Here is a 288358-nt window from a genome sequence, read left to right on the forward strand (position 1 = left end):
AGATTTTCGTGCGTATCAGTCAGACTTACCTCCGGTACTCCAGACAAATCGCCAGAAGAACAGGCACTCTGGATAAATTTGTGTTGGAAGGAAAACAAGAGATCGCAAGGCAGATGGGTGGACCAGCTCCAGCCCCTGGTGGGGAAATCTTTCCACGAGGCAACCCTTATACCGACAGACTTGGGGAAACAGGACAATCGCCGCCGTGCCTTGTGGAGGGTAGAGGATTGAGGAGGAGATTACATGCGATCTAAAGTATTCACGTAAGATGTTAATATGTGAAAGGAAACTCTTGCGTACACGTTCCTCTGCAATTTATTTTACGGATTCTCAAGAATCTCTACACTTTGATCCAATGACGGTTCTTTAGTATGATGTACTTACAACATTTGTGACAACAGAAAATGGAAAGTCTTGTGAGAATGGGCGCACGATCTGCACTCAGTTATAACTATATTCTCTAGACCAATTGTTCAAATTAGTGACGATCGTATATTTGATATACTGATATAAGATAATATGTTTTGTTTATCCTGGCAAAGTTAGGGATGTACTCCCTTTCTTACACATAACCTGATAATATAATAATAACTATTACCTTTAACTGATGCAAGAAAATTATGACAATAAAATGAAAAAAATATTAACAATAATAACAGAAATACTACTAATAAAATAATCAAACCTATAACTATATACAGTATATATACCAAAATATCATATCATATACAAAACCTAATTGTTCGTGCATAAAAACATATGAGCATTAAGTACAATATATAGCAATTAAAAGAACGTTTCAAATATATATACAGGGCGAGTTGGCCGTGTGGTTAGAGGCCCGCAGCTGTGAGCTTGCATCCGGCAGATAGTGGGTTCGAATCCCACTGTCGGCAGCCCTGAAGATGGCTTCCCGTGGTTTCCCATTTTCACACCAGGCAAATTGATAACGCTTCCTTCCCACTCGTAGCCCTCCTATCCCATCGTCGCTATAGAACTTATCTGTGTCGGTGCGACGTAAGACCACTAGCAAAAATATGTACATTTCAGGAAGATTCCGAAAAATCTCCTTCAGTTGAGAAGTAATAATAATTTTGTTTGCTTTACGACCCACTAACTACTTTAACGGTTTTCGAAGACGCCGAATTGCCGGAATTTAGTCCCGCAGGAGTTCTTCACGTGCCAGTAAATCTACTGACACTAGACTGATGCATCTGAGCACCTTCAAATACCACTGGGCTGAGCCAAGATCGAACCTTCCAAGTTGAGTCAGAAGGACAGGACCTCAACCGTCTGAGCCACTCAGCTCAGCGGTGAAGAGAAGGAATAGTAAGAAAGAAGAACATGATCTGTAAAACGAAGAGGGAAATAATGATAAAGAGGAAGTAGGAAGATGTGTTTTGAGGTCACAGATAGATTATTCATTCGTTTTCACTTAAATACATGCATGTTTAAAAACTGAGCTGCTGGACATGCTTCTGACGTTCACTAGTAGGAGGTTTCATTGTCGGGCTGCGGTAACGGTGAATGATTTCGCGTACGTACATACATAAATAATTCATTTTCATTATAAATGGTGAGTCTCTTCTCTGCTGCAAAATGCAGGGTGGACAAAGTTAAGATGTATAATCTAACATTGCATCGTTTTTGTTCTACAGATCTGAATGAGTCCGCAGTAGCCTAACGCTCATAACTATACCTTGTATTGGTTAGAATGCAAACTAATTTGTTTGTAGGAACTTTCATCTTGCCCGCTCCTCCGTAATGTAGCGAAAGTAACATAAATTCCAGCGGTTCTTACGGTCCATACCCCTAATGTTTATGCAAAGCTCATAGCACTCTCGTTGTGCAGGCTAACATGTACTCGCTTCAGTAAGTTCTCGTTCTAACCTAAACGTTACGGGCTCTACACGTAAGTGTTTAGATCCATAGCTAAATGGGTAGCGTGCTGGCCTTTGGTTCTCAGGGGCCCCGAGTTCGATTCCCGACCGGGTCACGGATTTTTAACATTAATTGGTTAATTCCACTAGTTCGGGGACTGGGTGTGTGTGTTGTCCTTCGATTGAAAATAAAAGGAAAACTAGGAAAGAATCAGAAAAATAAGAAAAGTCTAGAAAAATTAAAAAATGACATATGCAGTGTCAGCCTAAATGCGAAAAGTGGTCGTGTGCTACACATCTTCATACTAATGTACAGTACTATCTGCAGCAGACTGTGGGTCCGAACTGGGTTGGGCGAGAAACAACTGGTGGTAGCCTCCGCAGTAGTCATCGTTGAGTACACCCCGCTGCGTTGTACCCTAGAGGAGATACTCACCCTACAGACGGCTATGCCTTACAGCGTTCAGTCTGCAAGCCTCTGTCTATTAACTAAGTGCCCCTACAATTTGCAACTAGCCTTATGGCCTCGTTCGATTTCGCTCCTCTTATCACTATATTGAGTTTTACCGCCGTCTCCTATACTATTCATAACTCCCATGATTGAGTCTATCAATATCCTAGGTAACTTATCCTTCTCCATTCGCCTGACGTGATTACAACAATGAAGCTGCTTTATGCATATAACCTAATACATCGAGTACATTCGTAACTTAACACCTGTCTTATCGCTCCCAGTACCTTCTTGCCATTGTTCCCACCAATATGCACCAGCAATCACTCTCGCTACATTCATCTTCATTATTTTCCAATTATGAATAAGATATCCGGAGTCAACTCAGCTTTTACTCCCGTATAGAAAGGACGGTCTAAACGCGTATCGATGTGAAGATACTTTCGTCCGAGAGCTGACTTCCTTCTTACAGAATACCGCTGATCACAACTGGGACCTCACCGCATTAGCTTTGCTTCACCTTGATTCAGTTTCACTTATTATACAACAGTCATGGGAGAATATATACACTGAATACTACCTGTTCCAGCTTTCCCATACTCAACCCTGTTAGGTGCCTTCCCTAATGACATCACTTTGGTGTTAGAAATGCTAATTATCTAATCATACTCACTACTCCATTCTTCCAGCTCCTAGATATTAAATTAAAGGCTTTCATCACAGTCTTCCATTAGGATCAGGTCGTCGGCAAACTGCTTTCTACGTTTCCACCTAAGTGAATCCCTCCCTGGTAATTTATACCTTCCCATAAGTGATCTATGTAAACCAAGAACAACAAAGGTGAAAGGTTAGAGCCTTGTGGAACCCCCTGCAACTACACTGAAGAGCAACTGAATTAGAGATAGCTGTAGTTTTGGTAAAATTGTGCTGTGGTCTACGTGATGAATGTACTAGTAGGGCGTGGCACATGACCTGCCACTGACGGTGTGAGTAACAGTTGGGCGTAAGATGGGTAAAACACGAGATCTCTGCTCCTTCGATCGTGGCCAGATTGAGATTACTACTTCGGCCTCATTGAAAATGAAAATCCACATCCTGTTTCCAGTTTCAACCGGGTGAAGAATGGAATGAATGAAGACCCCATCTAGCGGTGAGTATAGGAATTATACCGGTTGTCGAAGACTGTCGTATTCCTCTGGGGCAATGATTAATGACTGACAGATGAAATTAAGTGATGCTGGTTACTTTTTTGCTGGAATGACACATGACATGAAACGCGGAGTACCCTCAGAAAACCTGTCGTTCCTCCGCTTTGTCCAGCACAAATCTCACATGGAATGACCGGGGTTTGATCAACGGAAACAACCGGTGAGAGGCCAGCGCGCTGCCACCTGAAGCACGGAGGCTATTTTAACATGTTTAGTATTTTGTTCATTCTTTAGTTACAGTTTAGCTACAAAGCATATTTTATAAGTAAGTGCCGTTTCTAAATATGGTCGCTGCAGCGCTTCAGTCGCCGGTTAGAGCATGCGCGCTCAATACGTACATGTGTAGGTAGCCACAAACGCCATTACGGAAGCATCCGCCCATATTTATGTGTGTTTGTGGGTATTGAAAATGCATCTGACAATGAACGGTCCCGCCGAGTGCGAAGTAAGTACTGTGATTCGTTTTCTAAATGCGAAAAGCGTGAAAGCTGTTGAAATTCACTGGCCGATTAGTGAGGTGAATGGAGAACACGGTAAGAAAGCGGGTTAGAGCATTTAAAGAAGGCCGTTCTAATGTCCATGACGAAAAGCGTAGTGGGCAATCGTCTGTCGTTACTGAAGACTTGTGATGCAAAGGTTCGAGAAAAGAGATGCTTTACGATTTTTCATCATTAAGTTATGAGTTGCCTGAAATTCCAAGGAGTGTTCTTTATGAAATTGTGTCAAGACGCTGCTTACTGAGGATGCTGACAGAGGTGCATAAAACCAAGTGGATATTCAGGGATTTGACTTTCCTTGAGGGGTACAGTAATGAAGGTGATGCGTTCGTAAGCCGAATTGTCACCGGCTGATGTTACGCCAGAATCAAAACAGGAATCTGTGGAACGAAGACACTCAACATCACCCATGAATGTGTAGTATGTTCATTGAAAATGAAAGTAAAAATTTAGTCAAAATTTTGTTGAATTAAATTTGTACGATGATGGGAAGACATTTTGGATAGAGACTTCCAACGTAGTGATACCGGATGATTGCGCTGTTGTATAATTCTTGTATTATATTGCCTTAAAAGTGCTTTCTCTCCTTCAGTCTTCTTCCTGCTAGTTATTTTTGTCTTTCTCACACTGAACAGTTAACCTTAAATATGTGAAAACGAGAAGAGTGACTCGTTGAATTTGTAATTAATGAACTCACAGTTGTTTCGGGTGCGCACAGTGCTTCCACTTGTCTTGTGTCTACAGCGGTATTTTATTTTTGTTTCATGAAATACATATAACCTAAATGAAAAAATCTCAATAGATTAGCTAAGGCACAAAAATTAACATGGGATATCTAAAAAAAGAAATGTTTATCGACAGATGGAAAAATAAAACACTACAACACAGTTATAAAACCGGAAGCTACATATGCAGCAGAAACACTTGATCACCTGAATAAACAATCAAAGACTGGCAGACTTCAGAAAATTGAAAGGAAGATTGGAAGAACCTGCATCAACAAAAAATACCAAGAAGATGGACAGTGGCGGATAATACCTAACAAAGTCGTGTACCAAGAGCTAGAACCCATTACAGATAGTATGCGTAAGAGGAGACTGGGATTCCTTGGACATATCATGAGGATTCAGGATTCGAGACTTCTGAAACAATTAGTCCAACACAATCTCGTATCAAAAAATACCACAACAGGATGTAAATGGATCAGAGAAGTAAGAGAATACAAACCTTCGCTTTACCTTTACACAAAACAAACCAACAACACGCATCTTTTCAACCGAGGAAAGGGCATGATGTTCGAAGCGTCTGAAGAAGTACTAGGAGGACCGCAAAGCCCGAACAATCCCTTCAAAGAGACCTGAACGATGGACTGACTAAAGTGATCCAATCCGGTCATAAAAGAATAAGAAGAACAAGGAGGAGAAGAAATACTTCCTCTTATGCAGAGGCTGCCTTGCGACAAACTATACTTTTACATTTATTTTTAGAAGAGAAATAGATATACTTGAGAAATGTTGAAAGTAACTTAATTGTAACAATGATTTCTTAGAATTATCTGTGAACCCGTTAAGGCTATGATGGCAATCTCTCGTAACGCTGTAACTGGCAGAGACATCTGTTTCCAGAAATTGGCTGAAAAAACGGGCATTGTTCCCCTAGCTGCAGTCATCAGACTCACTATGTCGATTTCCTGTAGCTGGTATTTCTCCCTGTAGAAAGGAATTGTTGGTAAGAAAATATTCCTGTTGGGGCTGAATTAAGATAATCTTAATTCCCAACCGAATTTGTACCCAGCCTACAGGAGATCTACATCTTCAAGGCAAACAAATCACACTTTAGTTGTTTTCCAGCTAATCAGTGCAATTGTTTATTTCTAAACCTAGTGGAAACCGTTTATAGCGACATCGCTTTTAACGACGTACTGGATATAACGTCGAAATATAACGGTACCGTCTAAATCCTATATCTGTCTGAGTCATCAGTCCATAGACTGGTTTGATGAAGCTTTGCATTACACCCTATCCTGTGCTAATCTTTTCATTTCTACACAACTACTGCAACCTACATCTGCTTGTCATATTCATATCATGGTTTACCCCTACCGTTCTTACCAACTATACTTCTCTCAAAAACCAACTGAACAAGTGTCCTAACATATGGTCCTATCATTCTATCACTTGTTCTATTCAGATATAGCCAAATCAATCTCCTCTCACCAATTCGATCCATCCACCCCACCTTCATCGTTCATCTGTAACATCACATTTCAAAAGCTTCTATCCTCCTTCTTTTTGAGCTAGTTATCGCCCATGTTGCACTCCCATATATTGCCACGCTAAGTCCTATATAAACACTGTATTCAAACAATCGCTTATTACGACATATCGTAAAAAACGGTGTATTTTTATCACATTTTTGGAGAAATTTATCGACTATAACGTCCAATTGTTATTGTTGTTTGTTACGCTTTTGGGGATTGCTGACAACAATGTAAAGCTTATTTCAAAACTCCTGTTTTCAGTAGATTACAAATCAGTCTATCTGCTAAATAGACATTGCAAACATCGCTGTGAGGATGTCACAAAAGGAAAGGAAAGTGTTTAAGTAACATGGCGATTATAAACTGGGGAAACAAACATCAGCGTCGACAAGGAATTGTGTGTATCACACTCAACGATTTCTACAATTTGGAGAGAACATATTATTTAACTGTGTGTTACATTGTTGGTCAATTTACATTGTTGCTACTGTTGATGCCACAAAAACGCATACACGAAATGCTATCAATTGTGTACACTAGTTAATTTGCAAGTTATATACACATATTCTACACACACGCACCAGTGAACTGCCATCTTGAACACTTGACTACAATGCTCTTGAACAAAACACTGTCACGAAGAATAAGAAGAAGACTGCTACAATAGCATGTCAACATACTACCAATCACAACATGAATTCACATACTCGATTAACGACTTGCACTCACAACTCTCACTAAAACAACTACACTCAACCCTCAGGACTGCCTGTTTATATACACTGCCTGGCCAGGCTTCTAGAAGAATATGACACAACGTGCTTTCTCGTAATTTCGAGAGTCTCCAATAGCCTATTTACAATGAATGGATTTTTCTATAACTCTAATGCCCAAGACACGTTATTTTTGGATTATTACCGTGTGTTTCAAAACGTTGCATTGGATTTATACATCTTTTATACAGGTAATAATAGATTATATAGTATGAATTATGTATTATTCCATTAAATAAACTCATATTAATATACATGCAGCAAATGTTTCATGACATAACCTCACAAATAACACACAAGTAATAAGACCACGATGTATACCAAATAAAGTCCGGACATAAGTAAATAAATAATAATCATACTAATACCAATATATGTTAACTACTTCATAGCCACACCTCACAAGTTATAATAATAATAATAATAATAATAATAATAATGATTATTATTATTATTACCGAGGTCGATATTTCAGTTATATACCCATGCGTTAGAAAATAGTTTGCAAGTTATGCTAGTCCATTACACTTGCATCACTACTTCATTCCTCATTTATAATTTCATATTACTTACTTATTCCATGGCTCTACGGTCCTTGAAGGACCTTGGCCTATAATTTTATATTTTCCTGGCATATTTTTGCTGTTCGTACTGTGTAAACATTAGAAGAAAAATTCTCCTCAGTCCCATCCCACAAATACAGTGGTTATCTCACATATTATTTTTGAAGTTTTAACTTAATTCTGTTAATTAATTGTGTAAGTATGCAGTGTAAACCTTACGGACATGACATTTTTAGCAACAAATAAACCTGTTTGTTCCACTGTCGCCTATAAGGACTGTTTTACAAGTTGCTTCACGTCGCACCTACACAGATAGGTTTTATGGCGACTATAGGATAGGAAAGGACTAGCAGCGGGAAGGGAGCGGCCTCAATTAAAGGTACAGCCTCAGCATTTGCTTGGTGTGAAAGTGGTAAACCGTGGAAAACCATCTTCAGGGCAGCCGACTGTGGGGTTCGAACCCTGCCTCCCGAATACTGGATACCGGCCGCACTTAAGAAGCGACTGCAGCTATTGAGCTCGGTATAACAAGTGTTAATTGTCAGAGCCTTCGGAGTCAGTATAACAGGGTTCAACTGTAATTGGTGCTAGATATATGTATTTTCACGAGAGTTTAATCCTGATGTAAACAAATAGGCGGGGCACGTTGCCTATGCACGTGGATATAGACGTAGTTGATTGGGGAAGCAACCGTCGCAGTCACTCGACTGTACGAGAGCTCGAAGAAAAGCACTACGTGGCATTAATTTTATTTTATTTAAGTTTATTACATTTCGAGAGTTTGGAAGAGTACGTATTCATATTAAAATATGGTTGTCATATATACCGATATATATAGTTTAATATAAAATAATAGTGATTAAATAACGAAAAATGAAGGCACAAGGCGTGGTGTAATACAGGAAGTCTTCTCGTAGTGAGGGAAAGTCCCAAGCTGTACAGCGTGGAGATAAGGTGTTGCATCCTGCAACAGAGTCAGTGTCAGTATGCATAGTGAGAGGAATGGAGCAAGAGGTAGGACCATCGCGTGTAGTGAAGCACAAAAGAGGAAACCCGCTCAGAAGTGACCATAGGCAGTGCATCGTGAATGTGTGCAATAAACAAAGTGAACAGAATCCAGGTTTAGTCGTTTATTCAGAAGTTCAGATATTCGCACTATTGTCGTATGCGATGTGCAGCCCTCTACGTCCGCACACGAGACGTTGACGGGGGTGGAGGTAGGTACTACACGTTCTGCGAATCACAACTCTTTCTTTGGCGGAGGCGTGGACAAACCATATTTACATCAGGATTAAACTCTCGTGAAAATACATATAGTTATATTTATGTTTCGTAGATGTAGAGAAGGCTTATGCCAGACTGGGAAAGTGTTGACAACTCATGACGGAATGAGTTCAAGGTACACTGATGAGCAGCTGTACACTGGGGCCAAATTAGATATAATTATCAAGGGGTTAAACTCCGGCCCGGTAAGGCCAGTGACCATCGTGTAACCAGAACACGTTCGTAAGACATGTTGCTGCTACAAGCACAGTGTATTTATTGCTGCTCGGAGCAAACCCTTGTTGCGGTCTGTGCGGCTGGGCTCCATTACCGGTTAGCATACATCTTCCTTGTCCTTGATCTACGCTACATCCTCCCTAGTCTCTCTGTCCAACACTCATGAGCTACAGTCGAATTTGTGGCCTACGCCGTGTATTAACCCTTTGGCACTCAGCCTATATACAGAAGTTTGCTCGAAGACACTCAGACTAATTTCTGTCATTTTCCAAACCGACTTACAAAAAATCAACACGTACAGAGTTTAACACACATTAAAATAAAATAAATCACACTAATACAGGAAACTATGAGCATTTCAGAAATGAACATACCTAAAACGTATTGTTATTGGTAAAGACAGAAAAAATTATTAAATTTTGAAAATAAATTTAAAAAAATAATTTTTGATTTTCAATGGCTGAAAAATCAGACATTATTGCGTATTCCTTCTTTATTCTTAGACGTGAAAGAAAGAACATTTATTTCTGATTAATTTGATATCAATACGATGTGTGTGTTGCAATTCAGTCATGAAGCATGGCACATAGTTATTCACTGTACATGTAACGGTCATCGACGTCAGGGCCTCGCGGTCCGATGCACGGTGAGCAGCTGTGACTGTGTCATTTCCCACATAATGCGAATCACTTTCGGCAAAAGAATGTCATTATTACTGTCTAAATCATCTGAAAATTCAAGGATATCGGCCTCATTCGGCCTTGAATATGGCCTAGCCATTACGATAAAAAGATGAGACAAGCACGTGCAACAACGGAGTTATGAAATGGAGTAAAATTATAGTTTGCGAAGTACAGCGAACACACGATATGCCAAAGAAACGAAATATACTCTTAACTAAACTCATATCAAGATCAAATTGTTGTATTCATAAGCCAACCAAAACAGATCCACGCAATTAACAACTTCAAATAACCACAACATAAACATTCACGGTCAACAGATTTCATTTGGCGAAAATAAAAATATTTTGTGGGGCAGGTGGATATATCTGTAGAGTAAAACGCAAATTCAACGTTTTAAGGTACCGTCACGGTCAACTGTTACGATTTAACAGCCACGGAAATGACGAAAATGCCTAAATAGGACAGAGCCGATATATCGGCGCCGTGAGTGTTTTCGCCATAACCTCTCGCGCCGATAGATCGGCGCGCTGAGTGCGAAAGGGTTAATAATGTGTATATATAGCCACTCATGGTACTGTGCTACTTTTGTGTCGTAATTCGTGACGACTTTCAGAAAGAGGGTGGCCAGAATGCATCTGGGAGGCTCCGATTATTATAGCTCGGACCCGTGGTATTTGAAAGTGCTCAAATACGTCAGACTCGTGTTGGTAGATTTACCGGCAAGTGAAAGAACTCCTGAGGGATTAAACTGTTTTCAAGGCCGTACCCGTTAGGGGGGTTTATACCTCCTCCAAAATAAAAGTGAACTTGAAGAATTTAAACATCCTGCAATAAATTAGAAATATTATAAAAACAAGCATTTGCAAAATAAACAAGTGAATTTAACCTATAAGATCTGTGCCATCTTAAAATGTTTCTCTGTGAATGTACTTAAAAAATTTACTGAAAACATAAATACCGGGCGAGTTGGCCGTGCGGTTAGGGGCGCGCAGATGTGAGCTCGCATTCGGGAGATAGTGGGTTCGAACCCCACTGTCGTCAGTCCTGAAAATGGTTTTCCGTGGTTTTCCATTTTCACACCAGGCAAATGCTGGAGATTTACCTTAAATAAGGCCACGGCCGCTTCTTTCCCATTCCTAGGCCTTTCCTGTCCCGTCGTCGCCATAAAACCTATCTGTATCGGTGCGACGTTAAGCAACATTAAACAAAATGTTTGTGTCGCACTGCACGAACGTGTTAAAGCGTGTATTAGCTACCAGACCACTATGAATTTACCTTTCTACCTCATGCGGTGAATTGTAAAAGGTACTGTTCTAACAGTCGAACTTTTCTTACTGCAAAATCTATTTGAAAGTAAAAAATATTTGTTAGTATAATTTTTGTTTTCGGAAGCCCACACCCCCAGATTCTAACACCCTCCGAAAAATATTCCTGGGTGCGGCCTTCATTATTATGATCTGATTATTACAGAGGTGAAGATGATCCAATACGGTCTTCGAAAAAAAAAACCAGCCAAAACAATTCTTTAATTTTGTTTACAATTTTTATTTACGTCGTATCGACACAGATAGGTCTTATAGCGACGATGGGAAAGGAAAGGCCTGGGAGTGGGCCGAGGCCTTAATTAAGGTACAGCCTTGTGTGAAAATGGGAAACAACGGAAAACCATCATCATGGCTCCCGACAGGGTGTTTCGATCCCACTATCTCCCGGATGCAAGCTGACGTAAGATGTGTAGGCACAGCCAAGCCCACAAATATTGGCTACCGCAGAAGATGGCTAAAATGGAATATTTTCTCCACAAAAACGCCGTCACTCTTAGTATTGCCTCAAAATTAGTTCAAGACACAGGCGAGGTTGGGAAAAAACTCAGCCTAGAATTACCACAACTGGAGTACACCCTACTTAGTATTCCTTACTGCATAGACGTAGGAAAACTCAGGCAGGTTGCTCATAGTTTTACCAAAAACCCTAAAAACCACGGCACTTAACGCCCTTGAAAGGGCCCTGGCCTGCCCAGCGACCTCTGCTCAGCCCAAAGGCCTGCAGATTACGAGGGGTCGTGAGGTCAGCACGACGCATCCTCTCGGCCGTTATTCTGGGCTTTGGAGACCGGAGCCGCCATCTCATCGTCAGATAGCTCCTCATTTATAATCACGTAGGCTGAGTGGACCTCGAACCAGCCCTCAGGTCGAGAGAAAAATCCCTGACCTGGCCGGGAATTGAACCCGGGGCTTCCGGGCGAGAGGCAGGCACGCTACCCCTACACCACGGGGCCGGCTTTCATAGTTTTACAGTGATTGCAAACAAGACAAATTTTGCTGTGATCATAAGTGGGACACGACCAATTGAACCACCAACTTTTACCTCCCCTGTTGTTGAGACTGGCTGAAGGAAATACCCAGCATGTTAAAAGACCAGTGAGTGTCACTGCTGCAAAATTTGCTGTTTCATTGTTTCTTAGTTACGATCCGCTTTGTCCACAATACCAAGTGAATCTTTCTCCATGGAATTCTTACAAGAATCTCGTGATCTTAATACGTAGGACAATGTACCAGCGCGGTGTATTGATCGAGTGGCTGGTTGTCGTGACGTCCCGGTTAAAACGACTTGAGAAAAACTTTGAAGAGGTTAAGGAAACACTCGAAAGTACAGTGTGTTTATCAAGCACTTAATCGGTCGTGTTCGGAGAACGAGTCACTGCACGCTTTTTTTCTGTTGTTGAGAAGTGCACGAACATAAATTATATTGAGAAGCTCCATTCCATCCTTGAAATGTCTAGCTCGATCACTGTAAGCCTAACACCGCCACAATCCTCTATTTGTAACTAGCACTGTGACCTCTTATCTTTAAATCATTAGATACTGAGCTTAGCCATCGTCGTCAGGCAAACTTTGCTGCACGGGAGTGAAGGCTGGGTGGACTCAGGATATCTTATCCATATGTTAGAAGTAACAGACATGAGAGTAGCGAGAATGATTTGCGGTACCAACAGGCGGGAACAATCGCACTCAGATGAGGAGATAGAGGCTAAGTTAGGAATTAACTCCATGGATGAAGCTGTACGCATGTGGGGTCATGTGAGGCGAATAGAGCAGGATATGTTTCCTACGAGTATAATGGACTCGGTCATGGAGGTTAAAAGAAGTAGAGAGACACTATTTTTTAGAATTTGCTTTACGTCGCACCAACACAGATAGGTCTTATGGCGACAATGGGATAGGAAAGGGCTAGGAGTGGGAAGGAAGTAGCCGTGGCCTTAATTAAGTTACAGCCCCAGCAAGTGCCTGATGTGAAAATGGGGAACCACGGGAAAACAACTTCAGGGCTGCCGACAGTGGGGTTCGAACCCACTCTCTCCGGGATGCAAGCTCACAGCTGCGCCACCCTAACCGTACGGCTACTTGCACCGTCAACATACTGCCTTTTGGTTGGAGGGGGCCTGGATTCAATTCCTGGACGGATCGAAGATTTTAACCATGTCTGGTTAATTCCTCTTGCTCGGCGACAGGGTATTTGTTTTGTTCATTAATTCACTTCTCTTAATCTGCTCACAACGTACCACGATACAGAGCAACACATAAACATGCAATAGTAAATGCACCCCTGCATATAGGGTTGCAGCTACGAGTAGCATATGGGGATGGAACTTGTCCTAGTCCGGACAAGTGCAGACCAAAAATCACTCTAACTGGGAAACTCACACGAGGAAGGAGAAGCAGAAGAAGGCATTTAAAGCTAAGAGTGACGTGAAGCCCTGGGGCGACTGTCTACTGGTTAAAATGTAACAAGTTTTAGCATAATGCTGCAAGGGCGAGTAATGGCACGCAAGTCCTGCGGTACCGCTGTTTGTAGGAGTAAGATAATGGCCACCAGTGGAATGTGCACGTGTCCCCCTCGTAGGAATGTCAGCTTCTGCCATGTCACTTGGTCCTTAAAGCACGTCGTGTCCAGTACTCGCTCCGTGCGGCTCAGCTCAAGATACCACAGGTAAGACTCACTTCTAAACCGAGCACAAATCATTTTCAAAATTATCTGCTTACTTCGTAATATTTCCGCCTACAAAAGGAGTACCATTCATCAGCTCATCCCAGTTAGAGCTGTGGTCGCTGGATCCCCAACCCTCGTTTTGATTTTGGCCAGGATTCTTGACACTAAGTAATTTTTGAGATGAAAATCTCAACACAGGATAGCCCGGGATTCGAACCTCAGCCTTCTGGGTGGGAAAGCAGTAGCTTACCCACATAGATCATCGCGACCATCACAGAAATTAACAGTTATTGTATGTTGAGAATTTGATAAGAATCAGCGAAAATTGAAGAGTGTTGACATGAACACGTATTATGGCTGGGGGTTATCCGAAAATTTGTGTAACGTAACACGACGAAATGTGCGACGGAAGTGACGTCACATTAGTCGTTACTGTAGGCCTTGATCAACAAAGATGCTGCGGCTGTAACATGAGTTTCATTTATTGAAAGACATATTCATGATCATTAGCCTTCTGCAAAGGGAAACGTTTCGTTTTTCTTTGCTCTTGCTTGTTGACTTTTTCTCTTCTTCACTAGCTAGTAAGAGGGACAGGCTACGTGTTAATTCATTGCGATCAACTGCACAAGTAAAATCTAATTTAAGGTATATCGCATGAAACAAATTTTACTCATATTTCCAGGAAAATAAATACAATTTTGAAAGATGCCAGATCATTTGAAAAATATGCATGACATACAAAATTTTAAATGTAGTTGAGATGTATAATTGTAATTTTAATTTTGTCCCCGAAGTATTTAATCTTTAATTTATATTATGTTTTCACGTAACACATTTTCAGCATAATTCGTGTAAAATAACGTACAGTTACTTGCGATTACTTACTAAATACTTAAGTAATTAATTATATACGTTGGGCACTGATGATGTATGTTCATTGTCGAGAGAAGCGTCCTTATTTCTGCATTTCAAAGTATGACAACCCTGTACATTCTCCTTAAGTCAAAAAATGTACAGATAATGTGCACGACTCTCAGATTTGAAGCTCCCGTGGTCTGCTAAGTTACTATGACGTTATTTTGTTCGTATTCCACGTGCCGTATGTACAATACAGGTTGCTGACGTTGGCCTATCTGTTGTTGAAATGAAAGAAACATGGTACTCTTTTCCTGGTGCTTGGCTTCAGACACCACTTTCTAAAATGCTGTCTCAAAATTTCTACGTCTACATTTGCAGTATGCACTGTGACATTTGCGCAGGAGTGAACGTCGTTTCCTTCCCTTGATACAGTGCGTTACTCTAGTCATACACAGTGCTGCAGCTCTCGTACCATTATGTCAGTTAAACTCGTACTGCACTCCCTGTGTGCTCACGGCATGTTTCCGATTTTGCAAATAAGCGAATCACTGTAGGTGCCACACCGTACATTTTATTGTGGATTGACCGGTTAGTGTTTCAACACGGGGAATAAAGTACATCATCATCATCATCTTCTTCTTCTTCTTCTTCTTCTTCTTCACCATCATGTAACCTTTCCACGTTGCCAGGTAAAATGGTGCTGAACGAGCTCTCACCAGCGTTGTCTGTAGTCCCCTTCTCTACTATCGAGTACCCCCTGTGGGTGGCGACAGTACCCCCTGCCTGTCGTAAAAGGCCCCAGGGGCTCTTAACTTGTGAATGTGAATTGGCGACCACGGGGCCTTTAGCTGGGTGCTATCATTGCTTCCACTTACTTGGCCGGGCACCTCACTTTCATATATTCTATCCGACCTCCCGTAGTCAACTCTTGTTCTGTTCCGACCCCGAAGGTATTACGTTTGCGAGGCCTAGCAAATCTTTCATTTTCATGCCTTTCTTTGTCCGATGCCTTAATGTTTCGATGTGTCAGTCGCCTTTACATTTTCCCCTATGATTAGTGTTAATAGACGATGTTGTACTTCCTGTTAAAATAGCTCGATAGCTGCTGTGATCAGTATCCAGAATTCGAGAGATAGTTGGTTCGAACCCCACTGTCAGCAGCCCTGAAGGTGGTTTTCCGTGGTTTCCCATTTTCATACCAGGCATAATCTGGGGATGTACCTTAATTAAGGCCAAGGACGCTCCCTCTCCATTCCTAGCCCATCGTCGCCATAAGACCTATCTGTGTCAGTGCGACATGAAACAAGTTGTAAAAAAACAATAACTACCACCTCTACTCTCGACGTCTGTCATCTTCAGTTGGTCCAGCCATCGTTTCTGTGGTCGTCAAACAGGTTTCCTTATGCTGACTGTCTGTCCCATGCACGCACGTGGTGTTCGAGTGTCTGGTATTCTCTTTCATGTCCAAACCATTAAGTCTTGCAGACCTTAGTCTTTTCTCCAGAGGATGCTCCACTACCAAAGGTCATCTGACATCCTCATTTCTCACGTGATCTTGCTGTGTTTTCTGCATGACATTCGTAAGAAATTTCACTTCTAGTCCGCAACGTGCAGGTTTCTAGGTCATATATTAGAGTGGGAATAAGATACGATTTATACAAATACGTCTTGGTTTGTAGGTGTACCTTCTTGTCCCAGAGCAGGAGACGAATGTGATTATAGAATTTAGACCCATTGCCACTCAGTTAAGTACAGTACTTCTTGCGTCGGGACGGTTGGGGCTCTCGCATTCGGAGCCTCAACTTGGCAGGTTTGATCATGGCTCAGATCGGTGGTATTTGAATGTGCTCAAATACGTTATCCTCATGTCGTTAGATTTACTGGCACGTAAAAGAACTCCTGCGGGACAAAATTCTGGAACCTCGGCGTCTCTGAAAACTGTTAACAGTACTTAGTGGGACATAAAAAAAACATTAGAAGTACTTCTTGCCCTGATCCACACTTGAGTCCACAGTTAAAAAAAGTGAAATAATTGTTATAACATCCACCGCCATGGCGCTACAGTCTTGACGGGTCTTGGCCTACCAAGTGACCTTTACCCCGTCCAAAGGCCTGCAGATTACGAGGTGATAAGTGGTTAGCGCTACAAATACCCTCGGCCGTCTAGATCGTCAGGTAGCTCGTTAGATCTTCTCGCATAACCTGGGTGGACGTCGAACCAGGTAAAAAATCTCTGACCTGGCAGGTAAAATTGAGCCTAGGGTCTCCCGACATTTATAATTCACCTAGCCTAATTATAAAGGTTTCAAACAGCTAAAAAGTAAGTTAAGTTGTTAATAAAGATGAAAGGAGCCCTATAATTTTTTGCCGGCACACTAATCGCATTCTTTCATTTATGCTAGTACGTCATACCGGTCCAACTACAGTTCTGGTCACACGTTAGCTGTCCCTATGATGGGGCTACTGTCATAACTGCTCAAAGAATTACACACTCTAGAACTTAACTTCATTACATTTTTAAGTCGTTGCCTCTGTAACGACTTAATTATCCATAATCTCGAGCTGTGATTTAATGTAATTTTGTGGAATTCTTCATTAACTTGCTAATTTCACTCACGCAGTCGGAATCTTCTAGTGAATAGTGAACTTGAACAAGGCGAACATCATCTGATAAGGTTGTTGAAATGAAATTATCTACTTGGCAACAGCTTTAAATTTCAACACGGAATGTGATGAATTTTGTATCGTTTGTTGTTGCTGTATCGGGCTGCACTGAGAATATTGATGGTAGAATGAGCTCTTGGTTCCGAGCAGTTGTCTGTCGGTTAGGTAATCAGTTCAAAGGCTGGTTGTATCCTCAAACAGCAACGCCAAAAACTTATGCTGTTACAGGGAAATGTGGAAATCCGGTGGTGACGCCACGATGAGGAGTGAGATACAAGGGCGCAACTAATGCGATAGGGGCCTGGCTGTCAAAATAAAAATTCGGGCCCCCTCATAAAATGTAAAAACCTATGAATCTAAATTTAATTAAAGCAGGTAAAAGTAATGCAATATATTGTCAAGTTATATGACCAACGATATAATTCGTTATCTTAAAAATAATGTTTAATAGGTTTTATTTGACTGCTTCGGTGGTGTAACGGCTAAGCTGGTAAAATGCCAAATATGAACCACTTAGATGTTTGTACTTAACTTTAAATGGTCTAAATGTTCAATAACTACAGAACTACACTCTGTAACCGATATCGAAGTCTCGGTTATGATAATTTATTCGATTACGAAAACAAAATTAAATCAAAAACTGTTCAGATAAAGGTTGAAAGCCACAAGTGATTAGCCTAATTTATAAGTAACTTCGTTCGAAACTGTAGTTGACTGATTGCTATTACATCAACTTCTTTTTGTCCTTATATATTGTTGTGACAGGTGGGCTGAGTGGCTCAGTCCGGTGGTATTGGAAGATGTTCAAATACGCCAGCCTCGCGTCGGTAGATTTACTGGCACGTAAAAGAACTCCTGTCGGACAAACTTCCACCATCTCGGCGTCTCCTAAAACCTTCAGAAGTAGTTAGTCGGACGTAGAAACAATAACATTGCCATATTATTTATTATCTTTTCCAACCCCGAAGTTACTCGGTTGCGAGGGCTAGGAAGCCCTTCGTGGCCTTTGTCTTTCTCTGGCGGAAGTGTCAGAAACCTTCCATCTTTTCTCTCTGATTAGTTTATTTTATTTTACAATTTGCTTTACCGAGACAGACAGGTGTTATGGCGACGATAGGATAGGAAAGGGCTAGGAGGGGGAAGGAAGAGCCGTAGTTGTAATTAAAGTACAGCTCCAGCATTTACCTGGTGATAAAAAGAGAAACCACGGAAACCCATCTTTAGGGCTCCCGACAGTAAGTTTCGAACCCACTATCTGCCGAATACTGGATACTGGCCACACTTAAGCGACTGCAGATTTGTGTTTTGTAGAGGATGGTTGTCTGGCTGTAGTTTCTCTTAAAACAATAATCACCACCACCTCAAATAGAGCAACGCCAAAAGATTATGCTGTTTTAGGGAAATCGGAAAATCCGTTGGTGACGCCAAAAAGAAGCGTATTATCGTATTGCCATTGCTTTTCTCACTGAGCTAGAATGTACTATTGCAGCACGGCAAGGTCTATGAGTCGTGCTCCGAGTGTCATTGCTAGATCTCGGATTTCTAGGCAGTAATAGGCTAGGGTGCCCACAAACTCTCGTTACCCCTATGTAAACTGTAGTAAAGGTCAAAGACTGTTGAAGATGTGCGCACGCAGTTTCAACGGGATCTTCATTCAAAATGAACACTTTTGGGATGGAAATATAAACTCTTCTCCACATGTGATGTAAAGTATAAGAAAAGAAGTGCAAGACCCTCTATCAAAGGAGAAACATGCAGGTTCGTCGAGGAGTCCGTGGAGAGATGGCTGAAAAAGTAGACGCATAAACGATATGCGCAGTAGAATGCTGAAACAAGACTCACATATCGGCGTACCCTTGTTCAAGAATGATCGAATTCCGACATGGACCAGAGGAATGCGCGGCACTGCTTGATGTGTTCAACAAAATGGCAAAGCGGGGCAAAGCGATTTTTTTCCTATGAGGCGTGCCATATACCGGAGTTCTCGATCACGGGATGTGGCTGTGGCCTTTGAGTCCAAGGTAAATCCATTCGCGTATGAAGGGTTGGAAAATAACCTCCACATGTGATGATATATGCGCCGTTTCTTTTTGACTCTGCGTGGAACTAGTTTGTTTTCATCTTGTATGCGCAGAGAGATGTTGGTTTCAGCAGGATGGGAAACCTGCCCACTACGCCATCACTGTACGAGAATTTCTTTTTTCTTTTTGCTAGTGGCTTTACGTCGCACCGACACAGATAGGTTTTATGGCGACAATGGGATAGGAAAGGGCTAGGAGTTTCAAGGAAGCGGCCGTAGCCTTAATTAGGGTACAGCCCGAGCATTTGCCTGGTGTGTAAATAGGAAACCACGGATCTTCAGGGCTGCCGACAGTGTGATTCGAACCCACTATCTCCCGGATGCAAGCTCACAGGTGCGCACCCCTAACCGCACGACCAACTTTCTTGGGCGCTGGACTGTCTGCGGGTCACCTGTGCCACTTAACTGGCCACACCCTCCCCACATGTGATAATTCGCTATATGGATCTCAGAGGATTTTCACATATTTTTTGTAAGTTCTCATTAAAATCTACTCTAAAAACTGTCGTTCATTTTGTGTGTATGATAGGGGTAACGAAACTTTGTGGCCACCCTGTAATTTGGTCATTAGGAAATATCGTCCAGCCCCCTCTACCACGATGTTTCGAGAGAAACATAAATTCTAGGGATTTTGATAGGACGTACCCCAAGTGTTCATGCAAAGCGTTTGGCATAACCGTTGTGCATACTCCATACTGTCGCAGACCGAGACATGAGTGGAATTTCAGTTAATGAAGTCTTGCTGCGAGCTAATGCAAGGTGTAACATTTTACGAACAATGAAATGACGGGAGAATATCATATATTTTGTGAATTACTGAGAGGGAGAAGATATAAATGACTGCAAATCATACCTCATGTTCAACTCGGAACGAGGACAATATCGTAAACAGATGTCAACTTGACAAATTATTAGCCAGCATGAGGGAGACCGAACGGAGAAGAGGAATCCAAATAGGATTGGGATCCACTCGGCCTTAAAACATTGCTGTCATCTCCAGATTACTGGAAATAATGCCAAGAAGAACAAGAAGTTTCACTGCTCAGCTGACATCACAGTAACACAGACAAAGGTCTTCATATTATCTATATATCACCGAGCGATTTTGCTTCGCGGATTGAGTCACGTAGCATTCGGGAGATACTGTGTTCGAATCCGACTGCCGGCAACCATGAAGGTGGTTTTTCGTGGTTTCCCATGTTCACACCAAGCAATACCGTAATAAAGGCCACAATGGCGTCCTTCCTACTTGTTCTCTGCCGATTGCAGTGCATGAGACCCACTCTAGAATTACTTGATTCGAAAACTAGAAAATATACAAAGGAAAGCAACACGAATTGTGGTGGTGGTGGTAATGATTATTGTTTTAAGAGGACGTACAACTGTGGAACCAAAACCAAACCAAACCCCATGGCGCAAGAGCCTTGGCCTACCAAGCGACTGCTGCTCAGCCCGAAGGCCTGCAGATTATGAAGTGTCGTGTGGTCAGCATGACGAATCCTCTTGGCCATCATTCTTGGCTTTCTAGACCGGGGCCGCTAGATAGGCGTCAGATATCTTCTCAATTCTAATCACGTAGGAGGAGTGGAAGAACTGGGGTACCATCCTCTATTAATACTAATCGGAGCTAAAAACTGCAACGGGTCCAACACTTCGAAAAACATAAGTATCTCCCAAAGAAAGACAAGGGCCACGAAGGGCGTGAAAAGGAAAGACTCCTTAGGCCTTGAGAACCTAATACCGTCGGGGCTGGAAAAGAACAAGAGTTGAACAAGCCAGTTCAGACAGGACAAACGAAAGTAAGGAGCCTGGACCAAGTAGGTGGAAGCAGTGCCAGAACTCAGCTAAGTGCCTCGTGGTCACCTACCCACGCTCCTTTTAGTCGCCTCTTTTTTTTTTTTTTGCTAGTTGCTTTACGTCGCACCGACACAGATAGGTCTTATGGCGACGATGGGATAGGAAAGGCCTAGGAGCTGGAAGGAAGTGGCCGTGGCCTTAATATTAGCCGCCTCTTACAACAGGCAGGGGATATCGTGGGTGTTAATCTACCGCCCCCAGGGGGATTTGTGATTTCCGAGTAGTATTAAGCAAATGGTCGAAACTTTGCGCGCAAGGAGACGGACTGATCGACTAAACGGTATGTTCCGAGCTGGAGTGACGAAGTGGAATGACATTAGTAGACGAAGATGAAGATACATTTGGATTTCAATTAGGGCAAATATTAGCTTATAAGAAGAAGAGTTAGAGATTGGAATCGGCCTAATTTACCGGGTGTGAAAATTTTCCAAGTTACATGATATCAAGTGCTATTCAGGCCGTAAATATAAGGTCATATTTTTAAAATGTTTGCAGTAATCTACTAAGGGTAGTGCTCTCTATCCTTTGACACTAACAAGATAAGTCATTTTTTCATAACGTTGAAGACATAGCTGAATTTTTACTTCCATATTGTTCAACAATACAAAACAGCCCCCAGTAAGAGCCAGATAAACTGAGTTATGCTGTTAACATTCTGAATGTGTTGTTTGAGTCATCCGTCCATAGACTAGTTTGATGCAGCCGTCCATGCCACCCTATCGTGTGCTAACCTTTCCATTTCTACGTAACTATTGCATCCTACATCTTCTCTAATCTGGTTGTCATATTCATACCTTGGTCTACCCCTACCGTTCTTACCAACTACACTTCCTTCAAAAACCAACTGAACAAGTCCTGGGTGTCTTAAGATGTGTCCTATCATTCTATCTCTGCTTCTCGTCAAATTAAGCCAAATCGATCTCCTCTCACCAATTCGATTCAGTATCTCTTCATTCGTGATTCGATCTATCCATCTCAACTTCAGTATTCTTCTATAACACCACATTTTAAAAGATTCTACTTTCTGAGCTAGTTATCGACCATGTTTCACTTCCATACAATGCCACGCTCCGCACGAAAGTCTTCAAAAACATCTTTCTAATTCCGATATCAATGTTTGAAGTGAGCAAATTTCTTTTCTTAAGAAAGCTCTTCCTTGCTTGTGCTAGTCCGCATTTTATGTCCTCCTTACTTCTGCCATCGTTAGTTATTTTACTACCCAAGTAACAATATTCATCTACTTCCTTTAAGACTTCGTTTCCTAATCTAATATTTCCTACATAACCTGCCTTCGTTCGACTGCACTCCATTACTTTTGTTTTGGACTTATTTATTTTCATCTTGTACTCCTTACCCAAGACTTCATCCATACCATTCAGCAACTTCTCGAGATCTTCTGCAGTCTCAGATGAAATAACAATATCATCGGCAAATCTCAAGGTTTTGATTTCCTCTCCTTGGACTGTGATTCCCTTTCCAAATTTCTCTTTGATTTCCTTAACTGCTTGTTCTATGTAAACGTTGAAAAGGAGAGGGGACAAACTGCAGCCTTGCCTCACGCCTTTCTGGATTGCTGCTTCTTTTTCAAAGCCCTCGATTCTTATCACTGCAGACTGATTTTTATACAGATTGTAGAAAATTCTTCGTTCTCGGTATCTGATCCCTATGATCTTCAGAATCATAAATAGCTTGGTCCAATCAACATTATCGAATGCCTTTTCTAGATCTACGAATGCCATGTAGGTGGGCTTGTCCTTCTTGATTCGATCCTCTAAGATTAGACGTAAAGTCAGGATTGCTTCACGTGTTCCTACATTTCTTCTGAAGCCAAACTGATCTTCTCCCAACTCAGCTTCAACTTGTTTTTCCATTCTTCTGTAAATAATACATGTTAAAATTTTGCAGGCATGAGATACTAAACTAACGGTGCGGTAGTTTTCACACCTGTCAGCACCGGCTTTCTTGGAAATAGGTATAACAACATTCTGCCGAAAATCGGATGGGACTTCTCCTGTCTCATACATCTTACACACTAAATGAAATAACCTTGCCATGCTGGTTTCTCCTAAGGCAGTCAGTAATTCAGAGGGAATATCATCAATTCCAGGTGCCTGTTCCTATTTAGGTCACTCACAGCTCTGTGAAACTCTGACCTCAAAATTGGGTCTCCCATTTCATCAGCATCAACAGCCTCTTCATGTTTCAGATCCAAATTATCTACATCTTTACCTTGATACAACTGTTGGATATGCTCCTGCCATCTTTCTGCTTTGTCTTCTTTCCCTAGAAGTTGCTTTCCATCTGAGCTCTTAATATTCATGCACCTAGATTTCCTTTCTCGAAAGGTTTCCTTGATTTTCCTACATGCAGCATCTACCTTTCCCAGGACCATACAGCCTTCGACATCCTTGCACTTCTTCTTCAGCCACTTTTCCTTAGCTACCTTGCACTTTCTATCCACTTCATTCTTTAATCGCCTGTATTCTTTTCTGCCCTCTTCATTTCTAGCATTCTTGTATTTTCGTCGTTCATCAGTCAGGTCTAGTATCTCCTGAGTTATCCACTGATTCTTAGTTGATCTTTTCTTCCTTCCTAACATTTCTTCAGCAGCCCTACTGACTTCATTTTTTATGACTCTCCACTCTTCCTCTATAGTGTTTCCTTCAGCCTTTTCATTTAGTCCTTGTGCAACATGTTCCTTGAAACAATCCCTCACACTCTTTTCTTTCAACTTGTCTAGATCCCATCTTTTTTCATTCTTTCCTTTCTTCAATTTCTTCAACTTCAGATGGCATTTCATGACCAACAAGTTGTGGTCAGAGTCCACGTCTGCTCCTGGGAAAGTTTTTAATCCAACACCTGGTTTCTGAATCTCTGCCTAATCATAATGAAGTCTATTTGATACCTTCCAGTGTCTCCAGGTCTCCTCCACGTATACAGCCGGCGTTTGTAGTGTTTGAACCAAGTATTGGCAAGGGCTAAATTATGATCAGTGCAGAATTCAACCAGCCGACTTCCTCTTTCGTTCCTTTGTCGCAATCCAAATTCTCCTACTGTACTACCTTCTCTTCCTTGGCCTACCACTGCATTCCAGTCTCCCATCACAATTAGATTCTCGTCACCTTTTACATATTGTATTAAATCTTCTATCTCCTCATATATTCTTTCAATTTCATCATCCGCTGAACTACTAGACCTGCACTATTGTGGTGGGCATTGGTTTGGTGTCTATCTTGACGACAATAATTCTTTCACTACGCTGGTCGTAGTAGCTTACTCGCTGCCCTGTTTTCTTATTCATTATTAAACCAACTCCTGCATTTCCCCTCTTTGATTTCGTGTTGATAATTCAGTAGTCGCCTGACCAAAAATCCTGTTCTTCCTGCTAACGTACTTCACTTATACCAACTACATCTAACTTTAGCCTATCCATCTCCCATTTCAGATTCTCTAACCTACCACAACGATTCAAACTTCTAACATTCCACGCTCCGACTCGCAGAATGTCGGTATCTATCTTCCTGATGATCGCCCCCTCACGTGTAGTCCCCACCCGGAGATCCGAATGGGGGACTAGTTTACCTCCGGAATATTTTACCCGGGAGGAAGCCATCATCAGTACATCTTTCATACAGAGAGAGCTGCATGTCCTCGGGAGTTAGTTACGGCTGTAGTTTCCCGTTGCTTTCAGCCGTGTAGCAGTATCAACACAGCTAAGCCATGTTGAGTATTATTACAAGGCCGTATCAGTCAATCACCTAGACTGCCGCCCTTGCAACTACCGAAAGGGTGCTACCCCCCTTTCGATGAACCATTCGTTAATCTGGTCTCTCAACAGGTACCCATCCGATATGGTTGCACCTGCGGCTCGGCTATCTGCATCAGTGGGACACGCAAGCCTCCCCACCGCGGCAAGGTCACGTGGTTAGTATTGTTAGTAAAAGTGGCTTCAACCAGATAAGTCAGTTTGTGTAGTATATTTCCTGTTTGTATGGAGGACGTGGACGATATTGGCACTGAATTTACACTGCTGCTTCTGTTAAAGAGAACTGTTAAATCTTACTGCTAACAATACATAAATGTCACTCACACGCTTTGGTTTTAAATGGTCCACATAAGAAAATACTGCCCGGTCAATGTAGGACAGGTCACTGTACGATCCAAATCAGACACTTCATTCATTTTTGAATTAAACCAAATCCAACCAAAACCATTGCATAAAATGTTTTATAAACGCCGAATGGTTTGATATGATTTCGCATTGATTGAAAAAATGCTTCCTCTGAATTTTTTTGTTCTTATCTTGCTATTCCCTAGGATGATGACATGCCCTTGTCAAGAGAACAAGGTGAAATCGTTTACGTTTCGCAGAGAACAGCGCTCCTCGTCTTCTTCTGAAGAAGAAACAAAGAATTTCACCTCTTTTATATAATTTAAGAAAATGCCCCACGTGTGCCACAGCTGGGTTTTTTTTCTAGTAATTTTACGTCACACTGACACAGATAGGTGTTATGGGGACGATGGGATAGGAAAGGGTTAGGAGTTGGAAAGAAGCGGCCGTGGCCTTAATTAAGGTACTGCCCCAGCATTTGCCTGGTGTGAAAATTTGTAACTGCAGAAAACCATCTTCAGGGCTGCCGACAGTGGGATTCGAACCTACTATCTCCCGGATGCAAGCTCACAGCAGCGCGCTCCTAACCGCACGGCCAACTCGCCCGGTGCCGCAGCTGTAAATGCATATCAGTGGTGATTGATTGATTGATTGATTGATTGATTGATTGATTGATTGATTGATTGATTGATTGATTGATTGATTGATTGATTGATTGATTGCCTTCAGCGACGATATTGGATCTGCCGGTGTTGGTGTGACGTAAACATAGCCTATAGCAAAAACGGAAGAAGAAACACCACTTCGTTGGATGTCACGGTAGAGTAACTACACTCCGGCAACCTTGAGCATCTACTTGATCAGTCTACTCCCACTCGTTAAACGAACCATGTCCAGTGATCACAGGATATCTCTCTAACATAGCTCCACCGTCAGTGAGACGAGAATTCTTTTGTTGCTGCATTGTCACAGATAGGCCTTATGGTGACGAAGGGATTGGAAAAGGCTAGGAGTAGGAACGAATCAATCTTTCTTCCTTTTTTCCTTTCTTAATCCGTTTACCCTCCAGGGTTGGTTTTTCCCTCGGACTCAGCGAAGGATCCTACCTCTACCGCCCCAAGGGTAGTGTCCTGGAGCGTGAGACTTTGAGTTAGGGGTACAACTGGGGAGGAGGACCACCACCTAGCCGAGGCGATATGGTACATTGAGCTGTGAATTTGGAGCGGTTTTCTGTCCTCGACAGTGGTTTCTTCCAAGTGATCTGGCAGTAAGGTTGTATTGAACGAGGTACGAGCACAATTCTTAACGTTATTGGTGTAATGTAATGTAACGAGGTAATCGCTTTTGCTAGATGCTTTACGTCGCACCGACACAGATAGGTCTTATGGCGACGATGGGACAGGGAAGGGCTAGGAGTGGGAAGGAAGCGGCCGTGGCCTTACTTAAGGTACAGCCCCAGCATTTGCCTGGAGTGAAAATGGGAAACCACGGAAAACCATCTTCAGGGCTGCCGACAGTGGGGTTCGAACCTACTATCTCCCGAATACTGGATACTGGCCGCACTTAAGCGACTGCAGCTATCGAGCTCGGTAACGAGTGAATCAAATCACTGTAATCTCTCTTACGTATACTCTCACCGACGGGATAAATTGAGTTTAGCAGAGTGTGCATTGAGAGATGTTTCTCTTGGTTATGACATTTACCAAGCAGGTAACGAGCTCACCGCATGGGACATCTCAGTGCGGAGACCATGGTCTCTTCGACCGATCGTGGAGAGTAATTGGTTAAGTGCCCGTCTTCTACGTTCACATATATAATTCGCTAGTAGGAGCAGTGATAGAATAAATGCGTTTACAGTCTGGAAATCGTCATTTAATAAATATAATAAAATAAATTATAACGTTCAAGCTGTATGTGTCTCAAAATACCAGTGCAAATTATTTGGCTTATGAAGACCAAACACAAAATCTATATATGCCTATATAAAATAACATGTCTTGACTGACTGACTGACTGACTGAACGACCGACCGACTGACTGAAACTACTAAACATGAAGGAATGGCATTTTGGGGTCACATGTATATTACGGTATAGGGACTCATCATTAAGGGATGATTTTTTGGTATAACGCCGCTAAGTAGGTGAAAAGAGGGTGAAATTTAAAAGGAAAATATGTCTATCTCACAAACTGAACAGTTTACAGAAGTGAAAATTGGTATTTGGAATCTTCTTTAAAATTAAAGAAAGGCATACTTTTTGTTTTCGGAAAATCCACTTAAGTGATGAAAATAACTAAAAAAGGAGCTTCATACTTTTTAGGAGGATACATATATCTCATAAATTGAAGATGTTACAGACGTAAAAATTGGTACATGGAATCTCCTGTAAAAATAAAAAACTCGTATTTTTTCGGAAAATCCACGTAAGAGTACGGAGGGAGGGGGGTGAAGAAAGAAATTGGGGTCAATTTTTAAAATGAGTATATCAGAAAACCGTAAATATATTATGAACGCAAACATTGATATTTTGAATCTCTCTTCAAAATAAAGGAACATGTAATTTTTGTTTTCGGAAAATCCTTTTAGATGGGGGGATGACTGGAAAGGTGGTTGAAATCTTTTTAGGAAGATATATTTCAGAAAATGAAGATGTTCCAGACATGAAAATTGGTATTCGGAATCTCCTTTAAAAATAAACACGCATTTCTTTTGTTTTCGGAAAATCCAAAAGTAGTGAAAATAAGGTAAATTTTAAAATGAGTATACCTCCAAAACTTAACATGTTACAGACGTAAAAACTGGTGTTTGGAATCTTTCTAAAAGTAAATAAACCCGTAGTTTTTGTTTTCGGGGAGACGGGGTGAAAAGGACCGAAAAAGAGTTTGACTTCTTTTTATGCGTGTACTTATATCTCAAAAACTGAAGATGTTACAGACGTGAAAATATGTAGGCCATTTTGGAATGTCTTTTAGAAATAAAGAAAGACGTATTCTTGCGTTTTCGACTGGAGAGAGGACTGTTTCTCACATGTACGGTTTATCGGGATTTTTAGATAATGTCTTAGTGCACAACTGAGGAATGATTGATTACTTTTAACAAATTACGAAATCAACGTGAGCGAAGCCGCAGGCAACAGGTGGTGTTCATATATGGATGAAGTTCATATTAGTAGCTCACAATTCATTCCATTATCCCTTTAACTTTTGCTTATTGCCCGGACTCATGACAGAGCCTGGAATCGAACTCGGGCCTTCGAGAGTGATAGCTAATCCCACTAAATTAAGGTTATATTTGGTGTGAAAATGGGCTGTACCATGCGACCTGAAGCCTGTGTGTTGCCGCCGAGAGAAGGAATGCAATGAACTCTCGAGAGCGGCTCAACTGAGCCAGTCTTTGTTCTCCTATGTGGGAACTTTCTCTCTCTGAGAATGTCCGGCAGATGTTGACTCACGGGTCTGCCTCAGGCAAGGTCGCCCCGTGTCCTCTACACTGAGCGTAGTGTACGAGGCAAGCTTGGCAATATCGCGTATGGATGCAGAATGAGAACAGGTCCAGGTAGGGTTATCAGGCCCTCGCCGCCACATTCCATCCCTGACCCGGTCACTGACTGGAAAGCAGGTTGTAGGTTTCCATTTTCAACTACATTCGGTGTGAACATTTTTCAAAAAATTAAAAAATTTCTCAAAGTATTGAACCAAGGACCACATTATGTAAATAAGTTTATTTGGCGAGGATTTGAATCAGAAAGGAAACGAGTTATGGAACAAGCGATTTTAGGCTGTTTCTTCCGGAACTGCACTTAGGCCGGAAGTGATTTTCGAATTATTTTTTAGTTTGTAGAACTATCCAAGACTCACAATCTGAAACCTTTGCGGGGCCTTTAGCCCTTTAACTTTCGGCACATTTAAGGAAATGGGCATAATTTTACGTTTTTCATAGTATGAACATCCCTACCTTGTGTGCTAAGAAGTGTTTTCAACATTAATTAACGCCCGGAGACACTCAGAAGATGTAATCGAATGGATGAAGGTTGGGAGTAGTGCGACTTGACAACATTTGCAAAAGTAGAGCTCGGGCAGACAATGACCCGTAATTCTGCTCATTCGTTTGAACCCACGCGACGTATTCTGCGGCCTTGGATCGAACACAGACTCCTGTAACGTGGCCGTTCTGAAGCTAGTATTTGTTTTACGATCCGAGCGTGTTAAAGTCACACATAGCCCGCGGTCTGTGTAAACTGCAAATACACTCATTAGGTCTGTTTAACTTCCACTGTGTGTTCAAGTAATATGTTTGTGAACATCGAAGCTTTCCTCAGGTAATGGATCGTGCGGTAAGTGTCCGGCTGACCGTGCATGAATACTAATCTATAGAACCCTTCTACATCTTCGTTCTCAAATGGCCTACTTATTATTATTATTATTATTATTATTATTATTATTATTATTATTATTTATTTCATTTATTAAATTCATTTACCCTGCAGGGTTGATTTTCTCCGGGACTCAGCTAGGGATCGCACCTCTGTCGCTTCAAGGGCAGTGTCCTGGAACGTGAGTCTTTGGGTCAGTACCTCGTTCACGCGGCCTCACCTGCTATGCTGAACAGGCGCCTTGTGGGGGATGGGAAGATGGGAAGGGATAGGGAAGGAAGTAGCCGTCACTTTAAGTTAGATATCGTACCGGCATTAGTAGGAAACCACGGAAAACCACTTCGAGGATGCCTAACGTGGAAATCAAACCCTTTCTACTCATTTGACCTCGCGAGGCTGAGTGGACCCCTTTCCGACCCTCGTACCACTTTTCAAATGTCGTGGCAGAGCCGGGAATCGAACCCGGACCCCCGGGGGTGGCAGCTAATCACAGTAACCACTACACCACAGAGGCGGACTTAATTATTTTAGTATTTTATTGTAAATTGTAATAAAAATATGGTTATATGGAAGAAAGCGCCCCTGGCCCTAACTTCGCCACTGAACAAAGCACTAATAAATTAATTAATTAATTAATTAAATATAATTGTTCAACACCTACTTTGTAAGTGACGTTTTTATTACATTAATAATAACGAGCCTGACTCTGTGCTGTAGTGGTTAGTGTTATTAGCTGCCACTCCCCGAGGCCCGGGTTCGATTCACGGCTCTGCCTCGAAATTTGAAAAGTGGTACGAGGGTCGGAAAGGGGTCCAGTCAGCCTCGTGAGGTCAACTGAGTAGAGGAGGGTTCGATTCCCACCTCAGCCATCCTCGAAGTGGTTTCCCACAAAAGGGTTCGTGCTTCTAGGTGCAGTCATTCAGAAGATATTAATTATTGACTGTTGCTATTAAGAACTCTGTGTTTTGAGAAAAACCGCAATTACAGCTTTCACTGATTTTGATACCGATATTGTTCTAAGTTTTCATGATATTCAATGGCGAAGACTCGAACCCCTGCATAATTTAGTTTGTTTAGTTTCAAATATTTGGGCCTAACATTGGAGACAACAGCGCACTCGTTCAGGATTCACATGGCACAAAGAGCAGCAGCAGCAGCTACTCAAGCTATATATGATATCAGAATGATCACAAGAATTCTCTGAAATTCGCCATGGCCCTTTTTCGAAATGAAAATAATCCCTGTCCTTACTTACGGGATACAGTCAACCTGGGAGAGTGTAAGCACTAGGGACCTCATCTGCCTGGTAAACGTCAAAGCCCGCTTCCTGAAGGCTGCCCTCGGGGTATCTAAATATATAAAGTCCAGACTAGCTCGCGGGAGAAACGTTTTTAATGGAAGACCTGCGAATGAAGTTCGACCTGCCCTCTACACATGGATTGGGGACGTTGATGGAAGACAAGGAGAATAAAAGAAAGGAAATCTGAGTCGAATTCTATACAACTGAGGCAATGCTGTACAGATCATGAACAGGTACAAATCAAGATCTCCGCCACTTCGTGAACTCTATGGCGATACACGGCTACCGTCATAAACTATGCAAATCGAATTTTTTTTTACGACCCAGGACAAGATTGTGTATGTGATTTATATGATAAATACTGTGGCCGATATCATGTAGTGATATGTGAAAAACATTTGAAATCAATCATAGACTACTGCACAAAAACCATAGTCAAATGACTGACTTTTGCATAATCTGTGCGCAGTTCTACTTTATTATTAACTGAGTTTGTTAAGGAGACCCATAGGTAGCGTTAGAAGTCAAAACATAGAAATGCAAGTTTTACACCCCAGACACTTTTGCTCAGCTCTTGCCGACTTTGGGTATCGGGACACATTTTGAATTTTCCGTCCCTGATCGGTTACAGAGGTGCTCGCCCAGCGGGCACACAGCACTGTAAGCGGGTGATAATAATTTCGTGTGGCTTGTGCCCTTGTAAGGCAGACCCTCCGATGAGGGTGGGCGGCATCTGCCATTTGTAGCCAACTGCGTGTTATTGTATTAGAGGATAGTGTTATGCGTGGTGTGTGAGTTGCAGAGATGTTGGGGACAGCCCAAACATCCAGCCCCCGGGCCATTTGAATTAACCAATTCATATTAAAATTCCCGACCCGGCCGGGAATCGAACCCGGGACCCTCTGAACCGAAGGGCAGTGCGCTGACCATTCAGCCAACGAGTCGGACAAGCGGGCGATGAGCGTGTGGTGTTCAGGCACAGTGACGTTGTGCTCCCAGTCACTTCAGCGATATCCCAGTTTGAAATTGAGGCACAAAATTATGAAAGAAAAAGGGCAGAAATCCTCGGTCATTTTCAAGTTACGTTGTAAAAAAGTAAGTTATTTATGTTCATTGCAGTTTTTATATCTCGACTGGATCCAATAATATTTTCCTACTCCAGACGTCATCACGTAGTTGCTCTGGGGAGCTCCGCGTGGCACGGGTGTTTGTCACGTGACAAGAGAGCACCAGTCAGGCGGGTTGCATACCGTGGCCGTACTGTACTTGCGCCACTGGCCTTCAGTACATACTACGTCATGAACTTCCCCTACTTGCTCGCTAAGCTGCTCTCGTTCCTCGAGAGCGGGGAGCAAACTGGCTCCCAAGGCATTTCGCTCTCGATTGACGATGGCTGTCCTACTCCACGTAATGAATTAAAATTTTTAGAAGGCTTTGTAATATAATACGGAGTTACGGTGGATAGGCTAAGCTGTGCCTTGGGGTTACTTGGGTTTAAATTATCTGATAAACTCACCAAGAAACCAATCGTGCTTACCGGGAACAACATCAGTTATTTATTTATTTATTTATTTATTTATTTATTTATTTATTTATTTATTTATTTATTTATTTATTTATTTATTTATTTATTTATTTATTTATTTATTTATTTTTGCTAGCGGCTTTACGTCGCACCGACACAGGCAGGTCTTATGGCGACGATGGGATAGTAAAGGCCTAGGAGTTAGAAGGAAGCGGCCGTGGCCTTAATTAAGGTACAGCCCCAGCATTTGCCTGGTGTAAAAATGGGAAACCACGGAAATCCCATCCTCGGGGCAGCTGACAGTGGGATTCGAACCCACTATCTCCTGGATGCAAGCTCACAGCGGCGCGCCTCTAACCGCACGGCCAACTCGTCCGGTGTTATTTATTATAACGCATACTGTATATAAGTTTGATAGATACGTTTCCATTGTCCTTGTACTTAAATTTTGGATAGTAAATATCCCTATCCTCACTCGCGATGAAACCTCCTAGCCATTTAGAGGCTAGCTATTATCATTGGACGCCTGATAAGTTTAAAATAGGCCTACTATTTTCAGTTATTCGGTGAACAGGGAAAGTCACACAGCAGTACAACACTGTGCAAAATCAAACAGTAAAGTTGTTGAATTATGTATATATATTACTTTTACGTCTACAACATTCGGAGAAGAAGCTATAGAAGAACGAAGAGTGCAAGGTTACGCTTTCACCAAGAAGGAACCTAAACCTTCCCTGGGAAAAAAGTGTACACGTGTCAATAATGTAACAGTGCGTTTTCGCGAATTGTTGATCTCGAAGAACACAATTACATACACTCGGGGGTGAGACTACACATATGTACAATATGCAGTAACTCGTTTTCTTGAAACAAACTAGAGATTAACCAATATAATAATGCTCTTCTGCACGTGCTCACCTGATGAGTTAAACAGAGCACTGTCCCCGCATTCCAGGAGGCCATAGCCCTTAGGGGATGCACACGGCTAATTAATTAATTAATTTATTTATTTATTTATTTATTTATTTATATTTTATTTATTACCTTTTTAATGAATAACAGGAATTTTATTTTTTAATGAACATACTGTCATTCCCATCCAACGATCTGAAAATCGTGGCTCACACCCTTGAATCCTGTATCTTTGTAATTGCAACACAAAAACGTGTCAGTTCTTTTTGAATGTAGTCTATCAATGTAAGAAAATAAAACTGACTGTTTATATCGAGTGCAGTACAAATCAAACCGGATTATAGCGTCTTTAAAAAAAATACTCTACTCTACTCAGTATTTCGCTGAGTAGTGGAAGAGAGATTCGTAGTCACAATCGAACGTTACTGCCCCTTTCCCTGCTAACTGTGTTGGCTCTCTCTCTCTTCATTGTGACGTATGCTTGCTATGTAAGCTGCCTGAATTTACGTCAGACCAGCCCGACCACACTCGGCTACCCTCAACGGGCACCCAGCTGAGCACTTCTGATCAAGAACATTAATATTGTACTGACATTTAAGCACAATCTCTGTACAGTGTATTTTGCCTTGTTATGTCTTGTTATAGTTGTTTTGTTGTCCATTTCGGACCAGGTTCTAACAAATAACTGCCGCATTGTTGATGCGTTGTGACGTTCTGTTGCAGGAAGCAGCGCCCGGTAACGCTGCAGCCAGTCCATGCTCTCCGCCAGCCTCGTAGTGGAGGGACATAGTCATGGCCTCGGTCCGGGACATCACCCCGGCGTTTTCGGCGAGCAGTTTCTGCTGCCGGGCCCTAAGACGTCGTCGGGCCCGCAGGAGTTCGCTCGCCCCCTGCCCAAGCCCGCGCCCATCGTCCCGCGCTACAACGGTTCTACACTGAACGGCTGCCGCGTCGTGCCGTCCTCACGCGTCTCCGCAGGCGCCGTCAACCTGGTCCAGCACAAGGAGGAGAATGGGGATGAGTCGCCGTCCACTTTTCCCGCCCCCACTGCGTATACCGCACGTCCCTATCCGCTGCCATATCCGTCCTTCTACCCCGGGATGCAGGGCCCGTACGGCAGTCTACATCCTGGCCACTACACCCCGCTCCTATCGCGCGCGAGCTACGTACCTCCGCTCGATACGTACCGCCACAGTCCCCCGCAGCCTGTGCCCTTCTCCTCCGCTTACAGCCCGCCCACGTCCTCCACAGGGCTCGTCAAGCCGGGACAGTCCCTGCTCATCCGAGAGCGGCGCCCGTTCAAAGTGCCGTCCGGCAAAGAGGGTTCCTTGAAGCACCGCATCCTGACGCGGCCGCCCGTGTCTGCGGCGCAGGCTGCGCAAGTGGCGGCTCAAGTCGCGGCAGCGAATGACGCAGCGACTGCGGCCGCGAGCAGCAAGCGACGGGTGACTGCGGGAACAACGCATCCGGCTCTGCCCCCGAACTTCACCAAGGGTTCGCTCATCCAACTGGCCTCGGGGGAACTTCGCAGAGTAGAGGACATGCGCACTGAGGACTTCGTGTCGTCCGCAGAGAAGAGTCCCGCACTACGTCTAGACCCCAGCACCGTGGTGCGGATCGAGCAGGATGAGACGCGGGGCACCGCAACGCTCACGCTCAGCTACGGCGAGACCCGCACGCAGGTGAGTCACAATCACTCTTATTTTAACATTGATGCTTTCACGGCCCGTTCTTGCAGACATGCCGTGTCAAGAAAACAAGGTGAAACATTTTGCGTTTCGCAGACAACTTTGCTCCGTGTCTTCAGAAGAAAATCTCGACTTCACGAGGAAGACCTCTATAATAATGAGGGTTTTCATTTAAGAATGCTAACCGTTGGTCGCTGTAAGTGGTACGCTCATTCGTCACCAGATGGCTCGCCGTATGCTGGAACAGCGCTCCACGCGCGAGCTGACGACACCATTAAGCTCCAATTATGATGTTCCTATCACATCGTGTGCGTGAGAAGTAACAGATAGGTCATCAGACGAATCAGGGACGAATGTGGTGGAAGAAATAAATATGAAATAAAATAAAATACAACGAAAGACATCCAGGATAGAATAGAACAGAGCCGAAAAATAGTAAGAAAGTGTGAGGAGAAAACCAAAACCAAATCAAACCCCATGGCCTACCAAGCGACCGCTGCTCACCCCTAAGGCCTGCAGATTACGAGGTGTCGTTTGGTCAGCACGACGAATCCTCTCGGCCATTATTCTTGGCTTCCTAGACTGAGACACTTTCTCACCGTCAGATAGCTCCCCAATTGTAATTACGTAGGCTGAGTAGATCTCGAACCAGTCCTCAGATTCAGGGTGAATATCGCTGACCTGGCCAGGAATCGAACCCGGAGCCTCCGGGTAAGAGACAGGCACGCTACCCCTACACCACGGGGCCTGCGAGGAGAAACCCAGAGAGTGACAATATTGTGACGGTGTGACGGAACATCTTAATTGGAGCTTCATGGTGTCCTCAGCTCCTGCTTGGAATGCTAGCGCTGTTCCAGCATACAGCGAGCCATCTGGTGGCGAATGAGCTAACCATATAGCGTCCAACGGTTAGCATTCTTAAATTCAAACCCTCAATTATTGTAGAACTCTTCCTCGTGGAGAGTCGTGATTTTTTTCTGAAGGCGCGGACCAAAGTTCTCTGCGAACGTAAAGAGTTTCACCTTGTTTCCTTGAAACGCATAAGCCTCTATCATGTCTACAATCACTCTTATTTCAGGTTTCCGCGATGTTCAGTTGCATTAGCTGGGATTACTATCCAAATGTAGTGAAATATAATTCGTCTTCTGAATATGTAAATTCACGTATCTTTCCTCCTAACGCTGCAGGGTGCTAAACCCATCACCTTCTGCAGTTCAATGCAGTTACAATGCTCATTGTAATCATTGTAATCTGACGACGGTGTTCAGCGGAGCACAGGGCGGGCTGTAATGATCGTAGAAGTCTGAAATTTCGTAGATACGCTAACTAAGCAGTGCTCTCGTGAACTATCCCACAAAAATTATTAGTTTCAAGTCTTGCCACCAGGCGAAAATATGGCGCTGTTAGCAGTGGTAGGGGGCAGAAAAAGGCAGGAAATATCAAACACAAATGTAACGGTCATTCTGGTTACAAACATTCTTGGATATGGCCTCCCAACTGTGCAACATGCTGCATCCGTAACACGGCATATCGGGTGACGACATGTCGTCGTACGCTTGCCTTTAGATCAGGCAGAGACCTGATAGACACGATCCCTGAAATATCCCCACAACCAGAAGTCTCATGGATTTACTGTATGCCGGGGGATAATGAGGGTCACGCATCTAGAAAATGCCTCGAAACGATCCGGTTTCTCGCAGAAAATCTTTCACCTGGCAACTTACATGTCGTGTTTGCCCATTTTATATGAAAATAATGGTGTGGCAGTTGCGTTCTTGCACAGCTGGAATCACGTGTTGCACAAGGAGGTCTCTATAACTTGCAGATGCCACTGTACACCTAACAGACCCACGAGGGATCATCTTCTCAAAGAAAAACGGTCCGATAATGTAGGAGCTTGTAAAACCAAACCAAACCAGTCACGTAAGCGCAGAGGTTGTTCCTGCAACAACTAAGGAACTGACACAACGCAATTCCACCGGAAGAACATTCTAACGTTGGAGTTACGTTATGACTTCTTGCAGCGCCATATTGTTTCCTGGTGGCAAGACTTGGATCTAATAATGTGAGATCATTGCTTAGTTAGCATATCTACGAAATGTCAGACTCCTACGATCATGCTGTAGTGCTGAACACCGTCAATTTAATTGTGGACACACATGTTCTTGTTAAATTTTAGCTTGTCAAATGGCACTGGTGCTGGTGATTACTATTTTAAGAGGAAGTACAACCAGGCCATAGTTGGGCAAAGAGAGAGACCTTCTCCTTGAGCTGACGGCATGGGCGTGGGAACAGCCGAGAGTAGTTTGTGCTGTAAGAACTGTGGAGTGAAGGCGCAAGCGAAGCCACAACAATGCAAACAGTCGTGCACTTCGTTTGTTGTCAGTTGTTTAAGCTGTACTCCTCAACAAGCGTTTCATGTACCGGTAGGTCTACAGCATTTGTATGAGTATTTACATGTGAAAATAATTTTGTTTCCTACCCATAACCTAATGAAATGAGTATCCTTAAACGTATTCACTTAGCACATGGCGTTTGTGTGACATAAGATATTTTATTTCCTCGCCATAATCTAACGCACCGAATAGATCAAGACATTAGGCACAATAAAACTGTTAAAAATTTAAATAGATACGCGCCTCATCACTCATTGTAACTGAGAGCCGCGCAAGCAGCTGCTAGGCTGTACTCTGTTCCTTTTCCTGTCTGAGCTGGAGCCGAACTGTGGCCACCTTTGGGTTAGGTAATCCTTTATTAAGACTACTCACTGGAAAAAAGGAAAGAGATCCAACCCTTCAAACGGGAAGTTATCGGCAAAAGAAAGACAAGGGCCACGAAGTGTGTGAAATGGAAATACTCTCTAGCCTCCACACGTAATACCGTCGGGGTTAGAAAAGAACAAGAGTTGACTAAGGAAGGTCGGATAGGAAAGATGAAAGTAAGGAGGCTGTCACAAGTAAGTGGGGCAATCCGAAACTCAGCTAAGGGAACCGTGGTCTGCAACCCACACTTCCAAATTGAGAATCCTTAGATGCCTCTTGCGATAGGCAGGGGATATCGACAGAGGCCCTTCACACCGTGTCAGAAATACGTTCCCATCACTTTCAAATTGACTTCATCGAAATGGAGCAGACATTTGGCTCCAACTCAGATAAGTGATGGCGATATAAGAACAAATCTAGAACACGCAAGGAAGCGGCGTGGCTTTAATAAAGGTACAAGCTCAGCATTTGGCTGGTGTGAAAATGGGAAACCATCTTCAAGGCTGTCTACGGTGGAGTTCGAACCCACCATCTTCTCAGTGTAAGCTTAGAGCTGCGCGACCCGTACGATGCAACTGGGAATTAACGTGGTATTCATTTTTGTTTAGGTTGAGTGAACATCAGGATCATGTGTACTTCCGGAAGTTAAAATTTCTTTTCTTAAATATTTTCACTTCCTGACGAGGAATCGAACCCACGTCCACCCGGTTGAACAGAGAACGCCTTCACTACCTCGGGAGGCAAACCCTATTAACATCAGTGATTGTGTCGTTTTTATCTCGCTTCAGCTCAACCTCTGCAGTCACAGCTGTGTTACGAAGCCCTGGTGTGAGTTCTCTCTACGGGCAATGCCGGGTGAGTACAAGAAATATGAAACACTGCCAGACTCAGTTAGGACCCCGTGGTCGCTAACCCACGCTCATGCCTCTTGCGACTCTCTCCCTCATATTTCTCTCGAGATAAGTTCCATATTTTCTATTTCTGAGAGGACGCACTCTCAGCTCTTTCATGGAACCGTTTACTTAATAGAATCGATTTCTTGAACGAGTTAAATTGGCCGCCTTCCCAACTTCACGGCGCAACTCTATGTCGCCCGTTTGTCTGATTTAGAATATTTTAATAGTTCAGTTCAAAAACTTGCTGCAAAGTGTTTAAAACTAAGCCATCCGCCCACAAAGTGATGCGCCTGCGAGGGATTTCCTGCCTCACGCAAGCTTTACGTGAACCATTTTAGAGGAATCTCTTCACTTGTACGGCAGTCGACCACTTAAGATTCCTAATTACGAGTTATTTCCATAACCGCCTTTTTTGCTAGCATATTTGAGTAAAATATGGGTTATTATATAGAATGAAGAGCTGTCCAAAACGCGTGTGAAATTACACTTTGCCTGCACTCCCTCGCAGTGCAGTGCCCTGTCTTGCGGGGAATGTTTGTTAGTTGCAGGTGGATAACGTGCAAGTTTTTGTGTGAAATTTACGAGAAAATTCCAGAAGAACGTGTACTAAGGACCAGTGAGCGTGAGAATATAAATGAACGATTTTTAAATTTAAACGTTACTCCCTATTGCACACCACGTGACACATGCCATGGTGTGATCTGTCCGCAGCCCCTCAAATATTTCAGTGCATTGGTTCGTTCGTTCGTAATCTGTTTACCCTCCAGGGTCAGTTTTTCCCTCGGGCTCAGCGAGGGATCCCACCTCTACCGCCTCAAGGGCAGTGTCCTGGAGATTAAGACTTTGGGTCAGGGATACAACTGGGGAGAATTACCAGTACCTCGCCCAGGCGGCCTCACCTGCTATGCTGAACAGGGACCTTGTGGAGGGATGGAAAGATTGGATGAGACAGGCAAGGTAGAGGGAAGGAAGCGACCGTGGCCTTAAGTTAGGTACCATCCCGGCTTTTGCCTGGAGGAGAAGTGGGAAACCACGGAAAACCACTTCCAGGATGGCTGAGGTGGGAATCGAACCCACCTCTACTCAGTTGACCTCCCGAGGCTGAGTGGACCCCGTTCCAGCCCTCGTACCACTTTTCAAATTTCGTAGCAGAGCCGGGAATCGAACCCGCACCTCCGGGGGTGGCAGCTAATCACGCTAACCACTACACCACAGAGGCGGTCACTCAGTGCATTGGTATTGCTTATTTTTCTAATTTTAAAGGGAGTCATGACTGAAATGTGGAACTTCTGCAATTTACCACTCAACTAAAACAAATTTACACGGCTTGAACTGCGCAGCCAACTCGTCGGTTTTATTATTATTATTATTATTATTATTATTATTATTATTATTATTATTATTATTATTATTATTAATATTTTTTTGCTAGGGGCTTTACGTCGCATTATTATTATTATTATTATTATTATTATTATTATTATTATTATTATTATTATTATTATTATTATTATTATTATCCGCCTCCGTAGCGTAACGGTTAGTGTTACTAGCTGCCGTCCTCGGGGGCCCGGGTTTGATTCCCGGTACTGCCAGAAATTTAAGAATGGCTGGAGGGCTGATATGTGGTTCGAATGGTACACGCAGCTCACCTCCACTTGGGGTGTGCCTAAAAAGAGCTGCACCACCTCGGAATGAGGACACAAGTTTACGTTTATTATTATTAGGCTACTATTATTAATATTCTTATTACCATTATTATTACTTTTGCTTGCGGAGGTGGGTGGTTCACATCGGAAGACGAGTATGAAATCCTTTCTTCAGGAGAAGACTGAAAGTATCTCCCATCAATGTTGCAGCGTCCATTAAAGTTTCACGAACTCTCCTCGAGGATGGGAAATCCTCCTGTGACCTGGGGAATGGATCGCCACGTAAGTGTTGGTGGTACCCTCGGGGCTTGAACCTCTGACCTCGCCCTAGTTCGCTGTTCATTATTTACAACAGCTCAATGAAACATGGAGTGCTGCGTTTCCCTCCTTGTAGTCATCTCTAGTTAAAGTTGAGGTCCCCTTCTGCTTGCAAGGAAATTCCTCCACACGCACCGTATTAACAAATTAAAGAGGGCAGTTCTAATAGTTCACAGGAGAGCGTGATAGCGAAGGTAAAATATATATATACTTGATTTTTATGAAATATAGGATTTTTCCAGTAGGCCTACTACTCTTATGAATTGAAATCCTAGTGTAGTACTGCTTAACCGGTCTAACGCGCTGTGTTACAATAAAATACTCCCTCGTGCTAAGCGAAAACTTCATGTCACAGATTCATAGGCCTAAGCATTCTGTTTCTTATTTAAATGTATGCACGTTCAATAAGCTCTATCTTATTCTAGTCATTGATGAATGAATAGTGTCCTCTACAATGCATAGAAATGCACAGAGATTGGTTTGGTAAAATAATATTTGTTTAATGACAACGATCCGAGAATACTCATGGAATACGGATTATACCTAAACACAAAATTAGCGGTAGACTGTCACTATCGGGTCGGTCGGTGGATGCGGAGTGGGTCTCTGCCCACAAGTGGCCATGGCTGGTGTCGAAGTATTGCTTGCTCCCGGCAACTGGAGTGGTTATGCCCTAACTTCCAGTATGTCAGGTGCGAATGTGGAGTGATTGAGATGTCGTAGTGGCGAATAATTTAAAGTGTGGGTACTTGCATTGGAGGCGCTTGCCATCTGCCTGGCTAGCTTGAGGTCTACAGGAGTTTTGTTAGGCGTGAGATATTGTTGGTTAGGCATACAGTATTTCTTGGTGGGAAATGGTTTTGGGTTGGGGTACTTGGCTTATGTTGTGCTGGTTAAAAAGGAGAGGAGACATTTTAGAAGCTCCATAGTTAGGATAGATTGTGTGTGAGAGGGGGGTTTAGATTTAGGTTTAGTAGTGACGGAAGTTGTTGGTTTGATAGTTGAGGGTGGCGCAAGTGCTTGCTCGCGATTTAGTGAGCTTTTGTTGCTTTTTTTCTTTTTTCAACACAGCGCTATCTTATAACTGAGTATGCGTGTGACGTCACATATTTAGCACAAATTGTGCCTTACTTTCAAACACTACTTCATGAAAAGTGCGTTTCAGATTTTATTATTATTATTAAATTAAATATTATTAAATAAATAATAAGTAATAAATAGTTAAATATTATTAAATATTATTAAATAATAATAAATAATTTATTCAATTAGTTTTCAAGTCCATGTTACATCCAATGATTCTACGCATTTATATACACACTTTTTGCACACCATTTTCGGTACCAGGACCGCCTCCATCTGGTCCATCATTGTTTGTAAGTCCTCCGTCCACAACTCGTTATCCAAGTTGCCTCGTCTCAAGTCGATTAGCACACTCTCACATGTTCTTTTTAGTACGATGGTCTGTAGGTAGGCCTGTAGCTGTTTGCTCACTTCCAATTTGTCCATGTGCTTCTTGAACAAGTTGGTAACTAGCCCGTCCCACGTTATTACCACAGGGACCATCGTCACCTTGGCTCCATTGTACATAAGTGAGAGTTCGTTGGCTAGCATCTCGTACTTCCTTCCTTTAGTGGTTTCAGTCTGTTTTAGGATATTTTTGTTTGTGATTCCAACTTCAATTAACAAGATTTCATTCTTTAAAAGGTCATGTATAATAATACTAATACTAATAATAATAATAATAATAATAATAATAATAATAATAATAATAATAATAATAATAATATCTTGCACCAGGTTGCCTCCTCGTTTTTCTGTCAATTGGAGACATTAATCGTAGTGGTAGGTTACATACTATCAGCGATCTGTGCGTTCTACCCAACACTAAAAGCGTCTTAACATTTGTGTTTCCATGTGCTCGTTGTCGAGGAACGTCTACGTTAAAATAATTCCACTGATTTTTTGAGAAATAAGGGAGTTCCTCCCTTCCCCCTCCCTCCTTTATTAATCACACGATTTAGGAAGTTTAGATATAAACATCATCTCCTAGTTCAGGAGTTTGAGTTGTATCAGTGCTATACCTTAGCGTTTTATATTTAAATAGATGGCTCTGCGAACCATGTGACCTTGCCGCGGTGGGAAGGCTTGCGTGTCCCAATGATGCAGATAGCCGAGCCGCAGGAGCAACCATATCGGATGGGTATCTGTTGAGAGACCAGACTAACGAATGGTTCATCGAAAGGGGGGGGGGGGGTAGCAGCCTTTCGGTAGTTGCAAGGGCGGCAGTCTAGATGATTGACTGATAGGCCTTGTAATAATACTCAACATGGCTTAGCTGTGTTGATACTGCTACACGGCTGAAAGCAACGGGAAACTACAGCCGTAACTACCTCCCGAGGACATGCAGCTCTCTCTGTATGAATGATGTACTGATGATGGCTTCCTCCCGGGTAAAATATTCCGGAGGTAACTAGTCCCCCATTCGGATCTCCGGGTGGGGACTATACGAGAGGGGGCAATCATCAGGAAGATGGATACTGACATTCTGCGAGTCGGAGCGTGAAATGTTAGAAGTTTGAATCGTTGTGGTAGGTTAGAGAATCTGAAAAGGGAGATGGATATACTAAAGCTAGATGTAGTTGGTATAAGTGAAGTACGTTGGCAGGAAGAACAAGATTTTTGGTCAGGCGACTACCGAATTATCAACACAAAATCAAACAGGGGAAATGCAGGAGTTGGTTTAATAATGAATAAGAAAATAGGGCAGCGGGTAAGCTACTACGACCAGCATAGTGAAAGAATTATTGTCGTCAAGATAGACACCAAACCAATGCCCACCACAATAGTGCAGGTCTATATGCCTACTAGTTCAGCGGATGATGAAGAAATCGAAAGAATATATGAGGAGATAGAAGATTTAATACAATATGTAAAAGGTGACGAGAATCTAATTGTGATAGGAGACTGGAATGCAGTGGTAGGCGAAGGAAGAGAAGGTAGTACAGTAGGAGAATTTGGATTGGGACAAAGGAACGAAAGAGGAAGTCGGCTGGTTGAATTCTGCACTGATCATAATTTAGTCCTTGCCAATACTTGGTTCAAACACCACAAACGACGGCTGTATACGTGGACGAGACCTGGAGACACTGGAAGGTATCAAATAGACTTCATTATGATTAGGCAGAGATTCAGAAACCAGATGTTGGATTGCAAAACTTTCCCAGGAACAGACGTGGACTCTGACCACAACTTGTTGGTTATGAAATGCCATCTGAAGTTGAAGAAATTGAAGAAAGGAAAGAATGCGAAAAGGTGGGATCTAGCCAAGTTGAAAGAAAAGAGTGTGAGGGATTGTTTCAAGGAACATGTTGAAAAAGGACTAAATGAAAAGGCTGAAGGAAACACTATAGAGGAAGAGTGGAGAGTCATGAAAAATGAAGTCAGTAGGGCTGCTGAAGAAATGTTAGGAAGGAAGAAAAGATCAACTAAGAATCAGTGGATAACTCAGGAGATACTAGATCTGATTGATGAACGACGAAAATACAAGAATGCTAGAAATGAAGAGGGCAGAAAAGAATACAGGCGATTAAAGAATGAAGTGGATAGAAAGTGCAAGGTAGCTAAGGAAGAATGGCTGAAGGAGAAGTGCAAGGATGTCGAAGGGTGTATGGTCCTGGGGAAGGTAGATCCTGCATACAGGAAAATCAAGGAAACCTTTGGAGAAAAGAAATGTAGGTGTATGAATATTAAGAGCTCAGATGGAAAGCAACTTCTAGGGAAAGAAGACAAAGCAGAAAGATGGCAGGAGCATATCCAACAGTTGTATCAAGGTAAAGATATAGATAATTTGGTTCTGGAACATGAAGAGGCTGTTGATGCTGATGAAATGGGAGACCCAGTTTTGAGGTCAGAGTTTCACAGAGCTGTGAGTGACCTAAATAGGAACAAGGCACCTGGAATTGATGACATTCCCTCTGAATTACTGACTGCCTTAGGAGAAACCAGCATGGCAAGGTTATTTCATTTAGTGTGCAGGATGTATGAGACAGGAGAAGTCCCATTTGATTTTCGGCAGAATGTTGTTATACCTATTTCCAAGAAAGCTGGTGCTGACAGGTGTGAAAACTACCGCACCATTAGTTTAGTATCTCATGCCTGCAAAGTTTTAACACATATTATTTACAGAAGAATGGAAAAATAAGTTGAAGCTGAGTTGGGAGAAGATCAATTTGGCTTCAGAAGAAATGTAGGAACACGTGAAGCAATCCTGACTTTACGTCTAATCTTAGAGGATCGAATCAAGAAGGACAAGCCCACGTACATGGCATTCGTAGATCTAGAAAAGGCATTCGATAATGTTGATTGGACCAGGCTATTTATGATTCTGAAGATGATAGGGATCAGATACCGAGAACGAAGAATTATCTACAACCTGTATAAAAATCAGTCTGCAGTGATAAGAATCGAGGGCTTTGAAAAAGAAGCAGCAATCCAGAAAGGAGTGAGGCAAGGCTGCAGTTTGTCCCCTCTCCTTTTCAGTGTTTACATAGAACAGGCAGTAAAGGAAATCAAAGAGAAATTTGGAAGGGAATCACAGTCCAAGGAGAGGAAATCAAAACCTTGAGATTTGCCGATGATATTGTTATTTTATCTGAGACTGCAGAAGATCTCGAGAAGTTGCTGAATGGTATGGATGAAGTCTTGGGTAAGGAGTACAAGATGAAAATAAATAAGTCCAAAACAAAAGTAATGGAGTGCAGTCGAACGAAGGCAGGTGATGTAGGAAATATTAGATTGGGAAATGAAGTCTTAAAGGAAGTAGATGAATATTGTTACTTGGGTAGTAAAATAACTAACGATGGCAGAAGTAAGGAGGACATAAAATGCAGACTAGCACAAGCCAGGAAGAGCTTTCTTAAGAAAATAAATTTGCTCACTTCAAACATTGATATCGGAATTAGAAAGATGTTTTTGAAGACTTTCGTGTGGAGTGTGGCATTGTATGGAAGTGAAACATGGACGATAACTAGCTCAGAAAGGAAGAGAATGGAAGCTTTTGAAATGTGGTGTTACAGAAGAATGCTGAAGGTGAGATGGATAGATCGATTCACGAATGAAGAGATACTGAATCGAATTGGTGAGAGGAGATCGATTTGACTAAATTTGACGAGAAGAAGAGATAGAATGGTAGGACACATCTTAAGACACCCAAGACTTGTTCAGTTAGTTTTTGAAGGAAGTGTAGGTGGTACGAACGGTAGGGGTAGACCAAGGTATGAATATGACAAGCAGATTAGAGCAGATGTAGGATGCAATAGTTACGTAGAAAGGAAAAGGTTAGCACACGATAGGGTGGCATGGAGAGCTGCAACAAACCAGTCTATGGACTGATGACTCAAACAACAACAGGGTGACAATCGTGAACATTACATGTTAGGAAAATAATATTTTCCTTTACCAGCCGTCGCGTATTCGTGTTTCCTTTGCCTGTTTCTTCGAAGTTGGAGTGCTAGAGCTTTTATTTGAGGTGTTTGTAGCAGATCGGCGAATTGATACAGACTCGTTGGCAATGGAGAGGCTTGTCATATGCTCCTCATCTCTGGGCGCCAGTGTTACGCGCTCTGTCGCCTGGATATCATCTAAGTTCCCACAGTGCAGCATGCCAAGAAACAAATCCTTCTTTATAGAAACTCTTCTTCGAAGACCGAGTACCCGGTCAGTTTAAAGCCACCATGTGCCGGGATCAGTGGCCCCAACTTGTCAGGGTCGATCCTGGCTCAGTCCAAATACGTCAGCCGCGTGTCGGTAGATACTGGCACGTAAATGAACTCCTGCGGGACAAAATTTTGATACGACGGCGTCTCCGAAAACCGTCAAACGTAGTTAGTGGGACGTAAACACAATAAAAATATTATTATTATTATTATTATTATTATTATTATTATTATTATTATTATTATCTTTATTGGCCATATTGGACCACTTGAGTCTTCCATGTACACTTTTTCTTTGAAGATTGTACTGTTTGATCCTTCTTATCTGCCCAGTACTTCTACATCCGTTCTGATCGCAGTGTTCTTAATTCGTCTGAATCTCTAAAGGCCTTCTGTGCATCATTTGAGTTGAAAATTTGTGATTATTAAGAAGGCTGGTAATTTTATTCTTGTTCTCTGCATCTCTGGTTTCGAGTCCAACTGTTTTGAGATCCTCTGAATGTCCTTGATCCAATGCCCCCGTGTCTTCTTTCCCAGATTTCTCATTACTAGCTGTCGTAAAATCCTGCTTTCTGCTAATCGTAAAATGTGAAAGAAATAAGAGATTCTTTTCTTCTTCATCATGCTGGTAAATGGGTCAATCTCTCGATAGACACTTTCATTGGGGAGGATTCTCCAGACTCCTTCAACCTGGTACTTTTTATTTATGCAAGTTCTGATCATTCTTCTTTCAGTTTTGAGGAGCTGATCAGTTCCTCTTTCATTTTTAATTTGGAACAAGGTTTCGCAAGCGTAAGTAGCTTCGAGTAAAGTTATAGTTTTGTAGTGTTGGATCTTAGTGTCTATGGACAAGCATTTTTTGTTATAAGTTGACCAGATTGGAAATTGCGCCTTTTTAAAATTTGTTGTTTCTGTTTATCCATGTTGCTTGCTCGCTTATGTTGTGCATAATGATTTTTCCAAGGCAATAACATTATTATCATAATACTATGATTTTCTTATAACTAAGGCGTACAAATAAATGAGAACATAATCTTCATTATGGACTGCTATGCTTTTGAGCGTTCTTTTCGCAAGTCTTTGTGAATTAGCGAAGTGTCTCCAATTTCTGTACCTACAAGTAGTTCTGTGGCCTCATACCTCTAACCACCGTCACCCTCTGCTTCTCTTATCCTTCATGACCGAGTGCATTGTCCTCCTATAAATCAGTCCACGTTAAGAAGATAGTACTGCTCTTATGGACCTACAAGGAGTGAACACACCCCCCTCTTAGACACTCATAATTCCTCATGGTTAAGTTATATTATAATGTACTATATATTGTATAATGAAAGAAAGAAAATGGATGGGGCATGTTTTTGCCCGTGCGTTATTAAAATAATTACTTAACATTCTCCATTTAATAAATACATTCGCAGGGAGGAAGCACAATTGAGGGAACAGTCATCGCTTTGTTGCCCTTCTTCACGTAATCTGTTACGCTGTGAATCCTGGCAGCTTATTACAGTTTAAGAGAAGTCTTCTCTTCATTTAGTGTGTGCTCTAATATCTTGTACTGTGCAGCAGTTGTTACTGAAGATTTTGATACTGCGGTGTGCAGCGATACATCACGAGACGACTTGTACTGATACAGAAATTCGCTATGATTTTTATCTGTGCTTGGTTTTGTTATTTAGCTATAGTTTCTTAAGAACATGTTACTTTTACCACTTTTTCTTAAGCGGATTTAATTGTTACCATTCTTTTCGTGGGGCGATATGACAGCACAGTCGTACCGGGCGTTGTCGGACCAATTTATTAAATGCAATTAACTGTATTCCCTACCCCGAGCCTATAAAAATTATCTGTAGCCTATTTTCTCCCAATTTGCCTTGAAGTTCAATACTGAAGTTTTCTTGTGTCCAATAGTCTATCCATATTGCTGTAAAAACCAAAATACTCCCTCACCCCTCCCTCCGCCCTTCAACGCCTGTAGCCTAGATTTCAAAAAAAAATTGCAGCTTAGTTTCTTCCTTCTTTTATTTTGAATCAACAATATATATGCCACGGTTTTCCCGTGATGCTGTTGATCAGAGCTGTTCGATATGACAACCCTGTTGCTTTCTTAACCTCTCCTCGTCCATTCGGCTCGCATGTCCCCAACAGCGAAGCCGGCTTACGCGTACAGCTTCATCTATACAGGGTGGTCGGAAACAACGCCAATCGGCTATATGAGCCTAAGAGAATTGATCACACTGATAAGTAATTTGAAAAGAACATCGATATCTCGCGCCGTTGTCTCAGCGGCTCAAGTTAGCCAATGCCAACACCGCCAGGATCGCGCTGCGGTCACACCAGCTGATGCCGGTCTAAGCCACCTGCAAATTTAGCAACACCGCCTAGCAAAGCCAATTTGAATTTGTCCGCGAAGCGATCTCATTGGCTAACTTGAGCAGCTGTTAAAATAACAATGGCGCCAGATGACGACTTATTTCTCTCAAATTATTTATCAGTATGACCAACCCTCTAACCTTCACATACCTGGTTCACGTTGTATAGTAGGCCTATAGTTAGGGACCTGCATATTTTCGCTTTTATGGAAGAAGAATTTCGCGTTATTTTTAATCATGTTATTATAATATTTTGGGATTTTGAAGGTACTGTTTTATGTAAATATATTATTGAAGAACAGTATGTAGTTTTATATAAACACACACACACACACACGTTCATCATTCAATTATGACTGAAGAAGGCATAGTATGAAAGAAAAATACATATTTTTGCTTCTAACTGTCAAAAGAGAACACTGTCCTTTTCCTGTTGTAACGCAAGACGCTCAAAACTCCGAGTAGCAAGAAGAGAAACGTTCAGAGTCAACATTAGCACACTGATTGGAGAGTCCTGCCGCTCAACTCACCATGACTATCATGCAAACTAATCGGAACTTTCACAGTATTTATTTTTCCATCTCGCAGTTTGATTGGTTTGTTCTTGAAGTCTACTGTACCCTTCTGTAATCACTGAATCATTATCATTTTTAAAGAATAGAATAGACTCCACTTTTTCCACTAGTGCTGAATCGACATTTCTGTTAATGATAAATACTGGACTAAACACTTTTGCATGTACAATTTATAAAGTTCCGTTTTATTTTGCGAAATAAATCTGTCCAGTTTTCAATTGTTAACAACGTTATGTATAAGTAACTGTTTCCCCAGCATTGTAGGGAATATTTTTTTTTTAAGTCGGTGTTATCGCAAAAGCGAAAAACACAGGTAGGGACTTATCCTTCATCTCCTCATTCCGAGTACGCTGCTGCAATTGTTCCCACCTACTTGTTCGAGCAATCATTCTCACTACTTTCACGTCTGTTACTTCTAACTTATGAAAAAGATACCCTGAGTCCACCCTGATTTCACTGCCATACAGCAACGTTGCTGTGGAAACAGGCCGGTGTACAGATAGTTTCGTCCGTGACTTCTTTCTTACAGAATTTTTTTAGAATGCTATTTGTTCGAAGCGTCGACCTATAGAGATCTTTTGCCCCTACTTGCACCATATGATATGAACCTGCGTGTAATTGTAATTGCGGAAGTGAAGAGTGTTGAATGTGAGGAAAGGAACGTTAAGGACGGCACAAACACTCAGTGCCCAGGCCAGGGATATTAATCACTTACAATTAAAAACCCCTGACCCGACCGGAAATCGAACCCGGGCCGCCGGATGACAGGCGGATGCGTTCCCCCTACACCGCGGGGTCGGACTTCTTAAAGAATACTGTAGATCGCAATTCCAAGCTTTTCTTCCCTTTGATTCAATTTTACTGCCGTCCTGGGACAGTACACATCCTAATTACTTCAAATGACCCAGCTGTTCCGGCTTCATATTTTCTATCTGACATTCAGTTTGGGTTTCGAAAGCCCACTGTTGACCAGTATTTAACCCGATAGACACAACCAGAACTCTATAATATAACTCTTACGGAGTCTCCGTGGTTCACAGAGGAACAGGAAGCTCCTTGGTTGAATGGCTGGACAAGGGATGACCTACAGCAGCGATTAACATAACAAAATTTGGAAATTTTATTACCTTTCTTAAAATTGAGACATAGAAAATCGAATAGGATAACAGAACAATAGAAAATATTAATAACGTGCTTGTCAGCTCTAACAATATTTTGGACTTAGAAGTCCTGAAATCAGGTACAAGAACTTGAGATAATTACCTAGGCGTTAAATTACATAGAGAAGAGCAGTATTGCTTCTGACAGGTACAATATTTTGAAATAGCAAGATTTGCTCTGAGCAGGTACACTTCACAGGAGTCTGAGCTACAAAATAGAAGAATCTAGCCTCGAAGAGGCAATCAGTTTCTTATGACACACTTAAAATTACACTAGGAAACCCATGGGGTACACCAATTCAAAGTTTTCATAGTTGCCCCATGTTGGGTTTATCATTCTTCAACAATAATATTAGTCACTATTCCCAAAGGGAACTAACATGAAGAAACAGTTACCCTATGGATAATACAGAATACACATGGGCATAATTACCCATACTACACGGCCTTAAGGTTGCACATAACCGGCCATTAACATAAGGCAAGGAGGTGAAACACCAGCATTCCTTATAGACATTTCTGGAAACCTAAGTGGGCTCAAAGACCCAATGACATAGAGGCTAATCCCATACTAAAAAAGGGCGACTAAGGGGGAACCAATCAATCAACCAATCTTTTCTTAAATGATCGCAAAGAAATTGGAAAATTATTGAACATCTCCCTTGGTAAGTTATTCCAATTCCTAACTCCCCCTCCTATAAACGATTATTTGCCCAAATTTGTCCTCTTGAATTTCAACTTTATCGTCATATTGTGATCTTTCCTACTTTTAAAGACACCACTCAAACTTATTCGTTAGCTGATGTCCTCCCACTCCATCTCTACTCTGACAGCTCGGAACATACCACTTAATCGAGTAGTTCGTCTCCTTTCTCTCAAGTCTTCCCAACCCAAACTTTGCAACATTTTTGTAACGCTACTCTTTTGTCGGAAATCACCCAGAACAAATCGAGCTGCTTTTCTTTGGATTTTTTCCAGTTCTTGAATCAAGTAATCCTGGTGAGGGTCCCATACACAGGAACCATACTCTAAACCGAGACAAGTTTTGCCAAATTTAGAGGTTGTAACTTTAGTCACCCAGTTGAAAGGTTGCATGAGATACGGCAGAGTGTCACCACTCGCATTTCCCTTACATTACTTGTTTCCCAACAGGGAATAGAAATAAAGACCTAAGACATCGACTAATATCCTACATTTAAACCATCAAATTACACAATTACATTAAAAGAAAATGGCTGAAACGTTCCCCTCAAACTACCCGCAGGCGCTATCACATGTTTAGGTAAATTCTGTCATTACCTTGTATCGCTGGGTGTTCTTCAAGCAGGCCGCGCCCCTGCCTCCTAGACCTCTATCAAGTCGCACTCCCAAGCACTGGAGCAATTCAGACTAGGCGACCCTAAAGTCCCCTGCTTTTATAGTTCCGTAGGGGAAACTTCCAGATTAAGCTGAACTATACTTTGCTTATAGGCTGAATTCTTCTACACACCCCCGGGTTTGACTGGCTAGAGAACATATGTAAAAACATCTGATAGGTATATTAGAGTAGAGGAGGGACCAGCTAAAGTGTTGACAACTTCAGTACATAACCAACCCCCAAAATAAGAATTTCCTCGTTAATTAGTTTGTTTCTAGTTCCAAGAGTGCACTAACAAATCGATGGTAGAGCCATCTAACCATAGAAGAAGAAAGTCTTTGGGAGTTTAAAAGTTCAAGTCCGTTGGCATGTATGGCCGTAGGGGAGATGCGCAATTTAAATATTCGGAGAAGGTTTACGCCTGGTACAATAACAATAAGGAGTCAATTTAAGTGGCAATGAGAAAATACACACAGCTAACCTTCAATTCTTTATGTAGCCGAAGATATACATACAATCTCCCCTCAGCCTCACTTATCACCAGTAGTTTAGCAGTTTTTATTGCTTCATGGTTAGTAATGGAATCGCTGTACCTAATTTTCCCTCTCACTCTGTCTCGCTTGCACTCCCTACTACGATCGCATCGCCCCGCCGTCTTCCACGTCAGGCGGCCCTGGCTTTAGCTGCTCATTTATTCATATCGATTGACTTCATGGCTGTGATTCTTGTTATGTCAGCTGATTACATACATTATACTGTAAGCTGAGAACTGAAGGTTGAAGCATTGTGGTATTTATTCTGTAAGCTACGTTCTCTTGCAAGCGATAGGCCTATTGCCACCTAAATCGAGCTCTATCCGTGTTGAATTAAGATAATGACGTCGTAATCTAATAGATTTCAGCCCACAGCAGTAGCTCATCGATCACGGTCCATAGAATATGCTGCACAATTCGTAATATTTTGCTATAAGTGTAATATATTTCTAGGGTAGGTTGGTGAAGCTCTGGCTTCGGTAACGATCACATCTGTCTCTCCTGCTTTTTTTTTTCTCACGTCGCACCGATATACATAGGTCTTATGGCAACGATAGGATAGGAAGGGCCTAGGAATGGGAAGGAAACGACTGTGGACTTAATTAAATTACAGACCCTGCATTTGCCTGGTGTGAAAATGTGAAAGCACGGAAAACCATTACGAAAACCGACAATGGGGTTTGAACCCACTATATCCCGAATACAAGGTGATAGCTACTTGTCATTTAGCCAATAGTAAACACACGAAAATGAGTAGGCTGGTCTTCCATACAGAACTGTACAGCCCAGTACGGAAGGCACACAATTTGCCGCAGAACTGGCAGATAGTCTCGAGCGGAGCAGCCACTGTTCTCCTGTTTCGCTCTTTTTCTTTTCTTCGTTACCTCTTATCGTTCGCTATTCACCTGCGGTTTTCTTCACTAGTGAGCCGCGATGAACTAATGATCTCCAGGATGAACGGTTGAGGGCTAAAGTCTTTTTTTTTTATATAATTGGCTTTAATTCGCAACAATACAGATAGGTTTTGGCGACGATGGTACAGGATAGGGGTAGGAGTGGGAAGGAAGCGGCCGTGGCTTTAATTGAGGTACAGTCCCAACATTTGCCTGGTGTGAAAATGGGAAACCACGGAAAACCATCTTCAGGACTGCGACAGAGGGTTCGAACCCACTATTTCCCGAATACTGGACACTGGCCGCAATTAAGCAACTGTAGCTATCGAGCTCGGTGGGCTAAGGTCTCGCAGTTGTTAACATCAGTATGGCACATCTTCATGTTATCCTTAAATTGCTTTCTCTGACGTCCCAAACAACGTTTACCCACTGTCACAAAACACTTCTTATTTATTGTGTTGTTGTTGTTTGCGTCATCGCTCTATAGACTGGTTTGATGCAGCTTCCATGTCACCCTATCCTGTGCTAACGTTTTCATTTCTACGTAACTCCTATATCCTACATCTTCTCAAATCCGCCATATTCATACCTTGGTTTACCCCTACCGTTCTTTCCGCCAACACTTCCCTCAAAAACCAACTGCACAAGTCCTGGGTGTCTTAAGATATCTATCTCTCCTTCCCGTCAAATTTAGACAAATCGATCTTTCATCAATTCGTATTATTAGACCTATTATTTAACCCGTTCACCCTCCAGATTTGGTCCGGACTCAGCGAGGTGCCCTACATCTGCCGCCTCAAGAGCAGTGTCCTGTAGCGTGAGGCATTGAGTCGGGGATACAACCAGTACCTCGCCCAGGCGGTCTCGCCTGCTTGCTGAACAGGGCCTTGTGGGGGATGTGAAGATTAGAAGGGATAGCGAAGGAAGAGGGAAGGAAGCGGCCGTGGCCTTAAGTTAGGTACCATCCCAGCATTTGCCTGGAGAAGTAGTGGGAACCACGGAAAACCACTTCGAAGATGACTGAGGTGAGAATTGAAACCCCTTAGTCAGTTGACGTCCCGAGGCTGAGTGGACTCCGCTCCAGACCTCGTAACACTTTTCAAATTTCGTGGCAGAATCGGGAATTGATCCCGGACCTCAGGGAGTAGCAGCTAATCATACTAACCACTACATAACAGAGGTGGGTCTTGCTTGTTACACGAGGTAAAATTTGTAAGATTTACAATAGTATATTTATTTATTTATTTATTTATTTATTTATTTATTTATTTATTTATTTATTTATTTATTTATTTATTTATTTATTTATTTATTTATTTATTTATTTATTTATTTATTTATTTATTTATTTATTTATTTATTTATTTATTTATTTAATTATTTATTTATTTATTTATTTGGGAAACCAAAACAGCGAGAAGCCGAATTACATAGTTCCGCAATGAAAAACATATTTACAATAGAATAGCTCAAGGCAAACATAAAAAATAAGTGCAAGAACAATGACGAAAAAACATCTAACGATAAAAATAGAGGAAAAAATTAAAAACTAAGAAAATAACTGTAGAGACACAACAAATAACAACAAAACATAAAGGCTAAAGAAACAACGAGAAAAATTGAAGATTGAACGTAAAACGAAGAGAAGAACTTATAGCTAGGCACAGTAAGATAAATACAGATATAACACTTAAGTAACGGTATAGTACAGTAAAAAAATAAATATTATATTATGTACAAAAGAGAGGACAGCAATGAGAAGAGAAAAAAGGAATATGAAGAAAATGAACTAGGTTAAGTTAAGGAGGAATCGATTGTGTACTTTATGCTGAGAGGATAATGTAACCTTAATCTTGTCCGTATTACGTAGGCCTATTACATATCAGTGAGTGTTTATTACAGGTACGTTGTAGTTTATACGATTTGCAATTATGGTTTGCGACAGTCTGAAATGTTTTAAAGCTTTGACCGCCTCGACACTGAAAAATACGCCTTCCTTTTCAACAAATATTAAGCTGTTTAGAATCCAGGACCTACATAAACTGTAATTTGAATTAGCAATGAGGATGTTCCACGCAGTCGTAAGCCGATCATTTCTTATGGGATACATTTCATATGGGAAAAATTATCATTATCTGATCTAAGAATTACTGGGAAAATTAAAGCAAGATATCTGAAGAGGGCATTTTTTTTTACCAATAAATACACAGTCCAGGTTAGTGTATGTACTGGTTACTTCGTCGAATATTTGAAATTTAACTTTTTTTTTTTTTCATCTGCAAGACAAAGTACACAAATGCTTGTAGAAAAGAAGAAGACGCTATGATGGAGAGAAAATGGACGGATCCAAACCAAGAGCTCAACCACAAACATTTTTAAGGACTGTAATTTCTTTCTTTCTTTCTTTCTTTCTTTCTTTCTTTCTTTCTTTCTTTCTTTCTTTCTTTCTTTCGTAATCATTTTACCCTCCAGGGTTGGTTTTTCCCTCGGACTTAGCGAGGGACCCCACCTCTATCGCCTCAAGGGCAGTGTCCTGGAGCGTGAAACTTTGGGTCGGGGGATACAGTTGGGTGGAGGACCAGTACGTCACTTCTTATGATGGAAAGGGGCCTTGTGGGGAATCGGAAGATCGGAAGGGATAGACAAGGAGGAGGGGAGGATGTGGCCGTGGGCTTAAGTTGGGCTTAAGTTGCCTGGAGGAGAAGTGGAACTACGGAAAACCACCTCGAGGATGGCTGAGGAGGGAATCGAAACCCTCTCTATTCAGTTGACCTCCCGAGGGTGAGTGGACCCCGTTCCAGCCCTCCTAACACTTGTAAAATTTCGTGGCAGAGCCGGGAATCGAACCCGAGCCTCCGAGGGCGGCATCTAATCACTCTAACAACTGCACCACAGAGGCGGACGACTATAATATCGTTCGTTCGTTATCTGTTTACCCTCCAGGGTCGGTTTTTTCCTCGGACACAGCGAGAGATCCCACCTCTACCGCCTCAAGGGCAGTGTCCTGGAGATTCAGACTTTGGGTCGGGGATACAACTGGGGAGAATGACCAGTAACTCGCACAGGCAGCCTCACCTGCTATGCTGAACAGGGGCCTAGTGGAGGGATGGGAAGATTGGATGGGACAGGCAAGGAAGAGGGAAAGAAGTGGCCGTCGCTTTAAGTTAGATATCATCCCGGCATTAGTAGGAAACTACGGAAAACCACTTCGAGGATGCCTAACGTGGAAATCGAACCCTTTCTACTCATTTGACCTCCCGAGGCTGAGTGGACCCCGTTCCAGCCCTCGTACCACTTTTCAAATTTCGTGGCAGAGCCGGGAATCGAACACGGACCTCCGGGGGTGGCAGCTAATCACGCTAACCACTACACCACAGAGGCGGACGTCTATAATATCACGATATAATATGAAAGATCCTGAATCCCTTATTTGTGATCTGGTCATGTTTGTGTGTTGTAGCAAGGAAACGTGATAGATCACACTGGCGCGAAAATGTACAATCCTGGGATATATAAATGTGATTAACAAATGTATACTTGTTACCAACCGTAGAAGGATATAATATTCCTAATTATGTCATTAATGAACAAGTACTTCCAATAAATAGTTCGTACTTTTGTTTATTAGTTTTGGTTAGTGATACTTAAATCAAACCGGTGACTGGACGTACCGCGCAGGCCAAGTCCAAAAAATATATATACTAAGAAGAAGAATGTGCAATAAGAATGGCTATACACGGCTACTAGAACTTCGGGTGTGGCCGCGTGATATCAAACAGTGAAAGACGATTGCGTGTGCGGTGAAATATGTGAAAGACATCACATTCAAAGATGAAAAAAAAAAAAAAAAATGGAAAAAAAATCAATATGTTGACTGACCGGGCGAGTTGGCTGTGCTGTTAGGGGCGCGTGGCTTTGAGCTTGCATCTGGGAGATAGTGGGTTCGATTTCCACTGTCGGCAGCTCTGACGATGGTTTTCCTTGGTTTCCCATTTTCACACCGGGCAAATGCCAAGGCTGTACCTTAAATGAGGCCACGGCCGTTTCCTTCCAACTCCTAGGCCTTTCCTATCGCATCGTTGCAATAAAACCTATCTGTGTCGGTGCGACGTAAAGCCACTAGCAAAAAGATATTGACTGAATATACTAAAGAAGGTTAAATGTCGAAAGAACATTAATTAATTTTAGAATAGTGAAACTGAAATCCACGGCTCGTTTCCGGTCATTGACCCGGTCAGAAATGAAGTGAATGAAGCCCCATCTAGCGACAAGGGTAAGCTGCCGAAGCCTGTCGCACGGCTCTGGGGCTATGCTTAATGACTGACAGATGAAATGAAATGATATTGGATAGTGTTGCTGGAATAAAAGATGACAGGAAAAACCGCGATTTGAACCAAGGAACCCAGCGGTGAAAGGTCGGCGTGCTGCCGCCTCAGCGACGAATTTTAGCATAGTAGTCACTGTAAAATTCCAGGTAGAAGTTAACATATTTACGTATTTAATTGGCCATTGGCTGCAATAGACCTTTCAGTGAGACGTATAAAGAACAAGAATTACAACTAACTCAATTTAGGTGACAGTATCGCCTTCAAGAGAATGTAGCTTAGAGAAAAAATACCAGAAATATCAACTCATTCCTCAACGTACGGTATTAAGTATGCAATGAGGTGAAATAACAAGAATTACAGCCATGAACTCATCCGACATTAATAAAGCAAGGAGAATGAACAGCCTGACATAGCTATAGTGTCATGGGAAATGGCGGGGCAGAGATAGACTGAGAGGGAAGTGAGTCACAACGACATATTTTAAAGAATTTCTGTCCAACTTTCGGAAGTATTAAGATGTTTCCATCGCCTGGAAGTTGCAGCTGAACAGTGTAGTGGCGGGGCGGGGCGGGGCTCACGACGTACGCTACGTTACGCTACTCAGGTCGTCGCCCCGCGCTACCTTGCTCCAGTCACGGCCGGTCTCAAGGTCGCTCGTCCCGGAACTGCGGGCTGCCCCAGGCAATGGGCGTGGCGCTGCACACATCATCCGCGCTTACGTGCTGCACATCTCTGTTCTTTACCGTTCACACTGATCTGCTTGTAACACCGCCATAGAAAGGCGAGCCTGAAATATGGCAGAGAAGATCATAAAGGAGTCAATTTCCTTTAATGCTGGAAACAAGTAGGGGTACTACGAAAAACGTAAAATTAAGCGATGTCCTCAATTGTGCGGAAAGTTGAAGTGCCAGGAAAGGTTTCGCATTATGAGTCTTGGATAGCTCTATCAAACTAATGACACAAATTTCGAAAATCATTTCCGGCCTAAGTGCAGTTCAGGAAAAAAGCCTCAAATCGTTAGTTTCTCTACTCGTTTTCTTTTCGATTCAAAACCCTAGTCAGATTTATTTAAATAATTCTTCTTGTAATGTGTTCCTTGGCTCAATACTCTCAGGCGTTTTTTTTATGTCCACACCGACTGTAGTTATAATGGCTTAAGTGAAACTCTGAATTGACTCACATTAGCACTCGTAGTGGTGTTTAAGTGAAACAGTGCATTGACTCACATTAGCGCTCGTAGTGGTGTTTAAGTGAAACAATGCATTGACTCACATTAGCGCTCGTAGTGGTGTTTAAGTGAAACAATGCATTGACTCACATTAGCGCTCGTAGTGGTGTTTAAGTGAAACAGTACATTGACTCACATTAGCGCTCGTAGTGGTGTTTAAGTGAAACAATGCATTGACTCACATTAGCGCTCGTAGTGGTGTTTAAGTGAAACAGTACATTGACTCACATTAGCGCTCGTAGTGGTGTTTAAGTGAAACAATGCATTGACTCACATTAGCGCTCGTAGTGGTGTTTAAGTGAAACAATACATTGACTCACATTAGCGCTAGTATTGATAGAAAAAGGCGAACTGCTAATGTAATCACGGCGATGTAATCGCCCCACCGCCGTCTCAATATCTATATACTGCCTGCTCTGTGCCGCGAAACCTTCGTTTACAGCGACATAGCAGATGGCAACACTTGTCACACCCAAAGCCACTGCCTGCTCGATCTGCATCCGATCTGCAGCCATCGGATGCAGATCGAGCAGGCAGTGCCCAAAGCATATGGGAATTCGTCTGTAACACCAATACAAAATGAAAAATAATATTTAACATGTTGCTAATTGAGAAGATAATACACATAGAGGAACTAACATTTCACATTTGAGATTGGGATACGATATAAAAAAGTAAAATATATATATATAATGTTACCATTTACAGTAGATGTATTAGGATCATCCCACTACTGCATGGTACATACAAATTTCAGAATTTTCTCGACACGAGTAACGAAGCACCTTTACAGTCCTTTTCTCTCTGTTATTAGCAGTGGACGCTCAAAGTTTTCTATCTCTATTTCGCTGATCTTTTGTTCATATGTTCCATAGGATATGTTCTATAGGACATATTGCAGTGCGTGCGCCCGTCATGTCATTACATCCACCACCCAATCTCACTGCACTAAATAGAGCTTCTATTGCGTCTCCAGAAAATCGCCTAGTGAGAGCATAATATAACTCGTTTTGTAACAATTAAGACACACATTCCACTGCAGATTTCACAGTTAGCGAGACAGCATCTGCCGTCTCATTAGTCATGACACTTCAGTTTTGCACGTTTTGATTCCAGCTGAATTATTTTAACGTACCCGATGAAATAATAATTCAACCATTGTAGTATTTTACCTGCTAGTGAATAGAAATGACCACAATCTGGATTGTTTTGCCGAATGTGCTGAGTTCTGCCAATGATGCTGTGGAGTGTGAAAAATTTGTAAACTGATTCCATGAAGCACACCGTCGATTCCTCGCCTGAAAAGTCTAAACTTGGGCATGGTTTTCTTTTATGAAGCGAACAGCAGCAATAACCGCTGGGGAAATATTTATACAGCAGATCATCCATCTTTTCAAAATTCCTCTGTTTGATTTCGTAATTCCGAACAGGCTTGCATGTCAAGTCCCTCTGGAGGCGACAACCTTCTTTCACATATTTGGAGGTGATGACGCCATTGCTGTCATTTCTGTGTCTAGTAACTGTCATCTTACCCCTTTTTTATCAAATGGAAATAATGAAAAGAAGGTTACGACGGGGATCACATGGATTGGTCACCCAGGTTATAACTTTTCCCTCTGTAAAATGTTTAAACATTGGTATACTATTCTCCACGCCACACAGTACCATGTGACTTGTTCTTATCGCACTGTTTTGGTCTTGCGAAAATTATGGATTTGATCTAAAAGATAAACGGCCTTTTGTTCATCATATTTAGCTGCTTCCTTTGCATAATTCAGATGATCAGTTTCTGGGGTTGTCTTCGAATTTCCTCCGTAGTCTTTTAAGTTCATTATGGTTAGTCACCAGCTTTCGTCGCAGTCTCAGAATTCTCATCGGAGCCTCTAATGTATGATTTTCTGATGACTGCTGTCATTCTTACTCGTTGGAATATTGACTTGGATTGACACATCATTGTTCACATGAATTTTGTACTCGCCATCCAATGTATTTGCTGCGGTTGAAGAGCTTGTTTCTTCATAGATTTGTTCCGAGAAAATATCTTGTTGCTGTCTTGTCTTTCGTGGAGGTATTTTTCTAGTTTGAAGGTAAAACATTAAATTAAATGGCGTATGGCTTTTGGTGCCGGGAGTATCGGAGGGCAAGTTCGGCTCGCCAGGTGCACGTCTTTTGACGTGACGCCCGAAGGCGACCTGTGCGTCGTGATGAAGACGACACATACACTCAGCCGGACAGTTTGAAGGTAATGGGATGTTTCGAAAACAGACTAGGCACACTCTGTGACTTCAGTATATTTTTCTTTTAGTTTTATCTCCATCTATAAAATTGAGAATACAAACACGAGAATATTTGGATGGAATCCATTGACTGCCCTTGGTTGATATAGAGTTAAGTCAATTTCCCTTACGTTCTTTATTTGGAGGATTTCATGAAACCTCACCTGAAGAATTTGGATTCCTTGCTATGGTATACAGAGAGGAACACAATAATTCATAATTTTACAACCAGAGACACACACATAAATGCCCTCACGCAACCGCACGAGAACACAACAACGTGGGTCCGAAGCTAAACTGGGTGCGTTAGCTGGCGCCCCTAGCGGAAGCTTATGACACTAAGAGCTCACACTGAGCAGCATGTTAACCGCATAGCATAGAGCAGGCAGTATTATCTGCGCACTTTTTAGCGATAGATTTACACCCTAGTGCTGAATCGGTCGACCTCGGCAATCTTCGATATTCGTACTGGCGACCTTTGAAACACAAACTATGAATCGCTTATGCATCGCTGTGCGACTTCTGGCGTACACTTTACGTACTAGTACTGTTGTTATTTACACAGCAAAGCCAAACTATAGAATTCATTCTAGGAATAAGATTCGCATCGAGAAATGTTATATAATGTTATATAATGTGTGCGTGACGCAGTTGTTGACTTAAGATAACAAAGGTTTAGAAAATTCATATCGATCGATCATATTATCGATTCAATGCAGATTTTATTTCCATTCAGTTGGCAGTACTAACGGAACCGGGAGAGCTCCCTCCTTACTCCTCAAACCCGTACACAAATCTATCGCTAAAAAGTGCGCAGATAATATACAGGATTGAGACGGCGGTGAATCGACCAGATAACGATGATTAAGAAAAGGACTGTAATTTTTAGGAACAAATAAAGAATATATTCTCATATTTTATTATATTTTATTAAGCTAAAATTCGTAGCTTATATTCCTAGGATGTTTTCAACATTGAGTTGCTTTCTTGTAGGGCTAGAAGTGTGGATTTTTTTACTTTATGCCACAACGTTGTCTCACTCTATGGATTAGTGTCGGCATACGGATTCCAAGGTAGCGGGTTCAAACTCGGCAGAGGTAGTCGTACTTTTGAAGAACGGAAAAAGTCCATTCGACACTCTGTGTGGTACAATGTCTGCGTGAATAAGATCTCTGGTGACACACTTGTGTTCACGCGACAGAATTAATTAAAACCCAGTCGTAGACTCCCAAGGGAGATTCGCTTTACTCTGCATCTGTTAGGCCTAGAAGAAAACGGAACGTCGAAATTGACGAGCAAACAACCAGACGACATCAAATAAAAATACTTGCACACGGTAATTGAATCCATACGATTATTATTATTATTATTATTATTATTATTATTATTATTATTATTATTATTATTATTATTATTATTATAACGTTGGCTAAAGCAATCACAATGGAACATTTTGTGGCTGTTACTTATTTGTAACCTGTTATGAGTGGGAGACACCAAAGCATGATGAAGGTAGCGTGTTCGCCAGAGACAAAGAATTCATGCCGTAAGATCGTGTGGCTGCGTAGAGAACAAGAAAGAGGTTTAAAGCTTGCCTTGCTCTTTAATACATCCGATACGCGTTCCTCTTCTTCTCCTAGGTGTCATATTTACCTGTCACTTTCCTGATGGATGGACTGTAGAGATAAAGGAAGTTCTCTTCCCTCTCTTCGTTATCATTCCTAAAGGCGAGGATTCCGATACGATTTAACAAACGATTTCTTGAGCTTAACAGTTGAGACAATCAGTGCCAGGAAGTATAGAGGGGGTAGGCTTCTTGGTACCGGTATACAAAGACTGGCAATAATCACTTACTTGACAATTCCTATCACTCTTGGGTAGAGCGTTGGACACATCCAAGAGCTCTCGATTTGCTGTTACTGTATGTCTGAGGCAACATCACGGGAAAATGGCCGAAGAGGATTCATTGAAGCGCGCTAAGTTTTACTTACTGCCATCGGGTTTGTTACGATTGTTAGTATCGTTATCTTTATCATCTGCTCGTTGGTAGGCGGTGCTCGTAACTTGTGCTACCTTAGTGGCGACAGCAAGCAGTTTTCATGGTCTCAGGGCACACTGGTATCCCCGCGATCTATAACTCCCGTTCATTTGGTACTGATAGATATGCGCTGTGTTTTTATTACTATCGCTTTTGTTGTTATCGTTATAGTGTATGGGAAAATTATGCCTATAACTAGGTGTCTCTAGTAATGTGCTCCTCTAAGAGAGAAACAAGTAATTGCCGCCATTCCGCGTTCAGTATTCGTATTCGTACGATGAGCAGCTAATTTTGTACCCCCATTGAGTTGATACGTTTTGAGTGTTCTGTTTATCGCTCGTACTATCACTGCAATAAATCAGTCAACTCTGATTTGCATTTACGGCTGTCGCCCAGGAGACAGATTCCCTGTCATTTCTTTTTAACTAGTCTTTTCTCAAGTTACTTCAGTTAACTTCGAAATTTATTGAACATTTCAGTTGATAAATTATTCTCTTTCTTTCTTAATCTCTTTACCCTCCAGGGTTGCTTTCTCCCCCGGACTCAGCGAAGGATCCCACCTCTACCACCTCAAGGACAGTCGGTGCCATGGTGCGTGAGACTTGGGGTCTGGAAAGGATGACCAGTACCTCGCCCAGGCGACCGCACCTGCTATGCTGAACAGGGGCCTTTGAGGGGGGTAGACAAGGAAGAGGGAAGGAAGCGGCCGTGGCCTTAAGTTACGTACCATCCCGGCATTTGCCTGGAGGAGTAGTAGGAAACCACGGAAGACCACTTCGAGGATGGCTGAGGTGGGAATCGAACCCCTCCCCCCTCTACTCACCTGACCTCCCGAGGCTGAGTTGACCCCGTTCCAGCCCTCGTACCACTTTTCAAATTTCGTGGTAGAGCCGAAAGTCGAACCCGAGCCTCCGGAGTTGGCAGCTAATTACACTGACCACTACAACACAGAGGCGGACTGATAAATTATTCCAGTACCAAATGCTTATTCCTATAAATGAATATTTGCCTCCCTTGAATTCCAGCTGTACCTTCATATCGTGATGTTTCCTTCCTTTAAAAAAACCACTCAAAGTTATTCGTCTGCTAAAGTAATTCCACACCATCCCTCCTCTGACAGCTCCGAACATACCACTTAGTCGAGCGGCTCGTCTCCTTACTCCCAAGTCTTCCCAGCTCAGTATTTGTAGCATTTTCGTAACGCTACTCTTTTGTCCGAGATCGCCCAGAACAAATCGTGCTGCTTTAATTTGGATCTTTTCTCTCTCTTTTCTGTTCTCGTATCAAGTAATCCTGATGAGGGTCCAATACACTGGAACTATACCCTAATTGGAGTCTTATATACCCTCTTCATAACATCCTTACAACAACCCCCAAATACCCTCATGACCATTATGGAGAGATCTGTACCCTTTATTTGCAACTTCGATAATGTGAATGTTCCGTCTCCAGCCGAGTCCCAAATATGGCAGTTCCTTACCACTAAAGAGTCCGACTCGTTGGCTGAATGGTTAGCGTACTGGCCTTCGGTTCAGAGGGTCTCGGGTTCGATTCCCGGCCGGGTCGGGAATTTTAACCCTCATTGGTTAATTCCGATGGCTCGGGGGCTGGGTGTTTGCGCTGTCCCCAACAACCCTGCAACTCGCACACCACACATAACACCATCCTCCACCACAGCGACACGCAGTTACCTACACATGGCAGATGCCGCCCACCCTCATCGGAGGGTCTGCCTTACAAGGGCTGCACTCGGCTAGAAATAGCCACACAAAATTATTATTACCACTAAAGAGTGGATTTTGCTATGTTTGCATGTTTTCTTTGTTTCAAGATATAATATGCCAATAAAAAGATAAAGGAGGTTCATACCGTTAACTTTTATAGAGCATATAAATAAATATAATACGAGCATGTTCTTGACATACATGCATATTTCCCATTTTCTTGTTATTTTGTATAAAACAACATATATATACTGCATATTAATATTCAAATCGGTACAACAATGAATATTTAAAAATTGCATTCGGCGCCGGAATCCTTTACAGTACATTGTTGTCGACGGTCCACCATATTACCAACATCTTGACAGTGCGTAACTCTTTATTTTTCGGTGGCGTTTGGGTATTCGGTTCATATGCTGGAATCATAGAAAAATGATGTTTCACGATACCTCAAGTACCAGAGGGGAGAGATCCTTCCTCGATACGTGCCAGAATTCAACCCACCCGCTCCAAAATGTGTCCTTACTTATGTAGAAGAAATAAAACCGAGACAGCCTGAAACTAAATAATGCCACCAGTTTCTTTGTTCCTATGGACTTGTCACTAGCCCAACCTAACTAATCCTGACCACTTGTCGTCCAGACCAGTATTTTGTAGCTCTAACCTGTCTAACATCTTTCCTGTTATTCACTATCTTTGGATGATGCCGACTCGTTGGCTGAATGGTCTGCGTACTGGCCTTCGGTTCAGAGGGTCCCGGGTTCGATTCCCGGCAGGGTCGGAAATTTTAACCAGCATTGGTTAATTTCTCTGGCACGGGGGCTGGGTGTATGTGTAGTCTTCATCATCATTTCATCCTCATCACGACGCGCAGGTCGCCTACGGGAGTCAAATCGAAAGACCTGTACCTGGCGAGCCGAACATGTTCTCGGACACTCCCGGCACTAAAAGCCATACGTCATTTCATTTCATTTGGATGATGCGCCGATGTTGACAAGCCTCTTCAATGCATTGCGAGCTCGCCGGAGCATATGTTGAATCTATATCCTATGCTTTCGTCGCTTCGTTTTATGAAGACCAGTAACCATTGGGAGATCATACCTAAAGGTAAATGATCAACAAGTATTTTGCACAGTATGTAATAGTCCATATATGATTGCATATATTCCTGTTTTAGTGCATAGAAACATGCATATTGTGGCGTTTTTAGTGCATATGAATCTGCCCTCTTCTTATCACAAGGATATGAAAAGGAGACTAGACGCGAACAGTGACTCAGTCGTCAGACTGGTGCGACACAAGTGTTGGCTGTCGCCACTGGAGTCTGGACAGGTGGTTGTTATAACGTTGGAGTGTGTGCTGAGTGTTCGACCAGTCAGTGTCTGAGAATCGTCGTGTTGAAGTACGGAGTACTGAGTGTGTACCACCGTGGACTGTAGACTGACTTAGAGCCTGTATGTGGAGCATTTGTTGTGAGTAGAGTTACAGCAGTGTTGATGGTCGTTGTTGATAGGAGTATTGTCTAACCGAGGAATAGTCGTCACATTTGTGGCGGTCAGCAGCACTGTGTTCAAACCACCGCCGTCTCAATCGTATATACTGCCTGCTCTATGCTATGCGGTTAACATGCTTCTCAGCGTGAGCTCTTAATGTCACGAACCTCCGCTAGGGGAGCCAGTTAACGCACCCAACTTATCTCCGTACCCACGTTGTTGTGTTCCAGTGCGTTTGCATCGAGGGTTTATGTGTGTGTCTGTGGTCGTAAAATGATGAACTGTTGTGTTCCTCTCTGTATATCATAGCAAGAAATCCGAATTCTTCAGGTGTGAGGATTCCTGAAATCCCCCAGGTAAAGAACTTTGGGAAATTTGGCTTAACGCTATCAAGGCATGGATTAACCAAGAATAGTCAATGGATTCTATCCGATCATTTTCGTGTTTGTAGCCTGAATTTTAGAGATGGAGATAAAAGATAAAGAAAATATATTACAGCCAAAGAGCGTGCACAGTCGGTCTTCGAATTATCCCCATTACCTTTTAGGCAGAAAAATAGCTCCACGAAAGACCAGACAGCGACAAGATTTTTTTTTTTTTTTTGGAAGAAATCTCTGATGAAACAAGCTATTCAACTGCAGGAAATACATTTGATGACGAGTACGAAATTTTTGTGAACAACGATGTCTCAATGCAAGTCAATATTCCAGCGAGTAAGAATGACAGCAATTATCAGAAAATCAGACATTAGAGGCTCCAACTGAGAATTCTGAGTCTGCGATAACAGCTGATGACTAACCATAATGACGTTAAAAGACTACAGAAGAAATCCCGAGACAACTCAAAAATTGATCGTCTGAATAAAGTAAAGGAAGCAGCAAAATATAATGAACACAAGACCGTTTATCTTTAAAATCAAACCCATAATTTTCGCAAGACAACATTCGCGCGGTCAGAACAAATCGCACGGTACTATGTGGCGTGGGGAATGGTATCCCAAACGGTTACGAATATGGCAGGACTCCTGGTCTAGTGTCAGCTCCGTCACAAAGTACTCTGGACAGGTAGCCTAAATGAAAAATGTTGAGAGTGTTTGTCGGGATTTCCCAGTTACTGAAGAAAAGACTTAGACCTGAATGTAAAACTCTCAGACCAACAGAGAGGAATGTAACAGTGATTGCTGATTAAATGGCTAATTAAATGGCTAGTGGCCAATGTTGAAGGTGTATGCGGCACTGATATTGGAAAATCTCCTCTCTCGTGAATAAACTGCTGTGTTTTGCTGTAAACGGACTTTCAAAGAAGTTCTATATTCCTGCTGCCTACTTGCTGTGTGACTCATCCATGCTATCCAAGTCGTAAACTTCTTTCCAGTTTTCACTGTTACCATTGGACAAATGTGAAGTCCCAGTTCCTAGACAGTGAAATGACAGCAATGGCATCATCGCCCCCAAATATGTGAAAGAATTTTATCGCTTCCAGAGAGACTTGACATCCAAGCCTGTTCGGTACCATGAATAGACAGAGGAATTTGGAAAAGATGACTGTTCTGCTGTACAAATATTTCCCAAGCGGTCCTTGCTTCTATTCGCTTCATGAAAGAAAACCATACCCGTTCATAAACACATGTTTAGACTTTTCATACGCGGAATTGACGGTGCGCTTCATGGAATCAATTTGCAAACTACCTCACTCCTCATTTCCCTAGTACGCCTCTTCAGTGATGCCTAGGCCATATATGACAGCTGTTGGCATAGCTGTGGAGGATCAAACCAGCCTTTGGGCTGAATACCCAACATACAACCCACGGCGTCATTGACAGAACTTAGTACATAGTACGGCAAAACAATCCAGATTGTGTGCATTTCTGTTCACCGGCAGATATAATACTTACAATGGTTGAATGATGAATACAAAGAATACGATAAAATAATTCAGTTCGAATCAAACCGTGGAAAAGTGAAGTGTCTGATTAATGAGACGGCAGATGCTGTTTCGCTAACTGTGAAATCTATAGAGGAATGTGTGTCTTATCTGCTACAAAATCGGTTATTTCATGTTCTCACTAGATGCTTTTCTGGAGACGCAATAGAAGCTCTATTTAGTGCAGTGAGATTGTGTGGTGGATTTAATGACATGACGGACGCACGCACTGCATTATGTGCTATAAAACGTATCCTGAAATCTGGTCTTGAAGAAAGGGTCAGCAAAATAGTGATAGGAAATTTTTGTGTCCACTGCTGGTAAATAAGAGTAAGAAAAGGACTGAAAAGGTGCTCCGTTACTCGTGTCGAGAAAATTCTGAAATATTTATCTGCTATGCAGCAGTGGGATGATCGTAATATATCTGCTGTAACTGTTAAGATTTTATATATTTTACGTTTCTATATCTTAAGCCAAGCTCAACTGTGAAATGTTAGTTTGTGTAGGTTCATTATCTTCTCAATTAGTAATAGGTTAAGGAATATTTTTCATTTTATATTGGTGTTACGGACGAACTCTTATTTAACCAAGTGCTGTGGGTGCGGTAAGTGCTGCCATTTGCAATGTCACTGTAAACGCAATTCTCGCGGCACAGGGCAGGCAGTATAGGCACCGTGCAGATAGATCGAAATGCTACTACCAGCGCTACATAGTGGCCCGTTCTGAAACAGGAGGTGAGGCGCAGTGCGAGAGTCTCAGTACAACGTGTGTAACATTCGAACAAGTTGCGGCTTTAAAGCGATTAAATTCGGGGATCTAAGTGAATCATCATGCAATAAAGGAAGAAACCTTGTTGTCAGTGGCCACGAGAACGGCGATGAAGAGTTAATTTCGTATGGTTTCGGATACATCACAGGAAGAGTCACCCGACAAACGTCTGCCAATTCGCCGCCTTATATCGTGAAACTTGAGGTAGGCAAGGTGTAGTTAGCTAAAAATGTGTATATTTTATTTAGTAAGAATTAACTGATGTATGTTTGCTAAGTTGTACGCATTTTTATTTTGTGTTCAGGTTGACCAGAATCGTAATGTCTCTACCAGCGAATGTTCCTGTCCTGCCGGCGCCAGAAGAACTTGCAAACGCGTAGCTGCGGTAGTGTATTATATAAATAATGAAAGTGTTGTCTCCAAAACAGACTGTCCGCAACAGTGGGGAAAACCGAGCCCGAAAACAATGTCAACAGAAAAATATAGAAAAGGCAAACGCGTAGAAGAACTGTTTGGTAAAAAGACTTTGAGGACATCTCTTCCCCCCCCCCCCCTTCGAATTAACTGAGGATATTTTAAAACACATCCCTTGGAGTCTTCGTACAAAGCATTGAGCAGAAGCAAGTACTGAAATCGAACAATCGTGCAGGGCCGTAGACACCTTATTGATAGACAGGGTAGTGAATGATGTGGAGAGAGAAGAATGTGAGGAAATTGTGACACAGCTAACGACGTGCGCTTCCCAGACAAATTCACCTTTCGCACTGTGAGTGACGAAATGTTTTTTACCAGCAAAGTGCAGGTTGATATAGATCATATAATTAAAATCTCCCTGGACACTCTATCTCAATCAGGAAGCCCTCGATGGTTTCAAGAAAAAAAGATAAGAATATCTGCTAGCACGAAAGCAAATCGCACCAAAACTAAACGACATAACTTTGATACTTTAGCTCTCGCATTTGTAAATGAATCTCCAATTGGGGGAGCTGCTTTGAACATTCTTACGGAAGTGAAATGGAAAGTGAAGCAATAGAATGCTATGCAAGTTCATTTGTTGTTCGTGTTATTCGATGAGGTTGCAAATTCTTTAACACGCAACACATAGACGATGTCATTCGCGTGTGGAAAATGTTCTGTTGGCAATTTCTGTAATATATTGTATATTTTGATTCTTTGAATACACCTTTCTACGTGAATTCTAACACTCGCAATATTGTAAGTACTCTCAACTTCCTCAGCTGTTAATCTCCCGTCATGTAAGAACGCTGGTGTCACGATTATGATACCGTGGCCAGATAAGTTAGCTCTGTTGCCTAAATCCTTTATCAGCCATGACCTCATCGCCAGGTTGAAGGAAAGCAAACCACTGACGGTTGTTATGAATGAGTCGCTAGCTCTTCCACCGTAACATTTAGATTTAAAGCGATCATACCATTAGGCGTGATTGCAATTAAAACTTTTGCAGTGTAGCAACCCTTGTATTGGGAATAGAAATACAATCTCTTGATCTACTTGGGGAGGCTGTTCAACCCTAAATTCCGTGCAGTCAATAATGACTCGACAATTACCGTAATTTCTTTTAAATGCTGGAGACATTGTTTCTTGAACACTTTCCTAACTAGGCCAGAATATGAAATGATTTTTTACGCAGTGCCAGTTGCATAACCACGGTCGTAAAAAAACGTGAAATTATTGTCCTGTGAACACTCTCAAAGCAGAATAGGACAGTCCGATTTTCATTTTCATTACGAAAATGAATAATCTGGTTTCTTTACATCATTTCGAAACGTTACAGTTTGATAATAACGCAAGGCAAAGACGTTGAAGTTCACACCTTTAAATCACGCATTTGTGTATTGTTCCTTATGGAACTGTAACCTTGGAAACCTGGACCCTTGACGTCTGCATGATCGTCTTCCGTTCCACACATTTTATCGTGTTTCGTAATGTCCCCTCCCAGACCGAAATTAAGTGGAATACATGCTTGTGCATTTACGTCGGTTTCATTTATTGAACAAGAAAACATGAAGTCTGAACAATGAAATTCAGATGCAACTGTTCCCACGGATGCATCCTTGGTTATGTTACTTGGGCAAACTGTGCTTGAAAATTTTCCGTCTGATTCTTCCTTTTTTAATCGCTTGAGTTGTTTGTGACAGCGCTGTAAGCTGGATCCCGGCGACACATTCCTCTTCTTGTATTCATCCGGAAATATTGTCGGAACATAGGCTGGACTTATTGGGTGTCCAGATCTTTTGTTTCCGATGAAATGCGCACTACATATTCTTTTTTTTTTTTTTTTTTTTTTATTAGGGTTGTTTATAGTCGCTTTAACTCCAAGGTCTTATCGCGACTCTTACATATGATTACAGAATAATGGTAATAATAATAATAATAATAATATTGTAATTATAAAAATGTAAAGAAAAAAATAAGTATAATTTAATTACATTTTGGAGTGCAAGCCAGTGTCTTTGAGGAAGTTGATGACTTGATGACTCAGTGCTGGAGAAGACAGTGTCAGTTCCATTCCTTTAGGTATGTTGTGGTGTTGGCGCCAATGGTCATACAGTTGACATTCTGAGATGATATGCTTGACAGTGAGAGAGCAGTTACATTTGCTGCAGGTGGGAGGTTGTTTCTTTTCTAGGAGATAGTTGTGGGTGATCTTCGTATGTCCTATCCTTAGTCGGGAGATTAAGACTTGTTCATGTCTGGTGAGGTTTTGGAGAGGATATGTTCTTGTAGATATCATTTTAATTTTTTGGAGGTTGCTAGTGGAAGTTTTAAGCCAGTTCATTTTCCATTGTTCGTGTAGTTTGATTTTGATATAAGCGATGATATCAGAATGTGGCGTAGCAATTTGACGGTCGTTGATTGGGAGACTAGTAGCTTCTTTTGCTGCTTGATCAACTGATTCATTGCCTGGTATTCCTCTGTGAGATGGGATCCACATAAAAATAACATTTTTTCCTGCGATCTTGATCTTGTGGTACAGCATTTGAATTTCTTTAACAAGTAGGTGTGTTGTTGATGGATTTTGTATTGAAGTTAATGCACTTTTGGAATCAGAGAATATTATGAATGAGTTGTTGTAGCTTGCTTTTGAAATATGAATCATGGCCTGTTTAAGAGCATACAGTTCACTTGTAAACACTGTAAAAAGATCTGGTAATCTGTATAGCTTACTATAGTCTTTATATTTCACTGCACAACCATTTCTCTCATTGAATTTTGATCCATCAGTATAAATTGCACTATATGATGAGTATCTATTACAAATTTCATTAAATAACTGTTGGAATTTTGCTGTGTCAGTTTGAGCTTTAAGATTGTTGTTCAATTCCCAGTTGACTGGAGGCAAATGAGTTTTCCATGGAGGGGTATCTAGTGAGTTGTGTGGAAATAAAATGGGTGGAAGGCTGAGGTTTATTTCTTTGAGAAGATTGGATATTCTGATGTTAAAGGGTTGAGGTTGAGATCCAGTTAGTTTTCCTTTATGTCTCTTTGAAATTAGGTGTTTTTTCAAGTGTTGGTTACTTGTACCAGCTATCTTGAGTGCGTATGTCAAACTCAGCTGTTTACGTCTGATTTCAAGTGGTGGTTCGTTGGCTTCAATCTCTATACTAGCTATGGGGCTGGTGCGGTGGGCTCCTAGGGCAATTCGAAGAGCTGAAGATTGGATGGTATCAAGGATCTTAAGAGTAGATGGTCTGGCAGAACAATATACTATACTGCCATAATCCAGTTTGGCTCTGATTGTGGCTCTGTATGTGTTCATTAGGACATGGTAGTCTGCTCCCCAGTTTTTTGCTGAGAGAATTTTCATGATATTCATTCTTCTTTGACACTCGTCTTTAAGATTTTTAAGGTATGGGGTCCAGGTGAGCTTGTTATCAAATAGAAGTCCTAGAATTTTAATAGTTTTAACTGATTAAATTTTATGGTCTTCCATATATAATTCAGGGTTAGCGATAGTATGTTTATTTTTGGAGAAGAGAATACATTTGGTTTTAGATTTAGAAAATTTGAATCCTGTGGTTTTAGTCCAGTTTTGAATATTTACAATTGATTCTTGTAATAGGAGTTGAGTCGTTGTAATGTTTTTCCCTGGGCAGAAGATTATCAAATCGTCAGCAAAAAGGCAACACTTAACTGGTGAGTGGATGTTAGAGACTATACCATTAATTGCCACAAGAAACAGTGTTACACTGATAACTGATCCTTGTGGGACTCCATTGTTGATTACTACTTCCTTTGACAGCATTCCATTTACTCTAACTTGAATTCGGCGCATTTGGAGAAAATTATAAATGAAATATAGGATATTTCCAGATATATTATGTGTCATTAGAACTTTGATTACATAGTCTTTCCATACCATGTCATATGCCTTATTAATATCTAAACTGACTGCTATTAGGTGTTGGTTATTGAGAAACGCTTCCTGTATTTCAGATTCCAGACTTATCAAAGTGTCTGTTGTGGAGTGTGCTTTACGGAACCCGTTTTGCACATTACTGAAGAAGTTTATGTGCTCGAGATACCAGCGTAATCTTTTGTTGACTATTTTCTCCATGAGTTTACACATCGCATTAGTTAAAGCAATAGGGCGATAATTTTCTGCAATTGAGTTGTCTTTCCCTGGTTTGGGTATTGGAACTACAATGGCATTTCGCCATTGGTCAGGAAATGTCTTAGAGCTCCATATGTGGTTGAAAATGGCCAGAAGATAATTTATTGCACTTAGTGGAAGCTGTTTTAGAAATTCATAAGGGACTGTATCTGGGCCAGGACTAGATTTGCCACATTTGTCAAGTTCAGTAATTATTTCCTGTAGTTGAAAAGTGTCGTTTAGATTATAGTTAGGGTCAGAGATAGCTTTCCTTAGATCAACGGATTCACTGGATTTCTTTGTATGGAGAAATTCAGGATCATAATTTTTGTCACTAGAGATCTCGGCAAATGTGTCAGCTAATTTATCAGCGATGTTTTGAGGTTTGTTTATGAAGGTTCCATCAACAGAGTTTCTGAGGGAAGTAATGTAGAAGTGATTATATTTGCCATTTATTCTTTGAAGTTTATTCCACATTTCCTTTTGTGGGGTTTGGGAACTTAGCGAGGAGACAAATGATAGCCATGAATTCTTTTTGCTGAGTTTAATTTCTTTTCGAGCGATTGCTCTATATTTCTGAAATTGGGCTTTATTTTCAGGTGTGGGTTTTCTTTTGTAGAGGTAGAAAGCACGATTCTTATTCTTAATAGCCTCCTTACAAGTGTCATTCCACCAAGGTACTTTTTTCTTAAAGGAGTTTGAGGTTACTTTTGGAACACTCATGTCTGCAGATTTAACAAGAACTTCTGTGAAATCTTGAACAATGATATTTATGTGCTTAGAAGGGAAATCATTTGGAGGGGTTAAGTCTTTTAAGTGGTTATTGACTGTCTGCCTAAATTTTGTCCAATCTGCCTTATTTAAGTTCCATTTGGAGTTGTTAATAAATGAGGAGTTGACAGAAGAATTTTCATTAATGATTAGTATCGGGAAGTGGTCACTATTTCCTTGGAGTGTTGAATAAACAGACCAGTTGAAAAGGGTTGCTACGTCCGGTGTGCAGATGGTTAGGTCTATACTACTACAGGTGCCGTGGGCTATGTCAAAGCGAGTTGGAGCAGTAGAGTTCATTAGAATTAAATCAAATTCATCAAGTATCTTTTCTATCTCTTTTCCTCTTGCATCAGAACTATGGCTACCCCATAACGTGTTGTGGCTGTTGAAGTCGCCTACTAGGATGAATGGTTTAGGTAGTTGGTGGATAAGGTTTCGTAGATCGTCACCTTGAAACAAATAACTGTTTGGAATATAAACATTGCAGATACATAGAGAAGGTGGTAGATGGACTGAAATTGCTACAGCTTCCAAATTAGTGTTAACAGTAATTTCCTTTGCATAGATATTGTTTTTGATATAAGTAGCTACTCCTCCACTCGCATGATTCACATTAGTTCTATTTTTGTGGTAGACACTGTAGAGTCTTAGATTGGCAGCAAAGTCGTTCTGAAAGTTTGTTTCTTGGAGACAGATAACAGATGGTTGGTGTTTGTTTATTAGGAGTTGTAGATATTCGAACTGTGATCGATAACTGTTAAGATTCCATTGGAGTAATGTTGCCATAATAATGATCAAAAGCAGAACGAGGTTTATCTCCATTGTTATACTGGGAAGGAATTGTCGTCGCTGGAATAGTCTGGCGTTACATTGATATGCGTTGGGTCTTCACTTTGACTGGCGGATTTCAGTAGTTTTTTTACTATTCGAGTGCTTTTGTTTTTTATGCTTTTATCGGTATAGTAAGGATAGAGTTTTTGAAGGGCTTTAGCAAGACCTTCTAAGTCTTGTGTGTAGTTTGAATCAATTTCTGATATGTCCTTGGCACCAACTGTATTTTCAAAGAAGGACTGGAGCTGTAGGTAGCTGAGGGGGAATATTGATGGGTCAGCTTCCAAAACTTGTTTTACTGGCAGGAGCATATCACTTATTGATTTTTGCGTGTCTGTCTTGGGTTTCTTGGAAGTGTGATTTGTCTTACGGTTTTCTATTTGTTCAGGAGAGGCCAGTATGGATTTGTTGCCATCAGGAGGATTTGGATTAGTTGTTTCACTGCTAGCTAGTGAAATTGGCCTTTTACATCCAGGAAAATTCACTGTTGTAGGGGTGGCGTGTGTTTCCATAGGTGCTGCAATTTCTCTCTCAATTTGAATTCTGGAGGAGGGAGGATCATTACAGACTTGGCTAAGTGCTAAGTCAGGGTTGGTCATTGAAGTGGCTTCTTGAGTAGGCCTATCTTTTGGGAGTGAGCTAGAAGAGCTAGAAGTACCGATGTCTGTTTTGGGGTTTTCGACCTGTGACTTTTGTGAAATCTCTTGGAGCTGAGGAAAATTATTGGAAGAGGATTCATCTTTTGGAAGTGATACGTTGTTAGGACAATCTTTGGCCAGATGTCCTTCGGTATGGCAAAGAAAACAAGTGGGTGAATCGGATGATAGGTATATCCAGTAGTTTGTACCATCGTATTCGAGATGAAGGGATTCGGGGAGTTTATCAAAGTCTTCATTCTGAATGTACATTTGTCTTCGAAAACTTAAAATGTGGGAGAATCCAGGAATTGACAAACCTGCTCTGATTGGGGTAATCCTAGACATGATTTTCACACCGAGTTTTAACAATTCCTCTTCAATAACATAGTTTGGGATCACAGGACAGACGTTGGATAATATAATACGCTTGTTTTTTGTTAGAAGGGGTCGTATTTCCAGTGATACATTGTTTATTAAGATCTTAGGGTTTGTCAATATCAGATCTTCGACATTTTTCTTACTAGAGAGAAAGATGCATATCCTTCCGTTCGATATACGTGAAACAAACCGAATGTTGCTAGGGGTTGTAAGTTTACCTATAGCTAGCACATAATCCTTGATACTGATCCCGTCATGAGATTCGATTACAATAGCTTGTTCTTTGGAGGGGTACGACTGTATTGCAGCAGAATAGCTTAACCTTGAATTACGTTCGTTACTAGGCCTACTTGTGACGGTTGTCATTTGGTTACCTGATGCACTGTTAGGATGTGGAGGGTTATTTACGGTGTTGTTATTATTATTTGTTGGCTTGCATGGTGTCTGTTGAGGAAAAATATCATTGATTTTTTCATTCATTGAATTCGATAAATGCCGACCTCTATCAAGAGAGGTGGCCATTTTGAGTGGGTCAGCAAAGGGTTTTAGGTTATCTCTATAGTTCGTCACTTCACACAAGGACCACGGAAATAATGTCAGGTATCTTACTTACAAGAATATAGTAGGTGATCTAAATATTTACTTCTGATCACTCTTACACTAATGTAACGATTATGAACATCTATTAAATACCAAAACTTGAGCAAGGTATTTACTCGCGAACATCATCAGTCACTGCCTTCTCGATCTTGTACATATTCTTGAGTAAGTCGTAGGTTGCCAAAGTGATCCATCAGTGCTAAAAATTAAATTAAATCGGATCAACAACTTATGGCAAACATATGCAGTACGTATGTGTAGGCCTACTTACTTCGTTCGGTTAACTCCTTGTATTATCCATCGCCTCCTTCTGTCCACATCTATCGCTCGTTTTGGAAAATAATATTTTTACCTCACTTCCCGTATTTGCGTAAGTATTGGAACATCTGACAACACAACAATTGCGTTTAATTGATCTCCTTTTCTATGCCATTATCATCTGAGTGACTACACGCTCAGTCATAACAGAACAGCTACTGCGAGTCTGGAGTCTGCCTCACGTGTTGTTCTCCGCCCGGCCGCTAGAGCGACGCGCACGGTGCCTATATAGAGATTGAGACGGCGGTGGTTCAAACCTAGCTGTCTGTGTACAGTTGTGTGCGTGGCGGGACTGAGCTTGCAGGAGCGAAACTGAAAGGTAACCTGTCAGTAAGGATTATAGCCATCCCAGGTAATACCAACGAGTCGGACTACTTGCTTTGTGAAGAGGACAGCGACTTGTAAATATGCAGCAATTAGTAAGACTGAAGAGAACTGCGTGCGTAAATGTGTGTATTAATTTAGGCCATCCTGAATTAAATTAGAGCGATAAAACAGACTGTGTTTTATTCGTAACACCAGTGTACGTCGTTGTCTCAGTCACAATAATAAGAACACGACGGTTGAAAGTGTGGTGGTGGTATTGGTAGTGATTATTGTTTTAAGAGGAAGTACAACTGGGCAACCATCCTCTATATAACACTAATCAGACAGAAAATATGGAAGGGATCCGACACTTCTAAAAATGAAGTTGTCGGCCAAAGGAAGAAGGGCGTGGTGTAATACCGTCGGGGTCGCAAAAGAACAAGAGTTGACCAAGAGAGGTCGGATAGGATAGATGAAAGTGAGGAGCCTGGCATAATTAAGTGGAAGCAATGCCAGGACTCAGCTAAGGGCCCCGTGGTCGAAAACCCACGCTTAAAAGTTCAGAGCCCCTGGGGCCCCTTTTAGTCGCCTCTTACGACATGCAGGGGATACCGTGTGTGTTATTCTACCGCCCCCACTCACAGGGGATTGTAAGTGTGGGGTATTGCGGAAACTATTAAAGACCCGTGTCCCCTTCCGTGGTGTAGTGGTTAGTGTGATTAGCTGCCAACCCCGCAGGCCCGCGTTCGACTCCCGGCTCTGCTACGAAATTTGAAAAATGGTACGAGGACTGGAACGGAATCCACTTATTCTTAGAAGATCAATTGAGTACAGGGGGCTTCGATTCCCGCCTCAGTCACCCTCGAAGTGGTTTTCCGTGGTTTCCCACTGCTCCTCCATGCAAATGCCGGGATGGTACCCATCTTAAGGCCACGTCCTCTTCCTTCCCTCTTCCTCTCCCATCTCTTCCAATCTTCCCATCCCCCGACAAGTCCCCTGTTCAGCATAGCAGGTGATGCCGCCTGGCCGAGGTCTGGTCCTACTTCCCTGTTGTCTCACCGACCAAATGTCTCACACATCAAGACACTGCCCTTGAGGCGGTAGAAGTGGGATCTTTCGCTGAGTCCGGGGGAAAAACCAACCCTAGACGGTAAATGGATTAAAATTTATTATTATGTAATTAATTTAATTTATTAATTCATTTCATTAATAAATAATTAAAAATCGGTGACACCCAGTTGGGGGACAGATTTTAACCGGGGACAAAAGCACAGGGGTGAGTGTACTCTAGTGTATTTACAAACTCGCTCACGTTGCTTTATGTTCTGTTGAAGCTGACTCGTACTGAAAATTCGTTGCTATTGTTTTAGAATATAAATAACTCAGTCGCGTGAAGGAAAATCTCATCTAAATATTCCTTGTTCTCGGAACTGCTGACATTCACCTCTACGAACGGAGCTGTGCAAATTTGACGTGTATCCACACGCTACTGGCAACAGTTTCTTAAGATCTCTAAATTTAGAAACAGTAGCGGCTCTGTAGTAGATCAAAGGCGCGCGGATGAAAGAATTGTCCGTATTTATTAATGATATGCTGACAGTTGAGCATTCCTCGCGTAACTTCGCTTATTTTTCAATGTCTCGACTCGAGAGTCCCATAAATAACTGAGTCGATAATTACAGAAACAATTTGGGTCCATAACGTACAGTTTCGAGGTTAAAAAAAAACAGTTCTGCCTTTTCCTAAGTCACACTACTTTAAAAGCTTATTGAAAGCACCACTTAGTGAACTGGTCAAGAAAACAAGTTCACTTGCACGTCGCGACAATGTTTTTTTTAATGTACTGGACTGAGGTCCTTCCTGTAATCAACAACATAGACAGATTCAGTTCGTTATTGTTTTTCTTATTATTGATTTAATTTACCCTCCAGGGTTGGTTTTACCCTTGGATTCAGCGTGAGATTCCACATCTACCGCTTCAAGGACAGTGTCCTGGAGCGTGAGACATTTGGTCGGGATAGCGCTGGGGAGGAGGACCAGTACCTCGCCCAGACGGCCTCACCTGCTATGCTGAACAGGGTACTTGTCAGGGGATGGGAAGATTGGAAGAGATGGGAGAAGAAGAGGGAAGGAAGAGGACGTGGCCTTAAGTTAGGTACCATCCTGGCATTTGCCTGGAGGAGAAGTGGGAAACCACGGAAAACCACTTCGAGGATGGCTGAGGTGGGAATCGAACACCCCTGTACTCAAAGGCCCCGTTCCATTCCTCGTACCACTTTTCAAATTTCGTCACACACACACACACACACATACATACACACATACACACACACACACACACACACACACACACACACACACACACACACAAAAGCTGCTTTACAGTCACAGATAGGCCACGAAAGGGCTAGGGTTCGAATCCCACTGTCAGCAACCCTGAAGATGGTTTTCCGTGGTTTCCCATTTTCACACCAGGCAAATGCTGGGGCTGTACCTTAATTAGAGCCAAGTCCGCTTCCCTCCAACTCCTAGGTCTTTCCTATCCCATCGTCGCCATAAGACCTACCTATGTCGGTGCGACGTAAAGCAGATGTTGTTAAAGACTACTTTTGAGAGGAATGGTGTCAATGTATGGCTTGTTAGGCTGTTTATTGAGTACTTTTCAGTTATATTGGCTGGCCGATATTATAATCTCACCTTCTGGCTCAGTGAGGAATGTAAGGGAAAATTGCTTCACTCGTCATTTAACTTGTACGCCTCTTCGGCGTGGCGTGGGATTTCTGACAGCTGATTGTTGAAACGTTACCAATTGAACCAATTTTCAGACTTAAGACTCGACATGCATAGGCTTTTGAAAACTTGACATTTCAAGTTTATGTCGCGTAGTCGCCAGCCACTTCTTATTGAAAGGGAGGAAATAGTTATGTGGCGAAGACGTTTCGGGAGGAAGGAAGACCAAATTACTTGGATGAGACGTGGGTTAATTCAGAACATACCTATGCGTAAGTATGGAATGATAAAACTATCAAATCCAGTAAAGACGCATTCTTGAAGGGATTATCAAGAGGTTTAAAGAATCCTTCAGGGAAAGGGAAATGCTTGATAATTATGCATATTTGCAAAAAGAAAGGTTTCGTAGAAGGAGGGTTACTGTGTTTTGAATTTAACTCCACGAAGGAAATGACTGGGGAGGTATTCGAAGAATGGTTTGTGAATGTTCTTACTCGTCTTGAAGCCAATGCGGTAATTGTTATGGACAATGCGTTTTACCATTCGGTTAGAATTGAGAAACTGCCCAATCATTCGTGTAGAAAGGGAGATATAATTAAGTTTCTGGACGGGAAGGGAATCCCTTACGAACCGAACTTGTTAATGTCATCCCACACGACTCGTGTGGCGCGTATAGAGTAGGTGATATCGCATTGCAATCGGGAAGGCAAATTTTAAGGTTATCTCCATACCATTGTTCTTTTAATTCAGTTGAAAGTGTGTGGAGCCAAGTGGCTAGGGAGAACAAAACTTTCACCCTTGCAGAAGTAAGAAAACTGCAGCTGCAAGGGACCCGTCAAAGTTGGGAAATGGTTGTAAAACATGTCATCGAGGCGGAAGAAGAACGAATGTGGGATATAGACCAGTTAGTAGACGATACCATTGAACGGAGAGTGAACTATTTCGACAGTGATGACGGCGACGATATGGAGGGGATTTAGGAACCTATCTTTCTTCCGCAGGCTACATTGGTGATTACATTAACCTTCAGAATTGTCTTGAATATCATCTTGATTCATTCTGGCGATTGTATAAATGTTGTATTCTTCTTATAACATGTTAGTTACAGATTATTTGAACTAGTTATCCATCTCGCGGTTTCATGACTGATGTTTTTATGCGACTAGTACTGCAGCGCGCACGTAGCCGGACCTGCCATTCTTATCTCGCAGGTAATTTGACAGAAGGTATAGTGATTAAACATTTGTATACTACGTCCTCTCCTACACTGCACGTCAACTTTCGGATGATGAAACTTTGTAATTTACAGTAATGATGAAAATTATCATGATAACTTCCAACATACCATACATTATCTCGTAACAACCTCATGTATTTTGAATCAGTTGACTGCACAGTTAAAGTCGGATAAAGATAAAGGCTAGAAAGACTGTTCTAAACACAGCAAATTCGTGTGCGATTAATTCGCAATGCATTTCTTATACTTGCAATTTCCGCTGCGAAATGCTCGTTATGTGAAGGACAGGACGTCATTTCTGCAGTGAAAAGGAATGTTAATGCTTGGGATGAGAACGTCACGACTCAACTTCTCTGCTCAAGAGGTAAACTACTTAGAGATTATGGACCTCTTCTGGCCAGTGTTGACTTCGATGACAACGTTTCGAAAGTGTGCACACTTCTCACCGAAATGATCTCTAGCACTGTCGAGATGCAGAAAAGGTGACGCAATTGAATGGTGCAAAGATATGAATAAATTACAGTACGCGCACCTTTTAGTGATACATGCACACCCTAGTGCTGAATCGGTCGACCTCGGTTATCTTCGAGATTCATATCGGCAACCTTTGAAACACAAACTATGAATCGCTTATGCATCGCTATGCGACATCTGGCGTACACTTTACGTACTAGTACTGTTGTTGTTTACACAACAAAGCCAAAGTATAGAATTCATCGAGAAATGTTATATAATGTTAAATAATGTATGCCTGACACTGTTGTTGGCGTAAAATAATAAATGTTTAGAAAATTCATATCGATCGATCATATTATGGATTCAATTCAGATTTCATTTCCATTCAGTTGGCAGTATAAGCGGAACTGGAAGAGCTGCCTCCTCTCTCCTCAACCCCGTACAAAGTTATATCGCTAAAAGATGCGCGGGCTATACAAGCGTAAAAATTCTATAGCAAGAAGTGTTCGCGGGACCAAATATCTGGCTTTAAGAGTTCCCCAACAATAACCTCCGGTAGATACAGGAAGAAGATTTGTGAGGCTTGGCTTAGTGCTCCCTGGACTCAAACTGTGTCTAAGAGGGATACGAGAAAGAATTCTAGCTATCAACGGATGTTACCAGTGCTTTCTTGACATTGGTGCGAACATCTCTCGTCTCCAATATACTGAAATTCAGAGTTTATAGATCATTAATTCAACCTGTGGCTATGGATGGGGCAGAAATTTGGACACTAATCACAACAGATGAGAGTGGGAGAGGAAGCATTGCGCAAGATCTTGGGTGGAGTGAATGATCCCGGAGAATGCAGAGCTTTGGGAACAGTACGGAGAGCCAGATCTAGTGAGAAATACACTCCGAAAGAACGCGTGGAGGATGGCAATCCTGTGAAGAACATAAAACTTACATCAGTAAATTTTAAGGACGGTGAAACCGCAATGGGGATTTTGGTCCCACTCTGCAGTTCAAGTCATTATTTTAACGTTGAAAATATTTCTCAGCAGACAAAGTAGGAGTGCCCATACTACGAAAAAGTGAAATTAAACAATTTGCTCAATTGTGCGGAAAGTTGAAGGGCTAAAGCGCCCGGAAAGGTTTCAAATTGTGAGTCCTGGGCAAACTGAAAAAACTAATTTCGAAAATCACTTCCGGTCTAAATGCACAGCCTAAAATCGCTTGTTTATTTGCTCGTTTTCTTTTTGATTCAGATCCTAGCCAAATTAATTTATTCACATAATTCTTTCAGTAATGTGTTCCTTGGTTCAATAACCTCAGACTTTTTCGATTTTTGAAAAAATGTCCGCACCGAATTTAGTTAGAAGGGGTTAAGTAAAAGTGGTGCCTTTGCTGGCAGGGCCTGGTGTTTACAGGGCACTGTGTCTTCTGGTATAGGCTAGAGCAATTTTGTTACTTTCATTGATCTGTCTCAGTCTCATCCTGGGCTTTGACAAAATGAAAGTGACTGAGGTATGAGCGATGCTAGTAATGCCAGTCCTTGTGCAGCCAGTCCCTGCTACGAATGATGTGAAAATGTTGCTCATAGGGTCGGTTGGTGCATGCATTTCAGTGGGCTTGGCACTGATATGTAATAGCAACTTCTGGCTCCATGAGGAAAACAACGGGAAACTACCTCACTCCTCATTTCTGTAGTACGCCTCTTCAGTGATGCCTAGGCCATCTATGACACCTGATGGCGGAGCTGTTGAGGATCCAACTAGCCTTCGGGCTGAGCACTAAACATACAAGTAAAACTGTGCATTGACTCACATTAGCGCTCGTAGTGGTGCTTAAGTTAAACACTTTGACTCACACACGCCGACTGGATCCCTCGCTGCGTGGAGCTAGCTAGAGCGACGCATCAAGTCGGCCGTGACTCACACCACCGCCGTCTCAATCCCATTTAGAGATTGAGACGGCGGTGGTGTGAGTCATATAGAGATTGAGACGGCGGTGACTCACACAGCAAGGGATCCAGTCAGCCGTGACTCACATTAGCGCTTGTAGTGGTGCATATGTGAAACAATGCATTGACTTACATTAGCGCTTGTAGTGGTGCTTATGTGAAACAAGGCAGTGAATCACATTACCGCTCGTAGTGGAGCTTATGTGAAACAATGCAGTGACTCACATTAGCGGTGCATATGTGAAACCCACCGCCGTCTCAATCTCTATATAGGATTGAGACGGCTGTGGTGAAACCGTTGCCTACGCTATAATACAAGGCCTTGAAATGCACTCATGAAAACGGGTGCCACCTTAGTTCACCATTCAGCCACTAGGATCGCGCTGTTGCCCCCTTGTGTTCGCATGGCCGTGTATGTCTATAAGTAAATTATATCCTAAATAAAGAGAGCTGAATGTTGTAGGTGTCTACAGTTTTAAAACTTTCCTACTCAGGGGCTTCTTATCGAGTTTCAAAACTTTCTCACTTCTACTTGAGTGGATCGAAGCAATGTTGTCTAATAGAGGTCTCAGAAATTTTTGGAGTAGAAAAAGAGGTAGTTTGTCGTCTTTACACTCTACACTTAATTTCACTGATGAACCTGGTTTTCAGAAAAAACGTACACATTTTTTGTAACTGTCGTCGGGGTAAATACTGCACAGCAGAGGTAACAAATTCTGTCATGCGCTGCAGAAGAGCCACAAACGATGATTTAGGGTATCTAAGGGCTCCTCGATCTTGAAAGCGAATAAGACACAATGTTGGACTTTCACTAGCTGGAGAAGTGATATGTTCTAAACAGCCTTCACAGTCTATTTGTTCTTCTGCCACACGCACTAAGTATCCTGCTACCATAGCTAGAGAAATACCAGGTATTGTAGCTGTTGAATCTGAAACAAATTAATCATATTTATGTATTAGCGAACACTTAAATAAAAAAGTATTGTTCACACAGATCTGATGTAATTTACCTTGCAAGGGTTTTGCAATGATAGACATTACGTGTTCAGGAAGCTGCGGAATTTGCACATCATCGCGACTTTCATTTCTTCTATATCTTTCATCCATCTGGCACATTCTTGGTTGTAGTAAACTGGTTCGTACATTGCGGATCTTATTTTCATCCCTCAGCTCAACATTGCCATGTTTTGATGCAATAATTCCTGTATGGAGCGTTGTTTCGATTGCGTTAAGGCATGACCTTGCGTCCATTGTGTCATTGTATCCCGCTTTGCGTCGTAGGTGGCTAAAGAAAAGCTCGATATCATCGCTTGTTAGATTCCTCGTCAAGACATAATGAAAATCTATACTTATGAGGTATTTTACGCAGGCCACAGTGGATTGGGTAGTCAAGACCAACGCCTGATACGTTTCCCTTGTGAATCTTTTCTCTTTCTCTGGATGCATTTGAATGTTCTTGATATATGACAGGAAATCATTTATTAACCAACTGAGGCGTTCATCTTCAATGCTGAAATATGCCAGTTTGTTCTCATTCCTCGAATATGTCCCATACGAGGTGTTGCAGACATCATGGGCATCGAACCACTTCATAAAATGCTCCATGAAAGAAATTGTTTCTTTTAAACTGTTCCTGTCTTTAATGCTCGCGGGACAAACCACCTCCATACTCTTCAAACCAGCGATTGTTTCAGTGGAAAATACAATTTTGGCTCTTGCTACATTCATTTTCTCCAAATTTGTAGGGTAAACTACTTTTCTGGTTAGTTTCCTCACCGGCTTCATAATTGAAGATTTCTGGAGTTTGAAAAGACCTCTCAAATGATCGCCGGTCACGATAGCATTGTTTACAAAAAAGTCTCGTGACAAATGTTGGGATCGCACGTTTTTTATGACGTGACTGGGATCGAAACTTAGGAACAGAGGCCTAGTTTTATCAGCTGGATGTTGTATCTCATGCTTAATGCTTCCTCCACATTCTGATCACTCTGAAACCACACTCTTCAACAGCATTTAACGCATCCAAGGTTAATTTTGCAAGTTGTGAGCCCGTAATGGATGAAGTGTAATAGAAAGACACCGGTATTCTGTAATATGTAGAGTGTCCCTTGAACAAATTGCAGAGTAGTTTATTGGCCAACCTATCTTCGATTCCAAGAGCGTCAATGTCAATGTCATTCAGTCCAATAAACATATCTAATTTCCTGTCATACATAAGTTTCGGCTTTATGGACATTTCGTCTATTATAAGGGAACCAACCTTTTCGTTATCGTTCACTAACGACAGTTTTTCTACCAGTAATCGGGCTTTAGTTAGCGAAGTTATGCCGGTCTCCCCTTTTGAGTATCCAACATACGATTTCAACGTTCTTGGATGAGGAAGATGCAAAATATCGAGTGTTCTGAGAAGCCGATAACCAGTTGGCGACCTTGAAGATAATAGCACACAAATTTTAACTGTAGTCTCCTGGTATTTACATTTCTTTTTTCCAAAGCTCTGAAGTTGTTCTAACAAAAAGTTTGCTTTCATATTACCTCCCTCAGCTTCCTTCTGAATTTTAGAAACTCGACTTGCAAGATTTCCGGGATCCTTCTTTACCTTACTAAGTTCTGCTTCCAAGTCACGAATTTTTACGCGCAACTTCTTAATAATTGTCACGTGCTTTCTATTTCTTCTGATCGTTCCTTAATTTTCTGGTAATGTATTTTGGTACTGTTGATTTTAGGACGGGAGAAAACTGTGTACCTACTGTTGTGGTGCCTACATTTATCAGGTCAGTTTCTCCAGTATTATCAGGCACAGGAGAATCCGATTGTTCCACACATTTTCTCTTATTTCTTATATACTCATTTTCACTGTCCGTTTTTTCAAGCTGTCTTTTCGTAGGAGCTTTCCTACATTTTAAAGTGACTTGTTTGTGTTTGGGGAACTCTGTACAAACTGAAGGGACTTTATTAGGCAGGAGCGTCTTTTTAGATGTACTTATACTAAAGTCTTCTTCTCTGAAGTGTTTTCTGCGCACCCTCGATTTTTCTGTAGGAACCCAGAGAGATCCCGGCTTGTCTCCTCTGCGAGATATAGCAACAAGCCACTGTTCTTTTAAAGCACTATTCACTGCACAACCAACTCAATACACACGTTTAAAGGCGCGAACCTGGTAAACAGGGGGCAAGGTAGCGATCCTAGCGGTCCGCCAATGAACTGCAGTGTGACCACTTCTATAGCGTTTTACGGGCTCTATTTCCAGGCCTTGTGTTATAGCGTAGGCAACGTGTGAAACAATGCATTTACTTACATTAGCGCTCGTAGTGGTGCTTATGTGAAACAACGCATTGACTCACATTAGCGCTTGTAATGGTGCTTATGTGAAACAATGCATTGACTCAACCGCTGGGAGTAATAGAAAAAGGCAAACTGCTAATCTAATCGACCGGATAACGATGATTAAGAAAATAATTGTCTTTTTAGGAATAAATAAGTAACATATTCTTGTACTTTACTACATTTGATTTACCTACAATTCGTAGCTCATATCCCTCGGATGTCTTCAACATTGAGTTGTTTGCCTGAAGGGCTAGAACTGTGGATTTCCGCACTTTTTTATCACGACTTATTTCATTTTGCATCGTCCAATAGTGAAAATAAAAACAAGTTGAGCCTTATATAACTCTAGAAGTAGAGGCATGATCTTTTTCGCATTAATTTATGTTCGACCGGGCGAGTTGGCCGTGCGCGTAGAGGCGCAAGGCTGTGAGCTTGCGTCCGGGAGATAGTAGGTTCGAATCCCACTATCGGCAGCCCTGAAGATGGTTTTCCGTGGTTTCCCATTTTCACACCAGACAAATGCTGGGGCTGTACCTTAATTAAGGCCACGGCCGCTTCCTTCCAACTCCTAGGCCTTTCCTATCCCATCGTCTCCATAAGACCTATCTGTGTCGGTGAGACGTAAAGCCCCTAGCAAAAAAAAAAAAATCGACTTCGCGAAAAGGAAACAATGTTTCGCGTTATTTCGCGAAATAGGGCTGACCCCATCGCTTTAATTTCGCTTTAATCCTTTCCTAAGGTTATTCTTAAAAAGTTTAAATCGTGAGATTTGTGAAATATTTATGTGAAAGGAAAGCAATGTTGATTATCATTCATTATTCCTTGTGCAATCTTGATTAGAACTATAATATAGCCATAATGAAGATTACATAAAAATTATCCTTTCGCCGTACATGACCATAGCTTTCACCCTATATTGTCACACCATTAAGGGATTTTATAGAATATTAATACGAAGGGGTATTTCTTTCCAAATGGGAAATCCTTATTCTGTCTTCTGTCTCCCTTCACACACGTGATATTGGAATACAATTTCACGATCGTTATTTTCCACGAATTTCGCTGCGTTTTCGCGCTTATCGCAAAATAAGTAAATTTCGCTTTAACCTGGCCTTGTCGCTTTAATTCGCTGTAATTCGCGATAACAAAAGCACTAATTTCTTAACCAGAATCATATAATTCGTGAAGATATTTCAAAATCGCTTCAAAATATATTTGGTCGCGTTTATCATTAATGCGAAAAAACCACGCCTCTATCTATAAGTATGAATTTGAATAATGGACCTGTTCGTGAGTGTTACTTTGGGGCAACAATGTGTTGGTTTTGTTTTAATTTGTAGAGGGAGGAGGTCACTGTGGTGGAATGTCCTCGCGGCGACCTTGTCGTGGGCGCCCACCTGCATGCTCGGCTCTTGACCTCGTGTCGTCATGGGGATTCCCAGAGGGGTCATTGGCTGGACGTGTAGGAGGCCTGCAGTTCCGTGACTTGTCTTTTTGTTGTTGTTGTTGTTATCTTGAGAATACAATTTTTGATGACTAACTAGATCGCCGACTCGAGTGCTGGAAGTTAGGTCACGACCGATGACCGCTGTAAACGGTACTTACAAAAAATGTATGTTTGGATGGTTTCTGACTATTATTAATATGCAGTTGTACTACTATACACATCCAACAGTTAGAAAAAAGTAGTATCGTGCTACGTGATCAGATGTCTCCACATATACAGTCGAAATTGGTTATAACGAGCTGGAAGGGGCCCCAAATCGAAGGTCATTATAGCCGATAGTCGCACTAACCGGGAGTTTTTGTTGTTGCAAAAATGTCGTACCTGTAAGTTTTCGACTGCACACTTACATGGTTAATTAACAGAATTCATCCAGTGAGTTGGCCCTGCGGTTAAGGGCGCGCAGCTGTTAGCTTGCACTCGGCAGATTATGGGGTTCGAACCCCACTGTCGGCAGCCCTGAAGATGGTTTCCGTGGTTTCCCATTTTCACACCAAGCAAATGATGGTTCTGTACCTTAATTAAGGCCACGGCCGCTTCCTAGGCCTTTCCCATCCCATCGTCGCCTTAAGACCTATCTGTGTCGGTGCGACGTAAAGCAAATTGTACATGATAAATGAACAGAATTAAGTTAAAACTTCAAAAAACGTGACTGAAGTAAGTACAGTATTGGTGGAGGGCAACTGCAAGGAATTGCATTGCCTTTTGCTTGAAGAATAGGTCCATTGGTCGGCGCACTATTTCTTGTTTGCCGCTTAAGTGGGGATCTACACCTTTGAACATAGAAAAGTGTATAAGCAAAATTTCCTCGCAACAATGGAAAAGAATACTAAGAGGTAATTTAGTATGACGAACACATTATTTCTTAATAATATGTCTACATATATACAAATCATATAAACCTATGCCGTTATATATTATATAATTAATCAATTAATTCATTGTCCGACTCCTTGGCTGAATGGTCAGCGTACCGACCTTCGGATCAGAGGGTCCCGGGTTCAATTACCGGCCGGGTCGGGGATTTTAACCTTCATTGGTTAATTCCAGTGGCTCGGGGGCTGGGTGTTTGTGCTGTCCCCAACATCCCTGCAACTAACACACCACACAACACTATCCTCCACCACAATAACACGCAGTTACCTACAAATGGCAGATGCCGCCCACCCTCATCGGAGGGTCTGCCTTACAAGGGCTGCACTCGGCTAGAAATAGCCACACGAAATTATAATTATAATTAATTCTATAATTAATTCTATAATTAATTTAAAAATATACTAATTCTCAGAAAGATGTCCGGACCATTACTTCGAAAAGATCCGTTACCAGAGAATTATTTTTTCCTGAAATCCAGTGTAAAAAATGTTCAATCCATTGATTGGTCGGCTTTTGCCGAAAGCTTGCAGTCTAATATCTTGGAACTTGAAAATAAGTGTAATGAATATGGTATGAAAATTAGCGTTTCGAAGACTAAATTGATGTCAGTAGGTAAGAAATTCAACAGAATTGAATGTCAGATGGTGATACAAAGCTAGAACAGGTAGATAATTTCGAGTATTTAGGTTGTTTGTTCTCCCAGGATTGTAATATAGTAAGTGAGATTGAATCAAGGTGTAGTAAAGCTAATACAGTGAGCTCGCAGTTGCGATCAACAGTATTGTGTAAGAAGGAAGTCAGCTCCCAGACGAAACTATCTTTACATCGGTCTGTTTTCAGACCAACTTTGCTTTACGAGAGTGAAAGCTGGGCGGACTCAGGATATCTTATTCATAAGTTAGAAGTAACAGACATTAAAGTAGCGAGAATGATTGCTGGTACAAACAGGTGGGAACAATGGCAGGAGATTACTCGGAATGAGGAGATAAAAGCTAGACATTGAAGGGGGAGAGGTGTCACTGTGCTTCCTTCCTGCTAGATAAAGTTGGAATGAAGTGCATCTGTCAGCAGCTATTGCTTGGTGGGAGCGAACTAATTCAGTTAATGAGCCCTGGTCGTGACACGGCCGGGTCATTGATCGCTGTGAACAAGTACCAGGTACGACCGGGCCTCGAACTCACTCCCTTAGGCATGATAGACTTACTAATGCGTATAAGATTAATTGAAATGAAAAGTCGCATACCTTTCGTTCGGATTCCATGTAAAACAGTAGATATGCGGCTGTTATCACTATGATGTTGTTTTGGCCATCGTTCTATAGATTGGTTTGTTGCACCTTTCCGTGCCTCTCTATCATGCGTTAACCTGTTCATTTCTACGTAACTGTACACCTACATCTGCTCTAATCTGCTTGTCATATTCATACCTTGGTCTATCGTATACACTTCTCTCAAAACCCAACAAGTCCTCGGTGTCTTAAGATGTGTCCTATCATTCTGTTATTCTGGTCAAATTTAGCCAAGCCTTTCTCGTGTCGTCCCTTCATTCGTGATTCAATCTAGCCACCTTACTTTCAGCATTCTTTTATAACACCACATTTCAAAAACTTCTATATCATTCTTTCTGGGCTAGTTATTATCCATGTTTCACTTCCATACAATGCCACGCTCCAGAGTGAAGTCATCAAATTCCTACATCACTGTTCGAAGTGAGCAAATTTCTTTTCTTAAGAAAGGCCTTCCGTGCCTGTCTTCGTTTCTTCTACCATTGTTAGCTATTTTACTACCCAAGTAAAAATATTCTTATACTTCTTGAAGACTTCATTTTATGATCTAATATTACCTGCAACACCTGACTTCGTTTGACTGCACTCCATTGCTATTGTTGTGGACATATTAATTTTCATCTTCTACTCCTTCTCAAAGACTCTGACCATACCATTCAGCGGTTTGTCCAGATCTGCAGACTCAGATAAAATAACAATATCATCGGCAAATCTCAGTGTTTTTGATTTTCTTTACCGTCTGTTCTATCTAAACTTTGAAAGGAGAGAGAAAGAGAGACAAACTGCAGCCTTGCTTCACTCCATCCTGGATTGCTGTTTCTTTTCACTGAAGACCGATTGATACCACCGGAAAAAAAAGGAAAGAACATGCTCGACTACTTCTACCGCTACCACTACTACTAGTCCTTGAATGAATTATCAGCGTAGTGGTCTCCGATTCAGAGAGCCCGAGTTCGATTCGCGGCCGGGCAAGCGGATTTTAACCAGATCTGCTTAATTCTCCTAGCTCCAGAACTGAGCATTTATGTTCGTCTTGAGACACGACACATCACACCAAAAATCGCCACAAAAACACAAGAGAGACAAAGGCAGGCAAAGGCGCTTAATAAAAGTTGTGCAAGTGAAGGCCTCAGAACAAATAGAGACTGATTTCTTCCGTGGTCTTTTAGTATTCCCGCATTCATCTCTCTTACCTCATTCCATTTCTTGCCCGTTCCCATTTCGCTATTTTTCTGGCAACCACGGTGTCCTCCGTGCTTCTTGAGTCCCTTCCGCCTCGGTGATCCAAGCTCCTTTGGTCTTTTTATCAAAAAAGTAGGCAAGTTCCCTTTGGACTCATTCATGTCCCATAACCGTACAAAGTGATGCTCCCTTTTTCGAATGATTACCGTTTATTATTATTATTATTATTATTATTATTATTATTATTATTATTATTATTATTATTATTATTATTATTATTGTACATATTTGTTAATAACCAAATTGTAACAATGTATCTTCATGCCATACGAAATATAATAATAATAATAATAATAATAATAATAATAATTATTATTATTATTATTATTATTATTATTATTATTATGAATTTCTTATTCCGTTTACCATCCAGGGTTGGTTTTTCCCTCAGACTCAGCGAGGGATTCCACCTCTCCTGCCTCAAGCTCAGTGTCCTGGAGCGTGAGACTTTGGGTGGGGATACAACTGGGGAGGAGGACCAGTACCTAAGTCAGGTGGCCTCACCTGCTATGCTGAACAGACACATTTGCCCGGAGGATAAGTAGGAAACCATTTTAAACGACTTCGAGAATAGTTGAGGTGGGAGTCGAACCCCCCCCCCCTTGAGTGGACCCCGTTCCAGCCCTCGTACCACTTTTCAAATTCCATGGCAGAGCCGGGAATCTAACCCAGGCCTCCGGGGTGGTAGCAAATCATACTAACCACTACACCACAGAGGCGGACAATATTATTATTATTTTTTTATGTAATTGATCGTTATGCCCAGTTAGAGTGCTCGTTTGAAATTGTTAGCTTCGTTTGACGAATTCACCTTCTATTTCTTATTCTTATTACTATTATTCTCCCAAAATCTCTTCATGAATTCGCTGTGCCGTTCCATGCGTTCTTCTGTCTACTGTTTTTCAGCGGTCTTTTCAGCTTTTTCCTCAAATCTGTGATTTGCAATCAGAGTTCCAAAGTCTTCGTGATTTTTGATGGTGTCGTCTGTACCGTTTATTTTTTATTTTATTTTGTAAATCCTGCTTAATTTTTTCTGACCAGTTGATCCTGACCTTCTTGCCATTGGTTTATATTATTATTATTATTATTATTATTATTATTATTATTATTATTATTATTATTATTATTATTATTATTATTATTATTTCTTTTACTAAATCTATGATTGCCCATTCTACAGATGTGAACATACACTTTCAAGCATCTCCTACGTACGGCATCAGTAAACTTGCCTGTTGCTGTGAACAGGTCTGTAGTTTTTATTTAAATCCATATGCTGCTTACATGAGCGGGACCATTACATTTTCATAAGAATTTTCTGTTCTTGATTTCCAAACTCACCAATTTAAGAGTGGCCTTCTAGAAATGCAGTTTCTGAGGCAAACAATGCTTCCACCATAAAAACTGTCTTGTAATGCCGAAGTTTCGCATTAAGCGCTATCACTCTTTAATAGCAGTGATTCTATGTTACTCTGTACACCCTCCGTACTTTGGTGGCTCTTTCTAAATTAGCTTTACTATCCAGTCTAAATGGTAGTATTTTTTTTCTCAGAGATATTTGAAGGAAGGCACATATGAAACTGTCCCATATTTCGTCTGTAGTGGGGATCTCCTGATATTTTTCATAAAATGAGTTTTGGCATGACTACCTATGTCTTATGGCTGGGAATTGTCCAAAAATTTGTGTAACGTAACACCACAAAATGTGTAACGGAAGTGAGGTCACATTAGTCGTTACTGTAGCCTTGGTCACCAAAGATGCTGCGGCTGTGGATTAGTATAAATAGAATGTGTTGAAGTAGAAAGTGTACTGTCAGTGACGTCACACTAGTCGTTACCGTAGGCCTTGATCAACAAAGATGCTTCAGCTGTGGATTAGTATAAATAGAATGTGTTGAAGTAGAAAGTGTACTGTCAGTGACGTCACACTAGTCGTTACCGTAGGCCTTGATCAACAAAGATGCTTCAGCTGTGGATTAGTATAAATAGAATGTGTTGAAGTAGAAAGTGTACTGTCAGTGACGTCACACTAGTCGTTACCGTAGACCGGGGTCGCCAAATTTGCTCTGTGAAATGATGCAAATAAATAGCTCGTTATCAATATTCGAGTTTCATTCACTGAAGGACATATTCATGATCATTGGCTTTTCGCAAAGAGAAAAGTTGATTTTTCTCATACGATATTTGGTGGCCTGTCTTTGATGCTATCTCATGTAACTGCTTACCTTGTTTCTCCACTAGTTTTAGGAATGATAGCTAGATCATCAGCATATCCAGACACTTCACCTTGATTTTCTGTCCCGAATTCCTATGCTTATACCTTCGATTATTTTTTCTCCATTCTCTGACGACTGTCTAACACTCAGTTAAACAGAAGCGGGGAGAAGCCATCTCCTTGTGAAATTCCTGTTCGTACTTCGAAAGGCTGACCCAATTTTCACTTTAGATGTTTTCTCTGAGAGTCTGTCAGATTAGTGCTCTTGTTTTCCTGTCCAACTATTCAGGCCACGTGACCCTTCCAGATGTATAATATGAATTGAGCAGACAGTTTATTATGTTGCCAGTAATGAAGCGTATTTTATTACCCCATCTTTCGTGTCTGTTTTACTCTTGTTATTGGTTTTGAGATAATGGTTAAAGACGATAAACGAACCAAGTGTCGGTTTGTTTACACGCAAGAGGAACAATATCTGGGCCGCTCATATTTACCGAGAAACTCACTATCCTGAAGTTTTTACTGCCAACTCTAGCCATTAGAGCAGACCCGGCTGTCGAAATATAGCATAAATCTTGTGGCAGCATTCTTCACTCCTCTTTAAACAAGCTATTTCAGTTATTTGTCGTTACAAACAAATTCCCATCAAACTCTCTTTAAGGGATCGTATTGTAGAGTTCTGAGACTGTGAATCCATTTAGCTAAAATCTTCCCCAAATGCTCGTGTTTTCGGCATGTTACTTCCCTCCCCATGCTCCCTAAGAACGACGCTCTTGTAGTCAGCGGAACTGGACGTGTATCAGAGGCCCGCGAACCTAGTCCCTGAACTCTAATGTTCACGTCTCTGATCTCTTACTAAATGGGTGTATTGTTTCAATGTTGGGACATTTCATTAAAAAAGGGTTAGCAGTTTTCTGTTTATTCAGTCTAAGTCAGATAGACAGGCAACTTTCAGAATTATGGACTACAGTATACTGTCTATCCTCGCAAAGTTGCAACAAAAAATGAAATATGTAGAATGTTCTTATTATATCTATATACAGGATAAAATCCCTCATTCACAGCGATATCGAGAAAATGAGAAGGTTTCAACATCTGGAAATGGCACCAGTTATAGATTGTTATGACTTCTTTACAAAAACAACTACAATGAACGTCTCAAGACCACAACATTTGCACTTTTTTAAAGAAAAATACGTTTCTGTCGTCGAAGTTGTTGCATATTCGCCATGATGACGCAGGTCTTTCTTTCCTCCTTTATTAATCCGTTGAAATGAAATGGCGTATAGCTTTTAGTGCTGGGAGTGTCCGAAGACATGTTCGGCTGGCCATGTGCAAGTCTTTTGATTTGACGCCCGTAGGCGACCTGCGAGTCGTGATGAGGATGAAATGATGATGAAGATAACACATGTACACAGTCCCCGTGCCACAGAAATTAACCAATGCTGGTTAAAATTTCCGACCCTGCCAGGAATCGAACCCGGGACCCCTGTGACCAAAGGCCAGCACGCTAACCATTAAGCCATGGAGCCGGACATTAATCCGTTTATCCTCCAGGGTTTGGTTTTCCTCGGACTCAGCGAGGGATCCCACCTCTACCACCTCACGGACAGTGTCCTGGAGCGTGAGACTTTGGGTCTGGGGGGGGTGCGGCAACTTGGGAGAAGGACCCGTACTTCGCCCAGGAGGCCTTACTTGGTATGCTGAACTGGGGCCTTGTGGGGCAGATGGGAATATTGGGAGGGATAGACAATGAAGAGGGAAGGAAACGGCCGTGGCCTTAAGTTAGGTACCATCCCGGTATTTGCCTGGAGTAGAAGTAGGATACCACGAAAAATCACTTCGAGGATCCCTGAGGAGGGAATCGAACTCCCCCTCTACGCCGTTGATCTCCCGAGGCTGAGTGGACCCCGTTCCAGCCCTCGTACCACTTTTCAAATTTCGGGGCAGAGTGGGGGCTGTCACTAACCACAACACGACAGAGCGGACGATGACGTAGATGCACAGCTATATCTATCGGCATGTTGTGAAACTGCCTACATCCTGGCTTCTCTTGCCTTCCACAGATATGGGTTACAAGAATAATGCAATGTTGACCATCGCATTTGAACTCTTCGGTGAAAAATACTGTCTTTCAGTGAATGAATGAATGAATGAATGAATGAATGGATCTTTTTTTCTTTCATTCTGGCATTTATCTCTATCGATAAAAACGAGATAGAGTAGTCCGCCCGGTGGCCGTGATCGTTAACGCGTCGAATCTAAATGGTCTGACGGTTCGTTTCCCGTTCGTTGAAAGTATTTTTACCATCAAAATGTTGGCTGGCAGGATAGGGAGAGGTGGTCCTAGAGGATTTCTAATCACCAGAATACGTGCCAAAAGCCTGGATAAAATTCCAAATCTCTCCGCAGAGCTTACATGGAGTGACGGCACATGCCACTCTTGATGGTGATTCGTTTTGGACAGTTGTATGTAGCTTCTTCAAGAGTAGACAGATCCAAAGAACTCCGAGCTGCAAGTGCACTCAATAGGTTTGTAAGGAAATACTGCAATACTTGTTTTGATTCCACTCGAGCGCCGTGTAAATCGTGGTGAGTCTGTTATTCATTAAGATATATTAATAGTCCATTCAGAATTTTAAATTACTTTATACATAGTAATTTCGACTGTCGAAGACATTAATAATGGTTTTACGTCCCACTAATTACTTTTACGGTTTTCGGAGACGCCGAAGTGCCGGAATTTAGTCCAGCCGGATTTCTTTTACCTGCAAGTAAATCTACCGAAACGAGGCTGACGTATTGGAGCACCTTCAAATACCACCGGACTGACAACGAGCCGGGATCGAACCTGCCAATTTGGGGTCAGAAGGCGAGCGCCTCAACCGCCTGAGCTACTCAGCCCGGCTGTCGACGAGAGGCTTATGTACTAGTTAAATATAACAAGATCCAAATCTGTAACTTTCTTCTTCGTCGCCCTTAATCTTGGTCAAAAGCCACAAATATACACCAAAATAGAAGCAACGTTTTTTGTGTGGGCAGGACATGCCATACAAGGACCATTCAGGAAGCGAGCCGGAGGCTATGCCCAGCACTGTTGAGGCACTTGTTCCACTGCGACACAAGGCGGTGAATGGCCGTCTCGTAGAATTCCTTTGGCTGCGTTGTGACCCTCTTCCGAACGTACTGCTTGACGTCGGTGTCAGAGGTAAATCGTTTGCCTCTCAGAGCCTTCTTTAGCCCACATTTCGCGGTGACCCTGCATGCTTCCACTGGGGACTTTGTCGTTTTGACTCGGGTTCGAAGTGTAGACAACATGTCTCGTCTCCAGCGATCACTCGTGACAGGAACTCATTCCCTTCCTTGGCAGAGCGCAGCAGATGATCAAGAGAGAGGTCCATTCGACATGCTTCCTGTGCTGGTTGAATACTGTGAGGCACCCATTAGGCGAACGTTTCAGCGAAATTTCAATCTGTCCTTAATGATGGCGTGAACACTTCCGACGCTCACAGCGAACTCTACGGCACTGGTTGCTACCGTTACTCGTTCATCTTACATAATGGAGACATCCACCAGCTGGACAATGCGGTGTGGCGTTCCAGACCCTGCATCATCGGCCAACGACATGCGTCCTTCCCTGAAAGGCGTGTGCCATGCCTTCGACTCGTTGGCTGAACGGTCGGCGTACTGGCCTTCTGTTCAGAGGGTCCCGGGTTCGATTCCCGAGCGGGGCGGGGATTTTAACCTTAATTGGTTAATTCCAATGACACGGGGGCTGGGTGTATGTGTTGTCTTCATCATCATTTCATCCTCATCACGACGCCCAGATCGCCTACGGGCATCAAATCAAAAGACTTGCACCTGGCGAGCCGAACATGTCCTCGGACACTCCCGGCACTAAAAGCCACACATTTCATTTTTACCCTTGCAATGGGCATGCAGTGCTCTCCGTATATATGTGTCATCCTTCGATGAATTTTCGTTCCCCTCACTCCTTCTGCTATTAGGAAATGCTCTACACCTCTTTGCTGTTCTTTTGAAGCATACATTTCACTGTTGTCAGCACGATTGGGTGCTGTGGGCTATCAACGTGTGCCCGCGCTCGCTCTGCCGTCACGTGGTGTGCACCCATGTCCCTCTAACAGCGAGTTTAGGACCTCAATGCTCTTATGGGGACCGCACCTTCTTCTGCAGGCAATTGCATTGTGATGTTTTCAGCGGTTTTCATTTTTTAGCCTCCGGCTCATTTCTTTTTGAATGGCCCTCATAGATTAATTATAACCTCCAAAAATATTACCCCTACAGTTTATTAATGCCTTATATTCTTCAATAATATCATTACCTTGTAGGGAGTCAGCTGCTTCCTTTTCAGTAAACAGCTTCGGCATCCTGTTTGTTGATCTTTCCGTTTTACTCGGCTCAGCCGCCTTCATTCAATTTCATTTCGTGATATTGTTACCGGAGATGACCGCATTAGCAGTGAAACGGAATCAATTCGAGCACAACAGTGTAAATAGCCGCAATAAAAAAGCGGGAGTTTTTACCAGAGACTGAGATAAGCCAAGCGCTTCAATGGCCGGGGGATGTGGAGATAATTACCCCCCACGGACATAAAGATAAATGAAACGACGACTGTGAGCACGTGGCTCCCCCATTTCATTACAGAAAATAAACGAAAGAATACAAGATTCATAACATATTTCATTTTGTACGTTCCGAGTTGACGATACTTTAATCTGATCGTTATATTCGTAGTACAGCATTTGTGCGGCTCGCTGGTGGCGTGAGTACAAGAGCTGCCGAGAGCGTTCGACCACACATTAACCCTCTAACGAATGAACTACTACGGTTCTGTACTTATATCATATGCCAGTTAAATAATTATAGAACATCAAACCGGTACCTGGAAAACTAGTGATGCGACAAGGTAAAGTCAAGCGAGCAGAATATCCGTAATATTAAAATAAGCGTTTTGACAGATAGGCCTGTAGGGAAGAGCACTACACGGTGTTGCCACATTCGTGTATTCGTGCATTCCTTTCTCCTTCCCTTCGCTTCCGGCTCACTTGCTCGTTCGTTCAGACCGCTATGTAACTCAGAAGTGAGAGGTTTGGCAACACCAAGCAACGCGAGCCGGCCAGCAGGTCTATCTCCATGGCAACCGCAGTGGGTTCGTCCACGTTTCCATGGCAACCGGACTCCCTTCTCCCCACCCAGGCAGGCAGTAAACGGACCTCCCTCTATGAACTGTGAAAACACATGTTTCAGTATTACGACTATAAGTAGCCTACCTGGGAGACTGGATAGAACACAGTAACTGCGAAAAGAAAGACTTGACTTTACGCATGAACAAGATGCCAGCTAACTAATTAAGGGTGTCTAAAACCAAAGGTCAGTATGTTTCAATGCGAAGCTGAGACACTACTGTAGTGTCATCCGAATAATTAACGGGATTTAAAGAAAGGGCACAGATCTCTGCACATGGTTATGAGGTTATTTAGGGGTTGTAGTAAGGATGCAAAGGAGAGGGCATGTAAGTCTCTGGTAAGAAGACCCAGTTAGAGTTTGGTTTCAAGTTACGGGACCCTCACCAACAGCAGCGTGCGAAATCACGAGGGGAGGAGGGGTGTTTTCTCCCCTCCCCCCACCGTTGATTTTATCTCAAAGGTTCCCCCCACTAATATTGCTCCGGGGGGATTTTATCATTATAAAATGAGGAAAATGTAACACATATATTACAAATCAATGTATTTTACTGTGCATATTTTCATAAAACATCAACAATAATGCACATAAGATAGAAATGATAGGATGACTGCCAGACCTTGAGCAACAAAACAACGCAGCCGTAGCAACTCCGCACATGCAGCCTATTTTTCATGTTTCATTCCGCAAGTCCCGGGAATAACTTTCCTTGAAAATCATTATTTTTATAACAACAGAATTCAAACAAAAACATTTTAAATTTACATTTTTAAGGGGGAGGGAGTCATTTACTTAGAAGGGAATTATATACCCCTATATACTGTTTGAAATAAACACTAGTAGTTAAGCCCTGCTATCCTTCTCCCGCCCCTCGCCCCTACAATATTTTTTCCGATTTCCCACCCTGCTCACCAGGACTACTTGACACGAGAACTGAAAAAGATCCAAAAGAAAAGCAGCTCGATTTGTTCTCGTTGATTTCCGACATAAGTGTAGCGTTTGGAAAATGTTGCAAAGTTTCGCCTAGGAAGAAGGTGCGGCTCCACTAAGCAGCATGTTCCGAGCTGTCAGTGGAGAGATGGCGGATATGTTTGAGTGGTGTCTTTAAAAGTAGGAAAGGTCACAATATGAAGATAAAGCTGGAATTGAAGAGGACAAACTGGGGCAAATATTCGTTTATAGGAAGGGGAGTTAGGGATTGGAATAACTTACCAAGGGAGATGTTAAATACATTTCCACATTATTTGCAATTATTTAAGAAAAGACTAGGTGTACAACAGATAGAGAATCGGTCACCTGGATGACTGCCCTAAATGCAGTTGAGTGGTGATTGTTTGCGGTTGTGATTGGAAAACTCAGGACAAAAGAAAGAAAGGAAGAAAGAAAGAAAGAAAGAAAGAAAAGAAAGAAAGAAAGAAAGAAAGACCAAGCGAGTGGCTGCACGGTTTGAGTCACGTAGCTGTGAGCTTGCATTTCGGAGATAGTATGTTCGAATCCCAGTGTCGGCAGCCCTGAAGATGGTTTTCGGTGGTTTCCTCTGTTCACACCAGGCAAATGGTGGGGCTGTGCATTAATAAGGCTACGGTCACTTCCTTCTCACTCGTAGCCCTTCTCTATCCTATCTTGTCAATAATAAACTACAGCCCACGGCCTGCAGACTACGAGGTGGCTTTCTAGACCGGGGCCGCTATCTCACCGTCAGATAGCTTGCCAACTGTAATCAAGTAGGCCGAGTAGACCTCGAACCAGCCCTCAGATCCAGGTAAAAATCCCTGACCGGTTCAGGAATCGAACGCAGGTCCTCGTGTAAAAGGCAGGCATGTTACTCCTCCACCGTCGGACCGGCGTAGAACAAATAGCAATAATAATAATAATAATAATAATAATAATAATAATAATAATAACTAGAAGACCCGCGCTGCTCCGCAGTATTCGTTATAAATAGGTCAGATAACTCGTGATATGCTTGTCGAGCCATATTGTTTTGCCTGCCCTTTTCAATGGTTTTATGAACATTTATTAAGAAGAGCGTTATGGTATTCCATAGTTCGTACTCAAAATTCATCCATTCGTGCCGTCTATTCGCTTTCTTATCCTGTAGTTCCTGAAGCAAAGCTTGGTATTGTGCCGTACAAGGCAGTGGGATTTTTAAACGCAGTTCTTCTATACAGAACGGTTGTCTTGTGAGCTCATATGTTATTCTCGAAGGAGCGTTTTTTGCCAGGGAGGGAACGTTTTGAAAATACGTGGCCTTCACTCTTTCTAGTGTACCTAGGTTCCAGACAATGTCTATGTCGTATGTCATGATGGGGTCTGTTTGTACGCAGACTTTTTTCTCTTAGCAGCATGTAAGTTATTAGGAACGCTCTGCCATCTGTTGTATATATTTGGAAGCTGGGAAAGGTTAGAGAATCAAAGAGTATCTAACAGGGAATAGTATTCTTACGTGTTCAGAGGAAGTGTATACTCTCTGGCTTGACAGGTAGTAATCTACGATAATCAAACATGGCTACATGGAATGACATAGCTTAGAATGAAAATCGTATTTATCAGAACATTAATGAAAGTGTTAGTCGCTTACCTGCTAAGTACAGAATGTATTGCGGGTTAGGGTAAGCCTTCGCCTGCAATCATTGGAGTGGTCATTTAATTATTTGACTTTATGATTATTCAAAGTAGGCTGAACGTAGAGACCTACCAATGTCTCATGATTCACCGGCAGGTAATTCGGGAGGGAATAAAACAAAAATGAAGTAAATCGGTCCGGTAGAACGGACGGAAGGATTTGCCAAAACTGTTTTTAGAAAACTCGTTTAATATAATAATAATAATAATAATAATAATAATAATAATAATAATAATAATAATAATAAGGTCCTGGGAATCAACCTGGCAAATGGGAGTGAAATGCGTTGTTGCCAATCATCTGCAACATGAAGATATTGGATTCAGCAAGAGAATCCAACTAGCCTCTTTCACTCCAACTCCAGCACATAACCTGCAAGAGGTGCCCCTGCTAAGCCGAGCAACCCAGTGGAAGGTTGGGTACCAATCCCAGCGGGAAGTTGGGTCGGCGAACAGATCAGTGCTGGGGGCTTCAAGGCTTACAACCTTGACAGTTAACAAATTGTTACCTGCGGGTAACCACCCTAAACTTTTTTCTTAACTCTCGCAACATGGAGAAAACGACCAACGGAAAAACTACCCCAGGTGGTATAAAATCCACCCCCAGTTTTGTTGGGGCAAGCAAGCCTTTGGATTCTGGGGAGCTTGCACCTTCATGTGAGAAGAAGAAACGTTTTAAGTTCTTGGCGACCATCAACATCAACTCCCTCCTAGAGACAGGAAAACTAAAACATACGCTAAATGTTTTAACTGAACACAACATCCTGATAACAGCTGTGCAAGAGACGAGATTCCTCGATCAAGAAGTGATAGAATCACAAGGTTATCGGATCTACAAAGGGCAACCCGGTGAAAGAGTGATGAAGAATGTGCCTCACTTGGGGACAGGCTTCATAGTCAGCAGCAGAATGATCAACTCCATCATCTCCTTTTCATCTCCAAATGGAAGAACGTCCACTATAGCTTTTAAAACTCTCAACAAAGCATACACAGTTGTTAACTTCCATGCACCTACTAATGACACCAACAGGAAAGATATTGAAAATGTGGAAACCTTTTGGAGGGTACTCGAAGAGACAATGGACCGGATCCCAAAACACCACATAACTATTTTAATGGGAGACTTTAACGCCCAGATTGGCAAAGAGAGAAAATTCAAGAACATAGTTGGAGATTACCCAGCCCACAAGAGGACCAACAGGAATGGAGAAAGGCTGATTGACCTGTGCAGAAATTACAACTTAGTCCTCAAATCTACAGCTTTCAAACGCCTTCCTAGGAAAGCCATGACTTGGAGATGTCCTAACCCAATGCTTGGGGAATTCCAGCTGGACCACGTAGCGATCAGTAGAAGCAACAGCAAAGAAGTGCTGAATGTCAAAGTATTGAGAAGCGCAAACATTGATTCAGACCACTATCTTTCTTTGATCAAAACAAATTTCATCCCTCTTAAAAGCAGCAGGGAAAACCACTGCATCAAGTCGCGAATTCCAAGGTTTAATCCAGCCAGGCTGAAAGAGATAACAATAACTTCACCGAGACCCTGGCTAAAAACAAAGACAAAAAAGATTGGCCCCAACTACAGAAGGCACTAATAGATGCAGCGACAACCACCATCCCGGCAATCAGAAAGAACAAACATCTATGGTGGACAACTACTTGTGACAAAGCAATAGAAGAGAGAAAGCAAGCATGGCTAAAATGGAACCGTAACAAAAGTCTGGAAAACCATAAAAACTTCTTAGAAGTTAGGAAAACTGCTACTAAAATTATCAGGAACACCAAGAGGCAGTACAATAAAAATGTCATTGAACAAGCAGAGAGGGATTTTCAAAGAAACAACACTAGAGACTTCTACCAAACTTTTAAATCTCTAATAACACCCTACTCAGCCCCTACACTTCACCTTCGGGGAGCTGACGGAAATCTGAAAATGAACAATGAAGAGTGCACCACAGTTCTAGCAGAGTATTTCAACAACCTTCTAAATTCAAGGGAACCCAAGGAGAAACTGCATTTCGAACCTCAGAATGTTACTAAGTCGGACTCTCTCCCACCAACAAAGGGGGAGATCAAGAAAGCCATTTCAGAATTGAAATGTAACAAAGCAGCGGGCGAGGATGGAATCATAGCAGAGCTCTGGAAATACGCTGATGAGGAGTCAATCCAAAGTATCCATGAAATCATATCAAACATCTGGGTGACAGAAGCGTTACCTAGCGACTGGACCTCAGCTATCATCCACCCGTTACACAAAAAAGGCGACAAATCAGATCTCAACAACTACAGAGGGATTTCCCTTGTATCAGTGACGTATAAGATACTCTCCAAAGTATTACTCACAAGAGTAGAGGCTCAACTAGACTCCTGCATCGGAGAGTACCAGGCTGGGTTTCGCAAGTCAAGGTCATGCGCCGAACAAATCTTGAACCTCAAAACCATCATCACTTACAAACACCTAAGCGCCTCACCCTACGTGGCAACATTTGTTGACTTTCAGAAGGCCTACGATTCAGTAGATAGAGAGTCACTCTTCCAGGCACTCGCTGAACTGGGACTAGATAAGAAAACCTTGAATCTAGTGAAAGCAACTCTTACCAACACTACTGCCAGAATCAAATTCAGAGGGGAACTGTCCCAGAGATTTGAGATCAAAACAGGTGTTAGACAAGGGGATGGCCTATCTCCAATCCTCTTTAATTGTCTACTTGAAAAAGTCATTCGTGAGTGGACGAAAATGCTACAGGATGACTCTGGATTGAGAATTGGCTACAAGAAAGACAAGTTAACAGTCAACTGTTTAGCCTTCGCAGACGACCTTACACTCCTGGCATCCAGTGTGGAGGAAGCTATCCATCAACTATCCTCTCTCGACCACATAGCAGCTAAAGTAGGGCTGAAGATCGCCATCAACAAAACACAGTTTATCACCAACATCAAAGATGCACCCAAATCAATCCCACTGGGGGACAAAACAGTACAAAGGACTAACTCCTTCAAATACCTAGGAGAATGGATAACCCCAAACATGAATGAAGATCAGGCCATGAACAGCAGATGCATCAAATTGGAAAATGCCTACCACCTATGTAAGAGAATGTACAAATCCAAATCCCTCTCCCTTAACCTCAAAATCAGGCATTACACTACTGTAGTGAGACCGTCAGTACTATACGCCTCAGAATGCCTAAACATGGTAAGAAAAGGGCAACTTAGAAAACTGGAGCTGAAGGAAAGGAAGATCCTGAGAAAAATCATGGGCCCCATTAAAGAAGAAGGCAAGTACAGAATCAGGCACAACAACGAACTGTACCAACAATTGGAGAGCATTACAACATCTATGAGGAAGAGGAGATTGAACTTCTACGGTCATGTCATGAGAATGGACAATCAGAGGCTCACCTCCAGAATCTTCCACACCATCTCTAGAGGGAAAGCGACTAATGCCAAGTGGGCAAGACTCGTCAGAAAAGACCTTCAAGAATTGGACATTGCTCCCAGTGAAATTTATGACAGGAATAGGTACAGAACGTTGATCAGAACGTCAAACTCTCTCCAGTCACTAACAGAAAAAACAGTACGTCCGGGAGGAGGTGTGAAATGGACTCAGGAGCGAAAAGACATTCACAGTGCAAGAATGAAGGAGTACTGGTCAGAGAAGAAAGCTGCTAGAGATAAGAACCACGTGGTCCATAGCAGGCCCAAACGGAACTAAAATAATAATAATAATAATAATAATAATAATAATAATAATAATAATAATAATAATTTGTGATTTATTTATTATTTACATTTGATTGATTGATTGATTGATTGATTGATTGATTGATTGATTGATTGAGTGATTGATTGATTGATTGATACCTCAGTGCTACATGCAGCATCTCTTCTGAAGCCCCAGCAAGAACCCCGTTTTTACATAACTGACAGTATTTTTCATTCTGAAGACAAGCTCACCAAAGGTTTTATGGACGTGAGAAAATAATTGAAAGACTAGTCCGCGTCTTCTCAGAGCTCATCAACCAGTGTGTGTGTGTGTGTGTGTGTGTGTGTGTGTGTGTGTGTGTGTGTGTGTGTGTGTGTGTGTGTGTGTGTGTGTGTGTGTGTGTGTGTGTGTGTGTGTGTGTGTGTGTGTGTGTGTGTGTGTGTGTGTGTGTGTGTGTGTGTGTGTGTGTGTGTGTGTGTGTGTGTGTGTGTGTGTGTGTGTGTGTGTGTGTGTGTGTGTGTGTGTGTGTGTGTGTGTGTGTGTGTGTGTGTGTGTGTGTGTGTGTGTGTGTGTGTGTGTGTGTGTGTGTGTGTGTGTGTGTGTGTGTGTGTGTGTGTGTGTGTGTGTGTGTGTGTGTGTGTGTGTGTGTGTGTGTGTGTGTGTGTGTGTGTGTGTGTGTGTGTGTGTGTGTGTGTGTGTGTGTGTGTGTGTGTGTGTGTGTGTGTGTGTGTGTGTGTGTGTAAGATACCCTGTGTAACCTTGGAAAGACTACCACCTTTTGTGGTGTCTGTTCTTCCTGATCAACGTGTACAAGAAATAGAAACGATCAACGAATGCGCGATATAGTGAGACCTGACTGCCCTCTGCACTGTGCTCTGAATATTATAGCTTCGCAGTTGACACCTCAGCGCTGCCTGCTGGTTATGAGTGAAGAGACATCGCAAGCTGTCATATATCGACCTCGAAACCTGGTTCCCAGCTCTGTTCTTTACAGTAAATACAGGGTGTTCGAAAACCACGCAAACCGGGTATATCAGCGTTGGTCATGCTGATAAATAATTTGGAAGAAATAATTCGCTATTTCGCACCATTGTCATCCTATCAGTAGCTGAAGTTAGCCAATCAAATCACTTCACGGGCTTTGCGAGGCGATGTTATTAAATCTGTACGTGACTTAAGACTGGGTACCCCCGTGGCTCAGGCCTCTCACCGCTGGGTTCCTTGGTTCAAATCCCGGTCCCTCCATGTGGGATTTCTGCTGAACAAAGCGGAGGCGAGGCAGATTTTTTTCGGGTACTCCGGTTTTCCCTGTCATTTTCCATTCCAGCAACACTCTCCACTATCATTTCATTTCATCTGTCATTCATTAATCATTGCCTCAGACGAGTGCGACAGGCTTCGGCAGCCGGCACAATTCCTATCCTCGCCATTCCTGACCCGGTCGAATGACTGGAAACAGGCTGTGGATTTTCATTTTATTTTTTTTTTCACTTAAGACCGGGTTGAGTGCATCGGTCGAATAATAAAACTTCGCCAGGAGAAGGGTTCGAACACATACCTCCGAGCTGACAGGATAACGCCATTGGCTAAATTCAGCAGCTAATAAAATGACAATGGTGCGAAATATCGGATTCTTTTTTTTTCAAATTATTTATCAGCGTGACCAACCCTCGAACGCTGATAGACCAGGTTCTCCTGGTTTTCGACCTCACTTTACACTACAGAAATACTGCACAGTTTGCGATGTATCGTAGCTCAAAGCAATGTCCACCATCTAGTGTGAAAACCTGCCAAATCAACTCAGGTGACTTTGTGGAATTTAAATCACTCTGTGTTTTTCGAAATTACGAAGTTACTGATTCCCAACATTCGTTAATTCCCCTTCATGTAGAATTCACATAATAATGGCTGGAAAATGTGTGCAATTTAGGGTGCTGTCACAGTGAAGTACAAAAGAAATCGCGTTTTATTTTTCACGCTTCCAAGCTGGATGACTATTGGGGATTATTATATATGCAAATATACATTATAGATAATATTATTTGTTGTGTCTTTCACCGTTCAGTCTGCAAACCTGTATGAATTTAATAAACGTCTCCACAATCGTCTACTTGTAACTAGCTCTGAGGCTCATATAGTTCTATACCTCTTGTCTTTAAATCGTTAGAAACTGAATTTTGGTCTCCCTCTAATTCTATTACCCTACACGACGAGTCCATTACTCTCCTAGGTAACCTATCTTCTTTCATTCCCCTCACATTATCCCACCAACGGAAGCCTTTTTATGCGTACACCTTCATCCGTCGAGTTCATTCCTAACTTAGCCTTTATCTCATCATTCTGAGTACTCTCCTGTCATTGTTCCCACCTGTTTGTACCAAGAACTATTCTCGCTATTTTCATGCCTGTTACTTCTAACTTATGAATAAGATATCCTAAGTCCACCCAGCTTTCACTCCAGTAAAGCAAAATTGCTCTGAAAGCAGGCGGATGTAAAGATAGTTTCGTCCGGGAGCTGACTTCCTTCTGTTGATCACAACTGCAAGCTCACTGCATTAGCTTTACTACACCTTGATTGAATCTCACTTACTATACCACCATTCTGGCAGAATACACATCCTGAACACTTGAAGTAATCTACATGTTCCAGTTTTGTATTCCCAACCTGACATCACTTTAGTCTTAAATGTACAGGAGAGGACATACAAGTCTTTGGTAAGACCCCAACTAGAGTATGGTTCTAGTGTATGAGACCCTCACCAGAATTATTTCATTCTTGAACTGGAAAAAATACAAAGAAAAGCAGTTCGATTTATTCTGTGTAATTTCCGACAAAATAGTAGCGTTCCGAAAATTTTGCAAAGTTGGGCTGGGAAGACTTGTGACAAAGGAGACGAGCTGTTTGAGTAAGTGGTATGTTTCTAACTATCAGTAGAGTGTAAATAGTGGTGTTTTCACGAGAGATTACAATATGAAGATACATTTGAAACTGAAGGGGACTAATCGGGGCAAACGCGTTATTCGTTTATAGGAAGATGAGTTAGGGATTGGAATAATTTACTAGGCGAGATGTTGAATACATTTCCAAATTCTTTGCAATTATTTAAGAAAAGACCAGCTAAGGAACAGATAGGGAATCTGCCACCTGGGCGACTGCCCTGAATGCAGATCAGTGGTACTGCCTTCGTGAAGTACAGGCCGTACTGTAGCAAGCGCGGGAAAGCAATCAGCTGATCGTTAGGGGGGAAGTTAAACACGTGAGTTAGTTGGGTTACATGCGAATTCTTCGCTGTTTTATTGAAATGTTTAACGTTGGCCGCATGTTTCCTCAGATACATATCAGACTGAGTCGTTATCGACTGCATTATTAAGTGATAAGTCCTCAATTAGTGTGAGCGTGAATTCATGTGAGGCTGTAGATAAAGAATATCGCTCTGCTGTGTTTTAATTTCGTAGTTTACTTGTGTAATGTTATACGGTATTCCAAGTGTAAAATGAATTGAGTTAGTGCATTCAGCGTTTTATTATCAACCACGATATTTATATAGTTGAATTAAGGTTATCAGTGAGAGAAATCATCATGCTAAGAGTTGCTGTGTGCCTGGCTGCAAAGCATATTATAAACGAGGAGAGTACACTCCAGTATTTGTGTTTCCTTCTGATGAAGAAAGAGTTAGGTTATGAAAGAAGGCTATTCCAAGGGAGAAATTAATAGTTAATCACCACACCGTTGTGTGTATCAACCAATTCACTGAAGACTAAATCCTCAGGGAAGTAAGAGTGTATCGTCCAGATGGTGAGTTAAAATTTCTTATTATGAAAAAAAACATGGGCAACATTAGATATATTTTTATGTAATAAGACACCGGCTTATTTGAATTCGGCGTAGCTAAAAATTCAATTCAAATTTATGCATTGTACCATTTTAGGTATAAATGTATTGTGAAAAAGCACTACTGAGATTTTTCCTATCAAATTTCATATCATAGGCAATAGAACAGGGTTATTCCATGAAAATTGAATATAAAAATAATTGTATAGGCAGTATTTGCTGTTTAAAAATCTATATTTTTTTAACAATAACTGAATTTCATGACAGTGACAGTAAATGGTTTGTTATTGTTGGAGATTAGCTTATTCGTAATCTTTCTGGTAGCTACTGAATTGGTGGTACAGAAATAATTTACATTTGTAGTATATTGTATTGGTAATTGGTTGCTTGTTTTCTATCTGTGTATATGATATGAATGTTCCAGTTGACTAGAAAATGGATAGAAATCGCAAGAATATTTCTCAAAGTGTTAGCCTGTACTCACGGAAACGAACGGATATACGCGTAAAGGTTACGAGAAAGGATATGCATTTTATGTTTTATAAGGTGTTAGCAGTTTCTTAAGTAATCTAAACGAGTGTGTTATTCAAGTGGAGCTGATGCGTATCGCCTCCCACCCAAAGCGTGACGTCATCAGAGCTATAGTACGGCCTGGACATCACGATGGCAGTATCAGTGGTGATTGATAGATACAGTTGGAGAACAGTAATGTAGATGGTGTCAATAATCAACTTTTAGGAGACGGAACTTTGTAAACGATAATGAAGAAGATTGTTGGGTAAATTAGAAGACATTTTTACCGAGGGGATGCGTCTTGTTTTATATCATTTTAGCTTAATTAGGTCTCTGGAAGAGAACAGCTGCACTCGCAGTAAATTACCGCGGGCTTTAATGAATAGCAAATGGCACATACATTGTTGCTCGCTTAAATCCAGGCGGTAATCAGTCGTGGACACAAAAGGAAGAAACGTTGCAGTAGACATTGATAAAGTGGTGCAATAAATAGGTGGGAATTGTACTTTCAAGATGTTCTAACTCACTGGCAGTGTAAATTCTTTTACTTTTACCATATTACATTCATAGCGTGGTGCTAGTGATGCGGACTGTTCTGAGGCTTATCCGCACTTACACTAGACAGAAGCTGGAAGAGATTATAAGTTGCGGTCTGGTAGACCCAAAAAATATTCAATCAATCAATCAATCAATCAATCAATCAATCAATCAATCAATCAATCAATCAATCAATCAGTCAATCAATCAATCAATCAATCAATCAATCAATCAATCAATCAATCAATCAATTTAAGGCTGTCATCCAGGTTTACCTAGTCTTTTGTCAAACGATTTCAAAGAACTTAGAAATTTATCGATCATTTCCATGATAAATTATTCCAATTCTAAATTCCTCTTCCTATAAATTATTATGTCCCCAAATTTCTCCTCTTGAAATCCAATTCTATTTCCTACTATGAACTATCCTACTTTTAAAATCTCCGGGTCAAGCTCATTCGTGTACTATTGTGATTCCTCGCCATCCCTCCACTGACATTTCTGAACACAGCTCGTCTCCTTACTCCCAAATCTTCCCAGCCCAAAGTTTGCAACATTTTCGTAGCGTTACACCTTTGTCGAAAATCAGACGGAATAAATCTTGTTATACAGTCTTTCCTATTACTTCACGGTCGTGCGTGCAACACTGCTGCAGCGTTCGATTGCTTTGCTAAAAACCCTAGCTTTACTGAGAAAAGACAAAATCCACAGTTCTTATGGCAAGCAACTCAATGTTGAAAATATCACAGGGATACGAGCTACGAATTTTAGGCAAGTAGAATATAATAAAGTACGAGTATATATTATTTATTCCTAAAAAATACACTATTTTCTTAATCATCGTTATTCGGTCGATTAGATTAGCAGTTCGCCTTTTTTCTACCACTACCAGCGCTAATGTGAGTCAATGTAGAGTTTCACATAAGCACCACTACGAGCGCTAATGTGAGTCAATGTAGAGTTTCACATAAGCACCACTACGAGCGCTAATGTGTGTCAGTGCAGAATTTCACTTAAGCACCACTACGAGCGCTAATGTGAGTCAATGTAGAGTTTCACATAAGCACCAATACGAGCGCTAATGTTTGTCAATGCAGAGTTTCACTTAAGCACCACTACGAGCGCTAATGTGAGTCAGTGCAGAGTTTCACATAAGCACCACTACGAGCGCTAATGTGAGTCAATGTAGAGTTTCACATAAGCACCACTAAGAGCGCTAATGTGTGTCAATGCAGAGTTTCACTTAAGCACCACTACGAGCGCTAATGTGAGTCAATGTAGAGTTTCACTTAAGCACCACTACGAGCGCTAATGTGAGTCAATGCAAAGTTTCACATAAGCACCACTACGAGCGCTAATGTGAGTCAATGTAGAGTTTCACATAAGCACCACTAAGAGCGCTAATGTGTGTCAATGCAGAGTTTCACTTAAGCACCACTACGAGCGCTAATGTGAGTCAATGTAGAGTTTCACTTAAGCACCACTACGAGCGCTAATGTGAGTCAATGCAAAGTTTCACATAAGCACCACTACGAGCGCTAATGTGAGTCAATGTAGAGTTTCACATAAGCACCACTACGAGCGCTAATGTGAGTCAATGTAGAGTTTCACATAAGCACCACTACGAGCGGTAATGTTTGTCAATGCAGAGTTTCACTTAAGGACCACTACGAGCGCTAATGTGAGTCAATGCAGCGTTTCACATAAGCACCACTACGAGCGCTAATGTGAGTCAATGTAGAGTTTCACATAAGCACCACTACGAGCGCTATTGTGCGTCAATGCAGAGTTTCACTTAAGCGCCACTACGAGCGCTAATGTGAGTCAATGCAGAGTTTCACATAAGCACCACTATGAGCGCTAATGTGAGTCAATGAAGAGTTTCACATAAGCACCACTACGAGCGCTAATGTGAGTCAATGTAGAGTTTCACATAAGCACCACTACGAGCGCTAATATGTGTCAGTGCAGAGTTTCACTTACGCACCACTACGAGCGCTAATGTGTGTCAATGTAGAGTTTCACTTAAGCACCACTAGGAGCGCTAATGTGTGTCAATGCAGAGTTTCACTTAAGCACCACTACGAGCGCTAATGTGTGTCAATGCAGAGTTTCACTTAAGCACCACTACGAGCGCTAATGTGTGTCAATGCAGAGTTTCACTTAAGCACCACTACGAGCGCTAATGTGAGTCAATGTAGAGTTTCACATAAGCACCACTACGAGCGCTAATGTGTGTCAATGCAGAGTTTTACTTAAGCACCACTACGAGCGCTAATGTGTGTCAATGTAGAGTTTCACTTAAGTACCACTACGAGCGCTAATGTGAGTCAATGCAGAGTTTCACATAAGCACCACTACGAGCGCTAATGTGAGTCAATGTAGAGTTTCACATAAGCACCACTACGAGCGCTAATGTGAGTCAATGTAGAGTTTCACATAAGCACCACTGCGAGCGCTAATGTGTGTCAATGCAGTGTTTCACATAAGCACCACTACGGGCGCTAATGTGAGTCAATGTGAGTTTCACATAAGCACCACTACGAGCGCTAATGTGTGTCAATGTAGAGTTTCACATAAGCACCACTACGAGCGCTAATGTGAGTCAATGTGAGTTTCACATAAGCACCACTACGAGCGCTAATGTGAGTCAATGTGAGTTTCACATAAGCACCACTACGAGCGCTAATGTGTGTCAATGTAGAGTTTCACATAAGCACCACTATGAGCGCTAATGTGAGTCAATGTAGAGTTTCACATAAGCACCACTGCGAGCGCTAATGTGAGTCAATGTAGAGTTTCACATAAGCACCACTACGAGCGCTAATGTGAGTCAGTGTAGAGTTTCACATAAGCACCACTACGAGCGCTAATGTGTGTCAATGTAGAGTTTCACATAAGCACCACTATGAGCGCTAATGTGTGTCAATGCAGTGTTTCACATAAGCACCACTACGAGCGCTAATGTGAGTCAATGTAGAGTTTCACATAAGCACCACTACGAGCGCTAATGTGTGTCAATGCAGAGTTTCACATAAGCCCTTATAACTACATTCGGTGTGGACACTTTTCAAAAAAATCAAAAATGCCTGAGGGTATCGAACTAAGGAACATATTAGAGAAATAATTATTTAAATAAGTCAATTTGGCTAGGATTTGAATAAGATAGGAAACGAGTAAGGAAACAAGCGATTTTTATGCTTTTTTTCCGGAACTGTATTTAGGGCGAAAGTGATTTTTCGAAATTTGTTTCTTTAAGTTTGATAGAGCTCTCCAATACTCACAATTTGAAACCTTTCCGGGCGCTATAGTCTTTCAACTATCGGCACAATTGAGAAAATTGCTTAATTTTACGTTTTTCTTAATATGGGGACCGGTACTTTGCCTGCTAAGAGATACAAAATTACAAACAAGAGAGTTGTTCCGTCGAGTGTTGTGGCATTTCAGAAGATGAACATGAAAGGCAAAGTGCAGTGACTGCTTTACATTATTCTTTCAACAGATTGTGCTTTAGTTGTGACATATTATGACGATCCGTTACAAAATACATAGTGAATTTATTAAAATATTAAAAACTGGACTGAGTGTTTTAGACGGCAGAATGCTGGCATTCTGACCCCAGTTTGGCAGGTTCGATCCTCTCTCAGCTTCGTATCCGTAAATTAGTAGCACATAGTAGAGCTCCTAGCAAAGCAAAGCAAAGTCACCTCCGCACAGGCCTTGAAGGCCCTTGGAGGAGTGGAAGGTAAAGGCTTCCACCATTGGTAACCTCGGCACGTGATGGGGTAGAGTGGTTAACTCTACGCCCGGCCGCCTTTGCCCCCAGGAATTAACCTGGTACTCATTTTTGCTGTAGGCTGAGTGAACCTCAGGGCCATATGCCCGTCCGGAAGTGGAAATCTCGTTTCTTAAATTGTACGACTTCCTGACGGGGATTCGAACCCACGTCCTTCTTGGCGAACCGAGCACGCCTTTACCGTCTCGGCCAGGCAGCCCCTAGTAGAGCTCCTACGGGACAAAATTCTGGCACCTGGCGTCTCAGAAAGCCGTAAAAGCAATTAGTGGGGCGTACAGCGTTATGCGATAGAACTTGTTGAGCTGACTTTGATTTTTTCTTCTCCCAAAATCTCTTCATCTGGGCACTGATAATCTTGCTCCATTCTTCAGTCCATGATTTATTTGCCCTGGTACTCACTTTCTCAGGAAAATGCGAGAGCAAGTTAGAGAATCATTTTGGTGAGCCTGTCATTGTTCATTTTGAGAATGTGGCCATAGAAAACGATGATAATGCCAATGATAAAGGTCTCCGAGGCATATAGTTCTTCAGATTTGATAACTGAGATGTAATATCTTAATTTTGCGCTCCTGGATAATGATTTTTTTGTTTATGTTCCAAGTGAGTCTATAGGCCTCCTGTAATTTTGAGACCCTCTCTTTAATTGCTGCACGATTCAAGCTGAATCATTTCTCCTAACTTGAACTTATTCACTTGATTAATTTTGCCGAATTTTTTCTTTAGAGTTTTTCCATCTAGATAATGCGTAGATCCTTCCATGTACTGAGTTTTTTTCATGCGATATTTGGACCCCAGTCTTAGCCGCAATTTCATGCAGTTTTTCAAGTGCCTGTACTGTTTCTTGTCTGTTGTTAGAAAGAACGGAGAAATCATCAGCAAAGGCCAAACACGGCTGATGAATTTTATTTATGAGTAGTCGACCAATAGTTAGAACAATAACGGGGATAAGACATCTCTATGTCAAAGTCCTGTGGTAATATCAAAAGGGTCAGAAAGTTCACCTTGAAATTTAACTTTTGATGTTGCGCCAGTCAGCATCGTCTTAGGAATTAAGTCTCTCGTTTTCTTGTCACTTTGAATTCTTTTAAAATATGGAATAGTGTGTGTCACTGACATTATTATTATAAAATATCAAAATATCCCTTAATCACAGAGAGAATGTTTGTTAATATCAGCAAGCACTTTAAAACTTTCTTCAAATTATCCCAGTTACTTCTGGGGTCAGTAGAGACTCCAAGGCTCTTTTTGGTTTTGGCCAGATACCCTTCTTGATGCCACGTGATGTTTGAAGATAAAACTCTCAACCTACAATCGAGAAATATAAATCAATATAAAATCATCAATAGCATGCAGACTAAAAACAGTTTCAGTTTTAGCTTCACAAGGAGCGAATATTTTACGGCTGTGATTAGCCAGTAATGATAGAAACGTGTTTCGCAAAATTTACAACAACTTTTCTTCACAAATATCACATGAAATTAGACGTATTAAAGTTCAACATCGATCTATGTAAGTCCAAACTGGTTTAGGAGCGTGATAGCCGATTTTTATTTATCGTTCCTACTAAAGGATGTTCGAAGTCCGACTAATTGGCTGAATGGTCAGCGTTGAGGCCTTCCGTTCAGAGGGTTTCGGGTTCGATTCCCGGCCGGATCGGGGATTTTAATCGCCTCTGATTAATTGTTCCGGCCCGGGGACTGGGTGTTTGTGTTTGTCCCAACACTTTCCTCTTCATATTCAGACAACACACTACACTACCAACCACCACAGAAACACGCAATAGTGATTAAATCCCTCCATATAGGGTTGGGTCAGGAAGGGCATCCGGCCGTTAAACACGACCAATTTCACACGTGCGACACACTTCAGCACACGCGACCCCACAGGTGTGGAAAAAGCGGAAGACAAAAGAAGACTGAAGTATGTTCGAAACAGGACAACATCGACCTATGTAGTCTAAGTCCAAACTGGTTTAGGAGCGCGATAGTGGAGTAGTATGGACACTGGCATGTCACCAAGGCCGCCTGAGATGGTGAAACGAAAAGTAATTAGGTTTTCACGTAAAACAACAGTCGTGAAAACCTGCAAGATTTTTCTGTTGCTCTTGTTGAGAAACTATTCCTGGGCAGTCAACATTTCTGTTTCGATAAAGGAATTAAGTCTGTCGTGCGTAGATGGCTATAGGCGAATGAAAAAGAAGCAAGCAGATATGTCTCCAGACATTTGGCTCTTTTGTTGAATACAAATTACATGTTCATTTCTTTTCCTGCCTATGAAATCATTCCATGTTAAGAGAACAGTATTGTTCTTATGACGACATGGTTGCCACATTGAAGGGCTCTGCTAAACAGCATCACGGGAAAACTGTGGCACAAATATTGGTGAAACTCAGTATTTGACTTCCAGGTAAAAGGAGAAAGAAACTAAGCTGCAAAATTATTTTTATGAAATCTAGCATAAAGGGCTTGTAGACGGGGCTCAGCAGCAAGGGCAAACTACTGCATATACGAAACCTCAGTACTGAAATTCAAGGCAAATTGGGGAGAAAATGCACAACAGATATTTTTATTGGCTCGGGAGGTGGGGGATGCAGTTAATTGAATTTAATAAATCTGCCCAGGCAACGGCGGGTACTACTGTACCGTCTCATCGCCACACGAAAAGAACAGTAAAAATTGAAGGCACTTTTTTTAAAAAATGCGCTGAAGGAAAACAGCTAAATAACAAAACCAAGCGCAGATAAAAATCATAGCGAATTTGTGTATCAGTAAAAGCCATGACGTGATGTACCGTAACAACTGCTGTACAACACGTGAATATTAGAACTCACACAAATAAATAGATGGCATGTCGCAGAAACGATCATTGATACGATACACGGAGAAGGAGTGGTTTGTATTCACCACGGGTTATATTGAAAAAGACACAAGACAACTGTAGATATACTGAGATTAAGTTATTCAATAAGCTACCTAGCCAATGGAAAGATATGCCCTTAAGTAACTTCAAAACATATCTAAAAATGGCTGATATTAAACAGTTTTTATTCACTATCTGAATTTGAAGAAAAAGTAATGCTATTGTCAAAGGGCGAATATGAAAATGAGCACCTTCCTAATTGGTAACACCGGTAGTTATGATCAGCTCCACGGTTACTATTCAATAGAAAAATAGCCCAAAAGCAAAGTCACCTCCGTACAGGCCATGAAGGCCCTTGGAGGAGTGGAAGGTAAAGGCTTCCACCATTGTTAATCTCGGCACGTGATGGGGTAGAGTGGTTAGCTCTACCCGGCCGCCTTTGCCGCCAGGAATTAACCTGGTACTCATTTTTTGTGTACGCTGAGTGAACCTCAGGGCCATATACACCTCCGGAAGTGGAAATCTCGTTTCTTAAATTTTGCGACTTCCTGACGGGGATTGAAACCCACGTCCTTCCGGGCGAACCGAGCACGCCTTTGCCGCCTCGGCCAGGCAGCCCCTAAATGGCTCAAAGTGCCATGATAATGTTTCGTTTCACTTTTCAATGTATATAAGCCTTTTATATGCAGTGCTGTGTTTAATCACAATTATAGATGTATTTATATCTTTTAAAACTGTAACATATATTGTATTTGACTTTGTCTGTTGCAGCTGTATGTTGCCTAACGGCAATAAACTATATTATATTGTACTGTGTCCGCCTCTGTGGTGTAGTGGTTAGCGTGATTAGCTGCCACCCCCGGAGGTCCGGGTTCGATTCCGGGCTCTGCCACGAAATTTGAAAAGTAGTACGAGGGCTGGAACGGGGTCCACTCAGCCTCGGGAGGTCAACTGAGTACAGGTGGGTTCGATTCCCACCTCAGCCATCCTGGAAATGGTTTTCCGTAGTTTCCCACTTCTCCTCCAGGCGAATGCCGGGATGGTACCTAACTTACGGCCACGGCCGCTTCCTTCCCTCCTCCTTGCCTACCCCTTCCAATCTTCCCATCCCTCCACAAGGCCCCTGTTCAGCATAGCAGGTGAGGCAGCCTGGGCGAGGTACTGGTCATTCTCCCCAGTTGTATCCCCCGACCAAGAGTCTGAAGCTCCAGGACACTGCCCTTGAGGCGGTAGAGGTGGGATCCCTCGCAGCGTCCGAGGGAAAAGCCGAACCTGGAGGGTAAACAGATGATGATGATGATGATGATGATGATGATATTGTACTGCATTGCGATAAGCCGCCGGTGATTCATAGCGTAACGCATTATGCGTTATTACTCGCACACTTTTCAGTGATAGATGGACAACCTAGTGTTGAATTGGTCGACCTCGGCAATCTTCGTACTGGCAACCTTTGAACACAAACTATGAATCGCTTATGCATCGCTGTGCGACATCTGGCGTACACTTTACGTACTAGTACTGTTGTTGTTCACACAGCAAAGCCAAACTATAGAATTCATGGTAGAAACAAGATTCGCATGGGGAAATGTTATATAATGTGTGTGTGACACAGTTGTTGGCTTAAGATAATAAAGGTTTAGAAAATTCATATCGATCGGTCATATTATCGATTCAATCGAGATTTCATTTCTATTCAGTTGGCAGTATTTCCGAAAGCGGGAGAGCTCCCTACTTACTCCTCAATAAAAATCTATCACTAAAAAATTTGCGAGTAATACATGTACCAGAGCAACCCAAAAGGAAAATGAAGGTAGACAACAAAGCGATGGCTGTTCCCGCCACTGCGCTTCCTCCCTGCGAAGTTATTTATGAATGTTAAGTCGTTCTTTTAATAACTCACGGGAAAAACAATGCCTCATCCAGGGGCGTATTCTCCTTGAATGCAAGGCATTCATTGCATGCGTTATGATAACACAAAGAACTGTCTGATTTACGATTTTAGGTTGTTTCAGGTCAAATATTAACGATTTCATCTCTCATAAGTTCAAAAGGTCCGCGCAACTGTACTAGTTCCGTTGCTTGATTACGTGTGGTGCTGGTGTAGTCTCGCCGAAAGAGACAGCAAATGCAGGAGTTAACGACGTAAGGCATTCAATCTTAAAATTGCATTCAGTGGCAGACGTAGTTCTGAAACCCTCCGAACGATGTCGCTGCAATTGAAACTTGGTCAGAATTTGTCACCCCATACCCGTGCTACCCTCTGCCATCCGTTAGCAACTTGGAGAAAGTCGACATGTTTACAGCGAACGGGACACACAGATTACCCCCTAGCGAGAACCCAACGTGACGAAACTGACCAATGCCACTGGGGTGACTTACCTCCAGTGCTTAAGTTGTGGCTAACTAGTGAGTTAATTCATTGTGTGTTTTGCTGATTAGTGAGTTCATTCTGTGTGTGCTGTTCCTGTGCTATTAGTCGTTTTCGGTGTTTTATTATATTTGGCGCAATGTGGTATTAACGATGGATGAGTCTAAAACGGATATAATTGTAAATCAGTTTGAAAAGCCATTTACTGGCCGTTCGTTTGATGAAAAGATGCAAATAGTTAAAGCCGCGAGACCTCTACCTTCCCTCGTAAATTTCTTCTTCTTCTTCTTCTTAATCTGCTTACCCTCCAGGGTTGGCTTTTCCCTCGGACTCAGCGAGGGATCCCTCCTCTACCGCCTCAAGGGCAGTGTCCTGGAGCTTCAGACTCTGGGTCGGGGGATACAACTGGGGAGGATGACCAGTACCTCGCCCAGGCTGCCTCACCTGCTATGCTGAACAGGGGCCTTGCGGGGGATGGGAATATTGGAAGGGATAGACAAGGAAGAGGGAAGGAAGCGGTCGTGACCTGAAGTTAGGCACCATCCCGGCATTTGCCTGGAGGATAAGTGGGAAACCACGGAAAACCACTTCGAGGATGGCTGAGGTGGGAATCGAACCCACCTCTACTCAGTTGACCTCCCGAGGCTGAGCGGACCCCGTTCCAGCCCTCGTACCACTTTTCAAATTTCGTGGCAGAGCCGGGAAGCGAACCCGGGCCTCCGGGGGTGGCAGCTAATTACATTAACTACTACACCACAGAGGCGGACCCTCGTAAATTTAAAAAGAGAAAACAAGAATTGTGTACGCACGTTCAATCCAGAAACTTACAGTAAAACTGTTTGGCTCGAGTTCACCTACATGTAATTAGGGTGAGTAGAATTGAAATTTACTTAATACACTGTGTTAACTGCATGGTTACTAGTTGCATGCCTCAGTGGAGATTCCAGGATACGCCACTGGCCTCATCCTTTTTTCTTTCTTTTATAATACAATTAAAACACTTAATAATAATCCTCAATCACGAGGAATTGTGGGTGTCTAAGAGGAGGTGTGTTCACTCCTTGTAGATCCATAAGAGAAGTACTGTTATCTTAACATGGAATGATCCATAACTGTTAAGCATTTTGCAGTAAATAACATTAATGCCCTCTATATTTCTACGCATGTCTCTTCAGTACACTCGGTCAGTAGAACTCTAGCCTACGATATGCGAGTTTTCTTTGTGCTGTTCGCACTCGCCATCTCCCAGAGGAAATCCGTCACTAGACGCCAGGAATGTCACATCCTTAAGCAGCGCTAATGAGATAAATTAAAATTCAAAGAACGTTGCCATATAGCTCATTGTAACAATCGTCTGGCAGTATTCGCAGAAGACGTCTACTTGACATATTTGCTTCCTTCCTGGCGATAGTGGGCAGAACAATGGCGGCTTGACAAACAACTTCTCATTGGCTATGCGCGGCCCAAGCTACCCCGACTGGCACGAGCGCGATCGCCAAGCTGTGATCTTAGAAATGTCTGTTGCATTCAGATGTTGTCTTTGCACCGCTTGACACCCATTTCATGTTTAATAATAATAATAATAATAATAATAATAATAATAATAATAATAATAATAATAATAATAATAATAATAATAATAATAATAACACATATTACATTTTTTATATCTTGTTATAGACTGTTATGTCTTTCAGCGTTCAATCTGCAAGCTTCTGTAAATTTACTAATCTTCGCCAGAGTCCTCTATTTGTAACTAGATCTGTGGTGTCGTTTAGTTCAAATCGTTAGAAACTGAGTCTCACCATCGTCGTCTTGGTCTCCCTCTATTCCTCTTATCCTCCATATCAGAGTCCATTATTCTCCTAGGTAACATATCCTTCTCCATTCACCTCACATGACCCCACCACCGAAGCCGGTTTATGCCTACAGCTTCATCCATTGAACTCATTCCTAACTTAGCCTTTATTACCGAATTCCGAGTACCCTCCTGCCATTGTTCCTACCTCTTTGTACCAGAAATCATTCTCGCTACTTTCATATCTATTCTTCTGGCCTATGAATAAGATATCCTCCGTCCACCCAGCTTTCACTCCCGTAAAGCAAAGTTGGTCTGAAAACAGACCGATGTAAAGATAGTATCCTCCGGGAGCTGACTTCATTCTCACAGAATGCTCTTGATCGCAACTGCGAGCTTACTGCATTGGCTTTACTGCATCTTGATTCAATCCTACTTACTACCATCCTGGGAGAATACAATCCTCTGGGATATGTGTTTAATTGATTGTACAGTTGAAGGTGTGCCGTAAAACTACCTCTGTTTTGTCCATTTATACAGGTGAAAAGTTGTATGTTGCCTGAGGGCAACAGTATGCAGTAAAGGGTTAATGAACTCGAAAATTAAGTACACTTTCTTCACTTCGGGGTGTCTCCATGAGACCAAGTTATTTTCAGGAGTCGGAAGTTATATCTATCACTAAGGAGATGCTGTACTAGTCTTCTTCTTCTTCTTCTTCTTCTTGTTTTTCTACTGCTGGTGCGATCTGTGTCGCACATGTGGATTCGACCGTGTTTTACGGCAGGATGCTCTTCCTGACGTCAACCCTATATGGAGGAATGTAATCATTGTTGCTTGTTTCTTTGATGGTTGGTAGTGTAGTTATTTGTGTGAATATGAAGGGGAAAGTGTTGACACAAACACACACACCCAGTTCCCGAGCCAGAAGAATTAATCCAAGGCGATCAAAATCCCCGAACCTGCCGAGAATCTAACCCAGAACCCTGTGAACCGAAGGCCTCAACGCTGACCATTCAGCCAATGAGTCAGACAGGCTGTACTACAATTGCATTTATTTATTTATTTATTTATTTATTTATTTATTTATTTACTAGTGATTCAACGTCGCACTAACACATAGAAGGTTTTCGGAGACTTAACTATGGGGAAGTGTTAAGATTAGGAAGGAACGGCCCCAGCGTTTGCCTGATGTGAAAATGGGAAACTTTCCATCCCACTAATTTCTTGGAGGCGCCAGGACCATAACTGCAAACTTGTTCAAAGGGCTGGCGTGTTCCATTCAATCAAGTAGCGAGCTACCTACGAGAAAATGATTTCTACTCACTTCCATTCTTGTGACCGTTGTTCTTATATCTTGGTATCCCGGAAGAATCGGACGGTGATTTTAGGCGTCTAAAGAATGCGAACAGTTTTGGCTGCTGTAAAGCGAGTGCGCCTTTCTTTTCTTGTTTGTTTTCGAGTCACAAGCTTGTTCGAGTATCTTGTATTTTTATTTAAGGTTTGCGACCTTTTCTTATGGGGGTGTCTCAAATAACTTAGGTTCGCCAAGTAGTCTCAGCTGACCCAGTCACTGCGCCTGAAAATAGCCAGCCTAACGTCACAACAATGTTGGACCAAGTGCAGTATCGTCTGCTCGGCCAAGTCATTTGTCTCCTGCGTGACGTAGACAAACAAGAATTTCCTCCCCCATCTACTTTAAAATAACACCTTCCAAGTCAGTGACCACTCAGCTCATTCTTAGAGTATGGCATTCTTGGAAAGAAGGCGCGGGCCATTGTTCACTTGCAGCGCTCTGCGTGAGCGTATTTGTATACGGCGCATAATGTAGGAAACCATTCAATCGATTTCGGTAATTCTTTCATTCTATTTCTTCCAGATTATTATAGGCTATACATAATTATGATAGATCAATGCATTAATGAATGAATGAATTAGTCAGTTAATCAATCAATAAATCGATCAATAAATCAATCACCTCTGATCTGCATTTAGGGCAGTCGCCCAGATGGCAGATTCTCTATCTGTTGTTTACATAGTCATTTTCTAAAGGAACCGGGAAGTGTGATAGACTCAAAAATGTTGAAGTTATAGTTGAGGCAATAAAATTAGGTTTAAACAAAACTCTGCACGCTGAATATCATTAGATGCCAGCTACCAGTCAAAAACTCTTTTGGATTTTCCGTAAGTCATATTTTTGAAACTTCGTATGTATCTGCTTGTGGAAATACATTTAATCACCTATCTTGATTAGTTCATGGAGACCAGCTTGAAGAGCACTGACAATTGTACAGAAAATTTCCTTTTTCAACTAGGATATAACAAAAAATTTCAACTCTCCTAAACAATACAATAATAATTTTACTTCAGCAGCTCAGAAGAGTTTTAAATATTATACATGCAAAGTTTCTTGGGTCTTCTTTGTGTATTTTCTCAGAAAAAACATACGTCAGTTGAGGGAATTTGTAACAATATTAAAAAAAAAAAAAGAAAATACCTCTTTTCGTTTTTGAGATATGTAATTAAATATCGAAAGTTACATTTATGTACCGTTTCACACCTCCCGGTTCCCTTAAGTAAATACAAAGAATTTGGAAATGTATTGAACATCTTCCTTGGTAAATTATTCCAACCACTAACTCCTCTTCCTATAAATAAATATTTGCTCCAATTTGTCCTCCTAAATTGCAATGTTATCTTCATATTGTGATATTTCATGAAAATAGAACTCGAACCAATCATCATCATCTTCTTCTTCTTAATCTGTTTACCCTCCAGGGTTGATTTTTCCCTCGGACTCAGCGATGGATCCCACATTTACTACCTCATGGACAGTGTCGTGGAGCGTGAGACTTTGGGTTGAGGGGATACAACTAGGGAGGAAGACCAGTACCTCTCCCAAGTGGCCTCGCCTGCTATGTTGAACAGCGGCCTTGTGAGGGGATGGGAAGATTGGATGGGACAGACAAGGAAGAGGGAAGAAAGCGGGCTTAACCTTAAGTTACGTACCACGGAGTTACGGCCGCGAACCATTTGACCTTGCCGTAATGGGGAGCCTTGCGCGTCGCAATGAAGCAGATAGCCAGGCTGCAGGTGCAACCAGATCGGATGGGTATCTGTTGAGAGACCAGACTAACGAATGATTCATCGAAAGGGAAGTAGCAGCCTTTCGGAAGTTGCAAGGGCGGCAGTCTAGATGATTGACTGATATGGCCTTGAAATAATACTCAACATGGATTAGCTGTGTTGATACTGCTACACGGCTGAAAGCAATGGGAAACTACAGCCTAACTAACTCCCGAGGACATGCAGCTCTCTCTATATGAATGATGTGCTGATGATGGCTTCCTCCCGGATAAAATATTGAGGGGGCAATCATCAAGAAGATGGATACTGACATTCTGCGAGTCGGAGCGTGGAATGTTAGAAGTTTGAATAGTTGTGTTAGGTTAGAGAATATTAAAAGGGAGATGGATAGACTAAAGTTAGATCTAGTTGGTGTAAGTGAAGTACATTGGCAGGAAGAACATGATTTGGTCAGGCGACTACCGAATTATCAACACAAAATCAAAAAGGGGAAATGCAGTAGTTGGTTTAATAAAGAATAAGAAAATAGGGCAGCGGTAAGCTACTACGACCAGCATAGTGAAAGATTTATTATCGTCAAGATATACGCCAAACCAATGCCCACCACAATACTACAGTTCTATATCCCTACTAGTTCAGCGGATGATGAGGAAATCGAAATAATATATGAAGATATAGAAAATTTAATGCAAAATGTAAAAGGTGACGATAATTATGATGGGAGACCGGAATTAAGTGGTAGGCCAAGGAAGATAAGGTAAGAATTCGGATTGGGACAAAGGAACGAAAGAGGAAGTCGGCTGATTGAATTCTGCACTGATCATAATTTAGTCCATGCTAGTACTTGGTTCAAACACCACGAACGACTGCTGTATACGTGGACGAGACCTGGAGATACTGGAAGGTATCAAATAGACTTCATTATGATTAGGCAGAGATTCAGAAACCATGTGTTGGATTGCAAAACTTTCCCAGGAGCAGACGTGGACTCTGACCATAACTTGTTGGTCATGAAATACCATCTGAAGTTGAAGAAATTGAAGAAAGGAAAGAATACAAGGAGATGGGATCTAGACAAGTTGAAAGAAAAGAGTGTGAGGGATTGTTTCTAGGAACATGTTGCACAAGAACTAAATCAAAAGGGATTAAGGAAACACAATAGAAGAAGAGTGGATAGTAATGAAAAATGAAGTCGGTAGGGCTGCTGAAGAAATGTTAGGAAGGAAGAAAATATCAACTAAGAATCAGTGGATAACTTAGGAGATACTAGACCTGATTGATGAACAACGAAAATACAAGAATGCTAGAAATGAAGAGGGCAGAAAAGAATTCAAGCGATTTCAATAATGGGTGCAGTATGGTCCTAGGAAAGGTAGATGCTGCATACAGGAAAATCACGGAAACCTTTGGAGAAGGAAATCTAGGTGTATGAATATTAAGAGTTCAGTTGGAAAGCCACTTCTAGGGAAAGAAGACAAAGCAGAAAGATGGCAGGAACATATCAGACAGTTGTATCAAGGTAAAGAAGTAGATGACAATGTTCTGGAACGAGAAGAGGCTGTTGATATTGATGAAATGGGAGACCCAATTTTGAGGTCAGAGTTTGACAGAGCTGTGAGAGACCTAAATAGGAACAAGGCACATGGAAATTATGACATTCCATCGGAATTACTGACTGCCTTAGGAGAAACCAGCATGTCAAGGTTATTCCATCTAGTGTGTAAGATATATGACATAGGAGAAGTGCCATGCGATTTTCTGCAAAATGTTGTTATACCTATTCCCAAGAAAGTCTGTGCTGACTAGTGTGAAAACTACCGCACCGTTAGTTTAGTATCTCATGCCTGCAATATTTTAGGACGTATTATTTACAGAAAAATGGAAAGACAAGTTGAAGCTGAGTTGGGAGAAGATCAATTTGGCTTCAGAAGGAATGTAAGAACACGTGAAGCAATCCTAACTTTACATCTCATCTTAGAGCACCGAATCAAGAAGGACAAACCCACGTACATGGCATTCGTAGATCTAGAAAAGGCATTCGATAATGTTGATTGGACCAAGCTACTTAAAATAAGGTGATTGGGATCAGATACCGAGAACGAGGAATTGTCCACAGTCTGTATAAAAATCAGTTTCCAGTAATAAGAATCGAGGGCTTTTATAAAGAAGCAGCAATCCAGAAAGGTGTGAGGCAAGGTTGCAGTCTTCCCACCCACCTCCCTCCTTTTCAGTGTTTAGATAGAAAAAGCAGTAAGTCAAAGAGGAATTCGGAAAGGGAATCACAGCCCAAAGAGAGGAAATCAAAACCTTGGGATTTTCCAATGATATTGTTATTTTATCTGAGACTGCAGAAGATCTAGAGAAGTTGCTGAATGGTATGGACGAAGTCTTGGGTAAGGAGTACAAGTTGAAAATAAATAAGTCCAAAACAAAAGTAGAGTGTAGTCAAGTGAAGGCGGGTGATGCAGGAAATATTAGATTAGCAAATGAAGTCTTAATGGGAGTAGATGAATATTGTTACTTGGGTAGTAAAATAACTAACGATAGCAGAAGTAAGGAGGACATAAAATGCAGATTAGCACACGCAAGGAAGAGCTTTCTTAAGAAAAGAAATGTGATCACTTCGAACATTGATATAGGAATTAAAAGTGTGTTTTGAAGACTTTTATCTCGAACGTGGCGTTGTGTGGAAGTGGAACATGGTCGATAACTAGCTCAGAAAGTAGAATCTTTTGAAATGTGGTGTTATAGAAGAATACTGTTGAGATGGATACATCGAATCGCAAATGAAGAGATACTGGATCGAATTGGTGATTGGATTTCGATTTGGCTAAATTTGACCAAAAGAAGAGACAGGATGATAAGACACATCTTAAGACACCCAGGACTTCTTTAGTCAGTTTTTGATGGAAGTGTAGAAGGTAAGAACGGCATGAGTAGGCCTGCGTATTAATATGACAAAGAGATTAGGGTAGATGTCAGATGTAGTAGGTACGTAGAATTCAAAAGGTTAGCACAGGATAGGGTGGGATGGAGAGCTGCATCAAACCAGTCTATGGACTGATGGCCCAAACAACAACAATTTCCACCGAGCTCGATAGCTGCAGTCGCTTAAGTGCGGCCAGTATCCAGTACTCGGGAGATAGTGGGTTCGAAGATGGTTTTCTGCGGGTTCCCATTTTCACACCAGGCAAATGCCGGGGCTGTACCTTAATTAAGGCCACGGCCTCTTCCTTCCACTTCCCGGACCTTTCCTATCCCATCGTCGCCGTAAGACATATCTGTGTCGGTGCGATGTTAAGCAAAAAAAAAAAAAAAAAATTGCACATGCTGTATTTGTAAAACTTTAGGTCGTATATTGACATTTTGCATGCAAACGTGAAGCCTGAATCATACGACTACCTTATCAAATACAAGGCTGGTATACGAATGGGAGACACGAAGTCATAACTTTCGGGTGTGGTTTAAGCAGTAATTACCCATGTCGAGGAACTTCCCACGCCCTAGACATGATCTTCCTGAAGCACGAACTAGTTTTACTGCTCTCGTTTGAAGATCGTGGAAATAGTGCCACAGTCCCTGCAGCGCTAATGTTGCAATTTCCTTTGCTGCCCTCTTATGCAAATAGAGTCGCGAGACTGAAGCCAGCTGCTCTCATGTGGATATTCCCACATTACAGGCAGGAAATGATCGAGAAGGTTATCCATAAAAGGAGAAACTGTGTACACGGTAAAGGCAAGGCTCATCTCTCTGAGAAATCTCACTATCTATTTATTTACATACACAAAACAACGACGAGGGTAACAGCGAACAGCAAAGTAATTGGTGGTACCGGTCACAATTGAAAAGATTCCAAAGATTCCAAATCTAATTAAGTCTGAAGTCTACTTTTCTCAAGAGCTTGCTTGGCTCAGGCGGCAGCGCGCTGGCTTCTTACCGCTGGGTTCCGTGTTTCAAATCCCGGTCACTCCATGTGAAATCTGTGCTGGACTAAGCGAAGGTAGGACTGGTTTTTCTCTGGGCACTCCGGTTTTATCTATCTTCTTTTATTCCAGCGACATTCTCCAATACTATGTCCTTTCTTCTGTCAGTCATTAATCACTGCCCCAGAGGAGTGCGACAGGCTTCGGTAGCCGGTACAATTCCAATGTGTGACGGAAGTGTAACCCTAGTAACCGTGCAGGCTGTGATGTAAGATATGGATGGATGGCCAGACAATGTTACCTAGCAACCGTGCAGGCTGTGATGTAAGGTAGGGATGGATGGTTAGACAGTGTTACCTAGCAACCGTGGAGGCTGTGATGTAAAGTATGAATGGATGGTTAGACAGTGTTACCTAGCAACCGTGCAGGCTGTGATGTAAAGTATGAATGGATGGTTAGACAGTGTTACCTAGCAACCCTGCAGGCTGTGATGTAAAGTATGAATGGATGGTTAGACAGTGTTACCTAGCAACCCTGCAGGCTGTGATGTAAAGTATGAATGGATGGTTAGACAGTGTTACCTAGCAACCCTGCAGGCTGTGATGTAAAGTATGAATGGATGGTTAGACAGTGTTACCTAGCAACCCTGCAGGCTGTGATGTAAAGTATGAATGGATGGTTAGACAGTGTTACCTAGCAACCCTGCAGGCTGTGATGTAAAGTATGGATGGATGGTTTGACAGTGTTATCTAGCAACCGTGCAGGCTGTGATGTAAGGTATGGGTCGATGGCCAGACAGTGTTACCTAGCAACCCTGCAGGCTGTGATGTAAAGTATGGATGGATGGTTCGACAGTGTTACCTAGCAACCGTGCAGGCTGTGATGTAAAGTATGGATGGATGGTTCGACAGTGTTACCTAGCAACCCTGCAGGCTGTGATGTAAAGTATGGATAGATGGTTAGACAGTGTTATCTAGCAACCGTGCAGGCTGTGATGTAAGGTATGGATGGATGGTTCGACAGTGTTACCTAGCAACTGTGGAGGCTGTGATGTAAGGTATGGATCGATGGCCAGACAGAGTTACCTAGCAATCGTGCAGGCGGTGATGTAAGGTATGGATCGATGGCCAGACAGAGTTACCTAGCAATCCTGCAGGCTATGTAGCATATTATGACTGCCGCTCATCTGAAATTAGCAGCCGTTGAAATGAAATGGCGCATGGCTTTTAGTGCCGGGAGTGTCCGAGGACATGTTCGGCTCGCCAGGTGCAGGTCTTTTGAGTTGTCACCCGTAGGAGACCTGCGCATCTTGATGAGGATGAAATGATGATGAAGACTACACACACACCCAGTCCCCGTGCCAGAGAAATTAACCCATTAAGGTCAAAATTCCCGACCCTCCCGGGAATCGAACCCGGGACTCCTGTGACCAAAGGCCAGCACGCTAATCATTTAGCCATGGAGCCATTGATAGATGGCTATAACTGAGGACTTTTTCTGTGTGTTCCATTGCCCATTGCTGCTCACAAAATTCTTACAAATATGGGGCCAGGGCCGCAAGCTTTCACGTAGAATACGTACCCCGTGTCAGCTATTGTAGAAATGAAGTGCTATGTTAACATTTTATTTCTTAATACAGTTCAGCTCCAAGGCTAAACGGTTAGCGTCCTGGCCTTTGGATACCGGGGTCCCGGGTTCGATTCCCGGTAGAGTCGGGAAATTTAACCATCATTGGTTTATTCCGCTGACACGGGGGCTGAGTGTATGTGTCATCTTCATCATTTCATCCTCATCACGACGCTCAGGTCGCTTAAGGGCGTCAAATAAAAAAGACCTGCACCTGGTGAGCCAAACATGTCCTCGGACACTCCCGGCACTAAAAGCCATACGCCATTTCATTTTTCTTAATACAAAGCAAGTGTGCACATTTTCAAAACAAATTCGATGCGCGCAACTCTACCATCTTAACTTGCAGTATAGAGCTACATTAATCAGTGTTGCCAACCCATAAATCTTTTCTTCGCTAAATTTTAGTTGAAAATCCGCTAAATTCCCCTAAATTTCGAACTGAAGCAAAGCTGTTTTAATAGAGGATATTAACTCAACACTCACCAGTTTCAGAACAGGAGGGCATCTCTTCTCCTCTCCGCACCATATGCTCTGAAGCAGATGTGCTGTGCTGAGCTCCTCTGGTTTCATATGAAGCCGCAAGCTACTATCCTTTTTCAAAATATATCCTGGTAGTTTTCAGCAGCAAAGCACATACGGACATTTTCAAATCTATTTTCACTTTCATTACTGTTTTTCACTGTTTTTGATCAGAGCGGAAAGAAATAATGTCCGTGGTTGGATCACTGGGAGCTCAACCGACTAGTCTTTTAAAGTTTAATGATTTAACCCCTCTTTACGAAATACCTGACTATACTTTTTAACCTTCTTTTTCGACATATTGACTTACCAATAAGAACCTGATGTCAAACACGACACTGCCCACCTCATCATGAGTACAGTGATGACTGAGGCTGTGAGCCAGAGCTGGTCTATGCGGCATAAATTCAGTACAACGGGGTTAAGTAGCCTATTATACCGTAGTAAGTTCTATTTTACTTTTTCTCCTGGTGATGAAGGTGATTATCGTTAATAGAAGTTTGGGTATCCGCCAAAAAATCCACTGTCCACTAAACGAAAAAAGTAGCCTCTCTTCCATTTAAAAATCCGCCAAATTTAGCGGAGAATCCGCTGAGTCGGCAACGCTGTCACTAATTGCTCGGTGATGGCTGCGCTATTGCACAACCCTGTGACGTCATGTGGACGTCAGACACTTGTTGCCAGGTTCGTTGGTCCTTCCTCTCTACCGTGAGACGTTGAACACTGTCGTCTCACGGGTTGTTTAGAAATTCTTTATATTTTAAAAGTTTCGGCAATCACTCACCGGCACCGGTCTAGCGAAAGTCAAGTAAGGATAGCTTGTTAGTGTCCAACTGTAGAAGTATTGTAATGAAGAGAAAACGTTTAAGTAACTTTATAGATATACATCTTACAGATATTGTAATAGGGGTGGGTTGAATCATGGCTAAGGAGTGATATTATGGACGGGGAATTTTTTTCTAGATAGTGCAGAGTTTATCGTAAAGGCAGGAGAGGTTCGATGGGAAGGGGGATACTCATTGTGGTGAAAGAAGAATCTATAAGTTATAAGAAGTTATGAACAAGAAATGTAAGGTTCATCTCTAAAAATAACTGGCAGCTTCATATTGTTGGGGTGTACAGACCTGGAAAGTGTGACTCCAACGCTGATGCAGAATTAGTTGGTTAGATAATCACATAATAAGCATGCCTGTATGTATGTTTAGTCCTCAGCCCGAAGGCTGGTTGGATCCTCAACAGTTCCGCCATCAGCTGTCATAGATGGCCTAGGCATCACTGAAGAGGCGTACTAGGGAAATGAGGAGTGAGGTAGTTTCCCGTTGCTTTCCTCACCGAGCCACAAGTTGCTATTACACATCAGTCTGCCAAGCCCACTGAAATGCATGCACCAACTGACCCTATGAGCAATATTTTCACACCATTCATAGCAGGGACTGGCTGCAGAAGGAATGGCATTACTAGCATTACTCATACCTCAGTCACTTTCATTTTGTCAAAGCTAAGGATAAAGCTGAGACAGGTCAATGAAAGTAACAAAATTGCTCTAGCCCATACCAGAAGACATAGTGCACTGTAAACACTAGGTCCTGCCAGCAAAGGCACAAAAAGCATGCCTAACAGATAGTAAATTAGTTAATCTGGGAAGGACAGCTTAACCGGAAAGTAATGGAACCATCTAGAGTGAAGAACTTTCTGGACTTGGTGGCGGTAAAACCAAATGCGTTCTGTAGAGAATGTACAAGTGATCATTAAGCTGTCTTTGTGGTAGTCAAAAATAAATGTAATGGAACGGAAGGTTTCAAAAATGAGGCTGAATAGCGGTACCGTATGTTGACGAGAGAGACATGAAGGAGTTTTCAAACAATGGACCTCTGAAATGGGTCTAAAGCACTTATTCAGCAGTGTGAAAATAGCTGCATATACCTTTAAAGGCGTCAAGGAATAGTAAAGAACCACTATATACTAACAGAGAAATAAAGACAGAGAGAAACTGAGTTAGGAATGGCTGTGGAATAAGGAGAAATTGAAGGAACTTACTAGGAAATTAAATTTAGCAAAAAGGTCAGCTAAAGATAACATGTTGGGTAGCATAACAGACAGTCACATATATATTAGTGAAAATGGAAGGGCATGCATAGATATTTTAAGGAAAAAACAGGTTCCGGGAATCATTATTGAACAAGGGGAGTGTGTATGTGAGGATTTGCAGAATGTAGAAAAATTTAGCCAGCAATATGTAAAGATAGTTAGACACAAGGATTATGTCCAGGTAGAGAAGATGACTAACGAATAGGGGAGGATGTTGTTGAAATGTCATCTTTTTCCACTGTGCATTAGAACGTTGCTTAGTGGTGCAGGAATTCATTTTTCGATTAACGAAGGATAACCACGTGGTTTTATTTTGCATTATTTGTCGATTTGGGATGATTGGTCATTATTTCATCTATAAAGTAGGTTTCCAGTCAATCATTCAATACTGATCTGCATTTCGGACAGTCACTCAGGTGGAAGATTTCCTATCTGTTGTTTTCCTAGCCTTTTCTTAAATGATTTCAAAGAAACTGGACATTTATTGAACATCTCCCTTGGTAAGTTATTCTAACCCCTAACCCCCCTTCCTACAAAAGAATATTTGCCCCAGTTTGTCCTCTTGAATTCCAGCTTTATCTTAATACTGTGATCCTTCCTACTTTTAAAGACACCACTCAAACTTATTCCTCTACTAACGTCATCTCTCCACTGACAGCTCGGAATATACCACTTACCTATAGTCGAGCAGCTCGTCTTCTTTCTCCCAAAGTTTTAGGTCAATATACAGCATTTTGAAATGTGCTTACATGATTTTTTAAAACAAGACAAAACACACGAAAACAAAACAAACAAATTATTTCTTGTCAGACTGATAAAATCACTCAAGTGACAATATACAAAAATTATACATTTGTCTTACATATGATTAAATTTGCCAAATAGCTTGCACGGACAAGCAAACTGGCCAGCATTGTTGGTGACTAAGAAAGGGTAAGGATGGGATTTATAACTGTAAGTCTTATGTATCTGAGATATGTGCACAGATACAACACAGAACTCCAATCATTAGGAGAAAGTATTTCGTAACGTGTGCCAAGCACCAAAGTTGGCAGCCGCCCCTACAGCCAGTCATTCACTCCACCAAGAGCAAATAGAAAAAAGAAGAGGGGATTGGAAATTTTAAAAATGCCAAAAGTGAAACACCACAAATATATTTAAATCAGCCACTGAACGAATTTGGAAGAAACGTGCTTTATTGTGTAAACTCTGCACGGTTGAAGGGAGTTTATTGTACAGTGGCACATTAAACGAGAAAAATCCGAAATCTGTCACGAGAACGAAGAACAACAAGACTTCCCAGGTTCTAGGGGGGCAGAGTTCTAGTACTACATCCAACAAATCATTATTTCCATACATTATATACACTTCTAAGTAAACTGGGAGATAATTATTTCAGTAAAACCAAGAGCTATGCAGGGATATATTAAACCATTGTTTAGTCATCAGAACTGAGATTGGTAAAGTATTTTAGTCTTTTTTACTTATTTTTGGCTTTTTCCATAAATGTCAAGGCACTGTATTGATCATTTTCAGTGGTTTTAGGACTGCATCCTCCACCCCGTACTAATGAAGTACTAAAAGTTACCTGTGATTAAAAAACAGGTATAAAAAGATACAAAAGTTGAAAACTAGAATATCAGTTTGGATTGATAAAATTTCTGGGAATATTCTAAAGACAGTTCATTGGGAAATAGTACTATAACCGAAGTACTTATTTTTAGTGCTATTTGTTCGGGGTGTCGACCCATGTGGATCTTTTGCCCCTAATGACACTATATTGTATGAACCTGCGTGTAATTAGAATGGCGGTAGTGTAGAATGTTGTGTGTGAGAAAAGGAAGATTAAGGACGTTACAAACGTCCAGTCCCCAGGCCAGGGATATTAATAATTGCAATTAAAGACCCCCTGACCCGGCCGGGAATCGAACCCGGGGCCGTCGGGTGACAGGCGTACGCGTTGTCCCCTACACCGCGGGGCTGGACAGATATTTCCTTTATTGCTCTTTAAATGAAGGAGCTATAGGCGTACCAAATGAGAGGAGAGTTTCTATAGTAGCCCTAGTCATTTTGACATATGTTGTTTGGAAGCTCTGGGAAAATTTTCTTTCTGATTATATTAGACATGTTTGTGAAATTACTAACTGGTTTGACAAAATGGATTTCGAGGTCAGGAAAGGTTATTCCAGTGAGGCGCAACTTCTAGGATTCCAGCAAGATATAACAAATATTTTAGATTCAGGAGGTCAAATGAACTGTATCCCTATTGACCTATCCAAAGCCTTTGATAGGATGGATCACGGGAGATCTTTATGTTTTCTTATATATATAAATGTTATGAGTAAAGGAGTGGAATCAGAGGTAAGGCTTTTTGCTGATGATGTTATTTTCTATAGAGTAATAAATAAGTTACAAGATTGTGAGCAACTGCAAAATGACCTCTAAAATGTTGTGAGATGGACAGCAGGCAATGGTATGATGATAAACGGGGTTAAAAGTCAGGTTGTGAGTTTCACAAGTAGGAAAAGTCCTCTGAGTTTTAATTACTGCGTTGATGGGGTGAAAGTTCCTTTTGGGGATCATTGTAAGTATCTAGGTGTTAATATAAGGAAAGATCTTCATTGGGGGTAATCACATAAATGGGATTGTAAAGAAAAGATACAGATCTCTACACATGGTTATGAGGGTGTTTAGGGGTTGTAGTAAGGATGTAGAGGATGGGGCTTATAAGTCTCTGGTAAGACCCCAACTAGAGTATGGTTCCAGTAAATGGGACCCTCACCAGGATTACTTGATTCAAGAACTGGAAAAAATCCAAAGAAAAGCAGCTCAATTTGTTCTGGGTGATTTCCGACAAAAGAGTAGCGTTACAAAAATGTTACAAACTTTGGGCTGAGAAGAACGGCGAGAAAGGAGACGAGCTGCTCGACTGAGTGGTATGTTCTGAACTGTCAGCGGAGAAATGGTGTGGAATGGCATTAGTAGACGAATAAGTTTGAGTGGCGTCTTTAAAAGTAGGAAAGAACACAATATGAAGATAAAGTTGGATTACAAGAGGACAGATTGGGGCAAATATTCATTTATAGGAAGGGGAGTTAGGGATTGGATTAACTTACCAAGGGAGATGTTCAATAAATTTCCAATGTCATTGAAATCATTTAAGAAAAGGCTAGGAAAACAACACATAGGGAATCTGCCACCTGGGCGACTGCCCTAAATGTAGATCAGGATTGATTGATTGATTGATTGATTGATTGATTGATTGATTGATTGATTGATTGATTGATTGATTGATTGATTGATTGATTGATTGATTGATATGTGCATATCTATGTTTGAAATGAGCATATTTATTTTCTTCCTTGCTTGGACTAGTCTGCATTTTATGTCCTCTTTACATCTGCTAACAATGGTTATTTTACTACCGTTCGCAAGAAACAATATTCATTTACTACCTTTAACACTTCGTTTCCTAATGTGATATTTTCTGCTTCAGCTGACTTAAATGCGCGATCCGTCGATTGCTTCACCCACTAAGCCACGCGCTCGCTTGTCATTCTGTTAACGTTTAGTTGATGTATGGCGCTTGGAATATGCCACAGTCGATTTTCTCGAGAACGCCCGGATGTCTGTTCCAGTAGCTTCGGGACATTCATACTCAAGGGGCACCTTCACGTATGGAAACTTCAGTGACGCGTCTGCCTGAAGATCAGTGTGGCAGTTCAATCCGCTTTCCCCTTCACGATTATTGCTATTTTGAGTGGCCAAACATCAAAGTCATTAGTCTTGTTACCTCAGTCATAGCAGAAGCTGGGATCGAAGCCCGGCTAACTCGTAAATTACAGTGCCGGACAACAAGTAGCCTACTGCGTGTCATTATGCGGAGAAGTATTATTACAATTGCTATTCAGAAACATTAAAATAAGTTATGTTTTCGGCACACACATATAGCATCCATTTCAACAATTGTTTTGGCGCACAGAAGCGTTTGGTCGCTCTACAAATTGATTCATATTTCACACCACAATTAGTACTCTCCCACACATATATTCAGTTCGCAGTAAAGTAACCCAATACTTAACGGGCGGACTACTTTAGTTAACGAGCAGTTTTTTATTTCCCCTCGAGGACAACATGGGCATTTAGAAAAAATGCTTTATTTCATAATATGGCGTAATTGCCTTCTTTCTGTACCCAAAAAATGTATGGAAAATGACACTTTTTCGTAGTTTGTTTACTTTCCGCACTATTCTTCTTATTCTTCTTCTACCGCTCTTTCCACACCTGTGGGGTCGCGGGTGCTAACTGCCTCGCAAATATGATTTCGCAATGTTTTACGACCGGATGCTCTTCCTGACGCCAAACTTATATGGAAGGATGTAATCACTATTGCGTGTTTCTGTGGTGATTGATCGTGTAGTGTGTTGCCTGAATATGAAGAGGAAAGTGTTGGAACAAATACCCAGGCTCCGAGCCAGAAGAATTAATCAAACACGATTAAAATCCCCGACCCAGCCGCGAATCGAACCCGAGACCCTTCGAACCGAAGGAATCAATGCTGACTATTCAGCCGAGGAGTGGGACATATTTGGTTGAACTCCGCTTCACGGTACTCAGATTATGAATCAAGGAACACCAAACTTAACCTTGTTGAACTGTTTTCCCGCCTGATAGCAGCACCGTACCCATCTACAACAAAAATGGCGTCTGTGATTTCCAATCCAAGTAATCTGCCGCCATCACATTGGTGACCAATGTATAGGTTAATCCATTTCCGACATATAAATATCGCATATACACAGTATATCGCAAAGTTAGTACATTGGCCTCATTAATCCAGGACCGGATGATCATATTTACGACTCCGGTAGCTCAGTGATCAGTTCATTGCTTTGAATAGCATTAATTTTGATGTTTTAATGCAACATAACTGCATGTACACACGTCTTATGTCTTTTATACTCGACGATGCCGAAATATATATATATAATATTATATGCCAGAAAACTGAATCTTAATGAGGTTCAATATAGTTCAAGTTTGATTATGATACAGGTTCTCCACACCGAGCTCGATAGCTGCAGTCGCTTAAGTGTGGCCAGTATCCAGTAATCGGGAGATAGTGGGTTCGAGCCCCGCTGTCGGCAGCCCTGAGGATGGTTTTCCGTGGTTTCCCATTTTCACACCAGGCAGATGCTGGGGCTGTACCTTAATTAAGGCCACGGCCGCTTCCATCCACTTCCTAGGCCTTTCCTCTCCTATCGTCGCCATAAGACATATCTGTGTCGGTGCGACGTAAAGCAAATAACAAAATAAAATAAAATAAAATAAAATAAAATAAAATAAATAAAACAGGTTCTCCACCAATCAGAGTTCAGATTTTCATTATGATACAGGTTCTCCACCAATCAGAGTTCAGATTTTCATTATGATACAACTGTTTGACCAATTAGGTAAGGATAGCATTGCACATGCGCTTAACTCACTAGCTTCGCACTTGTTTCCAAAATCAAACATGTCGGACACACATTAACATCTTCTACTTCCAGTATTCCACAACCACACGGCACATTCCCGCAAATTCACTTCACCAACTGTACAATAAACAATTTGTGTTTGAAATAAAGCTAGGTTATGATAACCTTCTATGAAAGCTTGGGAAAACATATGACATTGTCGACGTCTCTGATCCACTCACGGAAAATCAATAGCCCACGCACGCGCTCTGCGCTCTGTTCAGTAAACTCAACTGTCAGGCGACATCTTGACAGAAATGTATGAATATTTAGAAATAGAGTTATAATTATCGTCGAGCATAAACAGTCGCATGCAACTGACCTATAATGGTAGTTAAGACACTCGTATGGAATTATGTCATTATAGGCTAATTACACACAACGTCACTGCATGAGTCAAGCATTGATGATTTGCGTGGTGACATATACAACTAAACATTTAATTTAGAACAAGTAGATTCACCACGGTATGAAATAGAATATTGTACACAAGAGTCCCTCGTTTCGAAATTGTAAACAGCTAGAAAGGCTACATTCGGCAGCTAGAAACATAAAATTTGGCTCATATATGACTAGTAGGGTGACGGAAGGGGCAAAGTTCGTGCCGAATTTGGTGATTCCGTCTTTCCTATAAGTGTGTCAAACTATGAATTATACATGTAAAAACTGCAGAAATTACGTACAATCGAGAAACACAGCCAAACCTAACGCATAAGGGATGGAGATACGACAAAATATCAAAGGACCAATGTTGTAGATCTCTTCATGCTGAGTTCGATTTTGCGATTCGTATTTTGATGCGACTTACCGTTTAGGCACTAAATACACCGAAACGAAGGTCTGCATCGTCATTAATATTGCCTCCATATTTCCATATTTTCCGGAGGTAAAAAGTGAAAAATTTAAACATCTTGGAATTTTTCCATCGGCTACAAGCTAAAACCTATAATTCTGCCAAATTTCAATTTTATAGCTCGCCTGGCAGATTGTGCCGCCATCTTAATTTTGGGGAGAGGGGTAAAAATGAAGAATTTCAGGAAACCAAAGCTAAAATATATGCAGATGGTCATTATTACACCTGAAGGTGATAACTGTACGATAATTTCGCCAAAATAATCAATGTGCAGACACATGGTCGTTACGAATTTAATTACATTGATAAGTATCATAATGAAAAATTTCAACCCTTACATCACTTCATTTCAAGCCCCCTTAAGTGATTTTTTCGAAAACCAAAAATACCAGTTTCTTTATTTATAAAAGGGATTAATAATACCTATTTTCACGTCTGTAACGTGTTAACTTTTTGAAACATACTGCAGATGTGTTCATTTTAAATATAAACCCCCTCCTTTTCACTTCCCGTTAAGTGAATTTTCCGAAAACAAATTATGCGTGTTTCTTTACTTTTACAGGAGATTCCAAGTACCAATTTTCGCATATGTAAAATGTCATTTTTGTAGATATACTCTTGATATACTCATTTTAAAAGATCTTCCAATTTTCACTCCTGTTCTCCCCCGTTGAGTGGATTTTCTGAAAACAAAAAATAGGCGTTTCTTTATTTTTATAAGAGATTCCAAATACCAATTTTCATGTCTGTAACATCTTCAGTTTTTGAGATATAAGTATCCTCATAAAATATATTCTCTCCTTTTTCCGCCATTTTTTACCCTTCCCTCTTAATGGAATTTTCCGAAAACAAAAAAAATACGTGTTTCTTTATTTTAAAAGTAGACCCAAAAACCAGTTTTTACGTCTGTAAACTGATAAGTTTTTGAGATATAGATGCACGCTTTTACATAGTTCACCCCGGGTTTTTTTTTGTTATTTGCTTTACGTCGCACTTAGGTCTTATGGCGACGATGGGACAGGAAAGGGCTAGAAGTGGGAAAGAAGCGGCCGTGGCCTTATTTAAGGTACAGCCCCAGCATTTGCCTGGTGTGAAAATGGGAAACCACGGAAAACCATCTTCAGGCTGCCGACAGTGGGGTTCGAACCCACTATCTCCCGAATACTGGATACTGGCCGCACATAAGCGACTGCAGCTTTTTTTTAATACCTCAGATATTCTGCATGAGTTGAGATACACTGCGCGATCAAATTTTGAAAGTCATTCTCCTCATCGTCTCCAGCTTTCCTCCTAATTACATTAAAAATAAAATACACAGTAAGCGGTCAAGGTCTCCAGCCATTTAAGTTAATTGGTGGTAATTAAGCCGCTTACCTGCCCAAACGAGCTAGCTATGAGTAAGATAATTAACACAGTGGAAAATAGGGCTTGCAGTGTTATGTGATTGTTGATAGCCTCCAGAATCCGAGGCACATTCATTTTAAAATACGACGTGCGTTGCCCTGGCTTAGAACCACGTCCACGTTTGTGAGAAGTTGTCACGAGACCACTTTGCTGTCTCTGCCGTCTGGTTGAGTAAAACGGAAATTGACGCGGAGGCAGCCTAAACGCTTGCCCACAGTAGTTGTGCTCGTACGGTTGTAATTCGTATTTGTGGCAGTGGTGAGCCCATCTGGTAGCCGTGATCGGTAACGCGTCAAATCTCTATGGTTGGCCGGTTCGAGTCGCGCTGGTCATTATCAGAATGTTGGCCGACAGGTAGGGGAGGTGGTGGTATACAATTTCCAATAAGTAGATTGCGTACCAAAAGCCTGGATTCAGTTCCAAATCTCTCAGCAATGTACATATAGTGACGGCATATATTGCTGTTGATGTTGATTCGTCCGTCAGATGGAGACGTAAAGCCTCGACAGACCCCTTGGTGCTATTCGACAGGAGTAGGCTATGTGCCGGCACAGGACTTCAGTCTCTTCCTTCCTACTATCATATATCACGCCATTCATTTCATCTCATTAACTCTTCTGGTGAGTGACGTCAGGTCGTAAAAACTCGCTACGAAGATTCAGCTCACTTGATACCAGACACTGGAGAGCACCGGCACAAGGGTTGGAGGTGATGCAGGACAAGTGCGGCTAGGCAACAATCCTCTGTTAACACTAATCAGGACCGAGCGAGTTGGCTTTGCCGTTAGGGTCGCACAGCTTGCATTCAGGAGATGATGGTTTCGACCCCACTGCCGGCAACCCTTTGTTGTTTCCCATTTTGACACCAGGCAAATGCTGGTGCTGTACCTTAATTAAGGCCACGGCGGCTTCCTTACCACTCGTAGCCCTTTTCTATCCCATCGTCGCCATAAGACCTTACATCACATACTGCACGGTTGCTAGGTAACAATACCTTACATCACATACTGCACGGTTGCTAGGTAACAATACCTTACATCACATACTGCACGGTTGCTAGGTAACAATACCTTACATCACATACTGCACGGTTGCTAGGTAACAATACCTTACATCACATACTGCACGGTTGCTAGGTGGCAATACCTTACATCACATACTGCACGGTTGCTAGGTAACAACACCTTACATCACATACTGCACGGTTGCTAGGTAACAATACCTTACATCACATACAGCACGGTTGCTAGGTGGCAATACCTTACATCACATACTGCACGGTTGCTAGGTAACAATACCTTACATCACATACTGCACGGTTGCTAGGTAACAATACCTTACATCACATACTGCACGGTTGCTAGGTGGCAATACCTTACATCACATACTGCACGGTTGCTAGGTAACAATACCTTACATCACATACTGCACGGTTGCTAGGTAACAATACCTTACATCACATACTGCACGGTTGCTAGGTGGCAATACCTTACATCACATACTGCACGGTTGCTAGGTAACAATACCTTACATCACATACTGCACGGTTGCTAGGTAACAATACCTTACATCACATACTGCACGGTTGCTAGGTGGCAATACCTTACATCACTGCCTGCACGGCTGCTAGGTAACAATACCTTACATCACATACTGCACGGTTGCTAGGTAACAATACCTTACATCACATACTGCACGGTTGCTAGGTGGCAATACCTTACATCACTGCCTGCACGGCTGCTAGGTAACAATACCTTACATCACATACTGCACGGTTGCTAGGTAACAATACCTTACATCACATACTGCACGGTTGCTAGGTAACAATACCTTACATCACATACTGCACGGTTGCTAGGTAACAATACCTTACATCACATACTGCACGGTTGCTAAGTAACAATACCTTACATCACATACTGCACGGTTGCTAGGTAACAATACCTTACATCACATACTGCACGGTTGCTAGGTAACAATACCTTACATCACATACTGCACGGTTGCTAGGTAACAATACCTTACATCACATACTGCACGGTTGCTAGGTAACAATACCTTACATCACATACTGCACGGTTGCTAGGTAACAATACCTTACATCACATACTGCACGGTTGCTAAGTAACAATACCTTACATCACATACTGCACGGTTGCTAGGTAACAATACCTTACATCACATACTGCACGGTTGCTAGGTAACAATACCTTACATCACATACTGCACGGTTGCTAGGTGGCAATACCTTACATCACTGCCTGCACGGCTGCTAGGTAACAATACCTTACATCACATACTGCACGGTTGCTAGGTGGCAATACCTTACATCACATACTGCACGGTTGCTAGTTGGCAATACCTTACATCACATACTGCACGGTTGCTAAGTAACAATACCTTACATCACATACTGCACGGTTGCTAGGTAACAATACCTTACATCACATACTGCACGGTTGCTAAGTAACAATACCTTACATCACATACTGCACGGTTGCTAGGTAACAATACCTTACATCACATACTGCACGGTTGCTAGGTAACAATACCTTACATCACATACTGCACGGTTGCTAGGTGGCAATACCTTACATCACATACTGCACGGTTGCTAGGTGGCAATACCTTACATCACATACTGCACGGTTGCTAGGTGGCAATACCTTTCATCACATACTGCACGGTTGCTAGGTAACAATACTTTACATCTCATACTGCACGGTTGCTAGGTAACAATACCTTACATCACATACTGCACGGTTGCTAGGTGGCAATACCTTACATCACTGCCTGCACGGCTGCTAGGTAACAATACCTTACATCACATACTGCACGGTTGCTAAGTAACAATACCTTACATCACATACTGCACGGTTGCTAGGTAACAATACCTTACATCACATACTGCACGGTTGCTAGGTAACAATACCTTACATCACATACTGCACGGTTGCTAGGTGGCAATACCTTACATCACTGCCTGCACGGCTGCTAGGTAACAATACCTTACATCACTGCCTGCACGGTTGCTAGGTAACAACACCTTACATCACTGCCTGCACGGTTGCTAGGTAACAATACCTTACATCACATACTGCACGGTTGCTAGGTGGCAATACCTTACATCACATACTGCACGGTTGCTAGGTAACAATACCTTACATCACATACTGCACGGTTGCTAGGTAACAATACCTTACATCACATACTGCACGGTTGCTAGGTGGCAATACCTTACATCACTGCCTGCACGGCTGCTAGGTAACAATACCTTACATCACTGCCTGCACGGTTGCTAGGTAACAATACCTTACATCACTGCCTGCACGGTTGCTAGGTAACAATACCTTACATCACATACTGCACGGTTGCTAGGTGGCAATACCTTACATCACATACTGCACGGTTGCTAGGTGGCAATACCTTACATCACATACTGCACGGTTGCTAAGTAACAATACCTTACATCACATACTGCACGGTTGCTAAGTAACAATACCTTACATCACATACTGCACGGTTGCTAGGTAACAATACCTTACATCACATACTGCACGGTTGCTAGGTAACAATACCTTACATCACATACTGCACGGTTGCTAGGTGGCAATACCTTACATCACTGCCTGCACGGCTGCTAGGTAACAATACCTTACATCACTGCCTGCACGGTTGCTAGGTAACAATACCTTACATCACTGCCTGCACGGTTGCTAGGTAACAATACCTTACATCACATACTGCACGGTTGCTAGGTGGCAATACCTTACATCACTGCCTGCACGGCTGCTAGGTAACAATACCTTACATCACTGCCTGCACGGTTGCTAGGTAACAATACCTTACATCACATACTGCACGGTTGCTAGGTGGCAATACCTTACATCACATACTGCACGGTTGCTAGGTAACAATACCTTACATCACATACTGCACGGTTGCTAGGTAACAATACCTTACATCACATACTGCACGGTTGCTAGGTGGCAATACCTTACATCACTGCCTGCACGGCTGCTAGGTAACAATACCTTACATCACTGCCTGCACGGTTGCTAGGTAACAATACCTTACATCACTGCCTGCACGGTTGCTAGGTAACAATACCTTACATCACATACTGCACGGTTGCTAGGTGGCAATACCTTACATCACTGCCTGCACGGCTGCTAGGTAACAATACCTTACATCACATACTGCACGGTTGCTAGGTGGCAATACCTTACATCACATACTGCACGGTTGCTAGGTAACAATACCTTACATCACATACTGCACGGTTGCTAGGTAACAATACCTTACATCACATACTGCACGGTTGCTAGGTGGCAATACCTTACATCACTGCCTGCACGGCTGCTAGGTAACAATACCTTACATCACATACTGCACGGTTGCTAGGTGGCAATACCTTACATCACATACTGCACGGTTGCTAGGTGGCAATACCTTACATCACTGCCTGCACGGCTGCTATGGTTACACTTCCGTCACAAATTTTGTCGTGCCAGGTGACACAAATTTTCGGGTGACCTCCAGCCATGAGACACAACAGCACACACTAACCAGAAAGGAGACTGAAAAGGCCCGGCATTTCCAAGATTGACGAAAAGGAAGCCAATAGCCACACAGTGCGTGAAAATAAGACTCCCTAGACCTCGTGAACATAATATCGTCGGGTTCGGAAGAGAACAAGAGTTGACCAAGGGAGGTCGGATAGGAAAGGCACATGCCAGACTGAGCTAGGGTGCTAGTAGTCGCCGAGCTACTTTCCCTGACAGGCAAGTGATGCCGAGAATGTATTCTGCCGCTCCCATGTCTGATCTCAGGTATTTTGGAACTCACGAGCTTCTTTCACTTGGACCATTAGACCTCTGGAAATATTTTAATTGCCAAAGAAGTCAGTCAGAACTTTTTATTGATGCGATGTTCTGAAATTATCATGTTTTTATCTTCTTAACCCAGGAAGAAAAAGCCAGACCCCAATTAGAATATGGTTCCTGTGTATGCGGCCCACACCAGGATTACTTGATGCGGGAACTGGAAAAGATCCAGAGGAAAGCAGCACGATTTGTTCCGGATGATTTCCGACAAAAGAGTAACGTTACGAAAATGTTCCAAACTTTGGGCTGGGAAGACTTGGGAGTAAAGAGACGAGCTGCTCGACTAGGTGGTATGTTCCGAGCCGTCACTGGAGAGATGGCGTGGAATGATATTAGTAGACCAATAAGCTTGAGCGAAAAATCACAATATGATATTTATGTCAAAATACAGACAAACATTATCAGACAACCTCCTAGCGTTCAATACGTGCTCAGTTCCTATTCCATTACCTGTGATTTAGAAATGACTCGCCTGCACTGATTATTACTTCCATGTCTGCCTTTATTGAATACTTACATTTTATAGTGCAAGGACTTATTTTCATAGATTGAAGATTGACATTCAGTAACTGGAAACGTAATGACATTCAATACCCGAGTGACCGCAGACCAAAACGATCTGCAGCGAATCAGTTTCACCGAAAACATCTTCATGTCTTGAGACGTGCGAACATTTGACGGAACGACGGGTTGTGTGAAACGTGCAAGTGTGCTAAACATGGAGGACGCGAAGAGACGGGGCCATTCTACAAGGGAGTTAATGAATAGCTCTCGGGAGGTTTAGGTCACGTCAACTGGCCGCTCTCCAAACATCCCTGCAGACCGAGCACCAACGAATTCCATTCTTGATCTATTTCAGAGTCGTCTGGCAGCGGCACTTCTCTCTCGTTCACAACCTCCTCGAATGTGTTTTTAACAGTCTTTCATTATTTTAAAACTGGCACGAGAGATTTTGTTTGCTTGCGCGGTTCAACATCACTGGTGTAGCAGCCGCACAACACTTAGTAATTACGCATGTCTACAATTGAGGATCTGCATTGCAAATCATACTAACTCTAAAATTTAAACAATTCAGGAAAGAGGAAGAGCGTAATATTTATGTTGTGTTGATTTATCTTTATTGAGTTTTATTTTACATGCATATGTACAATATATTAATTTAAGGTAAAAAGCACTTCTTCTGTCAATTATTACAAGTCTAAAACAATGATAAACAGTGGAGTTAGCATGGTTTAGTGGCAGAAAGTAAGTTATGTTGTAGATACATTATTATCATAACCAGTTGGGAAAGAAGGAATGAGATATAAGTGGTGTATTTCTAATTTATACTTATTTGTGACATATTTATTACATACTATAATCCACAGTACTTGTCTCTATCCATCTGTAGCACTTCGTTTACCTTTAACAAATAATACTTCGCACTTCATAAAAATCATTGAAACACTGCTCAGGTCATGTAACTTATATGTTGAGACCTAATGCTTCTCTCCTCATTGTCACTTCCATACCTTGATTCATTACCACCACCATCGTGAGGGATTTTAGGGGTTCGTATAACTAACTGTCCTCTCCTCGAATGCACTTCATGAGTTTTTAATATCATTTTTTAATATTATCAAGTTTCGCCTTTCTGAAAAATTCAGTTTCTCAATCGTAAAGGAGGTGAAACTTATTCCAGACAACTTTGAAGACACTTGGACTTCATTCTTATGACTTCTGTTGTACTTCATTATTTTGTACATCGGAATTCTGAATTTCTCATATTCCTTGCAACAAGGTACTTTGAAGTACAAATTTAATTCTCTGTGTTTCTATCTACTTATAGCCATGATAACCACAGTCGATCATCTGAATTCCAAATCATGCTAACTCCTTGGGCATGGCATGGTTTAGAATTCAGGTGAACTCCCAAGGTTACATTTTACATAGTATTGGGGATGAGTATGGCTGTTCGTGTGGTAAAGCATCAAGTCTTACCACGTGCTTAGCCCTAAGTTGTGCATAAGTCAATTTCGACGTTTTTGGAGTTAATATGTTTTACAATTCAAGTCCCCAATTTCTTATGATGAATTCCCTTTTATTTTCGGATTTACGTAATAAAAATGTTATTGGCTTAAAGTCCCACCAACTACTTTTACGGTTTTCGGAGACGCCGAGGTGCCGGAATTTAGTCCTGCAGGAGTTCTTTTACGTGTCAGTAAATCTACCGACACGAGGCTGACCTGCCAAGTTGGGGTCAGAAGGTCAGCGCCTTAACCGTCTGAGCCACTCAGCCCGGTACCGGATTTACGTAAAACACAAAACATGCGGCAGACCAATTTAAATTGTAAGACGGTAATACCGTTTTAATCTCGGCAAATGCTGTACAGATTCTGTAGGACGTGCGATTGGGGGTGGGGAGTAGAAAGAGATTTATTTAAACAAAAATAGTAAATCGTCCGTCCTCCAATGAGGTAGTGAAGGGATAATCGAATCCAAAATAATCGCTTATTCGATTATTTCATTTTGTTCGATTATATTTACCAATCAATTATTTTTCGATTTTTCTTTCGAATGAATGAGGCAGTTGAATAGCAAATGCTTTCGAAATAATGCAATGGAAAGTGATGTTATTAAGACTCATTTAGTTTCAACATTTGGAGATACGTTTGGAAAAGGGCGTATTTCTGTTTTTCATTTCAATCGATTATCCATCCGACACGCTTAAACCGAAAATGTTTTTCATGACGCATCCGAATATTCTATGCGATACAACTGAATGATATTTGAAACTCATTCGATTACTTTATTCGAATATTTATTTTAGAATTTCAATAGAATTTAAGAAGATAAAAAAAGTGAACATTTATAATTTTTAATGCTATTATTGTCCTTTTCCGGGGAGGGGGTTGGTGAGGAACGTTAATCTTGTTCTGAGGTGCAGATGGAAATGAATGAAATGAAATGTCGTATGGCTTTTAGTGCCGGGATATCCCAGTATGGGTTCGGCTCGCCAGGTGCAGGTCTTTCTATTTGACACTCGTAGGTGACCTGCGCGTCGTGATGAGGATGAAATGATGGTGAAGACAACACATACACCCAGCCCCCGTGCCATTGGAATTAACCAATTAAGGTTAAAATCCTCGACCCGGCCGGGAATCGAACGCGGGACCCTCTGAACCGAAGGCCAGTACGCTGACCGTTCAACCAACGAGTCGGACATGGAAATGAATGATTTGTAGAGAGACCCTCACGAGGGAAGTACCCCGGCTCGAACGGCTAAAACCGATAGAAATTGGGCTTAGAGTATGTAGTTGTACCTATGTCAGTAGCTATCAAGATCATTCATCTGTAGAAGTACGTGTTCGGTTGCCAACGCCATCTGACGGTCAGCTCACAGACCGCGCTGCATTGGAGCTGTACATGCAATGCCTGTTAGTCAGTTGCAGTGTGTCGTGGTATAGTGCACACACAAACGTCCGACATGGGTAGGTGGAAGCCAATCAACCATGTGAAAGTTGTGAAGTTGCTGCGCGAAAAGGTGCGCCGACACTACACACTGGATAGTGAAGATGTAAGTGGAGTGGAGGATGGACCATTTGCATGCATGTTATATGTCATAACGCAGAAATACAATGGACCTGTAACAGAACTACATACCGACACTTTAGAGAGTAATGGTGACTGTGAGGCGGACGGCGTAGAAGAAACAGCACATGAGTATGAGGATTCCAACCGTACCGACAATCCAGCAACGGAAGGAGATACACGTGACAGTGATTTCGCTCCTTCACCCCCCAAAACGTGTCCGAAAAAGTGTGATGAACATTCGACAACAGTTATGAGGATTATTATAATCGCGGTTACAATTCTTGTCAGAAAATAATGAAGCGTTATAGCTGCATTAGGTCGAAATCAAACTGCAAGGTAATTTTAGACTGTGTGACGCGCAAAAGACAGGACCTAGGTCTGTTCAAGGGAAACAAAACATTAAAATCGAATGCTTTAAAAGAGTCTGTAGAAGCACAATTCTACAGAGCTAGAGATAATGGATCAGTGGTCCACTACTGGCACATTCAAGCGTGGGCTCTGGAGGCCGCTAGAGCGGTTTCTCTGGACAATTTGAAAGCTTCGTTGCATTTTGTCAGGGCCAGACATATCACTACGTTCATGGCTCGCAAAGAGTTGAAGAACAGCATGTTATTATACAAACAGCAGAAACATTTGTGGCAGACGTGAACATGTTTATTGAAGATGGGAATATAATTAAGGAATGCGTGTGGAATAGTGACCAGAGCCAATTTCTTTATGAACTAACGTCTTCTGTAACACTTTCAAACAGAGGGGAAAAGTCAACAGTTGGTCTGGTACAGTTTGTGCATAGTTCTACGCATAATTACACGATTGATGTGGCTGTGTCCATGAATGGCAAATTGGCGAACAAGTTTTACATTTGTCTGCAGGAAAAGGATGGAACGTTTGGTCTGCAGGTTGCAAAGAAACTGACAGCAATGTATCCACGGAACATCCACGTTGAAGCGAGTAAAAGTGGAGAAATAACTAAAGCACATATGAAGAGCTTCTTTAATTCGGTCCTCGTTGAACATATTGGTGAGAGAGGTCTATTACTTTGCGATTCCTGGTCAGCACACAAAGACTACAGCGTCATTGAAGAATGATTTCCAAATAAAGATATTACATTAAAGATATTGCCACCAAAGGCAACGAAATACTGTCAACCTCTGGATGTATATTTTTAGGCAATACAAGCTCAGACGTCTTGTTGGTTTTGTACGTTTGCAAATAGATACCACGCAGGCCACGTTACATGATCGATACATCATCATCCGTCTTCACTCCATCATCTACAACCAACTATCTGCAACGAGATACAGACCTATGTTAACATACGCATGGCAAAGAGCAAGTTATGATGTGGATGTTCCTGTTGCTTCATTTGATAATGTGATCACCATGGCATTTGAGTTTGGACTATTGCAATGCGGGAACATCTTAAAGAATGTAGTATGTCTACATGTTGCCCTCGTTAAGTGTGCATACTGTTCCTTTCCACCGTGTTTTAATCACGTCACTGAAACTCCACATTTACACTTCGACGTCGAATAAAGGACAACACAGTATCTTGTACTGTGGGAAAGATGACTATGTCAACACGGTACTGTATGTGTTAAGAGTTCTTGTTGCAAGCACGTGCCAGATAATACTGCTCCACATATGTTTCTTGTTACTATAATGGTGCGAAGTGCCTGTTGCACGGTAGTTTCTGTTACGAATTGTGTTTCTGCAATCTTTGTACGCCGCAACTTCCAAACATTGATTGTACACTAATGCGGGGTTTTACAGATAAATATCCTTGATGGGTAGTACAGCAGACATATCTTCGTATGTTAAGCGCACTTCCAGTCGGTTTTAGCCGTTCTAGCTGGGGTACTTCCCTTTTTCTGACGGAAAATGAATCCTTCAAATTTTGTAGTAAGATCGATGTCTGACTAGGGAGGGTGCCCCTTGCTTCGAATAGCAGACCATTAGCAATCCACCGATCCATAGGTATGTTGCACTTTGCTAACAGGTAAGGCAAGCACGGTACATAAATAGATTGTTTTCCTAGGTCCACATCACGAGCCTGATTTGAGTCTCTTTCAAAGCGAATGGTGGGATCTAAGACCATTCCTTCGCTGTCCTTTCTGCTGATGGCTACGTTGTCAGCACTCCGATAGAGATGCTGTGAACCTCATCATGCACCTCTCATCCACACTGTTTCAAGGCTTGGGCAATCGTCGATGGTGGCGACTGTTGCGCATTAGCTCAGCACATGTCCAAGCCGTCTAATCCTGCGACCACACAGTGTTCGGCAATATGTGTGACGGAAGTTACCATAGGCCTTGCTTCGGCTACTGTACAAGTAAAGTTCCTTTGACGTTGAGTCAACGCCAATGGAGATGAGCTGCATGTACCATTTCAACCACATACCAGCCCTCCTGCCAGTTTTTAAAATTCCTGGCAGTACCGGGAATCGAACCAGGGCTCGCGAGGACGGCAGCTAATAAAACTAGCCGTTACGGTACGGAGGCGGACTTTCGTTTATTGAAAGACTTACTCATCATAATTAGCGTTTCACAAAGGGAAACATTTTAAAAGAAACATTTTAGGTATATGTACATTATTGTCCCTTTAACGGGGCACCAACACTTTTGATCGAACAAAAATACGGTTTTTCAGTTTGTTTTAATTTAAAATTTAACTTATCTCTTTATAACATTGCAATTTTTTTAATATCTCCAATACTTCTGGAGTTATGACGAAAAACGTGAAGCCCTATCACTCAAGCAAGTTTGTTGCTTGTTTCCCGTACCTTTTGTTTTACAGAATAACTCTGAAAGTTTCTAAGATATTAAGATGAAATTTTGCATCCACGTATATTTTATTGAGAAGAAGAAGATAATCTAGAAATATTATTAAAAAAGTTTCCAATCTCATTGAAATCATTTAAGAAAAGGCTAGGAAAACAACAGATAGGAAATCTGCCACTTGGGCGACTGGCCTAAATGCAGATAATTACCGATTGATTGATTGATTGATTGATTGATTGATTGATTGATTGATTGATTGATTGATTGATTGATTGCGCTGGCTTCATTGTATATTTTAAAATGAAAATTAACTAAAAATGATTACTTGAAATTAATTTCATGAAAAATATTTATACTTGATGGACTTCACTGATTCCAGCACATGTTGTAGTTATAACATTACTAATCATAATAAAAAATAATCATAGAAAAATATCCATGTGTTTGGAAATGATCAGGGAAACGGCAAAATAGTGACCATGATACACCGTCATATTGAATAATGAATGATATATAATGGCGTATGTTCACATGATTCCTAAATATGTGGGCATATTATTAAGGAATAATGTGTTTGTCATACTAAGTTTCCTTTTAGTGTTAATTTCCAGTGCTGCGGGGAAAATGTTTAATTCACCCCATTTTTCTATGTCCAGAGGTATAGGTCCCCCTTAATGTAATGGAATATTTTGTTAGAAATGTTTATTACCTCTCGTTCTGATCTTCTCTGTCCTGGTGACATCATACTCTTATGGCAGACAAAATTCTTGTTTTATTTATACAGATGTCTCGTACAGCATGTGATATTCTTTTAATGTATGTGTGTGTGTCTGTTGTTGCAGGTGGAATTTGAATCGTCCCTAGAACACCCCTTCTTTGTGTACGGACAAGGCTGGGCATCATGTTCTCCCGAGCGAACATTGCAGTGCTATGGGCTCAAGTGTCACCGCCTTCAGGTGGGAGACATCTGCATCTCGCTAACACCCCGGCCCAATTCCTCGAGCAAGGAGAGTGACACGAACAAGACTTCTCGGACGACAGGCTCAGGAACAGGCTCAGGACTTCCAAGGAAGCGACGTTGGTCCGCTCCAGATCACTTCCTCAAGGACGGCGAGGAGGTTGCTCCGCCAAACACTGTTCGCAGGCTGCACGAGTGACTTGCCAGGGATCCCTCACTTGCTTATGGTTTGGCAGAGAATAGAGCAAACTAGTTCCAATCTATCACGTTCGAAGCACAAGGAAAGTAGGATTATAGCTGTATCTGCAGAGTTCACAATGAGTGGCATGTGAGTCGAGGAACTACGAGGGTTGAGGCATGAGTCATGGCATCTTATTTTTGTGGGAGAATATGAGCGCGGATGGGAAATTTGAAATATCCAATGAGCGAATGTGGGCAATCCGAAGATCATTCATAAAAACCCGTAAACACTATCATACTACTCGTGTTGCAATTATAAAGTTGTGTTACAGCACACATACCCGTTCTTAAGTCTCTCAAACTAGTACACCTCAGCATAGTCTACAACATATCAGTTATGTTATCAGTTCCACCATCAAGTCATCTGTTGTCGCAAAGGACCATGCAATGTCCTCTCGTAATCATGTAATAGTTCCTCTATTTTTGGTATCAGGTTGAGAAGGCACGGAGTGTGGTGGGTGCTCCAATACATCTCATACATCCCATCTCCAGTGCTCCAGTAGCCATTCTGCACGGCCGTCGACTCAACAAATTTAATATCGCTGTCCGTACACTAACCTTAAATCATAGAGCCATCTGGTGATGTAGACGCATACTGTGCCTGCCAGGTAGCTGGAGGCATGTGCCATCTAGTGACATGGGCACACACTGTGCATGCCAGGTAGCTAGAGGCATATGCCATCTAGTGGTACAGTTGCATAACTTAAAAAAGAAAGAACGACAACTACCATGACTTACGCCACATCCCTCCTGTCTTGAACAGTTTACTGACGCAGATTCTGTAAGTCCATAAATTATCTGCTATCTGGATATTCTGTAAATTATACGAGTCTTGCTGATTGAGGATGAGAGCTATCGTGCGATAGATATATATCGCAAGAAACTTGAAGGGATTATAATCGACCCTGCCACTCGATTGTAAATTTCAGCAGTTTAACTGGAGAAAACTGAGAAGTAAAACTGCAGTTTAATGAGTTTACATACACATTGTTTTCCATGTTAGAAGTAATTATCTACAACTCTATATAGTACATTAATCGCGAGAAACACAAAGGAACGGAACGTAGGCCCCTTATCATCGCATTGATCCATGTATCAATGTTAACGGAGGGTATTACATGTGAACAAGTTTTAACAGCTTCATTTTAGATAAAAACCCGTATTGATTATACAATCACGTAGCGAATATTTAATAACTTAAATAATATATTTAAGTGGTCCGCCTATTCAATACATATATAATATATTACATCTGGTATGTGTTTCTTCCCCTAAGGCACATCACCAGCTAGACTAAATTACAATAATATATCAGAATACAAATTTACATTACGAGATTGGAGAGACAAATTAAAAACATTTTATATGCAAAAATATTAACAAAAAAATTAGCAAACTTTGTTAAAGTTGCAAGTCATATATATATATAATAACTTGTCCTGACTGACTGACTGAATGCAAAACTACTGCACATAAAGAAATTAAATTTTGAACATTCATTTATAATAGAATGTAGGTGCTCAATAAGGGACGATTTTTGGATATTCCATCCCTAAGTAGGGTGAAAAAGGGGTTGAATTTTTAAAATGAGTGTATCTATATTTTAAACACTTAACAGTTTAAAGACGCGAAAATTGGTATTTGGAATCTTCCTTCAGAATAAGGAAACACGTAATTTTTTTAGTTCTCGGAAAATCCTCTTAAGGGATGTGAAAAAAGATGAAAAAAGGGTTGAGTACCTTTTCCGAGGATACTTATATCTCAAAAACTGAAGATGTTACAGTCTAGAAAATTGGTATTTTAAATATTCTTTAGAAATAAAGAAACACGTTTCTTGGTTTTTGAAAAATCTTCTTAAGATGTGAGGTGAATTTTAAAAATGAGTATATCTACAATATATCTAAAAAGCGTAACATGATACAGACGTAAAAATTGGTATTTGGAATCTCGTGTAAATATAAAGGAACGCGCATAATTTGTGTTCTGAAAATCCAATTAAGGGGAAGTGTTAAAGAGGGCGAATTCTTAAAATGACCACTCGGTGGTATATAACGTACCATATTACAGAAGTGAAAATTGGTATTGGGAATCTCCTTTAAAAATAATGAAACAAGTATTTTAAAAAATCACTTAAGGGGGTTGTAAAAACGATTGAAAAGTCAGTTGAACTCTTTTATTGAGGATACGTATATATCAGAAACTGAAGATGTTACAGACATGAAAGTTTGTATTTGGAATCTTCTTTAAAAATAAAGAAACACGTATTCTTCTGTTTTCGAAAAATCCACTTGAGGGGGTGGGATGGGTGAAAAGAACTGAAAAAGGTATTCAATTATTTTTTTGAGGATACTTATATCAAATACTGAAGATGTTACAGACGTAAAAATTTGTATTTGGATCTCCTGTAAAACTAAAGGAACACGCATAGTTTGTTTTATGAAGATGCAGTTAAGGGGAAGTGTTAAAGGGGGTGAATGTTTAAAATGAGCATATCTACAGTATATCAAAAGAACTTACCAAAAATTACAGACATGAAAATTGGTGTTTCTGATCTCATTTAAAAATAAAGTAACACGTATATTTTGCTTTCGAAAAAAAATCACTTAGGGGAGTGTGTGTAAAATGACTGAAAATGGGTTAAATTATTTTTATTACGATGATGGTATCTCCAAAACTGAAGATATTACAGACGTGAAAATTGGTATTTGGAATCTCCTTTAAAATCAAAGAAACGCTTATTTCTTGCAGTCAATAAAATTGGTTGATTTTTTCATTAAAATCTTAAACTCATTAAACGAATTTTATCATCAAGAAATAAACAATTCAACCAATTTTATTGACTGTATGACTTGCAATTATAACAATGTTTGCTAATAATTCATTTTAATGGTCCTTGCAAATAAAAGTGTTTTTAATTTGTCTTTCTAATGTAATAATGTATTTTTTGTATTCTGATTATATTGTTGTAATTTATTCTAGCTGATGATGTCTCTTAGGGGCAGAAACATGTACTAGATGTAATAAATTGTATATGTATTGAATAGGCGGACCACATAAATATAAAATTTAAGTTATTATTAAATATTCGCTACTTGAACAGTGGGTGTTTTGAAAATTTCATGTGAAAAGGAGTTTCATGGTAAGTTCTATTCCTATGTGTTTCCCATGATTAATGCACTATGTAGAGTTGTAGAAAATTAGTTCTGACGTGAAAACAAAGCGTTTCTGGGCTCAATCTATTTTCTTCTTCTACATGTGAGGAATGTGTCCTCGCATGTGGCACATACCATGTGAACCTTTAGAACCTGCAGTTTGAAAGTCGGACAGTGTTTTAAGTTCTTATTTTAAAACTAATGTTCAGATTGACAGTACCTATATACGAATTAAACTCATTTGTTAATCTCTGAAAGTTATATTAAAGACGGCGGTTCTCATCCGTGTTAATTTGTTTGCTCTATTCGTAATCAAATAGGCTGCTCAATGATGGGAATTCTTCTCATGAATTTTAACATTATTTTTACATATATTCCTCGAGTTACGGGAGTGTTTGACAGCTGTGAAAAGCCATAAGCAATGTCGTATTCAAAGGATTTTCCGAGAAATACAAGTGCTTGGATGTTTAATTATATTCATTCTTAAAAATTCTTTCAACACATTTTTATTCATAATATTGAGGGAGAATTTCTATGTTACTGCTTTGTTTAATGGCAAGAAAACTTTGACTTGAGTGTCGAAAATAGAAGGTTGATTTGTACAGCGTCATCTCTTACTATCAACTTGCGACTGCAAGCTTTCTGTGATACCAGAAAATAAAATAAAAATACTTATGTCTATATGCTTGATAGAAGACTATTGAATGTTAAAAATGTTTCTAGTTTGAGTGAACTTCAAGTGGTGCTACAATTTACGTTTTGTATCAGGAATGCTAGTGGAAGAGCAGTGCCTCAGTGACAGGACTGAAAGGAAAGGAATGTGTCCCAAGACTATTTTTTCTAGGCAGTTTCTCACTATAGACATGTTTTATGTAAGACGCACAGGGCCGGACTGTGTGCGGTTCTATGTTGATAAGAACATGACTGTACAGACTGATGCAGTGAACACCCTAAATCCCTCCAAGATTTGTATCGATACTGCCTCTTCTTGGCACATTTGTAGTCATTTCATGAATGTGCTATGAGCACTGTGGTTGCCTCCTTCTGTTCTTAATCGATTTCCTGTCCTATCCGTAATTTAGAGAAGGAATGTAGCAACGGCATGGGTACGCCGTTTGAGGATGGCATAATCTCTGTTTGCAAATTGCACGTCCAACTTTAGTAGGTTGATCTTACTTTTTCTTAAATTTCGTTTACATTCTACTACTACAGACAATAAGTTCGTGGTCTGGTGCCTACAGGGTAGGTAACATGGCCTACGTTGATGTATTACAGTCAATAACTTCTTGGAATGGCGCCTACATTCTAGGCAACACAGTATACTCCTATGTACATACTACAGTCAATATGTTCGTGGACCGGCGCTAACACTTCAAGGATCACTTAGTTTGTTTGTTTTTTTAGGGTTTTTTTTCTAGTGGCTTTACGTTGCACCGATACAGATAGGTCTTATGGCGACGATGGGATAGGAAAGGCCTAGGAGTTGGAAAAACCACGGAAAACCATCTTCAGGGCTGCCGACAGTGGGATTCGAACCCACTATCTCCCGGATGCAAGCTCACAGCCGCGCGCCCCCAACCACACGGCCAACTCGCCCGGTACACATAGTCTTTTGAACTGTCTTTTTGCGTTGTGTTCATGTCGTGGTGATCCGGGCAATTTCGACTTTCTCTTGCTGGGACTAGCGCAGAACTGTCACGGCAAACTCTCCAAAGTAGTGCACCACAGCGACACTAGACGGCCAGTCCACGAACTTGATGACTCTACTACGTATTTCAAAATAATGCAAATGTTAATTACGGAAAATTTGAAATATTTTCAGAATATTTGCGTCTATTTCAGATCTCTTCTTGATATCACGTCAGTTTGTACTTTCCTATTACACTGCAACTCAGCGTTTCGAAATCTAGCTCAATGAGGTATTTCGAGATATTATTTTTACAAACAGTCTCTGTACACCCATCCTTGTTAGACCCACTGAGAAGCTGTCTCATACGAGAGGCAGCGGACTCAGTCAAGAGTGTTACGATGACCATGTGCCTCTCCAGTATCTGCAGGGCATAAGTCGCCCTCGTGGGCTTTCAGTGCCGCATTTTTCGGAGTCTGTTAGCAACATTGCAGGTCATGTCCTCCTGCGCTCCAACTGGGTGATTCATTTACCGTAAGATTAATTTTACTCGGTGGTTGCGAAACTTGCAGACTAAGTTTGTTTGACATGTAAGAAACAACGAGCAATGGGTCTTCCTGCTCTTCGACTAACTCTACCGATTTTGAACCCATAATCTGGGGAACGCAAGACTGAGTATTTACCTCTAAATGAATGAGGCAACTATCTTCGAAATGACGTCTTTATTGGACTTATAGAATTAGCTGCAGTGGGATTGACATTTTATTTGTTTTATTAACAAAATATGTACATACTTGGTTAACAGTTCGGGTGTAGTGTGGGGGAAATCTCGACCGTACCACTTTCACAGGTGCTGTACCATGAGGTAATTTAGAAGCTGAGACTGGGCCATCTCCCGCGTGCTGTTTTCCATAATAGTAATAATAATAGTAATAATAATAATAATAATAATAATAATAATAATAATAATAAAAATTTCGTGCAGCCCTTTTAAGGCATCTGCCATGTGCAGGTAACTGCGTGTTATTATGGTTGAGGATAGTGTTATGTGTGTTTTGTGAGTTGCGGGGATGTAGAGGACAGCACAAACACCCAGTCCCCGAGCCAAGGGAATTAACCATTTAAGATTAAAATCTCCGACCCGGCCGGAAATCGAACCCGGGACCCTCTGGGCCAATGACCAACTTGCTAACCATTTAGCTATGGAGCCGGACGTTTTCCGTAATTAGTTGAGGATAATGTAGCCTAAATTCAAGTCCAGAACGCTTCTTCCGGCAGTATCTTTGAAACATACATTCACATATTGGGTATTCGGAATTCCCATTACAAACTCCTAGGGCTTATTGAGGGAACTGAGTAGATAACATTTTGAATAGGAACGCATGTTCGGATACGAACAATCTATGTACTTTCTGTGCAAGAAGTGTTCAAATATCCCGCTTCTGCTAGGTTAATACAAAAGAAGAGTCATAATTCGAAATATAATTGCTGACCTTAAACCAAATCCTGAACGTTTCTTAATTTAGCTGTATTAACTTCCTCGCAAAATTTGGTGTGAATCACCCTAAAATTCAGTAGGATATTTCATTAACGTCGCGTATTTGGAGGCCTACATTTATTTTTGCAAGAAAAAAGATTCAAGTCAATTTCTATGGACAGATAAGTTAAAGTGACATAAAGGGCACTAAATCGAACAGGTTCCACACAGCAACATCCGCATCTTGCTATAAATTAGCACAAATTACCAAGGATTGTGGCGACCACGATGTTCCTAGCATCAACAACCACATTATATTCGAGATGGGGCTCAGCATACCGCTATATTCACCTTACAGTGAATAAGTAAAAACATGAGAAGGTAAGATACTTTGTTACCGTCGAGGTTTAAACGTAGATTATTCCAGTCAGAACAAGAGTTTCCTAACTTGGAGCGATGATGGTGTGATGAATTATGACTGCCATTGGCCTCAGCTGTTATGTTCTTTCAGCCTTTGTATTTGTGGGTGGCCGTATGTGGCTCTCAAATGATTATTTTATATTACAAGTGCATTGACAATACTCAGACAGAACCCATGACGAAGATAATGATTGTACTTAGTTTAATAACTTGTAATAGGATCAATCCCAAAGCTTACCTGACATCCACATGATTAGTGTAGATCTTACAGTGATCCACGTGAAATTGCAACCATAGGAAACTGAGACTTTTCGAGTTTCTCTTTGAGACTCAAAAGTTGAGGGAAGAAAAAAATGTATTTTGAGCTTTATGCATGTTCTAATACGCTTCAAGTGAGACGCAACATAATCCCGTCAGTCGTTCTCACCATGTCCTCGGTCTGCCGAGTGATCTCTTCCTGCACAGGTTCTTCTCTGTCCGCACGAGACATTACTTGTTATGTCTTATTATGATTGCATCTTTACACATCATTGTACAGTATCGCGTCCTTTGTCGCTCTGAAGATCTTTTTCAATACTTTCCTTTCATAAATGAGTAGACCGTTGTAAACTTGTTCCCGAACCCTCGTACAGTACAACAGGGAGTATTAAAGTGTTGTAACGCTTGAGTTTGAGCTGTCTCGACAGACTTGACAGAAGTTCTGTTTCACATGATGTTTTCTCCCGAGTGTTTCTACTGATGGACTCAACTGAAAGATCGGCCGCAGCTTCTATTCAACTTAGCAGAAGGAACTCGGTCTTTGCTTCGCCTACAAAGCGCCCGATCTGGTTCTCCGAAATTTCCATGGCCACATACATCTGTGTCAGTTCCACTCTGAATCTACAAATTAGCTCTAATTGAAGTGGCGGTCTTAGTTCTGAAAAATAAAATAGAAATGCGCTTCCTTTAAGAACAAGGTAACTTAAGGTGAGTCATCACTGAAAATGTGAACTTCTACAATTTGTCACTTATCAAAACCAAATTTAAAACACAAGCACATGTTAGTAAGATATAGCCCCACACAAAATTTGGAGTTGATTAGTTAAATGGTTGCAAAGTTATTAACAAATTATTTTTATTTGTTGAATGGAGAATGCTCCATGCGTCAGAGTTTTCATTTCTTGGGGCTATAATTTGGCAGAATTGTCAAAAGTACTCGTATACTTAAGAACAACTCCGGGTTTTGCAGTCAGATATAAACTATTGGAGATATTTTTTCAATTTTTCATTCAATAGGCAAAATTCTAGTCTCGTACTATTTCAGGAGTAAAAATATGTCAGAGCGCATCTTTCAATATTACGACTATAGATTCGAATTGAATAAAATATTTTTGAGGTGACATGTATCACAAGATTTAATAACAGGGATATAAAAACTCCCATGAGCTCAGTGACAAAATACCACAATTAATCTTCAGTTCATACTTTGTCTTCAGTTCCGTTGAAGAAAGATCTGTTTGAATTTCTAAGTAGTGGGCATACGTCTGAAGCTGGGGAAATGTTTACAGTTGTCATCACTTAATAGCTTAATAATCTTATTTTATTTCCATAGCGTTTGGCATCTGGACATTAACGACATGTGTGTTTAATGTAGACCTCTTTCTTCAGGGAGAAATTCTGTGATTAATCTGGGAAAGTATGAACTCTAATACCTTACAAATCATGTTGGTAAGTGACTGAAACGTTTGTGATTGGTCTGAATGGATCTTTAACTCAGCTCTTATTTTAAGTACCATGTGTTTCCAGCGTTGTTTATTACAGATATACTTGTCGACGAAACATGACGGCCTGAGTTCCTGGAAGTCAGCTGTCAGTCTCACCCTGCTGAGTTAAGTGATCCTTGTTTGTTGTGGAGAGGTTGCCAAAACAACTTTCTTCCACACTCTCTTTAACATTTCTTCGTGTCGAGTGCAGTAGACAGCTTGGCTACTGCGGCTATAGTAGAGGTAGTAAATCCCGCAGAGTAGTGGTGTGAGGCGAGGTCGTCATGTTTTGCCCCCCAAGTATTAGAAGTTAGCTTTTACTTTCCATCAAAAATGTATGTATGTTGTATTTATGACACCACTTTGAAATAGACACTGATTTAAATCCGTTACCGGTAGTTCGTAAGTATGCAATAAATCCCTCGTTTTGAAGAGTATAATGGTGTAAGACCTACAGTTTTCATCATGGACTATCAGATCATATTTTTTAAATGCTTGGAATCACTGAAAATAATGTGTGTAAATAAATATATATGAGAGATAGCATTTATTTTTTGAGGAACGTATTGGAGAGTCTGGCCCTGTGCTGCCATGAAACATATTCAGTGGATCTCGTGTGCTTTATTTTCTGTCAAATTTTGAGCACAAAGGAATACCTCAACTAGATGATAACTTATTCTGTATGTATAAATGTATTCCAAGTTTAGAGTAGCTCATCAACAGAAGTAAGATCCCTCACCATGGCTTAAGTTTGTGCATTACTGTTGAAATGTGCATGCAGATTAGAATTGTAGAGAATTTACACTTTACTTGTGCTCTCAACTGAAGTCCATGTAGGGGTGTTACTTTTCTATTACTGACTCTCTTTAGTGGTAACTCCAGCCAAAATATGAAATTATTAATTGTTTGTGTTTGAAATATTTTATCAGGTGCCAACTTTGTCTCACGTCAAGAAGTGGGGATTCATATAACATTCATATCAGCGCTGCATTTTACTGTACTTTGGTTTTCCTTGTTCAAAATTATTTCTGGGAGAAATTAGGATCTGTCTGTCACAGCTCATTTATGAAGATGCTTAGTTCGTGAAATAAGCAATAATTTGTCAGTTTCATGGACTGAGTTCTTCTCCTATCTGCTTTCCCAATGATTGCCGATTATGAAGCAAAAAAAAAATTAGTACCGAAAATAAAATTATAAATTGATCATATGTGAAACAACAGATGAAACAGGTCAAGTACGACTTCGGAGAACAACATCAGAGATTTTTATCAAACCTTCAAATCTAATCTGAAAGGGTATCAAGCATTAAATACTGATTAAAAACCTCTATAACAAAAAGTTGCTGAGTATAAGAACAGAGCTACGACATTGCAGTACGGTTGTTAGGCCAGAATGTTTGAGACTCTATGCATAGAAAAGGGCAAGTCGACCCGTTATTTAAAAGAGAACGCAAATACAATTAGTAGACTGCTCTTCCTCCATAGGAACAACGAACGGCTCACGAAGAAAATCTGGAATTTTCCGAATCCGAAGGCATCCAAGTTGAGATATTTCTAAGAGTGTGAGAAACGTCTGCGAGAGATACAAATTAAAATCAATGACCGCGATGGTTTCAGGAGTAGTGTGAAACGTCATCATGGGTGATGGTGGCGTGTCGAAATTCTCCTCACTATCATGGTCTCCACAATGCAGTACCATTTTACAGAAAAGCGAGGAACTCGTCACGCACTCGATCCCCTCTCCTGCTGGTTACTTTCACTCCAGATTGACTCTCCGCTCCCTCGCACTGCGCTCTTTATATTTCCACTTCCAGATCATTCTGGGTAGCTGCTCCATTGTTAACGAGCTCTTTCGAGGGGTTTCCTTATCACGAGCGAGCCTCAACAATTCGCCAGAGGTATAGTGATGCTCGCTGCTGGCCTGCAGGCATTGTTGCCGCGTGCCAGCATTGTTGACTTCCGCCGACCCCTCACACTCATGGCTTTCATTGTCACTACATATTGCAACTAGAAGCATACGTGGAACGGCTATAACACTCAAACGAAACCGTTTGAGTTCCTCTTTAATATGGTATAAAAGGAAAGCTGTATCATTTGCACTTTTTGAGTAATAAATTTAATAATATTATTGGGCTTTAGAGATTCCCTGTACTGTGCTGTAACATTTATTGCCTCGGTGCTGCAAACATTTCAAAACCAGATTAACTTTTCTTTACAATCTGCTTTACGTGGCGCCGACACAGATAGGTTTTATGGCGATGATGGAATAGGAAAGAGCTTGTCTGTTGTGAAAATGGGGAAACCACGGAAGACCATGTTCAGGGCTGCCGGCGGCGGGATTCGAACTAGCCATCTCCCGAATACAAGCTCACAGCTGCACGGCCAGCTTGCTCCGTATATTGAAAAGAGATGACATCAAGAACCGGTACAAAAGAGCATATTCCGCGGGACTCCAAATTGCAACCTTCGGTCACTCTAGCCGAACGTATCTCTGACAGTAGGTTTGTTCTCTTTAGTTACAACCTGTTTATGAGCTAACAAATACTTTATCATGTTACAAAAGCAATAACATTCTGTTGAAAAGCGGGTGAAGTAAATCGACTTACATTTCGAGTAGATTTCTGCAAAACAACTGCTCCCCACTTCTTGTGTTGGTACCCTGGCAAATGTACACACCAGTTACGATCCATTTGTAAGCTTTTAGTGCTTTATGAGAGGAAAGGATCTTGGACTTTCTGCTTATTGTACGAGAGAGTGCAATAAAGAACACAATGGTTCGTGTTATATATTTGTATTTTATAGAAATTGAAACAGATGTATATATGCTAGGTTATGAAATATTTGAATAAGCTTATTTATGGATTGTACCTGGCATGTGTGTACTTAATGTGCTCTTGTTAGCACAGGCATGTTTTATTTATATCTTCCAGTTGTAAGGGTTTTAAATGACAGATCTCTTTAATATGAAGAAGATAATTGACAATCTTACTAGGAACGTGTACATAATAACTATTTGGTGATGTTAATCACATGATGAGAGGTTTTATATTATGATGCATGCAAGTGCCTTGAGTATATTATTATTATTATTATTATTATTATTATTATTATTATTATTATTATTATTATTATTACATTGTATTATGTAGATAATATTTTGATGACCGTAAGTATTGACAATGAAATACAGGTATATAATGTGGCAAGAGAGATTGTGCCATTTGTTTTCAAGTGTATCAGTTCTACCTAACAGTTTCGTCTTCAATTTCAAGCTCCACTCTCGCAGTGGATAAATAAACAACATGTATGTCTGAAATAATCTGCTGTCTTTATTTTTCTCAACCCTCTCTCTGTTATGTTTTACTTTCATGAGCTGTTGGAGTCGACGTCACCAAACGTATTGGACCTTCATGTTTTCTTATATATGTCAATGATAGCTGCCTCTGTGGATCAGTGGTAGAGTGTCGGCCTCCGGATCTCAAGATTGCGGGTTCAAACCCGGCAGAAGTAGTCGGATTTTTGAAGGGTGGAAAAAAGTCCATTCGACACTCCATGTCTAGTGACATCTCTAGTGACACATTTGGTATTTACCCGACAAAATTCATTAAATCTCAGCCATAGACGCCCACGAGAGTTCTGGTTTACTCGGTCTGCCATCTAGTGGGCCTAGAGGAAAACGGAACGTCGAAATTGACGAGCAGACAGCCAGACGGCGACATTGAAATGTCTGCACACGGTAGCTGAGGCCATACGATTATCATTATTATGTCAATGATAAGAGTAAAGAACTAGAATTACAGGTAAGGCTTTTCGTGAATGTTGATGTACTGTACAGATAGTGAGCAACTGCAACGTGACCTCGATAATGTTGTGAGATGGACATCAGGCAATGCTATGATGATAAATGGGGTTAAAAGTCAAGTTGTGAGTTTCACAAATACGAAAAGTCCTCTCAGTTTTAATGATCAATGATGGGGTGAACGTCACTTATGAGGATCACTGTTAAGTACCTAGGTGTTAATTCAAGGAAAGATCTTCAATGGAGTAATCACATTACGTTACATAAATGTAAATAAAGGGTAGAAATATCTGCACAGGGTTACGAGGGTATTGAGGGGTTGTAGTAAGGATGTAAAGGAGAGGGCATATAAGTCTGTGGTAAGGCCCCAACTGGAGTATGGTTCCCGTGTATGGAACCCTCACCAGGATTACTTGATTCGAGAACTCGGAATCCAAAGAAAAGTAGCGTTACAAAAATGTTGCAAAGTATGGGTTGGGAAGACTTGAGAGAAAGGAGACGAGCTGCTCGACTAAATGGTATGTTGCGAGCTGTCCGTGGAGAGATGGCATGGAATGACGTTAGTAGACGAATAAGTTTGAATGGTGTCTTTGAAAGTAGAAAAAATCACAATATGAAGATAAAGTTGGAATTCAAGGAAATAATTGTTTCAAATATTCGTTTATAAGAAGGGGAGTTAGGGGTTGGAATAATTTACCAAGAAATATGTTCAATAAATTTTCAATTTCTTTGAAGTGATTTAAGAAAAGGCTAGGAAAATTACAGATAGAGAATCTGCCACCTGGGCGACTGCCCTAAATGCAGAACAGTAGTGACTGATTGATTGATTGTGTTCCGGGGTATCTGTGGAACAGCAGAGGTGAAAGAAGGTGCCGGGGTGAATGGGTCTAACTTCCAAATCAAAGTTAATATGAAACTTTAACAAGGTTATATTTTCTAAGTTTTAACAAACAAGAATAACAAAACTTTAACAACAATGACACTGGTATGGCGATTTAGAACCAAGACTTATAAGGATCCGAGCTTTCAACCTTTAAACATTCTTGGGGTAGCAAGCCCTAATTTTACAATTCTTAGCTCCTAATTCAACTTTAACCAAGCAACAATTTGTTCAAAAGGGCAGAAAACCCCTAATACATGGAGCACTTGCTCACAATTAGAATATCAAGCCTCTCTGAGGCACTTTTACAACACATGAAAAGAGCTGACACGCTCTCAGTTTTCCACGCCTATTCAAGGCAACACCAAAAATGTTTTATACTTTCTGGCCTTCCCTGGCCTAGCTTACAAATAGAAACAGGGGTATCTCGTACCCAACCTACAGGGCCTTCGAGTAAAAGGACTAACCGTTAAATAAATGGCCCAAACAAAAGGAAGGAGGCGGATACTTGCATTCCTCTATGTATCTTCTTAAAACCTAAAAGGCACCAGGCCGATGAAACAGGGGCTATTCCCAAACTATGGAGGTGACTCGTATAAGAATTATTTAAGACATTAAGAAAGAGAAGAAAATCAGTTACCAAAACGTAGTCACCTCAAACCAAAATGAAGGGGAGCTCGAGAGGGTAAAGCACTCTCTATTACTGATGGGACATTCGATTCATTTTACTGAATCGATTCATTTGATTCCGTTCACGTTACTGAATCGATACAGTGATCCGATTCACGGCTCATTGGTCACCGCTCCTACTGCATCTGTGTAGTATGTGCTGGTAAGACAGCAGCAACAGCATTCAGTGCTCGCAGCTGCCATCTGGTCTTCATACTATAAACTCCTCTCTTAGAAAAAAATGCTAGTTACTCTAATACATCGAAGGTTTCCGGCGACGCAGGGTGGGAAAGGTTAGGAAGGTAGCAGCCATGGCCTGAATTAAGGTACAGTCCCAGCATTTCCTGGTGTGAAAATGGGGAAACTACGGAAAAAACATCTTAACGGCTGCCGACGGTGGGATTCGAACCCACCATTCCCCGAATGCAAGCGCATAGCCACGCGATATTAACCGCACGACAACTCGCTCAGTCATTTTTAAAAAAGTATTTTTCTATCAGCTGATGATTGTTTTTAATCGTCATATTTTGTATAGGCTACCCGAGATGTACGGTAGCCCGCTGGTTTTCTGATTCAACATACTGTTATTGCGTCTGTCCACATATGATTGAAGTCTTGTGCAACGATATGACATATGAACTGAGAGAATACTAAGCCGTTCTTCCCAATATAAAATAGGTACTTTTGAGTGGTCATGAGCATGACTCATAGTCATAGGGCAGGCTAGAGTCGAGTTTAATTGTCAAATGTCAACTAAGTTATAATACTAAGATTCATTAAACTAATAAATAGTATAACCTAATAGCCTACCTAACTACTAGCTACTTCAGAATTATGTTGTGACTACCTTTTTAACACTGCAAATAAATCCATCTATTATTTAAACCTCCCTGTAAGAAGAGGACAGTGAATGCAAATGGGTATTATTTTCAAATGAGCTGAGCTCGAGAGTCCATTATAGCATACGATTCTTTCAGTGTAGCATGGCTCACTGTATGTCTCGCTGCAGCGGAAGCTCGGCTCTCCGCGTGTCCAGTGAGCCGATAAGGAGCCGTGTGTATCATGTGTCTCACTGAGCCGCGCTCGTTCACGATTCTTTCGATGTGCCATGATTCACTGATTCACTGTCTCGCTGCAGCGGAAGCTCGGCTCCCCGTCAACGTCCAGTGAGTGCGCCACTCAGCACTGTCCGCTGGGAGTAAGCTGAATCGTGTGCCGTGAGCTCGCCGTTCATGTGAATCGATTCACTCGGACACTTGAATGAATCGATACACTGCTTCGAATCATGCATTCAGTAGCCAACACTACTCTCTATCCCCGATTTACAATTAAAGATATTTACATAAGCCGGCAGAAATTTACATTACAGAAAGGTAGGTTACATGGCAAAAGTTTTGGACCTTTCCCGCGGGTTAAACTGCTGAGCTAGCAAGAAAAAAGGATGTTAAATGGCCATTACCTTACTGAAGACCTGCTACCTGATGAAAGAGGCGCCTCCCGCCCCCTGCTTTACAACCACACACTTAGTTAGACGTAGATTAAGTGGCCGAGAGACGAGAAAATCAACAGTTTATAAACCCTCGGGGAAAGGTCGAGACCTTTCATGAATAATTAAGACACACCCCCAGGTTTTTATTGGCTACATTAAACAGTTACACACAAAATCGAAGAAGAAATACGGGATTGGCTGAAAATTAATTACAGAAATTATTGATTGGCTAACTTCAAAACTGGCGGAAGAAGAAGCTAAATATTGCCAACCCACAAAAGAATGACCGAAATTTAGTAAAGAAAAAACTTATGAGTACAAATTTTCTTCAAAAAAAGTTCCTTCACTTCGCACTAGGGTGCATGATCATAGTTTTTCGGCAGTGACATCTATGATGAGAGAATGTCGAAACTTCTTGATAAATAGTAAACAAAAACAAGTCGAAATTCACGCAGTGACATCTTCAGAGGAAAGGTTTAAGTAGGTCCCGTTTAAGTTCAGTGTTTCTCCAGTAGAGGAGTTCCAATTGGCGCAAGATTTAAACGTGCGGCGTAGAGGTGTACCTCCTGGTACAGATTGATTGATTGATTGATTGATTGATTGATTGATTGATTTTCCGAGTACTCTCCCATGCGTTGTCATCAACCGACGCGCACTGAAGGCATTTGACGTTTCCATCAACTTAGAGCCCACTATATCCAACAGCTTGTCTCTGAATGTCAAGGCTGTGACCAATAGTCCAGGCTGAAGAACAGAATGTGGTGCTGATAGTCGATATGTTACGAAAATGTAAGTCCACTGTACAATGCACACCACTGAGACCTGGACAGCCTTTGATAGAAGCTATTAAACACCTTCCTCCCTCGCTGACTTAGGCCACACTGGGCGCAGAATGGTCCCAGTTGCCTAACCAGATGTTTACACTGGCGACAGATCTGTTGTAACTGAGCAGAATTCAGAATGAAGAGTTTTCATTTTTATATGTTAAGAGCCCGGAGTTTCGGGTACACCGATTCCCTCCCCAAAAATCATGTTCTGATTCACTCTCCAGTTAGGGGTAGCCCATTTCCCGCACAGGCTGAGATTATTTATCGCTTACTGTCATCCGATTCCCTCCATACCAAAAACTCCCTAACGCCGCTTTTTCTCTGTACACTCAACTTACTTTTCCTCCATAGTCTGCAAGATATTGTGTTAGTGCACTTCGTATGGGTGTAATTTTGATCAGATTAGTGTGTTTTGACTGCATATTATCACAGTAGTTTCGGTACTGCGTGGCTAAACGTTTAATTACTAATCATCCAAGTTCAGAAATAAAAATAAGGTAAAAATTTGTGGACTAGGTGTCCACATATGTAGCCGCCAACAATCTACGCAAGAAAGGCAGGAAGAATTGTGAGCGTTAATCCGGCACACAGTTTTCCGTCATACTTTACGCAGACCTCCGACTGTCGCGTGTACAAAGTAACATCCTTTGCTTTGTTTAAAAATTGTATTACATTTTCCTTTCAGAAAATCAAAAGATCATATATATGTCTTCACTATAATGTTTGACGCGATATTGCCTAGCAACCGGGCAAGCTGTGATGTGAAGTATCGAAGGATGGCCAGACAATGTTACTTATCAACCGGGTAGGCTGTGATGTGAAGTATTTTATGGATGGCCAGACGATGTTAACTAGCAAATATGCAGGCTGTGATGTAAAGTACTGATGGATGGCCAGACAATATTACCTAGCAACCGGGCGGGCTGAGATGTGAAATATTGATGGAAGGCCACACAATGTTACCTAGCAACCATGCAGGCTGTGATGTGAAGTATTGATGGAAGGCCACACAATGTTACCTAGCAACCGGACAGGATGTGATGTGAAGTACTGGTGAATGGCCAGACAACGTTACCTAGCAACCGGGTAGACTGTGATGTAAGGTACTGATGGATGGCCAGACAACACTGTCTAGCAACCGTGCAGGTTGTGAGGTAAAGTACTGATAGAAAGCCACACAATGTTACCTATCAACCGTGCAGGCGATGATGTAAAGTACTGATAGAAAGTCAGACAATATTACCTATCAACCATGCAGGCTGTGATGTAAAGTACTGATAGAAAGCCAGACAATGTTAGCTATCAACCGTGCTGGCTGTGATGTGAAGTATTGATGGATGGCCAGAGAATGTTACCTAGCAACCGTGCAGGATGTGATGTGAAGTACTGGTGGATGGCCAGACAACGTTGCCCAGCAGCTGGGCAGGCTGTGAAATGAAGTATTGATGGATGGCCATGAATAAGAGACATTCCCCAGAGGGGCGTTAGAATACAGATGTATGTGATCTTGCAGGCTGCGCTGTGAAGTTTAATGGATGGCCATGAATGAGATATAAATTATCAAGGAGGGGCGACAGAGTACAGATGGTCGAAGTGATATTCCAGGCTGTGATGTGAAGTACTGATGGATGGCCATGACTGAGGGACATATTATCAATCAGTGGCGTTAAAGTACAGATGGTCGATGTGATCTTGCAGGCTGTGATGTGAAGTACTGAAGGATGGACATGACTGAGAGACATATCAATCAATCAATCACTACTGATCTGCATTTAGGGCAGTCGCCCAGGTGGCAGATTCCCTATCTGTTGTTTTCCTAGCCTTTCCTTAAATGATCGCAAAGAAATTGGAAAATTATTGAACATTTCCCTTGGTAAGTTATTCCAATCCCTAACCCCCCTTCCTATGAACGAATATTTGCCCCAATTTGTCCTCTTGAATTCCAACTTTATCTTCATATTGTGATCTTTCCTACTTTTAAAGACACCACGAAAACGTATTCGTCTACTGATGTCCCCCCACGCCATCTCTCCTCTGACAGCTCGGAACATACCATTTAATCGAGCAGCTCGTCTCCTTTCTCCCAAATCTTCCCAGCCAAAACTTTGCAACATTTTGTTACGCTACTCTTTTGTAGGAAATCACCCAGAACAAATCGAGCTGCTTTTCTTTGGATTGTTTCCAGTTCTTGAATCAAGTAATTCTGGTGAGGGTCCCATACACTGGAACCATACTCTAGTTGGGGTCTTGCCAGAGACTTATATGCCCTCTCCTTTACATCCTTACTACAATGCCTAAATACCGTCATAACCATGTGCAGAGATCTGTGCCCTTTATTAACAATCATATTTATGTGATTACCCCATTGAAGATCTTTTCTTATATTAACACCTAGGTATTTACAATGATCCCCATAAGGAACTTTCACCCCATCAACGCAGTAATTAAAACTGAGAGGACTTTTATCAAACTTATTATCAAACAGTGGCGTTAGAGTACAGATTGTCGATGTGATCTTGCAGGCTGTGATGTGAAGTACTGATGGATGGCCATGACTAGAGACATACAGAAGGCTGTTTCATCAAAAAGCATCACCTCAGCACACTCTAGAGAACTGACTCAGTTTCCCACTACACTTGTCAGCTACAAATTCCATACAGATATATTTTAAAAACGATTCTTTGAATCCAAACAAACTAATCGTGATCAATTTGTATTTCGTTATTGAAAGACATATTTATGATCATTTGATTTTTCCAAAGAGAAATTTGACACCATTCTTTTCAATAAGTAATCAGTGAAATTATAATTACTGCACAGAACGCCGGTATTTAGGAAATCACTGACTTCTTTTCTTTTTAGTGATGATGCAAAAGAATGCGAGGAAATGAACCAGGGGAGACCGACAGTGAGGGCAAAGATGTCATCTCACTACGGTCAATTTCTCCTCTTTCTGAGATGTTCATGACCATGACTTACATATCGAATGGCATCGCGCTCAACCATTTTAAGAAATAATTACCCTTATTTTCCTCAATATACGCCATATTAAGTTAAATTATTTTAGTACTTTCCAGAGCACTATCAAAAGAAAATATCCTCTCTTTTGCACTAAAATATCCACGGATATGAATTTCGAAGGTGACAAATTAAGACGAAACAAAATAACCTTCACTAAAGTCTTAGTAAGGCGATTCGTCTTTCATTTAAAGACATTGTATTTTACTGAAACATCATACCATGCAGTTTCTTGTCATAATTATGGGAAATCGGAGAGAAATAAATGGCATAAAGTGACGTACAAAAATAAACAAAAGAGACTATTCTTATATTTAGAAAGACTTGTAAGTGAAGAATATTCTTGAGAATCCCTCCCCCCCCCCCCCCCAGGAATAATGATAGGTGAGATTTAATGAAGAAAAAAAAAGATGTTCTCATAACGTCGTAACGAACTGTCTGAAAGAAACAAAGGAGTGCATTCTATATGAAAAAAGTAAATAAATAAATGAACGTTTTCTAAGCAAGAAAACATAAATGGCCTCTTCGAAGAAAAATAGGAGTGAAAGGTATGTCTGTTGCGTATTTCTGTTTTATATACTGTATTATTCTTTGCATGAAGTTTAACCTGATCCTGTAATCAATAAAAGAAGAACTCTTCAAGGCAGTATTATTGTACCTTTATGTTTTCTTATATATGAGGCTATTGGTAACAAAAGAAGCAATCTCCAATTTACGTCAAAATTGATTTACTGACACCATTGCAGTGCAGTACGAGCCCTATACTAAACACTCTGTTGTTGTTTGTTTGCAAGAAAAGATCAAAATCCCATTGTTTCAGGTGTTATAAAGTGAGACTGCCCTGTTAATTTGTCGGATTTGTAGTTATATTGGAGGTATTTTTGATGTATTGAAACTATATGAAGGTACACGAACATATTATCAAAACAAGCTGTAACATTCCTCATAATGTTCTGTGATGGATACGATACCGCAAAACTTGACATCTATGTCAAACACAGAAGCAAGCAAATATACCCTAGATGAAAAGAAACGGAAGTCCGTCGGTGGATACAGAGTGGATCTCGGTCCACAAGTGGCCACGGCTGGTCCATGGTCCAACAGCTCTGCACTCTGACCGGCCAACCGAGCAGTGGAAGGGTGGCCACAACTCTACCGTGGCTCTACGCCTCTGCATTCGGGGCATGGGACAGCGCTGGACCTCAAGGCTGGCCCCAGCCGTCGGCTGTCCTGAGAATTGTTTTCCGTGGTTTTCCATTCTCCCGCACTAAGGCGAATTCCGGGATAGTTCAGCCACGGCCGCCAACCCCGTCACCTTCTCCGAGCATCTCCTTCATCGCCACAAATCTCCCGGCGTGAGAGACGGCGTCACCGTCTAAGAGGCCCGCCTCCCCCTTCAGGGGAGGAATGAAAACAGTATAGTAGTAGTAAGTGGACCGGTCTCGAAAACCAAGAATAACGGCCGAGAGGATTTGTCGTGCTGACCACACGAGACCTCGTAATCTGTAGGCCTTCGGGCTGAGCAGGTTAGATTAGGTTAGTAGTAAATGGAAGTCAGTTATTGTTAAGTAAGTGAGATATTAATAACGTGTGCAGAGGAGGAGGTAAAACAATGGAAAACATATTGGAAACAAATATCAAACCAAATTTTATGTTCAGAACGGTAAAAGTACAAAGGTTCCTGCACAGATGCTGTTCTGAAGCCGATTGCATTATGACACCCCAAGTAAAAGAACAATAGTAACGCAGGGTGTCAAAAAGTGCAATGTAAATATAAGAGGGGAGACATCATACCTACTGACTTTTTTTTTTTTTGCTAGGGGCTTTACGTCGCACCGACACAGATAGGTCTTATGGCGACGATGGGATAGGAAAGGCCTAGGAGTTGGAAGGAAGCGGCCGTGGCCTTAATTAAGGTACAGCCCCAGCATTTGCCTGGTGTGAAAATGGGAAACCACGGAAAACCATCTTCAGGGCTGCCGATAGTGGGATTCGAACCTACTATCTCCCGGATGCAAGCTCACAGCCGCGCGCCTCTACGCGCACGGCCAACTCGCCCGGTCCTACTGACATTAACATGTTCATAAACTGTTCCATGAGTGAAATATGTGCGAAAAGCTGAACTCACAGACTTTCCGAACCTTTTGCTAGCAACTGCAAAAAGACCTCGATAATGTTGTGAGATGGACAGTAGGCAATGGTATGATGATAAACGGGGTTAAAAGTCAGGTTGTGAGTTTCACAAAAGGAAATGTCCTCTCGGTTTTAATTACTGCGTTGATGGGGTGAAAGTTCGTTATGGGGATCACTGTAAGTACTTAGGTGTTAATACAAGGAAAGATCTTCATTGGGGTAATCACATACGTGGGATTGTAAATAAAGGGTACAGACCTCTGCACATGGTTATGAGGGTATTTACGGGTTGTAGTAAGGATGTAAAGGAGAGGGCATGTAAGTTTCTCGTAAGACCCCAACTAGAGTATGGTTCCCGTGTATAGGACCCTCACCAGGATTACTCAATTCAAGAACTGGGAAAAATCCAAAGAAAAGCAGCTTGATTTTTCCGGATGATTTTCGACAAAAGAGTAACGTTATAAAAATGTTGCAAAGTTTGAGGTGGGAAGACTTGGGAAGAAAGAAGACGAGCTACTCGAATAAGCGGTATGTTCCGAGCTCTCAGGGGAGCGATGGCGTTCTATGATATTAGTAGACGAATAAGTCTGGCTGGTGTCTTTAAAAGTTGGAAAGATCACAATATCATTATAAAGTTGGAATTCAAGAGGACAAATTGGGGCAAATATTCGTTTATCGGAAGGGGAGTTAGGGATTGGAATAATCTACCATGGGAGATGTTCCATAAATTTCCAATTTCTTTGAAATCATTCAAGAAAAAGCTAGGAAAACAACAGATAGGGCATCTGCTACCTGGGCGACTGCCCTTAACGTAGATCAGTAGTGATTGATTGATTGATTGATTGATTGATTGATTGATTGATTGATTGATTGATTGATTGATTGATTGATTGATTGATTGATTGATTGATTGATTGATTGATTATACCAAAAGGGACAATCCCCAAATTAAAATTAAAATATCTAATTAACTATTGATTATAAGTTTGGTTTCCTTTGATCATTCCCATACAACCTCTTTGCTCTATAGGTGAGACAAGAATCATTCAGGTCGAGTGAATAGAAATGCGTCAGATAAAAAGTTTTTCCTACTGTAAAATGCATGAAAGTGGACATTGGTCCTTTTGTTACCAATAGCCTCATATTCAAATAATGGTATCAGAGAGAAGGATTTTTGCGGATATTGTCACACTGTGTACAGTAATAAACAAGTTTCTAGATTGTGAGCAACTGCAAAAAGATCTCGACAATATTGTGAGATGGATAGGAGGCAATGGTATGATGATAAAGTGGGTTAAAAGTCAGGTTGTGAGTTTCACAAATAGTAAAAGTTCTCGCAGTTTTAATTATCTTGTTGATGAAGTGAACGTAGATTATGGGGGTCACTGTAAGTATCTAGGTGTTAATATGAGGAAATTAATTTGGGTAATCATATAAACGGGACTGTAAAGTGCACGTGGTTCTGAGGGTATTCAGGGGTTGTAGTAATGATGTAAATGAGAGGGCATGTAAGTCTCTGGTAAGACTCTATGTAGAGTATGCTTCGAGTGTATAAGACCCTCACCAGGATTACTTAATTCAACAACTGGATTTTTTCACTAGTTGCTTTACGCGCACAGATAGGTCTTATGGCGATGACGGGATAGGAAAGGCCTAGGAGTGGGAAGGAATTCTCGTGGCCTTAATTACGGTACATCCCCAGGATTTCCTGTGTGAAGGAAACCACGGAAAATCATCTTCAGGGCTGCCGGCAGTGGGGTTCGAACCCGCTATCTCCCGAATGCAAGCTCACAGTTGCGCGCCCAAAATCGCACAGCCAACTCGCTCGGCAAACTGAAAAAAATCAAATATAAGAGTAGCGTTACGAAAATATTGCAGACTTTGCGCTGGAAAGACTTGCGAAAAAGGAGACGAGCTGCTCGACCAAGTGGTATGTTCCGAGCTGTCCGTGGAGAGATGCCGTGGAATGTCCTTTAGTAAATGAATAAGTTTGAGTGGTGTCTTTAAAAGTAGGAAAGTTCACAATATGAAGATAAAGTTGGAATTCAAGAGAACAAATTGGGGAAAATATTCGTTTATATGAAGGATAGTTAGGGATTGAAATAGTTTTCCAAGAGAGATGTTCGGTAACTTTCCAGCTTCATTGCAATTATTTAAGAAACAACCACGAAGACAACGGATAGGGAATCTGCCACCGGGGTGACTGTCCTGAATGCAGATCAGTAGTGGTGCTTTAATTTAATCCAGATCAAGCACGATGGACTACATCGTGCGCATTTCCTCACAAAGAAATGAAAGTTAATTAATTTTTTTCTTGTTTACGAAAAGACAGTACAGCTGGAGTGCGTAGCCAGAGTGTAACAGACACAATGAATAAAGACGAAAGGAAGCGGTAAGTGCACAAAGCCATACTTCCTGGAAGATGAACATATATAACGTTGTCCACACTTGTCTCTTCTCCATCCTCAGGGTTAGCCAAAGTTTCCGCTCAAACGTTACCTGTTTCCGTCCCTCCCCCCTGCCCCCTGATCCTGAGTGTACAAACTTGTAGAGCAAGCAGACACCATGCCAGGAAGACGCACTCGTTCTCCCTACAGCCAACAGGGCCAGTGTGAGGGGGGTCAAGCTGTGGCCTTCTGAGCGGTGGGATGGTCCTTTCGGAGAAATGCCTCGCAAATTGGATGGGCAGCAACGCTGGTAACAGTGGGCAAATGGACATTCTCACATCTGTACACAAGGGTTTGGATATTCACGCAGCACAGACGCCCCCCCCCCCCCAAAGTTGTATTATAAGGGCACTGGTGGTACAACCAATGCACAGATAATAGCAAATATGGCTCCAGAAGTGTCAACACAGAATGTTGAGAACCGAGTAATGGCAGTGGAACTGCGGGCTCACACACCTCTAGTCCGTCTTCCATTCACTCCACAACGTCGACACATGGCTCGTCTGGCACCGTCAGAGGATCATCTGGAGGATGGAATCAAACACCATGGTCTTCAGTAATGAAAGCAGATTCTGCCTCTATGCGAGCGATGACCGTTCACGCGGTTCTCGTGGAGTTCATTCGGCCCAAGACACATTGGTTGCAGCGGTAATGGTGTTTGTGAAGGGAACGCTGACCATAGCTTGGTGCGTGCAGAATGTAACATGACCCGTTAATGTGGCGGTAACATGCATGTTCAGCCGGACACTTCTCCAAACGAGCACTTGCTGAACGAAAATTACCTCGTACGACTCGTCACCCAGCACGTGAACATGCAAAGCAGACATGGAATAATGTGTCCCAAGACATTATTTGCACTGCAGTGCTGTGAGGGTTACACTGCTAACTAGTATACACAGAGTCACTGCCTAGAACTTTGGAACCGCTTGAGTTATTAATCTGAAAATGTAATGATTTCATGTATCACCGGGCTAATTGGCCGTGCGTTTAGAGTCGCGCAGCTGTGAGCTTGTATACGGGAGATGAATTTAAATTGAATTGAATTAACTGATGATTTACATGCCACTGAGGCTGAAAAGCCCCTTTATGTAGCGTCTTCGTATAATAAGTACAGGTTTATGAACACACAACTACATTTTATAATATTAAAATATTAAATTAAACATTCAACTTAAAAAATTAAAATACAGATACCAAACCCGCTCCTACCACTCACTCTCCCTCCCCCCTCTTCCGATCACACACACTGGGTTGGAATCCCACCTTCAGCAGCCTTGAAGATGGTTTTCCATAGTTTCCCATGTTCACACCAGGCTGTACCTTAATTAAGGCCACGGCCGCTTCCTTCCCACTCCTCGCTCTCCCCTATCCCATCGTCACCATAAGACCTGTCCGTGTCGGTGCGACGTAAAGCAAATAGCAAAAATAAAAAGTCATGTATCCGGTGTGTATTGTCTCTGCAATAAATCTTGACTGACTTGGAAATCTCATTTCGATTTTGCACGTGCAGCGAAAAGGGGATACATTCGTTTGGCGGAAATATCAAACACTTTGTATATCTCTTTCCCGTAGTGAATCATGCGCAAAAAGGGCCAAATTGAAGGACAGTGAGGAGGAGGCAGAAACAGGACGTCATATCTCAAGAACATTCCAGACTGGACTGGAATAGGAACCGTCGGAAAACTCTACCATATTAGTGAAGATAGAAGAACACTGTCAATGCACGGGAGACTCGGCACGGAATGTGAATAGGGACCGTAAAGCTATGATATGAAGCGCGGAGTACGTGCGCTTCTAGTGACAACGCGCACACTTCGTTACACAGGCCCGAGTCCTTTGAATCAGCAGTGTCACAACTTGACTGTCGCAAGTCCAACCTGATCATTTTTGTCGTATGGTGCGACTGTGAATATTGGCCGAATACGAAAGAAGCAGTTATGGAGACAAAAATGCCAAGATGGCCAGTTACAATAAAACGATCTGGAGACTGGGTGGAGGGTTACTAGACAATTACATGAGCCAAGAACAAATGAAATGGAAGGAGCAGAGCACTCCTATAAAACGAGGCCAACTAATTCCGTTCTTCGTTGTATTGTTATCAACAAAACAGCGTCTGACCCAATAAATGCACACACACAATTCTATTCAGCCATGAATGATCACACGTAATAATCGCTGTCTATTTACAAGTCTCTGTCCTCTTTACACAGCAGGTAGTCCGGTTCACTGGTATTACCACGGGCTCGCCTTACTTTCACTTCTCGCCACTCCGCACCAGAGTGCAGACAGGTAGATTTGAACACAGGGCTACTCGCCACGCAACACACGATGACTGCTCCTTGGTTCGATCCCAGTGATTTACACAGTCACATGCAGTGAACAACTAAAGATCAACAGTTCATCAGTGCTGTTTCATTTACACTCACGGCAGCTGCTCCGACGATCCTCATACCAAAGAAGTACACAAACACACAGTACTGTCAAGTAGTATACAGTATTCAGCCCGGCTACTCACTCGTCTCTCCGACGCAACAACAACCACAACTCCTCGTTCAAACCCCAGTGGAACACTAGTGACACCCAAAACCTCCGTCGCCCTCAAGCAAGCCACCGAACCCCGATATTCTGAGTCTCACGCTGACTCCAACACTGAGTCCCTCAGTGATTCTAACACTGACTCCGTGTACAACGCTGACCGACTGTCCGCGCCTAGTCTCCTTTTTAATAGCTCGGGTGATGTGTATCAGAATATTCGCAACGTAGCTAGAGACGGGAACTTCTCGTTCCATCTACCAGAAACTCACAGGTAAACCAGCCGACGAGAACTGGCCACACCCTCCAGGAAGTACCGGAAGGGGCTACCAGAGGGCTGACACGCAACAATACCGTCCGTCCAGTCCATTCCTGCCGTTACACTCATGGAATTTTTTACAGTTTCTTTATATACGGGGTGTACCTAAATACTTGTAACATATGTTGGGGACTGATTCCTGGGATCAAAACAAGAAGAAATGTCCTCATGAACATATGTCCTACAACGTGTTGTCACTGAATTACAGCACGCGCATTGTCTACATCACACGAGATGCTTGAAGTGTTCGCGATGGGGAGCGTCGGTCGCTAAAAGATATCTGGATCGAATTGAACAGCTGCACAGACATTTTTGATACGCTGTTCCACGTCACGATATCGCTAAGCGGAGTTACGTACACCACACATCTCATGTCTCCCTACACATAAAACTGCAGTGGATTGAAGTCAGGAGACTGGGCAGGCCAATGCACTGGACCTCGACGTTCGATCCACCGCCCTAGCGAAGTTGTTCAAAAACCAGAATGCATACGAACTAAAGTGCAACGGAACCTCATCATGCATAAAGCACATGGCACGGGAAACTGCAAGGGGCATTATTGTACCAGTAGAATAGGTAAAACGGTCAATGAATGAATGAATGAATGAATGAATGAATGAATCAATCAATCAATCAATCAATCAATCAATCAATCAATCAATCAATCAATCAATCGTCATTGATTTGAGTTTAGGCTGTCTCCCAGGTGGCAGATTCCCTATCAATTGTTTACCTAGCTTTCTCTTAAACGTTTTCAAAGAACTTGGAAATGTAGTGAACATTTTCCTTGATAATGTATTCCAATCCCTTACTCCTTGTCCCATAAATGAATATTTGCCACAATCTGTTCTCTTGGAATGGAACTTTATCTTCAAATCATGATATTTCCTACTTCTGAAAGCTCCACTCAAATTTATTCGTCTACTAATGCCATTCCACTGAGAGCTCGGAACATAGCACATACTCGAGCTTCTCGTCCCCTTACTACCAAGTCTTCCCAACCCAAAGTTTGCAACATTTTCGTAACGCTACTCTTCTGTCAGAAATCACCCACAAAATATCATGCTGTTTCCCTTTGGGCCTTTTCCAGTTCTCCTATCAAGTAGTCCTGGCGTGGGTTCAGTACCCTGGAACCGTACTGTTCTTACGAGGGACTTGTACGCCCTCTCCTTCACAAGGTAAACCAGAGCCAGTAGTGGCGATTAGGGTGGACGACTGGATAATAATAGGCCTGATAATTTCGTGTAGCTATTTCTAGCCGAGTGCAGCCCTTGTATGGCAAGACCCTCCGACGAGGGTGGGCGGCATCTGCCATGTGTAGGTAACTGCGTGTTATTGTGGTGGAGGATAGTGTTATGTGTGGTGTGTGAGTTGCAGGGATGTTGGGGACAGCACAAACACCCAACCCCCGGGCCACTGGAGTTAACCAATGAAGGTTAAAATCCCCGACCCGGCCGGGAATCGAACCCGGGACCCTCTGAACCGAAGGCCAGTACGCTGACCATTCAGCCAACGAGTCGCACTCCACTTTCTGGAAAAAAATATTACTTTTTATTTCATTTTGGACGGCTGAAATTAGGAATTATATTAATTATTAAGATAACAACTTTTAAAAGCCCTGTTCTCTTATCAGCCAATTCTTTCCTTTATCTTCTTTAATTGTTAACAAAATTATTAGCGGAAATACGCACAAAATACCGTTTGTCCCGGCTAACCTATTTGTATGGCGGCACAGCAAGTACTGGACACTGCACATGCTGTGAGGAAGGTGAGGTATGATTCACCCGCTTACCGCGCGCATTCGTCAGTCTGGCAGTCTCTTTACTGTCTCTTACTTTCTTACTTTGTAGTCAAATACTAAATGATTTTAATTGTATAATCACACTGTACTTCTTTTTAATTGTAAAAAATGTGCAATATTGTTCCTTTGGCGAAAGTTTTATTTAACCTCTTGAGGCCCGGAAATTTTTTGGAAATATATTTTCTTCTAATCATACTCAAATACAGATTTTAACTATTCTGTGACTACACATACCAATAATAATGAAAACGTTCACATTGTTCAGCAGCAACAGTGATTTAAATAGTGTCCTCAATTGAGAACATAGGGTCTAAAATGATACTTAGCATTAACAACACCGAATCCAAATCACATACTTATGAACGGAACAGAACAAAGCAGTTTTGACCCTCGTTGAGACACAGGAACACTTGATGCAACGCGTTCTGCTCTTCCCACGGCATCCTTCACGACGGCAACGTTGTGGGTTAGGTAGTTTCACAATTTCAGGAAGATTTTTTTTTTTTTTTGCTTTACGTCGCACCGACACAGATATGTCTTATGGAGACGATGGGATAGGAAAGGCCTAGGAAGTGGCCGTGGCCTTAATTAAGATACAGCCCCGGCATTTGCCTGGTGTGAAAATGGGAAACCACGGAAAACCATCTTCAGGGCTGCCGACAGTGGGTCTCGAACACACTATCTCCCGATTACTGGATACTGGCCGCACTTAAGCGACTGCAGCTATCGAGCTCGGTCAGGAAGATGAACCGCCCTCTTTTTTCCTTGCTTCTTCACAAGGAAGTTTAACTACTTTACTGGGTGGCTCATCGTCATCATCTTCACTACTCGTTTCGTTTGTGCTGTCCTTTCCTGTAATTAGTTCTTCAGCAAGAAGAATGCGAAAGTTCAAGAGCTGCATTATGTTTTTTCAAGAAATTCCCCGTATCTTGCAATCTTCTCTAAACTGGAACCAGGCGTTAACACAAGAAAGGTCAATGCAATGAAGAACTGAGCGGAGAGTCCACCTGTTTGTGCGATATTTATTGCGATAATATGCAATCATACGGTCGTTCAAGTCCACTCCACCCATGAACTCATTGTAGAATTTGATCATATTTGGCCGAGGTATTTCTATCACTCTTTTTTCTTTTTTACACCACCTTCTGCACTTTTCAACTGGCGAAGACTCTTGACAAGAGGACATGACTATCATACCCTTGTTATCGTACCATTCTATTAAAGACATTTTTCCATCGCCACGTACAAATTGTTCGGATGACCCACGGGGTTGTTTCGAGAGTTCTTTGTCTTATGTTAGGTGAACAATTGGAGCTCGGTTGGTTGAATGGTACCAGTTACATAGATATATTTTTGGAGCAAGAAATCGACCAGGTTATGAGATGTGAAGTACCTGTCTGTGTAAATACATTATGCAGGTGGCACTGCCTCACAAAGATTAACGACAGCCAATTCACCAATGCCTACATCCCCAATGTCTTTAGAATTAGCAAGTGATGTTCCTTTCCGCTGATAAACACAGAAGTCGAGCACTAATCCTGATGGTGATGCGAAAACAAAATTTTTCAGTCCAACGGGATGGGGTTTTCCTTTTACATACTGCTGGAGAGATGTGTTCCCTGTGAAGGGAATCATTTGCTCATCAATTGACATGTGCTCGGGAGCCTCAAGCAGCCTGAGCGAACAGCATCTAATAATGGTCGAACTTTCCCCAGCTTTTCGTTATGTCGCTGCTCTTGTGTAACATCATTGTAATTGACACATTTGAAATTAGTTCAGATCTCAAAATACCTTCACCGAGCTCGATAGCTGCAGTCGCTTAAGTGCGGCCAGTATCCAGTAATCGGGAGATAGTGGGTTCGAGCCCCACTGTCGGCAGCCCTGAAGATGGTTTTCCGTGGTTTCCCATTTTCACACCAGGCAAATGCCGGGGCTGTACCTTAATTAAGGCCACGGCCGCTTCCTTCCACTTCCTAGGCCTTTCCTATCCCATCGTCGCCATAAGACTTATCTGTGTCGGTGCGACGTAAAGCAAATAGCAAAAAAAAAAAAAAAAATACCTTTGCCTTGAAATAGAACTAGCAATCATAGGAACTCTGGTACTCCTCTTCCAGGACATTCTAATTTGTGGGTAATTTAAACTAGCCATAAGAATGCCAGGACCAACAAATTTCTTAACTTCATCCTTTGTTACATTCAAACTCTTTCCATTATTGTGTACAGATCGTAAGTTCACAAATGTCTTCAGTCACATATTGCTGAAAATAATGAATTGCACACCACTCTGTCCTATTATGAACATCCTCCCCTGAAGGCTGAATGTCATCCCCACTTTCTGGATTTTGAAACTGGTAGTGTTTTCTCCATTTATGAAGGCATAAATCATCTTTGGAAGATCAGATGGCTGGATAATATCCCCTTCCAACCCATTTTCAGTAATTTCAGATGTAACTACATCCACATCATCCACCTCTCGAACCACTCCCCGATTCTCAACATCAACCTCATACGATGCAATGTCAGGAAAGGAAGGATCTGAAATGTTGTGTTCAATATCATTGCCATCTTCAAAATCAGATACATTGCCATTTTCAATCAAATCCAGAATTTCATCTGCAGATAATGCATTCCTCAGTGACATTCTCTATGTAAACAAAATAAAATTGTAAAAATAAAGACTATATTTATTTTTGCTAGGGGCTTTACGTCGCACCGACACAGATAGGTCTTATGGCGACGATGGGATGAGAAAGGCCTAGGAGTTTGAAGGAAGCGGCCGTGGCCTTAATTAAGGTACAGCCCCAGCATTTGCCTGGTGTGAAAATGGGAAACCACGGAAAAACATCTTCAGGGCTGCCGATAGTGGGATTCGAACCTACTATCTCCCGGATGCAAGCTCACAGCCGCGCGCCTCTACGCGCACGGCCAACTCGCCCGGTAAAATAAAGACTAAAAAACCCAATCTAATCAGTAAGAAAAACGATTGAATGAAATAAGTAAATACTTTGAAAATACTAACTTGAAGCCCAATGTCCTCGTTTGAGAACAAATTCTATGAGGATGAATACAGATCAGAATATCTTGAATCACCTTCAGCAAATAATCATGGCCTGAGAGAAAACTACAAACACACCATATCAACAGAGAAAGATGAGTACCATTATTGTACATAAACAATATCAATAGTTTGCTGCGGAGTGGCACATAGGTAAACAATGCGACTTGTGATGGAAAATAAACAAATCCCGCCTATTCCAGTTGACAATTTCTGTTACCAGAGGGCAGTCTAATTGTCCTCAAATGAGTACGGCTGGTCTGAAATATTGTCAGTGGATTAAAAATGGAAAATTATGATAAAACACAATGTCATCAATTGAGGACAGTTTATGTAGTCGGGCCTCGAATCAAAATCTCGAAAATTAATTATTGCCTCACTTGAATTGGTAAACTGACAATCTTTACCTCTGTGTTGAAATTCGTTCAGAAAACATCAAAAAACCTACAATTTTGTAGTTTTTCTTTTTCAATTTTGATGTATATAACCCCTCTCCCCGTCCGCTATATCCCACAAGCCCGGGTACCGTTTGTTGTCTGTATATCTTTTGTTGCCCCCGCACTTTTAATTCCCAATCGCCGCTACTGAGTCCAGAACCGCGACCTGCATTAAGAGCTGGACTGCATAGCTTCATGTTCGACACCGAGAAAGTTTCAAGAGAACACCTAGAAGAGGTAGGAAACGCAAAGCACCTCAAAATGGACTGAGGGCGACAGCTCCAGAGTGTAAAATCGCGGGGAAAAGGGAGCCCTCCCTCCTCTCGGACGATTTTATCTCAAAGGTTCCTTCCCACTAAAATAGCCCAGGGGTTGGGGTGAGGAATTCTTTCATTATAAAGGAATAAGGAAAATCTATAACACATTTATTACTGAAATTAATGTCTTTTACTGTGCATATTTCCATAAAACTTCATTAATAATGCACATAATATACACTGACTGACAGAGCAAATGCAACACCAAGAAGGAGTGGTTCGAAAGGGATGAAAGTTGGGGAAAAAACAGAGACGGCACGGACGAATAATTGATGTTTATTTCAAATCGATATGCAGGTTACACAATGCGCACGGCATCGACTCAGTAGGATGTAGGACCACCGCGAGCGGCGATGCACGCAGAAACACGTCGAGGTACAGAGTCAATAAGAGTGCGGATGGTGTCCTGAGGGATGGTTCTCCATTCTCCGTCAACCATTTGCCACAGGTGGTCGTCCGTACGAGGCTGGGGCAGAGTTTGCAAACGTCGTCCAATGAGATCCCACACGTGTTCGATTGGTGAGAGATCCGGAGAGTACGCTGGCCACAGAAGCATCTGTACACCTCGTAGAGCCTGTTGGGAGATGCGAGCAGTGTGTGGGCGGGCATTATCCTGCTGAAACAGAGCATTGGGCAGCCCCTGAAGGTACGGGAGTGCCACCGGCCGCAGCACATGCTGCACGTAGCGGTGGGCATTTAACGTGCCTTGAATACGCACTAGAGGTGACGTGGAATCATACGCAATAGCGCCCCAAACCATGATGCCGCGTTGTCTAGCGGTAGGGCGCTCCACAGTTACTGCCGGATCTGACCTTTCTCCACGCCGACGCCACACTCGTCTGCGGTGACTATCACTGACAGAACAGAAGCGTGACTCATCGGAGAACACGACGTTCCGCCATTCCCTCAACCAAGTCGCTCTAGCCCGGCACCATGCCAGCCGTGCACGTCTATGGTGTGGAGTCAATGGTAGTCTTCTGAGCGGACCCCGGGAGTGCAGGCCTCCTTCAACCAATCGACGGGAAATTGTTCTGGTCGATATTGGAACAGCCAGGGTGTCTTGCACATGCTGAAGAATGGCGGTTGACGTGGCGTGCGGGGCTGCCACCGCTTGGCGGCGGATGCGCCGATCCTCGTGTGCTGACGTCACTCGGGCTGCGCGTGGACCCCTCGCAGGTGCCACATGTCCCTGCGCCAACCATCTTCGCCACAGGCGCTGCACCGTGGACACATCCCTTTGGGTATCGGCTGTGATTTGACGAAGCGACCAACCTGCCCTTCTCAGCCCGATCACCATACCCCTCGTAAAGTCGTCTGTCTGCTGGAAATGCCTCCGTTGACGGCGGCCTGGCATTCTTAGCTATACACGTGTCCTGTGGCACACGACAACACGTTCTACAATGACTGTCGGCTGAGAAATCACGGTACGAAGTGGGCCATTCGCCAACGCCGTGTCCCATTTATCGTTCGCTACGTGCGCAGCACAGCGGCGCATTTCACATCATGAGCATACCTCAGTGACGTCAGTCTACCCTGCAATTGGCATAAAGTTCTGACCACTCCTTCTTGGTGTTGCATTTGCTCTGTCAGTCAGTGTAGAAATAATAGAATGTCTGCCGGAACTTGAACAATACCGTACCGCACCTGCAAGTCCATCTGAAACTCGGGAAAAAATAACTTACTTGAAGCCCTCCTCCCTTGTCATCGCTCTAAGTAGCTCGACCTTCCATCACTCGTGTACTTCTTGGAGAGGATGTGTTTCAATACGACAATATTCACTTAAAGAGGATACAAACGGAATAACTTTCCAAATGTTTATCATTCTTTTTATAACAACAGAATTCGAACAAAAAGATCTGGAGGAGGGGGTAATTTACTTACTGGGGAACAACATACCCCCTTCCCTGTCGGGTTCTGCATGAAATAAACACTAGTATTTAAACCCCATGATCCTTCACCCTCCCCATGATTTCGCACCCTGGATACCATCACGCCATCGCGATGAGTTTTGGAACCAATAGCAAACAACAAGGTATAGTAGGCACAGAACCAACAATATCAGCGAGGGATGTGTTTGTACTCTGCGCGTGCGCGGCCGCCCTGCTTTAAGCGTCTATACAATCTTATAAAAGATGCTGGAAATGTCGTCCTTCCTGGGTTTGTCTCTGGTAACCACATTCCGGCTGACACGAGTGAGTTCTGCCACTGAAATGTTTCTGAGTTCATTCGTAATGTTTCCTTTCAATTCCTCCCATGTGTGAGGATCAGTTCGATACACTTTTTCTTTCAGTTACCCCACAAGTAAAATTCACACACTGTTAGAGAACGAGGGGGAAATAAACCAGCACTGTTCACTCTGTCTGCAAACACTTCCGAGATTGTAAGAAAGAATCTTCTGCTGTATGAGCAGGGGCTAAATCTTGTTGAAACCACCAATGCGATTTTTCTTCTTCCGTTAAGAGAAGGAAGAGCGGCGTCAATGCATCATCTTGGTACCTCTTTGCATTTACTATCCTCTCGAAAGAAATAGGCCAATTATTCGTCCTGCACTAACAGCACACCAAACACCAATCTTATCATAATGAGGGGCTCCATGAACAGGTGGCTGGATCAGCAGGTTTGATGTGTAACAGCTTTGCAGCTCTGTGTGTAGAAGAAACCGAAACCCCTACTTGTGCTGATTTTGCGGGTGATTTATTCGGTGACCGCTCAAGATTCGAGCCAATGTCATGCAGCTTTTCCTCTGTTAAAACTGTTCGTGTGCGCGCACTGAGCCAGTAGTTTCAAATTAATTTACAACTAGCAAATGTACTCGTGCTTCGATACGGTATTCTACATTGTATACAGATGTCGAAGTAAACTACTGTACACGCAATGAACACGAATTTTTAAAAGTTGCACGTGTCTAGAGAAACAGCATCAGGATGTTCCGATACTTTGTTTCCAATGTAAAGTGCGAGTTGCGGAGTTGTGATGATAACGTCAGGCTGACTTGCCTATTGTCATTCAAATCGAGCTGGGAAGTTTTCATTATAATAACAGGCACCCTTGCCTACTGCGCGGTCACTATCGATTTGGAGAGTTTTCGTTACAATGGCAGGCCCTATTTCCTATTTCCAGACACGTTACACTTGAGGAATTTTGTATTATAATCACAGGCACCGTCCGTGATGCATTCACAATTGAGTTGTGCTGTTATCAATATAATGACAGGCCCCTTTTCCTAAAGACAGTCAGCTAACTGCCAGACACAGTCGGTGAGTTTCGATTATAATAGCAGGCAACTTTTCCTACTATTTTTAAAGGCGGACACCCTTGCCTTCTGACAGATACAATCAGGTAGGGGACTTTTGAACAAAATTGCATGCTCCCTTGCCTTCTGCCAGTCAAATCGAGAAGGGAATTATTCATTACAGTGGTAGGCCCTCCTTACTAATGCCAGTTACACAGGAGTTGGAGAAGAACCCCATTCCTACTGTGAGGCAAAGTCAGTGTTTGGAATATTTATTACAATAGCAAACGCTCTTCTGCTGACAGTCACTATCGATTTGTAAAGTATTAATTATAATGGCCTATATCCCCTTTCTTGATCCCGACAAATCTACTTCAATGAATATATAAAGGTCTACATACGAAAGTATATGCTGTTTACAATATTGCAGATATTCATTTACAGAGTAAATGCTGCTAAACAGTACGTCATATCGACAAATGGATTGCACCATACGACGCCAATTTTTGCGGTCTAAATGGTTGATCCTCTGACTTTTTCTCGTATCTCCTCTATGGGGTAGACTGAGTTAGTAACGTTGAACTTGTGAAAATTTAGATTTTATAATTCCACCTTTACAATACTGTAATTGTCTTTATTACACTGTTTTATGTACAATATGCACATCATTTTATTTGCGTAGCCACTTACGGAGTTTTATAATTGACAATTCGTTGTTTTGAACAACAGTTTTAACATATGATTTTAATTGGACTTCATGCTTCATATCATGTTCACACTGCACCATTTTAACATTGAAGATTGACAAGACGTTATCACGCCGCGTCACAGTATACTAAGACTTTGCATTTACTTATTTTAATGTGTCCTCGTCTTATTTTTAATGTCATGCATTTGTATTTGTGACTGAAGATGTCCTATAAGAGGACGAAATATGTTTCACAAGTGTAGTTTAATGCAGTCTTTGTAATAAAGACAATTACAGTATTGTAAAGGTGGAATTATAAAATCTAAATTTTCACAAGTTGATACTTTGACAATACGGGCTCTAATATGAAATTTATAACGTGCAATTAGTAACGTTGAACAGGGAAAAAAATTGGGTACAGTTTTCCAATACATATGTGACAGCTAGAAACACAGAATTTGGCTGACATCTGGCCACTGGATTGGCCAGTGTTCGTGCCGAATATGATGATTCTATCTTGAATATACGTGTGTCAAACTATGATTTATACTTACCGGGCGAGTTGGCCATGCGGTTAGAGCGCGCAGCTGTGAGCTTGCATCTGGGAGATAGCGGGTTCGAATCTCACTGCCGGCAGTCCTGAAGATGGTTTCCCATTTTCACACCAGGCAAACCTTAATTAAGGTCACGGCCGCTTCCTTCCAAACCCTAGACCTTTCCAACCCTATCGTCACCATAAGACCTATCTATGTCGGTGCGACGCAAAGCCACTAGCAATAAGATTCATACGTGTAAAAAAGACAAAATTGAAATACAATCGAGAAGTACAGCCAAATCTAACGTATAAGGGATAGAGATACGATAAAAAGTCATAGGACCAAAGTTGCAGATCACTCCAAATTGAACCGAGATTGTGCCATCCGCTTTGTGATACGACTTACCGTTTAGCCACCAAATACCTCGAAACGAAGGTCTGCAACGTTATTAAAATTGCCTCCATATTTCGATATTTTTCTGGGATAAAGAATGAAAAATGTAAACACCTCGTAATTTTTCCGTCGGTTAAAGGCTAAAAGCTATAATGATGCCAAATTACTGTTTTCCAGCTCGTCTGGAAAATTGTGGCGCTATCTTGATTTGGAGGAGGGGATTAAAAATTAGGACTTTCAGGAAACTCGCAAGCCCATGAAACCAACAGGTTATCGTTTTGGATAAATTTCTTATGCTGACCCCGAAATTTGAAACCCCCAGTGTGGCCCCCTCAGGGAATTTTAAGAATTTTTGGTTTTTTTTTAGGGACCTTGAAGTATTCAGCTCCTCTGGTATCAAGTTGAAAGTTTCTAAGATGCCTGGAATTGCTTCACCCCCTCCCCCAAAGGATGCTTGGGGTGTCTCCCGCTTGCCCCCACCGCAAAGGGGCTGAGCTTGGAGTTTAAAAAAATACGGTGTGTCACTATTCATCTCAGCGACCCCGAAAAATGGATTCTACACCATTTTCGATTATTTTCATATATCACTCGCCCTATCCACCTCCCCAAAGGGAGCTGAACTCGGAGTTTAAACATTCCGGAGTGTCACTATTAATCTCAGTGACCCCGAAAACTATGGATTCGATACTACTTAAGATTATTTCTATATATCACTCCCCCTCGCCACCCCCCCCCCACCACAAAGGGAGCTAAACTCGGAGTTCAAAAAATTCGGAGTGTCACTATTAATCTCAGCGACCCCGATAAGTATGGATTCGACGCTATATTTGATTATTTTTTTATCTCACCCTCTCGCCCCCTCCCCTAAGGGTGCTTGGGGTGTCTTACTCCGACGCGGATTGTCTCCTTATACTAAGTCGTAAGTATACCATGTTTGGTTGAAATCGCTGCTGTAATTTAGGAGAAGATGTACTACATACATACATACATACATACTGAACCCGAGTGACTTAGGCCCATAATCAATCATGATTTGATCGGTAAAATAATATGGTACATTTATTGAAATACAGAGGAGTGTATTTGAAAATATTTCGTTTAGGTAATGTCGAAATCAGAGCGAAGGAAGGACGACAGACTGGAGCCTGACGGATTAGCTCAACCCGACAACTTTTAGCTACTTCACAGCAGGGAATATCATTAGTTGGCGTACAAGGAAATACAGAGTCCACAAATAAGTCTTGGTCAGAAAGAGGAAGGGGGAGATTCATACAAAGAAAACCCACCACATGAGTAAGACCTTGGGATATTTTTGGTAGGACGGAAATTCCATGACCTCATGGAAAATTACAGCGGCTGAGTGTACGTTCGCTAGCCTAAGTTCGAGCAGGTGGAGATTTAAATCACGTGACCGCTTGCCGGCCAATAGTAAAAATTTGATGGGAGACTCAGTGATACCATCTTAAGGAATGATGGATGAGATATTTTCGTAACTACAAAAGTATTCAGTAATAAATTAATATGAGTACGCGGATGGATGTAATGAATTTATTAGATGTCACGCATGGAAAAATAATCAATACTTATTGGCAAATTAATTAAATTGAAGGCTGGATTTCTTGGAAACCGGACAGCTTGAATCTCATTGGCTGAAAGAAGACCACGTTGTCAGAGACGCTTACGAAGGCGCGAAATGTGAGGAGCTAAATCCATCCATATCTCCTAAATCTGTGATCACCTGGAGTTCATATTTTATCCAGCAGATATGCTAGCGGAGTGGATTAATTTGATGTAAATTTTAACTTCCAATTCGGAGTGCAAGTACCGATATTAAAAATCCACCCCCTCCCTAAGGGGCATGACGTCAACGAATCCGCGGGAAAAAGGCTTCATCCATATATACGGAGCTGAATTGACGGTCGCCAGGACACTTGTCTTGAATCGTTGGAGCTGAATTGACGCTCGCCAGTACACTTGTATTGAATATCGGGAGCTGAACTGTTGGTCGCCGGTAACTTAGAATTCTACGGACGTACAGTCATTTAATGGCGCGAGCATCCGCCAGTGTTTGTAAAGTGTGATCGCGCTCAAGCAACATGTTAAATCTGGAAATAGTTAACGTAGGATAGTGTTTGTTATTTATGAATAATCAGTGACGTAAAGTAATTACCCTGCAAGAGAGTAGTATAAAATATATCACCATAAGTATGTACATAATAGACTGTGTGACGAACAGTACTTTAAGGAAGTAGTAGCCTGTACTTAGCTATACCGAACCGATGTCATGAACACGTCAAGAATGCCGTATAAATCGGGCGTATCGCGACGGGCGTAATAGTTGACACCTCGTCGTACGTGTCCAGGTCCATTGTGCGGTAGGTGGACGAAGATTAAATAGTGTAAATATATTAAATTCTTGGGACTAGGATAGAAATTTGTTGTATCCAAATTAAAGTGTACAGTGTTAACGTAGTAAATGGTGAAGGTTTGTGGTAATCAAGATATGAGTGTAAAATAATAATAATGTGCCAGGAAATCTTTTGTGAAACTACGCCATCAAGGATGGAGGAGTAAAACGCAGAGAGGGGCTGGATGAAGCCTCTCGTCTGCAAAGCTGCAATGGAATACCGATAACTAAGATGAGTACTAAACTGTAAAATATATTTGGGAAATGTTATCGTGATGGGAAAAATGGGAAAAATTTGATTATACTTGGTTACCTTCTGTAACAAGATGGGTCGCTTAACGACCCCATCCTAAATTGGTAGCACGGACAGTAGTAAATCATAATAATGTAAATAATCGGGTCTTTTATGTATTCAGTTTGTTGGAGATGTAAATTTGTATATATAGTGTAGTACGTTAAGTCATGCATGCATTCATTATTTTCTTTGTAGTCGATAATTTCTTTACATTTGATTTTGATTATGCTAGTTAAATAAGACCCGATATGTGCTTTTATGTTTTGTCAATTTTAACGAGCCATTTAATGACATGGAAGGAAAATCCAGCTTCGCCATACCAAGTGTGTTTTGTTGAAATTAATATGGTCATATTTTCAAAGTGAAGTTGTTAAATTTGTGAGATGCGATTAATAAAATATTTCCAAGTAAATCATATCTGGAGTGTTTAGTGCCAGAATAAATCGACTTTGTACAAGGGGTTATGCGTTAAACATATTAAGAGTGGACTACCGTATTACAGGCGAAATTATTATTTTTTTTAAATATTAATAATAATAATAAATAAATAATATAACTATTTTTTTTGTGAAGATATTTCTTTTTTAAATATGATTTGGAGATAATAATAATTTATGTGATCAAGTGTTGAGTTTATTGGGAATCATTTAATGACGGGAGGTCGTTTTAATTTGGAATTAAAGTGCGTGATAACTTAATTTGATCGATTAATAATATTGAAATGTAGATCGGTATTAATAATCCGTACATGTTAATGAACGTGTGGTTTAAATTACGGTCCAATATTTTTTTACGTATAAATGTCGCGTTTGAAGTTGCGATTCATTAGCCGGAACATGTAGTGCTAATATTACGAGACCATGATTGTCAAATTTTGGTAAATATAATTTCAAGATGTTACGATTATTTGTGGAGAATGAACTAAGGCATAGATCCAAATGAGATAGAAAATGTGAAAGAATTTGCAGTCAGATAATAAAAGGTCGTACGATGTCCGAAATGAATAAATAAGTCAGTTGATAATTCTGTGAGGAATAAATAAATGAATCGAGGAATATTGAGATAGAGAGGAAAATAAATTCCGTACGAGAGACACTTAGGATATTGATATGAGTGTAAAATGTACGGGCAGTGTCACAGAGAAATACTGAGTTACGCAGCGGGTAGAATTCGAACCCGTGACAGCATGTACGAAATAAATAGACTGCACAGTTATTCGTTGAGATACAACGGATCTAAGGATAATGAGAGTTCAGATTCCACAGAAATGGTCGTATATTGTATTCATTGTAATAACGAGTGAGGACAATCATGATGTCGTGATAATAATAATAATAAATATTGCAGATAAAGGATTGGACCGCCTTAATTAATTGAGCGTTGATAACGATGTTAAACGGGAATCTAAATGATAATGTGCAACCGATAATAATAACAATGTAAGGACGATGTTAAATCACCGCGGTCGGATTAATAATAATTGTCATAATAATAACTGTAATGATGTCGTTGGTTGATCAGTGAATTAATTTGTAATTGCGACCGATATCTTAATATATGTTTTGGCGTAAGTGACCGGTTCATTAATGATAATAACCTTTTAAGTGACGTGAACAATAATAATATCTTGAGTCACCTATTAATTATTAATAATAATAACCACGAGAGGGATATAATAATAATAACAGTAATAACCATTTGTGTTTGCATCCCGCATAATAATGATGATATTAATCAAACGTGACAGTGCCAGGAACCGTTGCATAATAATAATAATAATAATAATAATAATAATAATAATAATAATTTCGAGGATGATAATTTCGTGGATTAAATTGTTTGGTGACAACATCCCTCTATTCGTATGTTTGAATAATGAGAGTGATAATATTAGAATCATTTTTTTTACCGCGTTATTGTACGGTTTCCGTACGGGACGATGTTACAGTCATTACTTGCGTGTTTGTTTACTTCGCTCGCGATGCGAGGGGGGCCATGGCCACGGTATTTCCCACCGCTTCTCGTTATATCATCTGTGGCAGTAGTCTACTGAGGCTAACTGGAAACAATTCGGATCACATATAAATAATATGTATATGCTAATTCATTGGTATGGCATCAGCTGGATATCGTAAGATAGGGACTGTCCGTGGAATCCAGTTTTCGCATTTCACGAGAAACATTACCCAGTCCGAGTACCGGTCTCGGAAAAATGTATATAGCCGGAGTACATCATCTTAGTTAAATCGGGAAGCCGACCGTAACATGGGTTATGCTCGGGCTCCCGATAGAAGGAAGCTATATCCTTGAGTAACGGTTCGATTCAAATGGAATCGATCCGTAAATTATACCTCCAAAATGTCATTTTATTTCAGAAGCAACGCAGCAAGATATTGATACCACTTGCGGTATGGCAAGTGATTTATATATGTAACATGTGTGTAAATTCAAATATTGTTGCCACGTGTATCAAAGTTTTATACGTCAAAAGGCGTAATAAACCGCTCCTTCTGGCAAATTATTTCAAAGGAAACCACTCTCATAATCTTTTTATTGTAGTTAGATGATGCCCTTTTTAAAGTAACAGTCACTTCCTAGTCCTATCATGGAGTCCTTAAATTCAAGTTACAATCGAGCCTTCCCCCTTTTAATTTTAAGTTGCTCCGTTCATCCCCGTGTTCTATTATGCCGTTATATTTATATTTGATGATTTAAATAATGAACCGACACCCCTGAGATAAATGCTAATCTGGGACTCGGGAGGTGGACGGGTGCAAAATGGCGCCCAACGTGGGGCTTTAAGAACGGCAGAGGAAGCAAAATGGCTGGCCCAAAGTGGGGCTTTAAGAACGGCAAAGTGTTGCTTTAAGAACGGCAGAGAGGCCAATTTTATTGCTAATCAATTTTTATATTTTTATACTTTTTTTCAAAATTTTATATTTTTAAATTTTTGATTTTTTATTAATTGATGACCGCATCACGGTCAAGTGTGTGTTCACTTGTAACGTAGTATCATGCTAGAGTAAGGTTAGTTTCGAACGGAGCTAGATTTGGCTAGTTATTAATATAATCCATTGCTAATCTCTTCAAGTTTGGCAATGATTCAAAATTCAATAAGCTCGAAGATTTGATGTTTCTCTTTTCCCATATGAAATTTAATATTATTTTGGTAATTCAGGACTCCATTTAAATGTCATTGGACATGAGATGAATATTATAAACAGCTGTTTAGGAAGGCTTGAAATGGTAAAAATATTACTGAGCACCAGTTCAAGTTATTAGTTAAAAAGAGGTTGAGATGGTATAAATTAAAATTAACGTATTTCAGGGCAGGAGATTTCCAACTTCATCGTTTTTTTGTTGTTGTTGTTGTTATATTGGAGCGGTTTATTGTGAAATCTTAGGCGCAAGCCAGCATTCAAGTTGAATGACCTGCAAATGTAAACAAGTTTTAGAGTCAAAATTTTTTTTGTTAAATGAAAGTTAGTGTAGGGGTATAATGTCATAGGATAGGGCCTAGACCCAATAGCGTATTCCTTCGTGTGCAGCAAGGTGAGAGGCCGATCGGCCCTTTTGCTTTCTCAAGAAAAGTTATAATGTCTGACGACGGTGGGGAGCGATCCCAGGACATGGTGGTAGAAGGACAGGGAGAGATGAAAGCTCTCACGTTAGAGGACTTAATACGAAATTTAACTCTGAAGATAGACCAATTACAGACTAATAGTGTTTCGGTAGAGAATAAAATAGATCAAGTACAGGCCGATAGTGTTTCTGATAGACAGGAAATTATTTATAAAATAGACAAAGTACAGGCCGATAGTGTTTCTGATAGACAGGAAATTATTCAACAAATGAAGGTTAATAGTGTTTCATTAGAGAACAAAATAGACCAGGTACAGGCTGCGTGCGAAGTTAATAAAACAGAACTCAAGGCACAAATAGATGCAGTTCAGGCCGCGAGCGTAGCGATGGGACAGGAACTTAGGGACAAATTAACTCAAGTCCAGGAAGCGTGTCACTTCGCGAAAGACGAATTAAAAGTGCACATGGATGCGTACATTACCATCGTTAATGAAAAGGTTGACCGCGTTAGAGATGAGGCTCAAATGGAACGCGCAGAAATTAAGGAAAAATTGAATGCTAGTGTCAAGGAACTCGCCGCTCTACGATTAACAGACAGAAAAGACATGGAATCACACATAGAGGAAATTCGGGATGAGTGTAGGAAGGAGAATGACATCGTCCGGGGACAAGTCGAAGAAAAATGCGCGCAGATAGCTGGCACCTTGGACAAGCATGACAAGGGCATGAACGAGTTACGTGGGGAAGCCGCACGTACACTTGTCATCGTAGCAGGACTGAAAAACAAAGTCGAAGAACTAACTATAAATTTAGAAGACCGTAGCCAGAGAATAACTAAGTGCGAAGACGCAAACTTAGCGTTATTCCAGCGGACGGAAGACTTAATTGAACAGGGCCAATCATTCGCCGACACGGAAGTTCGCTTGTTAGAACAATGCAAGGCGTATAATGGGCAAAATTCCGGCACAAAAGAAATAGCCAGTTGTAATCCCAACGGAATGGATGACATGCGAAAAGACATGGAGATGTTGAAGGCTAGGTTGGAACCATCAGCGTCTAGCCAGATTTTAACCTCCAATATCGCGAATACGAACCCCATGATAACCAGGGGATTCATAAGAAAGGAGGCCTATCCCATGCTGATACACACGGTTTCAAGTTTGAAAACAGAGATGGGTCGTCTACGTCATCAAGTGCTATCCCGACATCGGTGGTACACGTCATTAAGATGTCTGATGACAAGCCACCAAAGTTCGATGCCCGTGGGCATATCACCCCGAAAGGTTTCATCCGGGAAATCGCCGGTTATATAAATGAGAATAAAATACCAGTAGAGCGACAACTGCGAACGGTCGAGAAATTCCTAGACGGAGCACCAGCTGTATGGTTCAGGGCTTTCTTGTATACTTTTGAAGATTTTGAAGGATTTCGGCGGGCTTTTCTCCAAAAGTTCTGGAGTATTCAGGAACAGCAGGAGTTAAGGCTGGAAGTATACTCCAGACGATATTCAACATCTTCACCCACGAAATTCTCAGATTACTTTGTGGCACAATTTCACAAGCTACGAGAGCTTGATAATCCAATGAGCGAAACAGAATTGATTAGCGCCATTGGAAAGCAATTGCCATTCGAGGTCCAACGAATGATGATAGCGTCAAATGTCCAGACAGCTGTCGATGCGGAGGCTTTATTACGTCAATTAGACCTCACAACGCATCATTCGAACCCAAGACAAATTAGGAGCAGGGACCAACAGGTGAATAATATCGAACGGACAATCGAACCGAAGACCACTAGTACGAAGAACCAGGGAACTAGTACGGATCCGGAACCTCGTCGAGCATACAATTCGGAGTGGAAGCCGCGACAATGGACGAGACCAAGGAATTTTGCGGAAGGCAACCGGCAAACCAACCAAGGGAACTTTCGAGCTGACAGGGGATACCGTGGATGCCAGAGAAATAATTATAGGCCGTATCCAGCTAGGAATCAAGGGAACCCGAGATATTACCAGGGAGGATCTCGTCAAGAGAAGGATGACCGATACCAAGAGTCTAGGCGGTATATAGAAGAGCTGAACAAGAGAAAATGGAAGGAGGCGATCCATGATCGAGGCCGTGATGAGGAAGCGACAGGAGCGGAGAGCTTGCAATTCCAAAGAGCAAGGAAAGGGGGCAGCGACTTGAACCCGAATGCACCGACGTTCGATTCGGGACAAGGAAACAAAGAGATGTGACTAGAAGCAGAGGATGAACGAGAGGAAGCAGATGACGAGCCGGAAGAAGATGATGTCGAAGAAGAGGATGAAGAAGATGACGGAAGGGAAGAAGAAGTCCAAGTAATCCATACACCAATTGAAGCAAGGCCATGTCCAGAGTGTGGAGAGATAGACAGAGACGTGCAGGAATTTGTCAATGCGATCCATGATATCGAAAGACAGAACGAGGAGTTAAGGGTCAGGAACCAGATGTTGAGAGACGAAATCAATAGCCGTCGCAGAACAGAGGATCCAATGTCAAATCATGATAGTGATGATAAGGACACATCATAAAAAAAAAATCTCATGATACTCACTAGATTTTTTTTTTACCTGGGCAAGAGGAAGATGAACCCGAGTGACTTAGGCCCATAATCAATCATGATTTGATCGGTAAAATAATATGGTACATTTATTGAAATACAGAGGAGTGTATTTGAAAATATTTCGTTTAGGTAATGTCGAAATCAGAGCGAAGGAAGGACGACAGACTGGAGCCTGACGGATTAGCTCAACCCGACAACTTTTAGCTACTTCACAGCAGGGAATATCATTAGTTGGCGTACAAGGAAATACAGAGTCCACAAATAAGTCTTGGTCAGAAAGAGGAAGGGGGAGATTCATACAAAGAAAACCCACCACATGAGTAAGACCTTGGGATATTTTTGGTAGGACGGAAATTCCATGACCTCATGGAAAATTACAGCGGCTGAGTGTACGTTCGCTAGCCTAAGTTCGAGCAGGTGGAGATTTAAATCACGTGACCGCTTGCCGGCCAATAGTAAAAATTTGATGGGAGACTCAGTGATACCATCTTAAGGAATGATGGATGAGATATTTTCGTAACTACAAAAGTATTCAGTAATAAATTAATATGAGTACGCGGATGGATGTAATGAATTTATTAGATGTCACGCATGGAAAAATAATCAATACTTATTGGCAAATTAATTAAATTGAAGGCTGGATTTCTTGGAAACCGGACAGCTTGAATCTCATTGGCTGAAAGAAGACCACGTTGTCAGAGACGCTTACGAAGGCGCGAAATGTGAGGAGCTAAATCCATCCATATCTCCTAAATCTGTGATCACCTGGAGTTCATATTTTATCCAGCAGATATGCTAGCGGAGTGGATTAATTTGATGTAAATTTTAACTTCCAATTCGGAGTGCAAGTACCGATATTAAAAATCCACCCCCTCCCTAAGGGGCATGACGTCAACGAATCCGCGGGAAAAAGGCTTCATCCATATATACGGAGCTGAATTGACGGTCGCCAGGACACTTGTCTTGAATCGTTGGAGCTGAATTGACGCTCGCCAGTACACTTGTATTGAATATCGGGAGCTGAACTGTTGGTCGCCGGTAACTTAGAATTCTACGGACGTACAGTCATTTAATGGCGCGAGCATCCGCCAGTGTTTGTAAAGTGTGATCGCGCTCAAGCAACATGTTAAATCTGGAAATAGTTAACGTAGGATAGTGTTTGTTATTTATGAATAATCAGTGACGTAAAGTAATTACCCTGCAAGAGAGTAGTATAAAATATATCACCATAAGTATGTACATAATAGACTGTGTGACGAACAGTACTTTAAGGAAGTAGTAGCCTGTACTTAGCTATACCGAACCGATGTCATGAACACGTCAAGAATGCCGTATAAATCGGGCGTATCGCGACGGGCGTAATAGTTGACACCTCGTCGTACGTGTCCAGGTCCATTGTGCGGTAGGTGGACGAAGATTAAATAGTGTAAATATATTAAATTCTTGGGACTAGGATAGAAATTTGTTGTATCCAAATTAAAGTGTACAGTGTTAACGTAGTAAATGGTGAAGGTTTGTGGTAATCAAGATATGAGTGTAAAATAATAATAATGTGCCAGGAAATCTTTTGTGAAACTACGCCATCAAGGATGGAGGAGTAAAACGCAGAGAGGGGCTGGATGAAGCCTCTCGTCTGCAAAGCTGCAATGGAATACCGATAACTAAGATGAGTACTAAACTGTAAAATATATTTGGGAAATGTTATCGTGATGGGAAAAATGGGAAAAATTTGATTATACTTGGTTACCTTCTGTAACAAGATGGGTCGCTTAACGACCCCATCCTAAATTGGTAGCACGGACAGTAGTAAATCATAATAATGTAAATAATCGGGTCTTTTATGTATTCAGTTTGTTGGAGATGTAAATTTGTATATATAGTGTAGTACGTTAAGTCATGCATGCATTCATTATTTTCTTTGTAGTCGATAATTTCTTTACATTTGATTTTGATTATGCTAGTTAAATAAGACCCGATATGTGCTTTTATGTTTTGTCAATTTTAACGAGCCATTTAATGACATGGAAGGAAAATCCAGCTTCGCCATACCAAGTGTGTTTTGTTGAAATTAATATGGTCATATTTTCAAAGTGAAGTTGTTAAATTTGTGAGATGCGATTAATAAAATATTTCCAAGTAAATCATATCTGGAGTGTTTAGTGCCAGAATAAATCGACTTTGTACAAGGGGTTATGCGTTAAACATATTAAGAGTGGACTACCGTATTACAGGCGAAATTATTATTTTTTTTAAATATTAATAATAATAATAAATAAATAATATAACTATTTTTTTTGTGAAGATATTTCTTTTTTAAATATGATTTGGAGATAATAATAATTTATGTGATCAAGTGTTGAGTTTATTGGGAATCATTTAATGACGGGAGGTCGTTTTAATTTGGAATTAAAGTGCGTGATAACTTAATTTGATCGATTAATAATATTGAAATGTAGATCGGTATTAATAATCCGTACATGTTAATGAACGTGTGGTTTAAATTACGGTCCAATATTTTTTTACGTATAAATGTCGCGTTTGAAGTTGCGATTCATTAGCCGGAACATGTAGTGCTAATATTACGAGACCATGATTGTCAAATTTTGGTAAATATAATTTCAAGATGTTACGATTATTTGTGGAGAATGAACTAAGGCATAGATCCAAATGAGATAGAAAATGTGAAAGAATTTGCAGTCAGATAATAAAAGGTCGTACGATGTCCGAAATGAATAAATAAGTCAGTTGATAATTCTGTGAGGAATAAATAAATGAATCGAGGAATATTGAGATAGAGAGGAAAATAAATTCCGTACGAGAGACACTTAGGATATTGATATGAGTGTAAAATGTACGGGCAGTGTCACAGAGAAATACTGAGTTACGCAGCGGGTAGAATTCGAACCCGTGACAGCATGTACGAAATAAATAGACTGCACAGTTATTCGTTGAGATACAACGGATCTAAGGATAATGAGAGTTCAGATTCCACAGAAATGGTCGTATATTGTATTCATTGTAATAACGAGTGAGGACAATCATGATGTCGTGATAATAATAATAATAAATATTGCAGATAAAGGATTGGACCGCCTTAATTAATTGAGCGTTGATAACGATGTTAAACGGGAATCTAAATGATAATGTGCAACCGATAATAATAACAATGTAAGGACGATGTTAAATCACCGCGGTCGGATTAATAATAATTGTCATAATAATAACTGTAATGATGTCGTTGGTTGATCAGTGAATTAATTTGTAATTGCGACCGATATCTTAATATATGTTTTGGCGTAAGTGACCGGTTCATTAATGATAATAACCTTTTAAGTGACGTGAACAATAATAATATCTTGAGTCACCTATTAATTATTAATAATAATAACCACGAGAGGGATATAATAATAATAACAGTAATAACCATTTGTGTTTGCATCCCGCATAATAATGATGATATTAATCAAACGTGACAGTGCCAGGAACCGTTGCATAATAATAATAATAATAATAATAATAATAATAATAATAATAATAATTTCGAGGATGATAATTTCGTGGATTAAATTGTTTGGTGACAACATCCCTCTATTCGTATGTTTGAATAATGAGAGTGATAATATTAGAATCATTTTTTTTACCGCGTTATTGTACGGTTTCCGTACGGGACGATGTTACAGTCATTACTTGCGTGTTTGTTTACTTCGCTCGCGATGCGAGGGGGGCCATGGCCACGGTATTTCCCACCGCTTCTCGTTATATCATCTGTGGCAGTAGTCTACTGAGGCTAACTGGAAACAATTCGGATCACATATAAATAATATGTATATGCTAATTCATTGGTATGGCATCAGCTGGATATCGTAAGATAGGGACTGTCCGTGGAATCCAGTTTTCGCATCTCACGAGAAACATTACCCAGTCCGAGTACCGGTCTCGGAAAAATGTATATAGCCGGAGTACATCATCTTAGTTAAATCGGGAAGCCGACCGTAACATGGGTTATGCTCGGGCTCCCGATAGAAGGAAGCTATATCCTTGAGTAACGGTTCGATTCAAATGGAATCGATCCGTAAATTATACCTCCAAAATGTCATTTTATTTCAGAAGCAACGCAGCAAGATATTGATACCACTTGCGGTATGGCAAGTGATTTATATATGTAACATGTGTGTAAATTCAAATATTGTTGCCACGTGTATCAAAGTTTTATACGTCAAAAGGCGTAATAAACCGCTCCTTCTGGCAAATTATTTCAAAGGAAACCACTCTCATAATCTTTTTATTGTAGTTAGATGATGCCCTTTTTAAAGTAACAGTCACTTCCTAGTCCTATCATGGAGTCCTTAAATTCAAGTTACAATCGAGCCTTCCCCCTTTTAATTTTAAGTTGCTCCGTTCATCCCCGTGTTCTATTATGCCGTTATATTTATATTTGATGATTTAAATAATGAACCGACACCCCTGAGATAAATGCTAGTCTGGGACTCGGGAGGTGGACGGGTGCATTTGATTATTTTTTTATCTCACCCTCTCGCCCCCTCCCCTAAGGGTGCTTGGGGTGTCTTACTCCGACGCGGATTGTCTCCTTATACTAAGTCGTAAGTATACCATGTTTGGTTGAAATCGCTGCTGTAATTTAGGAGAAGATGTACTACATACATACATACATACATACATACATACATACATACATACATACATACAATTATAGATAGATATGTAGATATCGAGGGCGTGAATCTGTGCTCGTGAAGGAGGCACTTCACCAGGATACTGCTGAACAAATGCATCACGTACCCGTCGAGTCGACTCGTACTTAAAATAACTTTTACATGCGAAAATACGGTGTTGCACTGATAACTGTCTCACCATGTTAACAGCTGAGATTCAGACTGGCGACTCATGCTTGCCGGGTCGAACACGTGCAGGCTGTTTGCAAGGTCAAGAACTGTGCGCGCGCCTCCCATACTGCAGCTGCCGTAGCGCAGAGTAGAAACACCATGCGTTCGGTCTGGGTTTATATGAGAAACACTGTAGACTGTAGCTTGTACTGGTAAAACACCATCCTAGTGTGTACAGCGCTCTCAGAGAGCTCCAGAAAAAATAAGCGGGCACAGTATCAATTACAAGAAAATTCTTGTTGGTAAACTGAGTGAGAGCAAAACCAAAGAAAAAATTAATGAAAGTGCAGAGTAGGATTAAGACAGTGGCAGCAAAATATGAGACTTGCAGAGATGACAACAGATTCGCTCAGGGCTGAGAAGTTAATTTGTAAACCAATACATTTTTATCGTTTAAAGCGAAAGAATAAGATTAGAAACAATATTTTAGGAATTTAACATTAGGAAAAATAATTTAGCAAATTGTGTTTTGCAGAAATATGTACTTAGGTAAACAAAATTTTTAAAATTAAATTAAAGTAAAAAGTAAACAGGAGGATATTTTTAAGAAAATACGTTTTACGAACATTGTCGGGGAATGCCTAATAACGTCAATACTTGCGTCAAAGCCCCGTTGGAATTGTTTGTGAGAAAGGACCACGTCAAATTTCTCCTAATTGTTTTGTAAGTTTTAAGCAAATGAATACTATCTAAGATATGACTAAGATGCTAAATATTCTTTTCCTGACCCGTTTCCAAAACAAATGCTGGCAAAATTGAGTGCAGTTGGACAAGATAAAACAGTGACTGAATAGGTTGCTATATTTCTGGAAAACACATCTCACTGTCAGAGAATTAGAGTAGGCGAAGCTTTATCTGACCCTGTAATAATTAAGAGGGGAATTTCTCAAGTCAGTACTATTGGACCTTTATGTTTTCTTATATATATAAATGATATGAGTAAATTTTTGCAATTTGCTTTACGTCGCACCGACATAGAGAGGTCTTATGGCGACGATGGGACAGGAAGTGGCTAGTAGAGGGAAGGAAGCGGCCGTGACATTAATTAAGGTGTGAAAATGGGAAACCACGGTAAACCATCTTCAGGGCTGCCGACAGTGGAGTTCGAACCCACTATCTTCCGAATACTGGAGATATGAGTAAATAAGTGGAATCAGAGATAAGGCTTTTTGCGGATGATGTTATTCTATGTAGAATAATACATAAGTTACAAGATTGTGAGCAACTGCAAAATGACGTTAATAATGTTGTGAAATGAAACAGTAGGCAATGGTATGATCATAAACGGGGTTAAAAGTCAGGTTGTGAGTTTCACAAATAGGAAAAGTCTCCTCAGTTCTAATTAATGCGTTGATGGGGTGAAAGTTCCTTTTCTGGATCATTGTAAGTACCTAGGTGTTAATATAAGAAAAGACCTTCACTGAAGTAATCACATAAATATGATTGTTAATAAAAGGTACAGACCTCTGCACATGGTTATGAGGGTGTTTAGGGGTTGTAGTAAGGATGTAAAGGAGGGGCATATAAGTCTCTGGTAAGACCCCAAATCGAGTATAGTTCCAGTGTATGGATCCCTAGTCGGGATTATCTGACTCAAGAACTGGGAAAAATCAAAAAAAAAAAAAAAAAAAAAAAAAAAGGAGCTCGATTTGTTCTGGGTGATTTCCGACAAAAGAGTAGCGTTACAAAAATGTTGCAAAGTTTGGGCTGGGAAGACCTAGGAGAAAGAAGACGAGCTGATCGACTGAGTGGTATGTTCCGAGCTGTCAGTGGAGGGATGGCGCTGAATGACATTAGTAGAAGAATAAGTTTTAGTGGTGTCTTTAAAAGTAGGAAAGATCACAATATGAATGTAAAGTTGGAATTCAAGAGGACAAATTGGGGCAAATAATCGTTTATAGGAAGAGAAGTTAGGGGTTGGAATAACTTACCAAGGGTGATGTTCAATAAATTTCCAATTTCTTTGAAATCATTTGTGAAAAGGTTAGGAAAACAACAGATAGAGAATCTGTCACCTGAGCGACTGCCCTAAATGCAGGTCAGTAGTGATTGAGTGAATTTTTGAAAACCTTAGCCTGTTTTCACTAATTTGAGCAGATCAATAAGGTATGAATTAAGACCCCATCTAGCGGCGCGGATAGGAATTTTGCCGGCTGCTGCAGCTTGTCGCACTCCTCTGGGGCATTGATTAATAACTGGCAGGTGAAATGAAATGATATTAGAGTGTGTTGCTGGAATGAAAAATAATAGGGAAAACCCGAGTACCCGGAGAAAAATATTTCCCGCCTCCGAGTTGTCCAGCACAAATCTCACATGGAGTGACCGGAATTTGAACCACGGAACCCAGCGGTGAGTGGCGGGCGCGCTGCTCCTGAATCAAAGAAGATCTACACAAACTTAATATTAATTCGGAATTAAACGTCACGTCTTTAATAAGATTACAATCTGATTTTACTGTCTCAATGGTCTGTACTTCGAGACTTTGACGCAAAAATTACCATCGCAATTAAATTACACATAATAAAATTCATGCTTGATACCCTCCTGCTTCTAGGTCTCTATTTATCTTCAGTTTCACATGTGTTAATGTTACGAAATCTTTGCTTTCTTACTCTCCTGGCAATCTTACACTTCGTGATTTTTCATACTGTCACAAGATGGCAATATTGTCCCTCTCGTACCTTTGGCTTTTCTACCTCCTTGGTTTTAAGTCTCTTAATGATATTTTTTCTTTGAACTTCGAAGTAAAGTAAAACTGGAGTCCAGAAACATAATGCAGGCCTTCTTACTATATTATAATATTTATAATAGCTTCAAATGATATTATTCTGGAGATTCGCGCAGAAACTGGAATTCCTTATCTTTACTTAAGTTGGTAGGTCTGGCATGTTAGCGAGAACGCACAGAATTAATCAACGGAAAGAGAACATTGAGTCACTACTAAGGCAGGGTAAAGAAGGCACAAAATTAATCAAGATAAAGTCACAGCAGGACGAACAGAAATGAATAGTGTTACGACTCCCTTTGAATCACATGTTAACAGCACCGCCGTCTCAATCTCTATATACAGCCTGCTTGTGCCGCGATAATTGCGTTTACAGCGACATTGCAGATGGCAGCACTTACCGCACCCAGGGCACATGTTGGTTAAATGAGAGTTGGTCCGTAACACCAATATACTCGTAAAATGAAAAATAATCCTTAACATGTTACTAAGTGAGAAGATAATGCACATACAGAAACTAACATTTTACATCTGAGCTTGGCTTAAGATATAGAAACGTAAAATATATAAAGTCTTACTAGTTAGAGTAGATACATTAGCATCATCCCACGCTGCATGATACATACAAGTTTCAGAATGTTCTTGACACAAGTCACGAAGCACCTTTTCAGTCCTTTTCTTACTGTTATTTACCAGCAGTGGACACAAAACATTTCTATCACTATTTCGCTGACCCTTTATTTATGACCAGTTTTCAGGATACGTTTTATAGCACATAATGCAGTGCGTGCGTTCGTCATGTCATTAAATCCACCACACAATCTCACTAAACTAAATAGAGCTTCTATTGCGTCTCCAAAACATCTAGTGAGAACATAAAATAACCTATTTTGTAACTGACAAGACACACATTCTACTGTAGATTTCACAGTTAGCGAGACAGCATCTGCCGTCTCATTAGTCAGACACATCACTTTTTCACGTTTTGATTCCAACCGAATTATTGTAACGTAATCGATGAAATCATCATTCAAACACTAAGTATTTTATCAGCTCGTGAATATAAATGCACGCAATCTGGATTGTTTTGCCGAAAGTCATTACAGTAATAATTTCTGAACTAAAAGGGATAGACTTCTAAGGTTTTAACAAGGAAATAGGCAGCAGGAGTAAAGAACTTCCTTCAAAGTCGGATTACAAGAAAACACAACAGTTTATTCGCGAGAGCAGGAGATTTTACAATATCTGTGCCGTCTACACCTTCAACATTGAACAGGCAAACGAACCTGTCACTGGTTCGGTCGTAGATGAGCCGTACCGTACCTAATTAGCCATTTAATCGGCGATCACTGTTACACTCCTCTCTGTTGGTCTGAGAGTGTTACATTCAGGTCTAAGTCTTTCCTTCACTAATTGGTAAATCCCGACACCACCTATCCAGAGTACTTTATGACGGAGCTGACACTAGACCAGGAGTCCTGCCATATACGTAACCGTTTGGGATAATATTCCCCACGCCACATACTACTACGTGATTTGTTATGACTGCTCGGATTTTGTCTTGCAAAAAATATGGATTTGATTTTAAGAAACGGTCGTTCTTCCTTTATATTTGGCTGCTTCCTTTACTTTATTCTGACGATCAGTTTCTGGGTTGTCTTCGAATTGTCTCTGTAGTCTTTTAACTTCATTATGGTTAGTCATCACATGTTATCACAGTCTCAGATTCTTGATCGGAACCTCTAATGTCTGATTTTCTGATCACTGCTGTCATTCTCACTCGTTGGAATATTGTCTTGGATTGATACATCGTTGTTTAAATTAATTTCGTATTCGTCATCCAATGTATTTCCTGCGGTTGAAGAGCTTGTTTCATCACAGGGTTTCTTCCGAAGAAATATCTTGTCGCTGTCTGGTCTTTCATGGAGCTATTTTTATGATTTGAAGGTAATGGGGATAATTCCAAAACCGACTAGGCACGCTCTCTAGCTTCAATATATTATTCCTTGAGTTTTATCTTTTATCTCCTTCTCTAAAATTCAGGCTACAAACACGAGAATAATCGGATGGAATCCGTTGATTACCCTTGGTTGATCCTTGCCTTGATATAGCGTCAAGCCAATTTTCCCAAATTGGGGGGGGGGGGATAACAGGAATTTTCACACCTGAAGAATTTGGATTCTCTGCTTTGATATACAGAGAGGAACACAACAATTAATCATTTTACAACCAGAGACACACACACACATAAATGCTCGATGCAAATGCACTGGAACAAGAACGTGGGTACGGAGATAAGTTGGGTCGTTGCCTACGAGATATACAAGGCCGGGAAATAGCTACTAATTTGTCGCTGAAAAGGCGGCCCGACCGTGTTCACAGTTTGGCCGCTAGATGTCAGGTTTCCGTTCTGTTCTTGGCAGACTTTAACATTGTGATATGCGGAGTAATTGTGATGCTGTGTTGATTTTGTGCAATTTATTGTGAATACTGTTTCTGTAGGTGAGTGTCTGTGAGGTTGAAAAGGAGGTGCACTGTTGTGAACCTCTCTGTATGTCGGATGACACTAAAAAAGCATGAAAATATTGTCGTTCCATAGTTTCCCTTCCGAGTGCGGTTTAAGGGAGAAATGGAAGCAAACTATTTCTAGGCAAGGTGATATAGTAGGATCTCTTTAGGTATCTAGCAATTCTCATAAAACAGATTTCAGTGTAAGCACATCAATCAAACTTCCTTCTGTTTTCATTGTGTATCCTGTTCACAAACAGGAAAATGTCAAACGCAGGAAGCATCCAGCTCCCAAAAATGATGAATTGCCATCACAAATTTCTTTTTGCTAGTGGCTTTACGTCGCACCGACACAGATAGGTCTTATGGCGACGATGGGGTAGGAAAAGCCTAGGAATTGGAAGGAAGCGGTCGTGTCCTTAATTAAGGTACAGCCCCAGCATTTGCCTGGTGTGAAAATGGGAATCCACGGAAAACCATCTTCAGGGCTGCCGACAGTGGGATTCAAACCCACTATCTCCCGGATGCAAGCTCACAGCCGCGCGCCCCTAACCGCACGGCCAACTCGCTCGGTTCTTCAAAATTTAGTAAAAGTTCCGAGTCAGATAACGATGAACATATCATATCTTCATACATCAGCCACAAACGAAAAAGGAGTACAAGTCTCGTTTCTATATCAAAGAAAGTCTGCGAGTAGCTCTTGTTAAATCTAAAACAAAATACCGATGACAAAATTAAATACCAGATTACAGGAAAGCAATCTGTAAATTGAGAAGTAGGATACGGGTAATGAAATTTAAAAAAAAGTTTACGGTATCTGAACTTGACCACACAAAAAAAGCAAACCAAATTGAAAAGCATGCTAAAATTGGTCATTTAGGAGCATAATTCCTGTTGGAACGAATTTAATTTTCTTCTTCTTTCTTCATCCGTTTACCCTCCAGGGTCGGTTTTTCCGTCGGACTCAGCGAGGGATCCCACCTCTACCGCCTCAAGGGTAGGGTCCTGGAGCACCAGACTTCGGATCGGGGGATACAGCTGGGGAGGATGACCAGTACCTCGCCCAGGCAGCCTCACCTGCTATGCTGAACAGGGGCCTTGTGGAGGGATGGGAAGATTGGAAAGGACAGGCAGGGAAGAGGGAAGGAAGCGGCCGTGGCCTTAAGTTAGGTACTATCCGGCATTAGCATGGAGGAGAAATGGGAAACCACGGAAATACACTTCCAGGATAGCTGAGCTGGGAATCGAACCCACCTCTAGTCAGTTGACCCCAGGGTGAGTGGACCTGTTCCAGCCCTCGTACCACTTTTCAAATTTCGTGGCAGGGCCGGGAATCGAACCCGGACTTCCGGGAGTGACAGTTATTCACACTAACCACTACACCACAGAGGCGAACACAAATTTAATTTTACGGCAAGAAAAAAGAGAAATACGGGTAAACGCCGCTAAATATAGCGTAACGGGCATAACATCGCTCAGCAAACAGCGGCTTCAATACGAATGTCAAAATATCAGATGTGCGGAGGAAAAGATTGGATCGCTGATAATTGGTGAAAGGGCGATTAAACCGAAAGTTATTTATGACCGCAATCTCGATCCGCTTATCGGACACTCTGAGGCACAATTAAAGGAATCGGTAAGAAGTGACAAACTCGCTATCAGATTTCTCTGCTTCTTTCGTGAATTACTTATTTCGTTTAAGCATATTGTAAGAAATACGTTGTAGAAAATAAGTCAAATAATTGCTCTTCGTCTATCTTTGATCTCATATTTTTTTGCTGCCTTCTGAAATTACTAGTTTTAATAATTTTTATAGTTTTTCATATATGAACGTGTTGCAATGAGCGGGCGAGACAGAATAGTAAAAAGAACTCTAGCGGCGCTTGTCGGAAGTATCTCGAGGACAAGTTCAGTGTGCGGTATTTCCCGGCCTCGTGTATCTCGTAGGCAACGGTTGGGTGCGTTAGCTGGCGCCCATAGTGGAGGTTCGTGACACTAACAGCTCACGCTGAGAAGCATATTAACCGCAAAGCATAGAGCAGGCAGTATATAGGATTGAGACGGCGGTGGTTAACAGACGCGGTGTACAAGTTCTCCGCCACCTGCAGCGCTGCCGTCGATAAAGGTCCAAGTACGCGCGCTTTTTGTCGGCTTAGTGTGGAAGTGTGTAAACAGTTTGTGGTCTTTTTCCGTATTTATAATACGTTCTTCAGCTTTACACGTGCAAAATATATTTTCGTGAACTGACAAGTGAAAAAGATTAAGCATTTGGGAAATATGATGTATACTTTGGCATATGCATCAATTTAATAACGCATGTGTCCGACTCATTGGCTGAACGGTTAGCGTACTGGCCTTCGCTGCAGAGGGCCTCGGGTTCGATTCCTGGCCGGATCGGGGATTTTAACCTTAATTGGTTAATTCCAATGGCACGGGGGCTGGGTGTATGTGTTGTCTTCATCATCATTTCACCCTTATCACGACGCGCAGGTTGCCTACAGGTGTCAAATAGGAAGACCTGAACCTGGCGAGCCGAACCCGTCCTGGGATATCCCGGCACTAAAAGCCATACGACATTTCATTTATAACACAAGTGAATTTGCCTACAACCTGTTATGTCCCGGGTTGCAAGTCGGGTTACGATAAACATTCGAAAGAAGAACGGCATTTTTTTTTACTTCCAAAAGATCTCACTCTATTCTTAAAGTGATCGAAGGCTATCCCACGTCAAGATCTGCCTTTAAGTGGTAGTACCCTTAACATCATTTTTCAGTCAGATTAGAGCCATGGCAAAAGCTGTTGTCAATGAGAATGCCAAAATCATAAGTACAGCTCAGGAAAAAGATAACAGCAAACTTACCTTTGATCAGCCTCTATTATCAAGTTGGGAAAATGAACAAATAGTTCCACCAGTTAAAAATGAATGTTATTCATCACTTCTGTGGGGATATTGCAAGCAAAGTGAAAGATTTTACAACATGTTCTCTGAAAAACAATACAGAGGAGCCCGGCTCCATGAATAAATGGTTAGCGTGCTAGCCTTACGTCTCGGGTTCGATTCCCGGCAGGGAATTAACCAGAATTGGTTAATTTCACTGGCACGGGGGCTGGGTGTATGCGTCGTTTTTTCATTCTCTTCACGGCGTGCAGGCCACCTCACGGGCGTCATGTCAAAATACCTACATCTGGCGAGTCAGCTTGACCTCGGACACTCCCTGCATTGAAACTACCGAGCTCGATAGCTGCAGTCGCTTAAGTGCGGCCAGTATCCAGTAATCGGGAGATAGTGGGTTCGAGCCCCACTTTCGGCAGCCCTGAAGATGGTTTTCCGTGGTTTCCCATTTTCACACCAGGCAAATGCCGGGGCTGTACCTTAATTAAGGCCACGGCCGCTTCCTTCCACTTCCTAGGCCTTTCCTCTCCCATCGTCGCCATAAGACATATCTGTGTCGGTGCGACGTAAAGCAAATAGCATTAAAACTACGCCATTTCATTTAATACAGAGGAGGCAAACGTCAGTCCATTTTCAGTCCTAACAAGTCTACCAGAATATGCAACTCACCCAACTATCCCATTTACCCATCGAATTAATTATTTTTTTCTCATGTAGATGAGGTTGTGTGAAATTTTAGTGTACCAGAAGCATTATGGGGAGAAATATTTCAAGAATGCTTGGATAGTTTACCTCCAATTACTGCTTCCCATGGACTTGGGTGCTGTACTGAACATTGCTCAGGACTCGGTACCAAAATTAATTTTCCAGTACAATTTCCAAATAAAAGAAGTAAGGAAAGAAATGCAAGCTTGTACGACCGCAATACATACCCAGAACATGTCCAGTTAACTGACCGATGGGGTGAAGTGCTGGCAAGATTCATTAAGCTAAGCATGTTGATATATTTTTAAGTAGTTATATAGGAATTAAATGTGTATGCCACACCGGTACGTAACAATCATGTTATAATATGTTTATATTACGTAGCATGTACACGAACAGTTGAACATGGGCTTTTAAGGTTATAATTGATAATTGCAACTGAGTTTGATTTCGGGGCCAGTTAATGAAAGCTCACTTAGTTCTATAGACACATACACGTTTGAGATATTCGTTAAGATACTGACGAACCAATTTCAGAAGTAATGTAATTAAATCATTACTAAATACAAATTATTTCCTACGTATTTTTCACTTATTACTTTCGAAATAAGGAACACTATATCTTAATTTGGACGAAACATAGATCGCACATAAACACAGTCATCAGTCAGTACACAGAATTCACTGTCCTGAAACATCACAATAATTAACACGCGGTTTTAAATAATGTATTTAAACGATAAATTCCTAGTTAAGTCACATCAGATCTCATTTAGTATCACATATTCGGAGAGACAGCTGATCACCTTCTATCTACACCAGCGCCGCGTAGTGTGGGAACATATCAACCAGCAGAAGTCGTCACACTATGCATTTCTATTCGTCCTGCACATGGAAATCTCTACAACATTCCTAATGTCTCTACATATATTTGGTTAATAAACCTTACAGTAAGTTTCCAGAACCCTTCATATATACCAAATTATATTACAATGAGTCTAACATACGAACATTAAGGAATTTTCTACCATTTTCGACTGTATAGATTTTGAGGTTGGACTTATATACAATACGTATTTGAGGTTATACAAATTTATACTATATATTTACAGGGAAACCATGTACTAGTCATGTTTAACATTTAATGAAAGATAATTTAGCATTAAATATAAACTATAACTAATACATATTAAACATAATAATTGAAGGCTTTTCACCGGTTACGATGTCGTACCTACGACAATTATCCCCCCTAAAACCTGTACATTCCTTAATCTAGGTCTTAAATTATATCTAGGTGTCCTTATAGCTATTTATTCGTCTCTCTTAGTCCTCACTATTTAATTACACTGTCTTCTCGTTGGCGCTGCTGCAGTTCACATTTCGCAGCCACATAGTGCGATCAGTGGCCACCACCTTTCCATGGAGGATCCGCTGGGTCTGGTTGACGGTGTCCCTGTTCTCGGTAGCAATGATCCGCAGGTCCTCGCGTGGCAGTCGACACTCCACTGACTTTCCCTCGCTCGTACCTTTGTGTTCTGCCAGGGCTCACGCGTCTTCATAATCCACCGGTGTACTGCACGGGAGAGGTCGCACGTCGTGGACTTGGCCCTGTTGAGTCTCCTCTTTTTCGGGGGTGCTGAATTCAATGTTCGTACCGGCATATGATTTCGTGCCGGCACTAGTGTCCTGGTCAGGTGGCACCTTTGTTAGTTGTCGTCGCTACAATGATCCCGCCGTCCCGTGTAGTTGCCATCTTCACGACGCCGGAGCCGCCGTCACCGCTTGCAGGCCTCACCCGTGTCTCCAGAGCTGTCGTACTTTCACACAGCGCACTCGGTTTTTTCGCCGAGCCTTGAACTACCGACTCCAGCGAGGCTCGTACTTCGTTGCCCAAAGACTTGATTTGGTCCTTTATTTCTTCAAACTGGGCCTCGATATTTTTAGACTGGGCCTCGAGTTTTTCAGACTGGGCCTGAATCAAAGCAGTTAGTTGTGCGAACATAACGCTTACCTGGTCGTTGGTTTCTTCCTCCGAGGTGACTTCGAAGTGGAAACTGCCTGGGTCCTCCTCGGCGCAGCATCTCCTGTAGGTCCTCTTTGCTTCCAGCCGTCGGTAAACCTCGGGATGCCAGCGCTTTCCGTAACATCGCCACGGTCATTCGTTCGATCTTCATTGCCGAGTCTTGAAGTGTCCTGTCCTCTCCTGTCACGGTCGCCATTTTATCGTCCTGCTTTGCGATTTTATTTGTCGGAAATAAATATCACACGATAACACGTTCACTTCCTTGTATAAATTACTTTATTGTCACTGTAAGTCACAACATACAATTATACATACTAGCAAGTGACACTACAATTCTTAATACCGGAGTACCCTGAAGTCGATTCTGACAAGTACAGATATCAACAACACTGACTCGCGCGCTATAACATGCACTCTCTTGAATTCACTGACTCCTCCTCGGAGCCCAACAGTCACTCGCAGTCCATCATTTGCCTTCGAGTCAAACCTGACGCCGAGTCCAACACTGACTGAGACCTGACTTCACTGTCTCACTGACTGACAGCTCGATATATATATATATATACTATTCGATCAACCATCTAGAATTACCGATTTCTGGAAGAGTTCTTACAACACTTTAATGGAATTTAGCATTAAATGGAACAAACTCGAAACGTCGATCGACCAGCTAGACGAATGAGTACTGTTTACCAACACACATGGAAATCTCTTCATGTATCTGGATAATAAACCTTACAGTAAGTTTCCAGAACCCTTCATATGTACCAAATTATAGTACAATAAGCTAATATGCGAACATTATAGAATTTTCTACCGCTTTCGACTATATAGATTTTGAGGTTAAACTTATACACAATACGCATTTGAGGTTATACAAATTTATACTACATATTTACAGGGAAACCATGTACTAGTCATGTTTAACATTTAATAAAAGATAATTTAGCATTAAATAAACTATAACTAAAATATATTAAACATAGCCTAATAATTGAAGGTTTTTTCACCGTTTACGATGTCGTACCTACGACACGGTCTGTCAAGACCCCCGCTCCATAGAACTCGTGGGGTATTTCTTCTCTTTTTGCGTTTAATGTTGATAGAAGATATGCCGAGGCTCTAGTGTTGGGTAGAGTCAAAAGTGTCCTTAGATCCTCGATAACGAATACGCCGAGGAGGTAGACGAGTCTGGAGCGTGTAGTCTTTGACACTCCTAGTGCCCTTTCTAGTACGGACAGGTTCTTTTCGGTGAGATGTGACCATATAACTTGTATCCCATACGTTAGTATTGGCATTATTTTAGCTTTAAAAAGCATCATTGCTGTCTTTAAGTTGAGGGTTCTAATGCATCGCCCTTGTTGCTTGCGTTGCTTTCTCAGTTATATGGTTAGTGAAACATTTAGGCTTCATGCCTAGATATTTGCAATCTTTCACGATGTTTATGGTCGCCCTCTTGATGCTGATTTCTGCCAATTCTGGGGCCTTTCCTTCTTGTCGAAACACCATCATTTCTGTCTTAGATAAGTTGATCTCGAACTCATGCTTGGAGTACCATTTCTCTATGTCATATATAATGTTTTGGAGTTTAATGGTCTGTTGATCCAACCACTATATCATCGGCGTATGCGTGTGCTATAATGTCCACTCTTTGGGTTATTCGCATTATTTCTTCTACTGCCAGAATGAATAGTAAAGGGCTTAGTGGATCTCAATGAAGTACTCCGTTTGTTTGGAGTATCGGCTCCGAAACTGAAAAATTATCCGAGATTCTTATTTTGTTCCATTGGAGCATTGAGCTTACACTTTTCGTCTATATATTGTTCTTGCCTAGAGTCTCTTCTAGTTTCTTTATTACCAGCCTCCGGTTTACGAAAACAAAAGCCTTAGTAAAGTCTATAAATACGGCGAAAACTTTTCTTTTCCTTCAAGGGCTTCCCAGATGTCATTTAACAGCAGTTCTATTGCGATTAAAGTTGATCTTCCTTTTCTGAACCTAAATTGATTTTCTGGGAGATGTTCGTTTATTGTTTCTTTTATTCTCTCGGTTATTATTTTTGTAAATATTTTGAATGTGATGTTCTCCAACGCAATGCCTCTGTATTTATTGGGGTGTTTGGGATCTCCTTGTCCTTTATACAGCATTTTGATTATTGATTGTCTCCACCCCTCCGGTAATTGATGCTGTCTCAAGACACTTATTATATAGTTTTGTCCAGATAGGTACTAGTAGAGGGATAGTATCTTTTATATATTTACTACATAGCCCGTCTGGTCCTGCAGCTTTTCTGTTCTGTGTTCCTGCGATGATATATCGGATCTCACTTCCAGTCAATGGGGCCCATTTTGTTGGTAATTGCAGGTCATTCTCCTGTGCGGTTTTTGGTGTGTCTTTTATTCCTTCTTTGTTGAAAATGCTACTGAAGTGAGGTTTCCATTCTTCCATGTTTATCTAATGTGTCTGCGCTTGCTTCCTTGGGCGTAGCGCGATATATGGATCTCTCTTGGCTTCTTCTACCATTCGTTTGCCTTCTTCTTCCCAGTATATCCTCTTCTTCTCTCTTAGTAGCTTCTTCTAACAACTTCTCTTCTTGTTGTAATCATGGTTGAGTGTGTGGTTCTCGATGTTGAATTTTAGTCGATATAGGTTTTCCAGTACCTCTTTCCTTGATAGACAGCATTCCTGGTCGAACCATTTTTTATTTATTTTTGCTTTTCTTTGTAGGGCTTGGGGCTTGTGTTAGAAGTACTTCTACAACTTGCACCGCTTCCTCCAATACTGAATTTTCTATTAACGTTTCTGTTTGCTCTACATGTTCTGATCGTTCTTCTACTTTCCTGACGTCTATTTTCCTCGAGAGTTGTTGTTTTACTTCGATTTTTATTTATTTCCATTCTCCTTGAAGCTTAATTTCCAATGGTATATGTTTTCGTAATGGCGTGTGATTTGCTGTCCATAGAGGGTTATTTCCCCCTTTATTGGGCCTCTTATCAATGCAATATCTATTGTGCTTTTGCCATTATGGAAGATATATCTTGGTTCATTGCTATTGTTTAATTGGCGGAGGCCTTCGTCATGCAACTGTTCCATGACTAGTTTAGTTCAATATTTTTCTATATCTAGCCTGCAATTTAGGTCTCCTGCGATGATTAGCGCTTTGTCTTGTTTACTTTCTGTAATAAGTTGGCCTGACTCATGTATTATATCCATAGCAGTTGTCTTCGGTTGAAAGTAAGCCGAAATAATCGTAATACAGTACATTTCGTCTCAATTAGCATGGTGTGTTGTCGAGATTATCGGGGTGAGCCATGGCTTTAGTAGAACGGTTATTCCTCCCTTCGGTCTTCCTCGTTCTCCTTGTTCCGCATGCAGGTGGATGCCATAGTATTCCACATGTTCCCATTGATCCGTGAGGGAAGTTTCCGTTAGTATTGTTATGTCGAATTCTTCCATGTAGTCTGTTGGTGCCATACTCGTTGCAATTTTTAAACCTTCTATATTCCATAGTATTATATTGATATTTTTTCGTCTTTTCTTTTCTCTGTACTTCGTTTTCTTTTTCTCTGGCTAACTCGTATGTGTCTGTTTCAAGCGATACCCCTGTGTCCCACCGAAAAAAAACCAAAAGCGTCTGACGGTTATTCCTGCTGGCCAGAAATGTGTGTCATTTACTCTTTCTAGATACTTTAGCGGTATTCCTACCTTGAAAATTTTGTGTTATATCTCAACACCATTTCCTCGCAAATAACGTTTCCTGCGTTTTCCTTCTTGGCAAAGAATTTCTTTATTGTCTCTACTGTGGTTCCCTGCCGTATTCTTCCCACGAAGAACGAAGCCATCGTGTAGATCTTCGTCTCCTGATCCAGTGCCGGTCACAGTAGCTTGTTGCCGCGCCTGTTATTTCCTTCTCTGGCATGCCAGTCTCCATGGCTCTTCAGTTGTTCTATCCGTTGACCTTTCTTGTTCTTGGTTTTGGGCCGCTCCGCTTGTTTTCAATGGGGGTAATCTTCCTCTGTGGTGTAGCTCTCTCTTCTTTCACTCTACGCCATGATAGTGATGGGTCCCTTCCGAATATTGGTGTTAGGTACAGGCACTGCCTTCGGGATATCACGAAGGCAGTGATATAGGCTTCTCGGTGAGGTTGGCAGAATGTAGTGTTGTATTTCCTTGTTGGAATTTGGGATTCTGTTGCTTTGTGGTTGCAGTTTCCTCTGCGATCATCTTTTTGATATTTTGTGTGAAGTTTTTAATTATTAATTTCATTTGTTGATTGACGTTTCTTATGATTTTGTCTGCCTTTACCTTGCATATCTCAGCGTTCTGGTGGTTCTGCTTTTCCCCGGCAGGTGTCTGTATAAGCTGGCTGCCGCTCTCACTTCCCCAACTAGGCGTGAGGCTGCTGTTGCTTGTAGTTGCCTTATTACGTCATCAGATGGCGCTAGTTGCCCCTCTGTCCTGCTATTTCTCATGGAGTAATCTATGCTCTCTGTTGTACCTTCTTCCTCGTTCCTTACTCCTTCCATAACCTCATCTTGTAAGTTTTTATTACCGGTATGTCTATTCGCATGTTCTGCAGCACATTTCAGGGTATTAACACAGTCTCTGATGACACTCGCCGCTTGATAAATGTCTTCTTTCGTGTCTTTCTTCAGGTAGCCTCCTACTTCCACGATAATTAATAAACTTTTCACAGCACAAGTAACACGGAGTTCTAAGTCTTCCGCCATAGCTGTGTAGGTGTTAATATAAGGAAAGATCTTCATCGGGGTAATCACATAAATATGATTGCAAATAAAAGGCATAGATCTCTGCACATGGTTACAAAAGTGTTGCAAAGTTTGGGCTGGGAAGACTTGGAAGAAAGGAGACGAACTGCTCGACTAAGTGGTATGTTCCGAGCCGTCAGTGGATAGATAGCGTATAATGATATTAGTAGACGGATAAGTTTGAGCGGTGTCTTTAAAAGTAGGTAAGATCACAATATAAAGATAAAGTTGGAATTCAAAAAGATAAATTGGGGCAAATATTCGTTTTAGGTAGGGGAGTTAGGGATTAGAATAACTTATCAAGGGATATATTCAATGAATTTCCAATTTCTTTCCAATCGTTTCAGAAAAGACTAGGAAAACAAGAGCCAGGGAATCTGCCACCTGGGTGACAGCCCTAAATGCAGATCAGTATTGATTGATTAATTGATTGATTGATTGATTGATTGATTGATTGATTGATTGATTGATTGATTGACTGATTGATTGATTGATAGATAGATAGATAGATTGATTGATAAATCATTTGTTAATATGAAAAGAAAGTCTTACAAATAACAGTGCCAACAACATCAGCATGATCAACTTGGTGCAATTAATCAGAAGTCCGCCTTTTTCTGGCTTATTTTGTGAAACTAGCTTTTGTATATTTTTAAAAAATGATATTTGTTCGTTGCGTCGACCTCTGCAGATCTTTTGCTACTACTTTCACCATATGATAGGAACCTGCGTGTAAGTGTAATTGCGGAAGTGCAGAGTGCTGAATGTGAGGAAAGGAACGTTAAGGACGACACAAACACCCAGTCCCCAGGTCAGGGATATTAATCATTTACAATTAAAATCCCCTGACCCGTACGGGAATCGAAGCCGGGGCCGCCGGGTAACAGGCGGCGCGTTGCCCCCTACACCGCGGGGCCGGACAAACTAACTTTATTTGGCCTCAAACTTGTATAGTCTATGCGTACAATTTATAACGAGTGCAATAATTTCAAGTGCTGGGAAAAGAGTTTACTAAAACACCTTTGGCAAATCCGTCCGTCCGTTCTACTGGACCGATTCGCTTCATTTTTGTTTTTTCTCTCCGGAACAACCTGCCGATGAGTCATGAGACTACGATCGGTCTCTAAGTTCAACCATGCTTGAGTAATCATAAAATCAAGTAATTAAATGATCACTCCAATAACTGCAGGCGAAGGCTTACTCTAACCCGCAATACATTCTGTACTTAGCAGGTTGCTAAGTGACTGACACTTTATTAATATTGTGATATACATGTTTTTCATCGTTAGTAATATCATTGCATGCAGCCTGTCAGTCCAGAGAGTATACACTTCCTCTGATCACAGAAGAATATTCCCTGCTAGATTCCTAATAACTTACATGCTGCTAAGAGAAAAAAGTCTACGTACAAACAGACTCCATCAAACATAGCCTTAGACATTATCTGGAAACACCTATCGAAGGGCAACCTACCTACAATAGAAAGAGTGAAGGCCATGTATCTTTAAAAAGTTCTCTGCCTAGCAAAAAAGCGCTCCTTCGAGACTAACCTATGAGCTCACAAGACAATCCTTCTATATAGGAAGAACTGCGATTAAAAAATACCATTGCCTTCTATGACACAATACCAAGCTTTATATCAAGAACTGCAGGATAAAGATGGGAATATATGGATAGATTTTTACCAAACAGACGACATGATGACGTCAGAATGGATGAATTCCGACTACGAACTGCGACATACCATAACGTGCTTCTTAATAAATCTTCATAAACCCAGGGGCGGTTTCTCCATAAGGTTGCAGGTTTGCGCTACCCCCATTAAGTTTTTATGTTTATTTTAGGTAAAGTTTTATAATTTGGATCACTCAACTACTGTATTTTCATTCAACAAGACAAACCTTCCAAGAGCTTGAAAGAGCAAATATTGACTACAGAAGACTACAAGACGGTACACTTAGATGTTCACTGCAGCAGCCAAAAGTTTGCAGGAGAGAGTCAACCTGAGGTAGGATGAAACCTTGGCTGCCAGAGGGGTGCGCGGGGCTGATCGAGGGGTGCTTTTTGGTTGCTAGAGAGGCGCGCGGGGAGAGGAAAAGATAGGCGTGGCTTCTTATACAATGCTTAAATGGAGGTTTATCAACCTGGCTCCTCCTACCACGGCCGACTTGATGCGTCGCTCTAGCTAGCTCCTTGCAGCGCAGCGAGGGATCCAGTAGGCCGTGCTCCTACGTAACCAACTACTAGCAAAGTCGCTAGAGACCATTGGCGCTCAATGTGAGAGTGCGATATAGAACAGGGATGTTACCTAGCGACATTGGATGGAAGTTCCTCTGCTAGATCACGGCCGACTTGATCCCTCGCTGCGCTCCTTATACCGGCCTTGACAATCGCTTGTGAAGCCCAGCATAAAGCTCTTAATAGGAAAGTTCCACCGTAATGCCGCTGGAGCGCTGGCCTCCTACCCACTGACAGGAAGCTGTATACCGCAAATTGCCGCATTTCCAGTTTTATTTATATGGTTTTTCTGTCGTAAATGTTGGCAATGTGTTCGCAATGAGGTGCTTGTTAGCTTGATATTGAGATCTGGTAGCTATGCGCTAGTGAGTTTATTTTTGTATTGTGTAGTGTGGTGATTATATTTTTATATTGTGTTTACAAATCTTGGAATTTGTGACATTCTTGTGCACCTTTTCGTACTTCGAGCAGAAAATTTTATGCAAACAAGGAAAAAGTTATTTCTCGCTGTAACTTCGTCCTAAACAAGAATTTTAATTTAAGCGCTAATTCTTTTTTTAATGATGTCGTGATTTGCTTTTCTTTAACTGTGTTTGGAAATATTCGAATATGTATTGCTGTGTGCCTTTTATTGTATTCCGAACAGGAAAAAAAAAAGAGCAAAGGGACACTATCATTTCACGAATTCTCTGTAGACCAGGACAAAACTACGGAGTGGCCAAAAGCAGTTAGCACTCTCATCTTAGTTTTCCGTTTCTATTTCGGGTATTTACCTTCGTTCCTTCTTTATTTCTTTCTTACTCTGTTTACCCCTCCAGGGTTGGCTTTTCTCTCGGACTCAGTGAGGGATCCCAACTCTACCACCTTAAGGGTAGTGTCCTGGAGCGTGAGACTGCGGTTCGGGGGATACAACTGGGAAGGGTACCAGTACCTCGCCCAGGCACCCGCAACTGCTATGCTGAATAGGAGCCTTATGTTGGGGATGGGAAGATTGGAAGGCATAGACAAGGAAGAGGGAAGAAAGCAGCCGTGGCCTTAAGTTAGTTACCATCCCGGCATTTCTTTGGAAACTATGGAAAACCACTTCGAGGATGTTTGAGGTGGGAATTGATCCTCCCCACCCCCCCTCGTCTCTACTCAGTTGACCTCCCAAGGCTGAGTGGACCCCGTTTCAGCCCTCATACCACTTTTGAAATTTCGTGGCAGGAATCGAACTAGGGCCTCCGGGAGTGGCAGCTAATCACGCTAATCAGGTATGTTTACCTATGAATTTTCTTTCATATGACAGCAACACAACACATTTTTATCCAAGATAATCTGAACTTTAACATTTAAACATTGACAAGTAGGAATCACTACTGCTATGACCAACGTATGAAGTGTTGTTACCTGAGCAATGGGGCCGATGACCTAGATGTAAGGCCCCTTTAGACAACAAGTATCATCATCGAGCAGAGAATAGTTTACAATTTATTTACTCAAAATACTTTTCTCCCACTGAATTTTTATTTAAAATTCTTCTTCTTCTACTTCTCCTGCTTTCGCTATTTTTTTTACGTCGCACCGACACAGATAGGTCTTATGACGCCGGTGGAGTAGGAAAGGGCTAGCAGTGGGTAGGAACCGGCCATGGCCTTAATTAAGGTACAGCCTGATGTGAAAATATGAAACCACGGAAAACCATCTTCAGGGCTGCCGACAGTGGGGTTCGACCCTACTATCTCCCGGATGCAAGCTCACAGCTGCACGCCGCGTGGCCAACTTGTTCCGTCCTACTGCATTTCAAGTAAAAATTATTGTATGAATGTAGCACGGCCAACTTGCCCTGTGTAACGCTTCAAATCCCGTTAAAAGATAATATGTATATTATTATTATTATTATTATTATTATTATTATTATTATTATTATTATTATTATTATTTTATCTGTGAGATTACTATTATTTTGTTATAATTATTATTCAATTCCATTACGCAAAGCTTGTCGCATGCGTATTTGTAATTGAGTGTATGCATATATACGTATATGTAGATTAACATTAAATACCTGTACAGTGAGAGTTTCTGTATATCAGATGTGGATGTGACGTCGTTGTATTTTGCACTACTGGCGATTCTGGCAAGTCATCGCTACGTCATGGCTACGTCATCGTATTTACTTAGCACTGAGCTCTGTTCCTTTGAGTTTCTTAGGGAGCCCCAGGGGATTTCACCATTACATGCAACGGTTTGAGGCGTTGTGGGAGTATGTCATTGTTATTTCTGGAGGTTACGTAGCTGTGTCAACCAACGTCTATAAAAGGTGGATGCATAATGTAGCGTCAGTAATTAGTTAAACGGAAGCTGAACAGTGAAGTAGTCTACTAGATGAAGAGGCCTCAGTCGGTCAGTCAACGAGTGTAAACGAGAGATGGAGAAGACTCAGTGAGCCATTAATCATTGGTCATTGAGAGAGTGAGGCCAAAGTTGGTCGGTTACTTAGTTGAAGACACGGACGCAAGGGCTTACCATGGAGTCAGAGAGGGATACTACCTACTATGAGGTAATACCATATTGACTTACAAAGAAGTCATATGATATGGAGAAGAAGCAGTCACAAGGATGTATCACCAAGTTAAGCGTGACACATCTACAGTAAACACCAGATCAAAGGATTACTTTGTAATTACACTCAAAGTGTTGAAGGTACAGTCAAGTGAATCAGTGAGGGAAATATTTCGTATATATTGTTAAATGTCCGGTCAAGAAGAATTCAAAGTCATGCCTAGTTTCTTTCAGTTGCATTGTCATAATTTCATATTCTCATCTGTTCTATCGCAACAAGACTCACTATTTTTTAATATATTATTTAAAGAATATATTTTGTCCTATCAAACGAATTCATAGTTTTATTTCATTGACAGTAAAATATATTAACCTCAAAATTAATGGGGAAACCGAACGCCAATCTCCTTTTCCCAGAGCTTATATGGTATGTTGTCAAAAGTAAGCTTATTACCCCACACCCTAGAGATAGTCAAGAGTCTCATTCTATTATTGCTGCACTGAGTGGCAGCTGGCGCCCTTCAAATAACGTATGTGTAAGTAAGCAGGTAACAAGTAAGTGTGAGTACAAGGTCCGACGAGTGTGTATTTTATTTAATGAATATTAATTTTCATAATTTTCAAGTTAAATGCAGAATTTCAGATTTTTTAATATAAATACAGTTTTATAATATTTGTAAAATTAGTCAGCGACTTAGGAAAGTTTCAATTTGGCCCCATATGTTTCAAAAGTTAGTAAGAGAGTTAGGAAACTAACACCTGTATTTAATATTCTAGTGAAAGGTATGACTGAAGTGTAATCTGAAACTATATATACTGAAATTAAAATTTAAACATATTTGAGTCAAAATATTTATGTTATGCATACAACGAATATGGAAAAAGTAAGACTTTTGTGTTTTGTCCAGCCCCCTTGCTGAGAGCAGCGCTTGAAGAATGTTAAAACTCTACTTGAGCAATGACTCTTAATCTCAAGATTAACATCAGAAGGCAAAAGTATTGTGGTAAGTTCTGCTATGTATCTAAATGCCATGATATTAAAAACGATTACTATTATTCCTCACAGTTAAGGAACGGCAGTTGGACTACTCCATTCTCCGCAGTTTCATTTCACATCGTTATTTTGGCACATGCCAATGAAAGTAGCCTTTAGGGTTAGGCCCTAATCATTTTAACGAAATCAGTCAATGTAACATACTCCTTTATTCCCTAAATTAAGATACATCGGCAATCAGAGTCAATATCAGAACGTCAGCTGGACTACTCCATCTCCCCGCAGTTTCATTTCACTTCATTTTGGCAAATATCAACGAAAGTAACCTTTAGGATTAATCATTTTAACAGTATTAACCTATGTAACATTCTCCGCAACTCTAAATCACGATAAATCGGCAATCAAAGTCAATATATTTTCAATAAAGAAGTATGCATTTCTACCGCAAATGGGTAGGTCGCCAGCGCCACGTGTCGAGTTGTGTAACTACTCCGATTACAGTGCGTGGACCCAATTGTCAAGGTCGGTAAGGAGCTAGCTAGAGCGACGCATCAAGTCGACCGTGGATGGATATATAATTAATAGCTTTAAATTTGATCATAAAAACCGCCATTTCTTTCAGTATAGTTGTGAGCTTTGTTATGTGCGTACAAGCTATGTACCTTATTGATTTCACTGTGTAAACATTCATATCAGGGTGTGTTTCTATTATTGTGCGTTTTCTTCAGTTAGTGGTATTTTGCCAGATCATGAATCCGGCGCAGTCTTTAATGTCTGGGCCGGTTCCGCAACGGACTGCCGAAGAAAAATCCGAGGTGAAACGAATGGGTAGGCCCACGCGGCGTTTAAATTCTAAACCAGATACAATACCGGAATTAGGCTACCTCAATGTGTTTCATTTCTAAAAGAGTTATTAAATGAAAAAAATGTTATTGGGTTGTAGTAATATTCCTGAAAATAGAAATGTAAAATGTCTGTTTTATTTTTAATAATAAAAAGTATTGTTGATGTACCTGGATTTGAAAATGAGCCTGTAATCATATCATATCAATGGTAAAAATTGTGCACCACTGAACTTTTAAATCACCAGCCGCCACTGCTAAAAACTATTGAGAAGGCAGGCAAAACAATATGAGTACAACAGACATATCAGGACCTATTGCGGAGCAGCGCGGCTCCTCTAATAACGGCGATTCGCAGTATACTGTAGTAAAGGTGGAGCATGTAGCAAACAATGACGGGATCGACTGTGTTGCGTGTGACTGGAGCGAGTAATTGTTGATTGTTGCTAGGCAGTCCTTATTCATAGACGTGAAGAATGTGATCCAAAATTATGAGTGCAAATTCCAGAGGTAAATTGAGATTAATATTACTATTTTCTAGCGATTTACGCTTCCTAATGCACTAGCTTAAATGTACAGTAGAAACCCGGTAAGGGTGCACATGTTAAACGCGTACTGAGCAGAACACAATCAAATGCGAACAGTTTAACACATAAAAACATGTTCAAATTCTTTGATATCACCGAGCGAGTGGTTGCACGGAGTGATTTACGTAGCTGTGAGCTTGCATTCGGGAGATAGCGGGTTCGAAACCCGCTCCCAGCAGCCCTGGTGTTGGTTTTCCGTGGTTTCCCATTTCCACACCAGGCAAATACTGGGGCTGTACCTTAACCCTGGACTGGAAAGGCATGCATATAAACTGAACCATTGAGCACTGAGTACACCATATTTCAAATGTCAGCGTAACGCGCGCTTCTATATTACGACTGAAACACTTATGGAAGTTCTACTTAACGAACGTACACGGAATAGTATTTTTAAAGTTATACTTTCAACAAAATATGTATAAGTATCTCCATTATATCGTTGGCCAATTTCATGTTTAACTTACTGAAATGAACTACAGGATCTCTCTCATAAAGCCAGACCGAGCGCAGCTAGAGCAGCTGCCTCGCGCGCGGCCGCTAAGTGTGTGTATACAGTCTTATATGAAATCTCACCTTATAAAATATGTTGGAAGTGTCCTCCTTTATAATGAGGGAATTTATGAACACCAATAGCGAAAGTTATGACCATTAAGATGAAACTAGGCCTCATCCGAGAAGTACACCAGCTGCGGGTCGAACAAACGACCTTTCAGTGATGCAAGATAGCACTCACAATATCTCACTCATATGGCTGGATAAACAATGGGCCCTTTTAAACCTGTACGGTTTGATGTGTAGCTTTGTAGCTCTGTGCGTAAAAGAAAAACCCAAATGGTTGTGCTAATTTTAGGAGTGATTTAATTCGGTCTTAATTTTGCATTTCGGGATATAGATTTTTTATTATATCTGCTCCAAGTGTGCTCTTTGTAGTTTCCAGACCCTCTCTTTGTTTGCTTCGCGATTGAATGACTTCTCCCAGGTATATTATTATTATTATTATTATTATTATTATTATTATTATTATTATTATTATTATTATTATTATTATTATTATTATTATTATTATTATTATTATTATTCAGCGATTCGGGGTTGCAAGGAGACTTCCAAAAATGTGTAACAGTTATTTATTGGCCCTAAACGGATAATAATAATAATAATAATAATAATAATAATAATAATAATAATAATAATAATAATAATAATAATGTTGTATGTTGGGCATTCAGCCCGTAGGCTGCTTTGATTCTCTGCAGCTCCCGTTGCTTTCCTCACCGAGGCAGCCGTTGCTATTACATATCAGTCTGCCAAGCCCACTGAAATGCATGCACCAATCGACCCTATGAGTGATATTTTCACACCATTCATAGCAGGGACTGGCTGCATAAGCAACGGTATTACTAACATCGCTCATACCTCAGTCACTTTCATATTGTCAAAGCCAAGGATGAGACTGAGACAGGTCAAGAAAGTAACAAAGGAATAGAAGGAAGCGATGTCTGTTCCTGCGATTGTGCTTCCTCCCTACGAATATATTTATGAAAAAGAAAATGTTATGTAGTCATCTGAATAACTCACGGACAAAAATGCCTCATTTTAAATCTGTCTTTTATAATACATGCCGAGATCGATAGCCGCAGTCATTTAAATGCGGCCAGTATCCAGTATTCGGGTGATAGTGGGTTCGAACCCCACTGTCGGTTCTCTTGAAGATGGTTTTTCGTGATTTACCATTTTCACACCAGGCAAATGCTGGGACTGTACCTTAATTAAGGCCACGGCCGCTTCCTTCCCACTCCTGTCCCATCGTCGCCATTGTGTCGCTGCGACGTAAAGCAACTTGTTTAATCACGAGGAATCATTAGGTATAAGAGGGGGTGTGTTCACTTCCTGTAGGTCCAAAAGAGCAGTACTGTTTTCTTTAGTTGTAATGAGCTATATATTGTCTATTTACAATTCTTGGATCCATCATCTTGCGATTCATTTTCCTCTCCACCTTCTTAGCGTCTCTTAGACCAGCCTTCCCAGATATTCGGAGGCATTCACTGGCGTATAGACATTCCGTTTTAATCACAGTGTTGTAGTTTCTGACCTTCGCCTGTAATGAGATTGCTTTCTTCTTATAGTTGTGAGTTCTATGAAAAGCGGTGACTATCTTTCGTCGCCTGCTGTTGTAGGCTTCCCTTTCACATGTTTTCAGGACAATCTCACTGAGGTATCCGAAGCTCTCAACGCTCTCAGTCCTACCATACATTGTCTTTAGGTGATGGGGTGCAGTTTTAATGTTTGTCACGAGCTTTGTTGTCTCAAAGGAAATCTGTATTATTATTATTATTATTATTATTATTATTATTATTATTATTATTATTATTATTATTATTATTAATCTTTGTTCGTATCGGCCTACTAAGGACCACGTTCTTCTCTGGGCTTTGATCTTTGCCCAGTGCTCCTTCATTCATTCCCCTGTGTTGCTCTTTTCTTTCCACCTTCCACGTCTTTCCCGTCTTCAACTTTAGCCTGGTGGTCTTTTAGTTTCCTCCTGAGTGGGTTGCGTTCTTGTATATCTTCATAAGTGATCCTCCTCTCCAGTAGTTCCCTTCCCACCTCCTTGAACCAAGATGGCTGAGTCTTCTTATCTTTAAAATAGTTAAAGATCTGGTTCGATAATCGTGTGGGTTTCATTCTTAACAAGTCGCCATGAAATGCAATTCTCCTTTTCCGCATGACCTCAGAGATCTTCTGGACATGAGTATACAGGTGACGTCTATATTCATCTTTGTCTTTAATTGGGTCAAGAATTTTCCTTAAGATCTTTCTCTCTTTAATTTCCAATTTTTCTATCAGGCTTTTCTTGTTCACAGCAAGGCATTCCGCTGCATACAAAGCCTCTGGTCTTATGACACTGCAGTAATGTCTGAGTTTTGCGTTCGAGGATATGCACTTTTTGAAGTAAACGTTTTTGGTCAGTTGATAAACCATTTCCGTTTTATTCACGTGTGACGCGAAAGCTTCTTTTTCAGAGATGTTTGGTTCTATCCACTCGCCAAGATATTTAAACCTATCTGTCCGTTTGATTGCCCCCTGGTTTACTTTTAGCTCTCTTGGTGCTGGCTTGAAGTTAGTTACGAATTGTGTTTTCTCCAAAGATATCTGGAGGCCTGCGTTTTCCGCCTGTGTCTTAAGGCGATTAATTTGCTTTGTAGCCATGTCTAAAGAACGAGAGAAAATTGCTAGATCATCTGCAAAAGCTAAGCAATCAATTGAAAGGTTCATGTTCTTTTAACCCAATCTCACACCAGTTTGGAGCCCTCGTCGTTAATTTCTTTGCTCCACTCGCGGATGACTTTTTCAAGGACGCAATTGAAGAGCAGGGGCGAGAGACCATCTCCGTGCCTAACTCCTGTCTTTATCTTGAAAGAGTCTGAAATTTCTCCTCTGAACTTGACTCTGGAGGTTGTGTTAGTTAGGATCTCTTCGATGATTGCCCTGGTTTTGTTATCCAAGCCAAATTATTTTAGGACTTGAATAAGCGTGATTCTATCAATAGAGTCATAGGCATTTTTAAAAACGACGAAGGTCACAACTATTTATTATTATTATTATTATTATTATTATTATTATTATTATTATTATTATTATTATTATTATTATTATTATTATTATTTAAAGCAAGTAGATTCACTATTCACGTGCAGTGTATTCAACGGAAGGAAACAACGACTTGTTGATAGAAATACTGTCTTCTTGTACACGCGACGCTCGTTCTTCATATAACCTACATTGCTTCACGTTTCACTTTACAGAATGATTACACGCTAGGGCTGTTGGTACACTTTACAATGCACAAAACCCTCATGTGACCTTTCAACAAGTTGAGCCTACAGCCCTTGAACATTCGATATCATCTCCGACTCGGTGATGTTGCGAACAGCCTCACAATGAAAGCTCCTACAGCGGACCGGGTAGACTACCCATTCTACTGCGAAGTATTAGCAGCAGTTGCTGTGGTCTAACCAGGGAGGTGAGATGGATCTGAACAAGCTCACAATGACATTTCAGATTTGTAAAATGGATGTTTAATCCCAAAGAGTCCCTCTATTTTATTTATTATTATTATTATTATTATTATTATTATTATTATTATTATTATTATTATTATTATTATTATTATTATTACTACAACTTTCCCCATGCGGAGGCTGCCACAAGGACAAAGTATAATGATAGTAATGATAGTAAAAGAGTAATGATGGTCTATAGTTCAGTGCTACAGCTTATAGGGGCCATCAGAAAATAATCACTATACAACCAACGGGAGACGGTGCTCTCATCATGTGACTGGAATATCTAATGGCTGACATTGTGAAACATTTGTCTGCATTGTAAAGTTACCATCGGCCCCGTTTATTACATCCCCTGTAACGACGTATTGGATTCTTCTTCTTCTTCTGCTTCGTATTCTTCTTCTTCGTATTCTTCTTCGTATTCTTCTTCTTCGTCGTCTTCTTCTTCTTCTACTACTACTACTACCGCTTTTCCCACATCTGTGGGGTCGCGGGTGCGAATTGTAACGCACATGTGGATTTGGCCCTGTTGTACGGCCGAATGCCCTTCTTGACCCAACCCTATATGGAAAGACATAATAATTATTGCGTGTTTGTGGTGGTTGGTAGTGGACAAACACCCATCCCCGGGCCAGAAGATTTAATCAGAGGCGATGAAATGGCGCATGGCTTTTAGTGCCGGGAGTGTCCGAGGACAAGTTCGGCTCGCCAGATACAGGTCTTTCGATTTGACTCCCGTAGGCGACCTGCGCGTCGTGATGAGGATGAAATGATGATGAAGACGACACATACACCCAGCCCCGTGCCAGCGAAATTAACCCATTAAGGTTAAAATTCCCGACCCTGCCGGGAATCGAACCCGGGACCCCTGTGACCAAAGGCCAGCACGCTAACCATTTAGCCATGGAGCCGGACAATCAGAGGCGATTAAAATCCCCTACTGGACCCGGAATCGAACCCGTGACCCTCCGAACCGAAGGCTTCAACGCTCACCGTTCACACACTGAGTCTGACCAGTACTATCAATAATACCACTCTGAAATTTGGTACACGTACAAGTTGAAGGCTTATGCGTCGACGGTACTTTCTAGATTTTCAATAATAATAATAATAATAATAATAATAATAATAATAATAATAATAATAATAATAATAAAAGGACTAATGTTACGTAAGTTTCCTGACGGGCACCCATTTTTATTGATGTTTTCAGATTATGTAGCCAAATAAATTCAATAATTGGTCAAATTCCAGACCTGTTCACGCACGGTTTATAAGAAGATGAGGAAGTAGATAAGATGTAAATCTTGCGTGGATTTCATTTCGGGGGAATGAAGTGTTCATTGCGATGTCCAGGAACCCACCATCCCGTCCCCAGAAGTACATTTACTCAAGTGCACGGCTTTCTTCATTGCTGCAGTATAGTTCATCTTAACGTTTGACGCCATGTTGGCTCAGACGACCCCGCGCTGCCGATCATGTTTTTACTCACATCACGTGGCTTTGTTTATGTGTGCACCTCAACGTTCATTGTAGTTTACGCTTCGGTGTGATTTTTTCTTTTTTCTTTTTATTTCTTCCCCCTGTGGATGGGGGCGGGAGAATAACACACACGGTATCTCCTGCCTGTCGTAAGAGGCGACTATAAGGGGCCTCAGGAGCTCTGAACTTTGGAGCATGGTTTGGCGACTACGGGGCCCTCAGCTGAGTCCTGGCATTGCTTCCACTTACTTGAACCAGGCTCCTCCCTTTCATCTATCCTACCCGACCTCTCTTGGTCAACTCTTGTTCTTTTCTGACCCCGACCCTATTAGGTTTGCGAGGGTTAGGGAGTCTTTGGTTTTCACGCTCTTCGTGGCCCTTGTCTTTCTTTGACCAATATCTTCATTTTTCGAAGTCTCGGATCCCTTCCATTTTTTCCTCTGATTAGTGTTATATAGAGGATGGTTGCCTAGTTGTACTTCCTCTTAAAACAATAATCACCACCACCATCTGATTTTTTCTAATATTTCGTTACCACTTGGTTTACAATTTATTTAAATTCCTTTGTGATACGTAGTAAATAGTGTAGTGTTTCGTGCCTTGTTACCTTACCGTTATGTATCTTATAAGAATTTTAGTGAGGTTATTGAAACATTTTAGGTTAAAGACATGATATAGGCTTTTCGGCTTGTGCCGTGTCAAGAAAAAAAGGTGAAATTCTTTACGTTTCGCAGAGAACTTTGCTCTGCGTCATCAGAAGAAAATCTCGACCGTCCACGAGAAAGACTTCATAAACTATGATCTTTGAATTTTGACGTTACAATAGAAGTGGAAATGGTACGTTCATTCGTCACCAGATGAACTATACTTCAGCATTGACGAATGCCTGCATTTGGCCTTTATATAAGTTCCCAGAGGAAAACCATTATCTTATTTCATCGAATGTAAATGTTATAAATGTTATACAAGTGGAGGCACATGATTCCCCTGGTGCACCGTCACTGCAGGCTTGCAGTGGTCTCTCAAGGCCAGTGTCTTGGAAAGGTGTAGCAATCCAACTGAGGCCACTGTTACATTGGGGCGAAACGCTGGTAATTTCACGATTGGAAAAGCCTAAAGACTTATATGTTTTTAACATTTGCAATCAATGAAATTAAATTATGGTTTCCTTCTGGGAACTTAATTATTGATAAAAAGTGCTTTATTGAAAATCCACAGCCTGTTTCCAGTCATTCGACCGGATCAGGAATGAATGAAGCCCCATCTAGCGGCGAGGATAGGAATTGTGCCGGCTGCCGAAGCCTGTCGCACTCCTCTAGGGCAATGATTAATGAATGACAGATGAAATGAAATGATATTGGAGAGAGTTGCTGGAATAAATTATGACAGGAAAACCGGAGTACCCGGAGAAAAACCTGTCCCACCTCCGGTTTGTCCAGCACATGGAGTGACCGGGATTTGAACCATGGAACCCAGCGGTGAGAGGCCGGCGCGCTGCCGCTTGAGCCACAGAGATGTGTGATATAAAGTGCATTATTGTTTTTTCATTATCATTTTTTGTCAGTTCGTAGTATCTTACATATTATTTGTATATGCGTATTACTTTTCATATGTTAATTTTCTAAGCCCGGGATATTTCTATTACTTCCCTGGCTAATCCTAGCTCTTTGTTTTCGTGTTTCATAAATATTGACATATCCATGAATGAAATGGCGTATGGATTTCAGTGCTGGGAGTGTCCGAGGATAAGTTCGGCTCACCAGATGCAGGTCTTTTGATTTGACTCCCGTAGGCGACCTGCGCGTCGTGATGAGGATGAAATGATGATGAAGAAGACACATACACCCAGCCCCCGTGCCAGCGAATTTAACCAATTAAGGTTAAAATTCCCGACCCTGCCGGGAATCGAACCCGGGACGCTAACCATTTAGCCATGGAGCCGGACAACATATCCATAAAGTAATGTAATGTAAGTGCTGGCGTGCAATCATATAATGCTCCGTTTGCAAATGTTACATTTTCCGAATGAACCTTACATTCGCGAGTGATTCGCGGAAACAAAGTTGATCGTCACTTGTCTTAAACTTGGCAACATCTATCGAAACATAAGTAAAAACTAGATCTAGATAAACTTTCGCTACTAACATTGCTACTGGCCAACATACAATCACATATGACGTCATTCCCACTTCGTTATCCAACCGTGCAGAATAAAAGCACAAGTAGAACTATAGAGGTAATGAATCAACAATGGAGACAGTTATTGGCGGGGACTCGTGACTTAAAATGCACTGCTATCTCAATCTCGAGACGCTCCCTACGGACAAGATATTAGTATTTGGTCAATGGCCGCACTTCCGCTTTGTAACTATCCGGGCCCATACAGAATGCACATTGCTTTACGTCGCACCGACACAGATAGGTCTTATGGCGACGATGGGACAGGAAAGGGCTAGGAATGGGAAAGAAGCGGCCGTGGTCTTAATTAACGTACAGGCCCAGCATTTGCCTGGTGTGAAAATGGGAAAGCACGGAAAACCATCTTCAGGGCTGCCGACAGTGGGATTCGAACCCACTATCTCCCAAATACCAGATACTGGCTGAACGTAAGCGACTGCAGCTATCGACCTCGGTCCATATAGAATGCTCTGCTATCGCACGTCTATAAATAGGCCTAAGGTCCTTTAGTAGCTGCAGTAAAATAAGTGCTAAAATAAATTAATTTAGCTTTTCACCACTAGCCTTTTAGTAACTGCAGATCAATCTCCGTTATGGGAACAGTGATCAAATAAGTTAATTCCACTTTTCACCACTATCGCACATAGAATGCGCTGTTATCTCACGGCAAGGTAAAAAGGTATTTTTAGTATGTCCAAGTAATCTCTGTCATTAGAACACACTCCCGTCCTATGGTCCCGGCTCATACTTTCCGCATGGCAATAAAAAGGTCATTACAGTTCGTCGTCGTCCACGAAAAGGAAACAAACGACTTGTAGAAGTTGGCGGTGCGAGTGGTTGTGATGTTGTGTGAACAGGACTGAAGTAATGAGCAACAACTTTTAATTAATGAGTTTAAACACTACAAAATGTGTAAAACAACCAATTGATTGAAATGTCATGCTTATATGTCCAGCAGGTTTTGAAATACTGGGGCATTTTCGTAAAGAAGGAACAGGGAACACAAATGGAGAAAGAAACAATCAAGATTACCTTAATGCACACCAACACCATATTCTTTGTCATCAGCATCTTCCTTCGGGTTTTGCTGGTTCCTGTGCACACTTCTTGATGCTTTGGAGATAACAGAAGCACTTTCCTCCTCAGATAATTTTTTTGAAATTTACGGAAGGTGTTCAGTCCTGGCTCGATCACCCTACCAGCGCACCCCTCATTGAAAGCACAGTAGAAAACTCATTAATCCGGATTAAACAAACTAACTTATGAAATGATCCAAGGTACATATTCAAACACTCTGTTCAGTAAAAGGTATTTTAAATTTAATAAATACGAATTTTATTTGGTGCACAAGATATAATACAATACAGTATCAGGCCCTACAAAACACACAATAACTAGTGCAGTACGGAATTAGAACATGGCAATCCAGACACACCTTCATTGGCCGCACATGACAAGCTTACTGCTGATCTTTCGTCGTCTTCCTTTGATATTAATTTCTTTAATAATTAACTCACGCAGATGCCTCAAATGTTCGTAGTGCAGATATGTTTTCATTGTTCTTATCTTCAAGGTATTTAATGACAATGTTCAGATGGTGTTGCCCACCGAGTACTGAGATTACGGATAGTGGAAGACTTTACCTTCCACCCCTCCAAGGGCCTTCATGGCCTGTACGGAGATGACTTTGCTTTTTTATTTAGTTGGTCTTTAATTTCACAACTTTTGGCTCAGAGTTAATAATATCACCTGCTTCATCCGTTTCAGAGCTTTCTGCGTTCGTAACTCTGTTTTATACCGTAAGTACATATATGGTCCGCCTCTGTGGTGTAGTGCTTAGTATGATTAGCTGCCACCCGCGGAGGCCCGGGTTCGATTCCCGGCTCTGCCACGAGATTTGAAAAGTGGTACGAGGGCTGGAACGGGGTCCACTCAGCCTCTGGAGGTCAACTGAGTAGGGGTGGGTTCGATTCCCACCTCAGCCATCCTGGAAGTGGTTTTCCGTGGTTTCCCACTTCTCCTCCAGGCAAATGCCGGGATGGTACCTAACTTAAGGCCACGGTCGCTTCCTTCCCTCTACCTTGCCTGTCTCATCCAATCTTTCCATCCCTCCACAAGGTCCCTGTTCAGCATAGCAGGTGAGGCCGCCTGGGCGAAGTACTGGTAATTCTCCCCAGTTGTATCCCTGACCCAAAGTCTTAATCTCCAGGACACTGCCCTTGAGGCGGTAGAGGTGGGATCCCTCGCTGAGTCCGAGGGAAAAACCAACCCTGGAGGGTAAACAGACTAAGAAAGAAAGAATTGCACATGTGTATTACTAGCATTTGTACCCGTTCTTCGCACACGGGAATTTGCAGTGGATTACATGTTTCCTCCAGGAGTTTATGCGAAGTAACATGGCTCTATTCACATGTTTAATGCGACATATTGAAATGACGTTTTCGTACGAAAGCACGTGGCAGTAACGTGAAATACAAGAAGCTCTGGTTGCATATTGTATCCCTGACCACTGGCGTGGCGCTCTGATATTGATGATATCTCACTTAATATCGAAAAGAGTAAAATGGCTCTTTAGTTTTTCCCGTTGCCCACCTTGAAGTGGCATGCACAATATGTCCCACGGGACTTGGACTGAAAATCCAATTTTTCGTATTCACCTGCGTTATTATCCGTCGTACGATAAATACGTACTTGGCATAAAGGAACGGAAACAACGTGTTCTTAAACATTTGTTGTGTATAGTCTTTTGATAGACTTAATGTTAACGAAAATATTTCAGAATAATCTTCCTATAAATACCAACTCCATGTGATTAGCATTACATCATATGAACCTGATAACACAATCCTGAGTGAGTAGAATGCAAATACGTAGTTTGGTTGAAATAAGTCCAGCAGTTTTCCACTTTTAGGAATATATAAACAGATAGATAACCAGACAAACAAACAAACAAACAAACAGACAGACACTAAAGGGAACAGTTTTATCTCATGTTACCTCGGCGTTCAGATACGTTAGGTGAGGGTAATTTTAAAGCCGAGAGAAATGTGATGCATCTCCTGTTATGGATCCTTCAAATAACTGCGAAGGAGTCCGTCACTGTCTGCAGTGCACGAAGCCTGCAGAAAATACTGTACTAATTTACTCCGTCATTTGAAGAGTAGGCGAAATTATGTACCTAACAGAAAATATTTAAAATCAAAAGGCGTCTATATATTTTACATATAATCAATAGTGTAAGAGAAAATAAAATAAAAAACTCTTCTGGTTTTCCAATAAACTCTCACTCTATTCAGTGATTTGTAAATGATACGCATATCGAAACCTGCTCTTGGATGAGTAAACTCTAGATATGAATTTTGGCCAAGATATAATCAATAGTAAGAGAATATATAAAAAACCTTTTCCGTTCTTCTTATAAACCCCCAGTTTGTTCAGTGATTTTTTAAATGACATGCATATCGAAACCTGGTCCTGGACTCAATATAAAGTTTGGTCGAGATCTATTCAGCCGTTCACCCGTGTTGGTGGTAATTAAGTCCCCAGCTCAGAGCTATGATGGTTCGATTGTGATGAGGTCGGACCAGTAGCACCGCACTCATTCAAGTCTGCCGCACGAAAACGAACTCGCTCACGGCTGCCAACCATCAGGAAACGCGGGATACAACCAGAGGCCCGCGTTACTTCACCTTTGCAAACTAAATCAACATTCCTGATCTCAAATGTTACATTTCATTATCATTTATTTTATTTTATTAATGTCTTTCTGTACATGGCGGGGCTCAGGCTATGAAGCCTGCTATTATGCCAAACCATATAATTATGCACCTGTATAAACATAATATACTGAACATTATAACTACTTAAAAAATAAGTTAATTATAATTTAAAGTTAATGTGAAATGTAATTTGTATGAAATGTAAAGCATCATAAAAATCATTTTAACATTTTAAAATTAATTTATAATAATTACTATTATTAGAGCTATATCTCGAAAAATATAAACTATAATGTTTCTAACCTTACATTGATATTTTATTCATTTAACTTAATAATCTAAAATTTAAGGGCACTTCTGAGAGTAAATCAATCTGAGTGTAGGTAAAATTTCCAGCACATTCTTCTGAATAGCTTTAGGTTGCTTATGTCTCTAATTTCAGCCGGGAGAGAATTCCAGGAACGTATGGTCCCCGGTACAAATGACTTGTTAAACGTACTACTGTGATGAGTGGGGATGGACAGCAGGGTTTGTACTGATGACCTTGAGGGTGTTCTGCTTGAGGGAGAGAGGTAGTTGAAATCTATTCTCAGATAATGTGGTTTACCTGTTCGCAGTATTTTGTGAAGAAGAGAAACAGCATGGTATTTACGTCTATCACATAATCTTAACCAGGACAGCTGATGGAGGAATGGGCTGATGTGGGAATGGAGCGGAACATTTAGAATGAATCGAATGCAGGCATTATGCGCCCGTTGAAGTTTAGAACCAAGTGAACAACTTATGTTATTATAGACTACATCACCATAATCAAATATTGGTAGTATTAGTCCTTGAATGAGCAGTTTCCTGGTTTTGACAGGTAGAAAATCTCTCAGTTAGTATAGTGAGTGTAATGAACCGAATACACGTTGACAAATTTTTGTTACGTGCTCTGACCAACTTAAATACTTATCAAAAATTATTCCAAGGTTCTTAACGGAGTCTTTCAGTGCTATAGGTGTTTCATTGATCTTGACAACCGGTACGTTGATGCTTTCTAACTTGGCATGCGCTTTTCTAGATCCTATTATGATGGCTTGCGATTTTAATGGGTTTACTTTCAGGCAGTGGCTACTAGTCCATTCGTTAATGTTAAATAAGTCTTCGTTTAATTTCATGGTTGCTTCTTGTATGTCATTCGGCTTGGTATGAATAAACAATTGGATATCATCAGCGTATAAGTGATATTTACAGTTCGTCAGTTGTTCTGATAGGTCATTCATGTATAGGGAGAACAGAAGTGGTGATAACACCCCACCCTGTGCTACCCCCATCTCAGTATTTCGCCACCTAGACACATTGTCTCCCACTGACACACATTGTTTACGTCCACTGAGATAGGAACGTACCCAGCATAATACATTATTAGAAAATTTCATCATTTCTAATTTAGCTAGTAAAATGTCTTTATCTACGCAATCAAATGCCTTTGTGAGGTCGAGAAGAGTAAGAATTGTCATTTGTCCGTTATCCATTGCTAGCTGAATGTCGTTAGTTACTTTTACTAATGCTGTGCTGGTACTGTAGTTCGATCTAAACCCTGATTGATATCTGTCGAGTAAGTTATGATGTAAGAGATAGGCTGTCATTTGTTTGTGTACTACTTTCTCCAGTACTTTTCCTAGTACAGGGAGAATACTAATTCACTATTATGTTTCGTCTGCAAATACAATTAATAATAGGGAAAACAAGGTCATGAATTAGTATGTGCAGCTATGGCTGGTGCATGCTCGTAGAGGGGTTTGTGAAGATGACTTTACTACTGCGGACTCTGCCGAGCTTAAAGTCTCTTCCCGCACCCTTCGTCCCCCCGAAACCGTCCACCTGTGTGCTTCCCCCTCACATCTCTCTCCCCTCACCCTCACTATATCCTGGGACGGGAACTGGAGAGTCCGTGCCTTATCTTCAACCTGAAAACACTTACCAGGGAACTACGCGCTAAAAGTCACCTATGTTTGATACTGCCTAACAGTTTCCTTATTGATGAGGATATACAGTTGCACGCTGAAAGTAATTTTCTTGGCGTTATTCGAGTCCAGTTTTTGACCTCAAATGTCGAGAGAGGACACCGTCCGGGCCGCCACTGGTCGAATGTGGTGGTCGAGCCTATTATATATCCCGAATGCAAGTTGTTAGCCACGTAACACAAACCGCGTAAACATTCGCTCGGTGTTAACTGAAATGTCCAAGTTGTTATATTAACTAACAAAATGCCGATTGTTACTTTCAGGAATACAACATCAAAATGTATTTGGCTGAACTTCTATTTGCGGTACCAACATCGAAGAATGCCACATCAAACAACACAGCTAGAACACCAATATCAGCATGACCATCAGCCATAAATGGTAAGTATTAGGTAACAGCGATCTGCGTGTATCTGAGGATGGGAACCTGCCTAGGATAAATTCTGTTAGCGTTAGCATTACATATTTTACAAAATGTTGAAAGTACAGAACACGCCAGGGTAATAAAAACAAACTATTAGAATTTAAATGTCAATTTATCAATCCACTGAAATGCGGATGGAGCAACCAACAAAATCCACAGTTCAGTCAAGCAACTCAATGTTGAAAACATCACAGGGATATGAGCTACGAATTTTAGGTAAATAAAATGTAATAAAGCATGAGAATACATTCTTTATTTATTTTTAAAACTTAAAATCCTTTTCTTAATCATCGTTATTCGGTCGATTAGATTAGCAGTTTGCCTTTTCTACCACTACGAGCGCTAATGTAAGTCAATGCATTGCTTCACCTAAGCACCACTGCGAGCGCTAATGTAAGTCAATGCATTGTTTCACTTAAGCACCACTGCGAGCGATAATGTGAGTCAATGCATTGCTTCACTTAAGCACCACTGCGAGCGCTAATGTAAGTCAATGCATTGCTTCACTTAAGCACTACTACGAGCGCTAATGTGAGTCAATGCATTGTTTCACTTAAGCACCGCTACGAGCGCTAATGTAAGTCAATGCAGAGTTTCACTTAAGCACCACTGCCAGCGCTAATGTGAGTCAATGCATTGTTTCACTTAAGCACCGCTACGAGCGCTAATGTGAGTCAATGCAGAGTTTCACTTAAGCACCACTGCCAGCGCTAATGTGAGTCAATGCATTGTTTCACTTAAGCACCGCTACGAGCGCTAATGTGAGTCAATGCATTGTTTCACTTAAGCACCACTGCGAGCGATAATATAAGTCAATGCATTGCTTCACTTAAGCACCACTGCAAGCGCTAATGTAAGTCAGTGCATTGTTTCACTTAAGCACCACTACGAGCGCTAATGTAAGTCAATGCATTGCTTCACTTAACCACCACTACGAGCGCTAATGTGAGTCAATGCATTGTTTCACTTAAGCACCACTACGAGCGCTAATGTAAGTCAATGCAGAGTTTCACTTAACCACCATTACGAGCGCTAATGTGAGTCAATGCATTGTTTCACTTAAGCACCACTACGAGCGCTAATGTAAGTCAATGCATTGTTTCACTTAAGCACCACTACGAGCGCTAATGTCAGTCAATGCATTGCTTCACTTAACCACCACTGCGAGCGCTAATGTAAGTCAATGCAGAGTTTCACTTAAGCACCACTGCCAGCGCTAATGTGAGTCAATGCATTGTTTCACTTAAGCACCGCTACGAGCGCTAATGTGAGTCAATGCAGAGTTTCACTTAAGCACCACTGCCAGCGCTAATGTGAGTCAATGCATTGTTTCACTTAAGCACCGCTACGAGCGCTAATGTGAGTCAATGCATTGTTTCACTTAAGCACCACTGCGAGCGATAATGTAAGTCAATGCATTGCTTCACTTAAGCACCACTGCGAGCGCTAATGTGAGTCAATGCCAAGTTTCACTTAAGCCCTTATAACCACATTCGGTCCAAATGTTTTTCAAAACACGCCTGAAGGTATTGAAGCAAGGAACACATTACAGAAAGAATTACGTAAATACGTTAATTTGACTTGGATTTGAATAAAAAAGGAAACAGGCGAAGAAACAAGCGACTTTAGGCTGCTTTTCCGGAAGTGCATTTGGGCCGCAAGTGATTGTCTAAAGTTATGTGTTGTCTTTTAGTTTGATAGAGCTATCCAACACTCACAATGTCAAACCTTTCCGGGTCCTTTATCCCTTCAACTTTCGGCTCAATTGTGGAAACTGCTTAATTTTACGCTTGTCGTAGTATGGTGACTCCTATTTTTTCTGCTGAGAAATGTTTGCAACATTGAAAAGTCATGTACATATCCGTGGTGCAAACTTTCAATCTGCACCACAGTCATACGCCTCACTTCTGTAGGAGGCAGCCACGTCCTCACTCTGTTTAGAGTAACCCAAGAATTTCAAGGAAGTTCAAATAGAGGAGCCATTCTCTCCGTGTCCAGGAAGTCCTGACGAGCAAGGGTTGTTTCCTCTTTCTATTTTTGAATCCACTTTGTTGTAATGTGGAAGTTCTCTTGTTCTTACTGTTTCATTATTGCTATAGTCTTGAGTCTTGTGATGAACGACGGTCACTCCACGCGTGGATGATTGCGATACAAATAGCTATTGCGTGGCGCGGGGTATACACTGCTGTTTGGAGAAAGGTAATTTATTCCACAGATTATGGACATGACAAGACATACGTGCACGGTAACTCTGGAACTTTACACTACAACGCGGTTTGTAGGCGCGTCCACAAATCATCAACAGTGGCTGCAAGAGGACCTGAACGAACAAGTTGCCGACCGACTATATCCCAGACTTGTTGGATGGGCGACATGTCAGGCAAACGGGCAGGCCAGGGAAGCAGTAGTACACGTTGTTCTTCGAAGCAGCATTGCACCTTCCTCGCCACATGCTGCCTGGCATTGTCCTGCTAGAGTATGTCGTGTGGAATGGCCTGGATGAGCAGCAGTGCCTCGGGCTTTAAAACGTCCCGGATTTAGTGGTAGCTGTTCAGATTACCCTCAAGATGTAGGATTCGATGGCGCCCGAAACCATCACACCTAGCGTTTGTCCGCTATGTCGCTCAACAATACACTCCACCCGATTGCGTTCACCACGGCGGCGTCTAACGCGAATGTGGCCTTCACTGTAGGAGAAGTTGAAGCGGGACTCGTCAGAAAACACTACATTTTGCCACTCAACACGCCAGCGGCGCTGTTCACGCGCCCATTGCATTCTGCGGCGCTGGTTGTTGCTGGTCAATGGAAGCCGACGCAATGGCATGGGTGCCCTCAGAAGATAGTGTCAAGCCGTCGATGCAGGCATGTCCACACCCGTTGCAATACTCCAACGTTAGCCAACACTGTCCTGTCCGTTACGGCCAAGCAGACACGATTGCGGTCATTTCACACTGTGGTCACATTGTGTCGTCCAGTACCCTGCCAGCGCTGTGTACGGCCCTCTCCTCTCCACTGGTTCCACATACACCTCACTGTTGAAGCAGCGTGCCCTGTATGAGCCGCGATGTCACGAACGACAGACCCACCTCCCGGAGCCCATTCGAGCTGCCCCGTGCGAACGCACTCACATGCCGATATTCAACCCTGTGATGTCGTCAAGGTGTAGAGGCATTGGGGTGCACGTTTCAACTTTGTATGACGGCTCCTTATGGACTCAGTATTGCGTAACACTGACCTGGCCGGTCACACACAGGACACTGCTGGGCCTACGTCCACGCCATCTCTCTGCAATTTAAATCACTTATAATAGTTCCGCACTTCTACACTTCCTCTGATTTTGGCGTGTTCAGACCATTGCTGCTGAGTGTTTGATTCTCACCAAACAGCAGTGTAGTTTTATAATATGCATCAAACATATCCATACCTCGTATAATAAAAACAGGAATTTCAAAATGTGAAGATAAGGCTAAATACTATTCATTGAATTAAAATGCTGTGTTCATCAGCACAATATATCTAAGTTATTAAGTCAATTTATCTAATCACACTAACCACTACACCGCATAGGCGTACGTAGACGAATCTATGTCGCTAATATTTTATTGCAGAACTCACTATGTCATCCTAAAATGTGAGACTGGAAATAGTATTTTATTTCCCATAACTGTACTACGTCAACCCAAACTCTACTAAGTCTAATACGCATGCTTACGCGTTAGCTCGTATTTCCCATTTATGATGAAGGAACAAACTGTTATTGTGTATAAAGAGAAAGGAAGTTTTTGCAAGAATACCTACAATGGAGACTTAAATAAATTCTGAGTGTTGAAGAAGATATTAGTCTTCTCTTGGAAGGGCTCTTACCGATTGCCCAAAGTAGTACAGGAATGCAATAAATTATGTGCAAAGAAGAAGGATGAAGAACTTCTGAAGTTTGATTCTCTGTCTGACCAAGTTCAGTTGTACAGAAGGTGGTTCGGGATCTCTGGGGACGGCGTTTGAAGGGTAATTAGTTTATGAAAGTCCATGTCTCCATCAACGATCATGCTTAATTGGAAAGCCAGCATTTCTAGCTATAGCCCGACAACGTAATTTGCATAGCAACAGACTTTATCGCAGGGCTAGCATGTCTATCTTATCCCACTCCTCCTGACAGGCTTCCAGCGGCCATTGATACTGCCTGGACGTATATTTCCTAAGGCCCTTTTTAGGAGTCCAAATGCACAGACGTCCATGGGTGACCGATCGGGTGCCTTCACCGGAATGTCAGTAAAAGGAATTTCACGGATTCCAGTTTCCATCTCCATCGAACAGGAGGTGTGGCTGGATGCTTTATCTTGATGAAACCATGCCTGATTTTTTGCCCTCCCATACAGTGCTGGGATATCTGTGTTGTAAAGGGCTGTTAACTTGCTGATAGTATGTAGAGTTCACCTTCACATTATTAGCGATACGGCGAATGGTTAACTTGCCATTGTAGTATTATGCAGCGATGATAACGAATCCCCCTTGGAAAACTTCCCTGGTTTACTTTATAAAATGTTTTTGTCTCTAGGGTGGTAATAAATCAAGCGGTGTTTGTTACAGTCACTAAGGTACACATATGCTTCGTCGAATTTCACCACACTTTTCAGTCTGTCTCGTGCTTTCTTGACTTACTGCGGAGGTAGGCACCAGCTTATGAACTCGGCGCTCATGCCACTTTTCTGTTTGGAGGTTCTTGTTGATTATGGTGTTAAATGTTGAAACTTACGTGCGATAGTCCTTAGGGGGGCAGGGTTACTACTTGAGCCAAGGGACTTTACTTTCCTCACCACATGTGGTGTACGGCTGGTGGTTAATCGTGGATTTTCTTGTTTTCTCCTCTCTGGAATTAAGCCTAGTCAACCGTTCGATTTTTTATTCAAAACAACACTGATGCCACTCTTTGATATCAAGAATGCACGCTTCTTACACATTCTTTGGTTGCAGAGCAGCTATACTTAGCATCGGAAAGAGCTGTTATGTAGCCCTCCCAGTTAGGGCCCACTTGCTCTGGCATCATTTCAGCTAACGTGACGAAACTGTACGTACAAGTTCTGAGTACTGACGTGAATCATCACTTGCCGCTTCGACGTGCTCATTTTGACAATAGCGTCGTCAGTGGCCTTCAAACTCGTCACCAGAGAAACCGAATGACCTTCTGTACTGCAATCAGTCTCTGAAGAAATGAAATGGCGTATGGCTTTTAGTGCCGGGAGTGTCCGAGGACATGTTCGGCTCGCCAGATGCAGGTCTTTTGATTTGACACCCGTAGGTGACCTGCGCGTCATGATGAGGATGAAATGATGATGAAGACGACACATACACCCTGCCCCCGTGCCAGCGAAATTAACCAATTAAGGTTAAAATTCCCGACCCTGCCGGGAATCGAACCCGGGACCCCTGTGACCAAAGGCCAGCACGCTAACCATTTAGCCATGGAGCCGGACAGTCTCTGAAGAATTTCACAGAGACAGGAGAGTTGGCTATGCGGTTATTTTGGCCACGCAGCTGTAAGTTTGCGTACGGGAGATAGTGGGTTCGAACCCCACTGTCGGCAACACAGAAGATGGTTTGCCTTGGTTTCCCATTTTCACACCAGGTAAATGCTGCGACTTTTCCTTAATTAAAACCATTTTCGTAACATTACGCAGCAGTTAAGGCTACTGACACAAGGCTGTGGCAGTGTGTTTGCTCTTTAATTTTCATTTTATAATATTTATTATTTTTATTTTTAAATCATTTTCAATGAGAGGTATTCAATATTTCCTCAATTGTTTATTTACCCCATTGATTTTAAAAGAAATTTTGTGTACACTTGTATTTCAGTAAATTAACTACATTACATGGTAACTTGTAAATATTAGGTACCGGTCTGTACATTTCAGTTACTATAGACGTAAATGACCGCCTCTCGGTGTAGTGGTTAGTGTGAAAAGCTGCCATCCCCACAGGCCCGAGTTCTATTCCAGGCTCTTCCACGAGTATTGGAACGGGGTCCACTCAGCCTCCGGAGATCAACTGAGTAGAGGAGGGTTCGATTCCCACCTCAAGCATCCTCGAAGTGTTATTCCGTGGTTTCCCACTGCTTCTACAGGCAAATACCAGGATGGTACCTAACTTAAGGCCATAGCCGCTTTCTTCCCTCTTCCTTGTCTATCCCTTCCAATCTTCCCATTCCCCACAAGGCCCCTCTTCAGCATAATAAGTATGGGAGAGTATTGGTCCTTCTCCCCAATCCAATGTTTCATGCTCGAGGACTATGGCCATGAGGTGGTAAAAGAGGGATCCCTCACTGAGTCCGAGGGAGAAACAAACTCTTGAGGGTAAACTTATTAAATAATAATAAATATTAAATGTAAATACGAAGAAATTTAGAGTAGGACGTTACAATCGCATTGTTTTGAGTGTTTGCTCCCGATCTTCGAAATGTGTAGCCTACAATGTGGACGTTGATATCAATGTTGTGTACCTTTCCCTGTCACCAAATTTTTGGCCTGCGTGGAGCGTTCGGGTAAAATAAATGGGCCGCAAAGTCTACCTAAAATAACTTAAATCAGAAGGACAGGTTCTATAATACATATCTCGATTAAGAAATCGCATGTGAAAGCATAATAAATTCCAAAAATAAAATAACATTAAATTTACAAATGTTTACAGAGAAATCGTCGTCAAAGAATATTAATCGATACACGGGTCTCGAACCCAAAATACGAACATCGGCTGTTGAAATACGGCGGTATCATTGTGTTTACGGAGCGTACAGATGAGTTAAATCTACGGGTGGCACGAAGTCTCGATCATGATCGTCACTGCGCGTAAAATGTAATTATAGACTCGCACATCTCGGCCTGGTTAAACAAATCCGATCTAGACTAGTCTGTAAACAAATTCCAAACAAACACTGAATTTAATATCACGCGATCCGTCCGGATAAGCTGAAGAGGGTGGAACCTCACAATGAAAAATCCAACTCGCGCTGTAACCCAATTATACAACGATGCATACAATAATACTGGACAATAAATATACAAGGTGTAATAAGACACTTCCTAAAAGAGAAAAGCATATAAATGCAATTGATGTCGTCATATGATATCCTGGTCTCGAAAACGGGCCCCTTATGGCTCTGGATATCACCAGCTGTATTCCGCGCACATTGCTAGTGTTTGCGGGCTAGGCTTGGCAATATAAGCTGAGCTGTGGGAGAAAGTGTCCAGCGGAAATAACTTTAAATGCGAACAGACGCCCCTTGCCTCGTTCAGAGGATAACGGGAGTGTGTGTACAACAGCTCGGACAGCCGATAGGAAAATTACGTGCGTTCCTTACAGACCTTTGTTCACATGGCTTACGGAACGACACTCAACTACCATCGCATTGACACAGAAAAGCAACACAAATAAGCCCCACATGTATTCGATAAATTGCGCCACATAATACGCCACACCAGAGCTCAGAGCAACCCGTACTTCACATGTACCTCGCCTCTCTCTGGAGGATAGGCTACACTCATTAGCGCTTCTCGCGCCTCGCATCTAGATTATACAGGCTCGGATCTTGGCTCGCTCTGGCCCATTATCTAAGCCTTCTCACGGCTAGTTCCACTAATATCTCGGTTCGTTCTCGGCCTGTTATCTAAGCCTTCTCACGGATAATTGCCCTATTATCTCATAGCGGTAATATACACACATATCTGGGCTCATTCTGGCCTCGCATGTATCCTCTCTCTTGGCTACGGGTCAGTCTATTTCATATATATGATTCTAAAAGATCCTCGTTCATTTGCAACGGTGGAAATATCCAGCTGGTTTCGCTCCAAGCTGAAAAACATGCTCCATGCAAATCATGTACATCCTGACAGTATTATCTGGTATTCGATAGCGGGTTCCCCCTTCGAAACTCTAGAAGTGAGCTGACCTTCAAATCTATCTGAAGAAAATGACATCAAATAACCCTAGCGTCCAAAATGGCGCTTAAGAAAACTACATATAAAACACGAAAAATAAAATTTTAACTATTATTAATCTCATATCATCTTAAGCAAAGCTAATAAAACATATGGCTGGCGCGTATCTTTAATCTCCAATTGAAATTAACATGCTTAAGGCAATGAACTTAAGTAATCAAATATTTACATAATTGAAAAAGAAAAGGCACTGAGTCGAGTCTACACCTATAAGCCATGCTTAAATTGCAGTTTAACTCATCTGATATCCTCCACCATTGCCTCCGCACACCGTCTGGGGCAACATCCTAGAGCTGCGGACATTGAATCTCGAAGCCTGGCATTCGACTCCTGGGAACGCCATCACTGTCGTCGTCTTTTTATCTCTTGCTGCACTGCAAGTCCTGGAAGCTGGATGCTGCAATCAGATATTCCTCTTCACTGTCTTGTATGTATATGCGCACAGTGTTACGACCTAGGCGAGATTTTTAAAGTAAATCTTCTACTTATGAGTTCGATCACGAGTGTTCTATTATGATATGAAAACCCAGTCACAACAAGTTCATTAGGCAGCTAACTTTCCGCGAACCGCACTAAAATGACGAACTTGATCTAGTTCAGATATCATCTACTCGCTGCACACGCTCGGGCGAGCTAGTTTATTTCCTATTTAAAACTTTATGATTGCTTTGTTTTAGGCATTATGTTATAGGCACATTGTCTCGAGATTACATACGAGTGACACGCACTCCGCCGGTCGTTCAGCCGCAAGCCTCCATCTTCCTCGTCTGGCCTCCCTTTATAGTAAACTAGCTGATGTACCCGTGCTTCGCTACGGGATTCTCAGAAAGACTGACTTTGTGGTTTCCCTAACTGAAATCAACATAGGTCATTACAAAAACTAAGTATGAATGTAGCGATTAAGAGCAATGCTATCATATAAAATACTCGATCAAATGGAAAGCCGCACGTTTTATCACTTTTAACGAACAGTGCTGCGGTTAGATTGCGGTGCCGATCTAATAGTCCAAAGTTCCAGAGCTGGGATGACCAGGCCGCAGATTGCCATGAACACTCATCTGTCATTATTCTGCTAAATATGCACACTGTTCATTCCAATCAGTACCTCAGAGTAGGGATTGAATAGCCCGAATGCTATGATGATCCAGTGTGTTACGTACCAGTAGTATCAGCAAATTTATAAACCAGGGGAATGGCATGCTAAAGAAGAAAGTTATCTAACTCACCAGCTACTTCCCATCAATATTCAGGCAGGCTGTTACACTCTGTCCGACTGGGCGAGTTGACCGTGTGGTTAGCGGTGCGCAGCTGTGAGCTTGCATCCGAGAGATAGTGGATTCGAACCCCATTGTCGGCAGCGCTGAAGATGGTATTCCGTGGTTTCCCACTTCCACACCAGTCAAGTGTTGGGCCTGTACCTTAATTAAGGCCTAAGTCACTCCTAGCCCTTTCCTATCCCATCGTCGCCATAAAACCTATCTATGTCGGTACGACGGAAATCAAATAAAAATTACTCTGTACGCAGCAGTAATCCTATCTTCCTGAGATGAGGGGCAAAAGAAGACACAAACATCACGACAAACAATGGTCAATGTAATGTTATTGTTGATCAGTGTTATGAGCTTTCTATATTGTAGGCCTACACATTTAGTTTTCTTTTGACTCTGTGATTTGTAAAATATTTTGTACCGTAAACTGTAGTTTCTTATTCTCCGACTTTACATGCCGATTTTCATTAAATACTGTTTACCCATTTTCTCGTTACTCGGCGCTGATATGGACTTAGTAACAAAAATTCAAATTCATGAATATCTTGGTGATCATAGCCAGTACGGTAACAATGTATAAGACATGAATAATAGGAAATTTAATACTATATAACCTTAGTTATCTAGCATTCACCGAATACACTTCTAATAAGAAATATTTGAGAATTACATTTTAGGCCTTCCCCTAAACTACCATTTCACTCAGCGTGAATAAAATATTTTACAGCCAAGGCTATAGCGACTTATTTCCTGACTTTGCATGCCGATTTTCATCAAGATAGAACTACTAATAACAACAATATTTGAGAATTAAATTTCAGGCCTTCCCCTAAACTACCATTTTTCTCAGCGTGAATACAATTATTGACAGTCTAGATTCTAGCAATTTATTCCCCAACTTTGTATACTCATTTTCTTTAAAATACGCCCACTAATAACATAAATAGTTGAGAATTCAATTTTAGGCCTTCCCCTAAACTACCATTTCACTCAGCGTGAGTAAAATGATTTATAGCCTAGATTGTAGAGGTTCATCCCCCGACTTCACATACCGATTTTCATTAAATTCTCTTCAACCATTTTCTCGTGATGCGTGTACATACATACAGACAGACAGACAGACAGACAGACAGACAGACAGACAGAAATTACGGAAAAGTAAAAAGTGCATTTTCTTGTTACTATGGACATGACCGATGCAGAAATATCATTATTTTCAAATTCTGAGCAATGTACAGACAAAACTCTTATTTTATATATATAGATGACCGTTTCCGTTTGGGTCGGTGCATCACCGTTCTCTCCACAGACTGTCTTTGTGTACTGGCCGCGTGCCGTCAACGGCCGTTAGAATATGAGTGAGGAAAACATTAAGTTGCTTGCTTGTCACCGCAATGAAACAAATAGCTCTCCATAAATTAAACCAATATGTTTTAGTGTTCAACAAGTTCAACTCGTGTGAAAATAACTTGATCTAATAGCTTGCTGCCAGGCCTGAAGTGCTCGTATTTGGGCATGTGTAGTTGGCACTACTGGCTTCCCGTGTCAAATTGAAACCTCTGTGTCACCCTCTCGTGATCTCCTTTCTCTCACTCTCTCTGGCGTAGTAACGCTATATGCGGGGTCTCTTCAAGGAATTGCAAAGACTGCAGCTTGCGCTGGGGGGTCGCCTCCTCCTAAAGCACGGAGTTCGGGCTCTGCATGGTGCTATATTTGAATATTCTGATTATATAAAATGATGCTATTTGGACCGTGATCTGGTGATACGTACAGATGAAAACATTTAACAGCCACACTAGAGGTCACCATACTATGAAAAACGTAAAATTAATCAATTTCCTCAATTGTGCCGAATGTTCAAGGACTAAAGCGCCCGGAAAGTCTTCCATAGCTCTAACAAACTAAAAAACAAATTTCGAAAATCACTCCCGGCCTAAATGCAGTTCCGGAAAAACTGACTAAAATCGCTCGTTTCTTCACTGGTTTTCCTTTTTTTATTCAATTCCTAGCCAAATTAATGTATTTACATAATTATTTCTGTAATGTGTTCCTTGGTTCAATGCCCGCAGGTGTTTTCTATTTTTGAAATATGGCCACACCGAATGTAGTCAAAAGGGCTTAAGTGAAACTCTTCATTGACTCACTTTAGCGCTCGTAGTGGTGCTTTAGTGTAACAATGCAATGACTCACACTAGCGCTCGTAGTGGTAGAAAAAGTCAAACTGCTAATCTAATCGAGTAGATAACGATGATTAAGGGAAGGATTGTAATTTTTAGGAATAAAGAATACATTCTCATACTTTAGTACATTTTATTTAGCTATAATTCGTAGCTCATATCCCCGGGATGTTTTCAAAACTGAGTTGCTCGCCTGTAGGGCTACGAGCGTGGATTTTTTAATTAGGAAAACTCACAAAGTCTGTAATTGTTCCCAGAATCGAACTAAGTCAAGAGACTTAGTTGAATTTTGGAAACAATTCTGCAATCTAACCTTAATAACGTCAAAATAGTGTTTTAGTTTGTTAACATTTTTCTTATTATTCCTTTGAGAATGTTTAACGTCATAAGGAAGTAGGTCGTACTATTGCCTAAATAGACTCCGGTTCAAAAATTGGCGGTAGGCTGTCATTATTTTATCGGCCGCAGGTTTTTGAGCGTTTCGAAATTGTTTTCGTTGTTTCAGCGAACCTCCAACAGAGCGCGCCAGTCAACACAACGCCATCTTATAACCGAGTATAAATGTGGCGGCAGATAATTAGCACAAATATTGTCCCACTTTGAAGTGCTATCTCATTAAAAGTACGTTTCAGATTTTCAATGCACTGTCTTCAAACAGGTAGTCTCACCTTTTATCTCTCAACTGAGACATTATCGGCGATATACGCGTTCTGCTAAAACACAAAAGCGTCTTAAGTTTTTTTCCATGCACGCGTTGTCGAGGATCGTAAGTCTACGTTGAAACGCATTTGCTGAAAACTCAATTCTTTTGACTCCACAGTTACGGTGGAAAAGAAAACAGATGCGAGTGAAGGAAGTTAGAATAGAACACAAGAGTTACAACATACCTTGTTGCTTTCGTTGAACGATTCCTTCCTTTTTGTATATGACGGTGTTGTACGGTGAAGCTAGTAGTAAGCTCAACCCATAGCACTGTAAGCCGCAATGTTAAACACTGGAAATACTTAAGTTATGTGTGAATTTGTATATGCTGATGCTGGATTTAGAATGTTAAACTAGTAGTGAAAATGAAAACCTACAATCTGCTTTTCCAGTCAGTGACCGGGTCAGGGATGGAATGAATGAAGCCCCATCTAGCGGCGAGGATAGAAATTGTGCCGGTTGCCGAGGTCTGTCGCACTCCTCTGGGGCAATGATTAATGACTGACAGATGGAATGAAATGATATTGGAGATTGTTGGTGGAATGAAAGATGACAGGAAAAACCGGAGTACCCGGAGAAAAACCTGCCCTGCCTTCGCTTTGTCTCACATGGAGTGACCGGGATTTGAACCACGGTATCCAGCTGTGAGAGGCCGGCACGATGCCGCCTGAGTCACAGAGGCCACTTAAACTAGTAGTATTTCTTGTAATATTTTTTCCATACAATTGCTTGTTGTATTCTTGTTCCTGTCGTCGCCTTCGCTGTTGTTGTTGTTGGGTAATTATATTTCTAATTTGTCATCACATTGCTGTAAGTGACCATTGCCACTGGGATATTTCCCAATTGCGATGTATTTGTTAATAATAATAATAATAATAATAATAATAATAATAATAATAATAATAATAATAATAATAATAATAATAATAATAATAAATATTTCGATATTTCCTCGGATATTCATCTCTAACCTCTAATTAGTTTCATATCTTTCTCAAAACCTTGACAGCTGTGGAAATTGTTTTAAATGTGTTAGGCGAAAGCTTAATATTTATTCTATTGTATCACTTTAAACTGGTCTTCATATCGCCAATCCCCTTCTTCTTCTTTTCCCCGCACATTGTGGGGACATTTCTACGACCGGATGCCCTTCCTGACGCCAACTTTATGTGAAGGGATGTAATCACTATTACGTGGTCCTGTGGTGATTGGTAGTGTGTTGTGTGAATATGAATAGGAAAGTGTGCGACAAACACAAACACTCAGTCCCCGAGCCAGAAGAATTAATCAGACGCGATTAAAATCCGCGATCCGGCCGCGAATCGAACCTGGGACCCTTTGAACTGAAGGTCTCAATGCTGACCACACAGCCAAGAAGTCGGACACTTGATTTTGCCAGTCCATCTTAGTATATAAATCACTTTACACTCATTACACGTTAGCCTAGTGTAGGGATTTATTTCGTTGAGAATACCTGAGTTGTGTATACACTTTACCAGAAATTTTATTTTCAGTTCTAAAAGCTATTTTAAAATTAAATTAAATGTGTAAATGATCCGTGGTATTTAGTAGTTGGGTCTTGTTTGCTTTCTCTCTTTTTTTTCACATGTGGTTTTATCCACCATTTCTGGACTGCATCCATTCGCTTCTGCAATTTCCTTTATTATCCTGTCTTATTTTATTTTATTTTCTTTTATTTTCATTTCCTCATTCATAGGAATATTCAGCATACTATCAATCAATCAATCAATCAATCAATCAATCAATCAATCAATCAATCAATCAATCAATCAATCAATCAATCAATCAATCAATCAATCAATCAATCAATCAATCAATCAATCAATCAATCAATCAATCAATCAATACTGATCTGCATTTAGGGCAGTCGCCCAGGTGGCAGATTCCCTATCTGTTGTTTTCCTAGCCTTTTCTTAAATGTTTGCAAAGAAATTGGAAATTTATTGAACATCTCCCTTGGTAAGTTATTCCAATCCCTGACTCCCCTTCCTATAAACGAATATTTGCCCCAATTTGTCCTCTTGAATTCCAACTTGTCATATTGTCATATGCTGTAAGTTTGTGGGTTATTAGAATTTTTATTAATAAATTGTGGTACACATTCTATCTTATTTCCATGGATGGAATGTGCCCCGAAAGCAAATTTTGGACTACATGAGTTGTACTGATATGGGCTGTAATTTTAATTCAATAAATAGTACCACAGCCATCGCCCATCAGCACTCTATAAGAAAATTGCTTTAATTTGTTTGATGAATAAGTACTAAAAACCACAGTAAAGCAAAGCAAAGTCAACTCCATACAGGCCATGAAGGCCCTTGGAGGGGTGGAAGATAAAGGCTTCCACTATCGTAACCTGACTCAGCGGTGTAGAGTGGTTAATTCTACTCCCGGCCGCCTTTGCCCGCAGGAATTACACTGGTACTCATTTTTGGTGTAGGTTGAATGAACCTCAGGGCCATGTGCACCTCTGGAAGTGGAAATTCGTTTATTAAATTTTTCGACTTCCTGACCAGACAGTTCCTACGACAAAATGCTATATGTCAAAATACTATGTTGTCACCGAGCACGATACGTGCAGTCGCTTAAGTGCGGCCGGTACCTAGTATTTCGGAGATAGTGTGTTCGAACCCCAGTGTCGGCGTTCCTGAAAAGAGTTTTCCTTTGGTTTCCCATTTTCACACCAGGTGCCGTATCTTAATTAAGGCCACGGCTGCTTTCTTCCCACTCCCAGCCCTTTCCTATCCCATCGTTTCTAAGATAACTATCTGTTTCAGTGCGACGTTAAGCAACTGAAAAAAAAGCTCTCTAGAATCAGTTCAGAAAAATAAATATACCATATTTACATATTTTAGTATAATTTCACACCAACAGATGATGTATATTTGTAATTAAATATCCATTTCATAAAGCTGCTCTGTATCCTCTTATCAGCGACAGGTCTTCAGCTGGACGGTATTGTAACCTCGCTTTTACCCTCCAGGGCCGGCTTTCCTCTGAGGGTTCCCACCTCTACTACCTCAAGGGCAGTGTCCTGGGCAGTGAGACATTTGGTCCGGGATACAACTGGGAAGGAGGGCCCAGGTAGCCTCACCTACGATGTTGTACAGGGGCTTTATGGGGGATGGGAAGATTGGAGGGCGTACGCAAGGAAGAGGGAAGGAAGCGGCCGAGCCTTAAGTTAGGTACCATACCGGCATTCGCTTGGAGAAGAAGTGGGAAACCACGAAAAACCACTTCGAGTGTGGCTGAAGTGGGAATTGAGGCCTCTCTACTCAGTTAAAACAAATGACGTGTATTCCCCAAAGATGCTTGGTACAGATCTTTCGAGTTGTCACCGTAACGATGAAAACAGGACACACTTAGCCCCCGAGCCACCCGAATTAACCAATGGAGGTTAAAATCCCCGACCCGGCCGGGAATTGAATCCGAAATTCCTGGACCACAGGCCAGCACGCTCACCATTTAGCCATGGAGCTGGACTCTACTCAGTTGACCTCCCGAGGTTGAGTGGACCCCGTTCCAGTCCACGTACCACCTTTCAAATTTCGCGGCAGAGCCGAGAATCGAACCTGGACCTCTGAGGGTGGCAGCCAATCACATTAACCACTACACCATCGAGGTGGGCTGCAGCCTCACATACTAGATAATGTTTTCTAGAAAATTAAATTAATGCCAATCTTCTTCTTCATCCTCTTCTTTTTCTTGTTTATTCCCACGCCCTAGTGTGGTCGCACCTTGTAATACAGGACCTTGAAATAGAGCCCGTAAGACGCTGTCGAAGTGGTCGCACTGAAGTTCAATGGCGGGCCGCTAGGATCGCTCTCTTGCCTCCTGTCTACCCGGTCCGCACCTTTAAACGTGTTTGGTTGTGAATGTGTGTATTCTTCTGATGTTAAGCACTCGCAGTTCCAGTCATGGTTTACTGCTGAATTACGAAAAATTAAAGCTAGTAGAATTTTATTGCACACGTTTCCAGTGTTTTAAAAGAACGGTTGCTTGTTGCTATTTCTCGCGGAGGAGACAAGCCAGGATCTTTCTGAGTTCCAACAGAAAAAATGTAGGGTAAGTGCTAATGGAATTCACTTGCTAAATAAGAACAATAACACAGGCATTCTATTTCATGAAGTGAAAGCAATACAGATAGAATAAGGTTGATGTTAAAACATGTAAGAAATTATAGGAAACTGGATTAAAATCAACAGGACACGAATAAAATACCACATCACAAGGTTACGTACGCCAACCAACATAAACTCAATCATGCAAAAAAGGAAAAATATATAAACTTACGAGAGAATAGCATGTATAATAAAAGCTGGGGAATCATATTCTTTCTTTTAATTCATGTCTTTAGTTCGATACCTTAGAAACTTTCCTGGTAGATTTTGACATTTTCCCTGATCTCAGTTCCTTCCAGAGTTCCTTCATCTTGGAGTAGATACGACACTTCATGTAGTGAAATATCAGTTTTGGTGCAGTCTCCACGGAAAGTTGTACATTACACCCGAAGCCTGTACGTGGAAACCAGAGGGAGGTGAGAGGAGAGCACTGCCTGAAGCAGACATTAAATTATGACTCTGAAGGGTGGCACAAATAGTTTTGTCCCAGTTGAGAGCCATAGTCCAGTAAAGAGGGCAAAAGAATTAATTGTTACTGCTGATTTCTTGGTAACATCAACTCAGGAAGCACACTCCAGAATTATGGGGGCCTGATGTACAATATAACCAGCTAAATTGTAAACCAACCATCTTTTAACACTAGCGATGGCGCTGATGTGTGGATTTTCTTCCTGTACTGAAAGACTTTCACAACCAATTTCAAAAACAATCCTTTCCTCTAAACGTCCCAACACTGATGCTTTATATACCTATTTTCCTTCTCAGACTTCTTTGCCATAATTCTGGTCTGTTTGACATATGATGTTAAGGGGCATCAAACCATGTTTCAGGCAGTTTCTATAACCCTTAGGTAATTTTATGTGTAGCAAGAAACTATCTAGAAGAAACTCACTGTCAAACCTCATACCTTTGTGATTCTTTCCTGACATTTTTGCAACATAGTTTCCACAATAACTTTTTGTTTCCTAGACAGCCCTTCTTGACACTGACAGGCACCTTGTACTGAAAGTCTCCGTTTCATTCAACCAAGTTCACTTTGCAGAACGTAAACTTTAGCCCTCTCTAACTTAATAATTTTGTTTGCCCTAGCCAAGTTCCGTTTTAGGTCCCTTAGTTGTTGTTTTAATTTTAACACTTCAAATTTAGAATCATAGGATTTAGGCGTGATGGTGAACTGCATATTGCTGACATCACAAGAGAATTCAGAATCAAGAAATTTCGAACACCTGGGGGATGTCTTTGCCAGAAGATTATCAGACACATTTTTTTTTTGGTGGGGAGGATTACCTTTTAGTTACAGTACTAGACAAATAATTAATCAAATTATGAAATATATGTGCAACAGAATAGTATTTCAATCTCTAGTTGGTCCTTTCCTTCTACCACAAATTTGTCAAATTTAACAATTAAATCTTCTGAAAAGTGAGCATTACAGATGTTGGACTTTACAGTAAGTTCCCTATCCTCCTTTGGTATGGCCCTTTTCCAATTGATAAAATGTTCTTTATCTTTAGGGGCTTTGAAAAACCGTCCCTATAACCTGATCTGCATCCTGGTACAAAACAGCAAGGCATCTTCACTACTCACATTAAGCTCTTAGGAAAATGTAAGGGCTAAACTGCTGTTTACTTGCATTAAATAACAAGAAAATTATCACAGGAAAACAACCTCAACACACGGCAAGAAATTCAATTCCCTTTCACTCACTGCTTCCTACAATAGCATTTCAGGTATTATTACTATGAAGTAATAGTGTAAGCACTTGTATATCAACAAAAGCTTGCACAGAACACCACCAAAACACTCCAACCGATTAAAAAACTTCAGATATCGCACATAAACACACATAGAGATCATGTAGCCAAAGTCGACTGGAGCGCTGCGTAGCGCAGAATGCTAACGCGATCCGTATTCAGTACATGCTATTGAGAGAGAAGAGATAACACTTCTTCTTCTATTCGTTATGGTTCAATGAAAGCCTCTCCATAGCATACAGAGCATGTAGTGCTTCAGTTTCAGATTCTATTTATTATATTGTTATTATTATTATTATTCTCGTTTCGTTTCGGCGAACTAAGCACGTCACTTCAACTGTTTCCTTTGAGCTTTAATGTTGGTCCAGTATTCCTTCATTCGTATACGGTGTTGCTCCTTTCGCTATTTCGTCCATACATTTCCAGTTTTCAGCTTCGGCTTTCGTTGTAAACTCCGATGTTCTTAGAGTTTTTCTTAAGTGGGTCACGCTCCTGGATATCTTCAAATGAGATCCCAGTCTCCTGCAGATCTTTCTGTACCTCACTGAACCACGCCCCCTTTGCCTTTTTCTCTTGGAGGAAAGTGAAAATGCGGTTGTTTAACCGTATTGACTTCATTCGGGCCATCTGTCCGTAAAAAGTAATCCTCCTTTTTCGCATCACATCAGTTATTTTCTCTACATGCGAGTACAACTCCTGGTTGTGCCGTCTCCTGAACTCGCCGTTGTCTTTGACTGGACCTAAGATTTTCCTCAAAATCTTTCTTTCCTTGGCCTCCAATTTTTCCATCATGCCTTTTCTCTTCATGGAGAGACTTCCTGGTGCATATAGAGCCTCTGGCTGGATAACAGTGCAATAGTGTTTGATTTTTGCATTCAGAGATATAAAACCTTTTTAGTCAGATTGTAAGCCATTTACATTTTATTCATGCGTGAGGCAAAAGCTTCTTTTCTCTCGGACATGTTAGGTTCTACCCATTCACCAAGATACTTAAATTTTTCAACCCGCTTGGCTTTTCTGTGAGTCCCTTCTAGCTCACTTGGCGCCAGTTTGATGTTTGTAATGAATTTCGTTTTCTCAAAGGAGATCTGGAGGCTCGCCTTTGCAGCTTGTGTTTGAAGCTGGTTGATCTGCTTCGTGGCCACCTCCAAGGAATCAGCGAAAACCGCGAGATCGTCTGCAAATGCTAGACAGTCATTGAAAGGTTCTTGTTCTTGTGGCCTAGCCTGACTCCGCTTTTGACTCCTTCATAACTAATTTCTCTGAGCCATTCACGGTCAAGAACGCATTTGAACAACAGAGGTGAGAGACCATCTCCCTGCCTAACTCCTGTCCGTATTTCAAAGGCATTTGAAGTGTCTCCTCTGAATTTCGCTTTTGAGATGGTGCTGGTGAGAACCTGTTGGATGATCACTCTTGTTTTACCGTCCAAGCCAAATTCCTTTAAGATATGAATTAGGGTAGTTCTGTCAATTGAATCATAGTCTTCTTAAAGTCGATGAACGTTACTATGAAAGGCTTGCTCCTTAGTTTAAGATACGAAAGGACAGGTTTCAGGTTCATAATCTGCTCCACACTTGACCGCCCTTTCCTGAAAACTCCTTCCTAATCACCCAACTCTGGATCTAACTGTTCTTCTGCCATGATATGAAGAACTTTTGAGAGAATTTTGTAGGTTATAAGTAGGAGGGAGATGCCGCGTTACTTGTTAACATCCCACTTGTTGCCTTTCTTATGAAGTGAGTGGATTAGGGCAGATATCCAGTCACTTGGAAGACTTCCAGTATTCCTGATTTCATGTATGATGTCCATTAATTTCTCCACTGCATTGTCACTAGCAAACTTCCACAATTCAACTATTATCGAATCTTCACCCGGCGCTTTATTGTTCTTCAAGGAGTGAATAATCTGTCTGATTTCCTCTTTCGTAGGTGGAACTGAATCTGAGTGGACTAGTGTTTTACCTTCAAATGTGAATCTGGATATTGAGGCCTCGCAGTTAAGAAGGAATTCGAAGTATTTTGCAAGGATCCAGCAGTTTTCCTTGTCGTTAAGGGGTTGTTTTCCGTTGGAATATCTGAACTGTAGGCTCAGTGGATAGTAATTCTTCAAGTTTCTTTTAAATGTTTTACAAAAGTCGCGTGTATTGTTCTTCTTGAAATCCTGCTCAATTTCAGCCAGCTGGTGTTTATCAAAAGCATTTTTAACGCTGCGGATGGTTTTTGCTGCACACTTTATTTCATTCAAGAAGTTTGTCCAGTTGACTTGGTTCTTTAGCGAGTTACATTTCTGCCAGGCGAACTGTCTTTGTCTTATCGCTGCATCGCATTCAGTGTTCCACCAAGCATGCTTCCTGGGCTTAGTAAGCTGAACCGCCTCTTAAGCTGTATTGACCAGGGCCTCGCGCAGTTGTTCCCAGTTCTCTGCATCCACGGATTGTAGTTTCTGCGTGAACTCATGGTTAGATCCTAGTTTTTCTCTATCAAATCTTTCAATCACTTTGGCTCGAACTGTCCTTGTGTTTCTCGGGAGAAATTTGACTTTTATCTTGGATAAATAGTAATCTGAGTCTAGTTTTGCATGTCTTAGAACTTTCACATTCTGAATTTACGTGCGATCGCAACGTGATCAATCTGGAATTCACCAAGGCGGTGATTTCGGGATTTCCAGGTCTTCTATTTGTTTGACAGGTGTTTAAAAGCAGTATACATCATTACGAGGTTAAATTCCTTACACAACTCTATTAACCTTTCTCCATTACGATTTGTTCTCTGGTGAGCAGGATAGTTTCCAACGATGTTCCAGAACTTTCTCTCTTTGCCTAGCAGGCAATTGAAATCTCCAAGCACGATTATGGTATGTTTGTCTGGAATCTTGGATAAAATCTCCTCAAGTCCTTCCCATAATCTATCAGTTCCATCCGGGTCTGTCTTGTTCGCTTGGTTGATCGGCGCATGACCGTTCGCAATAGTATACATTTTGTTTGTGCTTTGAAAGGACAGAGTCGAGACTGCTATTCACAGAGGTGACATTTGTTATTGAGTCCAGAATCATTTTGTTGACTACAAATCCTGTGCCAAGGTGGGGGGCAGTTTGTATGACACGTTTACCAGGTTTACCCTTGAAGATACTGTAACCTTCAGAATCAAAGGCCTGCTCATCTGTAAATCTCGTTTCCTGAATTGCTGCAATCGAAATTTGCTGTTCTGGTAGGATATCTGTGAGCTGTTTCAGTTTGCCAACCTTCTGGAGAGAATTGGCATTAAACGTAGCAAAGACGTTCTTGGCTGTATGTCTGATCTTTCGTGGAGTCTCCGATACCTCCGGGCATGTCGGTGCAGGCTCCCCACAATCCGAATGCCCGCTAACGTCGTACAAAACAACGGTCGACTGGTTACCACCGGGGGTAGTAGCTTTAGCTGAAATTTTCTCCATGCTTTTCACAGTTGAAAAACTGTAGACTGGGGTCGGTGATACTTCGCACCGACCAAGGTACTACCAAGGTTGTGAGCCTTGGAACCTCCAGCACTGATCGGTTCATCGACCCAGTTTCCATCTGAGATTGGTTACCCAAACTTCCACTGGGTTGCTCGGCTTAACAGGGGCACCTCTTGTAGGTTACGTGCTGGAGTATTATTGTAACTTTATTTCCTTTATTTTTGTCACGACATCTTGAATACTTATGAACTGCACGCTTGAAATTCGAGCGCGCTATCGACTGCAAACGGGCTGGTGGCATACGTTTTTTCGTGACCTAAACGCTAAACAACGTACTGTACTGTATAGCAGATCTTTGTTGGTGCTCTGTGATAGCAGTCATGGCTACGAAGCGCAAGGCAGAACTTGTAACTTTGAAACAAAAGGCTGAATTAATTAAAACGTTCGAGAAAGGAGAATCGGTAAAGAAATAAGCGAATCATTTTGGAAATGGTGTACGTGCGCAACATGCTGCGGCATTGTAAGGTGTTGAAACTCTCTTATATTATGTTGAACAGGGAGATTTTAATATTATAGTGATACTGTTGCCCTTTATATAATAAGTTGCAAGATTGTGTGCAACTGCAAAATAACCCCGATAATGTTGTGAGATGGACAACAGGCAATGGTATGATGATAAACGGGGGTTAAAAGTCAGGTTGTAAGTTTCACAAATAGGGAAAGTCCTCTCAGTTTTAATTACTGCGTTGCTGGGGTGAAAGTTCCTTTTGGGTATCATTGTAAGTACCTAGATCTTAAGGAATGATCTTCACTGGGGTGATCACATAAATGGCATTGTAAATAAAGGATACAGATCTCTGCACATGGTTATGAGGGTGTTTAGGGGTTGTAGTAAGGATGTAAAGGAGAGGGCATATAACGGCGTATAAGGGCATATAAGAGTATGGTTCCATTGTATGTGACCCTCACCAGGATTACTTGATTCGAGAACTGGATACAATCCAAAGAAAAGCAGCTCGATTTGTTCTGGGTGATTTCCGACAAAAGAGTAGCGTTATAAAAGTGTTGCAAAGTTTGGGCTGGGAAGACTTGAGAGAAAGGAGACGATCTGCTCGACTGAGTGGTATGTTCCGAGCTGTCAGCGCAGAGACGGCGTGGGAGGACATCAGTCACGAATAAGTTTGAGTAGCGTCTTTAAAAGTAGGAAAGATTACAATATGGAGATAAAGTTCGAATTCAAGAGACCAAACTGGGACAAATATTCGTTTATAGGGAGGGTAGTTAGGGAGTAGAATAAGTTACCAAGGGAGATGTTCAGTAAATTTCTACTTTCTTTGAAATCATTTAAGAGAAGGCTAGGAAAACAACAAATAGGGAATCTGGCATCTGGGCGACGTCCCTAAATGCAGATCAGTAGTGATTGATTGATTGATTGATTGATTGATTGATTGATTGATTGATTGATTGATTGATTGATTGATTGAAGCCAGTTAAAACATGGGTCTCACAGATCAGAAGTTTAGGAAGTATTATAAAAATCGCTTTGTCACTGGAAGAATATATACAGTATGTTAACACAATATTTACTTACATTTTCTTGTCACGAGGGAAACGGAAGACCTAGAATCCTTCTGCACTACATAATTATTGCAGTCAAATACAGCATATATACTTCCACTCATACTGCGAGGAGATAGAGATGAATGACACAGGCTACTATTTACTTATGTTAACTAACTGCAAACTCATAAATAACACCAAAGACTTCACAAACTAATACAGTGCTATTATGACAGAATCAGTAACTCCAGTCACACCGCTAGGCAGACCTATAATCGCTATCTCTCGACGTATCGCAGACTGTTCTCTATTATCTCTACTGTATTTGCTATAGCGTAGGCAATGCTATGTGGAGTGATGGTGGTTGGTATTGCAATGTGTTGTCTCCGAGACAGAGGGACACAATGGAACAAATGACCGCGGGGTGTGGGTCACATAGGTGAGTCTGAGTTGAGTCAGTGCGGCGTAAAGCAAGTAGTTAAAACAATCCTCATCTTCTTTTTCTTTCATAATATTGAACCCATAATTCTACGGTGAGAAAAAATTTTTTTCTCCAATATTTATTTGGCATTAAGAAAGTACTTTTATGTTTGAAGGCAGCCATGTTGCGCTCCTACGAGCCCCGATGTCGCGTGGGAAGGTTCTCCCTCACGGCGAGCTCGTGAATTGCCGGGACACCTCGGTGGGACTCGAGTGCCCGACAATTCTTTGAATTCATGAAATTCTGCACAACGAGGGATTTTGATAATATAGTAAATGAAGAAATAAATAAACAAAATTATTCGTACACCCTCCGTGAAGACAGAGACACCTGGGAAAAACTTAAATGCAGTTAAGCCCAAGTACATGTTAGCGTGAGACCAGCGAACCAGCTACACGTGCCAAGGTCAAGGAAGGAAGAAAACGCGCGAAACACACGGGCAGAAACAATTTATTTACCCTGTTGTGAGTGTAGAAAAATTATAAAATTAACACCTAACATAAGTGCAAGTCTGTCCGGAGTTCTGGGACAAGTCTTATCAAAATCGGTCTATTAGACGTAAATTTGGCAGATTACACAACCGAGCCTCATAGAGGGGATAGCGTCCCTCCTGAAATTATAAAAGAAACCCCCCACCGTAGATTTTTCAGTGTCGATCTGGAACTTGAAGCCGCGGGAGCTCGTGCCCGTCGCCATTGGAAATTCGCGCCAGATTGACCGACAATAATTAAATACATGTCCGTGGCTAAGGTCCATATACTTAGTTAAGAAGAAAAAGTGATTGGGAAAGTTTGAACGTTTGCCGACGAACTAGGAAGGTGTAGGCTGGTTGAAATCTACACAGCGGGTTTTATTTATATCATCTTGTGTACATTTGAAAGTGAAGCAGAATCTTGGGGGAAGCTAGTCAGAGTAGTTTTGCTCCCTTATCGGCCGAACACCTGTTTATTGAGGTAACGGAGAGAGAAGCCATTCTGGGAACGCATCAGACAGTTGTAGTCGACTGCAGGACGAGGGAAGTTCGTGGTGCAAGTTACAGAGAAAGTGCCTGATTTATGTGGTAATTTTAATATCGTGTGTGTGAAGGGTAGTGGTTTATATGAGTGAGATTTTGGAAATGAAAATGTTATCTGTGAAAATGAGCGGCTAAGCCTGAGATCGGCTGGCGACGATGTAATCAGAATGCTGAGAATGTCACCATTGTGCAGGTCTGTCTATTTTATATTATGTTGTAATTAGTTAGTCATTGTCTGTCCCAACCAACTTTTCCAGATGATTGTCGGGTTGATATGCGTAATTATCAGGCGAAAGGTGTTGTAAATTTTGGTCAGCGTGTGAAATTTCAGTGTGTAAAGTTCATGTCAAGAACGGTAAAATGCGACGCTTTAAATTTTGTGTTGAATGTTCGATGAGATATCATCTCAAGAGGGGATTTTTGGAACGTTATAAGTGAAAATTTTGTCGTGGCGAATATCTGAATCTAAGATGCCAGTGGGATTCAGAAATGTTGGTCAATAATAATAATAATAATAATAATAATAATAATAATAATAATAATGTCTACCGCGGGATAAGGAAATCTTTCTATGTTAAAGTGCATTTAACCAGTGTATTTTTGCAAGGATCGCAGGCATATTTAGATGATTTCGGTGAAATTTGTTAGAGTCACAGTCATTAATGGGAAGGAAATTTTGAGACATCGTGTATATCAATGATACGAAAAGTCGCTGGGCGCTCTTGGACTCTCGAGGTTCGAAAGTCGCAATAATAGTAAAGTAAGAGATGTGTTTAATAACGGTTGTCGTTTTCACCAGGGGATCGATGTATGAAAAAGGGTCTTGAAGGAAAAGGGATTGAGAGCGATGGATTTATATGTATGTGGAGACGAGATAGATGGAAGTGATACCGCTGGAATAAAGCGAGGAGAAGGCTGTGTTAAGACAAGCTGTATTTTGTAGAGGAAAAATTTAGGAACAGGCTGTGTTGGAACAGGCTGTATTGTTTTCCGCAATCAATCCGAATTTGAGACGACTATGGTGTGAATTTATAGAAAGATTCCAAGTGAAAACGACTCTAGTAAATGTTAAAGTCTGGGTAGTACACATCCAGCGATTTCTGTTACGTAAAGCCCGTATGGATAATAAGATAATGAACGACCTCAAGTATCGAAGAGCACTTTGGACCCATGGTTGGGTTGTATTGAATTGGTTCACTGGATAGGTCATTGATAAATATAGTTGGATTTGATGATAGGCGATTTGAGAATTTCGAATGCGGTAGTGATGATTATTATTTTGAAGGTATCCACTAAACGGCAAATATGTGTTCGGAATTTTCATTTGCTTCCCTAACACTTCTGTGCACAGGCTGAGAGTGTGTTCGAGGTGGAGAATCGTTCGTCACGTACATTTATTTTGGAGTTCATGTATTGTAATGGTAGAGACTCACTGTATTTTTTCGACTTGCATTCATTTGATAGTAAGATACGTGGTTCCGTCGTGCGTATTTGTCTGACCAGATTTTGTGTTAAATGTTGGAGGTGTTTGAAATTGCTGGTTCGCCTGATATGTTAAGGGAGACGTATTACGACCCACTTTGACGCCCAACGATAGATTTAGGACGTCACATGTATTTCTTGGAGTCAATGATGATGAGACGTCCTAGGTCACGCCCGACAATAGAATTTGGAAGGCATCATGTACATAATGATTTGGTTTAGGGTGTACAGATTTCAAGTGAGCCCGACGATAGGTCTGGGATGGTAGCTGTACACACTCAAGTCTCAGTTTAGATGTCTCTTTTGTTTTGTTTGTTGAAGTGGCCTGGAGGAAGGTAGCAGTTACAGTACGATATGATTTATTGTAGAGGGTCAATGCGCAGCTCTCCATTGAGATAACGGGACTGCTGTTGACAAGTGAGGGCTGTCCAAGTGTGGGACATCGACCCGATTTAGATTAAATATTTTTACTGTGATTCTCCGTGCGTGTTAAGCTGTATGACTTCGAGATGTTAATTTATTTTTTTACGGACTTCATTGTTTCTCGCTTTAACGTCCGTTTTCGTTTTGATAGTGTGCATATTGACACTCAGTGTATTAGAGTGAGACTTGAGTTGCGAATGCGGTTTCGATTCGTCAGCCAGTATTTTATTTTATTTCATCTTGTCGTACTTTCATTTTAATAATAATTAGTTAGAGTAAGTAAGTAATCACCTTACCAGTAGTGTGTTGGGACAGACAATAAATAGAGAGATCTGTACTGGTAGCATTGTTTTTCAAGGGAAAGAATTCCTTAAAGTTGTAGTAAATTTTAGCGTGGACTGGTAATTTTATTAAGCATAACAAACCCATTTCTAACCTGAAAATCGGTTCGATAATAATACTTTTCAAGTGACTTTCCACTTTTCAATTAACTTCAGTGTTTGGCATTTCTTCTAAATGCATGATTAGTAATTGTTTGCTGCATTTCGCAGTTTTGTTCCTTTAGAACGACATAACGTAAGATCCTCTCGGATCATGTTGTTGTTGGTTCCTTCCGAACAGCTGTTTTGGGGTGATGCACATTTAGCATCGGGATTACCTTATCACTTAAGGGTGTCATGAATGACAAATACATGGTGGAATTTTATCTCAATTGTGAATGATGTTGTTAACTTGTAGTGAACACCATGCTTTCCCATAATATTTCGCAACCTATCCAAAGCAACTGATAGTCAGTTTGGTTCGATTAAGGGTCCATTCGGCGGGTGTTCCGTATCCGTGAAGGGTATTTGACTGGTGGATAACCTTAATTGAGAGAAAATCAGGCGTTCTACTTGTTGAAAGTCAGATTTTCCACGGATCGTGTGGATTAACTCTCAGTTCTCGTTTGGAATAATAGGTGCCCGGTTTTCAGGTCTTCCCTTTTTCAGTTTTTCAGTTTCGCTGTCCACTAACATATTAGCTTCTCCGAAGCAACTCTTCGACATTGGAAGAAACGAAGTGACGTTATGTAATGTGACTGTGTTTGGAACATTCAAAATCAATAATTTATATATATTTTTTTTTTTTTTGCAAGAATGCATATTAAATGAATGATGTTATCGTGCTCCTTCAATTTAATAAAAGTTAGTAAGCACATTTTTGCTCCTCATTTCAAGTAGTTAGGCTTTCTTCTGAACCCCATCGTTTGGTTAAGATCGTGATCGAATTTATTCCCGCAACGACCCAAGATTTAAGAGTTCTAAATTGTTCTACTGTAGCAGCCGTGGCCGACCAACGATGGAATGGTAAGTTCAAGGGTTCAATATAGTACATCATAATATTCCTTAATCAAGAGGAATTGTAGGTGCTTGAGAGGGGGTGTGTCACCTCCAGGTAGGTCCACAAGACAAGTACTGTTTCCTTAATATGGAATGGTCTTCAGTATCAGCTTGCATTCGGGAGATAGTGGGTTCAAATTTCACTGCCGGTAGCCCTAAATATGGTTTTCCGTGGTTTCCCATTTTCGTACCTTAATAAAGTCGACGATTCCTTCCTTTCCACTCCTAGCTCTTTCCTATCCCATCGTCGCCATAAGACCAATCTGTGTCGGTGCGACGAAACGTCAATTGTAAAAACTTAGAGGAATACCCCCTCTGAACCGAACAGAGGCAAGGAGCTTAAAGAAATTAAATTACTGTCATTTTCTAGGAACATGTCTAAGTTGTTAGGTTCCTTCGGATGAAACAGATCCGGTGTGAATTACCTCATTCCTCGTATTGAAAGGCGTGCAAATGTCGCTCATAGGGTCAGTTAGCACCTTCCGGCGCAGGGAGGAAAGCAACGGGAATCTACAAGTCACGTTACACACTCCTTACTTGATTTTTTATATGCTTTGCGACGGGATGATATAAGTATCACCCTATGTGTTGTTTTCCGAGACGAGAGCTTGATGACCAAGCACGTTAACTCAACTCAGGCTCAGAGATACTAGGCTTGACATTTATATACAGTACCTTTTGTGCTAAATATTTTCTTTTGTGATCATTTAGATGGAGAACACTGTCGTAAGAGGCGACTAAAAGGGGTCCCAGGAACTTTTATCTTGGGGGCGTGGGTTGGCGATCATGCGGCCTTTACCTGAGTCCTGGTATTGCTTCGACTTACTTGTGCAAGGCCAGGCTCCTCACTTCCTCACTTCAGTATACTGTATACTCTATCTGGCCTGCCTTAGTCAACTCGTGTTTTTCCGTCCCCAACGGCAATTGGTTCCAAAGGGGGTATCTTTTTATTTTAGCCGACATCATTTTTCGAAGTGTCGGACCCCTTCCACTTTTCCCTCTGATGGTGTTGATAGAAGACAGTAATCAGCACCACCATTGCGTTGCAACAAAAATTAACATTTGACTTCTTTTACAATTCTCTTTGCGTTTCATCGACACAGATAGGTCTTATGGCGACAATGGGAGAGAAAAGTCCCGAGAGTTTGAAGGTAGTGACCGTGGCATTAATTAAGGTACAACCCCAGCATGTGCCTCGTGTGAAAATGGTAAACCATGGAAAACTGTCTCCAGAGCTGCCGACAGTGGGGTTCGAACCCACTATCTTCCGAATGCAAGCTGAGACCTCCGTGAGCCAAACCGAATACGTTACCAAGATAATAGCGGAAACTCTCTCGAAAATACACAGCTTTTCGACGAGAGAGCGCCCGTAGCGCTCTCTAGCGGCTCGCAGTTATAACTGCTTACAGTTGTCGTCCTTTCTCTTTGGCTGCTATGGCATAATACATGGACCAGAGATCTCGAAATTTCTCCCGTATACGAAAACTAATTGGTTTCATGTTTTTTAAGAAATTATGGAACAGGTTTTCAAGTGCAAAATATTTGATCTGGGGTTTTAACATTTTATTAGTCACGAGATAAGGCTTGACAAGTGACATCCAATTTACGCCCACACTCTCGGCACTAAAAGCCATACGCCATTTCATTTTTTTTCATCGACACTACAGCGACACGCCACCGTTCAAGGTAGCATATCTTTGATTATAGTGTTGTTACGGTGAGTGTGTCCGATTCGTTGGCTGAACGGTCAGCGTACTGGCCTTCGGTTCAGATGGCCCCGGGTTCGATTCCAGACCTGGTCGGGGATTTTAACCTTAATTGGTTAATTCCAACGGCATGGGGGCTGGGTGTAGGCCTATGTGTTGTCTTCATCATCATTTCATCTTCATCACGACGCGCAGGTCGCTTACGGGAGTCAAATAGAAAGACCTGCACCTGGCGAGCCGAACCCGTCCTGGGATATCCCGGCACTAAAAGCCATACGACATTTCACGGTGAGTGTAATCTAATAATAGCTTCGGCGAAGGGAAGATGAAACAATAGTATTCGTTTTAGTGTTACTATTGTGTGTGCGGTGTAGGGGTAGCGTGCCTCCCTCTTACCTCCAGGCCCAGCGTCGATTCCTGGCCAGGTCAGGGATTTTTACCTGCATCTGAGGGCTGGTTCGAGGTCCACTCAGCCTACGTGATTACAATTGAGGAGCTATCTGATGGCGAGATGGCGGCCCCGGTCTAGAGAGCCAAGAATGACAGCCGTGAGGATTCGTCGTGCTGAACACACGACACCTCGTACTCTGCAGGCCTTCGGGGCTGAGCAGCGGTCGCTTGGTAAGCCATGGCCCTTCGGGGCTGTTTCGCCATGGGATTTGGTTTGGTTTATTATGTGTGCTTACGTGGCAATAAATGTAACTAAATTCCTCCCGGTTGATGTACGTGACAATCGGGACAAGTTATTCTGATATGGATGTAGTGGAAGTGACCTATAATCCCAGGGAAATTATCCCAAATATATCGGTTGTCAAGTTGACAGTTAGCGCACTGTCAGTTTCAACAAACAAGTCCCTTATAGTATCTCTTGAAAAGCGAAATCGTATTTTAAACTATACCGCTCCATACATTTCAAATGAAATTCTGCGATTTCGCAGCAGATGACACACAGAGAGGCCGTCGGACTACCCTTCTCCCCGGAATCGTCTCAACATAATACAAATGATATGTTTCATGGTACAGAACCTCAATTCACTCCTAACATTTGAGGTTAAACCGTGTTTAAACATGGCCGTTTGAATATCGGTTTTAGGCAGTGTCTTAAGTGATGAATAACGTCTTTGCAACGCGGCACCGTCAGAAAGTGGAGCGATCCCGATCCCCGCTACTACAACCCATCAAGTGTGAGAGATGCCTCACATACAATAACCACCCTACCACTCAGAGTACAGAAAAACATCCTGTTTGCGTCATTGCAGCCAACAGCACTCTACACCCGTCACCCTCCCCTGTGTCACACCTGTGGAGGTAATCATCCAGCATACTCACGCCGTTGTCGAAGCCGCCCTGCACCTCCCCAAAAGCGACCTGAGCTCATAGCCCACACTGGAACCATCGACATGCCCACACAACCGTTTCCTCTTCGCACCATCTACAGTTGAAGATGTCCTCCGCTTCTTAACCATTTCTCTACTAAACATTCATCCCTACCACAGATCGCTAGTCATCTACAAGCCGTGGCGAAACAAACATTCAACCTCCACTTTTAAACCATTCACTCGGACTTAAACTCTCACACCTCTTGAAAACCTCGTCTAAGAGCACTCCAGCCAATAAGCTCCAGCTTTCAAACATTTCTTCACTCATAAATGTAACCACTCAAATTATGATAGATACTTGGTGTGTCAGTGTGCTAGGGAACAAATTGATTTTGTGTATTCAAATTCAGTTTTCTATTTTCATAAATGTACTTCTTGGCGCAGGATGGACAAGGAAATTCCTGGTATAAATTTGTTAAAACTGTCGATTGTATGTACGTTATATCCAATAAATAATAATAATAATAATTATTATTATTATTATATCCAATAAATAAGTAAATATCTTCGCGCTCAGATCCAGGTAAAAATCACTGCCCTGGCTGGGAATAGAACGCGGGGCCTCTGGGTAACAGGGAATCACGCTACCCGTACACCATGGGACCGGCATGACAACCATGCACATATCACAATACTATATTATGTAAATCCACATGCACATTAACATAAAATCGCATATATGTTACTCTCTGTAATTTGGCGTATTTCCTTTTCTGATAAGATGTATAGGAATCATTTGTCTTATTTACGAATTCTTGATAATGAGGTCTGAAAAGTATTTAGGCCTATTGGCCAACAAGAAATAAGTTAACAATTATCACACATACCATCTACACTGAAGTATTCACTCATTAGGACTTCACTAATTTACCATCAATACACTTGTACAAATTGCTTTCCGTCGCACCGACACAGATAGGTCTTATGGTGACGATGGGGTAGGAAAGGGCTGGGAGTGGGCAGGAAGTGGCCGTGGCCTTAATTTAGGCACAGCCTCTTGTCAGAATGGGAAACCACGGAAAACCATCTTCAGGGCTGCCGACAGTGGGATTCGAACCCACTATCCCCCGTATACAAGCTCACAGCTCCTGACACTTGACTTTCTTTCTTCCTTTCTTAATCTGTTTACCCTCCAGGGTTTGTTTTTCCCTCGGACTCAGCGAGGGATCCCACCTCTGCCACCTCAAGGGTAGTGTCCTGGATCAGCTGCCATATTGTTGGATGTATAACCTGATGGGTGGGCCTATCTTGTGACATGAAATGGGAATGTTGTGTGGTGGATCAGCTGCCATATTGTTGAATGTAGATCTTGATAGATGGGGCCATCTTGTGACATGACATGGTAATGTTGTGTGCAGGATCAGCTGCCATATTGTTGGACGTATAAGCGAGACCGACTACAATATATCAGACCGTAATATCAAAACCAAGATGGTGGACATCGTGGGCGCAGTAGCTGCCGTCTGATGGAGGTTAGGGTAGCACGCAATAACTTCATTTCGACGATAAACCAACTCAAGATTTTCGAAGATGTCGGAATTTAGTGCCGCAGGAGTTGTTTTACCTGCCAGTAAATTTACTGACACGAGGCTGACGTATTTGAGCACCTTCAAATACTACCGAACTGAGCCGGGATCAAACCCGCCAACTTGGGGTCAGAAGGCCAGAGCTTCAACCGTCTGAGCCACTCAGCCCGGCATGACATTAAATTACTTGTGTTGATACCACTGAAAGAGCTACACAATATCTGGTTCAATCCGCCAGAAATTACGAAAAGATCACGTACATATTTTGCAAACGGTGGTAATTTAACATGATAAATGTAACATCAGGGAAAATCACTGCTACACCTATGAAAACGCTTCGCGAACAACTACTCATCACATATAATCAACTAGAATCACACATATTCTGCTAGACTAGATGGACAGCCCCACAGCAAAAGAGAACAACAAGCTGATTATTTCGAAATTTCACTTAGTCAAATAACGTTTTCTCTTGGGTTACACTTTGCTGGATAGATGGAAATACGTTATAAAACTTTTAAAATGATAATTATAACATCATTTTGAATGTTTAAAAATAATTTAAGGTGCGAAATTCCTCAATTTATTCACTCTCATAAGAACTACATGAAACATAACGTGTTGTCTTAGTTTCGAAGTGGTCGACAATTTCTAATGTTCAGCACTCGATGGAAACGAAGTACACCCGAAATGATTATGCCAGCCCAATGAACAGACCCGGTGATGTTTAGCCTTCCTTACTGGAAACTCTTAAATCGTATGTTTACATATGATATAGTAGCACTTCCAACCATGATGGAAAACTTTGCAATGAAGCGTTCAGACACTAAAGATATAATAGGATTTTCCCCATTTAAGAACATGAGTAAAACAACTCTATTGACTCTAAACAATGATGTCTTTAACATACATGGACGAGCTTTAATTTGGTGTAGACTGCTTGATAACAGATATCCACAGCATGAATCGGAAAGTATTGGTACAACAAAACCCCTGAGTTACAAACGAAGCTAATCCCTGCAAGTCCCCCCTGTGGGTGGGGGTGGTAGAATAACACCCACGGTGTCCCCTGCCTGTCGTAAGAGGCGACTAAAAGGGGTCCCAGGGGCTCTGAACTTTGGAGCGTGGGTTAGCGACCACGGGGCCCTCAGCTGAGTCCTGGCATTGCTTCCACTTACTTGTGCCAGGCTCCTCACTTTCATCTATCCTATCCGATCTCCCTTGGTCAACACTTGTTCTTTTCAGACCCCGACGGTATTACGTATGGAGGCCCAGGGAGTCTTTCATTTTCATGCCCTTCGTGGCCCTTGTCTTCCTTCGGCCGATACCTTCATTTTTCGAAGTGTCGGACGCCTTCCATTCTTTCTCTCTGATTAATGTTGTATAGAGGATGATTGCCTAGTTGTACTTCCTCTTAAAACAATAATCACCACCACAATCATCCCTGCAAGTCACTATTTCTTCTGTGTAACATAGTACAGATTGCTCCATCTGTCACATTATAAGTTTGTTATTCACCAAGATCTAGCCAAATATTCCCGCAGGTAAGCACAGATTCTTTCAAAATACAATTGCATCTAAATCACACGACACTTTGAAGCGCACAGACGCTGAAGGAACATCACCATATCAATTATCATCTATCGAAATTAATTTTTTCGAGGAATACGAATAGGTCCACCAATTAGAATTAGAAAAAAAGTAGTCTTCCCTAATCTCAGACTTACTCTCAGATGACATATGCACACTACTGTTTTGTAGAAATATTCACGATGTATGTTCATGATTCACTTCTCTTTTAATTTAAATCCGGTTCTCAACACGATCAAAACAAACATATTCTCACATGACTGTGTATAATTACAGGTCCTAGTGACCACTGACCCATATAAATACACTCACACACTTATATTCTACATAGAAACTAATACTTATCGTCAACTTACATGAAATTACTCCGACTGAATGAGAAAACAAAAACGAATAGGCTCACCATTATCGGTTGAAAAGAGATCTTCCCTAACCACAAATTTTGGTTACACACATAGCCTACGATAGTTTGGTCTTTGACTTCCAAATTTTCTCGGTGAATATTCCTTATCCATTTCTCCTGTTGAGATCTATCTTCAGGGAATTTAAAAGCTTCAGCAACGGTATAATTAGATCTACAACCACGAACGCAGCAGGAACGACCCATTTTTGTTATGTTACAGCACGGCAATCATAAACATTATTATACATTAAAAATACCATCATATAAACTTCTAACAAAACACCATACTAATAAACCGTTATAGATTACTATTTTACCAAACATATACTTTATACTTCAATAACTCGATCAATATAACACTCTTTAGCAGAATGTAAACACAGATATGAACCAACCACATGTCTCAAACGCTCGCCCACGAAGTCGCCATTTTCCTCCCAATCGATAGTAACGTTAAGGTCTGATATATTGTAGTCGGTCTTGGTATAAGTTGATGGGTGGGGCTATCTTGTGACATGACATGGTAATGTTGTGTGCAGGATCAGCTGCCATGTTGTTGAATGTAGATCTTGATAGGTGGGGCTATATTGTGACTTGGCGTGGGAAAGTTGTGTGCTGGATCAGCTGCCATGTTGTTGGACGTATAAGTTGATGGGTGGGGCTATCTTGTGACATGACATGGTAATGTTATGTGCTGGACCAGCTGCCATATTGTTGAATGTAGATATTGATAGGTGGGGCTATATTGTGACATGACATGGTAATGTTGTGTGCTGGGATCTGCCATGTTGTTGAATGTAGATCTTGTTAGGTGGGGCTATCTTGAGACATGAACTGGTAATGTTGTGTGCTGGACCAGCTGCCATATTGTTGAATGTAGTTAGTAGCGTAGCCAGAATCGGGTATATTTTTTTTGTCAAGGAACGGCTGAGCAAGAACTCCATTACACTACTTGTGATTATTTACATCACTCTCTAGATCACAGTAGTGGGAACAGTGAAAACCTCTAGCGCCTCGAACGGTAAGTGGCAAAATGTATTAGTTGGACAAGGAAAAAATAGATAGCTCTGGTAGCCTACCTTTGACATTAATGCAGATACATTTCTGAAAAGTGAATGCATATTAATTAGAACAACATTCATCCATATTACACAAATAGTAGTTTATTATTATTATTATTATTATTATTATTGTTGTACTATTATAATAGATAATGTAACTTTATATAACAGTATAACAATATAATATTCTCCGTTGCAAATGAACTGCCTTCTGTGTTACAACTTTCATTGCTTTCGTCTCGGGTATAGTTTGCAGTCTCACGCTTTTTTTCATTGTGAAGTTCTACAATATATCGGAATTTCGTAGTGTGTATAGTTATACACATAAATACTTAAATTTTTCAAGACGATGCGAGGTTTTAGCTATTTTACCATTTTTATAATTACATTTACAAATTTTAAAATATTTACACAGTTTTACAGTTACATTTACAATTTTTGCAATATTTACACAGTTTTGCAGGATATGATTTAAACAATATTGATTGTTTGTTTGTCGAACCCTTGTACCGTTTCCCTACGGGATCGGGTATGAGGTGAGATGAATCTGTCGTGGCGGGTTTTTATGACAGGTTGCCCTTTCTGACGTCAACCTCAAAAGATGAATTAATGAGATGAAATGAATGACGTGATATACATGATAGTAGGGAGAGGGTGAAACCCGGTGCCGGCACATAGCCTACTCCTGTCGAATAGCACCAAGGTGTCTGCTCAAGGCTTAACGTCCCCATCCGACGGACGAATCACTATCAACAGCGTCATATGCCCTCACTCCATATGAGCACTACCGAGAGGTTTAGAATTTAATCCAGGCTTTTGGCACGGAATCTAGTGGTTAGAAATTGTATACCACCACCTCCCCTACCCTGCCGGCCAACATTCTGATGGTGAAAATGTTTTCGACCAACGGGACTCGAACCGGCTAACCTCGGTGTCAGACCGTTTAGACTTCAGCGCCTTAACGATCATGGCCACCAGGCGGGCTAATGCAGATACATTTCTGAAAGGTGAATGCATATTAATTAGAACAAAATTCGTCCATATTACACAAATAGTAGTTTATTATTATTGTTGTACTATTATAATAGATAATTATATATACATAATTATATTGATTATATTGCCAAAATGTACTTACAGTATTGAGCTGCTGAGCACATTGGACTATAGAGTACTTGCTTCTGCCTCATAATTTAATCTGTGACAGAAGGTGCTCAACAGCTTAATATCCACAAGACACCCCCCCCCCCACCGTGAGTCTTTACAGTTGCGTGATCCGTGGGGTCGACTCGGACATTCTCGAATCCACCATTTTAAATGAACTCAATCTGGGTGGAGTCCCTGTTTAAGAAGTCTTTCGCATTAGGAATGCTTCCGAGTCGACCTTCATGGTCCGCATCCTGTTCCCCACAGAACAAGATGTGCACCGCCTACTTTCCTACGGCGTCTCAATTTTCAGGCAGCACTACCGGGTGTAACCCTCCCAGGCACCTCCCATACAACCTTTAAGATGTGAGAGGTGCCTCACATATAACGATCACAGCACCGCCAACTGCCGAACGCAGTGACCAATTTGTGCTGTGCGCACCCACCCCACTCCCCGTGGTCTGAACACCAACGCCCCTCCCCCCCCCACTCACAATATCATACCACCGGTGAAGCTCACACTACCTATTCCCGCCTGTGCAAGTCTCGCACCGCTCCCCCTGAAAACCACCCAGACCTCAGCGCTACCAACCCCACCCCGCCAGCTCTCTCTTCCCTCCCTCTTCCATGGAATATATCGTCCGTTTTGTCATCGTCTCCCTTCTCAGTATATATCCTTATCATCGTCCTCTGGTCCCCTCCCATCTCCAAGCCGCTGCGAACCAGGCCTTAAACCTCCAGTTCCAAACCACCCACGCCGGCGTAAACTCCCACTTTCAATTCCACTGTCTGGAGACTTTGGTTTGATTATGGGTTTTAGTCCACAATGTAGCCGTTCCTTCGATCCAATCTCCATCCTCTTCCTCAATATTCAATCCTCCCCCAAGAAGCGCCTTCTCCTACACACCCTCACCATCCAGCACCCTGCCCATACCATCCATCTTAATGAGACCGTGCTCCGTCCCCACTACCTCGCCCATCTCCCCGGCTTCACATTTCATCGCTCCGATCATCCTCACGACATCGGCCGTGGGGATGCAGCCATCGCCACTCGCCCCTCCCTCCCCCTTCGCATCCACCACACCGCTTCCCCTCTCTCCTTCCCAGACACCATCACCGCCACGGTCTACTTCCGCTCCCGCGTTCTCCATCTCGCTACCATGTACATCCGGCACGCACAACCTCACCCCCTCGACTTCCTGCGTTATCTTCACTCCACCTTTCCTCATTTCATATTACTGGCTAACCTTAACCTTCATAGTCGCACTCAACGTGAAACCAGCCGCTTTCAATCCTTCTTAACCAACATTGACTCTTCCCTCATCCCATTCCTAGGCCCTTCCCGCCCTAGCTCCCAAACCTCACCTGATGCCGTCATCGCCCACAACTCCCTCATCTACCTTCTTAACCTATCTTACCTAGTTTAGGCAGCGATCATCTCCCCATTCTCCTCCAGATTCCCTCCCATTCCCCACAACCATAACCTCCACATACCCAACAACCCAACTTCTCCAAGCCAACTGGCCTACCTACCGAGCCCACAATGAATCCGCCTTATCCCACTGCCCCTTTTTCCACTGATGCCGCCTCACAGACACTTGTTGCTTTATAAAGCGTTGAATATCGACCAGCTGACAAAGCTACAGAGCGATAATTGCACACCATAGAAATGCATATGCTCCCGTAATTGTTGGGCATCACACTCCTTCATCCTGTATAAAACCGACACCGTTCCCCAGCAAATGGATATCGCACTCATCACTGAGAAGGCACGGGAAAAACGTCTCCAATGTAATGGTCACGTCCTGAATGCCGCACCTGGAACAGTTGCCAATTTTACCCACTACTTTGAAATTAATTATTGGTCACGACCACGCTGACGCAGTGTTGCCAACTTAGCAGTTTATCCGCTAAATTTGGCGGAATTAGAAGACTGTCGGCGGAGAAATATATCATTTAGCGGACAGCGGATTTTTTGGCGGAATTATAGATTTATTATAGCGGAATTTAGTGTTTTATCCATTTTACGTTTTTTAAAAATTTGTACTCTAGTCTATCTCCGAGCTATTCCGTATTTCCTGTCAGGAGCTAGCAGTCACAAAAACATGTTTTTTGGATTTGATGTTATGAGATCATGGTATCATAAATTTGTAATGCGTGGGGAATGGGTACTTATCTCTTAGTTGAGGAATGACGACAGATAATGAAACTGGAAAAGAGTAGCATTTATATTTATGTACGAAGGAAGACCGTTTAATGAACTGGCCTGTTCTGTGTGTGGACCTTGAGGTAGGGAATTCACCTAAATTGCACGCTGCAGTAAAACGCCTACAAGTTTTAGCTCGCCGGCAGGGGGTTAATCCCGGGGGACCGGGCAAGTTGGCCTTCCAGGTAGGGGCGCGCGGCTGTGAGCTTGCATTCGGGAGATAGTGGGTTCGAACCCCACTGTCGGCAGCCCTAAAAATGGTTTTACATGGTACCCTATTTTCACACCAGGCAAATGCTGGGGCTGTACCTTAATTAAGGCCACGACAGCTCCCTTCCTAGTCCTAGCCCTTTCCTATCCCATCGTCGCCATAAGGCCTATCTGTGTCGGTGCGACGTAAGGCAAATAACAAAGAATCCCAGTGGAACTCACAGATCAGATGACTGGAGACATTTACTTTTTATTATTATTGTTATTATTATTGTTATTGCTCATTTTTATTGCTCATTATTTGAGATCGGATTTCTTGGCGGAATTTTAGCGGTTTTTTAGTAGTATTTTGCGGATCTTGAAAATATAAGTTGGCAACACTGCAGACGTCCAAAGCAGCACTGACATGCACAATAATTGCTGATATGAAGGCTGTCAACTTAAGAACAGATGATGCTCACGATAGTGCAAAATGGTGAGCTAAGATTAAAACAAAGGACCTTGCACCAGCGGGAAAACGCTAGGAAGAAGCTGAAAATAAAGAGTTTTACAAAATTTGACAATTCTTTGGGCACAACCTGCGACGTGGGAATGACAGCACAGATCCTTCTTGGAAATGTTCCCGGCAAGACAGATCGTCGACGGTCGAGTATATCGTGTGGCCGAGGAGCGAAAAAGATGCAGACGACTGACCAATAGCCTCCTCGGAGTTCACGATCTTCAGAATTGAGGGAATGAAAAGGGAGAAGAGGACGTGTGAGGCCTAGCCTGAAAGTCTGGTGTTTCTTATTGTTGCACCCTGTGTAAATATTCCAAATGTCATGTGGCATGATTATGAATAGTTCTGTGGCTGATCAGCTTGGTTTGTTTTCACATTTTACGCGAATATTGTTACATTCAATTTTAATAGCAAATTGTAATCTGGTGGGTGTGTCTCCTGTACTGTTTCAGAAATGAGGAAATAAGAGAGCTGACTCCTCCACCATCACATCCATCTAGCAGTAGTACGAGCAGCTGTAAGGTAAGAACACTCATAATTTTACGGGTAGTTAAGATAGTATTTAGGGTTTTTACTAAGGATGTAAAGGAGTGGGCGTATAAGTCTCTGGTAAGATCGCAATTAGAGTATGGCTCCAGCGTACAGGACCCACACGAGGACTGCTTGATACTAGAACTGGAAAAGATCCAAGGGAAAGCAGTACGATTTGCTCTGGTTGATTTTTGACAAAGGACTAGTGTTACGAAAATGTAGCAAAGTTTGTGCTGGGAAGACTTGGGGGGGGGGGGGTGAGGAGAAAAGATACTTGACTAAGTAGTACGTTCCGAGCTGTCAATGGAGGGATGGCGTGGAATGATATTAGTAGACGGGGCAAATATTAATTTATAGGACTAGCGGTAAGGGATTGGAATAAATTGGCAATGGAAATGTTCGATAAATTTCAAAGTTCATTGAAAACTTCTTTTTTTACTATTTGCTTTACGTCGCATCGACGCAGATAGACATTATGGCTACGATGGGATAGGGAAGGGCTAGGAGTGGGAAGGAAGCGGCCGTGGCGTTAATTAAGGGGCATAGTGTGAAACTGGGAAACCACGGAAAACCATCTTCAGGGCTGCCGACAGTCGGATACAACGTTTAAGAGGAAGCTGGGCTAGGGAATCTGCCATCTGGGCGACAACCCTAAATGCATATCGCCGATGATTGATTGATAGTAGATCTCATTCCAGTTTCCTTAAGATAGGAGCAAGTAACAAGTCAGCGTTTGAAGAATGATTATCTTTAGTAATATCACAAGAGCTTGGCAGCACGAATTATGTAGTATTTCAATGACCTCTAAATTGAAATGGGAATTTGGGAATTAAATAACGAAATCTAATAAGTTTTGCTCTTATTCATTCAGCAATTTCAGGGAACACATCACTCGGTTTCTTCGAATTTGTCAGAATCTTTATTTTGGGGCACCAGAATCATACCGGACTTTTCATCATACTCTTCGTTACAAAATCGAATACATTGACATTAAAACCGAAAATTCGTTGATTTTTTTATATATCGGTTTCTGTCCCAGTACAACAGATTTATTTTTACTATTTAGCGAATGACTGAAATGTCTAATAAAATTAATATAAATTAAATCAAATAAGTACAGTACGTGTAGTATTGAGAGAAATAACTGAAAACACAGAACTATAGGCCCAGTTTCTTCAACGAACGTTAAGTGTTAACATTGCTGTTAAGTAGACTTACCACAAAATTTTACAAAATGACCGAATCAAGAATTGGTCACTGACAAATTGTTGATACTCTTGTTGAATGAACATGACAGCAGCCGTGTGTTAAACCTCTTAACAGGCTGTTAAAATTTCAAATTGTTAGCATGTAGAAGACGTAAGTTTGAAGCGATACTGCTTTATGAAAACTATCTTTAAAATGAAGAAGGCAAAGGCTGGCCCGTACTAAAAAATGCTCTTTCAGAGTTGTCAGAAGAACGTTCTTTACGAAGATGCCTAACTTCCAAAGCCATAATTAAGAAGGTACCAGAAGAAATTGAAAATAGGTTAGTGTTTCCCTCAGATTGAAACTTATCAGTGTCTCCAGTGAAGCAGTTGCGTATAGTTATTAGATATTGTGCTTCAGGCCCTTTTTATGCAATTGTAGGCGACTATGTTCATGAGTGCAAGCTAGTGATACAATTAGTGTCCAGTATCGCTGATGTATCAATGTCATTAGTGCAGACACTTGTTTCTTGAAAACAGGCCTGTGCGTTACATGTGTCTAGTGTCGACCCGAAATGCTCGGTATTTTCAGCTGGATCTGCTTATCTTGTTATTTTACCTTAACATTAAATAGATGTGTACGTTATTATTGACAATTTAGCAATTCATGGTGTGGGTTACTGTAGTCACGTCCTAGTTCGTGAACCATGGGCAACAGCTGAGTGGCCTAGTAAGTGGTCCTGAGAGTCGGGACACCAGTTGCTATGGGCATCTCGGAAATATTCTGAGTCATGGCCCTCCTTGTGCTCAGGCGGCTAGGACTATATAGTCCACCGGTGGTCCATAACCCGTTAGAGGAGAGATCCTCACTGGGACTATGTGCAAGTAAGATAGCATCCTGCTTCATGAATTTACCGAGTTCAGAATATTTTTAAGCAAGCCTCGGAGCTATGGGAGTAACGGAGTCCCACTCCCATTTGACAGGTGAGGGACGCCTTCCAAACAACTTGACGAACGAAATGGAATTCGATGCGGAGCTATCAATATTAATGGGGCTTGTGGAAGAAAGAAAGTAGAACTGGCTGAGTCAGCAAAGAGGATGCACCTGGATGTGCTAGGATTAAGTGATATTCGGGTAAGGAGAGATAGGGAGGAAGAGATAGTATAAAGTGTACTTGACGTGTGTTAGAAAGGGAAGGGCAGAGTATGGGGTAGGGCTGTTTATCAGGAATACCATTGCACGCAACATAGTTTCTGTTAGGCACGTCAATGAGCGAATGATGTGGGTAGATTTGTCAGTTGGAGGAATTAGGATGAGAATTGTCTCAGTGTATTCACCATGTGAGGGTGCAGATGAGGATGAAGTTGACAAGTTTATGAAGCATTGAGTGACATCGTGGTCAGGGTCAACAGCAAGAAAAGAATAGTGCTGATGGGCGATTTCAATGCGAGAGTTGGGAATAGAACTGAAGGATACGAAAGGGTGATTGGTAAATGTGGGGAAGATATGGAAGCTAATGCGAATGGGAGAGGCTTTTAGTCTCGAGGTTTGAACCGCGGAGGAGGTTAAACCTGTTGTAGGTCTGTGTCTTTCTTATAAATGTTGTTGATATGTTCTTTCCATTTTAAGTGGTTTTGAAATGTAAGTGAGGGTTGAGGTTTCTGTGAGGGGTTGATTATTCAGGGTTACATAGGTTTTCTTAGTGGGCCGGTATCTATGGTTGCCATTTCTAAAGAATATGAATAGAGTTTTCTTTACATTGATTTTAATTTGCCAAATGTTAGGCCATTGTTCGAGTTGATGGAGGTAGGAATGAATGCGTGATTGGAGGGAGCGGTTGTTGGTTCCGAAGGGTGGGATTGCCGAATCATCTGCGAGCTGATATAATTTTAGTGGGAGAGAGGGTTGTGGGATATCAATACAATATAGCACGTATAGTAGGGGGTAAGGGACTGCCCTGTGGCACTCCAACTAGAATGGTAAAAAGTAAACTTGTGTCCCCATCCCGAGGTGGTGCAGCTCTTTGCAGGTGTGCTGCATGTACCATTTCAATCACATTCCAGCCTTCTTGTCACTCTTAAATTTCCGACAGTACCGGGAATCGAACCCTGGCCGCCGAGGACGGTAAGTAATAACACCAACCGTAACGCTACGGAGGCAGACTATGATAAGATGATGTGGATGGTTATCTGAGCAGTGTGGCGGTTGAGGAAGTTAGCTAGGAAACGGGTAATTGTGATAGGGAATGGCAAGTGTCGCAGTTTAAATATGAGTTCCGAGATCCATACTTTGTCATAGGAATTTTCTACGTCTAAAATGATTAAAGCGACTCGTTTCTTCCGTGGGAGAAATGATATGAGTGATACTGAGATATGAAAGAGGTGTTCGTCAGGGAGTGGTGTGGGCGGAAACCTGCTTGTAATGGTGGGATGAACTGGAGGGAGTTAAGATAGGAGTAGATGCCACGGGTTAGGATGTTTTCTAATATTTGACTTAGTACTGGTTACAAGGTTATTGGACGATATGAGGTTATTTGGGAAGGTGGTTTGTTAAGCTTTAAAAAAGAGGAGTATTTTTGCATGCGGGGTGGAAAGGAACCGGTTTGGATTGTGATAGTGTCTATATTGCTTAGCAGTTGAAGGAAAAGAAGCGGTGCCTTTTTGATGTGGTTTTATGTAATTTTAAAACCTTGTGTATATCTTGTACTGTAATAGTGGTGTTTAGAGAATGTTGCCGTTCTAAACCTGGGAGGGGTTCGAAGGTGGAGTGTAATGGTGTCTTTGTGATGTCTCTGTATTCGGTTATTATTTCGTGATCTGGATGATAGGAATTAAGGTCTGTAAATGGAGCGAAGACATGTCTGTAGTGATCTGCGAAGAGATCAGCTTTTGTTTCTGGATCACTTGGTGAGGAGTTATTGGGAATTATTGGACAGTGAGGAAGTGATTTTTTGGTTTCTGTTAATTGTTTCATTTTAGTCCAGTATTCACGTGTGTCATTAGTGCTGGATAGTTCAGTGCAAGTGTAATGCAGGCTTCACATTTTATGGCGTTTGTGAAGGAAATATCGTGGATCACAGAGGTGTAAGAACTGTGAGGGGTGAGTGGGTGAACAAGGAATTAACTAGAGCTTAACACAAAAAAATTGAAATTTTATTTCTTCTTTTTTCCTAATTTAAAATTGATATATAGAAAATCTGAATAAATAACATCCATTGATGAGCTTGTCTGCTCCAACAATAAGATTGACTTAAACTACGAAAATCAGGTACAAAACTTGACAGAATTACAAACGCTAATTTACAGAGAAAAGAGCTGGATTGATCTTGGCAGTTACAAGATTTGCTAGCGCACGATTTGCTCCTATACTTTACACTAGAGGGGAGTCTGCGCTCCAACTGTATCATAATCCAGCCTCGCAGAGGCATCACTTTCTAATAGAGCACTTGCAACCTATCGGTTGTTCTTAATTAAGGTAGTTACACAGGGTAGCCCAGAGGTGGGCTTGTCTATTGCTCAACAGTTTATAACTTTGTCCCTCAAGGGACTTCACACCAGACTCAATTCTACACACTACGAGTACAATAGATTTACAGAGGAGGCATGATTCCCATACTAAATGGCCTTAATGACAAAAGAATAGGTTGGTTGTAACCGGCCATAAACAAAATGCAAGAAGGCGAAACACCTTCACTCCTAGAAATGCTTAAAACCCTAAGTGAGCTTGTGGACCAATGATACAGAGGCTAAGCCTATTCTTCACCGGGGTGACTAATTGAGAATCATTAAAAACCTAATACATGTTGAGAATTTTAGAGGTTTAAAAACTTTACTCACCCCATGCCAAGTTGAATGGTAATCAACAGAGGAAATCACATTGAAACCACCAACTTTAGATATTTACATGAAATAAAAGAGGTTTAAACCTTTCCCTTAAGCTATTCGCAGGAGCTATTACATGTTTATGAAAATTCTGCCATTAAAGCGCCCATCTTTTATAGTATTTTTGAGGAGAAGATTTCAGAACTCTTTACTGACAGGCTGGATTCCTGTACACACCCCAAATTTAATTGGGTAGAGAAAATTTTCACAAATTTCTGATAGGTTGATTACTATTGAAGAAGGAACCAGCAAAAGTGTAGACATCTTTGATACATAAAAAACAGTTCTAAAAACTAGATTGATAAATCTCCAAATTACACATTTCTTTATGGATTGTAGTTTACAGCGCAAGATGGAGCAATTAAAGCTATGGTAGAGACATGTAACAGTTGAAAACAAAAATATCTAGTAATGCATCAGTTCAAGGTTTATTACATAGATGACCTTATAGAAGGCGCGCAGTTTAACTGGCCGGAGAAGGTGAAACCCGGTACAGCTTTAATAAAGGGACGAGAGTTGTTCTGTGTTCACGAAGTGTGTTGGTTTCTTGTATTCGAAGATAAGCTTTGTAGAGGTCGTGTGAATACTGCGGTAGTTGAAGGTCTCTAGGTGGAAGTGGTGGGTGTGAGGTATGGCGGAGTATGTGGAGAGGATCTGCAGTAGTTGAGGCTGTCTTCTTGATTTGTCGGTGTTGAAATATTGTAAATCACGTATGTGATAGTTTGTCTGTAGGCTGACCATTCAGTGCAGTTGTATTGTCGTACTGGTGGGGGTCGTTGGCTACGCTGGAACGGGTTTGTTCGTAGTTTCTTAGTATGCATGGTATATGGTCAATTCCGATAGATGGTGGCATAAGTACAGTACGCCACTATTATTTGCTAAGGTTGGAGAGCGTATGATAATGTCAAGGGTGTTAATAGATATAGGTCAGGTTCGGGGAGGGGAGTGGTATGTCAACACCTCGGACGTCATGTAAGAATTGTTCATATGTTCTCTGTTGAGTGTTGTTACATGAAGTAACGTTAAAATATGCAATAATTAAATACGTTGTAAATGTATTTATGTATTCAACAAATTCTTTAGGTGGGGTTGAGCCGGGGAATGTAAATTGTTGCTATCAATATTTTGATTACCAATAGTCATTTAGATTGTTATATTTTCTGTCTGATATTCTTGTAATTAGCGGTAGTGTATTTTTGATGAGATATATTTGTGTACACTAATTGCTACCCTTGTACGGCCCCTATTAGGGTGGTCAGAGCGGTAGAGTGTGTAGTTTTTGATTTGTGGTTTTTGACTTTTAGCTAAGAATGTTTCGTTAAAAATTGTAACATCCGGCTTGTGTTGATCGATCTATCATTCAATCAGCGGGCGGTTGACTCTTAGCGAACATATGTTCCCGTAGTATAATTTCACACACTAAAGTAGCGGAGATGGATTTAGTGGAAAAAATGCACAGAGCATATTTGTACGAACGCTGACTGACTGACTGACTGACTGACTGACTGACTGACTGACTGACTGACTGACTGACTGACAAAGGTTTTCACTCCCCACCCTGAAGGGGTGTGGGGGCACCTAGAGGGTTACGTCCTTTATCTGACCAAGAGACGCGGGTGGGTTGGGGATATGTAAGAGAACAGGGAGGTGGGTAAAGGATGTGAAGAAGGAGGAAATGGTAGGGGGTCTGGCTTCTTAGTTAAGGGGTTTGTAACTTTATTTCATTATTATTTAAAAAAAGGTTTTTTCCTGTTTAACAGTACTTGGAATATTAACATCAATTAAAGATTTGTATTTTTATAGTCATTTATGAAGGTATACATGTTAACAGAGTACTTATTAGAAGTTTTTGCATTTTTCCTTCGCCAAGGTTTCTCTCCTGAATACAGGGTGACAAATATGTGAAGAGTGACATAATATCCCTGGTACACTCACAAGCTTACGTTTAACAGGATGTAAGTCCATTCGGTGAGTACAAAGACTGGAGAGGATGCAATTCTATGATGTAGTTGCTTGAGCTGAGGGAGCTGGGATTGTGTTCAGACAAGGTTTTCAAATGGTGTAAAGTTGAAGTGCGAATTTATGCCGGAACGGGTGGTTAGAAAGTGAAGTTTGAATGTTTGATTTGCTGTGGCTTATAAGTGAGTGAGAACTAAGGGTATGTTGTAGGGGTGTATACATAGTAATGAAATGGTGACAAAGCGAAGTATATCCTCGACTGTAGGTGATTGAAAAAGGGAACGGATAGGTGATGTAGGTGGATCAACGGTTCTGATAGGGTTTATGAGTTGGGGTTGATTTTGAAGAGGTGCATGGTAGCGACGGCAGCGGCGAGAATACACTGAGTGATTACCTCCACAGGTTGGCATTGCGGGCTTTGATGCGTGTGGGGACCCCTGGTTGTAGAGTGATCTTGATTCCAATGTCCACTGTGGCGTTACAATTAATAAATAAACTTGAAATCTGTCGGTGTACGTCTTCGTACGTCTTCGTATCTGTATAATATATTTGGACTTTTCGTATGTGTTGTTGGGCCGTTTGCAAGGCACATTTGACATTCCTAGGTTGGTAACATAGTGCCTTCAACTGCCTGAAGTGTACATTAA

The 288358-nt window shown here is 41.4% G+C and overlaps 1 protein-coding gene across 1 annotated transcript; it reads left to right on the forward strand.

Moving 5' to 3' along the window:
- Positions 1-34243: 34243 nt before the first annotated feature.
- On the forward strand, positions 34244-153108 carry Atx-1 (Ataxin 1). The gene is made up of 3 exons (XM_067148236.2): positions 34244-35170; positions 152794-152962; positions 153011-153108. The coding sequence occupies exons 1-3, from the start codon at positions 34244-34246 to the stop codon at positions 153106-153108; spliced, it is 1194 nt and encodes a 397-aa protein (XP_067004337.2).
- The last annotated feature ends 135250 nt before the right edge of the window (positions 153109-288358 follow it).

This window comes from Anabrus simplex, chromosome 5, assembly GCF_040414725.1.
Source record: "Anabrus simplex isolate iqAnaSimp1 chromosome 5, ASM4041472v1, whole genome shotgun sequence".
NCBI classification, from domain to species: Eukaryota; Metazoa; Arthropoda; class Insecta; order Orthoptera; family Tettigoniidae; genus Anabrus; species Anabrus simplex.

Bases quoted from the DNA above. Each gene is read 5' to 3' on its own strand.
- Atx-1 (XM_067148236.2), top strand. From the start codon at position 34,244: ATGCTCTCCGCCAGCCTCGTAGTGGAGGGACATAGTCATGGCCTCGGT. The intron at 35,171-152,793 runs GTGAGTCACAAT...CTGTTGTTGCAG, and splicing joins ACGGCGAGACCCGCACGCAG to GTGGAATTTGAATCGTCCCT. The intron at 152,963-153,010 runs GTGACACGAACA...GAACAGGCTCAG, and splicing joins CAATTCCTCGAGCAAGGAGA to GACTTCCAAGGAAGCGACGT.